Source organism: Anopheles merus, chromosome 2L (genome assembly GCF_017562075.2).
Source record: "Anopheles merus strain MAF chromosome 2L, AmerM5.1, whole genome shotgun sequence".
Lineage (NCBI taxonomy): Eukaryota > Metazoa > Arthropoda > Insecta > Diptera > Culicidae > Anopheles > Anopheles merus.
In genome coordinates this window covers 15,025,606-15,307,876 of record NC_054083.1, presented here as the reverse complement: position 1 = coordinate 15,307,876, position 282,271 = coordinate 15,025,606, and the positions used below count along the sequence as shown (strand labels likewise).

Here is a 282,271-nt window from a genome sequence, read left to right as displayed (position 1 = left end):
AGGCTGTTCTTAGTTGTTCTTAGCACTTAAATTCTAAAGTCATTTATTATAAGAATAACTTTGAACGCTACCTTCTAAGCGTTTACAGCGTACAGTAATTCTCCACAACATGCAGTACTTTTCATACTTTAGTGTGTAATACGCAATTACCTTCTTTTTGACTGTTTGATTTTTTTTTTACAATTATTTTAAAATGTAGTTGTACTTTATGCATTTGTCATTTTTTTAATTAATTTTATTTATGCCAGATGTTTAGCCTTTTCCATACTTGTAAAATGAAATTGATATTTTTTTAAATAATGAATGGAAATGGTAAAAAGAAATGATGATTTACTGGTTTTAACTTTTTTTGCAAAGATGTGAAATCTTTTCCCGAAACCCGAATCAACAGTATAAATGGTTTATCCTAAGAAATTCGCTAAACGATAAAGGTTGAGATAAGCTAGATCGGAGGGTTTTGCAGTAGCATGAAATTTATGAAGCCAATGAAGTGTAAATTTTACAAGAAAAAACATGTCGGAGCAATTTCTTTATGCATCCATCAGTGCTTACTCTATCCACTAATAAATCCAAGCTATTTACGAATTTACGAACATTCACGATTCTAGTTTTTTGCGCCAAAGCTATCAGCAGTCAGAAACAAAGAACATGCAGTATGTTTTGCACAAACCATCGTCTCATGTTCAATCTAAACTTCTAAACCATCCAACCAGCGCGGGTAAATCACTTCCATCCACACATCGTAAACGCGCAAAAACCATTCTATATCTACTTTGCAACCAAAGTGTTTTGCTGATTTCCTGTGCTTTAGCTCCCAGACACACATGAAGGGCAGCGTAAAAGAGTGTGTAAACTTTGAATGCTGTAATACTATAACCCTCCAGCATGGATGATTGGCAAAGCAAACCACAATCGAGCGCTGCTGTGCTGGGTGAAAAAAAAAAGACGTCGAAGCGATCTGATGGTCTGTGCTGTGCAGTCGTAAACATTGTAATGCCAGTGGATTATGAGAGTTATGTTGCTGCGGATGAACAACCTGCAAACAATTTGGCTTGAACCGGTAGATTGAACGGTTTATTTGTTTTCAGTATTCATGCGCTTCTGTCTGTGTGTTTGTTAGCAGCAAAGTTGCATGTTTTCTGGTAGGTGGATGCTTTTTTATTTGTTTCCTTTTTTGCTCCATGTTGAATTTAACATTCATCTGCGCGTTGAAATAGCAATTTCGAAACGATTTGGTATGAAATTTCTGTAAGCTCAAATGTTTTAAACACAGATGTAGAAATTTGATGCAGATTCCAAACAAGTAAATGGTGTATCAACTTGTGACGAAAGATATATGCTGCATGAATTATATTTCTTCAAATTAGCTTTGAAATTTCGAGCTACGATTAAAAAAACACTATAATTTTACATATGAATTGGCTCTTCGTCGCATACATTTTAAATTGAAACATAAAATTTTGTTTAATTTATACATTCACATTGTAAATATTAACAGGATTACTTTTTAGATAGTTATGTTGGCTAGTAAACATATTTTTCGCAAGAGCAGTTGGAAAAGTTTGGAATTTTGTATTTTTGTATTCATTATTTAAAAATCCAAAATCTATGATTAGTAATACTACCAGAAGTATACTTCTGTTTTACTCATCTTGAAAACTAGACCAATTAATAAAATACATTTTTAAGTGGATTGTATGACGTAGGAATTAATTAACGAAGGCTATGTAAAGCTAAAAATGAGATTGCATATTGCTTTAAATTAGCAGTACTGCAACTAGCTTTTAGGTTAAAAGTTGAAAATATCTGAACAGCACTAATATATTGTCCCAAAAAAGGCAACTGAATGAAAAGTATTCGTAAAATACTTATAGAAGTTGCGAATTTTAGAGTACCAAGCCATGGAATATTTCAAACATATGCCCTAGGAGACTGCGTGAAACGTTCATATTATTAATTTTAATTTCCTTTAAAATGTCAAATCAAACATTGAACTAGTACGTGTCATGCCTTTACCATCACAGACCTACGATTTAAGGCTTTAAACATCTGTTTAGCTTAGCCCATTTCCATATCAATTATTACACTTTAATTTGATACTATGCTGGGAGGAAATTAGAACTGAAAAACGGTTCCACCCTAGCTACGACTGTTTGTAGCAACTGAAACTCTTGCAAACGCAAAATTCATTGAATTCTTTTCCAAACTTATTGGTGTGTGCTTCGTTCCCCATTCGAAAGCAAAATCTTGCGCCATGCTCGGGGCTTCACGCCATACCCTAACTGCCGGACGCCTAGTCTGCCTATTCGAAGAATTGATCACATCTTGGCATTTTTTCTTTTCTTTTCTTCTTTTGGTTCGCTACGATAGAGAAGCGAATTCTTTTGTGTTATCGTGGAAAACGTACAAAAAGAAATCTGAAAGAAAAACCCAAACATCTTCACGGGGTTTTTCGTTTCGTTCATGCTTCGCGAAACCGTCATGGAGACAATTTTCCGCCACTCGAACGCATTCCATCGCTACTGTTACCGTTTTTTGCTTCATATGCTCGGCCATTGTTGTCTTACTTGAAGCAAGTTTTCCGATCAAACGCGCCTAGATCTCTATGTTTGCCAGTTGTGTCACCGTGCAAGAAGGAACGAAAGTTGGTGCTGACGGAGATAAAAAAACCGATGTACAATTCGTGACATTTCCGTCCATATTCTTTCCATCTTAAGAACGACAGTTTTGTGAATCACGGTGCTGGTAGACTACTAAAACCAACAGAAAACGATCAACAAGAGCACTAAAACAAGAACGCCAGGCATAAGAATGTTGGAAAACTTTTACTTGCTGCTTGTCTGCTGGAGCTGCTAACAAAAAAAAATGTTAATCTTGGGTTTGTTTCAAAGTTTTATTCTGTTTTCCTTATCCCCTTGCATAATAAAGTAAAACAAAAACAGAAAATAAGGTTGCAAAAAAAAGTTGAAAAGTTTTCACCGCCTTAATCGACACCTTAAGGTGCATAATTTACGTGCCAGGAAATTGTTTGGAAGTGTTGATTCGGTTAGGTTTGAGTCTCGTTTCGTAGTGAAAGTGTTTAAATTACAACTTTAAAAGTGTACTGTTTAACAAGCTCAGAGCATCATTCTGAAGGTTCGTTCATTTAAACTATATTGCTTATCTATATCCATCTTTGTTTCTCTTTTAATCATTATTTTAATTGTAATGATTAAACAGTGAAATCTCTCTAAGGTTTAGTCTTTTCAAGATGAATTGATTGTTTAAGACAGACAATGTCAGTTGTTGTCATGGACATTCCATAGCAAGACGTAGATATTGTTAGCCGTCTCTGAAGCGTTATAGATACTTCACTATAATTATAATTGCCTGTAATGTCTTGAAATAGCTTTAAAGCTGTAGTTATATTATATTCAAATGTTGGCTCAAACATTGTACTATCTTCACTGCGAGCCAACATGCTACCTGTACTTCCGATATCACCCAACAAACCGTGGAAAGATAACTATGAAAAAAAATCAATAACATTTCCTTACCTTTCACACCCCAGCCTCAGTCATTGCTCATCGTGTTCGCTTTGCTGTTCGGGGCAAAAAAAACACCAACCACCCAATCCCCACCGCCTACTGCGAAGCGCAAACACGAATTTCCCGCGTGCAACAACTTCAACATTCAGACATCGGACATCCTTCCCGTAGGATTTGGCTACTAACTGCTCCCAGTCCGGTCCCGGTGGGTGGTGAACCGTCGCTCGTTTCATGAGCTGCCTTCTTTCTCAAAAAAAAGCATTCCACTATGCCTTTCTTCCTCCCCCCCCCCCACACACACACACACACACACACACACACCGTTTCGTTTCTCTTGAACGAACCCCTTGGTAGGTTCAGAAAAGAATGCTTCCAAAAGAAAATTCCTTCCCATCTCAAAGGAAGGGAAACAGGATGGGACGGGAATGATTCGTCCCTTTTTCTCAATGGGGTTTCTACCACCGACTACAGTTCGAATATGGCGCTGCCCCCCAACTGGTTTGTGTGTTGGCAACGGGATTTTCCTGTATGCGCTGGTTATCGGCAAAAGGATGGTTGCACCTTTTCCCTGTTCCCTTGATGATGCTCGTATTCCGTAGCGTATACACCACATCCTTGAAAAAGCTTTGAAGACGGTAAAGAATAGAAAAGATCCCCCCGGCGCTTGTACGCTGGAAGATAGAGAGGGAGAGAGGTACTAGAAGAGAAAGAAAGGAAAGTCTTGCGACGCTATTTACCGAAGGTATTAGCAAAGGAATTCATGGCGCGTTTCCACACGATACACACACACACGCTTGCACAAAGCCACAGACAAACACCTTGCAGCCTGCCGCTTCTTCCGTTGGGGCTGTGGTGGTTTTACCAACGTTGGCCCAATGCGCCGGCAGATGCTCGGGAAATGGACGAAGATTCATCGTTTTGCAGAAGAAGCTATCGTTTGAAGCAAATCCTACAACATTATTCGTTTCACTACCTCGCTTTTGGCCATCCTTCCTCTCCGGCAGACTGGCCCGCGTTGCTCGTTTTCCATCGGATCGGAGCTTACTCCATCATAAACGAGCTTAAGCCCGTAGGATTTTTGTCCGAGATGTGGTCCCCCTCCCTGCCAGCAACGGTGTCGTCGGGCGCCAAAGCCAACGAAGGGAAGGATGTTTGTGATTTATTAAGTTGCACAGGATTTTCTCACACCAGCCCACCCATAGTTACTACATCCCATCGGGTGGAATGAAGGAGAAAAAAAACTGGCCAAAAACTTAAAGCTGATCGTCGGAGCTGGGTGTGTACAAAAACAAAGATTCTCTCGTTTCCCCGTTCGTAAGAAATCCTACGGCTCACCGTAAAAACCCTGTAAGACAAGGGACCATTCCTAACTGTTCTGTGTGTTGATGTGATTTAACACTGTCTGTGAGGTACTTGCCTTAGCACAAATCGTGATAGTACGTACCCCGGAAGTGTTGTATCACCCACCATAACCCCGCCGATAATCTGCAGCAAAACCCAACATTTCCTCCAAGGTGGCGCATCTTTTCCGTTGAATGTGAAATAATTTTACACCATCACAATTCATGTTGATCCCGAAACATTATGAACCATCTTCAGGGAGAGCCCACGTCCACATTGGTATGTGGGAATGTGGCCACATCGTGCTGTTAGCCATACAAATAGTGCCACCAGCAAGGTGGGTTGGTTGAGCCATTCGAGGAAATTGAATAAATTGGACTACCTTTGCACAGAGGCAAATGCATCCGGAGGGTTGCCCGTAAACAACAGGTTGTCCTAAAAATAGATCACCAATATGATTCCGAACAAATGGGTATGTGCGATAGGGGGAGATGATGGTGAGGCGAGTAAATGGTTCTATAAATCAAATTTTCGCAAATGGTTCTATAAATAAAATTATTGAACCAGTTGCAACATAAATATTACACCGCACATATGCATAAAGGTCATTCCCATTATTTTTGGGATTTATTCATTTCTGGATAGATTTGTTCTTATTATTTTTGACAGATATCATTATTTCGTATTGTATGAAAGTGTGATAATAATAACAAAAATATGATATTTTTATGTAATGCTAAGATAGCTAAGATCATTAATGACAAACATATCTCTAGATCAACTACAGCTATTACGCCAAAAAAAATAACAAAACATTCATAACGGGGCCTCATACAAAGTTTCCTTGTTATTAGTCTACCTAAATACTTGACTCGTTTTTTGGCCTTAAGACATAGCTAGCTTTGCACAAAATCATTAACTGTTTCCTTTTTTACCATGTTATGGTGTCATCAAAAGTGAATTAAATAGATTATATTCAAATACTTCAGACATGATCCCACTTTATATCAAGACTGGGACACTCATTCTTCAATTATTTAGAGCCGATTTGTTCTCATAGCAACCACAAAACTTTTGCAACATACTTGGCTTTGTGTTTTTATAAAGTGACCAATGTCCATTAATTACTGCAGGTTGGTCCATCCAATGTAGTTTTGACATCCAGGGAGTCCAAAGTTACTTAGACATTAGTCTAATATTGTTGCGCGCAACATTGTTGGTCTATGAATGTTGCTGGCAACATTTAGATTTAACTTTTAGAGGTTTAGAATAGCGTCACAAAGGGGGGGAATTAACAGTTCTGAGTGTGTTTTGTATTATCCACTTTAAGCGTTGAAATAATAATATATACACCAAAAAATAGTACTACTCATGGTAATGCTTAGTTTCCAAATTTAACAAACCAAAACGCATACTACCGGCACATTTCATATGCCCCATTATTATGACCAAGGTAAATAGAAACGTTACGTTGACGTTACGTCAAATAGAAGTAGAAGAAGGCTACCAAATTTGAGGCAAAGTACTCACCTGTAGTCTATCTAGCCACCTTGAATGTGACCAGTATTATTCACCTCCGTTTTCAAAAGCTGTCACTGGTTCTATTTCCATCACAATCAAGGACCGTAAAGATATCAGGTCAAGTTATAAGCCCGTTTTGACAGCTAGGTGGAAGAAGAATCGACAAAGAAAACTGACAGTTAGCTTTCCGCGTTTGGCAAACGCTTCAAGTTCTCGAAGGAAAATTTCCATTTTAAATCACGGGCTGTGTTCTAGTAAACAAAATATTCACCCAAATTGATCTCCACCAAATATTGACCATGCAAAACGTAAACAATCCATCAATACATATACAAGCGGAAACCATCTGTCAAAATCGGATCCCAGGGGGGGGGGATCGCCAAAAAGCGCTATAACTACACCTCATTATACATTCCACCTTGATCACAATCATTTTCAATGCCTTCGATATGATTTTCAATACATGGGAGGTTTTATTGCAATCGCTTGTTTAAATCAAATATAACAAAAATCTATTTCAACACTTAAAGTTCGACCAAAATAAAAGAATCACTATCCTTATCTAAAATGACAACTTTTTATCCAATTTAACCACTTTTCCAACCCTTTAATTTTGCTTATCTATTGTGCTACGAAAACAGAACACCATGGAAATGCAGGTATAAAGACGGAAAACATGACACTCGACACGACACCAATGCTGACCGCGAACGGACCCCCGCTAGACTACGGTGTTTCGCTGCAACAGCTAGCCTCCTCACTGAATGGGGGAAACGGAAATGGGGTCCGGGTACCGGGTGCCCAACGCCCCACGATTCCGTCGGTCCCATGGTGAATCCCATCGATCGGCTCTACTCGATGCAGAATTCGTACTTTTGCAACCAGGAAAATCCCATCTCCTGCCCATCAACCCCGACCGGACATCCTGGTACGCCGCCCGGTGGTAATCAACATCGTCCAACGCCCAATGGTTCGGCCTGCCCACAGCAGCAGTCGAATCAGTTGCATCTGCAACACCCGGGATTGCAGCAACCGGTAATGCCACCGCATCATTTCCCGGCACCGTCAAACAGTGGCCCCAACATGGGAGGGATGGGACAGCACATGGTCGGAATGTGCAATCCTTTGTTAGATCAGCATCAGCACCAACAGCTACAACAACAGCAGCACCATCAGCAACAGCAACAACAACAGCAGCAGCAGCAAGAGAGCGTAATGTAAGAAGGATGAGCTGCAATGCAGTATACAGTGGAGGCAGAAAATGTTGCAGTAAAACAGCAAAAATGCAATCCGACAAATGATAATGCGCATGGTGGACTAAAAGCGGAAATTTCATTCATTTCAATAAGTGAAAGTTTGGTTGCACATAACTTGGAAAGTGTTTTGTTGCTTATTTATCGTTATAATCTATCCAGCCGTAATAACCATTTTGCTTTGCATAAAAACTACCTTTTTTTATTCACCCCCGTGCTTTAAGCAAACAGCGCAGTATCCACTGTAAATAAATAAACACCAGCAGTACAGTGCTTTACCTAATCGTATAAACAGCTCTCCGCGTCACAAGTGCACAACAGTATCAAATTGTCATCCGTCAATTTGCTGTACCATCCACTGGTGCGTAAAGGGTTGGTAAAGGTGACCACAAGCAAGCCCAAAGGACATTGATTTCGACATTGACACATCGTAGTGAATCAAGCATATACTGTCAATTATCATGCGGTTGAATAACATCGGTCATTGAAAGGTGACATCGGTGAATGGTGGGACCTTTTATTGCAACAAAACAGTTTGAGGTTGGAGTGAGACGAGTGAGAAAACCGATAAAATATCAACTCTTTCGTGCACCGTACCGTTCGATGATGCTAGCGTTGGTAGCTTTTGTACAGAGCTTCATCAAATTACACGCTCACACAGTAAAGTGAATGTAGCAAAATTTCAAGAAAACAACAATCTGCAAAAAAGAGTTCCGTTCTACGTTCAGTACGATTGATGTGTAATAAGAAAATAACAATCATGTGGAACTATTCAAACTACCAGACTTTTATTGTGTTTTTTTCTTAACTTTTTTCTTGAAACATTTTAAAAGTTTTCATTCTACAATTTGTGGTAAGTATGCAATACATTTGGAAGCTAGAAAGAACGACAATGGTAGAGCTTGATTTTACTAGTCTTATTCCTAACTTTTATTGCTTTATTAACTTATTTTATTACTTTAAATATTTTGATTTAATTTTAAACTTCTAATAAAACAATGACTTAATTATGTAACAATATGCTACAATAACAGATTGGAATTAATTGTTTTAAGTATAGATGTACAATCCGCATTTAAAAAAATACGAAATTTTAAATCAAACAATTATCTTGTAACATGTACACACTCAAAAGTAAATAAGACATTTGCTTTACTTACAAATTTGCTACACACATTTACAGTCGTTGCCGCTAAATTAAAATATTTTTTTGTCACTTAAGCCCGGATTACTACTCCACTGAAATTGAACGTGAAATTTGGCGGTTTTCTGCCAGATTCTATGAAATATTAATTAGAATATGGCTTGCAGTACACAAAAAAAGTAAAAGAAAGTTTATGAAATTCTCCAACAATTGAGATTGTAAAACATATTGAATTAATTAATTAAATAGCAAAAACTATAATTACACGTTCACTTTCACGCAAGCTCTAAAGTGATCTTAATGCAGCGGTCGGCAAAGTCCGGCCCGCGGGCCAAATGCCGCCCGCCGTAACATTCAATCCGGGCCCGAAATGATTTACCTGATTTGGAAAGATGGGATTCGCAAATTAATGACTATCTTTTAGTATGACATCATTTCATACCGTCGTACTCTTTTTACTTTGATAGTCGTAATATGAATTGAAGGGCTTATCATTATGGTCGAACTCGAGGTTAAATTTCCTGTGTGTGTAACACACACACACATTATTTCTTACATTTGCCGTCAAAGTCCTTTTTATAAGAAATCGGTTGGTCTGTTATCTGGTATATCATTATTTGTTGATAAAGCATTTTGAAGGCTGCTAAATATACGTTATTTTTCAGCCGTTAGGGCTTGTATGCCATCCCCAGAATATTTGTTATAATTTTAGCGGCATGAGAGGAGGGGTATATCAAGATGGTATATCAAGAGGAGGAGTATATCAAGATAGTTCTTTATTTGTTGTTTTCGATTAATCATACTTTAACGCACTCTACTTTAACAAACTTGATGGAAAAGGAACGATAATTGCCGTTGCCTAGATAAAACAGTTGCTTTAATTTATTTCATGAGTATCCTGCTCAGTTATGCATACAATATGGCAAATTGTTCAAAAAATATCCAAGGAAACCATAATTTTAAGTCATTTTAACAATCGCTACGATCGTTCCCCAATTCAATCGAGTGTGGGAAAGTGGATGTTTCTGAAAAAATTTCTAGGAAAATAAAATTCCTAAGAAACAAAAATTACAAAAGTCAATAAAAATAAATTATTTTCATATTTCTTGCCCTCTACTTGAAAAGTTTGCCGACTGCTGCCTTAAATTTAGCGTGCAACGACTGTATATCCCTTTATACAAAGTGCTGTAACCGCAGGACTCCACACAGCATAACACGGAGCGCAACATAACAATTGACAGCTACCAAACGCTTCACAAAATGCTTTGAAAAGGAGGTAAAGCGTTTCATTAACTGTCGGTCATCGCAGTAGGCTGGTAGTTTTTCTACGAGCAATGAGCGGCCTACTAAGGATATGCAAAATATGATACCAGCAATGAAGCGTTTTCTGAAGCGTTTGGCAGCTGTCAGTTGTTATGTTGCGCTCCGTGTTATGCTCTGTGGAGTCCTGGCGTAAAGTAATGCGTTTTGCAATACTCACTCAATAAAAAAATATTGAAAGCCGTTTGAACCGAAAAATTGATTGATGAACATCAATTTTATGGAGTTGAACAAGTTTTTAGTAGGATTTTGAAACTCTCATTTAATTACGAAATGGTGATTGTCCTGAGAAAAAAAATTTTTTTGGCTAAAAATGTCTCACTAAGATGCTGAAACAGAAACTTCATATTTTAAATAAAACTCTAGAACAAGTCTTGTAAAATTTCCAAAAAAAAAAATGGTAATAACATCAAATCAATCGATTAATAATTCTCCTAATATTTGTTTTATTTATTGAAAACACTTTCTCAAGAACACAAGACCCAACAATTTGTTATGTTGGAGAATGAGTTAAAAGTTTTAATTATAATTTTGACATTTTGCCCCTATTAATTGATAATTTTTTAATGTTTCATCAGGTTGTTTCCATGATGAACTTTCACAATACATTAGCCAATTTAACATCTTTTACCATTGTTTCGTGCAAATGCGGGTCGATGGTCGATTGGTCGATTTAGCAAACAAATTCTACTAATTGATTGATGAACAAGCCAGCGAAAGCCATCCACATTTGGAAACGATCCATTGGGTAAACACTTCGATCTATGCTTCTCAACCTATTGCTTCCTAACGTTTTCACCGTAATGTTTCTACAGCATGGGATTTATCATTCCCCTAGCCACCAACGCTTACACGCTCGGTCAACGGTGAAAAATTCGCGGAATGTCATTAATTATCGATGCAAACAAGGGCGCTTCCCTGCCTGTGTCCGGATTTCTCCGCATCCGAGCACGAAGAAACCCCGAGGCACGAGAAATAAAGAGAAAAGGTATGACTATTCCATTTTTCGTGCAAAGTTTCTTGCGAACACGAATGGAAGGGTTCAATAGCCAGCAAAAGATCTTAGCAAGCCGTTACAAACCAAAAAAATACAGAAATAGAAAGGGAAAGACAGAGAGAAAGAGACGGAAAGAAAGATCGTCCTTACCGCACATATAGAACCCTTACGCTGTCGTTAGTGAATAGTGGATTGTTCGACCGGGTGGCATGAATAAGCAAACGATGCACATTCCAAGGATTCCATTCTCGTTCGAACTGTACTCCAGGTTGCTTCTGCTCGTGCAGATTCCGAATCCTCCCCACTTTAACATCGCTCTACCTCTCTCTCTGGCACCCTCTTGCACACGTCATAAAAAACGCAAAAGAATCACCATTTACTAGACGATTTGTTACGGCTGCTTAGTGCTTCCTTCCCATATCCTCCCTTTTTCCCCGAACAACAACAATGTGGTGCAACATCAGGAATGTGTCCCTTTTTTCTCCATGCATTGCAGAAAGGGGTTGTATAGTATCGGGACGCACTAATTTTTATATCGAACATCTACCGAAATGGTCTTCGACGAATTCGACGACGACCCACTCATTCTATGTCCTGTGAGGGATGCACAGTTGAAAGTAACGTAAGAAAAATTCCTGACTTCTTCACATTTAGTAGCTTCGGAGTCCTCTGCGCGTGGGGGGGGGGGGCGTTAGGGATATTTCCTCCAAACTGTTTCTTAGGATCCCTTCTTCCGCCATTGACCACACCACACACTGACCGTACGGAACCGAATGAGGATAAACGATGGTAGATCATAAAAATATCACCCAACTAGGGCCACCATTTTCACGAAACATCTCCGATTTGTCGGAAAATTTCAAGCTGGCGTGAGGGGTTTCGGAAAGGGCCGCCGGCCCCACCTAAAATCCCAACTAAAAAGGCAAAGGGATCCGATTTATCAACCAAGCGATCGAAATGGTTCAATAAAAATAACGAAGCGATAACGATAAAGCTTGGAACCGTCGCTACTTCTCCCCTCCATTTCGGTTGACCAGTGGCCGTTCCTTGATGGACGGGCTGGATCATCAGTGCCACACAAATTTCAAGATGCAGCATTCACGGACACTTGCGTTGCCTCAAGCGCACGTTGAACCATAATGGTTTTGGTTTCTTTTCTCTCTTTTCTTCTCTCTCCCCTCTCTGTGCCTTTTAAAAGCCCCGGGAAAATGAATAGACCAAACCAAAGTCAAGATGTTACACATAGACCACCGTTTGCGATGTGATCTGCTCGAACCATTTCACTCCTCACCGGGGGCTCGTATCGTTATCACATTAGGAAGACTTTCTGCTTTATACTTTTGGCTGGGTGAAAGTGATAAAAACGGTAATGGATGTGAGTGCGTTTTATGGGGCCGGACCGACCCGATGGCGGTGGCTAGCTTTGGTGCCCTGGTGTTTTATCTTTATTTTATATTTGGCTTTTTTAAGCCGGACCTTTGCAGCGAGTTTCGCAAACGATAATAATCATTACTGTGACCAGTGTCATTTGGGGGAAATGAATTCGTGCACTTCATTTACAGCACAGTTGATGCACGGTAATTTGGGTGTTTAAATAGCCATTTGTGTTTGAGTAGAGATGGAGAGCCGAGGATTAAAAGAAATTAAAGGCAAACGTGTTGCAATATGTGTAACTGTGTATGTCACTCGATTAAAAATGCATTTACATGAGTAGTTTAAAGATATTTTTATGTAAAAGTTATTTTTGGAATGCATTGTCATGAGTCGAATCGAATCGAACTCAAAATAGAATAAGCCTGAGTGATTCAGATGTGTGAAGCGGGATTAATTTTAAGGGATTAAGTGAATCTTCATATCTGAATCCTAAAAACCCAATTTTATCAATATTCAAAGAAACTTAAATCTCTAAAGATTCTCATTCGAGGATCTCTCATCCGATGATCACAGTGAGTGGACAGTAGGTGCAAAAACTATTCTTCTAGCTGAATATTTTACAGCAAAAATTGAATTATGACCGCAATAGGCATGGGTCGGTAAAAGTAATGTTGTGGTGTAATAAAGGGACACACAATACACACATTTGTTGTTAGCAATAAAGACTCTCAATTTGATATCTGTTGTTAGTTGTTTAATGGAACTTGACCACGTGGCCCGAAAATGCAATAACGATTCTATAAAAAATGGATAATAAATTATTTTTCATGGTTCTATCTTCAACCGCACTCTAACCGTGATGGCAAAAAAAGTAAAGAAACTTCAGTTAGAAGCGTGCGCGATCAAATAACTGCACCACGTAGTGTTAAAAACGGACTCCATGCGGCCGTTTGTGCACTTCGTAATAACCTGTACTGGCATCTACAACATCTTGACACTATTAGACAACAATCAGAGCATCACAAGAAAGTCCGGGAATGACCGAAAAATCTGAGTGACAAGAAGCTCCAAATAATGCTGAAAATGAATACCGAAGGAAAAGTCGCTACATCGATGCGTTCGCTTGGCCGGGAGATCGATGCAACTGTCCAAAAAGTGAAATTTTCTTCTTTGGCACAACCACCATTGTCGGCCGAGGCCTGTCTGAACCACTAGTGGACTTGGCTTTCAGTGACGCATTGGTTATCCATAGTAGTATAGTCAGTCCTACCATATGGAGACACGGTCCATTCGGGGTCCGAAGGTGTGGGACGCATCTACTGTGCAACGTAACGGGTTAGGTTTAGTTTCGTTAAATTAGATTAGTTCGTTAAGCTACGTAAAGTTAGGTCGGGTTAAGTCACAACCCTGTATCCATGAATAAATGAATTTCTTCTTGATCGAACTACCAAACTGATCGGTTTAACTTTGCTCCTCCACTACCATCATAACATGGTGATCCTGCCAGTCTACACATGAAAAAGTATACATAATTGGTTTCAATTCCGTGTAATGCAAGAGAAGTGAAAATAGCAGAAAAAAAATCCGACGATTCGGGACACTGCAATTACAAGTGATAACGCAGTGAAGCGGAAATCAGAAGCTTGGTTTAACTCTGCTCCTCCACTACCTTCATAACAGGGGCTTGAGCCCATGGCAGGCTGTTGTTAAGTCGATCGAGTTGACGACTATACCACGAGACAAGCAAACAGTAATATAGTACCTGGAATTCATGAACAAACATATCAGGAAGCAGAACTTGCACCCATTGGCTTCACATCTGCTAACGCCTAAACTCATTTTGCGATCATTTCAGGTGAATTTTGGTAGAATTTCGAAGTGACACCCTAGTCCGAAAATTGGTGCAACATCCCCCAGCTGCGTGTCCCATCGAAATGTTCTGAACCAACATGATGCAAAAGCTCTACTCCAACAATTTTGTCGCGCAAACTGAGGAAGAATTAATAACATTCAAAGGTAGATCATAAAATCATACTTTTTAACATACGAATAATCTATTACCACCCAGATTCGTGATTATGAATTTCTTAATATTCAAAAATAATAAGAGGTTAATGACTACTTGGAATTTCATGAATCTTAATAGTCTTAGTCAAATATTGAGATTCTTGTTTGTTGGGAGATTTATGATTTTTTTTACAGATTTATGAATCTTTAGAGATACATGCTTCTTTGCAGATTTGATTTGAAATGGGATTAATGCACCTCTGAAAATTCATGTGCATGAATACAATTGTGGAGAACCCATACTTTGTTATGCGATCTCGAAGCGCATAAATGCAATTATGAATTGGTAAATACCTAGTAATGATACACAACACAACAAAGTTAGAATAATAGGATTAGGATTCCATAGTTTGAAATAAGGTTCTCCAGATCTCCAGAGTTAATGTAGGCATAAATGTAGATAAATTAAAAACACGCTTTTGCAGATCAAATTGGGCCTGACAAAGAAGTAAAAGAGCGTTATGTTGTTTCACATTAAAATACATCGTGAACTGCCAACCGTTTGATGCTCTTCATTTGTATGATATTGTTATGAGAAATGCCTTTCAAAAAAGGGAACAGAATTGTCGCACACTGCCATGAGTGTCTGGGTCCCACGCGGTGCGAAATTCGCACACTTACCGTGATTTGAATTTACCCTGCAACTCTTCCTACTGTCGAATGTTTATTTTACCTTACCCCTCTAGCCAAGCGCTAACTCATTTCGTCCGATTCACACACTCGCCCTGCTTATTATTACACGGACTGATGTCCACAGGACACTGTAGCCCCGTTTCGAAATTCGGATGAAAGATCGCACCACGAACCTCGATGCATCAATGACAATTGAACAATTCGATATTTACTTACGATAGTCACTTCGCCCGCCGCTCAGGAACGGCGTGGGATGCCTTTTTTGATGCGCCCTTTCTACCATCGCAGTTGGCTTCGGGGTGTTGGTCAGCCCTTGTTTGTTTACCAGCTTCGACAAGTGACAGACACACCAGTTCATCGCCATCGGCTGACATGACCGGGGTCGTAAAAATAAAAGATCAACGCAGCGCACCAAAGCCACCAAAGGTAAATAAATATAAAATCCCGGACTAGTTTTGTGGCGCAGTGATGAATTTATTGTTTGTATCAGCTTTACTGTGTCTGCTCGGTGGCGGAGGTTTTTGAGATAGGGGACAGGGGCGGTCGATTGGATTGTCGGCCGGGTACACAATTTCCAGCATTATCCCACCGTCGCCTTGTACGGTGGGTTGTCGCCTTGTACCAACGGTTCGTCGTTGCGCTGGGTCCCACTTTGGCTTGGCCTTATTAAAAGGTCACGTGTTTTCGGACGGGACAATCGTTTGATGTCAACTGATTTGTAGCCCGAAGGCAGACAACACAGCACCAGCCGAAATGGTTGGCAATAAAACACAGACGCAAAGCTGCAAAAACTGCCGGATGTTGGATGAAGTGTTCTATTTTTTATTTGAATCAATTGTGGAAATTGCTCGCAGATTCAATGATTTCAATTAAACATTCGCCGAAATGTTTTTAGAAAGTTATGGCAAACGATAGAGCGGTGTTTATATGAGTAAAATGAGGATAAATTCATAAAATGTTAGTATAATTTGTATGCTACATTCTTGGACAACTTTAAATATGATATGATATGATATTAGTCATTAGTCATTAGATATGTCATTAGTATGATATAAAAAAAACACTTTATATGATTTACGCCTCGTTAATGCTCGTACAAGAGGCTAGTTATGGAACAATCAGTTGAATACCATACATTATCGGGAAGTTTAAAATTAAAAATTAAAAAACAAATGTTACGAACCGAGCTTCTCCGGCATGTCACGCGAAGGATTGGTCCTTAGCAATAGACGCAGAAACGGAGAAGAAACAAACAGCGAACTTTTCGACAAAGTCTTTGACACTTTGCTTACTAAACAGTCCTTCCCGCTAGTTGCTTCTGATCTAAAGGTCGGGAAGCCTATGCAATCGTAAGAGGTGTTTAGCTAGGAAATTCAGGGGCTTTGTATTAAAGGTGTTAACTCCAAGAACTTCTGCGTTTGAATTAGAGATGGGTAAAGTAGGCAAAAATCCGGAGTCGACTCTGATTCGACTCCGATAAATTCGGAATCGACTCCGGAAGGTAGGTGCGCGCTGCAATATCCGGAGTCGTTCGGAATCGTCCGAAAAGGCCCTGAGTCCTCCGGAATCGCCCGGAGTCGCCCGGAGTCGGAGTCGTCCGGAGTCGTTCGGAGTCGTTCGGAGTCGTTCGGAGTCGTCACGAGTCGTCCGGAGTCGTTCGGAGTCGTTCGGAGTCGTTCGGAGTCGTTCAACGACTCCAGACGATTCCGACTCCAGCGACTCCGGACGACTCCGGACGACTCCGGACGACTCGTGACGACTCCGAACGACTCCAACTCCGGGCGAATCTAGTGGTCCCATTTTGTCGGAGTCGGAATCGAACTAACAATAGCCGGAGTCGGATCGCAGTCGTGGGTGCGCTCCATATAGCACATCACTAGTTTGAATCTCTATTTATTGAAATCAAAGCCTACTATTATACCAAATTTTACCCTTGCACGTTTACCCGATTATCCGCACGGACTGGATTGTTAGGATTTCCAAAAAAAATCTTACTCAAAAATCTTACGTGGAAGATTTGTAAGGATAAAATAATGGTTACTTGGTTTCGGATAAGCAAATTGGTAAAGAAAAACATTTATATTCGCATGCGCAACAATTACATTTAACCGTTATATTTCAATTGGTTTGCTACAATTCTCAAACATACAAATTACTGCAGAGCTATAAGAACCGGCTAAATGTTTATGTTTTTGTGTTCTAAAAACCTAGGAGGTAAACGAATAAAACGACCTCCATTCCGGCATTCCTTTTTCTACATCACAAATATCTTGATTACACACTGCCAGACTTATACACGTCGGAAATATAGAAAACCATCATAATACAACCATAACTACGAGAGCTGCATACAAACGACCTACATTAAAGCCTTTTGCCCCGGAATCTTTTCCCACTTTTCAATATCGCTTTCGCCAGACCAGCTCCGATCGGTCCTATGACAATGCGCAACAGCCTACTACCGCTACCGTCGCAAAACATAAGAAAACACAACTTTAACACAAAGCTGATACCACGCACAAATAGCTCGCGCTACGCAGAACCAACCCAATCGTGATGGCATAATTGTGTCAGGGCGAAACTGCAGCACATCAAAAATTATGCACCACCATCGGCCGTCGTGTAAGGGTGCGCCCAGCTCGGTTCCAATTGTCTGCACGTGTTACCACCGAAAAATCGTAAAATTCCCTCCGTTCAACCTAGCCGTGCCGTGCTTTCTTTCTACCAACGTCGGTCTGCCTCAAACGTGGACGCGCACACACACACACACAGCATCGCCGAATCAGCATCGCCATTCGCAACGCTTGCCCCGATGTCAAACCCTCCGACAAGTGACACCATCCGTTACCAGGGGTTACGCAAGGATATGGAAGCGAATTGGCTAAACAAAAAAAAGCATACACCCCTCCTCCGTTACCAGGGGGTTCTTGGATTTGCCAGCAGGGGAGAGAATAGCGGAAACAAAACATCCAAACCAAACCTCACCACCAGTGCTTGCCTTCTCTTTCTCTCTCAAGCGCGCGCGGGCACACACACTTTCATTCGAAAAGCGCTTTCTTCGTTTGAGCACCATCAGAAGGTCCTGCGGTCCTCTAGCGCAATCGAAGCGCGTCACCTGTTCCGAGCCGTGACAAATTTGGAATTTTGCGTATCATCCCGTTCCTGTCCGCCTCCCCAGTGGTGGTAAACGGAATGATTCTTACCTTTTTTTCCTGCTTTCATCTGTCTCGTTCGTTTCGCTTTGCTACAGATCTCCATCCGGAGGACCTAGACGAACGGTGCCACACTCCCCAACCGTGAAGTAAGCGAATTTATTGACATAGAACGCGACGTGTCCAATAAAATTTCCAAACTGATGTGACTTTTTGCAACGCAGCCCAAATGAGGGTATGAAGAGAGAGAGAGAGAGATGGAGGCGCCCGGGTGCGCGTGGTTCAGCATTTTAAGACCGACACTAAAAAGCAAACACCTCGTCCATTCAGAGCAAAGCAATGGTAGTGTGAGCTACGTTCAACGAACGGCAATACAGTGGACAGCACAGGTAGAAGAAGCCAAAGGGTGTCTCGTTTGATCGGTACACCAGCGCCCCCCGTAAAGAACTCGCGCGCTGCCCAAATGATGTCGTCGTAAACGGGTCAACTAGTCTAATGCTGCATAACATTACGGAGAAATTTGTACCCCTAGCACATAAAGCACAATAAAAGCGTAACCCTCTGATCTGATCCTGAGCGAAGCTGTGCGGCCAGCAGTAGCTGTGCTATTTGGACCAAACTTCTTCGAACCCTTCGCACACGTGCACCGAGCAAAGAGACCGCTGTACATCCTTCCCCAACCGTAAACCGCTCGCATAAAATCCCAAACCGTCCGCCTCTCGCAAAGCCATACGTCAACCATCAAAGTGAGGCGCGAAAAAATACACTCCTTACACGAATTGGGTACGGTAAATTTTATGCTACTCAAATAACCATTCGGAACGATTACGCCACGGCAGATGATGGACCATTTCCATTACTCCGGGGTACAGAAAGGGAACGGGGCGATGGGTCGAAGTGTTCTTTCCGGTCCTTCTTCTTGTCCTGTTTTGGGGGAAAACGTTCACGACACACGGGACACATTCAGGTTTACGCGCTGTAAATACCGTGACGGTGATGGACCATTTAAAAATGCCATTCTTGGATGGTTTCAACCTCTACACTCGTCACATGGGGGTTGCTGTGTGATCGTGTTGGCTTGCACCCTCACCCTACAGACGCTTGTTTCTGGAGCGAACAAGTGTTAAATGGATGGTTTTAGCTCGAGCGGGCCCCGGTTGCTCAGTGACATCGATATGGCGCTAATCGATGGAACTAATTTCAATTACTGATACAATTTTCCACCACAATTCGATTCGCACGGTTCGTGTTTTGTTGACAACGAACACTTGCACTGCTTTGTCCGGATTACCGAAGGTATGGGTATGGGTTTGATTTGTAATTGGCATCATTCGGATAGTTCAATTAAATTTATATTGTTAAAAATATAATATTTGTACAAACGATCGAAACATGTCAAATGAGTTCTAGTTATTCTTCTTTTTTTACGCAACAATTTTAGCCGATCTAGGTAAGCCTGTCGTTGGATTGGGTATGTATGATTACAACTTAGCTAAGAGCTCAACATCATAAATATTTGAAGCCTTTTTAGGTGATCCGCGTTTTGATGCAATTTATTTCCATGCCGGTGTATACAAAGCTTTCGAGATTTGTTTAGTAATACGCAGCCAGATAGCCAGTTCTTGTTACGGGGGGCTTGACCCATATGAGGCTTGAACCCACGACGGACATGTTGTTAAGGCGTGCGCGTTACCAACTGTATCACGAAGCTAACCCACTGTAGAGTATCTTGTTTGAAATTATTTTTACAATCAATTGTTAATCTATAAAATATATATGATCTATTATATCATTGATATCCCAGGGTAAATATATCAGGAGGTGTTGGAATTTTTAGTAATGCAAATTGCTAGACAATGACATCCTTGGAACGATCCTCTACCGGTCCCTCCAATTTCTTGGCTTCGCGGATGACATCGACATCATCGGCAGGACAACAGCGAAGGTGTGTGAGGCGTACTCAGGCCGACTCAAACGCCAAGCAGCAAGAATTGGATTGAGAATCAATGTGACGAAGACGAAGTACCTGTTTGCCGGAGAGTCAGACCATCTGGGAAGCAGTGTATTAGTTGACGGTGACAATCTCGAGATAGTAAAGGAGTTCTTCTTTCTTGGGACGGTTGTTACTTCGGACAATGACATCAGCAGCAAAATCCGGAGACGTATTGTCCAGGGGAATCGTGCATACTATGCGCTTCATGGACTGCTGAGATCCAGAAGACTTCGAGCCCGCACGAAATGTGAGATATATCGCACATTGATTCGCCCGGTGGTCCTCTACGGACACGAGTCCTGGACCATCCGAGCGGGCGAAGGTCTGGGCGTGTTTGAGCGACGCATCCTAAGGACCATCTTTGGCGGTTAGTTCGAGCTTGGAGCGTGGAGGAGAAGGATGAACCACGAGCTTGCTGAGCTGTACGGCGAACCGAGCATCCTGACGGTGGCGAAGGCAGGCAGGATACGATGGCTGGGGCACGTCATGAGGATGCCGGACTCATACCCCATTAAGAAGGTGTTCGACAGCGATCCCCATTTCGGCATAAGGCGCAGGGGAGCACAGCGAACTCGATGGCTGGACCAGGAGAAGCGAGACCTGACGGAGATCGGGTGTCTACATGGATGGGAGACTGCAGCCAGGGACCGAGTATCCTGGAGAATTACTGTTGAGCGGGCCATGTCACACCGACATGCTCTATCGTGAGCAGGCCAACAAGGGAGAGAGAGAGAGAGAGAGAGAGAGAGAGAGAGAGAGAGAGAGAGAGAGAGAGAGAGAGAGAGAGAGAGAGAGAGAATTGTTAAGAAATTTAATGTTTAAATTTTCCATGAATTGTGGCTTAAATCCACTGCTGTATCTGTGTATCTTTCCAGAAACAACGATTTTACTGTTAATTGAAGCAAATTCAAGATAATAAAAAACAACTTCCGGTTTTTTTTAGTGTGACTATTCTACTACATTTTGGTAGTTGTTTAGACTTCTAGAGAAATAAGTCTGTTTTTGTGCATTTAATAGCGCTATTGTAGAAAAAAAGAATACGATTTCAAAACATACTGATTCAATTCAAATCAATTGAATTTTATAATAGTGTCTTTATAATAGTAGGTAATAATTTGTAATAGTAGCGTGCAATATTAAAGATTTTGTAGCATGATAATCATTCACATCGTAAAGAAATACTTAACTTTGCTTTTGAAATCCTGCAGTCCCAAATGATGGTGTTGTATTTCTTTATAGAACCGTGGATGTGTCACTAGCAGTAAAAACGGATTTAGTTTGCTCCACACGACCTCCACAGCCATTTGCTCGATCGAACAAACGATCGATCGCACAAACGGGTTAAACTAATCAGAAACAATGCCGCAACCACGTGTACGATCAACGATCAATCGACATGTTGAAAACGTATCAGGTTTAGCAAGTAAGAATAAAAAACATGTTTCAATTAGGTATAAAAAGGACAAAAATAGCGTAATAAAATCAATGTTAAGCATCAGATCTACCATTTAGCTTAGCCGCAGCCGAAGTCAGCTTCGTGTGATACAACATTTATCGTCTTTTTCTTATTACAACGGGACCATCAACATTTATAACGTCATTTAAAGGTTTCAATAACTCAATTGATTTTAATTTTATTTTGTAAATGTGTTTTAATTTTCCACAATCACTATCAGTACTATCACCACTATTACACTAATCCTTAAGTGCACTCTATCAAAACGCAAACTTCCATGCGTTCACTTCAAAGACAGTATCGAAAAAGACATGTCTCTGCCGTTTAACGATGTTGTATTGTTTGAGCCTTCAAGTCGTATCAAAACCGGTCACTGGACGCACCTAACCATGGTTCAATTGCACGAAATTGCATAGTCATATTCTACATTTCAGCAACAAATATAAGAGAAAAAACTAAGCCAAAACCTCACGCCATTTTGCGATGAATCGTGGACCGTGTGCAGTTGCACCGTTCATGTTCGCACCGTATGGCGCCTTTCGCGCAAAAGTCTCCGTTTGTGTCGCTGCTGTCGTGCAGGAAGTGGTGGCCGTAGCTGTTCAACGTCTGTGTAGCCCGCTGGAGGCTTGTGAGCAACCCCGTCGCGTCGGTTAGAACATTTGTGCTCGGTGATGGCCCTTCTCGTCAGCCTGTCGGGAGGATTAGAAGATAATACGCTGATGTTTGATTACTGTGCAATACAACGTTTGCGATGGAACATCGTATTGTTTGGGGAAGGACTTTAGGATGGCTTCATGTTTGTCCTAAGGTGTACTGAGTGTTTTCGAAAGCAAGGGGTTTTTTGCAAGCATTTTCAATAAGTTTGCAAGAACGAAAAATAACCAAATAAGTTCACATAAATTATACAAAATAAAGCATAAACTAGGGGTTTGTTAATCGAAACTTTATTATGAATATTGAAAAGAAGTATAGTTAAATATTCCAAACTACCTTTTCCGTATTCAAATTAAATATAAACAAATGATATTACTCACACACATACTGCAATTCACGTTTAATATCAACATTTACCGTACAAAATTGCAATAAACACCAACAGAAGGCACTTGCTCAACTAGAAAACAAAGCTACGATTCACCTTCAAATTTGTTCGATGACCCAATCTGTACTGAAACCCATCTCCCGTTTCAATGTGCAACTTCATACGCACCTTTCCTTTATCATGGCTCAGAGCCACAGGTCCTAGGGATAAACAATTTTTATTCAACTCGATCCACCCTTACCTAAGCACAGGGGCTCCAACCGTCATACCTGCTGTGCCTATGTTTTTATCCTCTTTATTCCCTCCCACTGATACTCGCCATCCCTTCCAGTGACAGGACTCAACTCGTTGCTAACTCAGCGAGTGTGTAAAACGCGCAACCGAATCTCAACTCGTGTGCCCGTAGCTCTTAACAAGAAATGGAACACCCTTTCCCCAATAAAAATGTGCAGAATGTAAAAAGAAGCTTACTCCTGGTCACCCTCGTACATTGGCAGCAATATCGTGCTTGTTGAGTGTGTAGACAACGGCAGCCAACACCGGAACCGGAACAAGTAGAAATTATTCCCGGATAATCCCTATGTGCCCGCACACGTCGAACGAGACGAGACGAGCCTACCTTGGTACCGTTCTTAACAATATGCTCATGTCAGCCGGTTGTTGTTGCTCTGCGCCCAGTTGTTTACGTTTGCTGATGCTATTTTTATGCACACTTCACTTGACAGGAGGACTTCCTTTGCCGAGGGTCCGAGATAGATTGGCAAAGCTTTTTCGAGTAAAACGCAACAAAACGAACGAATAAACGAAAAACGAACGAACAGCACGGTACACGGTTTGGCATCGGATGAATGAGCGAGCGGACTGGACAAGTGCTGGTACGGATCGGGTTAGAAGTGCATGTGATATGCTTGCTTGTTGAGATCAGCACATGAGATGGCATTGCATCTCAGCGTGGACGATGGTTTAGATCAAGGGAAGAATCTGGCTCCTACGATGGACATACATGTAGAATCTGGTAACGAGGTTGTTGACGTACACTCTACCCATTTTGAATAAAATCAAAGTGTTGGTCTTGTGTGCAGTTGAAATTTATTGTTTCACTTTTTTTACTTCTAGACTACAAAACAAATCGCAGCCATGATATTTTTTTTATTTGACGTTTATATTTCGTCAGAGCATTTAAATGATATTTGTCTGAAACCAGCAATTTACTACATTAAACCAGCTATTTACTCGTTTGGGACAATTTTTCATCAAAATAGCTCAAGCTACAAACACTTAGATGTATAAAGCACTTCAATCGGGAACATCCATGTTTTCCTCGTTATAACAACGAAATGAGTGAAAATAAAGTAAAACGAAATGTTTCCATACAACATGTTTCTCGTTTAAATTAATAGTTTTAACTTGGAAAAATTGTACAATGGTAATTGAAAAGTCTAAAATTAAAGATGAAGATGACACTGCAACACAACACGACGCTACTACAAGTGTTAAGATTTAATTAAGATTACAAACGCAATGATGTGCCCAGTGCTGCAAAATGTCATGAGCATCACGAGATTTTCACCAACGAAAACAATGAACATATCCGTGGTCCAAGCTCAAGCTCATTGCTGATACTCATTGAAGGTGCGTCATGACATGTCGAACGTGACATGCGAATGCTTGAGTCTAACGCGATACTCTGACTGACAAGTTGAGCTTAATGCCGTAGCAAGTATAAATCATGACTTTCCCTGGCTATGAACATGAACCAACACTGCTGATTGAAACGAATTTCAAATCAGCTCACGTACACAACTGTGATGATCAGAGGTGAGACTCAAACAGTTGGTGGACTGACTAAATGCCCAAATGCTTGGTGACATTTTTTGTAGCACCCAACTATTGGTCACTCACGTGGTCATGACATTTTCTCCCTATGATAATCACGACATTCTTAGGACATACTTGGCATGTGGTCCCAAACAACCAAATGAGCATGCTTTCTCGCTATGACTGCTTTGATGGTCTGTTGGATAGAATGATTAAGCGTTTGAGAAAGAAAGTATGCTCATTACGTTGCTTGGGACCACTCGCACGCACTACAAACCTCCCATGACCATCGCGATGATCACCAACAGGAAATATCCCGACCAAGTGACTGACCAATAGTTGGTTGCACACGATGTCACCAAGCATGTGATGGTCGCACCAACTGTTTGAGTCTCACCTCTGATCATCACAGCAGAGCTCGTGACACTGAAATGATTTTGTTTCAGCTAAAATTTGTCAAGACTAAGTCAGTGACATTTTGCAGAACTGATCACAGTAAAAAAAGACATGACATGACATGACTGATTGACCAAAGAATAGTCGCAAAATGTCATGAAGCTTGTATTGGTCACACCAATCGTTTTGAGTATCACCTCTGAACGTGACACTGATATGGATTTTGTTTTAATCAGATTTTTTATGATATTGACAGAGACATTTTGCAGCTCCAGATGCGTCTCTTCTAACTATTTATCAATTTTTACAAGGCCGGAAAGCGTTGTATTAACATATTAATTTGTACCTTTGTTGATTCATGGAACTAAAAAAATGTATAATTATAAAACTATACATTCATTGAAAATTTAACAAACTATTATCGTGCCTAATAAAATTGCCCTTAAATATCGATGCATTTAAAAAGACCTATATACATTCAAGCATGGAATGGAAAATTTCCTAATTGACTCAATGATTAGAACTAAACCTGAAAAAAGTACTTAGCACAAACAATCAAATACAGTCTAACCATTGCACTCCAAAGATCATGTGTTTAAAACAATGCAATTTCAAACAGTTTTAGCAGCAAAAAAGCGCATTAGTTCTTTAACACAAATAAAAGATCACTAGCGGAACCCGATACGAAGTACATTGCCAGAACGATACAAACGGCTGCAATTATCATACAAGATGTGTGTTTTTTCAGCTTTTTATCGTTTTCCAGTATCCAGCATATTTCCGTTTATTAGTTCCGCGAGCGGCTGCTCATTTGACGTTGCAAAGTGCGAATACCTCAATGAATGCATGTTTGGGATGGTTCTAAATCTCGTTCGCTCTCTCTTTTTTGATTGGTTAGGGATTTTTCCCCAAGAACGAACCATTCTCGGCCAGTACCTAGCGTAGCGCATTTCATAAACAGACTCACCCGATCCGACGAGCACACAACTTACGTACGTACGGTACGTACGTACGGTACGTACGTACTTCACCGTAACGCCTTTTTGCTTTGAAATATTTCACATTCAGCTAAAAATCCATCCTGCTAAACGATGAATTTGCCCCTAGGACCGATCCACACAGGCTGGTGCTTTGGGGAACCGTCGAACCGTCGAGAGTCGCTGACCCATCGAGAAGGGTATCGTTGCATGTACTGCCGATAGAAGTAGTAAAACAAAAAACAGACAGGGATAAACACAGCACAAAAACCATACACACTTACCCGAAAAACCTGGGTTGAAACGTTTCCGGAAAATTAATTTTGCCCACTTTTTTCTTCATGCTAGTCCAATTTTTGACTCCTATGACCCTCGACTTTTGGCTGCTTGCAGCATCCCACGCAATACAGCAGCAAAAGATGGGACTCCTTTTTGTTGGTTTTTTGGTTTGCTTCACTCTTGTTCAAGTTGGCAGCAAATACTCTCCGTCATCATTCATCCGATGATCGTGCGTCGAGTGGCGGCGAGCGAACGAGCAAAAGGGTTGCCTTTTGCGGTGGCAATGCGAGGATCCACGCTTGGGCACAAAAAGAAACCCATAGCCAAAAGCCAAACTCAATCGTTCGCTTAGGGTGTTTCATGCACAGCCGCAACTCGTTCGAGTTTCGTTGCCGTTCATTCCCGTTTGGTCGTTCTTTTTGTTTATGCCGCAAACTGTTTTGCTATTTCAAATAGTCATCAAACCTAGCCACCAAGCCAGTACAATTGACGGATGTGTTTCGGATTGCTAATGACCACAAATGCATCCTGACGGGATTTGGAATACAGTTTAGGATTTTAAGATTATAATGCAAATCATTATTTTCACTGTAATATATAAACTTTGCTTCAACGTTAAGACTGTTTTAAATTTAATTTTTAGATCAATTGCTTCAGTTTGTTGGTCACAATTTATTGTATAGCTCTTATTTTATTACACTATTTTTCTTCTACTTTTTTCCATCCACAGTTAGGTGATTATAAGGTTTAACCAGCGCATCAGGAATACAGAAATTAGACTTTACTATGTTGAAAAGGTAAAGCTAATTATAATTCTGTTAAAAGAAAATTGATATAAAATTCTAATGTAATGTTCCATTAGCAATTGTAATACCTAATCCATTACATGGCCTTACCATACAAAACAAAGATGTCCTCGACCCCAAAACAGTGGAAGATAAGCTATCTTCTAGATCAGGGCTGAACTTTTAAATTAATGAACCGGATTGAAGAAAACTATGAACCTTTCATACATAAAACAATCAATTCGTTCTTTCTCTGTTTCAGACTTCAGCGCGATTTTCGAAAACATGATCATTTGATGAATATGAATATGAAATGATCATGATTTGTTTTTTTTTTATGTGAAATATCGTTTGGAGTAGTCACGCTGCCGTCGTTACAAGTGTTTATTTAAAACTTACATCATTTAGCAATGAAGCACTTATCCTTGGATATAAATTGAAAATATTAGCTATGGCTTTTGCTAATAAACAATATCAATTTGCTGATTTTTTCCCAATCTTTTCTCACTGATAAGTAATAAGTTATTCATCATAAAAGAACAGATTTCAATATAGTTTTGCACAAATGCAATAACAAATAATTAAATAATTTGAACCTTAAGTAATTTGACTAGATGGAGAAATAATGTATCTTATAGATTCAAACCATGACAAAAAATCAACGAACATTTGTGCAAAAATTATCGACAATGACATTAACTTAACGATATATTGCTTGTAATCCAAGAACTACTCAATAAATATTAGTCAAATGCCTAGATCAGCGCTCGGCAAAGCACGGCTCGCGAGCCACATGCGACTCTTTGCTCTTTGTCTAGATGGTGGATCTTTGCCGTTCGTATAGGGCATACGTACCTATAGTGGTGCTAGAACCAATAGTGGTGGTATTGCACTAAAATGCGTCTCATTCGATAAATTAACAGTAGTTAATTTATCTACGATAGTGTGAAATGTTCTCTAGCCTTTTACAAAGGATTTAAAAATGAAATGGGGCCATTTCGTTTCATAGTGACCGAAAAATCCATTATTTTGTAAAAGGTATCAACATTTTTCCAAAATCCTTAGGATTTCATAACGATACTTATATTTTCGTTAACGTTCTAAATGACCACATAACAACGCAATTATCAGTTTTTTAACGATAGTGTCATTATAGGTACACCAAACAGGCATGTTCCTATAGTGGTCGTAGTTCTAAAATCAATAAAAACAGGTAATTTTAGATTTTTTCACCGACATTTTTAACATGTCGTACTGTTTTCATTAAAATAAGCAACAAAAATGAGTTTTCTGTAAGTATTTACCAAAGAAAGGCCAAAATTCGCTTATTTGGCTGAGTGAAAAATCGAATTCAAATCAAGCAAACTCTTCTGGGTATGGGTTGAGGACAGGTGTTATTCAGTACTTTAGTCAATATTTTCATCAACCAAATTCTTACATTTTTTACGATCAAATTACGAAAGAAATCATTATTATCGCAGTAATCCTTGCTATTCATACGAAAACAGCTTCAAAACTAAGTTCCATTGATATTATACACTGTTTTAAGGCATCTTTGTTTACCACCACTATAGGAACACAATACGACGACTATAGGAACCATACCACCATTATGGGTACAACGAAGCAGTCACACAAAATATGTATTTTTTGTAAAATTTATATGTTTCATGGTAAAAATGGTTGTGATTGCGAAGATAAAACATATTCCAACTGTTGTGTGTTAAAATATTCAGAAATTGTCCTTTCTGACACTTTAAATCCATTAAAATACATCTGTACCACCACAAATTGCACCACTATTGGTACATTTACCCTAATTCATATGTTTTTAAGCATTTTATTTATTGAGTTTTCTATTGTCCTTCCACACATACGGAGCCAAGGATCCATCAGGGTCTCAGGGGCGTATGTGAGTACCGGTACTACATAAGTGCTATATAGTGCCAGATTCGTCCGCAACAGGTTCTTTGAGGTGAACTGATTTTTGAGGTATTAGAAATGACCGGTTGGCAGCCAGCATTCTTGCGCGCAACTCAGCTTCCATGCTATTGTCGTTGCTGACCTTTGACCCAAGAATAGTGAATTTTGGGACGACTTCAAAAGTGCGTTCACCTATTTGTACGTCACGCCTACATAAGTTTAGATTCGTTGTTGGTAGGGTTGTCACCATCAGTATGGTCTTTGCCTCGTTTGTCTGCAATCATAGGTTCTCTGTCTGCTCTATCCCTTGGTAGGCTTCTGATACATAGGAGAGCCGCAGACCAATGATGTCTATATCATCAGCGTATGCCAGGTCCATCTCCACCCTCGAGGTACGGATGGTTCTCTCTAGTGCCAAGTTGAATATGAGACAGGCAAGCCCGTCCCCCTGGCGCAGACCTTTGGTGGTAGCCATAGGCCCTGAGAGTTTTCCATTCACCCTCACCTGGCAAGTGACGTTGGTCATAGTCATTATCATGCTAGATGCGTATTGTTAGGAATGGCCTCATTAGGATACAAATGAGATGTATGTATTTTTGCTGTTGTGGGAAATGCGGGAAATGTTCTCTTGAATCTTGTGATAACCATAGGGTAATATACATGATTAAATAAATAAATATCAAAATGGTCTCGCGTTCCAATAGATTACGATCATAAACTGTTCTAGATACTCGACATCGAGCTAAAAATGGGACGGAACAGAAAAGCAGTATCAATGGAACTGTCTGCATATCCAAGGTAAAACAAGGAAATAATTCACATGGTCCCGTGATACTGCCGTCATCTCACACGACTTAACAATAGACCCGTGGAGAGTTCAAGTCCCGTTCGATCCCTGTACGCAGGATTGACTATCCGGCTATGAGTTAACCAATAAGTTATAGTTAACCAACCCCATTAGAGACTCAGGCAACCCTAGACCTTCTAAAGTTGTTGCACCAATAAGAAGAAGAAGATATAAGGATGAACAATAGCAACGAACAGATATTTTTGGTATTCAAAGGTTCTATTAATTCCTTACTTAACAAAATTACAAAATAACCTGTTTTCACTTTCCTCTGAATCTTTATCCGGTTGCTATGGATCGCAATCAACTACGTCTGAATCGTTTTCAGCTACGTTTGGATCGCCCTCAGCTACCTTTGGATTTTGCGGTAGCTCGCACAAATTTCGTTGCGGCGCAAACTTTATTTAGTGACCGCTTGGCGTACCTCACGATTCACATCATAACAGACCATATGAAAAGCAACAATTTCATATTGTTCTATGTTTGAACCCAATTGAGAACTTGTGTTGAAACCCTATTTTTAAGCAATGAATAACATTTGACAGATTTGTCGGCTTCTACGCATCAGAATAGATTCCCAACCAGACCGGCCCTCCATAGTAAAGAAGGAATATCCGGCTAAATCTCGAAAGCTTAAACAGGATGACCACGTAGGTCGTTACGTCTAAAAGAAGAAGATTGTGCAGGTTTGTTTGGAAAACTTGGCTAAAGAATATACACACAAATGTATGAATCGTGATGTAAGCCTGTAATAAAAAATACGATTAGATTTTACAATTGAATGCATTAATTATTTAATTCTTTCCTTGGGATGCAAATGTGTCCCGCGATCACTGAATACAGGGTTTCCCACAATTTATTGGTTGGTTACCATCAATTTTTGGTGGGTTCCCATGATTTTTTGGTGCGTTTCCACGATTTTTTGGCCGTTTCCCAGAATTTTTTGTTCCAATTGTATTGATATCCAATCAAAAAATACCAATAAATTATGGGAACGAACCAAAAATCTATGGGAAACGATCAAAAAATCGTGGAAACGCACCAATAATTCGTCGAAAACCCTGTAAACGGTTGCGCTGGAATGGAATTTCCGCGAGCTACCGCAAAATCTAAAGGTAGCTGAGAACGATCCAAATGTAGCTGAAAACGATCCAAACGTAGCTGAAAACGATTCAGACGTAGTTGATTGCGATCCATTCTCATGGATTGCGATCCATAGCAACCGGATAAAGATTCAGAGGAAAGTGAGAACAGTGTAAGAGTTTACATAACGCACTTTAAAAAGAAACCTAAAATCTTAACCAGTTATTAAATTGTGATGGAATCAGAATTAAGAATAAAACTAAACTATTACAATACAGTACAGAAGCATAGAACTTAAAACCCACACGCCACCCTCTAGCTCAAACCACTCATTCTAATCTTCAGAATTTCATTAGACTCTATAGTGTTCTTTGATTTATGTGTTTCTATTTCATTTTCTGAACCATAAAGCTAGTACCAAGTTCCCCCACGAACCGCATGATTATTAAGGGCTTCAAACGCGCTCATCAAATGCGACCGCGCATGTTTTATCACACATATCGTATTCGCGGAATATGGCCACATATATCCAATATAAAACATCAAATGAGCATCATAACCATCTTTATCACCATCTTCGACTTCGAGCGGTACGTAGAATTCACATGCGCCCAAGTCCCAGTGCCATCGTCAAGTCGCGTGTAAGTGATTTTAATATTTTTCACATTAATTTTCCTTCCCAAACACAGGACCGCAAGCTCTCTCTCTCTCTCTCTCTCTCTCTCTCTCTCTTCTCTCTCTCTCTCTCTCTCTCTCTCTCTCTCTCTCTCTCTCTCTCTCTTTTCTCTTTATAGATAGAGACCGACCGACCGATCGAGACTGAAGCCGCGGCTCACGCGCCGCTTAGGGTAGGTTGATGTCTAATTTAACCTAATTTAATCCTCCCAGTTTTTATCGCCGCTACCGAACCTTCGAGGTTGATGGATACATACACTCGGGAACCATAAATATTTAATAAGTTCCCATCGTAGATTTATACGACTGGGTTTGGTGGATTCTGCTGGCAAACTTTTAGCCACACAGCTCTGCGAGCTGGAAAGGATACGCTATTTCTCCGTCTACCAAACGGTTAAACGAACCACCGATGGATTAACGTAGCATTTAACGCTCTGGCCACAAATGGGAGAATAAATACGCCCGTCATTGTGTGCCATTTGATGCGCTTCTTTAATCGCCGATCCACAAAGCGTGCCGCACGGTCCTCCTCGCACCGACTCCTTGCCGTAGAGCGGTTCCTCCGTTCGCGTCACGAGAGAATGATTTCTGCAAAGTAGTTCCGTCGTGGTGACAATTCTTCTTTCAAACGTTCCATTCGAAGATGGTGCACAGCCACCAAAACGTAGTACCTAGTGTCGCACAACAAACAACCTGCACGCGGTCGGTTCCCAGACCGGAAAGGGGAAATTTCCGGCGAATGCGGTCCTACACGGTGATCCCTTCCAGCGGGGGCACGCCTGCCAGCTATTAATATTCAATAAAACCGCCTCTCTGTGTGTGGGTTCACGAGCTGCCGGTGTGGGCTGTCAGTGCCGGGCCCGGCTGACAATGGTAACGTGAAAAATATTATAAAGTCATCAGCACACTCCGAAGATTAGGATGTTATCCCCGCGCAACAGTGCTTACTGGCACGTGACCTCACCAGCGGGAAGGAAACGAACCGTGCGCCCTGACCCTAACTCAATAAAACTGTTGCTAACTGGGGCTCGTCGTTGGGTGAAGGGGATGGGAAAATGCGTCCGGACCATAGCAGTGATAGTGAAAAGTTCGCACGGAGCAAATAATGATGAACAGGATATTATTATTCTCCTTCGCTCGTGCTTGTTAATTCGAAGATGCAGAGGCTGGTGAAGGTTATTAGTGGCGATAAATTAATCAATTTCGAAAAACGATGTTACTAGAATTATCTTGTGTTATAGTATATCTTATTACTGATTTTTATTGAACTATAAATGTGTTTTTTTTCAATATACATTTTTTTTACTGTTGTTTAGAAGCTTAACAAAGAACAAAATCTTTATTTGTTAAACCGCAACAACTGCAATCGATTTCGACTTTTATTTGTCTTTGTTCAACACATGAGCATCGTATATGCCATATGTGTATCACATCAGTATCAATGTGAATCAGTTTGATGTTCCCTGGTTGAATGTGGAGGGAAATTGTGCATTTTCATCGAGGAAATTGTATTTATGTTGATATTGTAATCAGGCTTGATAAGGATCATAATTTATTTATTTTTTACTCCTTATTTTGTTGCTTGCTTTATAATGATAATAAATAACGCATAATTTTCCCTCAACAATAAAATAATAAATCATTAAATGCTTTAACAACATTAAAATGCTGATTTTAATCATATGTTAAGCGCTTGCATATTTAAAAAAATGAAATCTATTAAAAGTTAACCCTTTTTCAATAATTTGACCGGACTGTAGCGTCTATCTCTATGGTATGGTCATTGGGAAACAACTAATGAATTTCTTTTGAAAATCCGAAGTGATCAACAATCGCACAATACTTGCTACTATCTGGTTCCTAAATTCACGGCAGGATGTTTCGTAGATTGAATGGTGAGCACTCTTGACGTGACATAAAAACATCAGATGATGTGTGAAACTGTAATTACATATACTGAGGAAATTAGACCCGAAAGTTATAGCAATATTTCAGTATACATGAAACCATTATCAATCTCAACCTGTCCTGTTCGATCAACAGGGCTAAAGAATATTCACCATGCAAATCATCATCATCATCATCATTATGGCTGACGTTTTCGCCTTTGATTAAAAACCATTGCAGCTTCGCGAGCGCGCGATCACGTTACGTGATAATAGTGTCTAGAACGGGCTCAGTAAAAAATATTAAAGATATAAAATTACATACAGCAAATAAAATTTATGTTGAACCACACGGTATTACAACATGGCAACAATAATTAAAATTAAAGTGTTTTACAAGGTTGTTGTTATCTCACACAGCACATAACAATGAAAATAAAACATTAGCCATGCGATAAAATTATTCTTTTGCTATATTGTTCATAAACAATATAAAACAACGAAATTAATGTTAACAAAACCAAAACCGTGTCTCTTATAGCGAAACGATTACGATCAAACCCACTTGACTCGACACGAGGAAGATGGAAAAATCAAAGTAACCCTGACACCACCAGTTGTCTACCAACTCTCTTTCCCAACGTTCCCCAGTTGTATCCTGCGCCGCTCCTTTCCTCCTGTTGGAGTGTTTTGATAGGTGTGGTATTTCGCCGGGCCAATTTAGGCAATAAAAAAGCCCACCCTTTAGCAACAATCACATGTATCGCGATGCTTGGATACTGGATGAGAAGAAAGAATCTTTGATCGTACGCAAAACAAGCCTGCCACGTGCCGACAGGTACCCGAGGCACACACGTGACCGACCATGCGCCTCACAGCCTCCTTCGATGTGCAAGATTGCTCGCGTAGCGGAAAGTAGAGCAAAAAAATAGGAAAATCAACAAATACGCTTCACCGCGTTAAGCATCCCTCGTTTCGCACAACCAACGGGCAAACTCCAAACGGAGACCAACGCAACAGTGATCAAGTCGTCATCGTTTGTTAATCGGTTGCTATCAAACATCTCGAGCCCATTTTGTATCATTTTGTGTTTTTGTTTTTTTTTTTTGTTGTTGTTGTGTGCTTCTATCTCACAATAAAAAAGGTACAACATAATGTCCATCTACTGAAGGAAGGCCAGCGTTGAAACAGTATCGTTTCCCCTTGTTTTATGAATGTCCCAGGGGGGTTTCGAAAAGATTTTCCCTCGACGATAAAACGTCACTGCCGTTTCCCACCGATCCCGAACGACACCCTCCTGCGCGTCCATGCATCCTGCGGGTTGAGAGCAAATGCAGTTCATCCGTTAAACTGTTTGTAGTCTACCGTTGCAGAAGATATTAATTCCTCTGTTTACGGTTTACGGCCCAAATCCGGCGTCAAGTCACGTGTCACGGGGCCGTGCGAGAGGGCGTACTAGGCGAAGAGCAAATTGCCTCACCCACCCACACAAATTCCCTTCGCGTTCACCGTTCCGATCGAGTTTTGATCGTTCCCGTTGGCCCATGGCCATGGTTTGCAATGTGCGCTTTGAAACTCTTTGACCTGGCGAAAAACCTTCCGAACGCTAATAGTCGGAGGTCTTCCCCCATCCCTTTTTTGAACGTTCTCGGATCGGTCGGCCTGGATCAATGAATATTAAATAATGAAGTCGGGAATGTGTGAAATTAAAACGGGACCGTGTGCCTTTGTTTACGATTTTATCGCCCCCGGGAAGAGCGGGTGCGTGTGCACTTTTCCGGTGCGCTAAACCTTTTCTTTTTTTTCATTTGCTGTCCCGGAAAAGGGTGCATTGGTGGTTTCGTGTCGTTGTTCCGTTGCTAGGGCGATTTCCCGCTGGTCCTTGAAGTTCCGGTGGACAGTGTAGTTGATTTTGTTTTGAACGAAAGGTGTTGAACCATGCAATATGGAGCAAATTGATGAATCACTTTGTTGTCTTTGTGTGTAAGTCTATTGTTTTCTTTCAGGTGAGTGTTTTTACTCTCTTTGAGATATTTGTTTAACAATGTATTGGCTTATGCATCATTCATACTTATTCACTGTTGAACAAAATCAAACAACTGATAAAAGATAAAAAACGTAATAAATTATCCTTCAATCTGCATCGCACAGTTTGTCATGTCACAGTCATACTAATACTCATTTGTAGTAAAGAAAGATCATTGTACATTAAACTAAATAAACTATAATAAGGCACTATGTATAAAATAGCGAATACGTGCAATTTTAATAACAATAACATAAAAATTATTTTTTTATAAATAAATGTTCACCGCACAATGCATATTATGGAATTCAACGAGGTCGGACGAATGCGATTCCCATCTGATCTGTCCCCTTGTAGCAAGGACTAACTATCCGGACGGAAGCATGGGCTGGTATCTGGTACAATAATTCCAAGAAGCCGATAAAGGCTTGCACGATCGCCAAGCTAATACGCAACAAAAAATCCATTCTTAATTCAAAACGCATATTACGCATTTTTTGTATCAACCTTCAAACGATTTGTGTCAAAAGTTGACAGCAAACGGACAATTTCTTCGTGAGTTAGAGCATTTTATGTGAAGCCACTTTTGTGTTTTGAAAAATCACGGAAAAAAATGTTACGTGTTGATAAAAGATTCGGTTAGATAAAGAGTTTTCGGACACGGGCTCACCAAAATCAACCTTAAAGAATTAATATGTGAAGTTAAAAAGTGGTGGAATGAGCCGGTGCCGGTTAAGACGGTGAACACAGAGAGCAGACACTCAAAAGATTTCAAAGGAATATTTTGCTCATACTGTTCACGAATATTTGGATATGAGAAAGCTCTATACAAAAAGGCTGGCTCGCGAGCACACATTTGACCAAAAACAACAACAAGTTGTTGAGTCACATATCATTGAAAACCATAATACACAGATTTAGCTACGAATTGTTTCCTCACCCACCGTATGATGCAGACCTGGCTCCCAGGGACTAATTCCTGTGCTCTGATATTAATAGGATGCTCACTGTGAGGAAATTTTCGTCGAAAGAAGAGGTAACCGCCGAAACTGAAGACAATTTTGAGGCAAATAACAAATCGCACTTCAAAAATGGTATCGAAAAGTTTAAAATCGCTATAATTGGTATATCACTCTTGAATCGATATTTGTTGAATACGAAAAAAATAGCCAAAAAACTATGGTAGACCATACAATTATCAGTGCACCTGTTATACATTATTGTACTAACAACATTTTAAGCTTTGAGGCTCTTGCCATCGTGTGAACATTTTGAACTATCCATCCTAAACAAAGCTAACTACAAGAGTAAAAGCATAAGTAGAAAATTCGTATAAGGTTTTTTATTGCTGCCCTAGTGGAGTGGTATCACCTAATTAAGCTTTGAAAAAATGTTTTTAAAATGTGTTAAGTAATATTTTCGATTCGCAGAGCAGTTATACAAATTTGAAAGAAACAAGAATAATTATGATTCACATTTAATATGGAAAAATAAATGAAAAATATGTTTTGTGTTTTACAATATTTCTCTGGTTATTTAAAATTTAGTTCTTGTGATTAACGTAGTTTAAACTTCTCACTCCTATTATGGACCACCTGCCATGCCAAAAACCATGTCTTGGACCATTGTGGGAACATTTCTTCATTCATTATTATTCTGCCCAAACACAATGCAACATTTTCAAGTGTTTCAACAGTCTCTATTTATCCTCAGGCGCGTAGCACACCAATGGAAAAGCAAAATTACAGCATGCTAATTAGCACCAGCCAACCACAAGAATAACAAAACGACACCATATTTGCTAACCCTATGCTGCATGTAAGTAGGCTACGATCATTGAAAATGTAATCGATAGCTATCCGTTTGTCATCGGCAGAAGAGGTCCCTGAGACCATAAATACCTACCACCACTTCAAGGCCACTTCCGGCAGCGCTTTAGGATACATTCATTCCCTGCACACCGAAACCCACAGAAGGTGCGTCAAAAAGGGTTGACAACAGGCAATCTAATTGACAAAACTGAACCACAACTAAAAAAAACACACACTTAAAGCGTCACATCCGGGGGTCGCTTTGAGCACACACACAGTCTTATCAGGGGCGATTAAAATGTGTGAACAAAAAAGTTAATAACGAGACCCTTCAAACAGCTTGCCGAGATACCTACCCGATCGGCATGTATGGCTGTAAGGCGCACGCTGTTAAAAATGGGAAATTAATGTACACTGTAAAACCCAGGTAATCGATCCAGCTACTAGAGGTAATACCATATTTTGAGATCCTTCGGCGGTGTCCCTACCGTTCCGGTGCATGTTGTGGTGGCGATCTTGCAACGATTGTTTGCATCGAGGAAGTAGCTTCACGCTTCGAAGGATGTTTTTTTGCTAGTTCATAAAATTCGAATGACATAGGGTTGAGCATGAAGACCCTGCAGCGCGTAAATAGCCACTCGAGTTTGTTTTGCAGAATCAATTGCGGGCCTCTATTTGCTGGTCCGTTTTTTTTCTTCACTCCTTTTTATCTCCTGCTGGAAGCCACGACATGAGGGACCGTAAAAGAGCTCCTTCTTCGAAAAAATACACCCAAATCTAATGAAAAACTGCTGAAGGATGCGCCCGCTGTCGGGTGGTTTGTTGTTCCATCAATCTGGTTCCTACTTCTGGGTACGAAGCTTCGCCAAAGCATCGTAATCCGTTACGGCCAATACACAGCTGTACAGATGCAGAAAGGTACCACGCGCACGCACGCACACCGGTACGAGTGTTGCCCCCTGCGCTGACATAAGTGGCCATTGTTTGACGACTTATGACAACGTATTTATCCAACGGCCAGTGAGCCAGCGTACAGCTGAGGGAAAGGGATGAACCGTAGTTGCTAGGGGTTACCAAACTTGACGGTTGATTGACGCCCGGGTGCCTCTCAAGTGAGGCAATTGCAGCAGCCCGTTTGGCTGCAATGGTCCAGCAGCGCAGCCAAAGTCCAGAAGATACGTCGATACGCAAACAAAAACGCCAACTCCTTCTATTGAAATGGATAGAATTTACAAAGATTTTCTGCTATTTTCTGAGCACTTCAGCAACCAACAAAAATGAAAATTGAAAGCAAAGCTGCAGATAATTATACGAAAATTTGTTCGCGCAGTATACAAAAAACATATCGCCTGCAGCTGATTTTTACGCAAGAAATACCACAGCCCAGAAGCAATCCGCAAGACATTGTGTTGAAATTCTTACATTTTTATAACCTCATTAAAAACTTGGAACAAAAGAAAATGTTTCCAACATCGTAACCCTTTTCTGAAGGGGAAGGCGACGATCGTTTCTTGATTAACTTTTCACGCGGAATAACGATGCAAACCGCGAAATGAAAATTATTTTACTCAACTTCATCAATAAGAGCGTTTCTGGATTTTTGTTTTTTTTTCCTTCAGATTTTTTTTTTAACTAGCATAAAATATGCTTTTTCTCTTTATTGCTGCTGAAACTATGAAAATCCGTTCGGTACCCACATTATTTCATCATTCGAAGAACGTCCACTTGCATCACTTGTTAACTTTCAATCACGCATTACGTTTTGGTTCAATAACTGATTTTGTAACTATTTAAATGACATGAAATGGAATAATGTGAGCACTTTTATCGTTCCTTGAATAATCAGTACTTCTTGCTTATCTTGGCCAACAAAATTGTCCTATGCCAAAAATCTGCCAAAATGGCAAATCTTACGTCTTTCCCATACGAAGAAAATTAATTAAAATAAGAAACCCACCCACAGCTCGCTTCACCCAACAAAGCCAGAAGCCAACATTAACATTTCATCGCCTTAGAAAGGGCCCCCTTTCGTGTGAAAATGACCATGAATAGAGCTGGAAGGCGGAGGCGCTTCCTAGCTTCCCGCCCCAATATTGACACTCGATGAATATTTATAGACGTTTGACACATTTGACAAGCTTGCGCAGCGGTTGCTGTGGTTTGAATGCGCAAACTTAATCGCAAACCATTTCCTACGCAACACCACCACTACCCATCAAAAGGAACCCGAGGGATGGCCTCCTCAAATGCAAACTTCTTAATGCAACAAAGGAGGGAAATCATTCGTATGCAGTGATGAAGAAAAAAGGACATCGAAGGTATGACACGTCAGAAAATAAAAGCTGATCCCGTCCATGTCACACGATCCCGGGGCGCCCGTTTGCTTTCATCGCGCAGTCAAAAAATCTTTCCAGCTCCACACAGTTCTGGGACGTTTTTCTTTTGTAAATTAATGAAAATTTATACAATATTGCTAGAAACATGACAGTTCTTCCCATTCCATTTAACGTTTTCTTTGGTTTTTGGGGTTTTGGTTCTCAAATCGAAACCGCAGCTAGATTTGCATAACTTTTCAATTATTATCTCAAACAAAATTTGCTTTTGCAGTGCTATTTTTTTTTCTCTTCTACATATACATTTTGCCCTTCGGCCGTTTTAATTTCAAATTATTGAATGGGATAATTAAAATAGACAGTCGCCTTATAGGTTATGCAAATGATTTCCATTCACTTCTCTTGTGATGATTAAATCTTCAATATCCTATTGAAAGTTGGCAAAAGGTGGGTACCATAAGGATAAACATAATGAGTGGAATACATTTAGAAAAACCATTCAACAATAAGAATGCCCTTAGAAGAATGTAATTAAATCAACCATTATTATATCAACATTGGATGAGGCATTTATATATTTTATTATTTATATTTAAAAACTCTAGTTATCGAAAATAGTCATCTGATGATGCAAATTCTACCTTGATTTCTCATTCACCCATTGGTTAGAATTAAATCATTTACTTTATTTGATAGTTTACTAAGAAGTAGCAGGTAAGACCGCACCATTTCTACTTTTAGTGCTTTAAAAAATAGTACCCGCAACCTCCCATTTGTGTGTGTATACCGTAACGCTGCGCATTTTAAACTTTCACCCAACAACACTGAACTGGATGTACATGAGTTGCATTGTTGAGCCTTTTTTTCGTTTCGTTCGTTTGAAGAAAATATTAACAGTCCTCTCGGAAACGCGCAATATCAAGGGGATGAAATTTCAGCATTTCCAACGACGCTTCGTTTAAGCGACATTCCACACTTCAGCTTAGTGCTAACGATGTGTACTTCAACATTTATCACCTTCATAATAGCCCTATCGTCTCGATCTGAAAGGCTCACTTCAATTCCCTCCCCCTTCCAATTTCCGTCCCCCCACTATGCTTTCTGCAAGTGATACTATCTGAAATGCTCTTATCACTGCCAAGACGTGGCGTTTGTGCAGCGAAACCAACATGCGCGTAACACTACATGCGCGAAGGAATGCACCAGCAGCAACGGGATACGAAACGAACCGAAAAGGACTCGTTTGAGCATTGTGTCGCTGCGGAACAGTATCTTGACTTTACACTACCTCCAACACAAGCACACACACACCTCCCCCGATGCCGCTGCGTTGGTACCATTTATGTTGGTGCAAAATAAAATGACACTCTCATCGCAGCACTTGACGATTTTACTTTACTTTTTTTTGTAGAACATTGCGTATCGCGTGCCCGTATCGTATCGTTGAGCTTTATTAAAAAATTACAATGGCACCACCACCGGGGAAGTCCGACGGAACAGGCAGAAGAAAAAGGAAGCCCGAGAAATCATTCACACCATCTTGAGCGAAAGGTGTCAGGCATTTTGGAATTGGAATTGAAAGTAAGTAGACGGCTGCGAGCAAAGAAGCTAGGAACATGATCCTGCACCAAAGAAGGTTCCATGGAGTAGAAAGTGGTTGCATCGTATGATAGTACATTTAAAGAAATGTGTACAGTGTTTAGTTGAAGCACTACTTCCCAAAATATATGAATGAGATGAAGTCATTGGGCACGTTTCAGACAACGTTTCAATTATCAAATTGTTATATGCACTTATTAAACTATTATTTTGTTTCTCTTTAGATCTCTTACTTTGCTGAATGCAAGCAATAAAAAAGTTTTAAAAATTGAAATTTTCTTCACAATGATACATTACAACTTCTTTCCTACATCAGTTAAACTGAAAAGCATGCATTATGCATTATGTCAAAAAAACTACAGACGGTTCTCGACTTCCACGGTTCATGACTATTCGACAGTTCATGTGTACAATTTGCTCCAAATTTAGTCAAATGGATCTTTTTTTAATTGTTTAAAGGTTGATAAAATCATAACTATCTGCACGAATTGTATTAAACAAAAAAATTAAATGCATAAAAGTCCTATATTTAATATTAATTGTCATTTTTTGGCAGAAAAGAGATATTTGACTTATGCGGGTATTCGAGTTATACTGATGCTTTAGAAACTCATAAATAGCGCGTGAACAGACTAGATATTAAAAAATAGATTAGATTAGACTGCTTTTATTTGAGTTTTAAATTTTTTGGGTTTGATCTGCGTCTGAAGCAAACGAGGTCAAGATTTTACGTTTTCTTCTGATGTTTTATACTCATACCCACACGAAGTGATTTTTTGCGTTCTTAAATATTTGGAAATGACACAACAAACTCCCACCATGCCCTGGCAATGCAACGACCCGCTTTGAACACAAACGATAGCGACAACTAGAGCAAGCAAAATGTACGACTTATCTGCCGACAATACCAGGAGGCATCGCCTGATGATGATACTCTTCAACGCTACCATAGTAACCTGCCGTTGGCCAGCTACAACACGCAAGACCCATCGTCTCCGTTGCGTACGTTTGCGCCAAGGTGGAAGACAAGGCGCAAACATAAACAACAACCAAAAAAAAACAGCGAGATCATTGTGGCGCGAAGAATGGCAGCTCTCCCTCAAGGATTGGCGCCATATTTATTTGTTCAAACGTCAACCATCGTCGCTGACGCCGCCGTCGTCGTTGTCGTCTTTCGGAATTCTTTTTCCATTTTCCTTCTCATCCAGTATCATCCTTTCTTGGGTTTGCTAAAACAAAACAACGAAAAAATGGATCCGTTGAGTTGTATAAACACATTCATACATATTGGCAACGAACGTAGCGCTATAAAAATGCAAAACCATTCTCATCAGCATTCAGGACGGAATGGTGTTTTCGTGAGCGGAATTTCTTGTTTTGCGCACTACCAAAAGATGGTTTGCAATATTAAAGAAAGAAAATGCTTGAGTCCAACAATCCGTTGAGTTGTTCTTCTTTCCATCGCTGATTAGTAAATAGTGTAGACAAGTTTTGCATTTGCAAGCTACAATTTCTCTGGATAATATGGCCAACTTTGTAAAAATAGTTCAATTTATGGAGATTGTTTTTGTACACCAGATCCAAAGAAGAAAAGACCACCACTCTAAAACAACCATAATAGAGTATATAATAGAGTATATCAAACAACCAAAACAATCTAATTAATTAAAAATATTATCAATACTAAGTGGTACACTGGAGAGAGATGGAAAGGAACCAAACATGTATCAACAAAGAAAAACACGATTTAAATCAAAATATATATTACTCTTTTGTGAAAATTATACATATTCATACATTTTCTGAATGTCTGAGCACATCGCCGGAAAAATTAGGAAAAAATGTAATAAAAATTGTATTGAATGATTATACATAAAACAAACAGCGAATATCCCTTCATTTGTGTAAACTAAACTTGTGTAACTAAAGTAACTACTTACTATTTTAACTACTACTACTTTAGCTAACTTACTTTTATAACAGTTGGAAACGTCTGAAATGCGCTCAAACCAAATAAAATATAACAAACATCAAACTGCCTCAATGGCTCCAAACACTAGCTCCAACAACAACTCATCAGCGCTTTGATCGCCCCGGCCATTACGATTTACTATCCCGTTGATAGCTTTGTACAACAGATCTCTGGTGTGTAAATATGAATACGGTACATATTTTTGTTTACCATAAGAGTATTGAAGAATTTTCTATATACTTATCAGTAGTGTAAAAGTCTACTAGAGACACAATTCATTAGCTTTTGCTTATTTATTATCTTATTTTATTTTAAAAAATAAATTTTAATTTTAACTGTATTTAGAATATAAACTACAAGTATTCGAATTTATTTCAATATCCTTTCAAATTGTAATTATTGTTGTACGCGATCATGCCGACCCTATAAAGGGTTTCGAGAATCATTCAGTAACACGCAGCCGCATAGTCAGTCCTTGCTACAGTAGGGTGATCCATACAGGGCTTGAACCCATGACAGACATGTTGTTAAATCACGTTAGTTGACGACTGCACCACGGGATCGACCTTAAATTACCATGAGATTTATAACATGCTTTTCTTCTTAACTTTTTTAAACTTATTCACAATTCAGTCGAGTGATGGATTACCTATCTAATCTAGTAAGCTTGAATCGATTCCATGTCAGTTTGCACTCATGTCAAAACAGTGCAATTTACTATATCAAGAAATCAAATGAAAATTTTTAAGTTACAAATTATTTGTTTTTTATTTGTGTTATTTGTGAACCTAACGTCACTTTCGTTTGCGCTTGTCTGTTTGTCATTACGTTTAACAATTTAATCTCTGGCAAATGCACCGAAAGTACGGTTTCATATTTACGCACCTTAAATGGTCAATGTTTACCCCAGTACCCCTCACTACTGATATAGAAAGGGTCGTTTTTCTTTTTCTTCCTTACTATTGACATCTGCACCATTCCTCAAAACAGGCGTGGCTACGTCTTGCTTTTCTTCTCTTTCTTCTTTTAGGTTAGGTATGCGGCTTACCTGATTTTTCTTCGCAACGCCACCATCGTACCACTGCACATGCGCCATTCTTTCGACAATCAACGAGCGAATGCACTGCTTCTTGTGCCAGCTGCACTTCTTTGGCCGCACCACTACGAACACAGTCGGAAGTCAGAATCGATTTATCGATGAAATCGACGTGTACTGTGTACGCTAGCGTAAGGGACAACGTTCACATCCCTACCGAAACACACCGAAACACACAGCAAGCGTCTCCTTCCCCTTCTTCCAGCGTATGGTGGCGGGAACTCGGCGCCCTTGTTTTCCACCCTTAAACCATTCATCAGCTGGGAGAGTGTGATGAGAGTGGACAGAACGTGCGTTTTTTTTTCTCTCCAACACATACACACACAGACAGACACACACGTGCGCAGAGTGAAAAAGCATGGACGGGATGGTAGCTTACGCGTTGCCAAAGGGACCAGTTTACTGACGGATGCACAGCCACCGTTCGAAGCGGTCGCACATGCGTTTTGTCGTTCGCACCGTTCAGACGTGTCTGCGCCCGCGGAAGTGACAGCAGTGTACGAACAGTGACCCACGAAAACATCGCCACGCCAGAATACATCGATCCGGCACGCGCCGTACGCATCATCCAGAGCTCGTATCGGGATACGGTGTTCGATTTTGAATGTGTTGAAAAATGTTGTACGAAATCGATCGGAAAATGGTGAACACCGTGCTATGAAAGATATGCACAACCCAAGATTGTGTGTTTCAATATTGCATATTTCGAATCGTTTCTTTGTCCGTGTGTGATAAAAGTGTACGTGCAAATTTTATGTGCAACTCCGTGCCGAAGCTTACGAACAGCCCAAACGCAAACCTCAATGACCATATCGTAGAGCTAGTGAAAATTTGACGCACCCGAAAACGAATGCCGATCTGAAGTGAGCAAACACACACGTGACCAACTGCAAACATGCTGGAGTTTTACCATAATCTCAACATTAACACCGGTCTGCCTCCTGCGGCACCAAATGCCGACACTAATTTAAAGGATAATAATAGCATGCTGGACGGTAACGAACGGGCAGGTAAGTGGCATAGACAGCCGACTGCGAAGGGAATGGGAAAGGGTGGACTGAACCGTGATTGAATCGTGTGTTCGTGGTGCATGCTCCGTATGTTACAATGTCAGTGGTCATCATGCATATTGCCAACAGACTTAGTTACTGGTCAAGATTGCTATTACATGAACAGTATCCGATGTTCAAGTTTTACCGTGCATGTCACGTGCAATAGCAAAAATATAACAAAAAGAACGATGATTAAGGAGAATCTTCTCTCTCTCTTCACTATTGGTAAGGCGTCCGTTTGTGGTCTAGGATTGCCAAGCCCTTTTGAAAAACTGCTTCGTGGACTACAATTTGATTCGTAGTATGTTGTTCAATACTACGAATGATGGGTAAGAATACACGGCCGTCGATGCACAAGTTAACGCATTTAGGCTACAGTATAGTATTTTATGTTTAAATTAAAATATTAATAATAACAAAATTATCAAAAATGAAAGAGTGCTAAAGCACTATGAATGCCTTTTTATTTTAATAATAGCATCATTTAACAGCTAGCCGGCAGATTGCAATTAAAGTATAACATTAAAGCAAGTAAAACAAATTTATACAAATACCTTAACCTTTTTCAATATAATCATGGGATCAAATCTTATTAAAATTAGCTATACTATTTGTCTTATTTATATTTATTTTTAGAAAAAACTACATACTTACCAAAGCTGAGCAAAAAGTTTACTGAGCAGCCAGTATAAATAAACAATTTCACAGTACAGGGCGCATTATGCTTATGAACGAAGCGCCTAAAATATTTACTCAATTTAAATTTATTTATTTATTTATTTGCGTTTTCAATATTTTTTTAGAGTATCTTTGCATAATTAGTTTCAAAACGTTTTTTTAAGTAAGTGCAGACATACGTTATTTAATTGGTTCCATCTTTCGTCAGCGTTATGAGAATTCGCGTTGTTTTAGGCACGGAATTCCACCATTTATAAATTGCAGTAAAGATAAATTATACACAAAAATAAATCATTCTCACTAATGTTATTTTTATTTAGCGCAACACCCATTATCGATCTTGACCTGCCTTTGCAACTAATAGCCTTCGCTATCAGTGACTTATGTATTACCCATAGCAGGATAGTCAATCCTACGTATCTGGAGACATACTACATACGGGGCTTGAACCCATGACGGTCAGCAAACCAATAGCATTTATGAAATATACATGATATTTTAAATACACCTGGCGTAGGATTTTTTCACCCCCAAAACCACAAAAACAACTTCTAAATGCACATTGCATACCCTCAAGGGTGGTTAACAGTGCTGAACGAAGGGACACGAAATGTATTCCAAATCTTTTGCTCGATTCACTTGTATAGAGCTGTACGTCATACAGCTTTGAACGAATAACCAATACATTTAGACTTTTGTGGGATGCTTTAGCCCATTAAAATAGAGATAAATTTAGGTAACGCTCCTTTTTTGCTATCTTTTGTAATTTTACACACTTTTTTTTACTAAAAATGATGTAACCAGGAAAACCTCGAAATTGGTCGTTTGGATGGTTTCTTTTCGTTTAGTTTATTTTACGATTTAAGGTCGCACATTTAAAAAAAAAAACAATAGCTCAAGCCTTATTACAGTTTATTACTGTATTCTACCGGCATGATACAATCGTAGAAGCGTAATATACAATCACGGCATTTAAAATTTATTATTAACTATAGTAACTTATTATTATTATTATTTACTATTAACTCTTAACGAAAAAAAACGCAAACCTTACGAAGCCAAAACGCAAGCACAATCTCAATCGATGGATCGATAGGTTCGGAAATATTTGCACATGGGTAAACACAAGCCCCACATGCAAGCCGCCCCTGCACCTATAGCAAAGGCTACCAAGTTTTCAAACAACTAAAAAATCATATTCTCCAACCAACACCAATAGCCTCGATTTACATGTTCCCGCTCATTCTCCCTAGCAAAACGGGTTAGCCGGGCTTTTCCACCCCAAAAAGGTGGTTTACATCATCTTCCCGCCTTCTCGGATTGTCTTCTCGTACCGTCGACGGGGAAGGCGCATGCGAACAACTTCAAGCAAGCGAAATGAAAGAGAAAGAGATAATTTTCATTTTGTGAAAGTAAGATGCCTTAGCATGGAAAGGAAAAAAGAGAACAGAGACTACTAGTAGGAAGGATATCTTTTAATCAATTCCAAGCTTTGGTCTACGGGACGCCATTTTTCGAGCACCCCGCTCTACAGAGTTGGTCGAGTGGTCGAGAAGGAACTCTCGTGCTCCTTTTCTTCACAGATCAGTCGTACAGCCATGTGGTCGAATCCGGTGGGAGTTGTTTGCACGGTAAAGCTCTGGTAGCAAGACCACTTTAACCTTCTCTCGGCCCTTGAGCTCAGTCGTCTAAAGCCTTCCTTTGATGATCTTCAGCCAAATTTCCTATCACGAGCACACGCCGCCACAAGGCCATTAGCAAAACCGGCCACCTTAACACTTACCTCGCCCGCACATCCAAGACGCAACTGAAGTAGACGCATTTCGCTCGAGTGCCTTCGGTTTCGTGCCTTGCGGAAGTGCTGCGTAGAGTGTGGGAAAAGTACGGCTCGTTGCCAATGGGAGCATTTCAGGGAAAATAATACCATTCGCCGAGAAAGTTAACACTTCACCGAAACATTAACTTCTACGGCCAACGGCGCCGGCTTGGCTTCGGCTCTCAGCTGGGAATAAAGTGCTCAACCGAACTTAACCAATCCTTACTATCCTCGAAAAGCCACAAAGCTAAGTCCGATCGGACATCCTGAATGGATGGATGGATTGTGATTCCGGCCTCTTAGCTTCCCCCCCCCCCCACAACTCAACCCCCAAAAATGCCCCGAAAAGCGGAAACCCGGTGGGCGATACGGAAAACTTTATCCACCGCTAGTAATATGGGCATTGGAATGGGGCTGGAATCGTAATCGATATTCTCGGTTCGTTGGGTTAAAGTTAAGAAGCACCACTCCAAACGCGGCTGCAGCTCAAGACGACGGTCTTTGCGCTTGGTGGGCTACTGGCAGGACGGTACGCTTTACACACTTCAATATTCGGCCAAATTTGTTCGCGTGACCGCTCAATCGAGTGGCTGCCCCGCAGCTTTTGTGGCAGTGGTATTGGTGGCAAGTGGGGCAGACTAAAAATATCGCTGGGCTTTATCGGTTCCTGTGTAAAATGAGCCTTTCGAAGGTGCTTAAAGCGTTGTATATGATTGTTGGTTCAAAGGTGGCTTTAATACTCATGGCTACGCGTATAAATTAGGAGAGGTGTCGACACAAATTGATGGAATTTCCTTAAGTCCTAAAAGGAAACTATGAAACTATCTTAAATTAAAGCTTATTTTTCAATTACAGTTGCTACAAGCATTAAAGTTAAACGAATAATCATGTTGTCATTTTAACGTGACTTTTACTTTATCACTTTCCAACAAGAACGATTCCCATTTACCAGCGATTCAAAGCATCTATAAAAGCACAGTCTGTTCCCAAATTACGCGATTCTCGATTTAAGCAGATTCGATGACATGCGGTTTTCTAAATTTGACAGATTAAACAGATCAAATGTGAAACCAATACAATTTGCTTCAAGAACTGTCCAATGCAGTATAAATAGCTTGCTAATAAATTTAATCCACTTAAAAGCCAAAAATATCAAAATTTTCTGCATGTATTGTATCCAATTTACCATTTATTTAGTGTATAAAAGTACTTAAAAGCCAAAAATATCAAAATTTCTGCATGTATTGTATCCAATTTACCATTTATTTAGTGTATAAAAGTACTAAATCTAATCAAAAATACCGAGTAATCAATTGTATTATGGCCGAAAACCGCGAAATTTGACATACGCAGATATTCAAGTTACGCAGATTCCAAGGGAACGTACAAACCGCGTATCTCGGGAACAGACTGTACAAGGATTCTTTTTTCATATATTTTACTTTTAGCCAAATATGTTTACCTAACCATCGCTGGATCTACTCTATGCTGCATTTGGCTTAAGAAATGTATGCTCTTGAATTGTTTATTTATTGCTTTGCATCAGCACTTTTCAATTTTTTGTTAAATGTTTCCAATTGTATACTTTCATTAAATTAATAATTATTCGTACCTTAACCCTTAACAATTACCACGTAAATATTACATAAAGTTTCACACTAACAAGTAATAATATAGAAATCAATCACAGCAAAGAAAATTGTATTTGTAATATCAAAATTTACCAAAAAAAAGCATCATTACAAAAAGTTTATCTCCTTTTTTAGGCTAATCGATAAACATATTGCAGGTGCAAAGAGATAAACAATTACAGAAATTTTATCATCATACAACACACCTCGCGGGAATCAAAACATATGATCGTGATATTGATTAGTCAAATACAATCGCACACACACACATACAAACAAAAACACTTGTTATAAAAACTAGACAGAAAAGATAGCGAAGTAGAGTAGAAAAAACCGCGCTTTCACCTCATCGTACTATATCGTACGGCTGCCTTCCTTCCTTTTGTCGCGTTGTGTGCCTGTTTGGTATGATTTATGCATGATTTATTGTTATTGTACATTCGGGTCCTGCAGTTTTTTGCCCTCTGCCCCCTGCTTTCTCTCGGCAAACAGAGCGCCAGCCATACCGTAGTACCGAACCAATTTGCGGAACATATCAATTCACGCGTAGGGAGCGACCGAACAACCACGTTTCCCAACAGCTGATAAGCGTTAAGCACAATATTACAGCCTATGCGCGTACAACCTTCCACATTGTTTGCATATTCGCCGTCGGTAAATAATGTTCACGATGGAATGTTACGAACAACCTAGTAACACGTACATTTTGTCTAAGAATTGTACATTGATCGTATAATATTTTTTCATCATTTCATTGCGATTTTTTGAACCTTTTTATAACAAATCAATTAAGCAATTCGGCGTACGACCGTTCGAAATAAAACACAAAGGAATAAATAATATTAAGATATTGAAATTGATCGTAAAGAGCCATTGTCGAAAAAGTATCCATCAGAGGAAATCTTTTCTTCGCTGCTTCATTTTAATGGCTTTCTTGCTTTGCAACAAACGTCCTTTTCTTGCGTTTAAGTAATATTTTATTGCACCATTCAAAATTCATCACTTTCACCCCACACCCCAACCCACACGTCCAACAAATGCATGCCGTTGCTTACTCTGACGCTTTCTTGCTTTAACAGAAAAACCGTTCCTCCCACCTTGGGCGTCCACCATTTGAGGTGAAAAATTACCGCACACTCATAATTTACAAGCTGTTGATAAATGACTGATCGTCAAGCCCCATATAAATGCCCAAAAAAAAAAAAAAAACACACACACACACACACACAGAGGGATCTATCAAGCAATGAAATCAGGTTGTACAGGACGATACAGCGACTGTAAATCCAAAGGACAAAGAGAGAAATGTACATGAAAAAGCGGAAAAACAAAACAGAAACCCAAACATTCGTTGGTATTTGTCATTCCAAAGCAAAAGTTTTCTGATTGAGCATAAGCTCGGAGGTCATTCGAATGATGGCTCCCCGCGTCCTCCCACTAACGCCTACCACTCTCCCCCGCCCCCCTCCTCGACCAGCGGACTGGTTGCCGCACTAAAACGTGACCAATTTATTGCCGTTTGCTATTGCTGCACTTAAGCCCCCATATACGCTGGGCTTCGGGTATGGCGATTAATATTTGTTTATGCACTTGAGCGTATTCCCTCGCCTTTCTTTCGCAATGGCTCCAACATTATAATTTTCCTTTCCAGTCAAACTGTCCAACTATTTATGCTCATGTCATATTGATGTATTTTAGGGGCACTAAAGTTAAACCGTTGTTAAAGTAAATCTGCCATCTGCAATCGATTAACGCACAGATTAACATACATGAGATTCTACATTTAAAGAACATATCATAATCCAAAATGTATAATTAATAATTGAACTTTTTATAGATACATTTGAACAACTATTTTGAATCTTTAGAACATAAAGTAATGCGTTATTGTGTCCATATTAAAATTACAACCACACATAGGATTACTATTTCATGATTATATCAGATTTTATCATATATTTTTCAACAGTAAGCGTCCTTTAAGGCCGGTCTCGTAGTACAGTCGTCAACTCGTGCGACTTAACAACATGCCCGTCATGGGTTCAATCCCCAAATGGACCGTGCCGCCATACGCGTAGGACTGACTATCCTGCTATGGGGGGAAATCATTTAGTCACTGAAAGCCAAACCCACAAGTGGTGCAGGCAGGCCTTGACCGACAACGGTTGTTGAGCCAAAGAAGAATAAGAAGAAGCGTCCTTTAAGTCAAAGAAATGCACAGAAACATGATTAAAATATTTAAAATTAACATTTTAATTGGTGACAACAATAAATTCCACCGTATACTTTACAACAGTGATTCCGATTGAATCTTTCAAGTATTTTACAGTAAGTAATGTATAGCTTTTCATGAAGAACTACCTCATGCAACATGATTCCAAAGAGGTCTTCTATAAATTACGTAACGGTCGTATGAATGAAGCTAGTATACGGTGTTAAGCCCGGGTTAAACCCAGGCTTCAGTGCGAGTGAAATTGAACGTGGAATTTTGGGGTCTTCTGCTATATTTCATTGCATATTAATCAGGATATGGCTTATCGTACACCAAAAGAAGGGAAAACCCAACTAATTAGACCATAATTGTGATAAAATAATAAATTAAATGCATTCCCTTGTGTGATTCCAACAATGCATCCAATGCATTCCAACATTATTTGCACCGTAAACAAAGCGGGAAATCACCAGGAAATGAATTTTATTCATTATATCAATATGTTTTACAGTCTTAATATTGGGGAAATTGAATATTCTATTCGAATATTCTAAAAAAAACTAAATTTAACGTTCACTTCCACGCAAGGTCTAAATCAACCATTACAAATAAAAAGAAGTGGATTCCAACTGTGCTTGGTGTACTGGGTTGTTAAATATGTCATCATAAATTTGAAATCCATACAAAAATCCATGGTAATTTTATTAATCAAAAGAATTGATTAAACAAGGACCCATATCTGTCAAAAAAGTCTTAATTAAAGTCTTCGAAAGTTGACGAAATTGTATGATATGAGCTCATTTCGGGGCTGACCCACCAGCTCTGGGCGATATCGAAAGCACAGAAATGCAACAGCCTGTTATGTGCTGGTCTTATGCGTTCACATCCGCTCCGAAAATAACACCACGGCTGCTAGTTTCCATAACGCTTCCGCCGTTCATGCAACCAACACCTATCAACCGCCGCAGCCGACGGGATTTCTAACCTGGAGGCAACCAAGGGTGGAATAGGTCAACAGAGGAAAGCTAACCTAGGCCTGGTACTATTTCAGGCAATTATTTTTGCGAGGAAATCATTCAAATGTGCATGCAACTGGGAAACGTCTTATAAGTGTTAATACACTACAAACATATTTTAATGCACCTAACACAACTTTTTATAGCACAATTGTAAAGCTTCGATGGTTAACGCTTCTCCAATGCAAATCTTTTGTTTTGCAGATATCGTCGGTACAATCAAGAGCGAAAAAACGCAGGAAATATGTGAAGGATGTGGACAAAAGATTAAGGATCGCTACTTCATGAAGCTCTCCCCGGACCAGTTCTGGCACGAGCAGTGCCTTCTCTGCTGTATATGCCGCATACAGCTCAGCCAAACGTGCTACACCAAAAACACCAAGGTCTATTGCAAGGATGATTATTATAGGTGAGTTTTCACAGGAAAAGACAGTTAGAAACAGTTGATATAGGAACATGCTGCGTATGGATGGTATTTGTAGAACAAAAAGACCAGCCAAAACGTTTGCCCCGAACGTCATGTTTCACACCCCACAAAATCCTACGTACACATTGGGCTATCAATGATAGAAATCAATGGTGCTGCGGTGTCAGCTTTTGCTCAATCAACAGCAAACAGTCCCTCTTCGCTTGTACCGGCTGTTCGGATCACGAGAAATCCAGTAGAACCCGTTTTTTCATCGGCAAACTTCAGACAGACAGACGAATTCGTGGGCTTTTGTCACCTTGCCTGGGTGGTCCATGCCCAACGGGTATCCCACGATCGCCCTAGCAATTCCATCCGGTGGTACTGGTTTCTCAGTCGGCGACGAGGTCGTTAGTGTGATAAAATTCCTGCCCTTTATTTCTGCATGACACAGCCCGCCAACCCACTAGGTCTGATGCTAGCAGCTTTCCACACGAAATTAATATTTTTGGCCTCCCTATATTTCATAGGATTTTCGGTGTGTCATCCGTGCATCAGCAGAACCAGCAGCATCACCAGCAGCATGGCCAGCAGCCGCAGCAACACCAGCGCGACTGTTACGGCTGTGGCGAACGTATCGCGCCGAGCGAGATGGTGATGCGAGCGAAACATCTCGTCTACCATCTGCACTGCTTCCTGTGCTACACCTGCAACCGGCCGCTCCAGAAAGGCGAACCGTTCTCCATCCGTGCCGGCAAGCTAATCTGTCAGCATGATCTGGAGAAAGATTTCTACGGTTCCGCGGCCGCAGCAGCGGCATCTGCGGCTGCAGCGGCAGCAGCCGCCATGCATCACCTCCACGGTGGAGCTGGAGCGGGACTGGGGCCACATCTGCCACCGGCCGCCCACCTCTACGGAGACGGCGATGACTACCTGCTCGACGACGGACTGCGAACGCGGGACGGACGACGCGGACCGAAGCGTCCGCGCACGATCCTCACCTCGGCCCAGCGCCGCCAGTTTAAGGCGTCGTTCGACGTGTCGCCAAACCGTGCCGCAAGGTCAGGGAGGCGCTAGCAAAAGACACCGGCCTGTCGGTACGAGTCGTGCAGGTGTGGTTCCAGAACCAGCGCGCCAAGATGAAGAAGATCTCGCGCAAATCCAAAGCGAACGCCAACGGTGCGACCGATGGCGAGAAAAACCATTCGGACAAGGAGGACAAATCAATCAAGCTGGAATCGCCGAGCAGCGACCACAGCCACTATCTCGGACTGGACAGCTCGTACAGCTCTTCCAGCCAACCGTTGAATCCAAACCTGCCCTACTCGCCCGGTAAGTGTCCCTCAAGCGTTCACAGGCTTGTTGTATGTAGTCATATACTAATGATGCCTTACCATTACAGACTTCCCCGACAATTCCGATGCCAGCCTGTGCAGTTCGGACATTTCGCTCGACGAAAGCTTCGACAACGTGGACGAGGCAACGTCCGACACGATGTCGCTGCAAAACCTGGACCTACAGCCTAACCTGCACAGCAACGGTGTGATGGGGGGTGGTGGAGGAGGGCAGGGCCCTACCTGTTCCGGTCCCGGGCTGCACGGAGGTGGCGGTGGTCCACAGCAACTAGTCAATCACAACAACAACACGATCGGCTCGATGATGGCGTCGAACATGGCGGGCAGCATTACGCACATCGATAAGCTCTACCTGATGCAAAACTCCTACTTCAACTCAGCGCAGATCGAACAATGACTGGGGCGGAATGGTTCTATTGCCGCATCAGTAGTTGGTAGATGAATTAGCACACCGAAACTAGTCAATCGATCGGAAGCAACATAAAAAAAATCGGACAATTTCCAGGCTAACAATGACAATGACTTCAAAGTCAGCTACTTGTAGACAACAGAACTGTTGCTTTCGGAACGGATTTCTTTCTTTATGAGATTGGTAGGTTTTAGTAATTTATTGTTGTTACGGAGTTTTAATTTCCCTTCCGGAAGCTCAGTTCAAAGACAAATAGAAGCATTTCACAATGACAGTCATCGATGGCTATGCAACATCCCGCAATGAAGCTAAACTGAATCCTAACAGCGCAATTGTGAAATATGTAAAAAACAAAGACAAAAACAATATTTCAAAAAAAAACTACTTGATTGTTTGCTTTGTATTACTTATCGATGACGTATTTGTTTGAAAAAGGTATTTGTATTTGTTTTGCAGGTAAGCTCTAAAGTGTGTAATGTACATTTAGAGATCTTCCTCTGGCGCTTTTAGAAAATATATAAAAAAATATCTAAATATCTCAAAAAGTTGCAACTTTTAGTAGAGTCATAGGCCGATTCAATCGAATCTTCGAATCTATTATTGCATATTGTTGGGGAGTGCCCTCGTGTAGACGGCCTTACAGATGCAGATGCTGCATGGGCCTCCTTCTCTCAGGTGACAGGGACTGTCACCTAGAGACGAAGTAAGCACGAAGAGGTCACTCCCCCACGAGCTGAGCCGAGAGATAGACGTGAGCGGGTCTCCGTCTAAGCATTTGTAGATTATAAGTTTTATTGTAATAGATATAAGTTTTATCACCTGAGACTGTATATGTTTTGTGTACCGTCAAGTCAAGTTGAGAACGTAGACATAACATCTGGTGACGAGTTTTAAAGTGATCGTGTTGTTTTGTGCCCGTCAAAAGCAACATTTGGAACCCGAGGTTACGTAGTGCGCGTCGTATTTATTTATTCGTGTACGTGCGTTCGCGTTCAGTGTTTTTAAAATACCACCGAGACGAAAAAGGGCTAGAATGAATAGCCAAGGCGACAAGGAGGCGGATGAGCAGCGTAGGCAGTCGCAGCAATGGTTTCAACACGCTTTGTCTCCAGGACCGGCAAATCCTGCTCCAGTGCCAGCGATGCCGCCATTTCAGATGCCAACAGCCGAGAATGGTGTACCGCCATCGCAAATCGCAGGAACGTCGGGTCATCAACCTACGCCGGGAACGTCGGATGTAATGTAAATCGTGCTGCAACTCCAAACGCAAATGAACAAATTACTTTTAATTCATCGTGAAGGTAATGTTTCACAACCACCGCTTGTATCATCACCAGCCCCAAACCACGAGCAAATTCTAGATTCGCTTTGTGGTCATATAAAAGAGTTTCGCTTCGATGAAGAGGAAAGAGTTACCTTCGCGAATTGGTTTTCTCGATACGAAGATTTATTCGCTAAGAACGCTTCGAAGCTCGATGATGCAGCAAATGTGCGGCTATTAATTCGGAAGTTGGGCAGTAGCGAGTACAACAGATACGCCAGTTTTATTTTGCCAAAACATGCTCGCGATTACACGTTCGACGAAACCGTAAAGAAACTCACAGCTCTTTTTGGCAGCAAAGAGTCCGTTTTGAGAAGACGTTATAAGTGTTTGAATACCACTAAAGCATATAGTGAGGATTATCTGTCCTTTGCTTGCCGGGTGAACAGAGCGTGTGTGGACTTTGAGGTTGGCAAAATAAGCGAAGAACAACTGAAGTGTCTCATCTTCGTGTGCGGGTTACGGAACGAAAGCGACGAAGAGATTCGTACTCGACTTCTTTCACTAATAGAAAACCGGCCGGAGATTGAAGATTTGAATTGAAGATTGAAGATTTAACGGAAGAGTGCCAACGCGTACTAAATTTGAAAATGGATAGCGCAATGATAGAAAAAACACCCATAGAAAAAGTGTGAGCAGTAGCAAAGAGCAATGATCGACAATATGGTAGAAGACAAAATGGTTACGATAGTATTCAACACACACAACAGCCAAATTATCAGTATGGCCGCGCTAGAAGCTGCTGGCTGTGTGGAGGCGACCATCATGCAATAAAGTGCAATCTTAAAAATTATAAATACTCCATCTGCAACACTATGGGACACAAAGAAGGCTACTGTAGCTCGGCAATTCGTTGGAACGCGAGCAGAAGAAAAAGTGCGATCAGAAGCGTTACGATTATGGAAGTTGGAAGCGGGCGAGGAAGAAGCATCGATGTGCTGATAAATCGAACTAAGGTGAGAAAGATGGTGGATACCGGCGCAGACATAACCATCGCTTCATCGAGATTATGGCAACAGATGGGGGAACCAGTGTTGAAACCATCAACGATAATGGCAAGAACGGCATCGGGGGAGCAGCTGAATCTACTTGGGGAGTTTACTGCTAAAATTACACTAGCCCAACAACGCGAAGATTGTGTGATACGAGTGGCCTCGGAGAACCTCTCACTTTTTGGAAGAGATGCGATGGACATTTTCAACCGCTGGAACGTACCGCTGGCAACTGTTTGCAAACAACTGTCTTCGGTGAGCATGGGTTCTAACTATTTTAAAGATTTTGAAGATCTATTTTTAGATGAACCAGGATGCTGTAAGCAAGGAAGAATCCAGTAGGTCCTAAAAGAAGGCGCGATTCCAGTTTTTCGTCCTACGAGACCAGCTGTTAATGTAGAACTGGATCGGCTGGAGCGAGAGGGAATTATCACCCCCGTAGATTATTCGTCATGGGCCGCGCCTATTGTGGTAGTGGCAAGGCCAACGGATCAATACGCATCTGTGGAGACTATTCTACGGGGCTGAACGATGCGTTGCAACCCCATCAGTATCCGATTCCGCACCCTGAAGACATTTTTACCGCATTAGGACAGTCGAAAATTTTTAGTCAGATAGACCTATCAGACGCTTTTCTCCAAGTAGAGGTAGAGGAAAATTGCCGCGAGCTCCTTACCGTGAATACCCATAGGGGTTTATATGTATACAATCGCCTTCCACCCGGTATAAAATCTGCGCCAGGGGCCTACCAGCAACTCATGGACACTATGTTGGCGGCATTGAATGATGTGGCCGCATATCTGGATGATATCGTAGTAGGTGGAGTTGATGAAACCACACACAGACAAAATCTGCGAGCAGTGTTTACCACACTGTGTGAGCATGGGTTTAAGATTAGACGAGAGAAATGTACGTTTATGAAAAAGGAGATAAAGTATTTAGGACATATTTTGGATCGTAACGGTTTGCGACCAGAACCTACTAAGGTGAGGCTATACTCAAGATGCCAGCTCCAAAGCAGCTATCTGAGGTGCGATCCTTCTTAGGTGCAATCAATTTTTACGGTCGATTTGTACCACAAATGCGCAATCTGCGGTATCCCTTGGATGAGTTGTTGAAAAAGGAAGGGGCATTTCAGTGGACTCCTGAGTGTCAAAATGCTTTTCAAATGATCAAACGAATTTTAAAATCGGATCTACTTTTGACACATTACGATCCAACTAAAGAAATTATAGTAGCTGCTGATGCTTCTTCTGTAGGAGTCGGAGCGACGCTTAGTCATCGCATGGAGGATGGAACCTTGAAAGTAGTACAACACGCAGCAAGAGCATTGACAAAAGCAGAAATGAACTACAGTCAGCCAGATCGCGAGGGTTTAGCCGTGATATTTGCTGTTACAAAGTTCCAACGCATGATTTATGGGCGTAGATTACATGTTACAAACGGATCATGCTCCGCTGTTAAGAATTTTCAGTGCACGCGCAGGTATACCAATTACACACAGCAAATAGGCTCCAGAGTTGGGCTTTAACGTTGCTACAATATGATTTTAAAATCGAGTAACGATTTTAACAAATTTGGTAACGCTGATATATTGTCCCGACTGATAGAAGAACACGAGCACCCAGAAGAAGATTATGTTATAGCGAGCATCGAATTAGACAATGACATGAATGCTATTATAGATAACGTAACTAAAGCAATGCCGCTAACATATAGCAATATTAGGGAAGCAACTAAAAGAGATCCAACGTTGACAAAAGTATCAAAGTACATTCAGGAAGGTTGGCCTCAGAGAAAATCAAACGACATAATGTTGAGAAGCTTCCAGGCACGAAGCGAAGCATTAAGCACACTTAGAGAATGCATCTTATTTGGAGAGCGATTGGTCGTTCCAGAAGCATTGCGTAGGAAATTTTTAGACAACTACACCTGGACACCCCGGAATACAGCGTATGAAGTCACTGGCGCGAAGCTATGTTTACTGGCCTGGTTTAGACTCGGAAATAGCTGAGTTAGTGAAGTCGTGTCCACAGTGCGCAGCAGCAGAAAATCTCCTCCACATAGTACGCCAATAGCCTGGCCCACTACGTCTGCTCCGTGGCAAAGAGTGCATGTGGATTATGCGGGACCAATCGATGGATTTTATTATCTCCTTGCAATCGATTCTTTTTCAAAGTGGCCAGAGATAGTGCAAACGACCAAATCACGACTCAAGCAACGATTCGTATTTTACGTGGATTATTCGCAAGGCTGGGTATGCCGAATGTACTAGTTAGTGACAATGGCACTCAGTTCTCAAGTGCGGAATTTGGGGAATTCTATACCACCAACGGGATAGAACATATTAGAACCGCTCCTTACCACCCCCAGTCGAATGGACAGGCGGAACGATTCGTAGACTCTCTTAAGCGAGGGCTAAAGAAAATCAGCGAGGGAGGAGCATCGGCCCAAGAGTCACTGGACATTTTCTATTGATGTATAGAAGCTCTCCAAATAGGCAGTTAGAAAACGGCAAACCACCAGCGGAACTGATGCTTGGGAGAAGAATGCGTACCTGCATGGAATGCTTCGTATACCTCCCGAATCTGAACCAGAATCTCCCGTGCCTCAACAACGCGTTCGCTGTTTCAAACGAGGCGATACGCGAAAGTCAATGCACAAAACAAATGGAAATGGAAAAAAGGTGTTATAGAAGACAGGATGGGGAAGGTCATGTACGAAGTAGTCGATGAAGAAGGAAAAATATTTCGGTCACATATTAATCAGTTAAATCCTCGTTACACCAATTCTTATACCCTTGCAAATTCTTCCAGCACATACACACCGTTTAAACGTGCCTTGGATATGAGTATCTTGATGGATGGTAACGTGGCTATAACCAGACCAGATCCGGCTCCAAATGTCTGCGCGCAACCGTCCGATTCGATACTAGCAAGCGCAGCAGCTACGTGCTCGCCAACACCGCAGGTTCCTTGTCCACCACCATCAAGAGAGATTGCCATACGTTCGGAAACATTCCCGGAAGACATGCATAGTGAGTCTGCGATGCCAGTGTAGCCTCTACGCCGTTCTTCCCGAACACGAAGATCGCCGCGTTGGATGGCTATGTACAAACCGTATTAAAGCAGGGGGGATGTTGGGGAGTGCCTCGTGTAGCCGGCCTTACAGATGCAGATGCTGCATGGGCCTCCTTCTCTCAGGTGACAGGGACTGTCACCTAGAGACGAAGTGAGCACGAAAAGGTCACTCCCCCACGAGCCGAGCCGAGAGATAGACGTGAGCGGGTCTCCGTCTAAGCATTTGTAGATTATAAGTTGTATTGTAATAGATATAAGTTTTATCACCTGAGACTGTATATGTTTTGTTTACCATCAAGTCAAGTTGAGAACGTAGACATAAGACATATGTACTACTGTGAACTAGTATCACCGATGTAATCTACACATCTCTGCATACAGTGATATGAAATACAGTTTGAGGATTTCATTATATTCACTTATTCCACCTCTCTACAAATTTGGATGATAGAGATATTCCCGGTTACACATTTACTTGCCTTTTTTTGTTTTTTCGTTCGTCACGTTGAATTACTAGCCCGGCTGAATGCATGTCAGCAAATCTGTTGGCATTTCCAGACAACTTTGAGACCATGTTTTCATATGAAATTAGAGCGCCTTACTCTCAAATGATCCAACAAATTCATCAGATTTAACGTTTTCTGACAGTGGAGGATTAACACGAGTAGAGACCCTAAGCGGTCACGCTAATGTTCCAATCCTACTCAAGTATCCAGCGACAAGCTTGATTGAGGAATTCTCATTCAATAAAATACTAAAAGGAAGTATTTTTGTGAGTGTTGGACCTTGGAGCACTAAACGGCTACTTTTTTTTAGTTTGCGTGGTTTAAAAAGTTCTGTTTTAGCATCAGTGTAGGTTCAGGTCAAGTTCAAGCTGGACTCTTTCTTTGGTAAATAATCGAAGTAAAGACTACAATTCGCCCAAGATTTCGCCTATCTCGGGTCAAAGGTCAACGACGACCTTTACGAGATGTGCGGCGTTATTATTGTAGTGTAGCGTATCAAGCTTGCCAAGCTTCGTTGGGCTGGCCTTGCTATACGCATAGAACCGTACGACCCAGCCCGCAAAGTACTTTTAGGCCATCCACAAAGACAGAGGGGTCATGGTAGGCTAAGTTGAATAAGACAATTTATGAACTGAAAAAAAACATCCCGGAATAGGCATTTCCAAGCCAATCACAAGGAGCAGTAATGAAGTATTTGCCTCGTCTGAAGCTGGTCAAGCCATTCAAGGGATTAATCTGTAGTACGAGACCTGAATTTAACTGAAGTACAGTCAACTCTCTCTTATATGAGAGGGGGTTTCAAATTACAGAGGTTGAAAGTGTATGAAAAGTCCATACAAACAAGAAAGAGTCATAACATTTAGTATGTAGCCTGAACTGTTGCTATAGGAAACTGCGAACACGATTGTCAATTTGAGCATACATTATTCAATAACCATGGCAACTTACTTACTTACTTATCCGGCACTACAACCGCTTTGCGGTCTTGGCCTGCCTCAGGAGTGTCCGAAACCGCTCACGGTCTCGCGCCTTCGTCTGCCAGTCCGTTATCCCGGCTTAATGGCGGACGCCTCCACGCCATATTGCCACCTCAATTTGGGCCTACCACGCCTCCTCTGTCCTTGTGGACGGCCTAAAAAGACTTTACGGGCTGGGTCGTCCGTTTCCATGCGATACATGGCCAGCCCACCGGAGCCTGGCGAGCTTTATACGCTGTACGACAGTGAGGTCGCCGTACATCTCGTATAGCTCGTCATTATAGCGGCTCCTCCATTGTCCTTCCACATACGGGGCCAAGTATCCTTCTGAGCATCTTCCTCTCGAACGCGGCTAAGAGGTTTCGTCAGATTTGGACAGTGTCCATGTCTCAGAGGCGTATGTGAGTACTGGTACTATATAGCTACTATATAGTCCCAGCTTCGTCCGTCGCGATAGGTTCTTTGAGGTGAACTGATTTTTCAGGCTGTAGAATGACCGGTTGGCAGCCAGCATCCTTGCGCGCAACTCAGCTTCCATGCTGTTGTCGTTGCTGACCTTTGACCCAAGATAGGTGAATTGTGGGACGACTTCAAAAGTGCGTTCACCTATCTGCACGTCACGCCTACGTAGATTCTGATTATTTGTTGTGGGCCCGCTGATTTTTGCCACCATCAGTTTGTTTGTCTTTGGCCTCGTTTTCTGCAATCCGAGGCTCTCTGCCGCCTGCTCGATCCTTGATAGGCTTCTGCTACATAGGAGAGCCGCAGACCAATGATGTCTATATCATCAGCGTATGCCAGGATCTGGTTGACTTATAAAGATGGTTCCCGTAGTCTCCACCCTCGAGTTACGGATGGCCCTCTCTAGCGCCAGGTTGAATAAGAGACAAGCAAGCCCGTCTATGCTAGGTGGCAGTAGCATGTCACCATCTGCTAGTGGCGCTTCTAGCTGTTCGCTAAACTGTCATTGAGTAGATAGTTCTATCAAAGTACTGAGCCCACCGCAAGAGAGTGACGGCTCTGGCTGGGTACTGACCAATCTCCATCCTTTGTTGCGACAAGCATTACCTTAGGTACAACGTTGTTTCGGGGACCGGCTATCGCTTGGTAACTTTCGTGTCGGTCCGTACCCTCTCTGGTTGAGCTCGATTCCCGCATGTTTTGTCTTCCAAGCATGCTTCTGGGAGCGGTGAACTCGTTTCTCTTCGCGTCTAAGCCGTGAACCTCTGCGCATGCCCGCGTTCTATGCCGTGGTGCATTGCTCGTATGCAGTATTCTTACGTTCGGTCACTTGTCTGCATTCATCGTCGAACCAGCCAGATTTGGTGTTGCCACGACGTGGTGGGAGTATATTTCTTGCAAACCATGGCAACACCATACACAAATAAGAGGTATATAGATTTCAGAGGTTTTCCAAATGAGAGGGACAAAAATGTGTTGGAAATCAAGGGACTGAACATTAAATTAGAGAGGCGTCAAATAAGAGAGGGTTCACTGTAGAACGAACTGTTAATCGAGGTTATTGTAGATCTAGCAAACGCGTAGTTGACAAATCGCAAAGGCAGATCGCAGTAGTCTGTAATAGCATGTACCAATAGTTAGTTGTAAAAAACACCACAAGAACGGACGTCTCTAGGTTATGGGCCCAGCCAAGCAGAAAGAAGTGGCGATTCACGGAATCCCATAGTTTTCCGGAACAGGCTACGACACCTGGAAGTTTAGGATCGAAGTGTATTTAAAACCTCGAAGGTATAGGACGCAGTCGTAAAGGATTTTCCAACAGAAGCTAGTGAAGTGGCCACGTTCGAGGAAATGGACCAAGGACAAGTCGTTGCTGGGGAGTTTCATTTCAGATGAGTACTTAGGATGTATACAAGAAAAGACCACAGCGAAGAAAATGTGGAACGATCTAGTAGATACTTTCGTGGTGTTCTCATAGTTCCCAATACTCACCAGCAAGAACGGACGTCTTTAGAGGTTCATATAGCGGATTTGGCAAAAGGCAAAGATTCAAGGATTGATCATTTGAAGAGGGTCGTTGAAGTTCATTGGTCATAGTACATTATAGGTCGATTAATTTCTTCCATTCCGTTTCGATTCAACACCAAATACTGTGTTAATCCCATCGCCGTGTTAATCGCTGCTTACGCAATATCCGTGTCCATTTTCGCATCACTTGAGCTCCTTAATCAAGTACTCAAATGAAGAATGTAGGATTCTTGACATGCATTCATAATGCTTAATTTCCAAAAGTTTTCGCTTTGGCATAAGCCGGTTGGTTAAGCTCTTCCGTTGAAAAGCTTCATGGAGTCTGTCTAAAAATTTTGCTTCCAACTCCTCCTGTGCTTTACATACTCCCAGGCGGGAACATGTATTTCGCCGATGGACCCCTTCCGATCATCAAAAAAAAATCTAAAATCTCCTTGAACAGTCTTCCCTTCCATTCGACGCGTGTCATCATGGCTATGTTCCACATACTCTTTACGTAAAAATAGCACACTTACTCCGAGTTTACACAACTTCACGCGTTGCCTTTACTTATCGTACACTTGTTACAGCTTCTTTTCGAGCTGCGTCTTGCAGCAGCTGTGTGTCCACTTCGTCTCCTGGTAGCTGTACGTACCGTACGACCGAACCTCGGATGAACAATTCTTTACCGACAGCATATGTGGATACTTTTCCGGATCGGTCACGCTGATGTCTGTGAGCTTTATGTTTAGATACTGATCAACCGAATGTAGCGTTCCACAAATACTGCAACGACACACATTTGGGATCAGAAAGATGGACACGAAATAAAAGAGCTAAATTATCTCGCATATGCCGGCAAGCCAAACTTGCTCTGCAAATGGACACTGCAAGCACTGGGGCCTATGCTTACCTCAGGTCATTTTTCAGTTCGACGACGACATCCTTCCCGACGAGAGATTTGAAAAAGGAATAGAATAGCTACAAACAACAAACAATAGTTGGTTAGTTTTTTCTTTACACCTCATTAAAATGTTCTATTTACCATCTTAATTAAAGATTAAAGTTCCTACAGTCTCGAACGATGAGGCTTTGTTTTGTACTTTGCCGACATTGGCGCAAATGGCATTACAACGCATGGCCCAGGTCCGTCCATTTCTGTACCACTTGACAGCAATCATCGATTTTTTTTTTTCAATTAATTTTTAACATCGTTCAAATAAATTTCGCCCATCTTTTATGTTTTATTAATTTATTTCATTTAATTTGTGCGAGAAATAACAGTACAGGAATAAAATAAGAACAATATGTAGAATAATTTAATAATTATCCAATCCCCTCTTTCATAGGAACTGTATACGAATTGACATTAAAACGATAAGTTAAGATTCAAACGAATTTTTGTTCCCGATTTTGTTTTAAATGGTCACCTTCTTTATAATTTTTTTTAAGATTCCTTTCCTTTAGCAAAGCATAAGGAAAACTCCTTCATAAATAATTAACACAAAACCCCATTTCGACGGCTATTTGTTGCGCCAAACTGTCATTGGCATTTGAAGTACGTTTTCCATCGTGTCCTGTCAATTCGCGATACAATGGTCCAGCCTGGTCACATACTGACCTTGCTTCTTCGCATCAGAAATTGACAAATAAAAAAGAAGTCAAGCAGCAAAAAACTCTGAAAAGCAATATGTCAAAGAATAGGATTTTGGTAAACAATCAAAGAAAATTTTAATTTTCTTACTATTTCCCGGCCTAAATGGAAGTGAAAATGCAGCACCGGACACGGGCACATGCGTTCCAGATACAGGTAGGTGCTGGCGAATGGCCTCATTTCCGCTGGCCACTCCCGAGACGGGTCGATGATGCCCTCAGTGGCTCGTAAATTGGGTCTGCAACACTCCAACCAGTTCCCCCCAGCTAATGCTACGCTGTTTTTTTCTCTCTCTCCCTTTGTGTGTTCCGTCGGTGCGTTACCACGATTGGCGCGTCCATTGCACAATATGTCTGTGGCCAAATGTTCTCTGCTGTCGAAAATTCGCCCCGCCGCTGTGCGTGCTGCCATCACTTGCGTCCTTCCCGCGTACCAGGTCAAAGCGCTGATCAAAACGCTGAAATGTCTACAGTCAGACGATAATACCAGGCGCTGCTGTTTCTCATCTCGGCCATCAAGCTGTACGTCAAGTTCCTGTACAATGATTGCCAGGAGCGTCTCTACAAACCAGCAATACTCAAAGAGTTGAACAATATCGAAAATGTGATTGTGGTGAACCTGCTGAAGACGCGCAGCGCGCCAGCGTCCGGCTCGTCCCTGTCGGTCGCCACCGGCCGCACGACCGTGTCCTCGTTTGGTGGCGACCTCGCGGGCAAGGTCTGTCTCGACATCGACACCAGCACCAGCGTCCGCTGCACGGATCTCTCGCTCGGTAGCGATGGTTTGTTGTTGATGCACCCGTATCGCACCCGCGAACCTCCGCTAGCTCCCTGGGACCTTCGGGGGAAGCTACTGCGGGGCAACCTGTTCGACGGTCTGCCACTGACCGGCAGCGTGCGGCTAGGGCCAGAGTACAGCAGCAGAGGTGGAACGTTACTCAAGGCGGGACAGCGAGCTGGGGGCGCAAATCGATGGCTGGGGAACGTTCGGATGAATCGTGCGCTGGTTCGTATGATCGCCAATCACGATTTTAAGCTACTGTTCAACATGTTCGAACAAAGCATCTTTCCCGCGTGGAAAATCTACAAAAACGAGCAAATATTTGTACGGAAACGGCCCGCCCTAACCACGGTCACGGTGCGCACTTCCCTTCCCGCCATTTGCTACGGAAGCGGTTCGTCGCACTCGCCACCTGCCACGTACATCAAGAAGGAGGAGTTCGACTTCGACACGCCGTACTCCATCGCAGACGATCACTGCTTCGAGGAGATCAAGGACGAGGACGACGAGGACCTTCTGCTGATGAAGGAAGACGACTCGATAGACAATTCGAACGAAATCTTCTCGGAGGAGGAATCATCCACCAACAACACCTCCCTGATGCTGTCGTCCGACACCAACACGCTGGACACGAACGATTCCAGCATGGTTTCGCACGAGCGCAACAAGGAACAGGTGTACCAGTGCTTACTTTGTGATAAAGGTGTGTGTGTGTGTTTTGTGCATATTCTACTGATCGCATTGTTGATTGTGTGTGTTATTATAAACGTTCCTTTCTCATCCCGCCGCAGCTATAGGAAACGCAAATCTCTTGTCATCCACTTCAGCCACCATCCGGGATTTTGTCCCGATTGTGGCAAACAGCGAGGAGTAACCTCAGAGGTAATGATTGCTCACACGTGTATTCCAGGAGCAAACGGAGTGAATAATGTCGAAAAATGTTGCACATACTTTCTTGCAGGAAATCGTTGAACACAATCGAATCTATCACAAAAACCGGCCTCACATATGTGAGCACTGCGGGGAAACCTTCACGCGAAATCAACAGTATCAGATACACGTCCAGGGTCATTTTATAAGCAAGGATAGGGTAGCGGAGCAAAACTGTAAAAGTAAGTATGCTAAGTTTAGCTTTCGGTACCAGTGAGTGCATCGATGTGAACTCTTTGATTCCACTCCCTATCATTTCAGAAACTCACAAGTACAGCTGTAAAACATGCGGTATCGTTTTTAACAATCAAAAATATCTCGAAAAGCACATCCAGAAACCAACCACCAGGCGGAAGGTTTGGTGTGCGACATTTGTGGTGCAATATTTTGTAACAGTATCAAGCTCAGCCAGCACGTCAGCCGCACTCATCACAACGGTAAGCGAGCAGAGGTAAAGAATTTATAAAGATATGCCTTTAACACGGCGCCCGCTTCCTTTTCGCGTTTTCAGTGTTTACTCAGAAAGCTACCTTAGAGAGAAGTTTGCTGCTGCAGGGAACGAGTGTTACGGACAAAGCCTTCACCTGTGAGCAGTGCGGAGCCTCCTTTCTGTCGCAGCCCTCCCTACATGAGCACATCAAACTATCACATTCCGTTCCGGTAAGTTGCAAATCATCGGGACTGATTGGTCACGAAAACAAGGATATCAAACAACGCTTTTAATTTGTAGGAAAACAAATTCGAGTGCAATATCTGCAACAAGCTGTTCGCCGCCAAACGGTCTCTCAAACGCCATAAACTTTGCCATTCGGATGAGCGCGCCTTCCGCTGTACGGTGGAAAACTGCAAGGAATCGTACAAAAACCAATCGCACCTTGCCCGCCACATGAAGACCGCCCATCACATCGATCCGCCGTCAAAGCGACTGCAGAAAGCGAAAGCGGCTGCGGCGGCGGCGGCGGCCGCTGCTGGGGCGGGCACAAGCACGGCCACTGCCTCATCGGCCGATCCCAGCTCGGCCAGCACGGACTTCATCACGCACGGTGACGTTGCGACGATGGGTGGAGGCTCGTGCGATTCGCTGAAGGGTATTGGCAGCAGCACGTTGAAAAAATCGCTTGGAAGCAGCGAAAAGTCGCTCGGCGATAGTAGCACCAACTTTAGCGACAATTTGTCGTCGTTTAATTACGAGTTTTCCGACACGACCGCAGGAACGTCGACACCGGCGCTGGCAGCAGCGATGGGTTCGGCGGGCAGTGACGGTAGCGTGCCGGGCGCGCTTACCGCTAGCAGTAGCGCCCTGGCGGGTCAGCGCCCATCCGCCCTAACCTGCTCCGTTACGGGCATGCAGCAAAGCAGCGGTACGTTCAACGACCCTGCCATCAGCTTTGGTACGAACAAACAGCAGCAGTCGCTGCAGCTGCAACAACAGCAGCAACAACAGCAGCAGCAGCAACAACAGCAGCAACAACAACAGCAGCAACAACAACAGCAGCAACAACAACAGCAGCAACAGCAGCAGCAACAACAACAACAACAACAGCAACAACAACAGCAGCAACAGCAGCAGCAACAACAGCAACAGCAACAACAGCTACAGCTACAACAGCAACAGCTACAACATCAACAACAACCACAACACCTCGGGGTGGGTGGCAGAATCTCGAGTTTGGTGCAGGGACAGCGACGGCGCACCGATCGGCAGCACTTCCCGGTAGTGTCGTTAGTGGTATGCAACCGTTACAGGATCCACTGGCGGCCACGACGGGTAGCTTTATGGACGGTGGACACCATCACCTGCAGAATCATCAGAACCTTCAACACCCCACAGCACACCATCATGGGATTGGACCAATGGCAAATCCGATGGCCAGCACAGCGGGCAGCTTTATGGGCAGTGGCAGCTTAACAGGCGGCACGAGGCGTTTCCCTGTAAGTGCTGGTAGCGTTAATTTATCCTGCATAGTCAATATGGGAGGATTATTATGTTGATCCAAAATAATTTCCTTTTTTTTCATTTTCTTTCCCGTCGTGTAGCTGCCGGAGGGTAACTTTATGTGTGAGCACTGCGATGAAACCAACTTCATAAATGCACAACAGTACCATCTTCATGTGCAGGACCATTTTGCGGCCAAGGATGGTAAAGATCACCCGAACAAAGTACGACGACGATCGCTATAAAAAACGAAACAAAACAAAATCCCCTGCGGTTATAACAGCAGTTGCATGAAATTTTTTTTTTCCCCTTTTTTTCACTATGTTTCAGAGCTGCTGCGGTTAAATTGTAAAACATGCAATCTAGTGTTCGCTACGGGAGCGCAGCTCGATCGGCACATTCACAAAACAAACCATCACACCGAAAGCATAGCGTGTGAAATATGTAGTGCAATATTCAACTCCAACCTAAAAGTTTACCAGCACATGCTGAAGTGTCACAAAAATGGTACGTTAGTCCGGTGGCACTGCCGTTGTCGGCACTGTGCAACACGTAGCTAATACCCGTAAGGTTCATTTTGGATTTTTGTTTCTTCTCCTTCATCCCTCCACAGACGTTTGGTTTGCTTGTGAACAGTGCTCGAAGGTTTTCATATTGAAACAGGACTACGACAAGCATCAGCTGGTGCACCAGACGGTGACGGATCGGTCCATCATCTGTGAGCACTGCGCCTCGTCCTTCCTCACGCAGGAAGCACTAAAGGAACATATCAAAATAGCCCATTCGATGGTAGGTGAAACTGGATGAAATTGGAATTCAACAGCGACAGGGCAAACTCCTGATTAAAACCATTTTCTTTTTTTTTTTTTTTCAACAGGACAAAAAATACAAATGTAACATTTGCAACAAGCTCTTTGCTGCCCGTCGATCGCTCAAACGCCATAAACTGTGCCACGAAGAGGAGGCCGCTTTCCGATGCCCGATCGACGGTTGCAAGGAAGCATTCCGGACGGCGGCAAACCTGGCGAAGCACAAAAAGATGGCACACCCGGCCGGGCTGTCGACTGTTCCCGTACCTGTAGGCAATGTGTTGGCCCACGAGCCAATGGCGGATAAGGTCGGTGCCGGTGTCGGTATGCCAGGCGTAGTCAAGCTGCTGCCGGGCACAATGGCGTCAGGAACGTCCAATGCTCCGGGTAGCTCCGGTGCGCTGAAAGGCATGGAGAAAGCAATGCACCATCCGGATCCACTGCCGGGTGTGACAATGCCGGCGGGAGGGCAGTCGAATGTGATGGGCCAGATGGGCGGCTCGAACCCGATGATGGCGATGGGAAATCCTGCAGCTGGGCTGAAAACAGACGGTCGATCATCCGCTGGCGGTATGATGGTGGTGCCTCCGTCGAGAACGAGCAGCGCTGGCAGCAGCACAGGAATGAGTGGTATTAACAATGGTAGCGTTGGTGCTAATATACCTTACAATCCTTACGATGCTAGTGGAATGAACTACAACAGTGTGCTGGGACCGCCTGGTGCGGGTGTCGTCGCTTCCAGCGGCCCTCATCATCCTCATCATCATCATCATCAGCATCATCTCCAACAACAGCAACAGCAACAGCAACCGCAGCAACAGCCCACACAGCAACAACCACAAGCTCAGCTAGTGCAACATCATTCACAAGCCCATGCTCACCACCATGCCGCTCAAGCTCAGTTTATCGGAATGGGCAATCCGGGCAGTTCTGCGGGGCTTCACTACAGTGGCCGCTCCGGCGGCACGGCATCGGCAGCCACTCCCGAACAACAATCTGTGTCTATGGCATACCGAATGGGAGACACAGCGGTGCCAGGAACCAGCGGAACGGCAAGCGGCAGCACAACCAACATTCCCTACGGCTATGGACAGATGAATAATGCGTTCGATTGGCAAAGCATGGAGATGGGAACTCCGACCAATGCTGAACCAGGCCTAATAAGTGGGTCGGCAGGACAACCGCAGGCGGCCTCTGGTAGCGGGACGATGAAAAGTGCTACCGCCAACAAATACTACAACGCAATGCACGAGCCTAGTTCGGCCGGAAGTCCAGGAGTGGGGGGTGGCAACACAACGGCTGGCTTCCTTTCACCCCAACAACTGCAGCACCAATCTCCCCATCATGCACAGCAGCATCTACAACATCAGCATGCACAACAGTCACAGCTTCAACAGCAACAGCAGCAGCAACATCTTCCTCATCATTCTCATCACGCGCAAGTTGCTGGGCTGCAAAATAAATCTGTGCAAGAACAACACACCCATCAGCAGCAGCAGCAGCAGCAGCAACAACAACAACAGCACATGATGAATATGAACAGCCAAGAAATGATGGGATATCAGGTAAGAAAATGTTGCCTTTTCTTAATTGAAGTAAATTGTTTTAGAGCATTAGAGCCCAATTGTAAACAATTTAATTTGCACTTTCAGGACATGTGGAATGCGAACATGATGAAGATGGAATTCCAAGACGAAGGAAGCGGTACAAATACGGGCAGCACTGTTGGTGCTTACAACAGTCTAGGGAACATTTTAAACAATTTAGAAATGATGGGCAGTAGCAACAGTAACTTCGAACAACAGCAGACGCAGCAACAGCAGTCGCAACAACAGCAGCAGCAGCAAGGCTATGAAATGGTTTCCACACCACGTACCAGTTCCGATACTCATCCACAATCGAGAGGACAGTCTGCTCAATCGCCTGCGTTAACGTCACAGCAAGTACAACATCATCAGCACCATCAACAACAGCAGCAGCAGCAGCATCAACAACAGCTACATCAGCAACAGCAGCAGCCGCATGCGAAAGGAACCCATTTTCACAAACAACAACATCCATCGCACAGTCACGCGCAGATGCTGCCGGGCGTAGAGCCAGGCCAAATGGTGAACCAGCACCATCATCAGCAACACCAGCAGCAACAGCAGCAGCAGCAATATTTTCCAGATCATCACGGGGCACATCAGCAGGTACCACATTCTCATCATACTGGTACGATGGGCCATTCGATGGGAATCCCTCATGGCCATGGCCAGATGCAGCATAGCCATGGACATTCGGCACAGCAAACTCCCAGTCCGCATCATCCTCATCATCAGCACCACTTGCAGCAGCAGCAGCAAATGCAACAACAGTACAACGCCCATCTACCACATCATCCCCAGATGATGCAACATCATCCGCACGCACCCGGACCACCCGGGCAAGTGCCCAGTGGAAGCGGTGGTGGTGGTGGCAGTTTGTCTGGCGGTGGTCCCACTCATATGGCACATCACAATCCAGCACATGCTGGCGTACCCGGCCAGCAGCAGCAGCAGCAGCAGCAACAACAACCTCCCCAACAGCCCGGTATGAGTTTTAATCCCTCCCAGAACGCATCCGATCATGCCAATGCTGGTGCAAATCCTTCCGCATTGCCCGCGGATATCGCGAAAACGCCGAACAATCTACCCTTTGTCGACAGTTTCACGGAATCGATCGACTATCTGCAACAGTCCTTTCAGTACGTGTAATAGCGAACGTAGCTTTTCCTTCTCTTCCTAATCGTCGTGTCCGCCTACCTATACACATTACAGTGCTAAGCCGACCTTTAGCACGTTCGTACGTTTGCTCATTTAGTCAAATTGTAAACTGCAAACATTCCCATTTTATATTGCACCCAAAACGTTCCGGTGTGTTGTACCTTGTTAACTATAACGATAATGCTTTAGAGGTCGACCGTTCGTCGCGTCATCATCTAATGAATGATCGTGACGGTCGTCCAAGTTTGGTATCGTTACATTACATTAAGTGTGTACCGTACAGAGGAGGCTACCATCGAACTTTATTCATTCTTTTCGCTCGATTAATGCTCGCTCAACGACGTACAATTCCGTCGGTCGGCACATTTAAGTGCTGTCAACAGAAACTATATTAAATTTGGCATGTACCGATAACGACGAAAGGCGACAATTTGGACAAAAAGAACAAAGTGCTGGGAAATGTGGTAAACAAACATTAATCTAAAACTGCGAACTAAATTACAAACTTTAGCTTAATTTTAGCACCTACTGCACTACTAGTGATGTGTTCTTTTTAATCAGGAACAGAATTAGTTTTTTTTTTTTTTTGTTATGAAACGGTTTTCCGATTAACACACCTTATTTTAGATTTTATTTAAATCTCGATGCTTTGAGTAAAAAAACGGATCAACTCTATCAGATGCAAAACTGGCTCCCTTGACATAAAAACACACACACTCACTCGGTGAACGTGTAGAACACGTTTGGTTTAGCCATTAGAGCAAGCGCTTAGGAAAGGATGGGAGAAATAATCGTGACAACCGAAAGGGCTTCTAGCCAGCTTTATACGCAATACTGCGCGTATCGCACGCTGTACATGTGAAAATAGACGCATTGTTTTAAGTAGTTGTAAGTTTGGGGTTATCAAATCAAAAACAATGGCCGGCAAAAAATACTACTAACTCTCCGGCCGCACTCTATAACGTAAGCAGGAAGGAAGGAAGGAAAGCATGAACAATATGATTGCGAATAACTGACAAATGTAGGTGCGCGTAGACTCTTACTAAAAGAGCTGTAAAGTGCGTAAAATTTAAATCTAAAAAAAAGAAAAGACCGAGCTGTATCAGGGTTAGGGTGCAAATTAGCTAAGCTGATCGTATAAACACACTTCACATTTATTAGTCCAGGATTAGTTGTTGTTTAAGGTATTTTGTTTTACGAAGGGATTTTTGCACTCAAATGCAGAACCATTAGTATATTTTTGTTTTATTTTATCTATTGTTTTTTTTTTTGTATGTGGCACAGGCCACCATTTTAAGTCGTAGAGATGCTTATGCAACTCACAATTGTAAATAGTCTTTCGTATGTTTTGCGTAGCTTTTATCTAGCTCGGTTCTTCAAGCGGAAGTGAATTGCATTCTGCTTTTGTTTCGACTTGAACTTGACTGTTTTTTTAACCTGAAACTCTTTTGTGTGTAAAATATGTTTCGTTCGTTTCGTTTCTTCCCCATATTTGGAAAAACGCAATACACGAGCTAAAGCGACAACCACAATAAGCAAACAGTTTAGCAGAGATACACGGTAGCGTTTAAATGTATAAGCATGTAAATTGTACATCCTGTAAAGCAACGATGTAGCGACACAACAACAACAACAACCATACCTTCTGTAGCGTATCCGTAAAATATTGACCAACAAACACTAGAAAGATTGTGTTTTGTTTGTCCTTCCAGCACACGGTATGATGATCTCCGCAAAACCCTGCATTTGCGTTAGTTAGGTGCAGTTTGCTTACACGCGCTGCTGATACTCCTGCTGAACGACAATGTGCAGGATGTAAGGATAGTTCTGATTGTTTAGGGTATGCTCTATCACAACACAGACCACAAAAAAGGAGAAGCAAACATAATTAAAGCTCTAAAAGCGGTCGGGAAACTGGCACGAGTACAGCAGAAAAACCCCGAAATTATCAAATGAAGCAAAAGTAGAACACACATATTGTGTACTAAACGAAGCGAAAAAGAAGATTATAAATTCAACATTGAATTGTTAGCTTCACAAGTACTGCAAACCAAAAAGACAAAGCAGCTATACACACAAGAGTAAGGATTGAAATGAAGTAAAAAAACACCACACAACTTGTAAATTACAGCAGATAAAAGAAAAGTGGAGAGCTTGTTTATAAAAAAAGAAACAGAAGAATTAAGCAGACGACAAGCCCCCTTTTTTCGTTTTAAATTCAATCGCAAAGAGTACTAAACACGATTAACACACTCTAAGCTAAGCAGCAGAAACCGTACTGGAAGAATACCATTTTGAAATCAAGAATTCAAGCCTGTCTCTGCCACCTCCGTTGTCATGGTTATGCGTGGCTGCTCATTTCCTGACCGTTAGCAGGTGTTGATGGAAGACGACCAGCGAACACGAAACTCTCATACTCCAATACTCTCTCATTCATTCAGATTACACTGTATCTATTTTATAACAAAGCAATTACTAAGAGAAGCAAAGGACGACGTTTAGCATCTATCTCAGCTCATCAAAAACACACAAACAAAAAAATAATACAATAAATAGAATTATATACATGCATAGATATTACCGACAAAGACAGCTAGCTCTGGCACCGACAATTTTTCCAGCAGCCTGGAGAAAATTAATGAACGAAAAATATTATACATACAGCCACAGAGTCGGAAGGTGGAAGGACGAGTAGACTTGTCGGAAAGCTAGAACATGCTAGCGCAGGTTGCACCGTCTCTCACACGGCAATTACACTTATAGAGGATACACACTATGACTAAGAGGCAGAAAGGTGGGTGAAACGTAAGTGAAACGATACACAAATTAAAATAACTATTAATCTATTATATACACGTTTATTATTGATTATTATTATTATTATTATTACTATTATCATTATTATTGTAACATTAAAACTATTATTGAAAATAAATGCTAAAACCAGAAACAATAATTGTGAAGAAAACAAAACAATGTAAAGACGAATCGTAAACGTGTTGTGTGTGTGTTTTTTTTTTCGACAACTTACACCCACCCGAAATCGATCGAACACGTTCAAGGACCGACGACTTGCTCATGCATGAGGATGTAGTCGTACCTGTAGAGGGCGTGAGCGTATCTCGACATGCATGAGAATTAAAGAATCCTTTTCGAGCACTCTCTTCTATAGTCTTCTTCTTCTTCGTTGGCTCAACAACCGTTGTCGGTCATGGCCTGCCTCTTGTACCCGTTAAGTGAAGTGCGCTTGGCTTTTGTTACCATAGCAGCATAGTCAGTCCTACCCCGTATTGGGACACGGTCCATTCTGGGCTTGAACCCATGGCGGTATTGTTTCTAAGACGTACGAGTTGAACACTATACCACGAGACTGGCCAAAATGGTCCTCTCTATAGTCTATCCTCTATAGACCTCTCTATATCCTATACCGCGTAATTTCCAGGTGACCTTTAGATATAAGATACTCTACTGAACCATTACTGATCCTGGAACTGATCCTAAACCCATACCTGTACTGGAACTCACCCGAAACCCATAACAGTTATGTAAATGATCTCGCTCTCTTACTGATCTTGGAACTAATACTAGACGTATAGCGGTCCAGGAACTGGTCTTGAATTCATACCAATCACTTCTACTTACTAGCTCAGGGCAGGATTGGTAATTAGGATCTTTGCAAAGCCACGAAGCACATTTAGCAGAACAATAAAATGAAATTAATTTACCTGGAACAATCGGCCAACTATCTTCACGCCATGAACAGTGACGTGAACTCGACAATTATGATCTTGCCTTCTGAGCCTTCATCTAATCACCAAAAATCAAGAAAGTAAGCCAACAGTCCCGGATAATGCGAGAACGTGCACTGCAGTTGTGATATTCATTGAACTTTGAAATAAAAAGACCAAGAATCTATATTCGATTTTTTTGTCTCAGTCATTCCAGCGTCCTAAACAGCCCAAAGGGTGGGTTACACAGCATTATTATCATTACCGGTTTGTCCGGGCCACTGGGAAATGACTGTCGCTCGCTTTATTTAAATTCTTCCATCTACGTGTGTCTCCCTAATACGCGTTCGTGCCGCCCTCGGATCTTTATCGTGGTAGGATGTTCTATTTTGCCAACTTTCGCACTTGTGTGTATTCTAAACATTCATTCGGCTTTGTGGTAAAATGGGCGACTATTAATAAAACGAAACTTTCTGCTCACTTACTGATGATGGCAGGCAGAAAACAAAGCCTAGTGCGCGCGCGTGTTCATTCTCTTTTTCTCTATTGCAGCTGCTTACATCATTTCGCCAAGATCTTATGTCACCGTGTATGTGTGTTGGTTTTGCCAGAGGCCGCGCTGTATCCTGCCTCTTTCTCTGTCGCTCTCTTCTTAGAAGGGATTTGTAAACAAAAAAACGATTTGATGCTCCGGGAACTATACGGAACTTCAGCACCATTTAGGCGGAGAAGGTGGACATGAAGCTGGTGACAACGGATTTCAGCTTAGCGTCGGCATCGTCCGAGATCTTGCCCTCCGAGGCGATCTGCTGCAGCAGCGCCTTCTCGTTCGTCTTAACGTGCGCCAGGAACTCCCGCTCGAACTTGGTGATCTTGCTCGGGTCCATCTTGTCCAGGTAGCCACGGACACCGCAGTAGATGACGGCGACCTGCTCCTCGATGGCCATCGGCACGTACTGGCCCTGCTTCAGCAGCTCGGTCAGACGCACACCACGGTTCAGCAGCTGCTGGGTGGCGGCATCCAGATCCGAACCGAACTGGGCGAAGGCAGCCACCTCACGGTACTGGGCCAGCTCCAGCTTCATCGAACCGGCGACCTGCTTCATTGCCTTGGTCTGGGCAGCAGAGCCGACACGCGACACAGACAGACCGACGTTAATGGCCGGTCGGATACCCTTGTAGAACAGCTCAGTTTCCAAGAAGATCTGTCCGTCCGTGATCGAGATGACGTTGGTTGGAATGTAAGCGGACACATCACCGGCCTGGGTTTCGATGACCGGCAGGGCAGTGAGCGAACCGCCACCGAGCGTCGGGCTCATCTTGGCCGCACGCTCCAGCAGACGCGAATGCAGATAGAACACATCACCCGGGTAGGCCTCACGACCTGGCGGACGACGCAGCAGTAGCGACATCTGACGGTAGGCCACGGCCTGCTTCGACAAATCGTCGTAGATGATCAGGGCGTGCTTGCCGTTGTCGCGGAAGTATTCACCCATGGCGCAGCCCGAGTACGGGGCCAGGTACTGCAGCGGGGCAGCATCCGAAGCGGTGGCGGACACGATGATGGTGTAGTTCATCGCACCGGAATCGGTCAGACGCTTCACAATCTGGGCGACGGTGGAACGCTTCTGACCGATGGCGACGTAGATGCAGTACAGCTTCTTCGACTCATCCTGTCCGTCGTTGAAGCGCTTCTGGTTGATGATGGTATCGATGGCCAGAGCGGTCTTACTGCAGGGTTGGAGGGGGAGGAAGGCAGGTGAATAATAAATATTAAGCAAAATACATAAATTCAGACGGATTTAGTTCTCTCTCTCTCTCTCTGCTATACAGCTCCTTAAATGTAAAAAAGCATACTGCTTTGCCTTACCCAGTCTGACGATCGCCAATGATCAGCTCACGCTGACCACGACCGATCGGCACCAGCGAATCGACGGCCTTAATACCGGTCTGCATCGGTTCGCGGACAGACACACGCGGGATGATGCCCGGGGCCTTGATACCGACACGGAAGCGCTGCTTCGTCTTGATTTCGCCCTTGCCGTCGATGGCGTTACCGAGGGCATCAACGACGCGGCCCAAGATTTCGTCACCAACCGGCACGTCGACGATGGCACCGGTACGCTTGACGATGTCGCCTTCCTTGATCAGCTTGTCGTTACCGAACACGACCACACCGACGTTATCCGGCTCCAAGTTAAGGGCCATGCCCTGGAAGTAAGAATCGAGCGTGCGGCGGTTAATAGCGCAGCAAGGAAGGGGGGACGGGTGGAATTGAATCCAGCTTTATTTTACCTTAAGGCCGGAGGAGAACTCCACCATCTCATCGGCCTGGATGTTCTTCAGACCGTACACACGGGCAATACCGTCACCGATGCTCAGCACACGGCCAGTTTCCTCCAGGTCAGCCTTCGGGGCCGCTCCGAGGATGCGCTCCTCCAGGATGGCCGAGATCTCGGCGCCACGGTTGGCAGTGGAGACGTGGAAGTTGCGAGCGGCAACCGAAACAGCCGGAACGGCAATCTTGGCAACCTAAGGAAAGAGAGTACCGGCAAAACAACAAAAAATAAGCATTACATAACGGATGCAAGAGCAAGCCCACCGAAAAGTGGGGTATTTTGGGAAAAGTGTTTTTCGTCATAAAATTAGCAATAAATAGTGTAGCATTTATCGTTCCAGCATTCATTCCAACCTCGGCCAAAACACAATCTCCAATTTCTTTTCCATGCTCTCTCGAGGGGTTAGTTTTTTTCATGTGCTGTCAATTCGCGTCCGCCATCATGAAATCTCGCGCTGTCGTAAGGGTCGGTCGTCGGCTGGGTGCAAACACATTTCACAGCATACAGATTTTTTTTTTCGGCTTCAATTTACTGTTCCATCCTTTTCAGCACATTCTGTACGGGCGCAGCTCGACACATTGTCAATTCAACACTAGTTTTCCATTTTCACTCCTACCAAGTTGCAGTGAGGTTACATAACGTCACCGGGGAGACGAAAGGAACATTGGGCGACCGGCACTGTGAAAATCTTCCTGGTTGCATAACCTACACCGACGGGTGGGTGGAATGCTTTTTTGCTCACCACGAAAACTTGGCCCGTTTTCACACTTGCACTTGCCTTTGAACCCCGTTTTTAACCGTACCGGCGATTATGTCACCATTTTCTCATCCGCCCGACCCAATCGATAAGGGGTCCCCACGTAGTACACGCGATGCTGTGTCGCCGCCGGGGTACGGTGTGGCTGCTGTGATGAAATTTTTGCAGTCAATTTAGCTCACCTGGGTCGCGGTTCTGGGCAGGCTGCGGGCCACCGAGGCCGCCAGACGGGCAGAAATCATCGACATCGTTGTTGTTTGCGGCTGCTGCTGGATTTAGAGTACTGCTGAACTAACACCTAAAGTTCCACGGTCGTCGTTGAGTAATGGGGTTCCTACAACTTCTTCGCACGAACTGCGCGACTTCCTTCGTGAAAATGGAGGTCGTCTTCTTTTTCTTGCACTGTCCGACAGATTGTTCTTTTCGGCAAAATTGGTTCGACTCGTTTACATCCGAGAGTTGACTGCTTACACAGGCGATGGTGACCGGCTCCGTTTGGAATTTCAATCGATTTCATAATTTCATGGCTTGTTCAGGTAGTTTTGCGATAATTTATTTTTTTATCTCGATGTGTAAGGCAAAGATATAAAATTGGCAAAAATAAACAACATGGCGAAATGAAGAAACATGATGGCCGGTAATCCAACATTGAATATCCCATCAAATTATCCATCAAAGCATCCCATTAGTATGCTTAAACTTCTGTAAAAAATCGAATTTGTTGAAGTTTCTCACTATTATATCAATTTCTTGCAGGAGTATTAAATTATTATCGATTATAAAGATATTTCACAACTCACCTTCAATACGTAAATCCATCCCACCCCAACATCCAAATTCATACTTTCCGGAGCCCATTCCAACTCAGCTCAGCTCCAAAATAATAACTGGATACAATCGAAAACAATTCACTAAATGTACGATGAAACTTTCTAGCAGCGCTGAAAAGGCAACCTATTACAATGTATTTTAACCGCCATGGAGAATTATTCGAATGTCGGATTTTTTTCTCGAACAGCTTCTGCAGCGTGTCAGAAACTGTCAATTGTCCGACAGAACGTGTCCGTCAGTTTTGACAGTAGCACAGTTTGCCTTTCCCCTTTCTCATTGTTTCGGAGAAAAAACGTAAATAAAAAGAAAAAATTACACAAATATTGGACCGTGCAGAAGTTTGCAATCTCCTGGCTTCTACCGCACATTTACGGAAGCCTATCACGATAAATGCCTCGGGCACGGAAACGATGTGATGGAATGTGTGCTTGTGTGCGTGCGGAATAATCGGTGGCGCCTCGAATTGCAGTGAAGTGCGAAGAAATCGGCGCAAGATTACATCTGTCACAAATTCCTTTAGATTTTGTCTTGCGGAAGGTTGCAATTGGCTGTAGATTGTGCATCACGCAAACCTGCTGTAGTTTTTCCGTGTAAATTACTGCTAAAAAGCAAGCCCTGTCCCAAACCCGAATCTAGGACAAGGTTAGTGCTTTGATTTGGTGGAAAAGAGGAAAAGTAATCGCTCCATCATCAGTCACGGAAGTGGTGTAGCTGTGCGGAAGTGCGTGTTAGTAATAGGATTCTCAGTAGCGCAGCAGGAAAGCAGCAGCAACCTACGGAATACGATAATAGTTGTTGGAAAAGTGATCTTACGAGCAGCCCTACTGCTTCCGAGATTAATCATCGACATGATTGGTGATGGTAAATGATGAGCGATAAGCCAAAGCAATAACAACAACAAAACACTGACACATCATCGACTGGTGGACGAGACACGGGTTGTGTGTGCGTGTGTGTGGTTTTCTCTCCTCCTTCTGGTGTCGCCGACGGACGGACGGAGCTGGCTATGCAGATCTTTTAATAGAATTTTTGTGTGTTTCTTTTTATTGCTAGTCGTCATGTGCGCCACTGGCTCGAGCGGACGAGTCTCACTATAATTATACCGAGGTGTGTGCACTATATGTGTGCAGCGATGAGCCAAAGTGTACCCGTGCATGGTGGTGGTATGTGCTGGTTATGCAGGAATTTGCTGGATTACTTCCAAAACCTCTGCTAGTGTTTGTGCGCGGCTATGCCTGTGTCTGTGCGGTGAAGTGCAAGGTATTGAACGCGCAAAAAGGACACACGCAAAGCATCCGAAACCAAATGTGCATAGAAAGGGCAGCGGTGTAAACGTTCGAGGGGGCACAGGTGGTGAACGGGGGACCCGATTATACGGCGGTGAGCGGTGCGGGGTCAAGTGCAAACGCGAACACCACGGTTCCATCAGTTTGCTTCCGGTTCCGTCGTGCAATCGGGTCAACGGCACGCACCGAGCACGAAGGGCAGTGCGGGGCCGAGTCGTTCCGAGTGAAGGAAAAATCAATTGCCAATAATCGTACTGGCCGACCGATTGGAGTTCACTCATTGGTGTACGAACGCAGCTCCGAACCGACCCACCACAATGGCCTATGGAGCGAGCGAAACGCACGACGCGCTGTGGAAGCAAATATTGGAGCATCACTGGAAGTATGTCGAGTCGGAGGAATCGATGCTGAAGATCGAACTGCGGCGCGACCTAGAAGGTAAGGGATGACTCAATTGCTAGCGGTTACCGGCAGAGAGCAAGTTCGGAGGAGGAGCGGAGGTCGGTGAAATAGTAATGGAAGCGAGAACCTGTTTTCTCGTAGCCGTTGCCGTAAGGGGATTTAAATTGTTCTCTCATAAACACACGGGGCTTTAATTATATCACCTATTGCACAGGTGCGACAATGTGACTGATTACAGAACTATCAATGCAATCATGGAAGCGTTCGACACGAGGTGTAGATTGCGGCAAATACTATTGCAAAGAAAAAAATGTCGTAGTAATAAATTTAGCAGCTATTAAAGGTCAATATGAAATGTCTGACAAGCGCGGGTCCGAACGGAAAGGGCTTTCTGTTAAGCTTGAACAAGCGCCTCAACTGATGATGAAACAAATATCGCTCTTTTAAGTAATTGCCAGACTATGGCAGAGCATGAATTTAGGACTCTACTTTCTAGAAACTGCAAACAATCCGGGTACCGACTGTGGTTAAACTGTCTCGCACTATGAGGATCGAGGTTGCTGCGTTATCATTTGACTATATACACGATAAGGCATGAATCACTTTCTCAAGAGCAGTGCCTTGATTGAATTCGCAATTATCCTTATCAAACCTGTTGCAGAATCACACGCTTCTTGCCTCTAGATAAGGGAAACGCTGCTGCTACAAGCTAACCTACTTCCCGTTAAGGAAATGCCATTAGACCACCTTGGAAAGCAACTGCCATTCGACCATGGCGAGAATTTAAATGGGATGATTCACGGGTCAATTGGTTGTTGATTGTTTTTTTATGAACCCACAACAAGAAACACCAAGAACGAAGTGTGTAAGTCCCACGAGATGAGTCATTACATCAAAACAAAAACAAGAGACTAATGTACTTTGTTTTGTTTGGAATCTCACTTGTTCTCACTCATAGTTGAATAGTTGCCGAACTATGTAAACAATATTAAATATTGTTTTATTTTCACTATTACAGGGCTCTCCAGGGGTTCTCAAAGTTGTGGGACACTTCCTTAACTCTTTCTTCTAGGAAATTAACTGCAAATGATGGAAATTGAACTCCATGGTACCCTTTTTGTACAGGCTCGTTGGAAATTCCTATTGGATTTCTCCAATAAGGGTGCTATAGAGTTCAGTTCCCATTACATTAAGTTAATTTCGCGTAACAAAGACTCAATAAAGTGTCCCACAGCTATGATAACTCCTGAAAACCCCAAATGATGTTTTCGTATGATTTTTTTATGTTATATAATAAAATTACCCCCAGTTGACATTGAAAATAATCAAAACAAATAACAACACTTTATCATTTCTATTTTTTTTTTTTTTGCAGATTTGATTGAGAAACGATTGGGAAAGGTGCCACCAAATGAGAAATTTTATCTCGACGATACAAGATATGCGTTCGACAGGTAAGTTGTATTGTCACCCAACAGCCATTTTGAAGCTGTATATCAAAACGCTTTTCATTGTCCCGCAATTAATAATTAATGGTGTCCCATACTACGTACTTGCTCTGGTGCTGCAGTTCGGTTGCACATTTGGACGATTTTTCGGCCTACAAAGCATCGATCGGATTTGAGGCAATCAGCCAATATGCCAACAATCTGTTCGTGAAACCATGGCGAAAGGAATATAAAGTGATAAAGGTATTGTGTCAATGTCCCGAAAGTCTACCGGGAAACGTAGCAAGATTGTTTCATATTAAACGCCGTTTGTCCCTCTTGCAGATGTATTCTGGATTTTATCAGCACGAAATTGCTGCCAATCTAGTGAACGCGGAAAAGCTGTTTCAAGCCATGGGCTATCAGCTGATGCCGAACAAGACACTAATTTTGGACGGTCCAATCTGTCCCGATCAAGTGATGAACGTTGCGCGGGACGCTATTACAGCGTACGTGGAATGCCAGGTTGGGAGAATGTGATGGAAAAAATGAGGCCACAAGATCAAATAATAAGTAAAATTCTTTCCTCTTTTCTTTACTTACCCGTAGATGATGAAACGAATTTACAGTGAACTTACTTCGCTACGACTGTCGATAGATTGGATTGACATTTACAACTTCAGAAGCTATCATGCTGGTAAGCAGAACTCAAAAGCCAATCGTGCATTTTACATTATGAGATCATTTCTAATGTTTTCTATATTTTTATCTATTCGCAGCTGACGTAATGCAAACGGTGAAGCAAATGGCGTTGTCGATACAGGAAAAGCATCACAAAAAACAACAAGCAAAGCTAAGAGGTATACTATGCCGAGCCGTAGTCAATTAGTAACAACACGTGCCGTAGAAATCGCTGTTCTAACATTGTCATATTTAGCTAGCTCGTAGTGAAACTAGTTACACTTGCATGCTGCTTAACGAATCATCTTGTTTTCAGTACCTGAATGCGCTATTATGGCAGCTGCATTTGCATTTGCATTCCGCAATATGAATGTATCTTCCACTCCTAACCATAACTAGATTTCATAAATCGTTTACTTCTCTAAGATTAAGATAAAGTTCATCACGATAGTGTTTATTCGTAATTCAACATACACATTTAGGTTCACTATTGTTATTCTTGTTTTATTTTGCTGCTGTTGTCTAATTTATGTGTCGCTTTGTTTCCTATAGGTCTAAAACCATTATAAAATATTAATTTAGCTGTTGATAATATTATTATACTTATACTTCGTAAAGTAAATTAACTTTGGCAGTTTGCAATTAGCTTTACGAGGCTGCTTGCTGCTAAATGATCTACCTGAGTTGTACGTACGTTTGTCCACATTTCAACGAATGTCTATTTTTTCAATGAAGAAATCCCCATTTATTTGATAACATTTAATAAGCGACGTTCCTGTACGGCAAGAGAAACTTTGAATAAATGTTGATCATCGGCTATAACAAGCCTGTTGCGGTTATCCTAACAAACTCTCACATTATAAATAATCTTTTGCATGGGCTTCGTATTTAATCTATTACTACTACTTATATCGTTTGTTTGTTTCCTTCCTCTCGCTCCAAAACTGCACAACGTCAACACGATGAAACACACAGAATCCTGTGTTTGTTCGTTTGTTTGTTATCTGCATAAGATTCACATTAACAACCTCATTTCCGGTTTATGTTTTCACATTGTCTTCAGTGCTCTTCTCTACTCACTTCGAGTGACGTATGACGTACATGTTCTTCAATTTTTTTGTCTCTCTTCTCTCCAGACACGTACGGCAATAATAGTGCGTCCGCTTTAGCGCCTGCTAGTAGCTGCAATTCATGCAACCCGTATCAGTTCCATGTGCAAAGCCAACAACCTCCCCCTGTTCCACCACCGGCCGCAGCAGCAGCAGCCGCCGCCGCCGCCGCCGCATATTGCGGTGCGAATGGTGGTGGGAACGGTGGCGTTGTTGGTAGTAGTCAGCTGTACAATAGCGCTGTTGCTGGTGCACCCTGTAGTATTCATAGTCAACAGCATCATCAACAACAGCAGCAACCACCGCCGGTACCGCCACCACCACCACCATCACAGCAGCAAATGCCAACAAACGCGTACGGTGGTGCATATCATCCCCATCATCTTCCTTCTTCGCATCATCATCATCATCATCATCATCAACAACAACAACATAGTAGTTACCAGAATTTTCAACCAACGACAACTACATCTGCGTCGCAGCAGCAGCAGCAGCAGCAGCAAGTTTGCGCACCAGCGCTGGGAACGATGCCCCATTCGAAATCGCTCGATCACTATCAGGACGCGAACAGTGCGGCTGCAGCTGCTGCTGCTGCTGCCTCGGCCGCCAACATGTACGGCATGAGTGCGTACATGCAGCGACACTCCATTGATCAACCGTACCACTACACGCTCGCAACGCCGTACGGAGGCTCGCAAGGTGCCGGTTCGTCGGCGGCCGGCATGCAGCCAGCGTACGAGGGCGGTCCGCTCGATGGACTGCTATCGTGTGGTGTGGCCGGCGGAGTAGCGAACGGTCCCAGTGCCGGTGCTGTAACAAGTTGCAACAGTAACAATCATCCCTATAACAATGTTCCAGGCAGCGGACGCTACCCACCGTTGCAGTACGCTGGCACCACCAACTTCCCGATGGGGATACCCGGGCCCGGGCCGATGTTTATGAATGGCGGGGGCCAGCTGAAACATCACCAGAACGGATTGGTGGACGGTTGCGGCTCGTACCGGCATCCGGCAATGAATCTGGCCTATCCCGGATACCGTGGACCGAATGGCATGATGGCTGCACCGCCTTCCTACTGTCAGCCGGTCGATTCGTCGATCTACGGTGGCGCACCGATGTCGTCGGTGGCGGCTACGCAAACCGCCGCCTACGGTACGCCATTGGTGCCCGCCCAGCCGGGAGCATCTATTTTGAGTGGCAAGAAAAAAGGGTACGACGATTACGACATGATGTCTAGCATGCGCCGGGGCACCGATACGCTACGCTCCGGCAGCGGATGTGCCAAAAAGCTGGACCGGTACCACAAAAATGCTGAACTGCTGATTGACTACGAGAGTGACATGCTGCCGGAAGCGCTGGCCGAGCGAAACCAGAAGGAACAGCAGCAACAGCAGCAGCCGCACCACCACCATCATCACTATTTGCACCATCAGACGTCGCGCAACTCCCGGCAGTCGGATTTCGATAGCTACGAGGACGAGCAGCTGCAGCGGGAGCAGGAGCAGAGCAGTAACGTTAGCAGGCGCATCTCCAGCAAAAACCAGGACGGTATCGGGTGTTACGAAACGTGGAACTACGTCTACCAAAACTTAGAAAAGCAGGGCTACTCGAAGGATTTGGGCGAGCGGGGTGACTTTCTGGCGGACGAACTGGACGCCGATGATAATCATCTGATCGGTACGGCGGCGGAGGAGGAGGAGCTCCGACAAAGGCGTCGTAATGACCTGATGACGGACGACCATCATGACCATCATCATCATCATCACTCGGGCAGAAGAGAGTCCGGCAACGCTTCCTCCGGCGCGACGCTACGCCGCAACCACAACGAAAAGCTGAAAGCGATGAAACCGAAAGCGGCCGACAAGGTCGACGGCATAGTCCGGCAGTCTTCGGCCGGGCTTTCCTCCACGAAGCAACCGATGGCCGAGGGTCGACGGCACGAGCGCCACCCTTCCACCGGTTCGGGGGTAACCGCCACCACCATGCTGGTACAGAAGACGGCGAAAATGTCGCTCTCAAACAACGCGACGAACGACGATCTGCTGCTGGGAAGTTTCGAGCAGAATGGAGCGAGCAAGGGTGAGCCGCCCGCCGCCGGCAGCAGTCGGAGAAATTCGGTGACGAAGAAACAAATCACACCCCAGGGCTCGGGCTCGTCCTCGTCCACCGGTCTACCGGCGAAGGAAACGAACAAAACCCACAGCTCAACGAGCACCGGGATACTGGTCAACAATCACCACCACCACAGCCACAGCGCGACCAGCAGCGGAAGCGCTTACCCGAACCATGGCGGCGCGCAAGCACAGGGCAAGAAAAAAACGGCCACATTCGATACGGGCGCGGTCACAATCATAAACCCCAGCCCGACCGGCTCGGGCAGTCCCTCGAGCAGTGGAGCGCCGGCCGGTGCCGAATGGAATTGCAATTTCTGTACCTACCTGAACCCGGATGTCAAACGCATCTGTGATATGTGCTCCAAGAGCCGCGACTTTCGACTCGATGGCACGACGACCGCCAGCAATGGCACAACGGCAACGTGCGTTTGAATGTCTGCGGGGCTGCTGAAGCGGGAAGAAGGAACTTCGGGATGGGCCCACTAGTTGTTGGAAGTTTTTTTTTTGTCTGTTTTATCCTCTGTCCATTTGCTGGACTTTGTTCTGTGTCTTTGTTCTTCCCCCGTTCAATGACTATATCTGTTACAAATGTCTCTAACGTTGCCATAAACATTTTGTAAAATGTAAACGCCTGCAACTACACTCTACTGTACCGTTGCCATTGATTCGTTCGAATCGTCCCACAATGCACACTGTGGAAATTATTTTACATGTTTATGTCTCAAACTTGTTAGCAATCGTGCATTAGCTTTGCAGAAACTAGGATGAGCCAGATGCTGGTGCATGTGCAATTTATGCAGTCTGTTTTGCTCCCCCCGCTCCTCCCTGTACGAATGCAACGAAAAACCACATCGGTGGGGGCAAATTTTCAACTCGTGAAGCAGCATGCCAGCAGATATAAAACTAAAGAAAACGGGTCGAATGGTTTAACCAATCATGTGAGGGGAGGGTGTGATGTGACGTAGACGGAAGCTTTAAAACAAATTCGGTAGCACGTATTTGGCCAATATTACGGTTACGGAACGGCACAGATTAGTAGTACGACCACGGCCGTGCGTTAAAAATGCCGACCATTTGCCGCCGAGAGCTACCTAACACAAACAAAAAAAAACCTAAAAAACACAATTTGATGAACAAAGCTGGATAAATGGGATCGACAATCGCGCACTTTTGCATTCATAGTTTCGGTACGCATGGGTTTTGGGAATATCACAAACGGTTGGTTTCTTCACACAACAGCACTCACTAAACAGCACCGTTTGTTGACTGTAAGGTGGCAGAGAGGAAACTATAACTCTAAAGCAAAAACGTAAAAAAAAACAGATTAAGAAACGATAATGAGATAAACTTGGGTGGACGCAACTAGAATTGCGCGTGCGAGCCGGAATGAGCCCCGATTTACTGTTAAATTAATTTATCCTTCTATAATGAAAGGACTCTAAGGAAAGGAGAGGAGAGGAACCCCGAAATGAATTGGAACGTACACACACACGCTCCGAAAGGATACTAGTCACGCGTTATCGCGAAACCAAGCATGCGTTGAGAAAAATGATGGGGAGTTCTGGGTTTAGGGATGGACGAAACGTACGAATAGGGAAAAGGGAATGTTCGTCATCAAAACCGATTGTTATACACTATTAAACGTTTAAACTATTTTTTTAGTTTTACATCAATGTTACAAGAGGCATACACAATATACTGCAAATTGGATTGATATTTACTGATTTAGGTAAGGCGACGTGAGCGGCAAAATAAGAGATAATGAACCCCCTACCGAGCACACGAGACAGGGATTATCCAATTCAAGTAAGGTACAGTACACGGGAGAAGTGAAAACTATATGCAAATAGGCATTGCTAAGCATTCTACTATCTACATTTTATAGCAAAATTTCTAAACGATCACAACTAATGGGATATCTAAAAAAAAACATACAAACAAACTAAAACTAAAGACAGACGGAGCTCGTTTGCGTGCTAGAAGACGGTGGGCGGGATACGGATGGTAAACCAAAACTTAATACAACCAAATCACTAAAAAACAAGAGAACTTAATTACACGGTTTGATGAAGTGAGGCAGAAGTGACGTTTTTAGGGCTAGAACGACAGCCGCTGCGCGCTGAGGGCTTACGAGAGAATGATACAAGGATACTGAAACTGTTTCGCATATTATAGATTTTAATAAAACAAAATGATCCATTTCTTTGTTTGCTGTTGAGATATACACGTTTATGGCGTTGATGTGTGGTTTTGTTTTTACACCTGCAGCACAGTGGCCAGTTTTACTCTACACACTATCTCTCTCCGTTTATTCAACAATTTTATAAATCGCTTTCGGCTCCTTATTCACCTTTCGCCCTCTTACGCTTTATCTACAAAATTGTGTAAACCATAAAACAAAAAATGGAACTATATCCTCTTGTTTCCCTTTTGAGATACCTCTCAAAATAAACGTGATTATGATACGCGTGACAATATTACGGCAAGATGTGATGAACTTTTCATTGCTGCGTCATTAGGAATAAAAAAAACTCTCGAACCCTCTGGTTTTTGCCGGTTTGCTGTTGGGGTGGTGGATGTAGAATTAATCGCTCACTAGTAGTGTAACCATAGACCGGGAGTGTTGCGGGGTTGTTATTGTTCCAAAGCTGCAGGGCACATACACCAAAAGCATTGCGTTTTTTTCCACCGTTTTCTATTGCTCTAAATGCTTTCTAACTTTGCTAGCACACACACACATACACACGCACAAATATATACTGACTAGGAAAGGTATGATTGCCGCGCTACAGGGTTAATTATGATTTACGAAAAGTATCGCTTGCACAGAGGTATGCCGAAGGATATTGCACACAGTACCACTGCTGCAACTGAATCACACAAGCTCTGAACCAACCGGCTTTTTTTCTTTTTTAAACAAAAAAAAACAACAACCCTGTATTAATTAGGTGCGCAAAGCGGTACACTATTAGCAAGATTGTGTTGGTGCACCATGAGCGGATGGCATTTTGAAACTGCCGGTACTTTAACAGACTGTGAGAGCTTGGCTCTTTGATTTTAACGCTACAAACAAATCGGTGCCCTTCTAGTGCACCTCCACTCCCAATCTAAGATTTCTTACAAATGTAACGGCAATTTTTGTTTTTGATTTAATTAAAAAAGAAAACCCTCCACTACATTCTGTAGTTCCAGTCCAGCGCACCACACGTCGAAGAGCGGGAGCAGGGTTGGTAAAGCAAAAACAGGAGATACGCACGACGTAGATTTCATTCCTCCTTTGCGTCCTTTAGCCGCTGCCGGCTGTTGGACTGGCGGATCTGTTGCTTCAGCTGGGCAGTTTTCAGCTTGGACATCAGTTGCGTCGACTGGTACAGCCAGCTTCCCTGTGGGATTACACGAGCGGGTTAGTATTGTCTACTCCGGCGCTGGCAGTAGCAGCTGGTACGTACCACCATGAGCATGCAGTTTAAAAGTATTGGCACGGAAAACACCACCGATATGAATAAACCCTTGTCGTCGAAGTACTGTTGCTTGGAGAAAATCCTCCAATTGATGGCCGCGTACTCATTAATGCTCTCGGAAAAGTACACTAGAAGCACTGGAAAGAACGGAGGGAGAAATCGCAGACGCGAAGGTTTAACGAGCACGATCGATACACGTAACGTAACGCAGCACTTACAAAGTACGAAAAATAAAAACACCTGAAAGTTGCCATAGTTTCTGGTCAGCAGTGCCGTCGAGGTGATGCAGATGTGAAATGCAATCAATCCAATCAGCCACGGATCGTACCAATCGATCTGTAAAATTAATGCCTATGTTAATAATGTGCTACCGTTAGGCTGCAAAGCAATGCTCCTCCGGAGGTTAGCCATGGCTGGGCACTGCGTACTTACACTCGATAGAAACGTTATAAAGCCCTTTATTTCATTGACTTCTATCCATGTTGGGTCCACCATTGCAAATGGAGCGAGAAAACAGGACCGCTTTCGGGAATCTAAAACCAGTTTCAAGGATTACAATCTTGCCTACTGGCTAGGAATTGTTAGTAGGTTTTGTAGACACCAATTCCGAGGTAAAGCGTTTGCAACCTTGATGGACAATGTTGGCAAATGAAAGCTAACTTCGTAAACACTAGCTTCACAATTCCTTGCGGCCGTTCTCTCGATGCAAAAGGCAATGAACAATGGGACGAAAGAGCAGTGCAAGTTCTATGTGTTTACGTTTTCACTTCCCATTCTTGGCGTTTTTTTTTCGTACGGTGCGGTGTTGTTGCTTTATTTGTTGTTCCTTTTCGAACGTCAGCGGCGCGACTGTCATTGTGTGATTTTCAAATTTTGTGTGTTTATAATTGCGCTTTCGATGCTTTGTTATGAAACACCACGCATGAATAAAAAAAAAACAGCTTAATGTAAATTTAACGTTGGTTTTGTTCCGTATTTCATAAAAATTAACAAATTTAATCCAAAATTAACAGCACATCCTTTTGAAACATTACACCAGCACTATTCTTGCACAATTCTCGTACCGTTTGCAGCGACATCTGTTGCCCGGAGAACGAAGGTCAAACAAGATCGCTACAGATGGGCGCAATGTTGACATTCCAATCACATGGCTGCCAACTGAAATCGTGCTGTCAAATTACCATGTTTCTTTCTTTTCGCTAAAGTGCGTTCGCGAGACGTGTTGCGACTTCGGATTTAGTCTGCAAATAAAGGTGTTTATCATGTTCTTATAATCTTTAAAACTATCGCAAATGGGTGCAAAGCAAGGCATCCAGCTAGCTGCATCGAAATCCGATTGAGTTCTGGCCAAAATTCGGGGCAAACGGCACCGAACGGGACGGACAACCGATGACGGAACAGCGTAGTGAGGTTATGCTTCAATATGTATACGGGCGGTAGCGGTACCGCAGCACCGCCGTCAGCACCAAACCATCTAGCGGATGTTCCGTCAACGCTGTTCGCCACGGTGTAAACGTTTCCCTGCATTGTGACGCTGGACATTGGTTTCATACTGTGACGAGTAATTCGCTAATGAATTTCGTCTCTTCTACTTCCATTGTTTGCTTGTAGAACGATCCCAAGATGAGTACTGCAACGATTCGTACCCGTCGCTACATGAGCAACCGGCTGCTGTGCCGCAAGCAGATGGTCTGCGACGTCCTTCACCCTGGCCTCGCCTCGGTCTCGAAGAAGGAGATCCGCGAGAAGCTCGCCGTCATGTACAAAACCACCCCGGACGTCGTGTTCGTGTTCGGTTTCCGCACGAACTTCGGTGGCGGCAAGTCGACCGGTTTCGCCCTCATCTACGACACCCTGGACCACGCCAAGAAGTTCGAGCCCAAGCACCGTCTCGGCCGCCACGGACTGTACGAGAAGAAGAAGATGACGCGCAAGCAGCGCAAGGAGCGCAAGAACCGTATGAAGAAGGTGCGCGGCACGAAGAAGGCCAAGGTCGGACAGGCCGTCAAGAAGTAAAACGGCGGAACGGTGATGGTGCTGTCGCTGCTGCTGCTACGGTTGTTATCGCGGTAGAAGTGGTGGCCGCGTGTCCTCAGGCGGTCCGTGTTTTAAGTTTATATGTTTTCTCTTGTGCGGAAAATTGGAAAACATTCCGCTCAAAAGGAATGAGAATATAAGCAACAATACCATGTAAGGAGAAACCGTATACAACAACTTGGTGTAGTTTTTTTTTGTGTTTGGTGAAGTGTGTAGTATTTATTGTGCCATTTTCGCCTTCTTCTTTACAATCTTCTTGTCGTCCTTCCCACGGGCGCGGGCTTTTTTGCCAGCCTTTGCTTCAGTTTTGCGTTGTTCAATCAACTCATTTAGCTTTTCCGTGGGAATGAATTTCCGTTTCTTAAACTTTTTGTCGCTTGCGGCCGCCTGGAACCGAGCATCATTCACCACGGCCGGGCTGGCAATCGTTTGCTTATCCCTTTTGCGGCGCTCTTCGTTTTCCTGCCGCAATCGCTCCCGTCGTTCCTGTTCGCGGGCTTTCATGTCTTCCTTCCACTTTGCCTCCATTTCGTCCGGATCGAGACCTTCCTGTATCCAGCGCAACCGGCGATACTTGTGCTTCCGTTCGTCAAAGTCCTTGTTGTCTAGGTTTATTTCGGCCTCGGCACGGGCGACCTTCACCTGCATGAATATGCGCTGCACGAGACGGTCTGGAAAGGAAATTTACAGGAGTTATTCATTATACAGCTGTTGGTTCATTCTCTCATCGCTTACCATCCACCGAGTACTCCGTCAGCTTGGTGTTGATGAGGGCTTCAATTTCTCCCAATGCTTCCAGATCGCGCGGAAAGCGTAAGATCGATATCGCCATTCCAGCGCGACCGGCGCGCGCAGTACGTCCCACACGGTGGATGTATTCGATCGGTTTCTTCGGCAGTCGGTGGTTCACTACCAGTTGCACATCGTGTATATCGAGCCCGCGGCTAGCCACATCCGTTGCGATCATGATCCGCACGTGCTTGGACTTGAATTTGTTCAGCGCCGCCACGCGCTCCCTTTGACGCAAAAACCCATGCAAACACACATTGCTGAAGCCGAACGAGTTCAACGACATGGACAGGATTTGGCAATCTTTCTTCGAGTTGGTAAAGATCATGATGCTCGCGTCTTCCTGGTCCTCTTTGTATTTGCGCAACGCCTCGACCATGACGGTGTCGCGATCGTAATCGGCACAGAGCAGGTACCGCTGGTCAAGCGTTTCCACCGTAGCGACCGGTGACTTTTCCGACCATTCGAACACATCGTCCGCAATCGGAAACACGATCGACGTCTTCAGGAAATCCTTCAGGGTGGCCGAAAAGAACAGATTTTGACGCTTGGCCGGCAGGAAACGGTTTATCACCGTCAGGTCCTCATCGAAGCTGCCGCACAGCATTCGATCCGCTTCGTCCACCACCAGGAACTGGAGGGCCGCGAACGAGTACGTGTTGCATCCGGTCAGATGGTCGGCCAACCGGCCCGGCATTGCTACGATAATGTGTGGCCGTTTCTCTAACTGCTGGCTTTCAATCAGATAGTCCGTCCCGCCCGTCACGACGCACACGCGCGCATTCATCGGCTGGCCGGCAACGATGAACTGTTCCGCTATCTGATGCGCTAGCTCGTGCGTCGGTGTCAGCACGAGGGCAAAGTTTGCCGTCGGTTCCTCGCTAAGCTTCTGCAAAATCGGCAGCGCGAAGGCGAACGTTTTGCCGGATCCTGTTTTGGCGGCACCGATACAATCCTGACCCTGCAGAATGCGGGGGATGCACTCTACCTGAATCGGTGTCGGCCGGCGCAGCCCTGTGGGATGGTTTAGTGTCGTTACAAGGCATTTCCAGCATCTGCCGACTCACTTACCCAGCTTTTCGGTTTGCCGTGTTATCCAGTAGGTTAACCCCAGATCGGAAAACTTCTTATCCGTCCACAGGCTCATGGTTTCGGGTTATTTTCCAGACACTGCTGTGTCGTGGAGCCGTTCTTTTCACACTTTTATTGTTTACTGTAGAGTGCGTTGGAAAATCACATGCCTGTTGAAGCAAAACATTGCGGAACTGCAGCGCATGACAGTTTTGACGGAATGTCAAGGCAGAACAACATGCAGACATGGCTACACGAAGCCGCATGTTGTCGAAGGATATTTTAAATAAATTCTGTACATTCAGTAAGCATATATCGCAGTAATATAAAAATTATATTAATAATACTGTTGCATTGTTCTGTTCTTATGGCAAATGGAAATAAGTCAAAGTGAAACATTTTGAGGCTCATTTTTTAAAATGTCATGAAGCTGCACCTTGTAGTCGTGTAGTTGCTACTTCAGTTTTCAGAACATTCTGCTCAATTGGTCGACGAATCTATACGTGTAGTACCAGGAACTGATAAGATTAGAACGCACGGTACGCACAGCATCAGTGATAAAAGAACGAACGGGAAGAGGATCGAAAGAAAAGCCAGTGAGCAGTGCCGTTGGATTCCGAACCCATTTGCTTCCACATTCCAGTACAAAATGGTCTCGAAGGTGAAGGTAGGTGACAAAGGACCCACAAATCGAACCCTTTCCTGCAACTGGTGTGCGTGCTCCCATGTGTAAGTGTGAATCCTGTATTTTTGTTTGTGTGTGTACAGATTGGCATCATCGGCGGTTCCGGCCTGGACGATAGTCAGATAATCGAGAATCGCACCGAGCGCGTGGTAAACACACACTTTGGCATTCCGTCCGATGTGCTGATCGAGGGAAAGATTGCCGGCGTCGATTGCGTGCTGCTGGCCCGCCATGGCCGAAACCATTCGATAATGCCCTCGAACGTCAACTATCGGGCAAACATATGGGCGCTGAAGACGCTCGGCTGCACGCACGTGATCGTGTCCACGGCGACCGGTTCGCTGAAGGAGGAGATACATCCCGGCGATATCGTGATTCCGGACAACTTCATCGACCGCACCACGAAACGCGTGCAGACGTTCTACGACGGCAACGAGCTGCTGTCGGGCGTCTGTCACATCCCGATGGAGCCGGCATTCTGCAACCGCACGCGGGATGTGCTCATCGAAACAGCACGTGGCATTGGGCTGGGCGTGCACGAGAAGGGCACAGTGGTTACGATCGAGGGGCCACGGTTTTCGAGCAAAGCTGAAAGCAACCTCTTCCGCCAGTGGGGCGCCGATCTGGTAAACATGACACTGGTGCCCGAGGTGGTGCTGGCGAAGGAGGCCGGTCTGTGCTACGCCGCCATCGCCATGGCCACCGACTACGACTGCTGGAGAGAGGCGGGCGAGGACGTGAATGTGGCAGACGTGCTGGCAACGTTCAAGAAGAACGTTACCAAGGTGACGGATCTGATCATCAATGCCATTCCGAAGGTGGCCGCCCTCGACTGGTCGGACACGATCGAAGAGCTGGGGAAAACGGTCAACACCAGCATCATGCTGCCTCACTCCAACTAAATACTCGCATTCAATAGCGAACACCAAATAAGCGCACACAGACAGACGATAGCACTATTATCTCGATCTTCTCAATTAGCCACGTGCGCGTGCACGTCTACGAAGACACAACAGAAGGCCAAACACGGGGATACGATCGCCTCAACATCGGGCAAAGATGGATGAAAACGGGATGAGCGAATCATATGCCTAGTCAATTGTAATCTTTCTCTGCCATTAAGTAATCGATCGACAGAGCCGCGGGTGGGCCCCCGCACTCTGAACGCTGTGTTTATTTTCAAAGCAATATAATATCCCTTTTAGCACAAATCACATCAACTGAGCATTATGCCGCAGACTAACAATCGGAGGCATTCTTACCCACTGTGCAGATTTCGAATAATAAATGATTTGTGAAGGCACCATTCATTGAACAGACTTTTATTTTTGCTGCTACCCTACAGGCTTCGGCTCGACCCTAACAGTTTTCTAGCTCCAGCTTGATAAGCTTCTTCTGCGGCAGATTGACGGAATTCAGCACCTTTGTTACTAGACCCGTCGCCACGGTTTTACCATTCTCCCGCACAGTGAAAGACTGCCCGCAGGACATGACCATTTTCCTGAGTAGCGTTAGCTTGATCGCACCATGATCGCCGGGCATCAGCATGTCCAGCCCGACCAGATCCACCCGGCAAGGCACGTTCCACGTTTTGCTGAACAGCTGCTGGATGTACTTCGACGTCAGCGGTTTGGATCGACCGCCCTCGTTTTTGGCCAGCAGATACATGGACGCTTCGAAGTGATTGGAGACGCGCTCGCTGCCCGCAGCGCACAGCAGCATGCCCCGCTGCACGGACTGGAGCTTAACGCCCCGCAACAGCGCTCCAATGTTATCACCCGCCTTCGCTTCGCTAACGTCCTTCTTGAACACCTGCATGCCACCGATCGTGGTGCGCATTTCCTCGTCGAAACCCAGCAGCTCCGCTTCATCGTTTTTTCCGCATCGTGCCACGTGCTAGCGTGCCGACGACAACCGTACCCCGGCCCGGGACGGTAAATGCGTTATCGATCGGCAGCAGAAACGGCGACGTCAGGTCTCTCGTTGGCGTGGGAATGTACGAATCGATCGCGTCCAGCAGCTTGCGTATCGACGGTTCGCCCAGCTCCGACTGATCGCCCTGCAGTGCGAGCAGTGCCGAGCCGACGATGATGGGGCTCTCCACTCCGTCGAAGCCAAAATCGCTCAACAGTTCCCGCAGCTCGATCTCGACCAATTCCAGCACTTCGTTATCTACCTGGTCGGCTTTGTTAATGAACACGACGATTTTGCTAACGCCAACCTGCCGGGCCAGCAGTAAATGTTCGCGCGTTTGCGGCATTTGTCCGTCGGTAGCCGCTACGACTAGTATAGCTCCGTCCATCTGAGACGCTCCGGATATCATGTTCTTCACGTAATCCGCATGGCCCGGACAGTCCGTGTGGGCATAGTGTCGCTTGCTCGTCTTGTACCCGATGTGGGCCGCATTGATCGTTATGCCTGAAACGAATTCAAACCGCAAATGAAGTGCGTCTTTACTTCCACGCTCCCGGTTTGCTATTACCAACCTCTTGCCTTTTCCTCCGGCGCTCGATCAATCTGGTCGTAGGAAATGAAGCTTGTGTTGCCATCCTTCGAAAGCACCTTGGTGATGGCAGCGGTGAGCGTCGTTTTGCCGTGATCCACATGGCCGATAGTACCCACATTGCAGTGTTCCTCCTTCTGCTGTGCTTTGCCGATCGCCGTTGAGCTCAGGAGCCTTAGGTTCAAAAGACCGCGCTGTCCGCCCGAACCAAAGGTCTGTGATGCAATGCTCGATGGGCTCAGGGGAGATTGAATGATTTGTTTAAATAACCGAGATACTTTACGGTGGCACAGAAACCTTCCCACTACAAACGACATACTGGTATAGGTTCGGAAGTTTATGCTCCCTTTCCTAGGACTAGAAACAAAATAAGTGCTTTTTTTCGCTCAAATTAATCGGTCATTTTTTATTGTTTTGGTAAGCAAAGGCGCAGGAACTATATGGCCCGCCAGGTTGGAGCACACGTGGAGCACATAACCCGCAAGAAAGCGCGTTTGACATATCTAAACCATGCATGAAAATGAAGAAAAAGCTTTTCATTGCTTTTTAAACACGCTCTCATAATTTTTTGTCATATTAATACCACTTTGAGCATCGTTTTATAATATAAAATGTAAAAAAGATTGAGATGGAACAACCAAATTGTTGATGGAACTGTACAACTGTAGCGCCGGCTGCGGGTAAGCAACTGTCATTGTCACAACACGAATACGTACGGCTGCGCAAATGTCGAACTGGTTCCGTCATTCCGATCTGGCCCGTCGAAGTGAGTGGATGCAAGGTGGCGTGTGCTCTTTGTGGACTGAATTTTGTTCTATTGAAAAAGCATCTCAAATAAATCCCACTGGCGACCAAACCAACGCGGAGTGAGTACAAGTAGTTTAAGCAAATGCAGACTCTTCGTATATTTTATGCAATAATTTGCAATTACGACGTTTAAGCCGGCTATTTTGTGTGGTGTGAATGTGAAACGCTGGTGTGATTTCTTGTGGTTAAAGATGGCTGACTGACGGAGTCGGAAAGCCTCCGCTTTTTTTTGGTATTGGTTCATTCCTTTCCATATTGGATATTGGATGAAGGAAGTTCCAATTGTTTTTGGGGTGGCAAATTGCGATTTTTTTTTGACAAAGTTTTACTTTCTACTTGTGACTATGGTTTTGTGCCATTCGAATTGTTTTATTTTAATGCAAAAAAGGAAAGTAATTAGGGTGGACGAAGTATAATTTGGTGTTTGCCTGCGCTAATGTTCCTATGTGTGTGTGTATGTGTGCGCGTGTGCGTCGGACAAAGTTTTTGGTGAATTAGTAGTTTTCTGTTAAATATTATGTGTGTGATACGTTTGGTAACAAATAAGAACTGTTTATCCGTTTTCATGCAGTGGGACTGACGCTCTTTTTTAGCCGATTTTGTGTAGATTTGGCTTTTGAGAAAAAGGTGTAGAGAGTGTGGTGTGCTAGTGAAAAAAGACGCCATTTTGTAATGACGATGAATTTGTGAAGCAGTTGCTCGTGCGCCCGCGAGGTTTGTTTGTGTTGGTGACGTCTTGCGGGCAAATTTCAAGAGTGTATACGTGTGAATGTGTGAATGTGTGTGTGTGTAGCTTTGAATACTAGGGGAGAAAATGCCGCAATGGCGGTGGAAGATTTCGGAAGAACATTCGAGTGATTGTGTTGTTGGACTCTAGTGGGCTTTATGCTTTGTTGTAAAAAAAGCGAAGTTGCTCCGTACCGAAGGTTCAATGATCGTGCAACGTATGACATCAAACTTAAATTTCGTTCACCACCTTAGCCTCACTTAACTGACTGGTTGTTCCTTTTATTTGTTTTTTTAGGCGATTAATTCTCCGTCTGAGCAACCAAACTGCGCCTAGCACTGCCTCCCTTCGTCGTATCGTCGTAATTTTAACTGTTCCGCTTGTGTTATCATCCCTGCCGCGACATTCAAACAATCATCCAAACTGGCAAAAGTAATTCTCGACACGACGGCTCATGAGTAGCATTCGGTCCAGTGAGCGAGATCGTATTACTGTGAAGATTCATAACATGAAACGTAGCGCATCGCGCGAATCTCCACCCAGATCAAAGCGACGCAGCAGTATTGGACGCTACGACGACAGTTCGGACGAAAGAGTAACCCCCGACAGAATGCGACGACGTGTGGCTCGTTCGCCAAGCCCGAGGGCTCGCTATGCTTCCCCGCACCGTGACGAGTACAGCTCGTCGCGCAGCCGTGCCGAAATCGGTAGCAGCGGCGGCGGCAGCGAGAGATACTCCTACAAGGTGCTGTGCGTAAGCGCCTTGCACCCGAAAGCGTCGGAAGAATTCATTAAGGAGACGCTGTACCGCGAGTATAAGAAGTTTGGCGATTTCAGCATTCGCATTTCGCACGACCTGGACGAGCGGCTGGCGTACGTGTGCTTCCGCACGCCGGAGGATGCCCGCGAGGCAAAGCACGCCAAGTCGCGCATCATTCTGCACGACAAGGTGGCGCTGGTGGAGCCGGTGTATGAGTCGTCCAAGTCAGAATCGTACCGGCGGCCGCGTTCGGCCTCGCCTCCCGAGTACGACCGCCATTACTACGCGCGTTCGCCGGGAGTGCCGCCGCCCGACCGTCGCCGGCCGCCGGAGCATCACCCATACGACGGGTACGGGCCGCCACCGGGTGGCCGGATGCATCATCCCGACTTCAGACCGCCCATGCACCACGACTACTTGCCCCGCGGGCCGCCCATGCACCATCACGGTCCGCCCCACATGCATCCCGGACCGCCACACCATCACTACATGCCCCGTCCGTACATGCCGAGACCACGGGCACCGTTCGAGAAGCAGGAGAACAAGAAGGACAAGTTCCCGAACTACCTGCACCACATCCAGCCGGAGGATGATCCGCTGGCAACACGCACGCTGTTCGCGGGCAATTTGGAGATCAACATCTCGGATGACGAGCTTCGTCGCATCTTCGGCAAATACGGTCTGGTCGAGGACATCGACATTAAGCGGCCGGCTCCGGGCACCGGGAATGCGTTCGCGTTCGTGCGCTACCAAACGCTGGACATGGCGCACCGCGCGAAGGTCGAGCTTTCCGGCCAGTATATTGGCAAATTTCAGTGCAAGATCGGTTACGGCAAGGCAACGCCGACCACGCGCATCTGGGTGGGTGGGCTGGGTGCCTGGACGTCGGTTACGCAGCTCGAGCGCGAGTTCGACCGTTTCGGAGCGATCAAGAAGATTGAGTACGCGAAGGGCGACACGCAGGCATTCATTTTGTACGATTCGATCGATGCGGCGACCGCTGCGGTAAAGGAGATGCGTGGCTTCGCTTTGGGCGGCCCCGATCGCCGCATTCGCATCGATTTCGCTGACAATGGAACGGTCCCACCGTTCGCGAAGCGCCCGTTCGAGGAGGGTGGCGGAGAGTATCGGCGCGTGCCGGAGTACGAGTATCCGGATGGTGCGCCGCCGTATGATGATGGAGCTCCCGGGTATGGGGGCGGCGGCTACGGTGCCCGTTCATTCCGCGGTCGGGGCAGCGGTGGAAGTGGAAGTGGCTATCGGGGACGCGGTGGTGGTAGCTTCCGCGGTGGTTTCCATCACGATGGGCACCGTCCGGCCGGAGCTGGCGGACCGCCGCATCACGGACCGGGCGGCGAGGAGGAATGGCGACGTCCACCGGGCGGCGGTGGTGGTGAACCGGGCGAATATGATCAACGCCGTCGGTCCGGCTCACGCGAGCCGGGCGGTATCGATCGGTCCCGGTCGCGATCACCACGCAGACGCAGCCCGGCGGATTCGGATTCCGACTCGTCGACACGCCGAAATGGTGTGCTGACGTCGGCCCGCACACTTTCCGAGGTGGCGCGCAAATCGAGCACCGTCTGGCAGGGCGCACTGATCCTGAAGAGTTCCCTTTTCCCAGCCAAATTCCATCTCACCGATGGCGATGCCGATATTGTCGACGGGCTAATGAAGGACGAAGATGGCAAGCATCACTTGCGCATCACGCAACGCTTGCGCCTTGATCAGCCGAAGCTGGAGGATGTGCAGAAAAGAATTTCCACCTCGTCGTCGCATGCCATCTTCCTCGGGCTGCCGGGCTCGAACCCGGCCGTGTCGTCATCGGACGATGCAAGCGTTCAGACTCGCCCGCTGCGCAATCTGGTGACCTACCTGAAGCAGAAGGAAGCTGCTGGGGTAATTTCGCTGCTGAACAAGGAGACGGAAGCGACCGGCGTGCTATACACGTTCCCGCCGTGTGATTTCTCCACCGAGCTGCTAAAACGCACCTGTCACACGCTGACGGAGGAGGGACTTAAGGAGGATCACCTAGTGATCGTGGTGGTACGGGGCGGGACTGCCTAGGAGCGGGAGGAAGAGGCCGATGACCAGGAGCTAGAGGTACGGAAGAAGAAAAGCAAGAAGCCAGCAAGTAAAACTAGCAAGTCGGATAAACCATCATCATCTACCGACTAAAACGCGAATGACGGGCAAACTTCTGAATTCATCGGTGACGAGACTACTCTACTTTGATTGTGGAAGTAGATTGGAATACTTTTATTCACTGCGATCGTCTGGTGCGTTTGTGGGTAGGTAGATGGACATTCAATCGTCTGTGTCAACGTACCTTACTTACGTATTCTTTCTAAACTTTCTTTGTAGATACTTTTGCAAGAGAGAGGTATCATCAGTAGGCTTCAGAGCGTTTGGGTTCTTCATCCGTTTGGCTACGCGACACGTAAAGCGTATCTTAACCAATTAACTTTGCTTACTTTTAGTTAAAACAAGGAGCACATACGCAAATGCACCAATTGCGCTCCATGCTCTTTCAATGTGCATAGTAACCCTGTCTAGAAGTGGCATACAAAAATAACAAAACAATTTGTTCCATCATCGTAAGTACACACATCTTCATCTCATCTTATCTCATCATCCTGTCAACGGGGAAAATGGAACACAAAGCGCGTCTATAACCTGCATCACCAAGCCAGAGCACTGCATCGAAACGTCTAACACTTTCAATTGCACTCACTGTCAACAAGTGTCCGTTTTTGAAAACTACCACTACCATGTTACGATGACTCTATGGCCGTTCTACTCTGTTGTATCAACCGGTGACGTCTCAGTGGTGTAGAGTAACATGGTCGATGTTTGACGCTGTTCAGCAAACGATGTATGTGTGCGACCTCAGTTCAGGAAAAGTGCGCGCGTGATCTTCCCATCTATTTATGCGTGCGATCGTGTGTACTATTGAAAGACATTCGTAAGTGCGTGAAATTATTGTGCATGTGTGTATGATGAGTGTTTACTTTAAGAAGTGGCGCACAGTGCAGAAAGCAGAGAACATGCATCCATTTTATTTTCCTCGCGGCGTATTAGATCAGATTGCTAAGATGCAATAGTTGGTTCGTTCTCTTACTCTACAAAGCATTCACAACAAGGTTGAGGTACGAATATCTTAGATCTTATCAAACCAGACGCGCTGCATAAATTAGGAAAGATAAACGCTCATTCTTACGGTCAGGACGAATAACTTTTCCAGATGCGATGGCTAAGTCTTGAACGTTTAGTTGCATGTGTTTACACCATAATCTAGATTTTAATCGAATAGTTTAAACAAAATTGATAACGGCTAACGGCTGATTGACAACATTTCAAGATGCAAACGGATATAATATGTGTGGAGAATTACAACTGATTGCAAAGTAAGTTTGCAATTATTTTAGACACACTTTATTTAAGACACAGTTGAATTTGTTTTTTAAACCATTCTCATTTTCACACAGTTTGACAATGTTTGTCTCTAAAACACATTCTGAAAATAGCTTTTCTTTCTTCTTTATAATAACTGAAGCTACTGATTGTTGTTCAGTTATTTATTCATTGAAGCCGCATTGGTTTACTTTTGTTTCGCTTGTTAAGACATTTTGCCTTACGGTCTTTCAATTATGATTTGCTACCAGGATCACAGTACTCACAGTGTCAGTAATAATTTGTAAATTATTAATTATTTAATATCTCTATCGACGTCATGTCTTCTTCTGGTCACTCCTGATTTTCATGTTTCGACTCGACCAGCTGCGTTCATTGCCTTGAATTTAAAAAGGTAAAATCAATATGAAACAAACGAATGAATCCTGTTCATTTTGCCCAAATAAGCTTACTTATGAAAAAAAAAACATTCTGAAATAATTGCATCATACATAGATAATCGATCACATCAATTCACATCGAAAAGATGTCGAATATAAAATATATCTCTCAACCCTGTTTAATCTATATGTGAGCAAGATGACACAGATGACAGTTGCATATACAGTACAGTATAACAGTAGGAAATCGATACATACAATACATTTATGATAGCGCACTAAGCAATTCCGAAATAAGGAAAAGGCAACGATGCAGTGCAGTGAACAAAATGATGGTAATAGTTTGCATGGAAGTTAATGTGTATACAAGAGAGCAGATAAAAATTTCGATTGACTTCCGGTGTTGTGTATTGGCATGTGAAGCACGGTGGGAGATACTCTTATAAATAAACATAAATAAACATACATTCAAACAAAGGTGCTGGGTGGTGTGTATGGTGCATAGAACATGACGCATCGTCAGGAATATGTCGTTTCGCGGTTGCTTTGGATGAAGTTAGTTGAAACAGTTACAACAGTGTCGTTTGTGAATGAAGTAAGAGAAGTTTTAGTTCCATATTAAACTTGAATTGAGTGAAACACGCTGCATAACGATTATTTGTGAACTAGTTTTTATGTTGAGGAATGAAGTTTGTGAAGGATCTTACTCTGTTTAAACTGAAGCAAAATCTAAACTTAACTTAGCGTTTATAGTAGACGTCTATGGATATGAAAAGTTATATAATGTTTTTTGTTGTTGTAAAATTATGTAAATTAGGCGTAAAATATCTTTAACAATGTCTACCATACTGTATTGAAACATTGTTTATCATACTGTATGATAATTGTTTCTATAATCGATAGGATTTGATAACTCACATCATCTAAATCGTGTTGGTCACGATCCCTTGAATGTGCTTTAAAGTGTCGAAGTTCTCTATAGTTATCAATGTAACTAAACATTTCAGATAGGATAGTAAAAGTGATGATCAGTTAAGACAGTTTAGTTATATTTTATTATTACATTTTCTTAAAGATTTGGCTGTTTTTGGACCTTCATCAGTGTGTTCGGTTGAAACTTTTCTCATTCATTTTTTCTTCTCAATATTATTGTTTCACAATAATGCCTCAGAAGCGTGTATTATGTGTCGTCTGTTAGGGAGTTGTGGCAATTGCAAGTGGTTACCATTTATTGAGCTAGTGACGGAAATTGTATGAAGTTTAGTTGTCACTCCAATGTGTGTCCTTGTGAGTTATTCGTCAGTTCAATTTAAATACGAGACATGGTGTGAAACTGCATCCGAAAATTTATGAAACCAACAACCCCCCCTCTCTGTGCCTATTGTGCTATGTGAATGTGTTTTCTACGGTTTGATCCATGGTGGTGATGTTACAGGTGGAAATGTTCGTGCCTAATGTTAGTCGACCGATTTGTGAAGTGGGTTACATATTTTTTTCACGACAATCTCACATTGTCATTACCTAGTAATATTTATCACATTGTCACGATAATGCTATCCTGCTGCGAGCGTATTTTTTCTAGCAATAGTGCATTATTGCTATTTTTACACGTTTTAAAACAATTTTGTGCGGGATGTTCATAATGATGTACAATTTCTGTTGACAGTTTTTGTTGAAATCATTATGCATCTTCTAGTGAAATTTTATACATTATTCAAAGATGTAACTGTCGTGATATATATATGGTACCTTTCGAAGCGTTACCATAATGTATGCATTTCATTTTGGTGTAATACTGTGTGAGAGATTGTGCGTGTGTGCGGTGTGTTATTGAATGTTTTGAAAAAAGATTTCCGTAGTTCTCGTCTCCTTGGAGCGTCCTGTTCTGTGTGTAGTTAACTAGTGGCGCGGCGTTGTTTGTTTACTATTTGCAGAAGAACAGAGGTGAGATGTGAGTTTACGTGTTCTGGTGTAAAATTGAAAGAAATGTCGTCATTTTGTTGATCAACGAAGGTAACCCATCTTAATATTTTCTGCCCTGGTGCCTGTGCCCTATTCTACATGGGGATGTTAATCTACTGTGTTAGTTTTGTGTTGATGTTGCGTTATATTCAACGAGAGTGTGGGCATGTGTGTGTGTGTGTATAAAAGTACTTTTTACCGAAAAGAAATGGCGTTTTAGTACAAAGCCAATTTATGAAAATTAACTTGACATATGCTTTTAGCTATGCAATGTGCAATGTTGCTACAACAATTGTTAGTTTAATTGATCACAAGTGTGCTTCCGTTGTGACCACATTGTTACCCTTCATTGTTTTTCCACATGGTCTTCCACCATCCATCCTGCCTGTCGCCGTATGCCTGCCCTTTTTCTAAGATGCACGTCACAAGTAGAATGTAGCGTTTGTTATGAAAATTTCAATTTAAAATTGGTTTTACAAACGTTACCTTTTGCTCTACGACGTAAGGTCACAATACTTTAGTTGTTACTATGAACTCATCGGCAGAGCAGCGTCAGCATAATGTTTGTGGACGCGTGAGCTCTAGAAGTGAGTGTTTTTTTTTACTTTCTTGATCAATGTGCCTCTCGGTCGCATAGTGTTTGTGGTTTGTGGTGCCAAGAAGAAGAAATCAAATTTGTTTTACTGTTGTGTATGAAATGTTAGTCAAAAGAGTGTTGTTTTTTCGAAGTTTGGTGTAGTTGTTAATCGGATGCTTCACGATGCGTTTACGATTCTGTATTAGCAACTATTCAACCACATACACCATTCAAAATCCTACAAACGTGTGTGTGTGTGTGTGTGTGTGTGGTTCCATATCTCAATAGAATGAAATGCGTTTGAACATGTCCTAAGTGAATTTTATGATAATATCAATGTGGTAATGTGTGTTGTGTCAAGAATAAAATATGCCGAGAGTAACCAGTTTTGTTTTTCAAAGATTTTTGCAATTCTGTAGCATTGTTAATTAAATCATATTTGGATAAAATTTACCTTTAAAACCAGTATCATGTAAAACTATGAGTGAAAAGTTATTTGTTGATTTTAATACATTATGTGAACCTTGGACTGCTTTGCGATGTATAGATATAGTTCTTAAAGCGTAATCTCAAGTCTCGGACATTGTTTTTACATATTACTGCAAACTTCTCAATATTGCTAGTAAATCGTTGAAAATTAATCAAAATATCTTACAAATTTTGACGGAGCCGCCGTTCCATCATGAAAAAAGATAAGGCTGAAATGCGACGGAGGATCTAGTATTTCTGGATCGAGGAAGATACGAGACCACCGGCTGGAGTTTAGGGATAAATCTAAAACCAGTTCTTTTTTGCGTGCGTTCTAGAGTGTATGGGCATCGCGGAATACTGTTATATGATCCTATATGAATGAGTCAAAATATCTATAGTAAATCTACCGTTGGTATCGACAGTGTACAAGTCTAGTAGAAATTGTTGTAACTAGTGATGTTCTCTGGAGCGCACCCAAGACTCCGATCCGGCTCCGACTATTGTTAGTCCAATTCCGGCTCCAGATTCTTCCAGAGTTGATCGGAGTCTGTCGAAGTTAACTGGGGCTGTCCGGTACAATGTGCTTGTGATCATGCATTTCAGTTCGTTGGGTTTTTTGTCTTTCATTTTGCGCGTGCACTTCGTATACAGGTCTTCGTTTCGAAGGCATACTCCGGGCAACTCCGGGCGACTCCGGACGATTCCAGAGGGCTTCAGATGATTCCGAACAACTGCGGATAATGCTGAGAGGACCTACCTTCCGGAGTCGGATTGGAGTCGAATAAATTATGTTAAACGTTGTAATGTTAAACTTATCCCTCATAACTATTCTTTATAATTGAGCTTTTTTTAGTAAAACATAACATGTTTGGGTTTAATTGTTGGGGTACAAATGGTTTGTCTTCATGAGTTACTCTATCCTGGCATTGTACGATGGGCGTTTGCCGGGATGAAAGCTAAAACATAAAAAATCCCTTTAGTTGAGTTAGTTTTTTTACCAATATGTAAGAATAAAAATCATTTAATAAATGAATTTATTTATTTTTTAATAAAGAAAAATAAATCATTTTGTTTTGCAATCATATCATGTGAATAGTTTGTAAGTTAAATGTCTCATCAACGTTTGAAATCATATGTGCAAAATGCATAATCATAAATGTGTATATTTTATTCTCAATTCAAGAAAATATTTGATTTGCTCTGCTTAAAAAACTAAAGCATAATTTCCATAAACATTGTTTTGGGGAGATTTCTTGTAATGCTAAAATGCAAGGTGGTCGTCGGCTTGCCCCATAGCCCAAAAAATCACGTCTTTTCTAACCCTTTTTAGAACGCTTAAAAAACTGTTATCAAAACTCAACATTCCGGTACAATTCTTTAGCCTCCACAACTCCAGCTCTCTCGACGTATGTAAATCCAATAACTAAGAATAAGAAATAAATAAGACGAAGGAGGTGAAAACAACTCATCCAAACAAGAACAACTGCAACCCATTCACACTGTTGCTTTTAGAGACAAAGTAATTGCACAACTATCGTGATAGCTTAGACCAGGGGTCTCCAAACTGTTTAGTTCGCGGGCCGCATTGCTTCACTATCAACGTTGCTGAGGGCCTTTGACGCTACCTTTAGAATGAGTGAAATATTTTATTGAATCTTGATTTTCGTCTTTGAGAAGTAAAAAAAATTTTTTTTGAATAATTTGTCAGAAAAAAACACCTATTTAATTTAACCTTTACCCAGTAATCGCGGGCCGCATTAAAGGATCTTTAGGGCCGCAAGCGTCCCGCGGGCCGTAGTTTGGAGACCCCTGGCTTAGACTTTTGAAATAAACTTTCAAAACTATCTTGATTAACCAATGTTTTTCCAATAGAAATTAAATCAGTTTTTTTTTTAATTTTTTAATGTTTTGATACACGGGCTGGAACTCTCCTATCTATTTTTTCGGTCAAAAATATCGTTGGCTCCCTGATATTGTTACGTAATTTATGGTTGGTCCCTTAATGCTCATTCGATTAATTTAATTACCACATATTCATGACACTTAATACAAAATACAAAAAAGGTGTCATCTTCACTAATGTTTGCCGTAATATATCTAGCTTATAAACTTATTTTAGCTTATTAAACTTATTTTTATTTTATTTTTGGCGATGAGTCTGAAATTACATATGTCGTTTTAAAGAATCATTAAAAATACTGGTGTGGTTGTAAATGAGAAATAAATAAAGCTTTGTTTCCACGGTAGAATCAGATGATGACACAATTTTTTTTTCTGCAAGGTAAGAATATTTATCTATACATGAATACGAGGGTATGACATATATGTCTTCGTTTTCTATTTAAACATATATAACGTCCCACGCGGACATGCCGCGGCATTTACAGACTTTCGAGACTTAATTCATTACGACGCAGCCGCATAGTCAAATCCTTGCAACGGGGGGACGGTCTATTTCAGGCTTGAACTGACGACGGGCCTGTTATTGAGTCGTTAGAGTTGACGACTGTACCACGGGACCGCCCTCATGACATATATGTATGCTATTATAAGTGATATGCGATTCGTTAAATAATCGATTTTTAACTACTGGTAATTGTTCTTGGTAATTTGTACAAAATATTATCATTAGAATAGTTAACTTACAGTAAGATGAACATGTGCATAACGAGATATTACAACATTAAAGAACTTTCTCGTAACCAGTAAAACCCTTGCTAGAACGCATTCTAAACACATGTGCAGTACAAATCCGGAGCGTATGTCCACCATAGTCCATATCTATGGGCAGCCCCTTTGATAAAATTACATAGTAACGTATTATGAACATGTTAGAATGTTAATTTTCACTTCTAAGAAACGTAGCATATCGAAACATGGCTTCTCGGGAAAAGCTTATAAAACTTGGCTAAATTTTTGAACGTGGCTATGAAACTAGAGGTGTGATAAAACGTCAAACGTCAACTTGAGGTAAGCTTAACTGTTAACATTATTAATAGCAAATAAAGAGTATTGCATTCCAAACATTTAAAATAAGGAAGGAAGAAAATGAGTTTGGTAATAAAATGCGTAGGCGATAAATGAGCTTAGTGGTTTCTAGATTGATGTGTTATCCAGGATTCTGAACAATTCCTCTTGTTGGTGGCGTTGGTTGAATCTTGGTTTTAAAAAAATCATGAACTGTTCTATCAACCGCATTCAGTCAATTATTGTATCCTATACACCTATCTTGATTGGCTTGACTTTTTTAACCATCAAATAAAAATGAAAAGCAAAAAGTTTTATTTCATGTTTATGCAAGCGCATAGGGTTTTAAAACATTTTTTGCATCACACCTGCTACAAAACCTCAGAGACAACGTAAGTTCAGTCATGGACTGAGTGTCGTCGAGCAACAATGAAATTCTTTTCGACATGATTCCAAACCAAAGCGGGAGAAGCTTTCTAGAAGAAAGTCGTCCGATATGACGATAGGTTTATGATTCCTTAGCCTCTGAGCGATCGGAACCGGTTTTCAAAGAAGATTTCACTCAGGAACTGCCAAGAACAAAAACGATAGACAGAAGAAAGGAAGAATATCCAACCGTTGCAAACAAACAAAAAAGGCAGTAAGCTTATTAATAGAAATAAAATGAAATGAAATAATGATGAATAAACGTGACTTTAAGCATACTTACAGCACCTGTATACTTACGTCTTACATTGCTAGTTTTTAGTGACATCTTCTCATTTAAGGAATTTGCTCTGCATCAAAGTAAAACGCTTCAATCGCGTCCATTTGGACGCTATTCTGTCCAACGACGATGATCTCAGATGATCGTCCTTCACCCCGTTAAGTGTGTTGCTTTTTGTGCTTTCGGCAGGTAGATGAAGAACGCGAAGAGGCAACAACACCACGGAACAAAACTTTCTATTCTGACTCGGCCTTTTCATTACGATCTTCTTGGCGTCGAACGCTGCTAAAGAAGGTTAATGTTCCATCTTTCTCCTCGTATCTATCTTCTATTCCAGTTCCGTTGATGTATATCAAAACGAACTACGCTATTTTTCGGCAAGCAATATTGCGCCGGGTATCTCTTCTTCACTGAAGCATGGAAAACAGATATTTCAAAGGCATTTAGTACAGCGCTAATTAAACCGCTTTAGATTTTTTGTTGTGCAAAATACCAGAAATACAACAATATAATATAAACAATAACAATATAAGTAAAAATAATAGAACAGCTTGAAATGAAACCAATCGGTTAAACTTTCACACCATTCAATCAACATCGAACTGCCATATATCACGAAGAGATTATTCTGAGTTTCATGTTTGTAATTTAAAGTTGTATGCCATTGTTATTGTTATGTGTGTGTGTTTGGCTGTATAAAATTAAATCAATACTATACTAATTATATCAATACTGATACAAAATTTAATAAATCAATGAATCAATTAAAACAAACAAAAAGTATTAGCAGGAGGACCCTCTGGCAATGTTTCTTTTGGTGATTGTACTTAACAATTGATCCCTCGTGTTTATCTTACTGATCATTCCGGAATACTTTTACAGTAAAGTCTAGAAAAGAGGTTTTTCAAAGAACTACAATAAAATCACTCATACTAGATTCCCTCTTGTGCAGATTCATATAAACATACTTTTTTCTATATTTTTGTTTGTCTCCGGTCTGCCTAAACAAACTTCAGAGCTAAAATATATGTGACAGCTTGTTGTATCCACAGCAAGATTAGAGGTGGGTTAATCGCAATTTACAAACGGGTGACCCTCGAGATACGACCCCCTCCAGATACAGTGGCCGGCAAAATAAAGTACCCAGTACTTACAATTATACATTTTTTGTAATGCTTTATTTTTTGAAACATTGTTCGTGGCATGCTTAAAAATGTGTAGTACTATAGCACGACAAAAATGTTTGCTTCAAGAAAAAATATTTTTTTCCAAAATTGAACAAAATCACTACGCCAAAATAAAGTGCCCACTTTACAGAAAATATTTTTCTGAACATATTTAACACCAAACTCATAACTTATATGCGTTCCTCTCCCATTCTTTACATGTTCGAGGATCTTTGGCGTATTTATTTATTATTTTTAAAAGTTTATCTAGTTCTGCATTTAGTTTTTGCATCTGGTTCTTCTCAAGCGTCATCCAGAGCGTATAATTTAAATTTATTTGTTTGTTACACCAGTTTTATCCACCTTCGCACATAGAATCTGCCACAAATTCTCGATGGCACCAAGATTTAGACTTCATGGAGGACATGCAAGGTGTTTTATGCGATACTAGTTGAGAAATATTTTTGTATTGATTGTGTGTGTTGAGATGTTTTTTTTTTTTTTTGAATAAAACTTAGTGTTAATGTTAACTCCCACTTAGTGTTAATTTTAATCCTATCGAGATTTCGTGTGCAAATTTTGACGCAAATGTTTTGAAAATGACCTGATTAGGGAAAAATATATGTTTAAGCTCTGAAATACTCTTAGCAAGAACCAATGCCAATTATGTGCAAATAAAAACAAAATAAATTATGTCAAAAATCCTCGAACATGTGAATAATGCCAGAGGATTGAATTTTAAATTATACATTTGATGTTATATTTGTTCAGAAAAATATTTTCTATAGAATGTATAAAGTGGGCACTTTATTTTTACACAGTGATTTTGATCAATTTTAAAAAGATTTTTTTTTCTTGGAACAAACTTCTCATTTTTGTCATGCTATGGTACTGCACATTCTTAAGAATATCACGAACAATGTTTCAAAAAATAAAGCAATACAATAACTTCATTATTCACGGAAAAAATGTAAAATTGTAAGTACTGGGCACTTTATTTTGCCGGCCACTGTACTATTAGCAGATACCACGATTCTGATTTTGACAATTTAAAGCTGCTGCCATTTAGAAGACATTTATGTATTTTTTTTCATTCGATTTCTTACTGATAACCGTTACATACACATTTATGAAGATTCTCCAAGTTTTGGTTAAAATACATGATATCATTTCTTCGATCCCAAATAAAATCGTATCTCGGGGGGTACCTGTACATCTTTCACGAGTTTTCTTTCTTTACGGCGCCTTTACTGTACATGCATGCTAGTATAATAGAGTATTGTAATTATTATATCATCAATTTCCATCCAGTGTTGTCGATGTACAGGGCCTTTTATCTTTCTCTTCTATTGTGATTAATTATTGTTATTACTACAGTTTCGGTAGTTTCGTTGCAAACAAACATCCCCGTCTCCTACCGTCAGAATAATATGAAACTAGATCATAAAATGATGCATCCTTTCTATTAGCCGTTAGGCGAATGGCGAACGATATCATTGAAGCGTGCCATTCGCGGTATGATAGCGCAATCGTATTACAGCCCAACTAATCTGATGTGTGGCTAACGGAATCGATCCTCCAGCCAACCGAACGACCGATTTGTTCCATCAGCAGGCCGATGAAGTGCTGTGAAATGTACAGCTCGGTCTAGGAATGTCCGACCGATTGCGTTTGAAATACAATGCAGGGAATCCGAATGCGTGATTGATGCTTTATTGGTCCGCAGTGAATCCGCGTTGTTAGTACAGAACAGAAAGAAAAGGATTTAAAACATATTCCTACACCCACAGATGCCTCTAGAAATATATGTATGAAACATAGGATTTAATTTACTAACGATTTAATAAATCAAAAAGCCATTACCGACCACCGGTACAGTTACTCGTCTGCACTCATCTTCCCGCACTGACTGGTGTCTCTAGCTGGCGCAATTAATGGGAGGAAAAGCTGCCCCGGGTGCATAGCATGCAACATTTAAAAATAAACCCCTACAGTCCAGCAAAGCCTACCCGACCTGTCACAAAGCCACAACCGAATGGTTGGAAAACCTGGGAACTTGGCTACCTCGTACTGTTTCAGCACGATCGAAGGGGAGACAAGCGACTAAACCAGACGAAAGGAACTAAGATGAAATGAGAGAGAGTAGTAGTAATGTGGAAAATACGCTGGGAAAATGCTTGGGACACGGACGAGAAGAAAGAAGCTGGATTCAATAGGTAACTGTGCACGGTGGTGGGAACTAGACTGGTATATTAGCGAACGGCTAGGGGAACTGTGCTTCTGAAGTTGCCGCGGAATGAGATCAGTGTCATCGTCGCTTGGAAAACAAAATTGGGAAAATTCATTCAGCTAGCACGTCGCTCACTGCCACAGACATTCAATTCAGCTAAACATACATTTCACTCGCCGCGTTCATTCGTAACGGGGATTGATGGATAATGTTTGAAAAAAAAAAGCAAGCAAATTCTGCATATCCCAAAACGGAAGGGCAGTTGAATGGTTTGGGAAATAGACACACACACACACACACATCACAGCCGTCCAACCAAAGCAGGTGTGTGTGTATGTGTGTTTGTTGTTTTTTCGTTTCACCCGTGGCTTTTGGCATACTGACTGTACTGATGGCGGCTTTTGGCAGGCTTCCATTAACTCTTCCAATCTAGGTTAGTTGGTTGTTGAATGTTTTAACCCAAATGCCGTGGACAGCAGCCGAATGGTTCCGGGGGAAAAATCCACACTGGGCGTGGATTTGTAGGAAAAGCTACCTCCTCCAAGCACTTTACTTAAGATGGGTCAACCCTGAGGAAGGCACATACATAATCACCAACTGGATCTTGTTCATCATCTAAAAACATCAATTTTACTTAAGAAGATACTTAAAATGATTGATATTTCTTTTATAGCAAGCGATATTGGTTTTGGTTACTTTTAGGCCCTGTTCTGATTAAAGTTGTTTGGAGCAAGCTGATATGAGCAATTTCACTTGTTTGGCGCAACAACTTTAGACGGTATAAAATAAACCAATCGAATCTTAATTGTAACTAACTGATCCTTCGTTGTATTGATTGCACAACATCTTGCAATGATTTTGATAATAATTATCTAATTACTAAACCTAAAAAAACAACGATTCCATATCAGGGTTGTCAAACTCATTAGGCTAGGTAGGGTTTTTATGTCGTATTTTTGTAGTAGAAATTTTGTTTAGTTTGTTTAGTTGATTTGGGGTAAGAAACTGAATTCCAGAAGGTCAGTCTCGTAGTATAGTCGTCTACTCGTACGACTTAACGCCATGGTCTTCGTGGGGCTTGATCCTCCGAATGGACCGTGTCACCAACTGTTTATACTGCTATGGGTCTCCAATAAGTCACTGAACTGAACTGAACTGACATCCTTGACTGACAACGGTTGTTGTATCGAAGTAGAACCTGAATTGGAGCGATAATCACCTATCACCCACCCACAGAAAATAAAAACTTGTCATAAGTAAGTTTTTGAAGGATTTCCAACTGTAATATTTATAGCAAAAGCCCTGTTTTTGTGTAAAGTGTCTTTACAATTCTGTTACGGCCCTCAATTCATTTTTTCGTTGTTGTAGTTGTGTAATATTGGTTCAAGAAATGTGAAAATATGCAAAGATGTGACATACCATTTCGCACAGATCATACATTTACTTATTTTTTATGAATTCTTGCTAAGTTTGATATACCTTCCTAATACAAACCAAAATTAACTTTGGCTGGAAATGCCCTGCACCTTAATCACTAGTGATGTGCTTTCTGGAGCGCACCCACGGCTCCGATCCGACACCGACTATTGTTAGTCCGATTCCGACTTGGGCAAGAAGGAATTACTAGATCTACCCATATACTGAGTCACCCGGAGTCGTTCGGAATCATCCAGAGTCGTCTGGAGTCATTCGGAGTTGTCTGGAGTCGTTCGGAGTCATTCGGAGTCATTCGGAGTCGCTCGGAGTCGTCCGGAGTCGTCTGAAATCGTCTAGAGTCGTCTTGAGTCATTCGGAGTCGTTCGGAGCCGTTTGGAGTCATTCGGAGTCGTTCGGAGTAGTTCGGAGTAGTTCGGAGTCATTTGGACTCGGAGTTGTCCGGAGTAACAGTGCAACACATTTCGATGTCGTTCTTTCTTTCCTGCTACATTCGCTCGAAAGAAAATGAACAAAATATGAATATGAGACTGGAAAATAATGTCAAACTTCGAATACCGGCCGTCTCCGACCCCGAACGATTTCAGACGATTCCGGACGATTCCGACCCCGAACGACTCCGCTCTTAATAAATGCACGCACAAACAAAAAGAGAAAAAAAACCAAAAATTTAATGCCTGACCACTACAACATTACACTACATCGGACAACTCCGGACAACTCCAAACGACTCCAGATATTGCCGGGTGAAACTACCTTCCGGAGTTGGTTCCGAAATTTACGGCACCGGATCGGAGACGACTCCGGATTTTTGCCAACTTTACCCATCACTATTAATCACGAACAACACGTTTTATGTGCATGTGTTGAACTTCAAAAACCGTAACATGCAGATAGTTACAATGTAATGCTTACCAAGTGGAAACTGGCCCCGAATCCAACCACATTTGACATTTTGGTCCAGACCCAACCACACTGGCTTCCTCTAGGCTACCCATCTTGGACCATGTAATTGAATAGATTAGATCATCCTTACGTTTATTTTAAAGGTTTTTTTTATTCAGGACTAACGGTTTCCGGAAAGGCCGTATAGTTTAATATTTTGTTGAATTGTTTGTTGTTAATAAAATAAATATAATAAATACTAACTAAATACCACGTACTATTTTTTGATAGATTCAACGAAAACTTGCAGAGTGGTGTCAGTCAAATGACATGTAACTTGGATTAAATTTACGCGTCATCAGAGTCACAGAGTCGTATCTCGCCACATGCTACGTCTTATTTCAGGATCAGAGTATAATTTTTGTAAGTTGTAGCAAATGTATCCGGCACTACAGTTGATATTTTTCTATAAGATACAAGAATAATTGCAACAAGTACTTATGAAGACTAAAACATCTTGCAACTGTAGCATTTATGTGCTTTGCTGAATTAATTTGCGATTTACAGTTTACATTAACCTTTAAGTTGGCAACCGGATACCCGGGTATTTTTTTCAACTTCGAACTGCAATAACTTTTGATTCATTGCTTTTATTGACCTGAAATTTTCCGTAGCCTCCCAACTTTTAATTTATGATTTTTTGGTGCATAAGTTGTAATTTTAAACAGGCTGTAAGTATTTTATTTTGATTTTTTTTTAACTTTACCACGTTAGTTGGCAACCAGCATACCCGGGTATTCCATACATTTTGTATGGAGAATGACGTTTCTCTTCTTCCTCTTTTTGTATTGTGCTTATTTTCGAGTCAAAATCAAGCGATTCCAAATTTCAATTTGACCGTTATTTTTATCAAAAAAATGAAAAAAACTTAATGAATAAATGATATAGAAGAGAATATATGGTCGGCATTACTTGCTTACAGCATTAAAATATAGAAAGCATTGTTTACCTATGAAAATCGTTAATTTTTTGCATCAAAACGTGTGGAATACCCGGGTATGCCGGTTGCCAACTTACGTGTGTAAATCTGGTTGCCAACTCTACGGTTAATTGCATTACATTTTTAGTAAAAATGCCATAAAGTAGGTGCATTGCTCTAGAATTAATATAATGCAGTCTCATGCAGTATAACAAGTAAAAACACAATGATCTTCAAGAAAAGTTGCATGGAGCATAAATGTTTAAAAAAAACACACAACCAAGCCACTTGTTAAATGCACCATTCCAGACTTCCGTGGTGTGCACCGTTTCGTGCCGAGTTCGCTGGGAAGAATAAACTGTAGTGGTCTAATTCGCTTCAATTAACTCAATCTAGCCTTGCAAGTTTGCAGGAACGGCCGGGATTGTGATTGAGCTGCTCTTATTGGCTTGTTTCCGAACTGTTTTCATAATTGCTTCAGAATCCCGACGTGCGTGCTCGCGTTATGCCCTCAAATGTTGCTCTTCTTCTACCGTACAAACCAGACGCACTGAAACACTAGGGTTTGTGTAAAGTTCCAGCGGCTGCTGGTCGTTCGAAGATGCAATTTGAGTAATCGTTACCGGTAAATGATTAATAGGCACGTTAGAAAAAATAACAACAGCAAATAATTGCAACTACTTCTAAGCTGCCCCTCCTTCTTTTGTGATTCGCAGGAGAGTTAATTTAAGCTGGCGATACACCATCCTTCCCGATTTACCAAACTGGTTTTTAAGGCGTTAATCCAGCTTTGCCAATTGAATGGGGAATTTGCCCTTAATGAAGCAATCAAACCTAGCATATTATGTATCAATGACAGCTGCTGCCGGGGTTCGCTCGTTACTCACGCAATGCGGTCGATTTACAGCGTTTGACAGCAATTTTTGCTCGAACTTTTAACGAAACTAAACCACTAAATCACAAATCAAACAAAACCACCACTCTGGCTGGCTACCCAGTGAGACCTCTGCTGGGGTCGGATAGGGCGATGAGGGAAGAAGAAGCGTGGCGGTTGCGACTTTGCTTCTTAAGATGCATCGATAACGGTCGGTGCGTTTGCGGCAGAATAACTGTAAAGTATTTTTCAAACCATGCCCCCCTCCCCCCCGCAATTCGACACGCTCTAAGTACACCGGGACGAAACGTCGAATGGTCGGAGGAGGTGAGGGAGAACGGGGCAGCAAGAGCAGCAGAGGAGATGAGCGTATAATCTTATTTTCTGTTAGCGGTAGTCTACATTTCCCGTAGAAGTCGGCGTGATAATTAGAAAAACAAACTAATCCGTTCGCGAACATACAGCGAGAGAGACAGAATGGCTGTTATTCTGCTGTGGCTTTAGCGAAAAAATAGAAATGTGTGTTTGTGTGAAAGAGAGAGGTAACAAAAGAAGAGAAAGAGAGCTTTTTCGGTGTACTATCACTGTAATAACTGGTTTAGGTACGCCCGAACATGCTATTAAGAATTGCGTATCTTTACAATCGTTTTTAATCTCGTTTCAATTGAACGGGCTCAGGTAGAAAAGAAGGAATGAATGAATGAATGTACACTTTATCATGATGTATATTTTTAATTAATTTTCATTAGAAATTTACACTGACATGGAATAAAACTATGCAACAAAGTTCAGTACACCCGTTTCGCCCGTTAAGCTTATGTATTTGCACAACAATTAAACCTTCCAGTAGAGATTGATGTGTGGGTGCTCTAGATATTGAGCGAACACTTGAAATGCAACCATTACGACGGTCAAATGGTCAGATTCTCAAGGGCATGCGTTGGACGAATTGGGAAGACTTGACACTAAATCATAATACGTCGGAAGCAAAGGTTAGTCTCTCAGCTGGTGCATTTTAAACAACCGGTGTCAAGGTCCTCTCTTCCAAGTGCGTTCCACTGATCGCCCTCTCCACAACTCCTCCAGTGCATTGAATTTTCGAAACAACAGCATAAAACGCATAGCTGGGTGAAAGCAGCACCATCGCTGCCGCCCCATGAGAATCTCCCGAGAAGAGGATGGTAGGTGTATCGGTTTCTCATTCCCCTGTGCTTCCCACTGTGTGCACGGGTACAAAAAAGTATGCTGCAACACATTCTTTCTCCCCTTTATGTTTTCTTCTGCCCTGTTCACTCCTTCACCGATCTAGGCAGAAGGCTGATCATGTTGTATAACAGTCTAACACAGCAAGCACACGGCGGTAAAGGAAATCTCCATGTAAATAAGAAGACAACAAAAAGTATTTCAGATCTTCTGCCACGAAACTACTCAGCAAGCAGCACCACCAACCACCGGGAAAGAAAGAACCCCCGGGCCCCCACCCAGCCCAAGTGGGTAGGAATGAAAAGCATGTCTTGGGTGTGAAGCAAAGTAACCTTTTTTCTCTTACTCCAATGCACGGCTGCGTATGGTGGAAAAAAACAGACCCCAAGAAAGCACGAAGCACACTTACGCACCAAACAGGCAGCGTACGTATAGGCCTCTGTTGTCTTTCTCCCGCTCTTTGCCGGATCGCGGGAGGAAAACCTGTGGTGCTGGCTGGTTGGCTGGCTGGCTGGAAGGAGGTTTGGCGCAGTACGGTTGTGGCTGGACGCGCCAGTACAATTGTAGATCCCGTGCTGGGTGGACGGAATAACGCACTCACAGTTGCTAGTGGAAGCAGTGGTTGTTTGCCTGGACCACCATTACACCAGTGCCAAGTAGTCACTTCCGGTCAGAAACGTCCGTTTGTGTAGTGGATTCTATCAAAGGAGTGGAGGAGCGGGTGAAAGGGGCAGTGAGTTTTTTTTACGAAGATCCGGCGAAAGTCCTGATCAGGACAAAACAAGAACTTACAATAGTGTGACTTTGGGAAGTATTTCCCATTTTAAAACAAGTGATAACCGTCGGTGGATAAAAGCGTTTTGCTACATTTCCAGCTACAAAAGATGAAGTACCTCGTGTTTCTGGTAAGCATACGTTAGAGATACAGAGTGGAGTTGGCAAATTATAGGTCACGATGGATGTGATATCAAAGATTATGTTAAGCTAAGCGAAAAAATTGACAAAAATCGGGAACGTAACAATCACTATTAGTACAAGAAACATTTAGGTCATATTTAGAACTGTTTCCACGCGGCATTGTACGGATCACTAAACGCTTAAAGTTGTACAAAGCACACGACTGCTTGGATCTAACGTTGAACAGCTTTGCTTAACAGGTGCAACAGAGCCAAGTGCTAGTGCGGGTTGGAGTTAGTCACCGAGTCACCGAGGAATTCTGTTCCTGTGCGGGTGTGTGAGAGCATTTCTCCAGGAGGGAGGGGAACTCTGGGGTTTACTGAATGTGCCTAATAATTATGCAAATAGTGTTCTACTTTCTGCTGCTGCTGCTGCTGTGACCCAATCCGGGAACCAATCGAGTAAACGACGAACGCGGATGGGATTCATTTCCATGTTTTCGTTGTTTGGTAGCTTGCTTTGTCGAGTGTCGTCAAGCGCTGGTGTCCCATTTCGGTGCGGCGGAATCTGTAAGAGAAAGTTGTGCCTGCTTGCCTGCTTGGTGGCACTGATTCTTGAGAACGGTGCGAAATATGATCGAGAAATTAAGGAAAGGCAAAGAGAACGGAAGAGAGAGAGAGAGAGAAAGAGAGAGAGAGTGAAAGAGAGATAGACCGTGGCATTCAAGTCTCTTCTCCTCCACTGAGGACCCCCTTCGAATTCGTCATCACTGATGGGGGTTTTGTGTGGTTTTGATTTATTTGCCAGATATGTTTCTCTTTTGTTTCGTTCCCATCTTGGGTGGTATAAAATGCAGGTGGCATCGAAGTTGTTGAAATGATTGTCCAAGGTCGGTGTGCATCAAGTAAGGGAAGCTCCGTACCCTTATCCAACAATTAATCAATTAATTAAAATATCCACAATGCTGAAATAGCTGGTTCCCAACTTTCCTTTATTAGGCCATTAGAACGGTTCTACGACAAACAGTCACCGATACAGCCCGGTCACCGGTTGGGTATATTGCCTCATACGACGCACAGTCATCGCACACAGTATAAGGCGTTCCGGTTTGCTCCGTACCCTGTGCTTCCTCGCGGACTGATGCAGGTCTGAAATGTGTTTGTAGGTCAGATAGACAGACCTGTCCGAAGAACGGTTGGCCCAGTGTGCCAGGCGTATGTGTGGTAGTGTGGTGGTATTTTTATACACTTTTTTTGCTTTGCTATTCACTTTAATTGATGAACCTTTCTTTTCACGTACGTTGTGCATATTTCCGCATGCGCTCTGGCACATGAGCCACTTTAAGACCGTGCCATCCGAGCCCCACACGGTTTTACAGGTTCGGACCCAGCGTAATGAGGCAGGCAAATCAGCCACTCCTAACGATCGCAGCCAAATTACACGGACCCCCTCGACACTGGACACGGTCTCATCGTTAACACACGGCATCTCAACATTCTAATCGGTTCGTTAATCGATAATCAACCTTTGAACCAGAACCGAAATTCCCCAAAACGGTTGTTTCCCTGCTGCTCGGTCCAAGAACCGTTTCGTATGTCGAATCGGTATTTCAAACATTCGGAAAACTATACGCAATGTATTAAACAGAACAGCAAAACAAAAGAAGCAGAAGATAATGATGAGTTGAACTTCATTAAACTCTCATCCTCCAATCGGAAACCATGACGAAAGAGGGAATCTAGTTGGGTCAGGTTCGTCGCCTTTTTCTCTCACCTTGCAAGCCATTGGCATTGAAGTCTTTATTTTTGAACTTGAAGATTTGTAGCTGAACGGAGTGGCAGTTGCTTCTCAGCTTATTAAGAGCAAACGCAGTGTTTATAAGACGATTTATTTTGAATGTTTGTAAACATTTTAAGATTTTAAGTAACAAATACTTACACTAATGTATTGCTTACTTCATCCTAATCGCTGACTATTGGTAATGATATTCCATCCATCTCAATTTTATCTCTGATTGTTTACTGACCAAAGCATCATCATCTTCGACTTCGATCGGTTGAAACGAGTTATTATTGTGATGTTTCGAGTTGTTTCCCTTGTTAAATACTTTCTTTCCAAATGGCTAAAGAAGAAGGTACGCATGTTGAGTGTGTTTTAAACTCGTGCGCTAGCTACTACAATCAATTGCATAAGTCGATAGCAGTGAAAAGCATTTACGTCGATGAACAATCGTCGATCGAGTGAGTGCCACGATCGCAGTATCTCTGAGGCTTGTAGAAAAATAGAGCTTGAAGAGCAGGTTCAAAATAAGTGGTAGCAGTAGTATGCGCACCGGGTTTCTGTGCTCATTTCGCTTACTTGCCTTCCCCAAATATAGCGTATCCGTCGTACAAAACGGGTCGGGAAGAAATGGATGGTGGACTTGAAAATGGAACACCGCATTACTCACGTTACACCTTCGTACGCCGCTTCTCCACCAAATGCAATGCAATGTTGCCGTGCATTTTATTTATTACTACGCCAGGGGAGGCAAATCGCACATGTGTGTGCCAAAGCATCTCCATCACTAAGAGGCAAAGCAGAAAAGCATCGCTGTCCAGTGCGGAGCGGATTACCATCGGCAATCGGGTGCCCTGGAATGAGATGGTCTTTGGAATTGCTGTCGCTTCTCTAATAAATAAATAGGCTACTGCAATCGGGGTTGAAAGATACTAAGAGTTTTCTCGTACTATGTAATGCCTGAATGGAGTACACCCGGTAACCGGTAATTCTGTGCCAAACGAACCTTGTGCCAGGAAAAAACAGCTTCCCCCGCCCAACAGGTTTATGCTGTTGCAATCCCGTGTGAAATCGCCACTGTCTATTAACCTATGATTGGAACATAAAGTGCTTGAGATGATAAGAAAAGTCCCGTTAAAATAAGGAATCAATTTTAGCGCCATAGCAGAATTGGCGACTGAAAAGTGGAAAAGCGAATGCCACCGGGGTTTTAATGTTTGCAACACACTGCTTTCGCCTGTTTGCTGCGACAGAAATTAGGACATGGCGAAACATTTCGATCGGTTTAAAGTCACATTAATAACGGCATTTGAATAAATAAGTCACAAGCAGCCCCAAGCGTTGGATGGGAAAGTGACACTTTAAACACTCCTTCGGCAATGCGATTAGCATATGTTCCATTTTCCACACTAACAAATTTCTATGCCAAAACAAAAGCACTGTAAGAAAAAAAGAAAACAAAAAGTTTGGCAGTACTTGCAGGAGAAAGGCTTCTACTTAAGAGGAACAAGTATCATATGAGCCAGTACCGCACGTGCAGATGCAGGCTCTTGGAGCAGTGGCAAAGTGACGCAGAAAGTGAAGTGTGCATGGTGTTGTACAATTTACATGTTTTTTTTTGTTGCGCACACACATCGACCAGAAAACCAGCCAGAAATCGATAAAAGGTTTACAATTTCACCTCGCAAGAGACGAAGTTGTAGAAAGTGGTTGCCGTTGATTGTGGTTCTTTTTCCGTCTTTCCCCTCATCATTCTCCTATGTGCGGAGAGTCGTGGTGTTGGAGTCGAAAAAGGCGTGAAATGGGATTGATCTTTGAATGTGAATTTTGATCTCTTGTGGTAAGAGATGGATTTGGAAAACGGCAAAGCAATAAAGAAACGGGTAGAACAGTTAAACGAGAGGAAAGAAAGAAAGAAAAAATGACCCCTCGTGAAGTCATTTGCAAACTGGCTGCGAGGCTCAATTACAAACCGGCTTGATTGAGTGCAGAAAGTGGCGATCGATGCTGATGACGATCAGCAGATGATCGTTGAACTAATTCCGGTACCAGTGATAGCTGGCTGTGCGATGCTGTACCGCGAACGTATTACCCTAATTAGGGCACTGAAACGGAGAGTTTCATTGCACGGGCCTTGAACTTATGGCATATGGGTATTAGCAGAGGCTGCACTTAATGAGAAGCAATTGGTTTTTCCTATTTTTTTGTACTGAAAAGCGAATGAAATCTTGATCAATTGAATCGATCAGCAATGATTGCATATCCGATAAGGAAGTTTGGAAATTTCCACGCGGAAGAATGAGGAGAGCTTTCCGTCCCCAAATGACTTAAGGTTTACATTTTATTTACAGCTGTTGTTTGGATGCCAAGCATTGCTTCGGGCCGATGAGCTGCTGGATTCGGAGGAGCCTCCAGAGGGGTAAGTAAAACTAACTGGACAATCGGTATTATTATTACCGGAGAAAGACATTAATTACATTCCTTAACTGTCCTTCGATATGTAGTTACTATGCATTCATAGAATCGCCTTCAGCCGTCCCGCCAAAGGTCCGTTCGCCGCCCTACACGCACATCAACATCGAGTGCAAGGAAGCGACCAACCCGAAACCGTACGTTTCAGCCAACAACCTGTGCGGGGATCTGAACAAGGGCAAGATTCCACGCAACCCGATGAAACAGAACGTACTAGGCGAACCGTACCCGTTGTAAGTGTCCAGCGCTTTAATTGTAACGTATTCTGCTAGCAGTTTTGATAATGCTCGATTTTCTTTTCTTCTATTTTCCGCTAGCGAATTGATTCGAAACCAAACGCTTAAGTTCCTTTCTAAGACGTTGCCCGTGCTCAAGGCGGATGATACGCTACCGAAGGTAACGCAAATCATTCCCGACGAACCGGTGGATCAGTTCGACGACAATGGGTACGTGAATATGAGTGAACTCAATTTTAGCCGAGTGTTAATGTGTGTGTTTCGTTACTGTGTGGCGTTTTAGCATTGGCCGGCGAATGGGCAAATCGATGCGCATGGAAGAGGAGCGTCGCGTGGAGGAAGACGCCCGTGCACCGCGAAAGTTCTGCGATGGTGGCGGTGTGTTCTGTGCGCTGTACCGTGCCATTCAGGGCGAACCGATCAGCAGCAAGCTGGTGGCGGAAAGACGCGAAGAGGCACCGGCCGCCTACCCGCCGCCACCCCGCTACGAGGGACCGCCGACGCCCTGCCCGGCCAAGGTAGAGTACGCGACGCCCGTGTTCGCCAAGAACTACCAAGGCTCGTGGCGCTACGTGGTGCAGATCCCGTACGAGGGGTACTTCACGCAGACGGTCGAAGTGACGCGCTGTCTGCAGGCACGCTGCCACTATCTGGACGGTGGGTGTCTTTCGTCGCCGCGCTGGGTGAGCTTGCTGGTGGCCGAAATATTCTACCCGAACGCGGAAGAGCAACCGACCGTGCCGACCACGACCACCACGACGGCTCCATCCATCCAGGACTTCCAGGCGTACCAGCAGTATCTGCAAAAGCGTGCCGGACTCCCGACCGACAACGTATACGAGAGCACCATCAACGGCAACCCACAGCAGCAGCAGCAACAACAGCAAGCACCGACAGCGGCCGCTTCCAGTGCCAAGGCTAATCAGCACTGTGATGGGCACGATGAGATTGGCTGCTTCCAGGTGCGACTGTACTACGACTGGTTCCTCATTCCCGGCTCCTGCAAATGCTGGCGGCCGGACTACTTTGCCAAATACGTGCGAAAACGACCATCGCCGGATCTGTAAGACGGGCGCTGTGTTTGTGAGATAGGTCCTGCGCGTGCTTTAGCAGTGTAATCGTGGCGACACGCAAACGAGACTTATATTTGGGGTGCCTTCTCATCGACGGACTGATGACTGAATGGCAGCAGGCTGGCAAATTATTTATTATTTATTTTCTACTTACGAATATGGTCACCTGGAGTGAAATAGGCGACGATGGGGGTTGTGATGCTTGCGGTACTGCTTAAAACTTGTAAGACTGGACACGCCTAGACCGGCAAACATTCCGGCAAACCTTGCTGCTGATATGAATGGCGCAAACTCAGCCGTTTACAATGATTAAAAGCAATAAGCTACTAACTGTAGCACTGTTAGGCGGCAGCAAGGCAGGCAATTGGGTTGCGGTGTACTTCTACTACTTCTTTTTAAACTTTACTCTCGGGGAAATAGCAAGCACACCTCCTGGGACGGCCGGGGTAAACCGAACCCGTCCAGGCGTATGTTCGCGTGCAAACAAATGAATGTATGAGATTTTCCGCATCGCTTTGAAGGTTTCGCAAGGTTTGCAAGGGCTAGAATCACGGTTTTCCATTTTGTTGGCAAGCCTGTGTGTACCTGGTCGTAAGACAAATGCTCGTGCAAACCTTGCGGATACGGCTTGCGCATCAATTCTCTTTAAATCTCCGCACACTCCAGCACAATCACGCGAACACAAAACGAACACAACACACACTAGCATTACTTTTACTATGTAAATAAGACGTAAATCTTTTTAAAATATGATCGTGATTTTTTTAAATAAACGGTTTTCAAGTACAGACAAAAACAATTACATCCACGATATAGTTATGAGAAATTATTTTCATCGAGTCGAAATTAGAAATTATGAGATTCTTCTCAAATGTCCTTAACACGAAACTTAACGAAGCTTATATCGCATGGTCATTCCACAGGCCGAAAAAAGGGGAACTGAACGAACGAAATTGGTCCTTTATTGATGCTGACTGTGACATAAATCAAGCTGTAGCAGCGTTTACTAATGTAATCACTTCCGCCTTCCCTTCCTGCTGTCCTCTCCTTAAACCCGCTCCTAATCCTAAGTGGTCGAACAGAGCTTTACGTCTATTAAAATCTGACAAAAACCGCGCTCAACGAGCCTACCGTTTAAATAATACTTTACACAATCTTTGTGTATATAAATATGCGGCTAAGGCTTATCGTCTTCTTAATCGCCATCTGTATCGTCGCTACGTCCGGCGTCTTTAAATGCGCCTCACTATTGATCCTGGGTCATTCTTTCGTTTTGCGAACTCTCGGCGAGGCTCTGCTAGCCTTCCATCTAAAACTACTAGCGTGTTCTAAAATCCTCGAGTCAATTGTCCATTTATCTGTAATGCCTTGTGTAAAAAATTGTATTTCTACGGAACAACACGGCTTTATGCCCCATCGCTCAGTGAGGTTGTCTTCTCTATATCATAACCTGTCTAGTGGTAAGCAAGTAGACACTGTCTATACCGATTTCAAAGCGGCATTTGACAGTATACCTCTATCATTACTTGTTGCTAAGCTTCGAAAACTAGGTTTCGGTGGCTCTATATTGCCGTGGTTCAACTCCTATCTTGAGAATCGTTCATATGTAGTTAAAATCTGTGGCTCTTTCTCTGAATGTTTTCTTAGTTCTTCGGGTGTCCCACAAGGTAGTGTCCTTAGTCCCTTACTGTTCATTCTCTTCCTCAATGACTGTACTTCGTTCCTTCCTCCTAACGGCTTCTTGCTATATGCGGATGACGTTAAAAAATTTCTTCCTGTATCTTCTACAGCTGATTGTCTAGTCCTGGCTCTGTAAATTCTCTACATGATGTGCTTCTAACGGTTTAGTCCTATGTCCTGAAAAATGTTCTGTCTTGTCTTTCTTCCGATCCTCTACAAGTATAACTCATGCTTATAGTGTCTGTGATACCCCTATTCCCCGTGCGTCCTTGTCTAAGGATCTTGGCGTATTCTTTGACCCGAGTCTTTCTTTCAAGGAGCACACGGACTATGTCATCAACAAGGCCAACAAAAGTCTTGGTTATATTTGTCGCATGTCCACTGAAATTCGTGATCCTTTTTGTCTTAAGTCCCTTTATTGTTGTTGGGTCCGTTCATCTGGACCTTTGTCATCTGGTCTCCTGTCCAACTATCTCTGCTCCAAAGGATTGAGAGGATCCAGAGACGTTTACAAGGATCGTATTTCGTAGGTCGCTGGGTCATCACTCTATTCCGCTTCCTTCGTATGACGATAGATGCACTCTATTAGGCCTTGCCAAGTTGGAGCACCGCGTCTCGGTCGCTCAGGCTTCTTTCCTTGCTGGCATATTGCTCAATACGATTGATACTCCTTCACTTCTGTCGCGCTTACATTTGTATGCACCTTGTCGCACCTTACGTTATCGTTTTCGTCTCCAGTTACCTATATGTCGTACACGTTTTGCTCGCAATGAGCCTTTTGTACGAGCTATATCGTCTTTTAATAGTACTTCAGATCTGTTCGATTTCAACCTATCCTATCCTGTCTACCGATCCCGTCTTCGCTCCTTTTCCGTACCATAAACTCAAACCTACTCCTTCGCGAATAATTGTATACTATAGTCAGTAAGCACTATTGCTGTAACCCAACGTGGCCGAGCAATTAATAAAATAAAAATAAAATAAATAAATAAATCAACATGCTTTCTCGTTCTTCCCAACAGAGTAGTAAACCAACGAGAAAGCATGTGGATTTTGTTTTCGTTCAGTTCCCCTTTTTGCGGCTTGGGTCCTTGCTACAAGGAAGCGTAAAACAATTCTTATCCGTACATTGGTTGACTCCCATGCATCTGTCGTTGGGTGCTGGTAGTTTTAAAAGAGGCAGTTTAATTTAATTGTTTCGTATAATTTAATTTAACATCAGTTTGATTGTTTATTCCAATTGTTTTAGAGGTAATACAATCAAAATGGTACACTTAACTATTAACAATTAACAATATTCAACAATTTTTATGTTGATTAATTTCGTTGGTAGTTTATATGAAAACAAATTAGTTAATGGCACACACTCTCAACCTTTTGCTAGACAGAACAAATAAGAACTGGTTACAATCAAGGACCTAAAAGTAAAGAAAGATAAAAACAAGTCTAAAAGAATACACAAAACCGAAACTTTTTCAGCCTTCTAAGAAGTTTTTGGATTATTGAACCCAAAGTACCCCTCAATACTTCCAGGAACTTAAGGATTATCAAGTGAATCATTTTGCAATTTTTGCAATTACCCAATTTAGGCAAATAATTGCTACCGGAAGAGTTTCTTGAATCGGTATAATATCGGAAACCGGAAGGCAATTGGGCATGGACCAGGAGTTCCACATTCGGCAAGGAATTGGGTCAGAGTTAAGTTCAGGAACCGAGAAAGCATCACTATTTTAAGGGGCTTTTCAGGGGTTCTCATAGTTGGTCACAAGTGTTGGGTCAACCAGATTCAAATCCATGAATCTGAATGAATCTTTGAAATGTTTCAATGAAACTGAATCTCGATTGCAAAGATTCATGAATCTCAAAGATTTATGAATCTCAAACATTCAGAAATGTTAGGCTGGAAATAGACGAACCGAGATCGTCACGGTACCGCGAAAATCGCGTATGACTTGAGCTGTCAATTTTGTTACAAAATCTGACAAATAGGCGAGATAATCGTGGTTCGTGTATTTAACCATCCGAGGTCTGGTGACGATTGAATATGCTAACATGATTTTTTTTAATCAATTTGCGAATCAAATTATTTATTTCACATAGTTTATGCAAAATAAAATACAAAACTCGTTTCTCGACATGAGTTTTCACACAAATCCACCAGAAAAAGTAAAAATAATCGGTTCGCGCTACCGCGAAAATCTCAACAATACCGAAGTTGGGTATATCTGCGAAACAGCAGGCGCGGAAGATTTGACAGCTCAACTGTTCTACAACTGTTATAAACAAGGCGCAAATTTTGCGGTACCACGACGATCTCGGTTCGTCTATTTCTAGCCTTAAAGATTAATGAATTTCAAAAAATCATGAATCTCAAAATATTCATAGATCTCGAAAGATTCACAAATCTCTCTACATTCATGAATTTCAAGAGATTTAAAGTGTAATACGATGCAAACCTTTATTTAACTTTTTAATCACGCGACGATACACACTATAAGCCGAGCCAGAACCTTCTGCCTTGATCCGGATAGTATGTTTTGCTACGGGAAGACGGTCCATATGACGAAGTTGTTGAGTCTCGTGTTGTTAAGTGTTAAGTGTTAAGTAGTTAAGATGTTGCTAAGTCGTGCGAGTTAACCAATGTATCATGGGAACGTGCAAATTCAATAGTTTTAAAACCATACGTCTCTGAAGGTTCATGAATCCCTGAAGATTTAAGAATCTTAATGGATTCACCAATCTTATAGAGAATCCTTGGAGATTCATGAATCTTTACAGATTTCTTAGGAGATACATGAATCTTTAGGGAATATTAATGAATCTCGGCGAAAGATTCATGAAACCCAACACTAGTTCACACGTTATTGACTCTTTCTAATAGGAAATGAACTGTAGGTGCCGGCAATTGGACGCTATAGCACTCATTTTGGATAAATCTGATAGGAATTTTCAAGGAACTTATTCAAAAAGGGTGCTATAGATTCCAACCCCCTTCATGTAAAACTATTTTTCATTAAAAAGAGTCTCAAAACCATGAGAACCCCTGTAATCCATGTAAAAATAAAAACCATGTAATCGTAGAATCGTTATGGCTTTGACATCGATTCCTGATCGTGTTATATATAATAATTTGCGCTATTGATACGGCTGTTTCATTTCCACAATGACGGCAAAGGAAACGTTATTGATTGATCATGAAGAGCGATTATGAGGATGACGAAAACGACTGATCGATTACAAGAACAGCAATTTAAATTTAAATTTTATCAAAACTACTGATCAATTTAGTTCTTATATATTCATCAATATAAAACACATTATTTATTGCAATTGGTTGTGTAATTAACAAACCATGTTTTCCCATTTTGTACAGCAACAGACATTTAACGATTCATAAATTGTATTTCAAACCTGCATGTTCGAATTATTTCGAAAGCCAACGCTTTCCCAACAGTGAGCCAACCGCCATAGCTTGTGGTTGTAGGAATCAATTTGAAAATGTATGCAAAAATCGAATAATAGAAAAATAAAATAACAATTTGCTCGAAAAACTGTTTTCAATCACAATGTCAATAAAATCATGTTTTTTTCTTTCTTGCTTAAGTACAAACCAGCACAGCGTGGTTCGGATTTTTGTGCAAACAGAAAATTCCCTGAAATTGATTGCACACCATTCGCTTTCATCATTATTCTCAAAATCGATATGCTGATGAATGATTTTGCTGCAATTGTACCATATTTTATCGATAATTTAGCTCACCGCAAATCGAAACAAAATTTAAGCGTTTTTGTCAAACGATGCGTCCGCATTATCCGTGCCGTTCGCGTACACCGGGTTGTTTTCTGGGAAGTAGGGCGAAGCGAGGCGCCGCTTTTGACGTTGGTCGAGAATTGTTTTCCTTCATTCATTCGTGTTCAACCGCTGCGCAAGGGAGTGCCACCGAGAACCCGACCGGTGGTGTGGTTTGCTGTCGTAAAGTCAGGGAAACGAAAAGACTGCCCCACCGTGGGGAGTGCGAGACGCAAAAGAAAAGAACTGCGAAACATCAATGAAATCCGGGAAAACGTTTTAACTGTGGTGTATCGTTATGTGTCGTGTGTTTTCTTTGTGCAATTCGTATCAGTGCGAGCAGCGATAAGCGGCAAGAAATTGGTAAATTTCACTACGGCTTTTACTGAACGGATCGCTTGCATTGCTTGCGCCGAATGGGAGAGTCCATCATGTCTGTGGAGAGGTGGAAGGGATTCGCCTTGTTCCCCGCGTACTCTCTGCGGCGCACTGCAAGCGTGTGCAATGTGTGCGCGTGTTTGTGTTTTTTGGTGTACGGACTTTTATCTATAGAAACTGAAATAGTGTGGTAGTTTTGGTGCGTTTTTCCTCTCACCCTTCTGCGAAAGTTTCATTTACAACACCGAGCGGCGCGCCACCAGTGGCAGTGAAGCCAGGAAACCACATGAATGAGGACGGCACAGACTGGTTGGAGTATATAGATAGTGAAAATAGAGTGCGATGCACAGACAGAGAAAGGGGGGAGAGGAGGGGGCAAAGGCTTAACGCTCGAACGCGGCGGCGGGATGGCGGCCCCATCCAACGTAGGTACGCATCATCATCGCAGTAAGGCGCAGCGGAAAGGGGCAATTATCCGACACTTTCCGGGGGCTATATGTGAAGGAAACGGCCACTGGTGGTGGTGGTGATGGTGTCGGTGGTGTGTGCTGTTTGCGTTTTCAGCACGTCCCGTAACCAGTGCCGGGCACCACCCCACCACAACGCAGTGCACACGTACCACCATTAAATCCCTCTCTCAGCGTTGCATTGTGTGGCTTTGTGCGCCGGATGCATTTCGGGATGCATCGTACCAACTGGGCCATGTCGGATAGCATGCATGGAGAGAGAGAGAGATAAAGAAAGAGAAAGAGAAAGAGAAAGAGAAAGAGAGAGAGAAAAAGAGAGAGAGAGAGAGAGAGTGAGAGGGAGAACGAATGCTCGTGAACTATGGTACGCGATTGGGATTCCGCCGTTTTTTAGTTTTCGTTTTGTTTTGTTGAACCATTTTATCTCACTGGCAATACTGAGCCTGTGTGCAGACGCGGAGGAAATCTATTTCGTCATCCATTACAACCGAGCCCCATCGCACGCGCTGGATACGAACGATGGTGTTCTCTACGTTCGACGACCATTTTGAAACGGCAAAATCACCACACACGATCAAATGGGAGAGCTGCGGAATTCATCAGCGGCTGCTAAGACGGGTGGCTAAGGCTAAGGCCTCGTTTGGTTCTCTAAATCCATCATGCACACATCTTTCCGATATCTTTCCTGGTTCGAACGGAACGGAAAACCCCCGTACCCGAATAACTCTATCTCTTTATGGGAGTCGGAGGGTGAAAAACGGTGACGGACGTTGCGATCAGGCGATGTAAAATCAGTTTGTTCCCATTTTGTCGTAGTTCTCCTCGTTTATGCCCCCGACCTCATCCCCACCCCATTATATCTGTTACCTTTTCCCGTATTTGCTAGGTAAATATGCCGTGTCGTTTTCGGTTTCGATGCTTTACTGCGTCACTGGCCGAGAAGACTGTAAAGAAAGAAGAGACACACACACACACGCGCGCACGGGTAGGTCAAGGAGGGATAGGAGGGGACGAGAATGAAATCCAAAGCGGGCGTGCGTGATAAGACGAGAGAAAGCAAAACCCTTGTGAGCCGTGTAAAAAATCGGCCACGGGGTGCGCGATAACGAATTAGAGGAAGCTCTCCCGTGTAGGGAGAAGAGAAAAACGAAAAAGGAGCAAGTGCGCGCGACGCATGAGTAAGTCGCCCCGCCGTACCACACACACACACACACACACACACACACACACACACACACACACACACACACACACACACACACACACACACACACACACACACACACACACACACACACACACACACACACACACACACACACACACACATAGCATGCCGAGGTGCAAGGGAAGTTTGTGCGTATGCACTGTTTTTGTCTCTTCTGTTTCGTTCACTTCTTCCTTGGACGCGTCAGTCTGTGTGCGTGTGCGCGATTCACGGACAGGGAGAGTGGGGCGTTTCGGTCGAGTTAAGGGGGAGGGGGGGGGGAGTGCATGAGATTCACTAGCGAGGGAAAAGTGAAAGTGCAGCACCAGGGCACGGCGGACGGGGTGGAACACGAGTGTACGGGCTTCACCCGCCGCCATTACTTTTGCTCGCAGTAAGCGGCAGTAAGCCAGCATCCCAACGATCGTTCCCTCCTACACGCACGTTCGCCATACTTTTGCTCCAACCCGAACAATTCCCACTCCATGGGTGCATGTGCGGGCGCGTGTATGTGTGTGTTTGTTTTTTTTCTTTCTATAGTACACTCATCCCAACGATTCAATCATTTGTTTCCCGATGTACAGGAAGGAGCAAAGAATGGAATAAATGCCGCAAACAGCAACGTCCTCTGTCTGTGGAATGTGATAAAAACAGGGAAGCGCGCAACCGGATAAACGACGACGACGGCGGCGACGGACGCGCACACGGTACCAAAACGTGCGCGTGAAAAGTGTCAGTGGATTAGGCGGCTGGGCGAGCGTGCGTGTGCGTGTTGGTGTGCTTGTATGTGTCTGTGTCCATGTGTGTATTTATTTAATTGTAGTGCATCATCTTGGCGGTGTGTTTCGCTCTGTGCGTGGTGTATGCGTGTACCGCCGCCGGTGGTGGCATAGATTTGTGCGCGTTCGCTTTTCCACTGTGCGTCAAGCTGGCAGCGTAACCGTAACGGCACCGACATTATTGGACGAAAGCATCAAAAGAGGCAAACTGTCGAAACAGAAGGTAAGTTCGCTCGATTAAGCAAAGGTATATGCTGACATTCTTGGCATCTTACCCGAATTGATTGCAATCAGTTCGGTCAAAGTATGTGGAAAAATAATTAAAACAAGTCTTTAAAATCCTAAGGCTACAAACCGATACGAGCTAGTCCATTGGTATTAAGTAAACGAGTAAACGACCGGCGAAGCTTTTCTCTTCCTTTCCATTTAACTGTACTGCTTTGGCGCCGCTGTGTGGATGTGTGCGTGTGTACGGTAGTACACCACCACTCCCTTGATTTGATAAAACTTTGGTGCGTTTTGCGACCAGAGAGTGAAAGTTGTGGGAAAGCGACAGTGCCCCCGCACAAGGCGAGAGGGAGTAGTGATTGTAAACAGTGACAAACACACATACATACAGGCATACAAAACACAACCGTGAAGAGTAACGAAGGATTTAGCTACGGGAGGGCTGGGGAAACCATTGCACGTCCGCGGAATGGCGTTCTGTTCACCCTACATCCATTTACTCACGACGCATTTCCTCCCACGAAGCGAACGGTGAATATAGAAAAGTGTTTCTCTTTCTGGATGGAAATTTGTCTCGAAAGCAAAGAAGGGAAGACTTTCCCTTACTTACTTACTTATCGTAATGATAAATGGCTGTTCAAAATATACTAGCGTTGATTATTCTGAAAATGGTACACTGCTTGTGAATGAATTGTATTTTTTGCAACACAGCAGTACATGGATTTGTTATTTTTGTTATGGTTCCCAATAAAATTACCCCGATTATTTGGAAAACTCCAAACATTAAAGAAGTTGAATTATGACAGATTTTTTCTTTCAGTTTCTATAAAAGTTTCTACTCCCATAATGAGATAAATAATCTGTTATAAATCAATTACTGTCACATATTTTAAAAGGCTTTTAAATAAGTATTTACTACGGCAGCATGAAACATTCGCAAACCGATTCTTAAAAGCAAAGTGCAAACATTATCAAATAACGAACGTTTTAAACATATTTGCAAGAAATGTATTAGGGGAAGGTATGTAAAGACGGACACGTTAAGGGAAATGGTAAAAATCTAGGGATATATAAGTGCAACGACCATGAAAATTTACATACATTATCTTACACTCATGTTTTATCAGAAAATGTATTGAAACTTTTAAGTTTCCATCGATTTTTGCGTTTTTTCATGAATGAAAAACATGATTTTTTTTGTGCGGTTTTGAAATGTTCGGGTAAGACTGACACCTGATATGGGAAAGGTGGACACCATTAAGGGTAAGATGGACACCAGTCGAAAACGTTGGAAAGTGAAGAGTTTTACAGTATTTTAACAAATTCTATCGCTTTCCACGTCCTGGTACGTTTATAAACCAATTCTTGGCCTATTGCAACGACAATTCATTCAGCCGTGGTTTTAGGAATTGTAAGCACCGCTTCTAATATATCGTGGAATGCAGCATCTAAAGCATTATTGAAATATCGCGCATTTACAGCTGACGTTGCTCCAGCTTACAGAACAACAGTCTAGAACTTCCGTTTAGGAAAATACTCCGCAAAAAGTCCACGACCCCAGTATTTTTTGAGGGCTTGTTAATAGTTTAAGCCATTTTCCACCATATCTAAATTTAACATTTGATATTTGTAACCCCATAGAATTTCTCATCTATTCCTGAATGATGCCGTATCAATGCCTCATATTTTTATTGCTTAAAGTTATCGAAGTCGTGACAAGATATTGGATCTCGTGAAGCGCCTCATCAGCATCGAGCAAGTAATAGCATAACGAAAAGCTGCCATTTTGACTGGTGTGCCGTTTCTCGCTTATTTCAATACTTTCTCTAGTTGCTGATTGGTTTATAGCTTATATATATAGTAGCCCTTATTTAAGGTATTTGAAGAAATCTATTCATCACCAATTGATATAAGAAGTAAAATAAATAAAAAAAAATCGGTGTCCATCTTTCCCTACAACAAAGTGTCCGCCTTTCCCGCTTGGGTGTCAGGATCTTTAAACCCCCAGAAAACAATATTTTGTATTGTTTAATTCTCTTTCTTTCGCCAGTTTTTTCATTAATGATCACGACAACTCATTCATTAAATAAAACTTCCGGAAATATAAACAATACAAGTTGTAGAGCTTAAGATCCGTAGTTGTCAAATTAGATCCACAAGGGTGCACATGATTGAAAATTTTATTTATTCGTGGATTTAACCAATTTTACATATATTATGCCAACAATGTTCTCAAATGTGTTGTTAAACTTTAAGTTAGGATGTTGCATTGTTGATTTTTTCTAAAATTACCATTTTGATGCATTTATGAGAAGTGTCCATCTTACCCGCAGTGTTTGTCTTTACCTACCTTCCCCTACATCAGAAACAATTTTTTTCAATTTTGGTAAAAACTGTTGTCAACGATTAGTAAATCATCAGAATAAAAATTATTTAATATGTCAGTTCATAATACAAAAATTAGGTCAGTTCACAAGGTCCGGAGAAATTATTGTTTTCGTATTGAATTGAATTTATTAAATTTTAGAATGTTTTATTTACATTGAGATTTATGTACAGCTTGGAATGGAAGAAATGGGGTTTATTGTATTTTTTGAATAGGTATTGATCTTTATACTAGATGTCCATTCCTGTTTTGTCTCAATAAATTGTACGAAAAATACATGTTTAAAAATATTACTTGGATATACCTCCCTGTTGGATCCTTTCTATACAGCTATGACACCTAAAACTTGCCAAATTTGATACTTAACCGAAGCATGAATGAAGGCCTAGGAAGAACTTCATTAGAAATGGCTGCTGGATGCGCCCTAAGGGCGGGTTTTGTTATAACGGCCAGAGTAAAACAAACATGTATTTCGTTTTGGAACTTCAACATGATGATTGAAAAGTTTTGAGAAAAAAGTTCCGCTAAATAGATTAAAAAGGCTCATTTTTTCATGTATTCTAACAGTAATAAACTCGTTCTGAATGATTCTAACCCAATGAAAAAATATCGCAATACAGTATTATCAATGGATAACAACGCTAGAGATATAATTTTTCTAAAACCAAATTTCACAAAATTAATCCTGACCCAAAACATTTCTTACCAACCGAAATGAGAATAATTATGTGAAGAATGAAGACGTCATTTCTCGCTAAACAGAGAAAGCCATCCTTCAATGGCTGCTTTCCGCTACAAGTACACCACATGCCTTTTCCCCTCTCGATCTCTTTCCCACTCCGCGGGTTTGCAGAGTGCGTCGTAAAAGTTCATTGACCCGACAAATTCTTGCTTCTTCCACGCGCATCCCTACAAATGACCGTTTCGTACAGAATTCCCTTCCCCTCACGCTCCTCCAGCCTAAAAGGATACGCGGAACGTCCCGAACGCAAACAAATCAACCGTTTCCCGCTGATGGTGTTGGTGGTGCCTTTCCGCTTTCTACGCGCGCTAACATTGGGGAAGGGGAATCCTTGCTAACCATCTTAAGAAACGACGAACCCGTGTGCCAGCGAACGTGGATGGACCTACCCTTGACGCAAGTTTCCGAAGCAACCCCATTTCCTTGTGTACGCAGCAGCTCGTACGCCATTCGATATTCTTACCTTCCACTTCCACGTAAGTTCAATTCCTCCAGGGTAAAGCGGGAAGAGCCATCGTTCTTTTGCGCGTCAACATTAAGGACCCGATTGCCCGGAAGACGTTTCTGGCTTCTGTTGTTATTGAAATTTCTGCAGGAACGATGGTGGGTTTCCTGCTTTTCCCATTTTCTGCTCCTCCTCCTGCTCTTCGGCTGCTCAAATCGCTCTCACAACGAATGTAGTTCACTAGTGTTGGTTTCAGCCAAGCACCATAGGATGGGCGCAGAACATCGACTACCAACATGAAACAAACACAGCCCATCTCCCTAACATGCCATTCTTTTCTCTCGCTTTCTCCCAAGTGCATTGCGTTCTCATCTTCCCCAAAAACACTATGAGCAAGCATGAGCAAAATGTCCTTTTTAGGGTGATTTTCGCTGTGGGAGGGATGGAACGCGATTGCCTACTGCCATCTTCACCCCCCCCCCCCCCCTCCGGATCGATCCGATCCGTTCTATTCCCGGGGGTCAATGTATCCTTCAATCCTTAGCAGAAAGTTCAACAAACTTTCTGCCAGCGACGTTTGATTTTTTGGGCTATTTTCGGCAAGGTGAACGTCCCACATTTTGCCGGTTAGATTTGACGCGCCCTGTGTTTGATGCACGCTTTGAAAAAGGGGGAGGAAAAATACTTTGTCCCCGTCCGCGCCTGCGCACTGACACAATAACAACAGTGCGCTCGGCGGACCTCTAAGGCGGGTGTGTGTGCGGTATCAACAAAAACAACCGAAATATATACAACAACAACACCCCCTTTGCAACATAGAACGCTTATCTGACGGCCATGCTCTGCATGCACAATCACACAGTTCGAATTTAATTTTGTGTGTGTGTGTGTGTGTGTGTGTGTGTGTGTGAGTGAGAGTGTGTGAGTGTATGCGTGTCAGTGGTGTATCTGTGGTATCTGTGGCGCACGCACAGCGGAACTAAAATAGTAAACAATAATGTTCCAAAAATTATGGCCCGATAAACAATTACGACATGTGTTGTATGTGTATGTGTGTGTGTGTATGTTTCCCTAAACATTGCATAGTCGAAGAGGAAAGAATGGTTTACATTTTTGAAAGATTACTACAAGTACAGTTCAAGTTCTAGTAGTTTGTGAGCCAACATTGCATTTCAGTTTATGCTGAATGGTGTAAGATATCTTAAAAAACTGGAATATATTTTAGCTGGCTTGTGTATGCATGTAAGTTGCGTGTAAAGTCCTTGCGACTGCCGCAGTACAATTTACCTGCTAAGTCAGACCCCATTTGGGTAATATTCCTGCCCATGGTTCACAAAAGACTAACTCAAACACACACACACACACACACATGTCTGATTACCAACTTATTTATGCTATGCCCAAATGGTACAAACGGGGGATGGTAATATCGTTATTCTTTTTCGCTCTTCTGTTTCAAAAAGACTTTTTCAAAGGGAAAGAAGATGGAATAGAAATAACGTGGAACGGAACGACGACCGGGCACACATTTATCCGACGACAGCAGCAACAGCAGCAGCAGCAGCAGATGGTGCTTCTTTTAATGTTGAAGCGTCATACATAAATTTGTTTCCCCTTTTGCTTTGTTTTCCTTTTGGCTTCCCTGTACACGCGTTGAGATACGCGCTGTGGATGTTCGGTTTGGATCGGATAGGTGAATAGTTTGGATCCACTCCTCAGGTCCACTTTAAATGATTACGTTTCTCTTGTGTTCGTTTGACTACTACTGCTGTACTTGTAAATGGTTTGGGTTTTTTTTGATTTTAGAAAATGTACATATCCTTATCAAGTAACAACGGCCGTTTTTGTTTACACAAACCTTCCATCAATAACCAACCTGCTATCTCTTATTAAATGTGCCAATTTATTCCCTTCATCTACACTGTTCATTATTGTACCGATGTTGGCAGACGCTAGTGCGGTTTTGCAATCCACTTGCGCAAATACTGCATTGCAATACTTTCTTTCCTAAAGGTCCAAGATGGTAAACGATTTCGTTAGGGTGCATCGTGCAGAGGGCAGTGAATGTTTTCCCGACCCACGGACAACATGCACGAGAAAAGGGTAATCGAGCGGAAGAAACGCCACCGCGTACGCTTCAAACAAAACCGCGTACAGTTGTTGTCGGCTTCTGGTTAGAGGGTGCATAACAAATCGCCATGAACTCCAGCAGCGGACAATAGCTGTACCCCAGATGATTATGTTGGCAGTTGCTCCATTTTGTTTGCGAGTATGTGTGCGCCCATTGGAGGACCAGAATGAAAGGGACAGGAATTATGGATGCACCCCCAGCTGCAACATCTGCATCGTCTGGAGTTGCAGCTGCACCGCAAGCAGACCAACCGAGCAGGTTGTTTTAAGCAGTTCAAAAAATTGGCAGACAGTTGGAAAAGGGAAGGCACGGTGGAGTTGACGCTGGGGAGGTGTTTCGTGTTGATGCATCTTAAGATTATCGACAATTCCAAACAACAGCAGATGTTTGGTCAATTTCGGGACAAAAGGGAACAGAGAATGAGAGTAAATAAGGACAGGCAAATTGAGCCACAACTTGCGGTCAATAACATTTTATTCGAATACCCAGTCGATAGTTGTTTATAACAGCCGATTAAGTTATTCTGATTAGTTACTACAAAATTTCTTACGACAGAACGGGCAAGATCCTGAATTCTTGACGATCTTGAATGCCGACGGCTGATCATATGTACGTAAACAGCAAAACTAAAACTAATTCACGCTTAATAATGGAATTTATAATGTTAAAGAATTATCGTTCAAATGAGGCCAAACATGCTGCCAGCAAGAAGTTGCTCTCATATTCTATGACAAATGAAGTAACAACGACCATCTGTACATGTGCGCTCGCCTAAACATTATCTGGAAGCCAGAAGGGAGCAGCTGCAAGCCATAATAATTGTCGCCATGTGCTCCCCGCAGGAATGGAATGGAGGAAAAAATAAATAAATATACGTTTCGTTTCCCTTTTCGCGCCCTTTTCATACGTTTGCGGGGTGTTTTGAATGAGCAAAAAGAAGGAAAAAAAAGCGAGTACACAGCTTTCGATCAGTCCCCGCACAAGAGGTCACTGAGCGGATCGCAATTCCCATTCCACGCGTTTGCCGCGCGATATTTTCGCTCTCCAACTTCATTTTACGCTGGTTTGAGTTTTCTCCCTCTCTCTCTCTCCCTCTCTCTCTCTCTCTCTCTCTCTCTCTCTCTCTCTCTCTCTCTCTCTCTCTCGCTATCTCCCTTGTTTTGTTGAGCCGTTCCAGCAGCATAAAGTTGCAATGTGGGTGACGGACGTCTCAGCGTTCTCGGATTGCAGCCGTTTTGTTATGCTCTCTTCTCGTTTGTGGACCTACCTCAACATTTTCGATGGCCATACACATTCCGCCTTTCGCTGCAGCCATGCGATACATGCAAGTTTGCGCCGCTATGTGTTGTCAATTTCTATCCACAATTTCCTATATGTTTATTCGGCATTTCCCTCTTCGTTCCCGGCATCCTTCCTCTCCTTCTTCACACCCTTTCTCGAGCTGTTTTGCTTGAAGCCATTTTCCTGTTTTTTGAACGGCACTCTCTGTGGTCATGGCAATTTCTTCATTGGGCATTGGCGGTGAGTTTCTTACCTCCTCGGTTTTGTTGCATTCCTGCCTGTTGCCTGATGGGATCATCTCCCGGGACGGGATGTTTTGGAGCAGCAGCAGAAGCAACAACAACCGAAAGACCTATCGTAGTGGCGTGGACCTGTTTTTCCGTTTCTTTTCCAGTTCCTTCCTTTTATATATTCCCAGCGAAATGAAACCTTTTTTCGAGCCTGCTACAAGAGGGTGCATGTACGTACGTTTCGGTAGGTAGATGTAGTGCGCTTTCGGTACCGTTCCGGTTTTCATCACAAGGTGTCCTTGGGACGATGATGATGCCTCTGTATCGTTTTTTTCGTCTTTCTCTTTTTGTACGAGGCCCGTCTGCTACAAAGGGCGTCATCGACAGCCCCTGCCTGGGATTCCAAAGGATGAATGATGGCATTCGGCGGAACTCCGGGTCTTATTGCTAGATGGGTCGTTTATAAATTGTGAAGGGAAAGGAGCCTGCTTACAACTCTGGCAGGACGTTTCTCCTGGCAAATGGCAAAACAGTGCGAGACGAAAGGTTTGCTCGATGGCTGGAGAACTGCTTGAAACTTTCTCCGGCAATACTTTTTCGTACTATTTTCTCGTTATATGCGCAGTTCATATGGATCGGAATTATTTTCGCATAAGAAACCACCTGTACCGGCGGATATCATTTCAGTTGTATCGATCAACTTTCACTGATTAATGAGCATTTGCCTTATTTGCCCTTTGACCATGGCCTCATACCTATGGATGGGAGCAGGATGTTTAAATAGGGTTCAATATAGGATCATCAATTTAATGCGACTTCTTACTATCCTTTAGTATGCTTTAATGATAATATTCTCCAACATTTGGAGCGCACGATTATTTTTAAATCCATAAAGATGATCAAGCCAAGTATATACATGTGAAGAAGAATGTCTCTGGGCGTAAAAGCGATCTCAAGTTGTTCGGATATTCGTTGCACCGTTGGCGCACGCTGAAGCTATGCTGCATTGACCATCGGTCAGGCCAAGGTCAATTTTCATAAATTTATAACGGCATTTACTTGATAGGGGGGAGATGAAGAGAGAGAGTTTCTTCCTCATCGGCATGCTTGTTTTCTCGTCCTAACGTGACATTTATTAAGATCAACGGGCCTGTTTTTTGTACGATTTATTCATATTCCATGAAATATTCTACACATACATGATTTTTTTACACTCAGAATGAATGGCTAGGCAGGCTGTATTGCTCAAAGATATATGTTAGAGATGTACAAACCCATATCTGTTGTTTACAATACAGATATTAACAAAGAAACGTTTGTGTTTAAATATACAAGAACAATGAGTAAGAACAGTATGCAGGTAGATTGTTATTGGGTCCAGTATCGAACCAAAGCTTCAAGCCCACACGTGAACAAATCATACACAGACACAAACGCACATCACTGACACGGTAAATCATCTCCAAGCAGTGCAACATACCATAAAACGAAACTCGATAAGCGGATAGAAATAACAGCAAAAGGGAAAAACAAAAAACAACAGCACATGTAATGATGCGGGCTGATGAAATGAAATCTATACCCAAAATTCATGCCATGCTCCACAGCCCATCCCAAGGACCCTATACAGGGTCGGGCACTATTTAACGATATTCATTCGATATGGTTTCCTGCGCTTAAGAGCTTTTTGGGTGGTTCAAAAGTAAAAAAAACTACAACAAAAGAGATTTCAAAAATGGGAAAATAACAGATAAAACGTTACCAGTACCAAATTAAACGTTATAAAGGAATGCTACGTCTGGTAGAAAATGCATTCGTCAAGCGATGATGTTCAATCTTGCCTTGGTCTTGCGCCATATCTATCGTGCTCGCAAGGAAAGACTTCGATGCATGGTTAAACAAGAATCTGCTTAGTCCTTGTGCGTATTAACTACATAGCGATATCATACACATAGCGCTATACATAGATACACATGTTTTAATATTACTACACGATTAATGTATTTAACAGCAAAGAGCTTGTAGAGTAGAATTATCAGAATAGAGATGTACTATTATTCGATGTATTAAATTTGTGCATCAAACAATCTACCATACGTTTTGCCAAACTAGTGAATGAGTGATATCCCGACAATGTTGATACAAAATGTTGCATGCTGACATCGAAAAGTACAGGAACAAAAGGAATCAATAACAACGTTTTTGGGAATCGTAGGACTTACAGTATTCGAAGGTCAGCGGATGTAAAGGGCATTTATAGAGAACTCATACTTGATTGTTCTTTCTCTCTATTGCGAGAAATAGTACGCAACGAAGCAAAGCATTTTAATGAATTTGTGTTTGTCCTGACTTATGCTCAAGCGGAACGATATTGGCATACCCTCTGCCTCTAGAGAGGACAAAGAAGTTTACCGCCCCTGTTCTCTGTAGTTGCCTGAGTCTGTACCGAAAATGTAGGAAAATACCCCACCTTTCAATCAGGATACAGAAGTTGGTTCGGTCAGCCTCGCTGGGGTGCCTCAACCATTCCAGGGACCTAAATCTCAGGGATCAAATAAAACTTGGAAGAAAATGAAATACATTACTTATATTGAGTAAATGCAGCCACGCACGCTGCTAGAGCGACACACAGTTAATGCAGTTTTTCTTACTTCTTGAACTTCTCCCGGCCCCGGGTTCGTTACACGATGGGATCCCGTTTTTTGTTCTCCTAGCAGGATATAATTGTATACAAACGACGAATAGGGAAACAGTCGAGAAATGCAATGCAAGATGCAGAACCGAAAGAGGACCTTCAATGCATCGTTAGAATTGCTGTGGCCCTTTTCTCCTTTTTTCCGTTTGCTGTGCTAGTCCCAAAAAATAAAACACACATACACACACACACACACTCACCATATGCCCCGTTGCTCGAGGGGTTGCGAATGGCAAAACTCTACTGCCGGCGGGTCGTTTCGACTGTGCATGTGCAGTCCGGCTAAAAAAATAAGGCGTTAAACATGCATATACATTCCTGCTGGCTGGCTGTACACATTTTGCTCGCAAGGGTATAGATTTGAGTAGAAGAACAATATTAGGCGATGAAAAGGAATAGAGGAAACAATCCTTCCCGCCTTCCATCTTTTTTACCCCTCGTGCCGGAAAAGTCAACCACGAAAACAGGACCCAAAACGGTAAGAACGTTGCATTGTAAATGAAATGCCCTAATTGATCCCGCAGATATCTTTTTGGCTAGTTTTCCTTCTAGGAAAGAACCGAAACTTAAACTTCTTTCTTTGCTCGTGAAATCAATTTCTTGGTTTCGGATCGGGTCCGTTTTCTTTGACTGTGCTGCCATTCGAAATGCGGACAGGGATGACAAAATGGATGAGAATATTTTTCTGCGAGTGAAGTATATTTTTGTACATTGCATCGTAATTTCATAATGTAACGTTTAACATAGAACGATGCGGATGTGGGAGGAGGGAGGAGATCAATGGCTCAATGTATATAAAGATCCGCATACACAATAGAACGTTTCGAATACATTTTTAAATGTATATGTGCCGGGTGTGCCGGTTAACGAAGGTGACATTTTGTAAACCATTTTCCAGTGCATACTTCCTGTTTCCGTTCGTAACAAGCTGCACAACAAAAGTGAAAGATGACACTCTGATTCGGTTTCCAGCACAAAGTAAACCGATTTCCTGTTCCTCTCAAGCGGCATTCTGAAAGGAAGAGAAGAAGGAAACCCTATGCATCATTGCCACCTCCAACACAATGCATTCAAACGTTGTGTTGGTTTATGTCGTTTTGTTGCAGCTCATAATACCTATTATTTATAATTAGTATCATTCATGCATGTCTCAGCATTATAATGTTGCTTCGAGCTTAACTAATAATTTTTCACTGTTTATCCATTATAAGAACAGGAATATTAACTGATGTTGCGTTGTAATAAATGGCCCAACAAATTAACATTGTAAAACCAACAGCTCAGCTGCTAGTGTCTGCTCGATTACCAAAACATTCTTTATGGCACTGGATTAAACACAGAATTAATTAAATGTCTCTCTGACAGTAACTTGAAAGTCGTCGATTGCAAGCTGTGTGCAATATAATAATTGACAGGTTTCGTTTTACTTCCATTTCTGCAGCATAAAGCACGATTATGGCACTGCTATCCAATGGCGCTTCTTCGATGCAGATAACACCACAGACGGCCAACGGTGGTCCGAACGGTGGTGGCCCCGATGGCCCAGGTGACTTCAACTCCAATGATCATATCTTCTTCTCGAGTCTGTTTAACGCCCTACCGTGCTGGGATGCACCGCATAAAGCGAGCTCGGGACCGGTTATGGTTCCACAAAGGTAAGCACATGCTCTGCCGGTTGGCAATAAACCCTGCTGAGCTTGGTGTTTGTTTGACGTCACCCGTACTGTGTTCAATTTTCTAGCAATAACAACACTTCACTGGATCGGGATAGCATAAGCATTACGGAGGATATCCTGTTTTCCAACGTTTTGGGTGCAATCGGTACCGGCAGCAGCAGTAGCGGAAGCAGCGGGGCTATTGGCATGGGCAATGTCGGTATCATCGGTTCATCACACGGATCGAGCGGTGGTGGTCATCTGGCACACGCGGTGACCTCTGCGAACGAAATCTTCGGTGTAATAGGCTCCGCGTGTGCGAGCCACGCTCAGCTCACGCCGGGTACTTCGCCCCAGACGAACTCCTCCAACGGCAGCCACTGTCCGTCGTCCGTGGGAGCCATCTGTGGCCGGTGTGATACGCACGCCTCCAGCCGCTGCCTGGACTGTAACGATGTGCTGTGCGAAGACTGCACCCAGCTGCATGGAAAGAACGCCTTTACGAAAGATCACTGTGTGATTTCGATAAACACAATCTCACCGATCGGATCGGCCCCATGCATGGTGCCGGGCAATGGCCATGGCAGTGGTAATGGAAGCGGGCCTTCAAACGGACCCATGGCTGCAGGATTGTCCGAACCGCACTGCGATGTACACGGCGAGGTGCTGCGATATCTGTGCGAGTCCTGCAAGAAGGTCGTCTGTCAAGAGTGTACGCTGTGGGACCACAAAGACCATTCGTGCATACCGGTGGCAAACATTTCGCATGGTGCGTCGGAGAAAATTATGTCCATACTGGAAAGTGGCAAGCTGGGCACAAAGTACATCAAGGCTAGCATCGATCGTGCGGTCACGTACTCGCAGGCCGTGGAAAGAGACGCCATGGAAGCGTCGGCCCGCATTCGCAAAGCGATGCGTCACTTCATTCTGGCCGCTGAGGATCGCGAACGGACCCTGTTGGATCGGGTGGACAAATTTCGCCAGCAGAAGCTAACCTCGCTTTCCGACCAGATGGCTGGGCTCCGGGCCGCCCTGGCAGGGCTTTCACAGACCTCCGACATGCTAACGAAGGCACTTGATTCTGTGTCGGTGATGGGCAGTATGGAGATTGCGAAGACGCTAACAACGGGTGAAAGCCAGATGGAACAGTTTGCGGCGATGTACAAGAACCTGCAGCCGAAGGAGGAGTTCATCACCTTCGTGGCACCGAACTTTGAGCTGCTGCAGGAAATTCGCATGCAGGGCGATGTGATGCTGGTCGGTCAGCGCAGCAACTCCGTATCCTCGAACAGTTCGGGCAATGCGAGCTTACAGGGACCGACGGGTCCAAACTGTGGCGGTGTAAATCCTAGCAACGGAGTCGGTGGAGTGGGTGTCGTAGGGTCGGTTGGTAACATCCTAACTCGACGCCCGATCGTTCGCAGCACTACACCGGCCCAGCGCATCGGCTCATCGTCGTGGGATCCGATGGGAAAAGGGTCGGGCGGAAGTTCATCCGTTCTCGGGTCATCACCGACATCCTTTGGCATCGGCCCAATTCCTGGAGCACCTATACTGGGGCAGTGTATTCCGGGCTGCAACAACCATGTAGCGGCCAAACCAGCTGTTGGCCCTAGCCTTACGTTCGGCTTCGATGGCCATGAAGACGGTCAGGTTTCCCGTCCCTGGGGTATTACGGTCGACAAAGACGGCCAGATACTGGTGGCCGATCGGCGCAATAACCGCGTGCAAATATTCTACCCCGATGGTACGTTCAAACTAAAGTTTGGTTCCAAGGGTACCGCCAACGGGCAGTTTGATCTTCCGGCGGGCATCTGCACGGATGGGCAGGGGCGCATCATTGTCGTGGACAAGGACAACCATCGTGTGCAGGTGTTTTCGGCCGGAGGGCTGTTTCTTCTTAAGTTCGGCAGCTACGGCAAGGAATGTGGCCAGTTTCAATACCCTTGGGATGTAGCAGTGAACACAAAGGGTGAAATTTTGGTGACCGACTCACGAAACCACCGGATTCAACTGTTTAGCCCGGACGGTCTCTTTATATCGCGCTACAGCTTCGACGGGGTTAATCACAGTCGTTACCTCAAAGGTTTGACGACACCGCGCGGCGCTTGCTTCACGCCGCAGGGAGATATCATCATATCGGACTTTGAAAATCATCGGCTTCTGTTGATCGATGCAACTCTTTCCAAGGTAATTGCTTGTTTGTTTGTTCGTATGTTTTTTACGATCACTCAACCTTTATCGTCTAGAATACGAAGAATGTTTTGGAGGAAATTCATACTACAAATACGTTTCTCTATTTCAGGTGCTTGCTGCAAAGGGCCACGAAGGTTCGGCCGTTCATGAGTTCAGTCGACCATCGGGCATTTGTTGCGATGATGATGGGCGTGTAATTGTTGCCGATTCTAAAAACCAACGCGTTCTGGTATTTTCTCCCCAGCTAGAGTTTCTGTGGGCCGTAAGTTATGCGTCACATAATCGAAAATGCATGTTCGTAATGTTTTTCTTTACCTTTTTTTTATTTTGGTACAGGTTGAAATACGTCCTTCGTCTAATGGGTTGCTAGCAATAGGTATGGACGAAAAAGATCGTCCCAGCGATGTTGCGCTGCTGCCCGATGGACGACTCGTAGTCATGGTTGAAACGTCGCCGGACGCGCGTGATCAGTGCAGTCCACAAAAAACGTTCATCCAAATTTACTAATGTTTTGTCCCATGCTATGAGCATAGCCATGCTGCACCACACCAAATCAGGCCCTATGAGCATACCCGCTTTGCAAAATTGAACGTTGAAAACAGGACTGCCAAAACATATTTTCACATTCAGTGCAGCAGCATATTGTTTCTGCGTGTAGGCTCAAAAGTAGCAAACGCTGAGACGATAAAAATAACACTAGTGTGTGTGTGTGTGCGTGTGTGTAGTGAAAGTTAAACTATAAGATTATGTGTACCGCAACGCTGCTACCTCAAAACTCGTTTGATTTAGTTGTTACTAACGTGATTTTATTTTTTTTATTAGTCCTGACAGCGACAGCTTCCTCCATTATCCTGACTCCTGCTTTTATGAGTGAGGCGATTGAAGTGAGCGAAAAATTTTACACTAAAAATCGGTTTGTTTTTTATTTAGGCAACGCAAGCATCAAACGGAAATGATCCTATTCCTGGAACCTGGAAGCTTAAAAAGAATTTAAATCAGTAACCGAAAAGTACAAGAAATTTGTTTTATGAAAGTGGACGAATGATAATGCAGTACGAAAAATTGATAAGAGCGCAATTGTAAAGCAAGCGAAACAAAAAGGGAACGAAACGAATAATTAGTTCCCTATTCGCCATAAGCGATGTTCTTGTTTGTTAGTTGTAAATGAAATTATAGTCTTCAAACATAGCAAATACGGATCAAATCTAAATGCAGCAGGAAGAAGTAGCGAGATGATGATGCATCGTAAATATAGTACAATTGTAGTAGTAGTATGCGCCTATAAAGGTAAATGGCCGCCATGGTGAGGGCAAGCGCATACAGCATGATGCGCCGTGCACGGCACGCGTCTTTTGATTTGATATAGATGTTTTAATTTTTTCTTCTATTAGATAGAACATGAATGTTCTCTATGTTTTGATCCTCTCCAAAACGCAGTTTTGATGTTTTATTAGCAAATTTCTTAGTCAACTCTTATAGACAATGCGTAATGTAGACTTAATAAACCTCCTTTTTGATACTTTGTATCGGGAGCGATAGGGATTAGTGAGAAACAGTGAAATGCAAGGGAAGTAATATAAAGCAACGTATATTATAAATATGACTGTAACCGAAACATTAAACAGAAGAGTTCTACGCAATTTACCCCACAAGACTGAACACGAACGAAATGTAAACATAACATAAACGATCAAGCGTCTTGAACGGTTTTTTATGCGTATTTACACCGAAGAACGAAAAGTATGAAAGACAAGAAAACTCATATTTACTGCTAAAGTTTTGGAACTTTTTCAGCTAAAATAACGTTTAGCAGTATTTTGCCTAATGAAGCGGAAAACATCTCTAGCATTTACCAAAACCGATCGACGGAGAAACAAATTAAAAGTTCAGGCTATGGTATAATATCTGTCCCACCTATTTTAAGCATGTTTTCTAAATGACTGTGGCTTTTGCGTTCATTCTGTTTGAATCGTTTTTTTATGCTTTGGTTTTATTACATAAGTTGTTTAAGCATCAATGTGGCAAATCCGCCTAAAATGTTCAATTACATATGATTTTTATTACATTCTGTTTATAGGTTGTAAACCAGTAGACTGAAAATTTATATCATGTTTTCTCGCGTTCATCGGACTGTCTGGATACCCAGTCGTTGAAGTAAACGAATATCTTTGTCAAACATAATCGTATGGTTTAGTTGCACTCGTCCTGATAATTGTATTATTTTGCACCTTTGCGCCAACGCGATATAACCCGTAGCGAACAGCTTTGTTCGTTAATTTAATTCTAGTTTAATTGCAAGCATTTTATCGTATCAAGTATTTTTTCCTCCGTTTAGTGTACGGTAGCCTATTGCACCCGTATGTAGTCAATTTTAATTGTACTTTATTGTTATACGTAAGTGATACATGTTGTTACACATATAACCATCTTAGGATGATGAATGCGTGAGAGAAACGGCTCCCGAATTTGTTTAGTGACTCCTCGTTAACAATTCGTTAATGATTATTGTATTTCGTTTGTTGGTTTTTTTAAACAATATATAATAACTATGTTCATATGTACGAACATGTCCCAGTCAAAAACAGAACAATGCACTGCATAACAACATTCATAACTGACACTTTATAATGAACACAAACGCAATGGAAATGAGTAAATTTGTAGATGTTTTTCATAAGGTTGCTTGTTAATTGAAATCATTTATTGTATAGATTTAGATCCCATAAAGATCCGAGCGTATAACTGATTGCCGTATGATGATGCTCAAATAAAAGCATTAACAATAGCAGTATAAGTTTGCATCTAAGTGTGACGAGCGAAGCCGGTATAGTTAAGATTCGTTCTTTATCAAAAAGATCAATTACATTGGTAAAGGACAGCGCATTGAAGATCACATCTTCCGAACGATCGGATCGACCAATCGATTCTTTGAATCTCTGCCACAACATGAAGGATGAAAGTGAGAAAGGAGTTAAAATGTAATATTCTTCAGCTTTTACTTAAAGCAAGAAGCAAAGCAAGATACTGCCAGCAAGTTGTTCAAAATATCGTGTAACATAGCGTAAGCTGTAGGTGGTGGAGCTATAATTGTACGCATTCACATGCGCGTTGTACTGCAAGTGTGAACAAACTGACTTAAAACATGCATAATAATAAGATATATTTTTTATTTTCCAATATCCATAAGCTACAAAAACAAACCATAACAATGCAACAATTAAAAATATACCACTAGCCCTAGTTCATTGAAAATGACCAAGATGATTGTCGGCGTGGGAAGAGCGAAACTAACAATATTGAGAGTGTGTATAAATGCCAATAAATCTAGAGCTGATAGCTCTGGCAGCACGAAAACCAGCGACAAGGGTTTTATGATGAATGGTACAAATTTAAAAAAAAAACCTTCACTTCACGTGGAATCATTTCGAAAATCGATGAACACGTGCAATATGATAGGTGCAGATGAACAAACAGTAACGGTACAGCCCGTACGGATGGGGATGGCATATATTCCAAAAGAAGAAATGCAATGGCAATTCAAAACTGCCACCATTTCAAATGTTGTGATTTTGTAAGCGAAACCAAGTAGTGCAGACAGTAAAATGTGGAGCAAAACTACTGTGAGATGAAAGCTACTGAAAGTATTTTGACGAAATGAAGCAAAAACAAAGTCAACGTGATTATAGAGCAATGGCGGGCAAGCAAGCAAAATAGATGGAAAAAGGAAAGCGAAAAGCGTGTTGATTATTGGAAATTATTTCCAAATCATACATTGTTCCATAAAAAAACACACACACCAACATGAAACAGAACATTTATTGTGGAGTGACATAAACAAAATGTAACTAAAAAGAGGCAAAATGAGAAAGGTTTTGGTGATGATGATTCTAATGACTTCTCTGTGAGAAGAAACGTCCTAAGGTGTTTGGCAATACTTGGTTGCGCAATCATCAATTCGGATCATTTCTAAAATCTTAAGTAAAGTTCAACCGAATTAAGTATATGCGTGTAGTTGCACAATGTTGCACGAAGGAAGTCTTTGTCGAGAAGAGGGCTAATGATATTTTGCATCACTACTACAGAGCGAGAAAGCGCGCTATAAACATTAATCAAATTATTAGCAAAAGTTGCCATACACATGTAAGAACCGAACATTGCGATAAGAAAGAAAAACAAAACAAATCTAATATGGAGTATATTTTATGTACGCTAAAATGATAAAAGACTTGTGAAATAATTGCAAAATGCAGCCTAAACAATAGTGACAAGAGGGTAAAAAAGAGGGAGCGTATCTCAAAGCAAAATAAACAGCTGTAACAAGACAAAATCTTGTGAAAACACAAACAGATGTGACAGGTGAGGCTAAGATCTCCATAAGACAAAGAAATCATTTGATGAACTTGTGAACGGATTAATCTGTGTAGAAATTTATAAAAGTCGTCAGTTTTTATAATAGACGTATGTTTTTTCATAGCTTAAGCCAAGCTGAGTGCTTTCTTAGCTATTCGCACGAACTACGAAAGCAGTTTTCTTTATTAAAACCCTTACAATTCCAGTCTTACTAATGCTAGTTCGTAGGTATAACTATTTTTCAATAAGAAAACCGTGTCTAATCAGCGTCTAATGTGTGTGTGTGCCAATGAGCATAACAACAACAACACAATACGTTCAGATCTATATATGCGAAAAGCACTCTGTTTAAAACAAACTATTCAAAAGTGTAACGTTTGCTAACAATCACAGAAAAAAGCTTACATTAGTATGGTTTCTTTCTGGCTATTTGACGCTATTGATAGGTTTCTTTGTGAAATAAGTAACCTTATTACCAGCCTAATGCGTAAGCCAAGGAAATGGAACGTTTGAATAAGAACATTCAATTCTATGTCTAATTTAGAAGTTTGAAGCTTAACGCGTTGCTACCAGAGAAAAAAACACACAATTCACTCAGGCTTTTGTGCACTCCCTCCGCCCAGAAGGAGCGCATACTTGTTCTTGATCAGCAATAACACAAATTGAATCCCGCTCAAACATGGAGTATGGAACACATCACTAAAACAAAGTTTAGCACAAGTTCAGGACGAATTACACAGTTTGCCGGGTCAGTTTCTAAAGTGAACGGCATTATTGAACAATCGCGCGAGATTTTTTCAACGGCCAGCTGTCACCGAATAAAAACAGCTGTTGAAAAACATTTTGAAAATTTTGAATAATTCTATTCACATTGAAAACTGAGCCGGAAAACAGTGTATCGTACAAGGTTAACATCAATTCTCCAACTAAAGACATTTCTCAACAATTGCCGTATAGTGCGTAATTTACAGTTCATAGTTCAAGCTAACAGCGAGCAGGTAACGAGCAGGATTAGGTTGACTGATCGAAACAAGTAAGACTGATCAATATGAATTGTACGTTTTGTATAGAGGTAGCATTTTACGCTTTTCTGTGCAGTATGATGAGCTGATAGCTTAGTTACTTACATCAAACAATATACAGTGTGACCGTAACGTATCATTTGATGTTGGAGTAAAATAGTAGTGAGTATGTGTGCCGTGAGGAGCGCGAAAGTACGTCTAAAATAATAATCATAAACCACTAATGTAGTAGACGTGAGTTGAGCTTTTGCTTATCCATATTTACCTATTCGAAAAATCCCCCCAAAGACTATGAATGCTAAACAAAACAAATAACTATCAGATGCGTAAAATATTTACTTTCATCGATTTTCTAAACCAGAACAGATTAGGGAAGGATGGAAGAAAAATCAAAACACACAACCATCGCATCACAAAAGATATAATTTTCTCCTAATGTAGTAGTAATTCATTGATTCTCAGAGTAAGAAACATATTCTAAAATACGCAGTGTATTATCAAGGCATACTATTGTGTTCGTATGATTAGAAAATTAATCACGGTATGTTGATAATGCACACTTTTACGAAATTTGCTTTTAAAAAAAATTAAGATGTGCAACTTTACTTGTTTCACCGGAGTGATCAGGACACCGTAAGAGAACACTTAGTTTTTGTTTTACAACTATATTCAAGTCAACGTATTTACAAGCATTACATAAAGCTGATTTGTAATAGTATCAAACGAAATATACACACTGTTTGTACTCTTCTTATCCTAATCGAACGCATAATTCAGTAAAACAAAACGATCGCGCGTTTGTATTGCACCCGTGCCGTGTTGATAACAATGAAGTAAAGCAAATAAAACACAAGCTGTTTGAAAAAGTACAACCTTAGCCAGAAATATGAAGTATAAGCAATAGAGAAAGAGAGAGAGAGAGAGAGAGAGAGAGAGAGAGAGAGAGAGAGAGAGAGAGAGAGAGAGAGAGAGAGAGAGAGAAAGAGTTTTATGAAAATTAGACTAATTGATCGATTGTGACGACGTAAACTATAAGTTATGTGCTACAAAAACAAACAAAAAACACGAAAGCAAAATACCTAGAAAATAAACATGCAAAGGAGTGGTTACCAACGACTGATTTATATATTGAAAGTAAAAGCAAAAAAGTAAACCAACACAAAGAGAAAGAGAGAGATACAGAGCAACACTACTTATACGAACTGATGAAAAATAAGCCAATAAAATTAGCTTAACAAACTGCAGACAAAAAAGAACTATAGCCACATAAATATCCGTACAACGGAAGTAAAAGAAGGAATACAAAGACAACGTAACGCTGATATACAACATTAGCTGTGAAGCGTCACAATTTTCTCCATAGTTTAGTAGTCGATTCACCATAAAGTTCACCTGCATAATTGTCACCAATTACCAACACATCATCACACAAGCGCATCGTCACATCATCATCATCATCCACATCACCACCATCATAAAACTAGTAAACATTTAAACTATCATATAACACGAGTGCAGAAGAGAAGGTGCAGGGGAGGAGCGGGCATACGCAAAGGTTCATATACTTTCTTCGTGTTTGACGCTAGCTTTATGGCAAACACAACAATAGCAATTGTAAAACCAGTTCCAATACCGAAGGTAATTTTTATAACACCATTAGCATTGTAAAGCGATGAAAATAAACCACCGGAAAAATGTATTGTATATCTTAATTGATTGACGTGTTATGAGAAAATGGAAAATGTTTTATAATCTTTTTTTATCATAAAATATTTTATCAAAACAATCGTTTTTACTATCCACTTACTTATGTAGCTCATTACTAAATATGTGCTACAATCACTGAAAAATAGAATGAGATTCAGCAAATAAAATGGTCTATATTAAGCAATATTTTTTCTAAAAACAAAATGTATTTTTCACTATAATAATACAATTAGATTAAATGAATCTTTTTAACATGTTTGATTGTTTGATACCAAAATTATACATTTAAATGAGGTTTCTTTAAACGAAATAAACTTTTTACCTCATCTTGTACGCCGTTTAACGCCAGAAGTACAGTGACCGGCAAAATAAAGTAACGACTTACTTCTTACATGAAAAGCTTTCTTTCAGTTTTTAGTTAAAAATTAACTTTAAAAAATTAAAAAATTAAATTAACACCTTCTGTTTTTTTAACATTGTTCGTTATGTGTGCTAAACCATTGTGGATTCTCGATGCAAGAGTGAACAAAACTGCCCTCACTAATAATGAAAATTATTTAAAAGTAACGCATGGGAGAAATTACATAAGATTACATAAGAGATTGGTAGGGACATGAATGAGTACCAACCAAATATTGTAGTAATTTTATGGTTAGATTGTTTTATGGTTGACAGACGTTAGAAGTGATGAATAGTTATGCTTTTTTGCTCCATGATAACTCCTCGTTGGTTGTCAGTCAATCAAAAGGTTACAACTAACATGTACCGCAACTAAAACAGAGCCAATAAATGCCGGGCTTCATATAGATCCGGAGTGTGTTGAATATGTAGTAGAAACTATGTCAAAGCGTATATAACATATCCTGGTTCACATATATCTTTTTTATTAAATATACATATATTTCTCATATATAATATACTTATATTACATGTAATGAAAGCGGCCCCTTTTATTTTGTCACAGTGATTTTACCTTAATTAAATTAGAGTATGTGTTCTACAAGCAAACTTTTTCATTTTTATCATTGTTTAGCATTTCACATTCAAGATCACAAACAATTTTTTTAAATAAAGCAGTACGTGGACTTGACTATAACGAAACAAAATGGAACAAAAGTAAAAATGTACAAGGTGGACACTTTAATTTGCGTGTCACTAAACTTTTCTTATGTTCCTCGGGCGAGGTTTGAATAATCAATCCGATGCCCTACTTTATCAAACAGCTGCTATAATTCTCAAACTGTTTCCAACTTATGGAACCGTAAAAGTACTAGACAAAGAATTTTATAATTGTTCGGTCTAAAGATGTAGGGTGAGTTACTGATACAACCTTGATGCAACTTCCCTACGGCCAGCTGGAATGCTTTCATATGATTATTTGATGTGAAATCAATGGTACAGAAAATATCTACTGCTCCACCGGATAGTGAGAAAAAAGCTCTACAGGACCATCCAGTCTACTGGAAATTTGTAATCAACGAGTGTATGTGAGAGAATGCTATCGATGAGGTTTAAGTGGCACGAAATAAACCCTACTAGTGATGTTTAGCGGCGCGTTAGGGGGAATTCTTTTGTTCTAGAAATACTATCGTTCGATGAATTGAAAACAACACGCGACCAATGGTTCAACGGGTTCAATGCATTGACTTGATAACGTAATGGTGCTATCACTTATATCCATTGATTTTGGTTTTGTCGTTATCCAAATAAATGTTTTTCAGGTAAAAGCAATTCAAAAATAAAATTAACGATTAACGATTTAATCAACTCGTACGACGTAATAACATGCCCGTCATGGGTTCAAGTCCCGAATAGACTGTGCCCCCATACGTAGGACTGACTATGCTGCTATGGTAACAATAAGTCACTGAAAGCCAAGCTCACTTCACTAGTGGGTACAGGCAGGCCTTGATCGACAGCGGTTGTTGTGCCAAAAAAGAAAAAATCAAAGATTCATCAAACACACGAACTTTTTAATAGTATGTACCATCCCGTACGCCTCACAACTTAACATTCATCCCCGGTAGGAATAACGGTTGTAGTAAGCAAACTACCAGCACTATTAGTAGCTGCGCTACTAATCATCCTTGAACCGGTTAAGCCTGATCGACCCCACAAGAGGCAACTCATTTGCACTGACTCCTGTGTCATACTGGAATTAATATTGTGCTGTAATGCTGTAGTACTAGAATTGCACTGGGCGGCTGTAATGGTTTACCCTAGAGTTGTAATTATCAAACACAACGTACAAACGGGATAGGCGTTTGTGATGGGAAGTTGTAACAACTCTGTGGATGTGAGCATTCATAGATAGCGTGGTGATTTTACTAATCATAAAAATAATAAGTTGTATATAGACAGTCACCGAGATACACGATTTATGGGGACCATAAACGGTCACAAAATATCGCATATCTCGAATTTCCGCGTAAGTCAAATTTCACGGTTTCCCGAAAAAATATCACTTATTTTCGTATTATTTTGCTTGGCGAGATAAGTGTTACCAATTGTTAGTAATAATTCGAACTGAATGTAAAGGCCGGGCTACATTGATCGTACTCCGTAGTGTAATTTTTGTGAACGCGTACGCCATCTAGCGGCGGCGGGTTGAAGCTAGATGCTGGCATAATTTATCTGTCAAAAAACGTTTTGGGTCGAGGAGCCTATAATTTTACCCAATGATGAATAGAGATGGAAGATGGGGAAAAATGTTGCCCAGCGCTTTGTATGAATGACGATTTGTCCAACAACAACAATTAACGAACTACTTTGTTGCAATTTATGGACGTTTATCAACATTTCCTACGGCAAACAGGTAGCCTGGTTGAAACTTGATGAGACACCAAGTATGAATAATTTTGGCACTTAAATTATACCCACATCTAGCTTGCGCTGGTCGCCGCCAGATGCGCTAGTGAATATAAAAATTACACTTGCGAGTACGATCAATGTAGCCCGGCCTTAACAATTTTAAACGTTCTTAAAGAATTATAAAGTTCGATCAGAAGGGAATTTACTTTGCATTTGACGATTGATGTGTCAAATCAGTACAATTTGCTCTAAGAAATGTCAAATTTATAAAACCGCGTATTTCCGAATCCGCGTATAAGAGGTATCGTGCATCTCGGGGACCACCAGTAATGTAATATCTGTTAAAATGAGTGCAAACAAAACAACAATACTTGATGTTATGAATAACTTGTCTGTAGGTAAATACTAACTACCACTATGCCACAAATACTATTTACAAGTGATTACTTTAAAAATTACCACACAATACAGAACTTATCAAACGCACCGAAATCCAATGTTTGTTCAAAATTTTCACAAGATAGATTCAATTCAATTACACATTTTTCGAATCATTTTTAGCCATTTTTAACATGTTGCATTACTTTAAACACCATTTTGGATGTAGCAAACAAAGTAAAATTACTAGATAAACACAAGCTTCACATGGTCTAGGTTCAAATGCCGTTTCACTCTCACGTGTAAGTAGATAGTTTCAAGGCATTGTAAATAAACAAGTAAGTGACCTGAACATAACCAAATCAACAAATCTGACCTATGACGATTAGTTAGTAATTACCTGTAGCAGTGTGTTTAATTTTAGGTGCAGCCTTGACATACACACGCACTATCCAAAGCTCTGCCGGGAAAATTTAACCACCTGACCATACCTAACTCGTTTTAAAACGTTTTATTTTATGGTTGCTTAGCGTGATTGTTAGCAACACGTCCAGTTAACCCAACAACAAAAATGATGGCCAAGAAATATTTTACTCTCAATTATTCGAGATTTTTCCGTAAGGGCTTTGTATTTTTTACTAGATTAGCTTTTTTACTCTGGACTGATCAATCAAAATTTAGATTCATCACCGTTCGTTTAATTCAGGTATGTCAAACTGGCGGCCCGCGGGCCGCATGCGGCCCTCGTCAATGCTGAATGCGGCCCGCGAGAATATTTTGAGAATTGCTAAATGCACTGCAAACCAAAAAACTGTTATTACTATTTGTCTAATTGTATAAAATTTTCCAGAGAAGAACAATCATTTTGATGGTATATCTTTCAAATCTAACATGAATGTAACCATAACATCTCATAAACTTATGCTGCACAATCGTACAGAACAATTGAAACCCTTAAGAAAAATTGATTTGAATGCAAACTCATTATGTTTCGATGAAATTCTGAATATTAGCACAATGTTGTGTACACTCGATTGCACATTCTATGGAAAAATATGGAAAAATAGATTTGGAATTGGATTTGGAACAAACGAAAAAGGAATGAAATACTTTCATACACACACTTGGAATCTTTGCAACAACTAGTGCTGGATTGTCAGAATCGTCATTTTTGATCTTAGCTATTCTGACTCCTGATCCGTCCAAATCAAACCAACAGTTCCGTTCGGTGCCGACCTAAGCTTATAGAGCCGTTTAATGCCATTCGGAACCATTGGAGTCATCGGTTGTCGCACGGAGCGGCTAATCTGCAGTGAGAAATGGATCTGGTCGGTCCTACCGAATTTGACCATGCCCCAATTACCCGAATTTGACCAATTATGCCCCCGAGTGCCGAGTTAAGGATTCATTGGGCTCCGAAATTCTTTTTCGAACGAATTTGCACGGCTCCGACCTTAGAATGTTACATTTTTGATGTTCGATTAAAGCCACTTCTGTTTTATTCATAATCATGCCACCATAAATGTTAATAAAAATGATTGTAGCCAAGTTGGAATTATGTGTACCCCACATTCTACAAAACGTATTAATGTACTTTCCAACCTCCCCAAAAATCAAAACCAAAATGATATGATTACGCTTAAGCCATGAGTATTTAGATTAAGGATTAAAATAATCGAAATGCCGAAGTCCTGCGATCTATAGCTTATTTCCATAGATTAGCTCACACAGTCCACTACCTCAATTCGCGAATCATCTCCCTTCAAGTGTCAAAAAACGAATCTTTGTCAGATAAAATTATCGTAATTTAAAAAAATTATTTGTAAAATACGGGTTCTTGGAACTTGGAAATTAGCAAAAATTATGTTTAAACACGTTTTATTACAATTTTTCTCTTGATCTGTCAAAAAATTGCAGGCAAATATATTTGTTATACATCCAGCGATGGATAGCTTGGATGGCTTGAAAATGATTCGCCTAGCGAAAAAGATACCTTAGTGAAAAAGTGTGGTTGGACGATATTTTCTAACAGAACTACCGTGTTAGAACGCGACTAATGAAAAATGTCGTAATAAGGATAAAAAATGCATGTGACTTTAAAAGTACATTAAACTATTTTTCGAAATAAAAAAGTGCACAATGAAAAATAACACAGCAAATTTGTAAATAGGAAACTATTCCAGATTTGAAGCGAGGAGTACAAAAAGTCAATTTGTTTAACAATAATGATTTTAAACAGTATTTTATATAAATATTGAGGTATAGTTTTTATTCTCACATTTGCGGCCCGCGAATCACTGAAAATCTGTACTTGCGGCCCTCTGATGAAATGAGTTTGACACAGCTGGTTTAATTTATTCGCGCTTATCCCAAAATAAGCACAAATTGCACGCCAGTAGCGATTTAAATTCTGTCTCTGTGATAGGGCAAGATGCCGTTTCACAGGCATGTTTACGTCAAACATCTGAAGGATTGGAGGTGGAATATGAGACAACAAAGACCGAGAGCATTGGTACGGGAGGAATACCAATGACAATGCGCATTGTCTCACGCCCATTTATCCTGTGTGCGGTGCGTAAAGAAACAAAAACAAAAAGGATGACATAAACACAAGCTGCCATTAAAGGCGATGGTGGTAAATGGCAACTGGCAGAAATAAACGTTGCCAGTTGAAGATTTTTTTTTGTCATCCCAATTCATCACCATCTTCATCTGTGCGTTAGATTCAGGCCCATCAATCCACCTGGCACATTTTGTGGTACCTTGGATCACTTCATTTTAACTTCTTTCCCATTAATCACTAACCTTTTATCTAAGCGTCTAAATCCAACGTATTTTGGTTTCAGTTTTCGGTTCCCTTTGCTGTGATACATTTCGACAAGTGGCCGGTCGGTTTTCTTAACTTCCGCACAACTAAATATACTCGCGAACGAAATCATTCACAGGTCAACTCTCCAGTGCCTGCTTGGTGCATATCGACGACTCCCGCTTCCTACAGCGAAGCCGTTTGTTGCGTGCTGAACGAGCATAGAAAAAAAGTCAAAGCAAATCTTGCAGTGCACGATAGCGGGAGAGTGTGAGAGAGAGACAGAGAGGGTGAGAGGTTACAAGCGCCCCTGTAAGTAGTAGTGAGAGTGAGATACAGCGAACACAAAACATTGGACTTGAATTTCTTTTTGCCTTCATCCACCCGGGGGAGGACATGCCCGCGAGGGAACAACGCGATGGACTGCCGGCACTGCCGTTGCCGCCGCACGAACGAACGAGCGGACGGGCGGCTTGCTACGATGGAGAGTTTTTGGCGTCACGTCAGTATCATCGTCGATTGCGGCTCAAGTGGTTCGCTCACACAGTGACAGTGCGGTGGGTCGAGTGGGACCAGCAGCAAGTGTCGTGGCTGTCTCGCTATACCAGATTAGATTATTAGATGCCAATTGCAGGGCAATTATCCCTGTAAAGTTGTTGAAGTTGAAAGATCTGTATAAATGAAGGTTCACAACGTGTCATGACCGAGGGAAGAAGGGTCATCGAACTGGTCAGATAATTTTGCTCACATTTACTACGGTCTGTGTCCGCGTGCTTATCCACCTATCATTCATGTAATGATTTTTCAACATGTGAACACCAATGCCAGTGCTTCTTTTTGTAACTTGTTGCTTCACTACAGTTACTTAAGTAATGTGTGAAGTTACAAATTGAAGTGATACATTCAAGTGAATAATCTTATATACGAAAAGTACGCACACTGTTACTAACGTGATACAACTGTGGCGTTAAATTAACATTTAACGCAGTGCACGATCTTCACGCCAAAAATCAACGCAACCAGGAGGCAGCATTTAAAGTAAGCGCGCGTCAATCATCATCCAGTGGCAGCAACGTGTATCGGCGGTGTATTTTGTGCGCTAGTGTATGTGATCGGTGGAAGGTGAGTGGAAGTAAATTTGTATACTTTTACTCGTTCCGCAAACCAAAAAAAACACACGGTGAAAACAAGGGTTTGGTTTGGCTTACATAATAAACAGTTTCCGACGCCGGTAAAGGAATGTTTCGATGGCTGTTTTAAACTTTCCTTGCTACTTATGTTTTACTTTAAGCTTTTGTTTCCAATGTGCTGTGTCGGTGTAGTGTGACTTTAAACTAAAATTGGGCTTTTGAAAGAAAACCACGCTCAAAACATTAGTTGTAAAGCATTGCTCGTATTTATGAAAGCTTACACTGTCTATTACTATTGATTAGTAAATATATTCGATAACAGTTATACAACTAAAACTTACAAGAAAGATAGTTTGCGCAACTGCTTTACGCCGGTTCGAAAAATAGTGATCGTGATCAAGTTGTGTATTTCTGCCAAATTTTTGTTCCTATTTTTGTTTCTTGTTTTAAGTTTCGGAGGATGTATTCCGACCTTGCAGATTTCTACTGCGACTACCGGAAACGATTAGATTTTCCAGTTCGCTTAGGATTTATAAATATGCATTTGTGCACCAAAACACATACATCAGTGTTTCCTTGTGCGAGTCCGATTATTTCTTACATTCTTTACTATTGTGGGATTTTTTTTTAATGGAATTACTATTTCGACTCTTTGTTCAAAATATAATAAAAGTTAAAAAGATTTTTGTGATAGTAATTCAAAATGTGTGATGATTTATTTTATTATTTAAATAATTGTTGCAATAACTACGCAATTAATGCTACTGATACTAAGTACTTTTGTATCTTGCTATACAAAATGTATACAAAATGTGCCGGTCTCATGGTACAGTCGTCAACTCGTACGAATTAACAACATGCCCGTCATGGGTTCAAGCCCCAACTAGACCGTGCTGCCATACGCAGGACTGACTATCCTGCTATGGGGGTAATCCAAAAGTCATTGAAAGCCAACCCCACACAAGTGGTGTACAGGCAGGCCTTGACCGACAACGGTTGTTGAGCCAAAAAGAAGAAGATACAAAATGTTAAACAAGTTTTCCATTCTGATACCGTCAATCGAAAAAACAAAAATTGTGTTATTTTTGGTTGGTGTATCGGTTAACAATTTTTTGTTTGATAAATTGGAAACTATTCCAATATGTTATTATTCGTACTTTTTGAGACATCATCCATCAATAATGTTCGTGTCTATAATTAATTATTTGAATTAAGCCTATACATTAAATTTGTATATTCTATTGGTAATAGTCTCATTTGTCAGGGGAAGCTGGTTTCGGAAGATTTTTGGCATCAGTGTTCTTCAAGGTCAAAATTACGGTGTTAGCGTTTCCTTTATGAATAAATTATTCTTGGCATAAACCTACGACGTTGCGAAAAAAATATTGGAAGTCATTGGCTATTTACACATTAATTTCACACCTTGCAAAAAGGCAATAACTGGTCAACGTAATCCGTACAGTAGAAACCAACACCATCAGGTACAGCACATGATATATCTATAATGATAGTGTAGTTTTGCACCGTAATGACATGACAAGCTTTAAAACAAAATATGCTTTTTGAAACTGCATTGTGCACTGCTTTATTTGAAACAGCACAGTATGGTGAAACGAAACTTTTATGATACTGTGAGTTTCCTATTTCTACAAATACTGTAGATGTAAATTTTCAAACTTAGCTCAACTTATTTTATTAATAAAAGTTCTACAGGCAAACAATTTCATTCATTTATTAAATGAAGGGAGAAACAGAATATTGATGACTATTTTGCAGTGTTTATTGATCTGATCTTGCTTAAGTTGTTTTTTTTTGTTCTCCGTAATTCAGTCTGCGCATATCTTCACAAACGATAATTTCGATCAATGATCAGAAGATACTAACAGCAATTCTAAAATTTTGATTCATACAATAAACATTTCTATCTTTATTTTGCCTTAGTTATAGTTTTACCTAATCCAGTTTTCTCGCTTATATGAGTTATGAGTTAACTTTGCTCAGTTTCTATGTATTTGTAGAGCTACTACACGTTCACATTTAATGCATTATTCTTGTTCACTTTTAGAGCATAAATCATAATTCCAGTTCTCCTAGCAACGATGGACAAGCCCAAATCAGCCTTGAACATTGCGGAAGAAACACGCCTCTTTGGTGAAGTGCCGCAGGTGACACTTGCTCTTTCCGGTACAGAAACCTCTAAGCCCCCCAGCGTCAAGGAAAATGTATCAAAGCCGTCATCCGATTCTATCGAGAATCACGATGGACAGCACGATACCAAAAGCTCCGGCATTAGTAGCACTGCTAGCACTATGAAGGGCGATCCTTCCCGGGATGGACAGCATCTGGATGAATCTAACCTAGGCCAGCAACCAGACTCGATGACCACCGTTGTGATTGATATCGAAGCTACTAGCGGAGGTATGTTTAAATGGTATAAAGAGAAAAAATGGAATCTGAAATCTTACTCATATGGTACACTCGATGCATCCTTTTTCATGCGTATAACATGGCTAACCCGTCAGTTCCTGGCGAACTTGATACGCTGCATGACAGTAAGGTCGCCGTACATCTCGTATAGCTCGTCGTTATATCGGCTCCTCCATTGTCCTTCCACACATACGGGGCCATTCTAAATCGTTCTGAATACTTGAAGTTACTAGTTACAACATGTACCACTTATTTTTACGACAATCATTTATTTCACAATTTATTGTGAAGTTAATTATTCTTGCAGATATAATGTATTACTACCAATACGCTACATAAAGCACCAAGTTTAATACGTAATAGATGGATTTAATCATCTTTTTTTTATTATGTTACTACATGAACGCTTTGATCAGTACCGTCGTTGAAATATTCCAGCTCGCAACTACCTGCAAGCAGTCGTTCTCCCACTCATTAGTGAGGCACTACGTATGCTCGGCAACAGAAGTGACTGAAAACGCTACTCACACTATAGGAGTAATCCATAAACCGATCACATATTCCGAAACTTCTGGCACACCAGTCCGCACAATTGAGTACTGGTGAGACGAGTACTGCGAGACTCTGTGGCCTCAAAGAACTTCATGAACTGGTTTGGCCGGTATTATCCTAAAAATATAAGGGGCCTTCCATTATAGAGTACCTTGAAACAAGTTCACTGACCAGCTGATAGATCTTGTAAATATGACAAATACTCTTCCATAAACAAGACTCTACATAATCATCCTTACCATCCTTATCATCGATGATTGTTAAAAGAGCATTGCCACTTTTAAACAACGTGCATGTGATAGAGCATTGCGAATACAAATATTCTTAATCATCAATGTGATAGGTTTTTTGTGTTTTATAGTTTCTTCAAGAAAACTGACTAGCTGATAACAAACCGCGTACTTCAAACGCGGTAATGTTAGTCTTATATTGACGGTATTTTTTTAATTACAGATTTACTATAAATCATCATCTCAGTGCGAGGATATTAGGGAAAAGAAATATCTTCTTCTTTTTATTCTCATGTAGTATGGCAACCCAGATCGGTCACAGGTTTACCTAGGCCGCTTATAAGACTGGTCTTACCAAGTATTAGGAATCGCGGTTCATACGTGATTTGAGACCAGGAAGGGTATAGCCGTAACGATTTGACTGTTCGATGGGATCAACTAAAGTGAACGAAGTAACATTTAACGTAATGCAACGAACATTTTGAATTAACATTTTTAAACTCAAGTACATTGCTGCATTTATTCGCTGGTTTGTCTAATCTGGGACACCATCTCGTCGGACCAGCTCGTCCGGTCGCATGATCATGGACTTCATTGCTCTGTATAGAGCTGCATGATCGCGTAAGATCACTTAAGAAGAAGATATTTTTACCTAAATATTTTAAATCATTAAACACACGAGTTTTTATAAAAAAAGACAATAAGTCAATTTAATGTTGAATCAATGAAATTATGAGTTTAACTGTTTTTAAAATTCAACGAAGGTCCTTACAAACCAGAGAATTTTGGTTTACTCTAATATGGCTTGCATTTATAATGATAATAAAAGATAAGCAATTATCTCTTTATTTAAACAATGATACAAATGCGATAATAACTTTGCTTTAATTTTAAATAAAGCAAAAAAGATAAAGATTTAATTTTAAATCTGCGTAACGTGTGCTCAAACATAAGTCGTTGGTTTCCTACCAACTGTGGATTTGGTTTCGCGTTTTTCCGCGTAACGTTAGAGCTTTCTGCACCGTAACGCATCGTTTAGATATCCAAAACGCCCAAAAGCTCCACGAAAGCTCATCACACTGCATGGTAACGTTTATCATTTTCAAACCGAGATGAACATTTGCTACTGTTGGACGTTGAAAGATCTTTTTCCTTGTTTGAAATTAAATTGTGCACTATGTTCTATCAGTTGTGCTCTATGTTAGTAGATAAAGTTGTTTGAAATTTTATTATAAGTACAAAAGCATTCGAATGAATTGAAATTGTACAGATGGCCACACATGTCGATTAAAAATAAATGCCATGACAACTCCGCCAAGGAAGTGCCTTCATCACTCTAGCTACTAACATTTTTAAAACAATAGTTTTATTTTCCTACAATTCCTCTTGTATCCTAGACGCTCATCTTGAATGTTTCATTGATTTATACGCAAATTAAATATGGTTCGTTAAAAAAAAGTGACCCCTTCTTTGGCCGTTTTGCTTTGCATGCCCATTCGGAGTGGTCGAGCTTGAATAAGCCCGAAAGTGAACACGCAATAACGCAATGACTCTGTGTGCGGCTCGCTGGCAGACTGGCGGTTCTCTTTTCCGTCGTCGACGCGAGCATCATCGGGCGCTCTCGCGCTCCGCATAGTTCGCTTCGCGTGTGCGTCTGCTGCTGCTGCTGCTGCTGCCCATTGCACACACATTCACTGCACGTACCTTTCTGACAGGGAGGGAGGAGGGTGCTCCAAGGGTTTCTGTACAGTGTAAGTACAATTGCGCGCCGCTTGAACCACCAACTCGTCCCGGTACGGTGTAGTAGTGGTTGTTGCGCGTACTTTCTGAACTGTGACTATAGCGTATGCTCCCGCAGCCCGCAAACGACGACCAGTTTTGTCCCGTGCGTTCGCTGGAACAGAAGCAGAAGCTCGGCTCGCGCGTGTTCGAATACAGTACAGTGTGTGCTCGTACATTCCCATTTTGCTGTGCTTTCAGGTTGGTTGTGTGTACACATCATATCATGCATACTTGTTTCTACATGCGTGGCTTTTTCTGTTGGGGCCAAAGTTCCTATCGCGCGCGTTTCACGCGCTTACGCATACATCATCCGCAAGCAAAGTGAATTTATTGTCATTGTCGCATCTTGCGCACAATTTGGACAGTGAACAAAACATCTTCATTGTTTGCTCTTTTGTGACGCTTTTTCAAACGAGTAATGCTGGTTTAATTTCCATATTGTGTTGTGCCTCCTAGTCGCCCTGCATTAATGCACAAAGTGGCTCCTTGCGTTAATGTGCAGCTGTAGCAATGCATATGGCGTGTGGTGTTGCAAAACCGGTTCGAAAGGCGTTAAGTGTTAAGTGTAAAAAATATGAAGAAAAATCAATTCTGGGGACAAGGGAAAGTGTCATAAGTTTGAAGAAAAAAAGTGTGCATGTTTGTTGGGGGGGGGGGGGGGAGAATTTCAGTAACCTTCGTTCAAGTACACACAATTGCAGCCACTCGTCGGTTTAGAGCTCTGTTGCTCGGTCAGTGCAAGAAAAGTAAAAGAATATGCCCTCCACTCCACTGGCCGTCAGCCATCCGTGTTTGTGTCTGTGTGTATGTGTCAGTACGTAAGAGTTGGTGGGTAAAAGCGTTTCAGTGAACAAAAGTACTGAGCCCAAACAATTTCCAAACTGCCACCGAAGGACGAGGAGGGCTTTTTGTGGAGAGGTTGAGTTTTCAGTTTCTTCACGTTGTGCGGTGATCAAGTGATATGAAAAAAAACCCTCACTTTTGCTTCAACGAAAGCTTGTATGAACATTTATCCCCCATTCCGTAAGAAACCATCCTATGTTGCCTGTCATGTTCGGCTGGGTTGATATTCAACATTATCTTATCACACTGTGCGGCCGTAGATCGTATCGAAATCCACTTTAAACCCCCATCCGGCTAGCTTCTTAGCTCACGTAAAGTGAGCGTTATTATCGCACAAAGAATTCGCCCACAAAACGGCAGAGTAACGATGTTTATTCGTCGACAGAACCTCCTCCCGATTAACGATTCCACTTCCACCGCTCATTGCCACCAGCTTGACCTCTGGACTTTTGAACCAACCCCGGGCGCAGTGTGCAAATAAGGACAATCATCGTGGTGAAGCATTTTGTTTTTTAAACGATCGTCAGCCCCAACCGCAGTGCGCGTTCTAGTAGAAGCGTTCGTAAGGCGTGATTAGATGTGCCGGGCACCATTGAACAAAATTGCTGAACGCATCTGTTTTGCATACAATTCTACTATGTTTTGTCTCATGATTAAATCGAGCGTAAGTGCCAGGGGAGCTCCATTTTATAGATACAATCCTGGCTGTCTAGAATTTTATACACTTTGATACACATTTGATGTCAATAGATCGACTTTAAAACATGCCATTATGTTCATTACACTCATCACATCGCGCTTATATTAGAGCTGTTAAATAACAACGAAAGCCACTATCAATGATGACCTTTGCCAAGGGTCCAATATCAAATTTCGATAAGCCAGCCAATGGTAGAGGGAACGATGAACGATAAGCCCATATTCTACCACGATTGGCTGTGGGGCACAGTGCAGTAACCAAAAGCTGGGATGATTACGTATAGGTCTCGACCGGGATTGTTGGATCGTTGCGGACAATTAACGACAACGAGCGTGTCGTGTGGGTTTTGTAGAGAACCGGCCAGCTTGTTCACCACCAACCGACACACACACACACACACATACGGACAGCCTTCCCGTAGGGTATGTTTTAATGCATCCATTTGTGACATCACTACATGCGTTGACAATGTTTGTGTGTGCTCAGTGCAACGACTGTTGCAGTTGCTGTTATAGAAAGACACGATCAAACAACTACAACTTTAAAATGGGATTGAGTGTTCGACAATGAAACTGATGCAGCTGGACTTTGTGTTTGGTACGAGGGCAATATGTATACTTTTTTTGCGGAATTGTTTGACCTTATAGTAAAAATATGAATGAAACAAAAAAAAACATAATTACGTACAAACTATTACGTTACAGATATCATGTATTAAAAAAAAGTCTGATTATCCCTAGCCATTTTAATTTAGCTTTAGTATTTTTAATTTGCTTGTTTGTTTTGCAATGCCCGATAGGTTATGACGTCTCATTCCACACTTATCGTGGCAAAAAAATCTCCTTCACTTTTTGGAAAAGACCTTCCTAATATAAATCATGTTACTGGTTTAAAAAAAAAACTTCTCTTCACAACAAATCCAGTATGATTGCGCATGAAAGTTAACGAAAATGTTATGATTGTTTGAGACCAATACAATAGTTTTATGCTTTCTATCGAAAAACAGGGGACATTTCACAAAAGTTTACGACTCAAATATTATCATGTAGATTTGGAGAGTATATGTGCATATGTAAGTGTTTGATGTATTTTTGTGTGCGCTTTTTTCAGTACAAATGGTCCAACGGCATTAATATCTACTCACGACAGACCTTTGCTATAAAAGGGTTGAGAATTTGCGGCTGTGACTGTATCTTTTATATATATTTTTTTAAATATTATATCTAATCATGCCCAAGATAGACAACTTTTTTCAAGTGTCAATTGCGAAGTAAATATAACGATTAATTGGAATAGTATATTAAACTATAAAACCAATAGTTTGCTATTGTATTAGCAAAACTGCAAAAAGAAAAAAAAAACATTGGCACTAACATGAATGATCCTTGGAAACCGCTTCAACCGGCTGTTCAAGGTGCAGACACCCGTTATACCCTGTTTCTGAAACTCATCCATGATTATGCTCATTCATAGCGATAGCAGCAATACATCTACGCACCCCATGTGTGTGTGTATGTGTGTGTGTATTTGTGTTTGCCTCCCCCAGGTGAAAGAAGATCATGATGACGAAGTAGAAGGGGTTCGCCGGTGTGTTGAAAATTGGAAACTAATTAGTAGTCAAAATTTACCAACACATTTATCACCAGACCATGCAAAACCACAGACCCATGCTTGCAGTTGATTATTCGCGAAAGTTACCTGCATGAAGCGTACCCCGGTACACAAAAAAAATACAAAAAAAAAAATCAATAGATAATTGCTGAGCGACAGTGAAAGAGGGAAGCGTTTCTGTACACAACCATTGCATAAATTGAATGTAAACTTTACCGATTTATAATTCTGGCTCCATCAATGGCAGGGAGGGAAAGCGGTTTGGGGTTGATCAATAGCGGTGGTGTTGGTGGTCGATGAAACACATTCACATGTGCGTTTATACAATCCCAGTAGCGGCCGGAATGTGTCAAACAAACTGCCAAGGTTGTGGTGATGGGTTTGGATGTGTTTCGGCGGGTTCGAATTCACGACCGCGCACTATTCCAGTGGCTTCTTCGAGGATCGGTTCGGCTCGTGCGCGGTCGCAATGTGGCGTGCTGGAGGTAAAAACTGTTCGTAGCATTTTTTTTACATAACGTCTTTTTTCCCGTTTACCGTCAGTGATTGCCCCCCACACACGTAGCTTTCGCCGCAGCTCTCTGGCCGATGTAATGTTTCCGTAAAATTGCTCGATCACTTGAATTTGTCCGCAGCGGGGTCATCAGTGTGTTGCTGTCTCGTACAGGCCAGGCGTTCCTTCTTTACTTTTCAACGGCTGGCCGTCGCATGACCGTTGCTCTCAGCGCCGTCTCTTCTCTGCTAAGGGGACTAATTGCTGGGATCGAGGCCCCCGGGGGGCCGGGGGCAGTAATGAGTGTGCATGGTGAAGTGTTTTGTGGGCTTCAATCGTCGTTACCCAACGGCTCCGTGTGTCGATTAACGCACTCACAAGCAAACGAGGCACGGGCGGTGGAGAAACTGGGCGGTTTGTGGTGTCTCGTTGTTTTCCTTGTTGTTTCGTCTATTTGTGCCATATTTCCCTAGTGTGTATGTGTATGTGTATGTGTCCTACAGTTATGCTATAAAATGCATGCAACGAAAGCCAGTTCATCTACTCGTTTGCACGCACGGTACAATGCGATCTTTCTTCGCGTGCAGATTCGCTGGTCAACATAAAAATGCAAATCGGCCGCTTTGGGATTTGTGTGTGCCGAAAACTGGATGCCATTTCCAATAAACAACCTTGAACTAGTAGAAATTTTAATATATACAAGATACAATTGCAAAAAAAAATCAACCAGCTACTCCTTGGACGAAGCGATATAGTGGAATGTGCGCGTGTATTTCCGTTTGCAAACAGCTTGTTGGTGTAACGTATGGTGTATAACGCTGCGATGTAACGCTCAGGGTACGAAGGAGAGCAAACGATGAGCGAACGAACATATGATAAGAGTGTCACTGTGTGCGTGCCGCCGAGAGCAGTCGCCATGCTCGGTTGGTTGTTTTGACATTTGAAGAAAAACAAAGCCCGGCATCGAAAAGTAGGTTACCGAAAGTGAAAAGCGGTCGCAGTTTCGGGAGGCAGTGTCGTAGGTGTGAATTTATACGGACAGTAAAGAATATTGTTAGCCACATTTGAACAGCGATAGAATGGGATTGGCCGGGGCAGCATGTTGCTAAAATGCTGTAAAAGTCATGCCACATGCATGATTATCGATTAATACACAACAAACACGGATTTTCTCCATTGAAAAGAGTCGTATTTCAATTGCCCGTATCGCTTTATCGATTTCACGCCCTGTCCGGGTCTGTTTTGGTTCCAACGCTTCCTCCTTTACAGTGTAGCGTTATGTAAACTAATGTCTATTGCTCATCGTCCTCCATACAAAGGGGCAAATTAATCCATTTATTTTCGCACGCACGTCTGCTTCGCGGCTGCAACTCTTCAAATCGATTTGCCTAAATTGGTTGTGATTGTTGGGTTTCTTTCTATTTCGTTTAACTATTATTTGCACACACGCACGCAGGCGACAAGCGTAATTCCGCTCCGTTTCAATTTACCTTTTGCAGGATCCATCGTACCAGATTATAGCAACATGAGTTTTTCGGACGTAAGTATAGTGCACTGCCGAGCTGCAAATCAACACATGTTTAATAACAACACTCTATTACGTATGTATGTTTGCACACACAGATCGTTCAACAGCTGCGAACTACATTCAACAGTGGCAAAACGCGAGATGTCGATTTCAGGTAAGCTATCCAAACCCATACGCGTACTTGTTAGCTACGTACGGGGAATGACTTGGCAGAAATACGCCTGTAGTGGAGCCGTAATGGTACCATCATTGCGGATATTATTAAGTTTTATCATATGCCTCTTCCATTATAATGTTTGACCTTCACGAGATCAGTGTCTTCAATCACGGATGCTGATGAAACACATGCTCATACATTATAACGTGTACGAGTGAATAGTATTGCTATTAAAACACTTCGTACATTCATATCTCAACTAATACCTTCCCTTGATAGGTTGAATCAGCTGAAGGCCCTGCTACGATGCTACGAAGAGAACACAGCCGAGATGGCGAACGTGCTAGCCGCGGATCTGCGCAAGCACAAGCAGGAAGCCCATCTGCTCGAGATTGAGTTCATTCTGAACGATCTGCGGAACACGCTGTACAATTTGCGCGAATGGGTGAAGCCGGAAAAGCCGGAGAAGAGCCTGGTTAACGTCATGGACGGTGTCTACATCTACAAGGACCCGTACGGTGTGGTGCTGGTGATCGGCGCGTGGAACTATCCGCTGCAGCTTACGCTGGTGCCAGTGGCAGCCGCCATCGCCGCAGGAAACTGTGTCGTAATTAAACCGAGCGAGGTAGCTCCGGCCTCGGCCAAATTCATCGCCGAAACACTGCCAAAGTACTTGTCCCAGGTAAGGTTGTTTGGGGCTGCTTGATTCGTTTTTACCTAATCATCAAAACGGTTGCACCAGTCCACCTTTGCGTAGGACGTATCGGCTTTCACTTAAGCGTGTGCGAAATCAGTTTATGGATTCACGGTAGAATATTTATTGCAAATCCTGCATAGCACAGCAAAGGGCCAACCTTGCGCATTCAAGCATAAACAGATAAAACCGATTGCGGTGCGTTCTTCTTGATGCTGTTTTATTGCGCTTTTTTGTTGCACACAATGCACATTACAAAACAAATACCTTTGCCCATACCTTTGTATTTCGAAAAAAAACCGGTTAATATTGTACAACCTTGCCAATACTGAGTTCGAATCAGCAGGCCGGCAAAACCTGCCGTCAATCCTTTCTCAATCTTTGCTCACTCCAAACTCGTGCGTGGTATGCGATTACACAGCTCTTTACGCTTTCTTACACACTTAGGACTGCTACCGGGTGGTAACTGGTGGACCGAAGGAAACGAGCGAGCTGCTGAAGGAAAAGTTCGACTACGTGTTCTATACCGGTTCCGGACGCGTCGGCAAAATCATCCACCAGGCGTGCAGTGAAAACCTGACGCCTTGCACACTGGAGCTCGGCGGCAAAAGCCCTTGCTACTTGGACGGTACGGCCAATATCGCAATCGCCGCGCGGCGCATCTTGTGGGGCAAGTTTATAAACGCCGGCCAAACATGTATCGCTCCCGACTACATACTGTGCAGCAAGCAGGTGCAGAAGCAGTTCCTTGAGGAGGCCCGCAAAGTGCTGAACGAGTGGTATGGCGCGAATCCGAAGGACAGTCCCGATCTGTGCCGCATTATCAACCAGAATCATTTCCAGTGAGCATCGTTTGGGGGAGGGGGGATGACTGTATGGCAAAATGACTTAACGATTGTTGATTTTAACACTTTTTTTCTCTTAATTTAGGCGACTTACGTCTCTGCTCAAGGGTGCCAACGTGGCCATCGGAGGTGAAACGGATCTGCAGGACCGTTACATCTCGCCAACAATTCTGATCGACGTAAAATCAACTGATCCCGTAATGCAGGATGAAATTTTTGGCCCCATTCTGCCGATTCTTAATGTCGACAATGCGTATGATGCCATCAAGTTCATCAACTCCAGGTATTGAAGATCGCTACCCTTTGCCCCGCGCTGTGTTGGCTCACTCGTCCGCAATAGTTTCATCCGTCGATAGCATTGATTTATGTTTTCTACATTTTCTTTGTTTTCTTTCCCATGGCGATGTTTAATTGTTGTTGTTTGTTCGGATCCTGATCGTTTTTCCCTTCTGCTGCTGATTTCCGGCTACGGTCCGGCCCATCCCATGTCCCTCGATGTGTGTCGCTTTTCATTGCTCATTTTGTGGACGTTTTGCATCTACTGCATCACATGATAATCGTTACATGTACAACCGAATAACGGTTAAATATTGTCCCGCAAATGCAATGCCCATCGATTTGCGCCACGGTGATCGTTTGTTACTGACGAACATCTACACTGCCACCTGCACACATCTCACCATTTCACCATTTCATGCAGACCACCGCCCCTAGTAATGTACATCTTTACGCTAGATACCAAAATTCAAGAACTTTTCGTTACTGGAACACGGTCGGGCAGCATGTGTCTTAATGATACGATCATGCAGTATGCCGGTAAGAAGAAAGAATTGGTTAAAATCTGGTTTAAGATATATCATTTACATTCCTTGGTGAAAGCATGACAGGTGGCGGTTATTAGATTTACCTCTTAACTAGCAGATTTGCGATAAACTATGGTATTGGTTGATTGGTTTTTAGAAGATCTGGATCTATATTTTGTTGCAGTACCTTTGTCGGTGATGGACATATCAATTTACCTATATTCGGGGTTTTGGTAGCATTTTGCTTGTGTTTAAACGATAGTCGCCTTCGTAGTCTAACTGTGTTTGCTTTTTATATTCTATTAATTTCGTGGTTACGGAAACCTGTACTGCTACAACCTCCTGTTACGCTAGTGCCAAGCCTCTATGCTTGTACATCTTTACCAAAAACGTAACGGATCAGCGTCTGATGATCGAAAACACCTCCAGCGGAGGAGTTTGCGTAAACGATACTCTCATGCACTGTGCAGGTTAGATTTAATGGTTTTATTTTCTAATGAGTAGATCTTATACTAACAAATTAAATACAACTACGTAATAGTAATACGCTGAAAGTTTTATTTTTCCATTGTTTGAATAGTTTATTTGTTGAATTATATACTAAAATCATGCTCTGTGCATTTAAAATTCCATAACTAGTTAGCACAAAGCAGGTCAAGGTGCAATCATCAGATCATTTTATTTGCAATGTAGTTGAAATGCTGCCATTTCTTTCATTCACGCGAACGATTGAGTGTTATAAAGATGAGATTTGTAGCTATATATATTGACTTTTTTTTTTACTATAACATTTATATTTTCTTTTTCTTCAGAGACAAACCACTATGTTTGTACTTATTTACTGAAAACATCGAGGATCGCGATGCCTTCATAGCAAACACTTCTAGCGGAGGTGTTTGTGTGAATGATGCTTTAACGCACTTTGCAGGTCAGATATGAAGCAATACTTCATTTGCAGTCGTATATTTTCAAAAGAATCGATAGTTTCATTCATCCAAAAATTACAATTTCAAACATTGTAAGCAACACAAACTACGAAAATGTCTACGATTGTAGCCTTTGCTCATTTGCCTCTAGCTCCAGTTCGATTGCCTTTTCAACTGTCTGTTATGTACAACATGTTTCGTTCACAAGGCTTTGGTTCCCCTGTGTATCTGTACTGTTTTAATTGTGATGGTAATGATTCTGGATCGTTTGCGTACTCATTTGCTTTATTTTCTATGAGCAAAAGTGGGTTCAGGTTGATGTCAGGAATGGTCATTCCCCATAATGTTCTATGCAATTGAACTTTTCTTCAAATTTGTACCAACAGGGATAAACCGCTGAGCATTTACATCTTCAGCGAAAATAAGAAGGATCGTAAGGCAATTATAGAAAATACTTCTTGTGGAGGCATTTGCATTAACGATACGATGGCTCACGTTGCAGGTATCATAATTTTTAGAACATTTTTCAAGCATTTAATCGTGTATGTGTGTTTGTGTGTGTACAATTTTACAAGACACTACAATGTTCCAGCTCACGCAGTGCGACAGTTATTGAGAATAAAACCAATGGCAACGAAGCGGTTTCTGTACTAGACAAGCCAAGGCTTTCAGCGTAATTTACGATGCAATACTAACATTTAATTTTATCAACCGTGTAAATATTAGTACAATTTATTGATTGGCATTAGACACTGTATTACTTTTTGCCTTCTATTGTTTAACAAATTTTGTATTTTCTTTATAATAATTAGTAATAATAATTGGCATGTAACACAAGTTAAAGCTACTAACTGTTCAGTAATGCTAGCTAAAATTAAAAAAAACTATAAATTAAACATTCTAAAGAGCAAAATCATATGTTAGCAGTTATTCACATGTCTCGCTATGAACTAACAAAACACTCTTTCTCTATTAGTTGAAGCACTACCCTTCGGTGGTGTTGGCCCCAGCGGTATGGGTTCTTACCATGGCAAGTACTCCTTCGACACGTTCGTCCACAAGAAGTCCTGCTTGACGAAAGATTTTAACCCGATTGGCGAAAAACTGGCTGCGTAAGTGACACAACTCACCATCACGCAGTGCAAATGTGGTTCCAATCATTTAAATCCGAACCATTCATTTTTCCTCCAGCTCCCGGTATCCACCATACTCCGAAAGTAAGCTGTCCTTCCTGAGTACCTTGCTGAAGAAGCGTCAGGGCATCAACTTGCACTTTTTGCCATATCTGCTGATGTTCGGTATTGGCGTTGCTTCTACGCTTGTAGTAAGCACCATCCTAAAGGTAAATAAGAACCAACACACAGCTCTTCTGAAACTTATTTCGCATCATCAACGTGATCTGCAGGCCAACACTGTAAAGAAAGAAAAAAAAACATTGAAACAATGCTCGTGGTTTTAACTTCCCATCTTTTGTACGATCCTTTTTCAGAGACGTTTGCAATAAACAACTGCTTCCATTCAGAGACAGAGTTGGGGGATTTGGGTTATGAGAGGAACGTCATTCGACGTTAAATGATACGTCGGTTATGTGTGCATCTCAAGTGCACGTGCACCAAGCGTGCTCGTATTTCAATTGCGTTCTTTAGATTTTAATCATTGCTTAGAACATGTATTCACACAAATTGTACGTTATTATAGTGATGCTATTCAGCGCTGCTTGTGGGCTCATTTAATAAAATATGAATATTTTGCACTTTCCATACGAATTTCAACGTTTTGCGATTGATTTATTTGTAGTTTTATTCTCCACTTGGTAGTATTTTTCTGGCTTGTGTCCTTGATATGCCAAGCGACTCTGTTGTTCTTATAGTGATATTTCCTTGACTAACGTGTCTGCAGTTTGCTGCAGCTTTTTGTAATACAACATTCCCAGCTCAAATGCATTTAGTATACCGACTAAACACGATCCTCGCTGTGGGATATTTCTTGAACATGCTGTTAATATTATTATTAGTTTATTCTATTGTATGCGCACGTTTCTAACGTTTTTTTATCTCTCTACACTTCCAGGATGATGATTAACGCTTTCAGAAAGCAAACCACAATGACACCAATAACTATCACTATTGGCAGAACGAAACAAAACTATGGAAAACGGAAAAAATATGCTCCGACAAGCTTTCCTGCAACGCATACCGGAGAACGTGACGAGTCATTTGTTTCTTTTTTTATTAGAAGTTAGGTCAATTTGCAAATCTTTTGCTTGCAACAACACAATTGTGATGGGATTATTCCAACACCACCACCACTTCTTCCGGTGCGGGGAGAAAAAAAAGGTGAAAAGGGACAAAGAGCTAAAAATGATGCCGAAAAATGTGTTTTAATTTTCAATGCACGGTGATACACGTCTTTTACACTTTGGCGAAGCAGCGTTATCAACACGGTATATGTTTTAAATGTAAAAAAATGAAACTAGAAAATGTACGTTTATCGTGGATAAGAACAGCACAAGAAAAAATGTTGGGTGCATGCAATAAATGTTGATAAATGGGTAATTCATAAACATTGGCTATTGTTTTATTTAGCTATCACACAAATTTGTTCGTAAGTAGGATTAGAAAACAATTGCCATGGGACAATTTAAATAAAAATGGAAAACTATGCGTTTGAATAATTATTAAATTCGTAAAATGAAAATCGACGGAAAATCGGAATGATTGGTTCAATTGTCTTTGACGTTTATGAAATTTTTCACAGCGCCGCAAACGTCACATCAACTGTGGCATTTCTTTGTTTATAAACAAAGTGAGCCGGGCATCGAAATTCGCGTTGTCTGCAGCAGTGAATCGCAACGAAATGATAACTTTAGCAATCGTAAAACCCCACTGCCTCAAAAATCCTATCGCTTACCAAACAATACAGCAAATGCTGATAAAAAGCGGCTTAAAGGTAGTGGCAAGAAAGCGGATAAATCTCTCCCGGGATGAGGCGGAAAAGTTCTACGAGGAGCATAGGAATAAATTCTTCTTCCGACGTCTAGTATCACTTATGACCAGGTACGGCGCACAGAAAATATTTAGATTAATAAGTGAACCTTTAATGAAGTAGCATCCTTCTCCTCATTCATTTCAAGTGGACCGTCCGAAGTGGTATTACTGTCAGGGAATGATGCAATTCAGCAGTGGCGCAATCTGATGGGGCCTACAAAGGTCCTCAAGTCGGTATATTCACACCCGGCATGCATTCGCAGTTGTTTCGGTTTATCAGACACACGAAACGCTACGCATGGATCAGGTATGCGCAAGCAAATAATATTGCCTCGAGGAATCACATAACAAGGCGTGTTGTTTACATGTTTCAGATTCGGAACAATCGGTGATGATTGAGAGAAAATTCTTTTTCGGTGACGCTACCATATAAAAGTTATGTATCGGCTCCGATTTTTTCCAACAGTTCAAGTGTCTGCGTAATATGTTCGCTTACTATTAGCATTGAATAATATGAAACACATAGTCAAAATTTGTAAAATACGAAACAGAGAACCACAAATATATCTACATATTAAGAATTAACACGCCTTTCGATTTAATGATAACTGTGTTGTGATAACACTCATTTTAAAAGTACGTTTTAACTAATAAATAAGCTCCATATTAACTTCTGGGAAAGTATAGATACGCAGTTCTCACCAAGCCATTTCAAAAAATGTGTTTTCAATGCAAATCACTAGCAAAACACTTACATTAACCTGACGATATTCTCGTAGCTATACATAATGATAGCTCTCTCGTTCCTGCTGTCTTCCCGTTCAACTTCAGCCTTTTGTAGTTGCTGCACTGAGAAGCGTACACAAAATATTCCTTTAATGATGGACTTGACAATTTTTTTTAAAGTTCCTCTAAATATGCACGAATTAATTTGACTCGCGGTTAATTTCAAATAATTCACGCCATAAACAGTAGCTGTCAATTTTCAATAATCACAGCCGGGAAAAAACTGTTTTCAGGAGCTCGCCAGCGCCTCCAAATTGGTGCTATTTTTCCTCACTGGCGATCCTTTTTGTAAGGCGTTGTAAGGGTTTTTGAGGGTTCAAGACGGCTGCCAATAAGCTCGCGCTGGGTTGTGATTGTGTTGGTGGACAAAATTAAATTGCCAACAAAATAAATACACTCCACCACTCCTTCACCTCCCCCTCATTGATCCTCCGGGGTCCTACACACTTAAAAATATTTCACGACCTCGGTTACAAAAACTGCTGAAATCAGTCGGCTCTTCCGATTCTTGCTGATATGTCGGTTAAAAAATCCCAGTAGCTGAAAATCAGTACCATTTAAAACTGAAATATCAGTTCAATAAATATTTGAACCGAAACTCGGCAACACCACATGCCGAGAACATACGTTAATACAGCTGTCATCGAGCTCATCGGTCAAAATAACCGAGATTTCAGCTTTACTATTTGGATTAACCGAGGCTCGGTATTCTATCTGTCATTCGCCATTCTGTTAATCTCGTGCTAATGAAACGAAAACCTTTCGGAGTGATGTTGTGATGTAAAATTTAAAGTGTAAAAAAATAAATTTAAATGAGTCTCTCAGCGTGAAAAATCGAGCATAAGTAGTGTGCGCTCGAGCACGGGTATGGAGCGGGGTTGGGGCTAGGAAACTCCATCAGCGCACGTAGCCGGTGCTCTTCACAGCATCGCTCGGAGCAGTCCCTACTCAAGGCTCAGATGTGGAAGCTAATCCGTTCAGGCTTCTAGGATTCATTTCCAGTCACCTACACGAAGTAAGTATCAACACTCGTCACGTGAAATCTAAACAGGGTTCACTTAACCTCGTTTCACTCTGCCCGCTTTACAGAACCGTGCCTGTACCAGTGCCCGGCTCATTTTCCTGTACCTGTACCACATCTAAACGCTGTGCCCGCGCTCCGGCGGTTGAATCGGCGCCTGTCCCTACGCTACCCATCACACCAGAACTCTCATAAGAATAGGGTGACTTCCTGCCGTCCTGCTACAGTAAGGGACACGATGGTGATATCATGCTGCAGAAGGTGTATACTGGCCATCATCATGGGCTCAGACTGCTATGTTACCTTAATAAACCCACTTGATACGCAAATAAAACCACTAAAATAAAAGTAAATTGTTTTTATATTTAGCCGAAATCTCGATTTGCTCTAACCGAAAATCTCGGTTAAACGTAAACGTCAAACCAAAATGTCATTAACCGAGATGTCGGCAACAGACATTTAACCGAGATATTTGCCGAGATTTCAGTTGTGCAGATCTCGGCAAAAATTAACCGAGATTCGGCAAAAAATTTTAAGAGTGTACATCCCAAGCGCCACATATTAAGCTTAAACGATTGGAAAATCAAACATCCATAGAAAAAAACGAAAGCTCCCTAGCTTCATTGGTTTGCACAACAGATGGGATATTACAACTCATCATTATATTGCAGTCTTTTCTTGCATAGTGTTTCGACAAGTTTCATCTAATCATGACGTATATAGCCTTCTAACTAGTGTTGGGTCAAGTAGCTTTTTTGCAAGAGCGGAGCGCACCGCCCTCGCTCTCTAAAGTGTGCGGTGTGCTTGAGGTAGCTCCGCACAGAGCGCTGCACATACCCAAGGAAACATTTTGGACCTAGCTTGAACAAAAACTGGGCTGTCTTGCTTTATCTTCTATACCGCACCTGTTTGCACTCATTCGCGAACGTTGAAATATACTCTCCCGATTTCATGTTCTCGCGAATTGTCTGCTGCTGTAAGAATGTATGAGTGAATGTGGAGCGTTTTTCTCTGTGCTTCCTCTTCTCCCCCCTCGTTCGTACTCCCTTCTTCCATCGATCCGATCAAAGTGTATGAATATCAGGTGGTCTCATAGCCTGTTTTTCATAGCAAAAGTTGAACGTCACTTTTTGACAGCATGGGTGAAAACATTTCCCCAAACAAGCTTTCTGACGACTTGCCTAATACACAAACAAACTTAGAATCTTCGTTATTTGCACAGAAATACCTTAAAAAGCACTCAAAATATTTGTTATTGTAAGCTAAACCAAATCTGAACTATTTAAATCCATTTTTGGATCAAAATAATGCCGTCGATGAGGACACCAATGTGTACTACATATGTGTTGCTAAGAACAAAGCGAACGGTTCCTATGGAAATTCATTTCACCCATTCTGTCAAAAGGAGCTTTTTTGATTCCGAAATTAGTTGTCAATTTGTATGGGACGAGACCACCTGATATTCATACACTTTGGATCCGATGCGCGATTCCTGATTCGACCGCGCAATAACATTTGTAAGGTTCCGCCGCAATGAGATACAGGTGTCCCCCGAGATACGACTGTATTTGGGACCGAAAAAAAGGCCCAACGCAAGGCGTAAGTCGAAAAGGTCGTATGTCGAATATCTGTCAATTTTAAGTTTATAACCGAAGTTGAAGAGTCGAAATCTATCATATCGTGTTTTTATTTGAAACAATGTTCGATAATGTATTAATTTTACACAAAAAATCGTTTACACGATATAGATATACAATAACGGGTAGTAGTGGAATCTTTGGAAATGTGTGTGTAACGGTTATCAGCTCAGAAATTCAAAAATATACATCAATTTCTTCTCGATGACAAATTTTGACTGTCAAAATCAAAATCGTCGTATCTGCGAATCGTCGTAACTCGAGGGGGTCGTAACTCGGGGGACGCCTGTATTGTACGGAAATATACCGAGCATTTTCATTTAGCATCCGTGGTCCATACGGAACGCCGATAAACCAAATACCACCGTCGCCCTCTATCAATTTCTCGATATTGGCGTGACGGTGTCTCCCCTTCACAGTAAATTATATGTAAACCACTTGCAACATCATCTCCCCTTTTCCCCTCTCCTAGAAACTCATATAAACAATATTAGTGAGAGAATGGGGAGAGAGGGAGGAGCATCAGCTTTTTTGCTCTCTCTCAAAAACTAAGTCCAAAATTGTCTGCCTTTGGGTACCAGTTTGGGTACTGAGATAGGGCCCCATCTCAAGTCCATAGTTTTACCCATTCATCGCGTTTTGGTCGTTTGGGTAGAAGCGATTGTGCGATGCGCTCTCAGGAGCGAAATTTCACACTTTACTGAGCGCTGCACATAGAAGCGATTGTGCGATGCGCTCTCAGGAGCGAAATTTCGCACTTTACTGAGCACTGCACGCAGGAGCGATTGTGCGATGCGCTCCCAGGAGCGAAGTTTCGCACCTCACGGAGCGTTGCACGCAGGAGCGATTGTGCGATGCGCAGGAGCGAAGGTTCACAATTCACGGTTCGCGCTTTCAAGCACACATCTTCTAGCTCATTGTTTTAACTAGTGTTGGGTAAAGTAGCACAATGAAGTCTACTCCCATATAACCAAGATACCGAAAACGTCACCAATTTCTTGTACTAAAAATCCAATTCCATCAAACAAAGCTAATAAACTATCAGTTTGGTGGGTTAAGCCACATGGCCACAGAAGCAGCCACTTCAATGTTTTTGAAGTCAGGTTTTTAATGCACGGGCAATTTATTTGCTCAACATGTTTTACCTGTGTTAAAATTTTATTTAATTGTGCAAAGGAAGCAATTAAACGTGGGTGTTTAAGTTGGTTTGTTGTAAAACAAACATGTTTTATGTATATGTGTATATGTGTGTTTGTTTACTTGCGAATGAATTTTTCCATTTCGCTGGTCAGTGCATAGTTTATAGACTAATAATATTGCTGAAGTTGAAGAGCAGTGATGTAAGTGAATGAATTTAATCAACCGAGGAGTTATAATCCTGTCCAGCATTTTGACCTAAGCCAACCCTTGACCAAACTTTTCCTCAAAGCATTTTTGGAAAAGGTGGGTTAAGGGGGGGCAAGATAAATATATCGGATCGGAACTAGCAGCACCGACAAACCGACGTGACACTTCGAACAAAATGAGCTTCAAAAGTTGTCTCCTTATTTCAAATGAAAATACGTTAAACACTAGCGCCATCTCTATAATGATTCGCTTACTACAATGACACAGAGAGGAAACTGCTAAAACCCCTTTTTGTTTTTCTTCGCAAATTCCAATGCGTATTGTTTTATGTACTTCTCACATCTTTTGCATTGATTTGGAAACTTATAAAATGATTTTCCTGGGTGTTTTGTCCAATAATTCTCACAAAATTTTGCCTCACACTTCCTTCGCCATTTGTATTTAGAAAAGTTGTTTACATCGAAGCAGCAGTGAACAGAGCTTACTTTGACAGAAGTGTTCGCCTCACTGGTAAATGACAGTACTTTCGTGTGGGACACTTTTGTAACGCCAGTGTCATGTCGGTTTGTCGGTGCTAGCAGCTCCGATTGTTCTAAAATTTGGTGGGTTAACGACTGAATCGACCACCACAAACCCACGTGCGTTTGAAGTGGTTTTACAGTGGGTTAAGGACGATTTGGTTATTTGGGCTGTGCGTACACGCACGCACATCTCAGTGTGCGGTGCACATTTCGCACTGTGCGCGCTCTCCGCACTGTGCGCGCACTCCGCACGGTGCGCGCACAGGTGGTGTAGTACTGAGCATATTTTAACAAACCGCCTTTTAGCATTAGCATCAGTTAGCATTAGCGACTCCGATCCGTTGGTGCAACGACTTCAATTCGGGGCGAATCAAAGGTCCATAAATTGCTTGCACACATTCATACCACACACATGCCCATCCCCCCCCCCCTCTCTCGCCCTGTCCCATCCCAAGCGCCACAGATTAAGCTTAAACGACTGGAAAATTGAATATCCATAGAAAAAAATGAAAGCTCCACAGCTTCATTGGTTTGATCAATAGATGGCGTATTACAACTCATCATTATATTGCTATCCTTTTCTTGCAATGTGTTTCGACAAGTTTCATCTTATCATGACCTATATAGCCTTATAACTTTCTGAGCAAAAATCTATATGAATGGTCGTGTGGTCAGATACGTGGGTATCAACACCAACAATCATTACTCAAATCTCACTTGCTTCAGTGCTGGTGGTTTCCGTTGGAGTCTAGTATTTAAACAATCGTATCGCCGTTCTAGTTCTAGCGATGCATAACTTCAATGCGAAACCATACAACAGTACAGAGGAAATGAGAAAGCTCTCCTCCAAGCGAGGAAGCTCCACAGGTTGGGTATCCCACAAACAGATGGCGCCACCAGCTTTTTTGCTATTTTTAGAATGCATGAGTCGTTTGCCGTCTGCTAAACGAAGTCTTTCTATATTCCGTTTAGGTAGAGAATTTGAGGCGTTTAGAAGCCGTTTAGTGGTCGTTTAGTGGATTTGTGGCACTTGGGTAATGAGGTGTAGTTATAGCGCTTTTGGCGATCCCCCCCCCTGGGCTCCGATTTTGACAGATGGTTTTCCGCACAACAGTATTGATGGATTGTTTACGTTTTGCATGGTCAATATTTGGTGGAGATCAATTTGGGTGAATATTTTAGTTTACTAGAACACAGCCCGTGATTTAAAATGGAAATTTTCCTTCGAGAACTTGAAGCGTTCGCCAAACGCGGAAAGCTAACTGTCAGTTTTCTTCGTCGATTCTTCTTCCACCTAGCTGTCAAAACGGGCTTATAACTTGACCTGATATCTTTACGGTCCTTGCGCTCCACTGTAAAGTGAAGAGGGAGGCACAAAAGCACACTTTGAAACGAGCCCTGTAGACAAGTAAAGGAAGGGTAGAGAAAATGAGCGAGATACAGCGATAATTGAACGTCAAAAACCCTCGCCGTGTTGTACGGGTGTCAGGCGGAATGACAAACAGAAATGCAGTTGTTGCTAGTTCCGAGTTTGTTGCGTTCGCTTTGCAAAATATTCTACAAAATAACTTTATTTCGTTTCCCCCGGATTGTGCGTTTTCTGTATCCTTGGTAACTAACAGTATCTGAAAAGCAGCGCCATTGTCTTGGACAAAGAATTCGTGTCGAAGCGCCTGAATCTCGCACCATGTCCAGCAACAACGAGCAGGTCAAACAATTCGCACAGATTACCGGTGCTACGGAGGAAAGAGCGAAGTTTTTCGTCGATGCCGCCAACGGAGAATTGCAGGTAAGTGAGCATAGTGCGTTTCATTGGCGATTTTCGATTAAGCAAACATCCTGTCCTTGTTTCGTTCCCGGTGCAGGTTGCGCTGAGCAACTTTTACGAGGGCGAGAACGAGGATGCTGACATTTCCGACGAAGAAAATCCGCCGGCGGAGCCTGCGTCGATTCAATTCGCTCGTGCAGAAAAAGCGAAGGCAAAGAAAGCACCAAAGCCACAGTCAAAGTAAGTAACGCAGCATCGAATGGCGTTGAAGATGATAATGTTCTCTCTCTCTCTCTCTCTCTCTCTCTCTCTCTCTCTCTCTCTCTCTCTCTCTCTCTCTCTCTATCTCTCTCTCTCTTGCTCTCTCTCTCTCTTTTGTAGCATTGCAACTCTCCATACACTACATTCGTCCTCGTCGGAAGATGAAGAAGAACAGGGCCAGGCATTCTATGCCGGCGGCTCAGAACGTTCCGGTCAGCAGGTGCTAGGACCGCCGCGGAAGAATCCGATCAAGGATTACGTGTCGGAAATCTTCCGTTCCGCGCAGCAAGGTAATCTGGAAACGTTTGACCCTTCCGAGGAAAGCGGCGGCTCCAGTTGGTCGCTGTATGCCGGCACTGGCTACCGTCTCGGGCAAACGGAAGACGATCATCAGGAAGTGACACCACGCGGAGCCCGAACGGCCGCATCGTCCAGCTCGCAGAATCTGGAGGTCGTAACGCTGACGTTGTGGCGTCAGGGATTCGTCATCAACGATGGGGAGCTGCGTTTGTACGAGGATCCGGCCAACCGCGAGTTTTTCGAATCTATCACCCGGGGCGAAATTCCAGAGGAGCTACGATCAAAGGGACAAACAATGTTCCGCGTCGATCTGAAGGACAACCGTCACGAGGAGTACGTGAAGCGTAGCAAGCCGTTCAAAGCGTTCGGTGGTTCCGGCCAAACGCTCGGTAGCCCTGTTCCACCAATGGCAACGGCCAGCAGCAGCAGCAGCAGCAGCAGTGGTGGCACTAGCAGTAGCGCCAAGGCAAGCGGAAACAATGAAGAAAATGAAAAGCGTGCCGCGGAAGAGCTTGCCCTAGACAGTGCTCAACCTACCACGATGCTGCAAATACGACTGATCGATGGAAGCCGCCTGTCGGCCCGGTTCAACCAAGCGCACACCGTAGAACACGTGCGCCGCTACATCGTCAATGCTAGGCCGCAGTATGGCGCGCAGAACTTTGCGCTCATGACAACTTTCCCCAGCAAGGAGCTGAGCGATGGTGCGCAAACGCTGAAGGAAGCGGGACTGCTGAATGCGGCAATATTGCAACGTCTGAATTAGTCCGCTTTGCCGAGGAAGGAAGGAGAAGAGGTTACAGGAGAAAAAAATAAGCTTCATGAAGAATTTTCCGCAGCAGCACCCTCCAGATGTCCCTGTCTGCTCACAACACTTTATATTAGTAAGCTCCATTTTGGTGGAACGATAATTAGAGTTGTAACAATTTGATCCAATGAATTCATCATATTTCCCCGTCAACACCTTTATACGACACTGGATTTAATTGTGTTGCCATTGGCAGCCTGATCAGCCTACGTCGTTTCCACACGCGAGCTGAAGATCTGCATGCGATACCGATGATGCGCAGACCAATTCCCTAATGTTTGAGAAACTGATTGTGATAAATCTGATGATAATTTGTATCGTTGCGACCTGTGGAAATAAACGTCTATAACGGTGTATGGGAAATCAATTCCTTGGTTGATGGGTGGCATTTTTCTCAGCGAATGATGGATGACATGTGTGACGCGGCAAGGCAAGAGACGGATAAACTTCCACGTAATTCTGTGTAATTCGAGAGTACCATGCGTGTGTGCGTGTGTGGTTGCTCGTGATTCATCTTAATTAACCACGGTAGATGGTGCACCAGCTGATGCAATCCAGCGCATCGAACAGGAACATTCAGAACTCTAGTATTACGTACTGCGTATTGGTTAAAAAAACGCAACGTTATTTTAATCTTATTTTATTCAGAGCAAAAGAGAAACACTATGATCGGTCGATACATTTTGTTTTGTTTTGACTAGCAGCTTCACATTGGGACGTGTAATGTATTGTTTTATCCAAGCATTCGGTACTCTCAATATGCGTAGCAACCAACCCCTCCTCTGTTCGCTCATTCAGTTTGATTGAACGTTTTGCAAAAGTTTTGTTAATGGCGGAAATGGTAATAAAAACACTCGAATTATCGCCTCACGAGAAAAAGCAAAATAAATGTTCTCTCCCGTGCACGAGACGAGACCGTTTCTACCGCCAACACTCTCTGGATAAGTATTTAATGTTTAGAATGCCGTTGGCATCAAACCCATTGCTTCGAGGAATTGTCCCATCGGAGATTGCTTCACGCCGACAATTTCCACTGCATTGGTGATTTTGTTCTTAATATTTCTCAGCCGCAACGATGCATGCACGAAGGTCACTAGAAGAAAGAAAGAAAATTTAAATCTTTTTGATACGTTCTGTTTGTGAGCTCTATAATGAGCGGTTACTCACGCGAGAAAGGCAGCAGTATGGCAAATGCTACAATGAGTACGGAATCAAACAGGTACAGTACCAGATAGCTGCCGGCCACAGTGCCCGTCAGCACAGCCCACTTGTTCGGCTGCTGGTTCGGGTCGGCCCCGACGGAGCGGCGTGCGTCCTGGGCGAAGAATCGTACAAACACGTACACGAGCGCCACAATGATGGTGAGCCCGAGCAGCACCTTCATCGGGTGGATCAGGCCAACTAGCAGAAAGACGGCCGCACTCATCAGGAAGTAGTTGGTTTGGTAGTAGAGCAAATTGTTCACCACCCGCTTGCCCCACTTTTCCCAGTCCTGGAAGTTGGGCAGCTGAAAGCGGGCCGACTCCAGCAGGAAGTCGCTCAGCGAACGCAGCGGTGCCAGATGCAGATTGTCCAGCGAGCCCGATCCCTGCGTGGTAGTCATCTTGGGAGGTGGTACACGTAAGTGCAGTGTTATTCGCGTTCGCCACTCGACACCACTGCAACAACAATCTCAAATCTTCGGCCACAAAATCAATGAACGGAACAGCCACAGCACAGCGATGGGGAAGGCTAAAAATATCTCAATCCAAGAGTCTGACAGGGAACGGTCGACGGCTTACTTACCGATCCGCACTTCTTCTTGCGTTTATTATTGTTGTACGGACCGAGAAAAGCCCACTTGCACAAGTTTTGCGTGAGTTGGTCGTTTAGAATAATTTGACAGAATGATATCATTCTTGTTTTTGCACTTCACGCTACACTGCATCAATACGCAATACGTACAGAAGAACGGGTTTCGGCGTTGTGGGACAAACATATCTCTTTATGCTCTCGGGGATGTAAACAATATTTTTATTTAATCATAATAGCATTTTCGTACATTTCCTATAATATTAAAAGATTCACGAGCGCTTCGTACACCCGAGCCCGTGTAAAAATTAAATTATACTGTACCGACAACTGTTTGCCCGGCTGTAGCCGCTGGCTGTCAAACCTCGAAATAGACACAATCCCGGATAGAGAAACATCAAAACAAAAATAACACAATTCCAGAGAGAAAATCGGTGCCGTGTTTGCGAGCCGCGCGCAGTTACGCCGATTAAATTGGCACGCCGTCTCCTACCCCAAACACACCCAGCAATCGATGGGTAGTGTTGGCAGCTAAGAGAAGACGATCCTGTGCACAGGACAGGCAATAAAGGGGCTGTTCCGGCAAACCGTGTCGCAGGTAGTGTGTGCGTGTGTGACCACAGCGCTAGTAGCCAGAGCAGTCCAGGCAGCGCCGTAGCAACGACGAGCAAAAGTCGCAATCCTCGTGGCAGCCAGTGGTGCTGTGCTGCTGCTGCTACGCATCGTCACCTTTCGCGCTTTACCGCAATGCGTAAGTACCAGCAGCTGGCGCTGGTGCTGCTGTCGGTAACCTGCGTCGTTATACTGCTGGTGTACAAAAGCGAAAACAACCGGCTCAAGTACGTGCTCGAGGTGGTCAACATATTCGGGCGGAACGATGCGGCCAGCCTGATACGCATCGATAACAGCACCCGGTTGCACAGCTCTCCGTACGATTTCGACAGTCCGCTGCCGGCCTGGCAGCGGCTCGGCGATGGCTTTTACGTGTACTCGTCGTTCTGGCAGAAGAACGAGCTGGCCGCCGGCGGCACGGTCATCAGCATAGCGGTCGGGCTCGAGCATGCAGCGGTTAACTTCAAATGCCAAATACAGCACGGCACGGGGGACGTTGCGACCGGCAAGCTGCATTTCGTGCGGCTCGACCATCCTACCGGCTCGATCAAGGCGCCCAACAGTGAGGTGTTCGTCGTGTACAAACTGCTCTGCAAAGTGGCCCGAGATTTCGGCCAGCCGACCGAGGTCATATACACCGACACGGCGCAATCCATCAAGCGGTACGTTCCGCTGCGGGTGCTGGAGAGCCGGTCGGTGCAGCAAAAGATGACCATGACGGCCTGCGTCGACATGACCGACTATCTCGAGCTGGAGGAAGAGTTTCGCATGCCCTCCGCTGTGCTGCAGTACTTCCTGCATCACCAAATAGTAGGCGTGGAAGACTTCATCGTGTACAACAGCAATGCGCTGAACGGTGCGACCGCGTCGCTGCTGTACAGCCACGGCATCAAAATCAATCTGCTGCCGTACAACTTCCCGTTCGATTTGGCCGACAGGCACCAGAACCGGCTGCTCATCGAAATGGACTGCCTGATGCGCAACTACAATGCGGCCAAGCTGACGTACATCGGAACCATGAACGAGTATCTCTATCCCAGCTCCCGGCTGCGCGTCAACAACCAGTTTCTGAAGTACGCCTGGAAAGTGTCCAGCGACGTGTCGCGCTTTTCCATCGCCAGCCGGTCGGTGTGCATTGACAAGAGGAAGAAAATATTTTCCGACAACCTGCTGTACGACGTGGATGTCGCTATGACCAACCCAACCGAACGGCCGTTTCAAGTGTACAAGCCGCAAGACTACAACCGTACGGCTGGCACGCCGGATTTCGTGAAAACGCTCGACGTAGATCGATCCCTGCTCTTTGTCCATCGGTACGGGGGGAAATGTAGCAGCAAAACGAACCTGCACGACTGGACTGTCAGTCTGCAGCCGGACTTTCTGCAATACGTGACGGATGTGGGCCGGGAGCTGAACAAACTGATCTTCCGATAAGCTCGCCAACCTCTGCACCAACGGTGCCTAAGAAAAGGAACAGGATGAGGGGCCGCGGTGATATATTTGTACCTTTCCTCTTGAGGCCGCAGCAGAATAATGGAAGCGTACACAGCTGACTGTTAGGACGATTCGCTCAAAATGATACGAGAAATTGGTGGGAGGAACGCAAAATCATACACACACACACACACACACTCCCAAGTTCGGCAATAGATCGAATACGTTGGTCTAGGAAGCATTTTGGGAATGGTTTCGATAAGTAAGCAATATTCCCATTTTCCCTGCAGCTGGGTAGGGTTTGTTGGGACGTTTCTTTACATAAGCCATAAGCATTACTAAGCCTCGTGGTTTAGCAATTCGTTTTCTATCACACTAAGCTAAATATCTCCTTTCGGCTCGATTATCTATTACTACTAAGGGGTCACATCTTCGTTCACCGTTCACAGGTCTCAGTCGGATGCTTTGAGGAATATCAAAAAAACAAAAAAAGCAGAAAGTAGATGCAAAAAACCCCTATTACATGATAGATCTCGATAGGCAAACTATAGCTTGTAAGTAATTTTTAGAGAGAAAAAAAACAAGTTAGAGATAACGTATCGAACTCCGTGCTCAGAAATGGTGCAGTTTTTAGCGACACTGAAGAACAATAATTATTCAATCAATCAAAGAAACAAACAAAACTCTTCTCTTTCTTCTTAACTAAACCAAACGTATTTGATCTTACCGTTTGGATATGTTGTGCAGCATCCAAACGATATCAATTAATTCAATAAAAGTTCAATGGAAACCTATCTAAGCGCATTAGAAATTAAACTTTATAGTTTTTATTTTATTTTATGTATATTTATCCTTATGGATGGCGGTATTTAGCAGCTTCATCAATACTTCTTCTGCTAACGGTCATTTTTGTAGCTCAAGTTATTTTCGACATTCTTTTTCTGCCTTATCCTAGGCATGCTGGATTAATTATTTATGTATGTATTGTCCCGGCCGTATAAAGATTTTTCAACGCATAATTTAATGAAGTAAACCGAAAGGTCAAAGTCACGCTGGTCATGCTTTGTACGCAAAACACAACATAATAAGAAAGGTTTTATTTTTCATTTTTTTAAATCGTTTCCTCAGTGTTAATGTTGTCACTCAAGGGTTAATTGACACACACGCACGTACTGCGTCACGCTTTGGTGTTGCTGGCAGCCCTGTGCTGTCAGAACGTCACCATTTCGTCGAGCATTTCTGGCAGGGGCGAAAAGTGACAAAAAATGGCCGATGCAAATCAAAACATCATTTGCGCTCCGGACGATTGTGCGATAAAAATTAGCAAATGGAAAGTGCGTGAAGGTTTTCCGGTGACCAGCGGCAGCATTATACTGTTCTACGAGCAGCTGGATGGAAGCGACAAGGAAGTGAAGCGCTTGAAGGCCACAAAAAGTGGCGTCGTAAAGAGGCGCCTAGCACGAGAAGGCGCAACTGTGGCGAAAGGGTAAGCGTGCACCATCCATCGATTATGCGGATCGATGAAATCGATGTACCGAGCTGTTCGTGTGTGTGTGGTGTGTGTGTTGCGTGTGGATGTATGGGTGGAAGCGCTGATGGAAGTGCGGCGGGTTTGGAAGTGTTTGATCGATTGTTATTGTTGATGTTTGATTGTGTGTTGTTGATTTTTGCAGCAAGCCGGTACTCGAGCTTGGACAATGCAGCCACACCACGGTGATCAAGGACATGTGCGCCGACTGTGGGGCCGATTTGCGCCAGGATGAGCCCAGCAGCAGCAGCTCCAAGGCCTCCGTGCCGATGATACATTCGGTGCCGGAGTTGAAGGTGACGGAAACGCTGGCCAAAAAGCTCGGCCAAGCCGACACCGAGAGGCTGCTGAGTGACAGGAAGTTGGTGCTACTGGTGGATCTCGATCAGACGCTCATTCACACCACGAACGATAATGTGCCAAACAACCTGAAGGTAAGATCGGTTTGATGTACGCTTCGAGCGCAGGCTAATTCCATCCCAATCTACCAATCCACTCTTGCAGGACGTTTATCATTTTCAACTGTACGGCCCCAACTCGCCCTGGTATCACACGCGGCTCCGGCCGGGTGCGTTGGAGTTTTTGGCCAAAATGCATCCATACTACGAGCTGCACATATGTACCTTCGGAGCACGCAACTACGCGCACATGATCGCACAATTCCTCGACAAGGACGGTAACTTTTTCTCCCACCGCATCCTCTCGCGCGACGAGTGTTTCAACGCGACCAGCAAGACGGATAACCTGAAGGCGCTGTTCCCGTGCGGTGACTCGATGGTGTGCATCATCGACGACCGCGAGGACGTGTGGAACATGGCGTCGAACTTGATACAGGTAAAGCCGTACCATTTCTTTCGCCACACGGGCGATATAAACGCTCCACCCGGTATGTCCAAAAACGAGCTGGATGGGAAGGGTGTGGACTTTAAGGAGCTGATGAGCCAGTCGCAAAAGGGGAAGAAATCGAAAGAGGCAGACGATGAAGGGCGCCCGCCGACGCCCAAACTACAAGCGTCGACAGTTGGTGGAAAGCAGCACCCGTGCGAGAAAAGCATGCCCGAGCACGTGCTGGACGATAACGCAGAGGAGGAGGACGAGTCGACGGCGGCGGTAGAGAAATCGAATCCGGAGGATACTAGCGACAAAGGGGAAGCAACAACTACTAAAGCCGAAAAAGAGGCGGAGGAAAATGCAGTTTCGACCAGTACGGAAAATGCCTGTACTGTAGATGATGGGAAAGAACAAGAAATTGAGTCAAAAGAGAACGAAGCCACCGCAAAGCAGGAAAGTGATGCTGGAAAAGAGACGAGAGAAGGGGAAGCCGAAAATGAAGAGCAACCACAAGAACACCAGACACCAGATATGAAAGTAAAAACGAAACCCGAAGGTGAAACAGACGTAACAGCAGAAACAGACTCAACAGCAGAAACAGACGCAAAAGCAGAAACCGAAATAGAAACAGAGGCAAAAGCTGAACCAGAAGAGAACGCAGACGTAGCTGAGCAGGTAGACAAAATCACAACTGAAATCGATGGGAAATCAAAAGCTGCTGCCAAAGAGGACAGTTCGGCCAGAAATACGAAACAAGAAAAGGAACTGATCGAGCTGGAAGATCCGGACGATTATTTACTCTACCTCGAGCACATTCTGCTGAAAATTCACGAAACATTCTACGAAGAGTACGACAAGTCGAAGACCATTTCCGATCTGAAGCAGCTTATACCGCAGGTGAAGGCGCGCGTTCTCGTCGGGGCAAAGCTCTGCTTCTCCGGTCTAATACCGAACAATGTGAAGCTGGAGCAGAGCAAAGCGTACCTGATCGCACGCAGTCTCGGTGCTGCGGTTACCCAAAACTTGGAACCAACGACGACGCATCTGGTGGCGGTTACGATCGGTACCTCCAAGGTGAACAATGCTCGCAAAAATCCCAAAATTAAAATCGTCACCCCCGAGTGGCTGTGGTCGTGTGCGGAACGGTGGGAACACGTGGAGGAGCTGTTGTATCCGCTGAAAGCGTCGAATCCGGCAAAAATGCGACAGCCACCACCACACTGTCACAGTCCAGGTAAGATGAGTGGGAAAAGTGATGGCGACAGGATGGATTGGCGTTAACTTTGGTTTTAACTTTTATGTTATGTTTTTTTCTCATTCGTTGGATAGAGCATGCGGTTAATTACGGCGCTGTGGTAAAGTCGCGGGAAGAGCCCAAGTTCATGGACACGGTTAATCCACTGCTGAGCTTTTCGAACGACGATCTCGATGCGATGAACAACGATTTCGACGACTTTTTCGAGTCGGACGATAGCAGCAGCGACGACGAGCCGGTCGACATAGAAAACCCTCCGATGGAGAAGGCACTGCGGAAGCGGAAACGGGTCGAAGAGATTGAAACCAACCGGGGGCGTCACAACATCTTCCGGAAGCGGGTGGAGGAGGAACAGGAAAAGGAGGAGAACAGACGCATCCTGAAGTACGACAATCCGGAGAACAATGACGAAAACAGTCAAACCAACGCGTCGTCCGAGGATGAGGACGAGAGTCCAAGCGCAAAGTTCCGGCGGGGTGAGAATCTACCATCCGATTTGGACATGGGATCGAACAGCGAGGGAAGCGACGAGCCGATCGACGACGTGGACGACGGGGACTGGAATATGATGGGAGCAGCACTGGAGAGGGAATTTCTGGGGCTGGACGATTAGACCGTTCTCGGAAGCTGCGATTGGAAGGAGGTTGAGAATAAAAATACATTCAGTATCAACTGTACCATCCGTGTTACGGTGCAACGTTTCTCTTCTCGGTTCGGTTCTCGGTTCAACACTGCAAAGCTAAAGGATGAATTACAGGACCGGGTCCCATAACAACACTACTGTACATATTTTATTCATAATGCAGCACGGAGCGCGGTGGTTGGATGCTTAAACACTAACTTTTACACTGCAAATGGTTGATCTTTGCCGTCCTCGTGGTACTTGATGTACGTTTCTCCGTGCGTAAAATCGCGCGTACCCTCCAGCCGACCACGCGGCGGTGCGTTAGCGTAGTCAAACGCATCCTTTGATTTGCCGAACAACCGATTCGCTTCCTCAATATCCTCACGGTATTTGCCCACGACCACCTTCTTGCCCGTGATCGGGTCGGTAATGTCGCCCAGCGGGTACACGATCTCTTCCACGGAGTGCGAAATGAGCCGTGTAAGCCTTTCGGGCAGCTCCTTGATCAGCACGATGTCGCCCGTTTTGCACCGCTTGTCCGGATCGTGGGCAAAGTAAAATTCATCCTTTTTGAAGTACTAAAGGCGGAAAAATACAACCGAGTGATCAACGCTTTTGGCCTTATGCAATCTTTGGTCCATACCAACCATGTTCAGATTCGTGTCCAGCTCCATTCGTCGCACTCGTATTTTGGATGCGTTCACCTTAACACATGGGACTACTTGTCCCAACAGCATTGCTACACGGCTAGCCATAGTGTTTGAAAGTAAGCGCGCGGCGTGCGAGCACAAATGTGGATGGATTGGGACCGGATTTATTTATTGTTTTTAGTTACAATGCTTCCAAATCCACACACACCGGGAAAGATTGTCATTGTCAACATGTTGCCAAGGTATATAGATATGCCAGCTTCTTTTTTCGTATTATCCTTTGAAGTTATTTTTGCAAAATGTATAAAAATAGAACTTCATCTGAGCAGTGAACCCGTGACATTTTTTAAATAAATTTATTTTATATTTTTAACCTTTAAGTTGGCAACCGGATACCCGGGTATTTTTTTCAACTTCGAACTGCAATAACTTTTGATTCATTGCTTTTATTGACCTGAAATTTTCTGTAGCCTCCCAACTTTTAATCTCTGATTTTTTGTGCATGTAATTTTAAACAGTCTGTAAGTATTTTATTTTGATAATTTTAAACCAGTCTGTAAGTATTTTATTTTGATTTTTTTTTAAACTTTACCACGTAAGTTGGCAACCAGCATACCCGGGTATTCCATACATTTTGTATGGAGAATGACGTTTCTCTTCTTCATTTTTTCGTATTGTGCTCATTTTCGAGTCAAACTCAAGCGATTCCAAATTTCAATTCGACCGTTATTTTTATAATAAAATGAAAAAAACTTAATGAATAAATGAAATAGAAGAGAATATATGGTCGGCATTACTTGCTTACAGCATTAAAATATAGAGAGCATTGTTTACCTATGAAAATCGTTAAATTTTTGCGTCAAAACGTGTGGAATACCCGGGTATGCCGGTTGCCAACTTATGTGCGTAAATCTGGTTGCCAACTCTACAATTAAATTATTTAGCGATTTATTTTGCCACCGGCAAATGATGGCTGTCATATCGGTCGTGACAGCTGTCAAATACTTCCCTTTCGGTCACGTCATTCGACATTGTTGCCTGGCAGAGCGCAGTGATTTGTGTTGATAAAATTCCAATTTCCTGCAATTAAAATACCTTCATTCACATTCCCTATTATTCTAAAAGAATAGCCGACTAGCTTTCAAGTAAGTGCAGCTGTGGGTCGTGTTGGAAAATGTGTAATTTCCCCCCTACGGCCGAAACATCTTCGTTCGCCAACGAGAGGTCCGCCATTTTGAAAAGCAAAAGACGGCGTTACCGCTTATGTCCGGCTCCCGATGTTGTGCTGGTTGAAACGCGTTCGTGCAGGAATATAATTTATTCAAAGTTTCATCACTCTGCTTTTCCAGTTTCCTCCGACATGGCTGATGATAGTTTGCTAAACGAATCGAACCTGGCTACGCTGGGAAGCAACGACGATGAAGCCGAGCTCCTGATAGAGGTTAGTGCCGTTTCGAATGAATTCATTCCCTCCTTCCAGCTTTGGCGCTGCTACCACCAGTTGTTTCCGCCGCCAACCTGTTCAACGTTCATTCGCTAGGTGGTTGGTAGCGCTTCGGCTTTCTGTCCGAGCGGCAATCTTTTTCTATTATTTTTGCATCTTTTGGGAAAATACGATTTAACGTATCAGAAATTACATTTTATACGGTCTTTATAAAAATTTTGCATTGTTGTTCCCGAGTAAATAGTGGTGTCCTGCCGGCACCATCTCTTGTTTTTGCTTGGGACAGGCTTGCGACCACGCAGTCAGATAATCAATCCTTGCTACGGGGGGACGGTCCATTGTAGAATTGATGGACTGTTGTTTCCTTATAAATCTGTTGAACAAATAGTTTTTCCCAACAAAATTATTCACTGAGAATGATTCAAAATAAACTAAAACGATTTCATTAATTTTGTAAAAAAAAAAATACTAAAAGAAAACAAACTCCAGAGTTGAACAAAGGTTTTTCTTGTATTTTTCAAACAGTTTTTGGATTTTTTTATCATTTCTTGCACACATGCCCAGAGAGAAGATAGGAAAAGCACCGCCAAGGTTTTATGACGATGGAATTTCAAGTGTTCGGAATTTATTTATATGAACTGTATATAAATGAGGAACCACATTCGGGAAATTAGATGGCAAAACCCCAAAATGTATACAGAAGAAAAAAACGTTGGGGGGCATGTGAAAAGCTAAATTTATAAACCCAGTATAGCAAATATGATGGAATGGAGTTGCGAATCCCTATTTTGTCCAGTCGAGAGGTAGTATAAAGGCAAAAATAAGGTACCTACTTCTAGTGATACCTTTCCTTATCTTTATCAACGTAAAAAATCTTATCTTTTCCATTTTCTGAGAACTAAAAAACTGAGACCAAGAGCGGCACGGCTCTTGTACCGTTCCACCAGATTAGCAAAAGCTTGTGCTTTAAAAGATATCATTCTCAGATTCACTTTTTTATCTGTAATGCTACGTTCAATTTTTCGTCAAAAATGAAAAGTGAAATTAAAAGTCTGTTACATATAATCTGAAGCATTACATTGAGAAGGAAGCATTTTAATTCTGTTTCCCTGTCGCACAGAGTTAGTTGAACTAAAAGAAAATCACAGTATTTTTTGCCATATTGCCTTTGTTTTAATCATTTTGTCCTTTCTTCATGTTTGCAGGACGATTATCTAAAAGGTTCGGAAATGCAGATCGACCCAGAGCTGGAAGCCATCAAGGCAAGGGTGAAAGAAATGGAAGAGGAGGCAGAAAAATTGAAGCAGCTGCAGTCGGAAGTCACGAAACAGATGACCTTGGGTTCGCCCACCGGCTCGACGCCCATGCTGACGGCGGAGGAAAAGGCCGAGGTGGACAATCGGTCCATTTACGTGGGAAACGTCGATTACGGTGCAACTGCTGAAGAGCTGGAAGCCCATTTCCATGGCTGTGGAGCGATTAATCGAGTTACGATTCTCTGCAACAAAGCCGACGGCCACCCGAAGGGCTTTGCGTACATTGAGTTTGGATCGAAGGAATTTGTGGAGACAGCGCTCGCCATGAACGAAACACTATTCCGGGGCCGACAGATCAAGGTGAACCCTAAGCGCACCAACCGTCCGGGAATGTGCCAAACCAATCGGTTTCCCCGAGGCGTACGCGGACGTGCCGCCAGGGTGTCCAGGGCTTGCTGCTACGGTGCGCACCGTGGTACCAGGAGACCGATGTAAGTAGCTCGATGCGTCCAGTGGAATGCTCAGTACGATAATACTTTATTCCGGTTGTGTGTTCTGATGTTTCATTCCAGTCGTGGTTACCGAGGCCGTGCGACGTATTATGCACCTTATTAATTGGTGATATTTCCTGAATCTAGAAGTATAGCCGCGCACTAGATTTTACGTCGATTAGCTAAACTTAGGGGTAAGTAGATTTTCACCATCTGCTCGCTATCACTTCTGTATCCATTTTACCCTGTTCTTGCGATAATGTTCAAAGCACTTCATCTTCTCATGATCAGTTCCGGTTGAAAACAAGTAGTTCTTGAACAAATTTAACCAAATTCCTGAGTAGTAGTCTTTAATCTGTTTTGTGTTAAATATCATCCATTTTCTGGAAAAGTTTGTTCTTATTTTGCTATTATTGCATGTTTTAATCGCTTTAAAGCATATTTCAAGAAGATTGTAGCGACATTGTAATGACTTTTTGTTTGTATATACTTTTATATTAACAGTATTTAGTTAAAGTATTAGCTTGCAACTCGTAGAAATATTATACAAAGTAGTTTATACATTTCAATTACTGCATTTCTCGACAGAATCAACAGATTTTTCTGAACTTTGCAGAATCATTTTAAGTGGAAATATAGCACAAGTAGAAAAGTAGAATTTAATTTGCAACTTGGTCACTTGGTCACTTGTAAACGTGTTAATCAATTCAGCAGTTTGCCAGCGCCAGTTCCTGGGACAACATTTAATTTCCCGTTCAGTCCTTCGTTATCATAACAATAGGGTTTCATTTGGTACATTTTTGTCTCTATACTTGGTTTATGTTCCCTTGTGTAGTAGTATATTGCTTCGTTATGTTTAGATAAACATTACCCTTTTTGTCTAATTTTTGCAGATAATAAAATTTATATGATATTTTTCAAAAAACATTATTTGTCTTCATCGCAACTCAAAAAAAAAAAAACGCGCGCTTGAAAAGATGGTGCAGCCTAAATGGCCGCGCATGCGCGCAAAAGACGCAAAAACATTCAAATACACATCCACAACAGCAGAAATAATGTTTTTTGAAACCAAGAAGAGAAGCAGAAGAGACTCCGCATGGTGGGAAAAAGAAAGTGTCCCAACAAAAGAAAAAAATATAAAAGATCCACTAAACAGATTTACAAAACACCATGGCTAAAAATAATAAGGAAAAAGAGGATACTCCGCATCAAAAGAGAAAAGAAGAAAAAACACACAAAACAAATGAAAGGAGCAAAAAAAAGTCCTGTCAAAAAATATATGTATATGCTAAAGATGCCATCTGCAGAAAATATGGTAACTAAAAAAATATAATGTGCAAAAACAACAGACACATAAAAAAAAGAAACAAAACGGCGCAATGATGAAGTAAAGGAAAAATAATCTTAAAACAAAGTAAAAAATGGCACTATCCTCTCGAACTCAACAGAAAATAAATGAACAGCAATATAATATATATATATATATATAAAGATGAATCAACAGAAAAAGGCGCCTGCAAATAATGAAAATGAACTGAAGATGAAGAACAAAAGAGATAATAAAGAGAATGAATGAATAAATTGTTAGTAATCTTTTCTTACCACCACCCCGAAAGTAATGGTTTGTAGTTATGTTCGTTGTTTGATTTTTGTTTTCATTTCTATTTATCATTCACAAATTATTGAGTACCATATTGGCATGGTGCAGTTTTGTTTTATTATTTTATCTTCAATGCATAAATAGTAAGCAGTAGCATGAACGAATGAGCGAATGGGTCTAAAAGGGTTCGTCTTCGAACACTTTCCCCGCCACACACTCTTGCTTCGTATTGGCCGACACAGTCATCATTGTGTTGGCAGTGCCTCCCGCTCTCGCCTGATTACAATTGGTGGTCGCAGCTGTATGATTTCCGTAAACGAAATTTGGACAGGAAGCCGCAGGGACTGGGCCGTGTGAAACGACTGGCTGCGCTTGCACCACTTGCTGCTGTTGCGGTTGTCAAGAGGTGGTTTTCTTGTTCTGCTTGATCGCAATCACGTACCGCTGCGCGACAAACAGAGGCGGCGAGTACCCGTCCGGGTATGTTGGATCCTCGAACAGCACCTCGTACTCTTCGTTTGCCGTCTGGGGCAGCTGATTAATGATGGCTTTGTAGAAACAGGTCGTCTGCGGGTAGAGCGCCATGACGGTGGTACCCTTGGGGAACAGCGCCTGTCCATCGGTCTCCGGGTTGGCTCGCATCAGCGGCAGTGGCACGATCCGGCGACGACTCAGCACGTGGCGATCTTTCTGCTCCTCGTCGATGTCGTCCACCTCGTACTTGCTGGTGGAGGACACGTACTGCACCACCTCGGCCAATATCCAATTCTCCTCGCCCTCCTCGCTCTTCACCAGCGCTGCTACCATGTCGCCCGGCTTGGCAATGTAGCTGCTGTCCGCCGGGATCGATCCGCACAGGTGAGGTATCTTTTCGCCCGGCTTGCTGACGAACAGCGGCAATGTTTGGGCGGAGATCTGCAGCATCTTCATCAAAGCACCGCGGCGAATGGTCTCCTTGTTGCCGGCATTGCGTGCCTGGATGCGGCGTTCGTTGCGTATGTTTCTGATGTCCTGAATCTTTGCCAGCGCCTGCCGTATCAGTGCTTCCTCCTGTATCGCATCCTGTAGGCCTACTTTGTACAGCGTTTTGAGCTTGTGGTTCAGGGCCGGTGATTTGTCCTCGCTCGACATCTTGGTTAAGCGCATCACGTTGTTGATGTTGGTTTCGTTACGTTTGCGCTCCGTTTCTATTTCGCAGACCAGTGTTTTGAGTGATTTGAGCCTTTCCTGCAACCATTGGGGAGTCGTTAGCGGGGCGTTATCATAACGATAGAATATAAAGGAAACATACCTGCACTTGCAACATTGCTTGTTCCGCCGTTAAAGGCATGGTTAAACTGTGTTGTTTTGTTACTTTACGAAAACAGTACCCCTCGCACGCAAAAGTAGCCAATGGCGAGTGCTATTGCAATGGTGTTTCGCGACTCTTAAAAAGCTTTATTTTATCTTAACACTAGAAACATTCACTGGGATTAGTTGATTTCGTTCATTTAAATGCAGAACCACTAACGCAATTGGAGAGGAATGATATAAACAAAGCTATTGCCGATGTTTACTTTCCAGACTCATTCGCACCATACCATACCACGTATACCAAAACCAATTTCAACAAAACTGTTCGAAAGTAGAACAGCTGCAGAATAAGCTCGGGCTACACACATATCAAGCTCAACGTTACGATTGTGGTAGCAAAAAACAAGCGAATGATTTAATGATTTTACCGCAGAGATAATGATGTAATATGTTTGTTTACAGCAACACTAAACATAAATCGTCAAAAAAGCCTTATTTAAGAAAATACTGTTGATTATTTTCAAGTGAATAAATTTCCAATTGCTTGACACGAGCATTCGTACTTGCTGGGAGGCGTGACGTTGTGTGTTAGCTGCGCTTAACAATCCCTTCCACTGTAGTGTGTTTACGTTTGTAGTTGCAGATGGCCGCGACGGTGTAGCATTCTTTTCTCGTTCTTTTCCCTTTTAGGCGACTAGAATCCAGTTAAAGAACGGTTGAATTTAACAAACAAAACGCGATGACCACGTAGGTGTGCTAGAAAAGTTAGTTTCAGTGGTTCCATCGAGCAGTGGCACTCGTTTTGCCTACGCTGCTCACACAAGCTTGATCCACTTCCCGTCGCGAGGGGTGTGTGTGTGTGACGTAGAACTTTACCCACACTAGCGCAATCGAACCCGCGCGCCCTGGTAGCATCGGTTTTAGTGACGTTTACGGTATTGCGCGCACGCACTCCTTCGACCCTAATGGTAAAGTTGATCGGATCGGGATCGTCTCGGTAATTGAGTGATTAACATTAGAGCCAATGTCTGGCTGGCACAACATTCCGGACTAGTTACGGATTATGGAGCTTTGACGATGAGGGTGAGACAGAGTCTATCGGTGGCATAGGTTTTATGCTAAACGGGTGCGTTTGTGAGTGTACTGCTTGCTCGTACGTGATTGATAGCGATCCTTTAGTCCCCTGTGTCCCATTGCCATACAATCACTTTACGCTCAATTTCGACCAATAATGATCACCAAGCAGCGGTTGAGCGCCAATAATTCTTTAGATGGCATGCCCACAGTAAGTATCCCAACATGTGATAGCACACCGGTCGCCGGAACAATCGTATCAGATTTTGTGCATAATATTCTCCCCCTCGTTTTGTCTCCCCTCTGTAGCCAATAAGCGGCTGTGAAAGTAACAGCGCTGAAACTCCACTCGACGTCATGCCTAGCGGTGCACAATGTAGTTTTGACCAACAATCGAACGATTGTACGACGCAGCGTAGAGGATCCAGCCAGAAGAAACGTCTGCCCGGTTTGCTGCTCTCCGACGACAGTTGTAATGCAGTTGACAACATGCTCGGTGTAGACGAGAAACCAACGTGCGAAAACACTGACCCGGCCAGCAATCTTGATCTTTCCTTTAACGGGAAAATAAAACCATTAACTGCGGAAAGCCAAGGCGTGATCGGACCGGTAGCAGCGAACACGGTGGAACGATCCACCAAGGACGAAGCAGAGCTGGAGACCGAAACCAGAAAAAGCAGCGACGACTCGCGTATCTGCGACGAAAAACTCAACGAATCGTTTGAACTGTTGACGAAGGAGAATAATTCGCTGAGCCATTATAATAACGAAAAGTCGCCGGATTTGTTTGCGGACGATGACGAAGATGACGATGACAACGACGACGAAGACGACGGCAACGACGATGAGGAGGGGCAAAATGCATCAGAAAGGAACGGAGATGGTGGTAGACAGGGGGAATGCGAAGATTACTTGCACCGATCACAGGCACGCACGAGCGGAGCGAGCATCAAAGAGATGGAAAGTGCGAACGAAAGCAGCGTGGACCGGACTGATCGCATTCTGTTGAAGCGTATGCAAATGTCTCTAGCCGGCATTCCACCACCGCCAGCGCTAACCTATTCCGATATTGATATTGGCACCATGCTTACCATATATCGCAGCAACGTTGAACCGTGGCTGGCGACGCATGGTTTCCGGACCGGCACGGCAAAACCATTGGATGACAGTGCCGCAGGGGTCAGCGAACCGGGTGAAAAGCTGCAGCAGCAACCGTGTCTGATGAAACCGACGCACACCACAGACGAACTGGCTGCGTTAAAGTGGCCCGAACTGACGCACCATCGGGCACACGGACTGCACTATAACCGTTCGGGCGTTACGGAAACGATTGAGCTGTTGGGCTTAAAGTACATCGAACGGTACATTAGTGCCGAGACGAGCTGTTCCTTCAACATGACCGTCCTACAGTCAAGTGCGAAAAAACGCAATCAACGGCTAAAGTAAGTAATCCGCGCCTGAGTGGAAGAGAATCGGCGCTATTTAGTACACTAACCTCCCACTAATCTTTGCAGACTGTTAAATCAATCGCCCGGAAGAAGGCTGAGCCATCTGGCCAGAAGGAGGGCAACATTTTCGTCCGAAAGTTTGCTTAACAACAGCGGCAGCAAAGGGGGCAGCATCGTCAGCGCCGGAAAGGGCACGATCGATGCGGGCGTGCTGAGAAGACTGAATCCGCACCGGGTGTGCAATAATAGACAAGTGCTACTAGATCCCAAGTAAGTGTGTGCGTGTTTCTTCGTAGGGCGCCTACTAGACGCATGATCTAACATTGAGTTTTTTGCTCCCCAACAAATTACTTTTGGCAGAAAATCGGACAATCGTAGGAAAAACAAAATAAAAACACCGAAACGGCGTACGCCGGGTGGAAAAAAATCTCCCCGTCGCCGCACGCCGGGCTCATCCGCGAAAAAGCTTTCCCTACTTCGCACCAACGCTGGTGGTGGTAAATCGTGCTCCCAGGTGCATGTGCCAGCAACGCGCGAATCATCCAAACGGGCCCTATTCCTCAGCCCACAGAACGGTGGCACCTCGTCGGCCACGTCCCGGAACGATCGGGCCGGCAGCAATAGCAAGCAACTGGAGCGGTCGTTATTTTCCGACGCACGGGTGTTAAAATCAAAACGTTCGTTGTTTTCGCCCGTTCGCGGAACTGCAACCGAAGACAAAGGCAACCCGCCGGCCGCTTCGGGTGTCTCAGGAGCGGGAGCAAGCTCCTCCAGCACGGTCTCGAACAAACGGCGACGCTCATCGATTACGGACAGCGGCGAAACCGAACGGTCGGGCGAACGGACGGAGAAGATCCGGCGCACGGAAGCGGCCGGACTGACGGAGGAAGACTTGACGCCTCGTTCGCTCAAGTTTGCTCGCAGTAGAAGCTTCTGTGTGGGGGTGCGAAGTATGACCCTTCCTTCCGCGTCGGCAGTAGAGTGTGTCCCGATCGTCGGCGGAAGACCGCTGATTCGTGCCAGTTCGGACATATGCTCGGAGGATGGTCCACGGCCAGTGGCGGTGCTGACGGAAAACCACAAAAAGGTAAGGCAGAGTGAACACATCGGTTGAGCATGTTGCATAACTAATTGCATGGTTTTGTTTGTTTGTTTTTTCTCCAGAAATTGCTTTGGGCTGTCTCGCAAGCACTGCAAAGCAAACAGATCACGACTAAGCATGAACTGTTCAAACGGCATGCCTCCATCCTGGCACGGGTAGTGAAAAGGCTGTTTCTAGAATTTAACGATCAAACCATCAGCAGTACGAGCGAAAAGATGTTAAAGTAAGTGCCCGTCAGCGAACGGGAGTGGCATCAGTGGGGAAGCAGGCCTCAAATTCAACCTCAAATCCCTTTCCATCCTCTCCTACAGACTGGCAAACAAGCACGTGTACGAGGTGATTCAAGGTAAGAGTGAGCACGAGATTTACTTCCGCGAGAAGACACGCCTTTCGAACGCGCGCAACCTGCAGAAGCTGCAGGGCTACATTGCGCCTGAAGAGTACGAGCTGCGAAGGCTCAAGAGAACCGCCAGCACGACATCCTTCGATGCGACGTCTCCCTTCGACTGTTCGCTAAGCGCCAGCCAAAGCTTCCTGAGCCAAAGCTCCATACTGTCGCAGGGAAGCTCGTTCGGTGGCGGTTTGTCGCAGCTATCGCAACCGAACGGCTTCACGCGCGGTGGAGCAGGTTCTGCGGCGGCGGGGGTTGGACATCTTAAGCCGGCAGCATCGACGGGCAGCGTGAATACGGTGGGGCTGCTGGGCGCAAGTATCGTTGGCAGCCTGAGCTCCTCTACCGCGTTGCGCGAAAACGTGGACAGCGAGCTGCGCCAGCGCTCCACCAAAAAGCAGCTGCTCTTCTCGGGCAAGGACCAGAAAAACCTCAGTCCGTACAGGATGGACAAGAGTTTGAGCCTCATTGGGGGCGTAGGAGGAGGTGGGAATGTGGGCAACAAACTGCTGGTCGGTGGTGCGGCCAACTCGAGCATCATGAAAGCGAAGCGACAGATTTCGTTCGAGTAGCCGTAACGGACAGAACGATCCTGCCTGAGACCTGGTTCCGACCGGTCGGGTCAGGAACATTGATTCAATGGCAATCGTAAAAAAAGATTAAACAAAGTGCTACATAACGTAACTTATGACTCTTTTTGCTAATTATTTAGGTTTTAAAACACTTTTAAACATGATTGTGCGTTCAAGGCAGGAAGAACACACGAAATAGATTGTATAGCAACTAAATAATGATTTTAAAAAGAAGTCGTTGGTGGCAGCCAATCACTGGTTCGTTATTCAACAGAACATCCATGCTCGTGTCCTGTACCGAATGGTCCGTCGACCATTAGCTCGTAAGCAATAAAGAGTATTTCTTGTTTTTTCGTGTTCAAAAGTGGTTTTGTAATTAATTAAAGTCGCTCTTTGCGGAGCAACGATTTGAATAAAACCGAAATTGCATCGAAGACAAGACGTCAGCTGTTTCACCGTCAGCTGTCAAAACAGACCAGCAGCACGTAAACAAATGAAGCAGCCGCGCACAGCACAGCATCGCAGCTTCCCGCTATCTACGAAACGCACACACATACACACACTTGCTTACATTCGCTCGCGTGTGCGCTCGTATTACAGAAGCAAAGCACCGAAACGCAGATCGGTGGTGGTACTGTCTGCCCTCACTCCGTTGCACATTAGGTTGACCGCAACCTTGCTGCGTGGTTCAAAACCCATCGGCTACGCGTTCGTTTCGGAAGAAGGAGACACACATTCTAAAGGTAAGCAGTATAACGTTTACGTAAACACGTACGCCCTTCGCCTGCGAAAGAGAAGCCTTTCTTTTCCCCCGTTGCTGGTAGTGTTGTTTGTTTACATGATGTAGTTTTTCGGCCTGCAGCACCGGCCTGGCGCTTATGTCACACCGAGGCGCAGTGTGTTGTGTGTCGTCGTCGTCGTTGGGCCGTGAGAACGTGAACCACGCAATTGGGCCGACGGTGTGTGAAAATAGACTCGGCGTGCTATTTATAGCGAAGCACATGGTGTAGATTGTTTTTTGGTACCGACGTAGGCGGCGTGTGCTGTTGCTGCTGTTGTTGAGGTGTTGTGTGTTTTGTAGCAATTGCGACCAATCAAACAGTCACGAGCGGTAATCCCACGCCATCGGAAGTGTGCGAGTGCGAGCTGAAAAGGTTTCGATTTTTATGAACAATTAATGTCGATAGGCCCACTTATCTCGTCTTTTTATTTTGTTGTGTGCTTTTTTTAGGGTGCAAAGATGGCGCAGCCTTGAACGGCGGGTGTAGGTGACGAAAAGAGGGGGTGAACATATTACCGCACGCCGTTTACTGAAGGCCATCTTCCCTTTACCCCCGACACCGACACCACTGATGATGATGATGGTAGCCGTGTAAAGGCACTTTCTTAAGCAACATTGTAGACGGCTAGCGGTCAGCAAGTCGGGAAAGAGAAGGAGAATAAGACCAACAAAAAAAGCTCATCAAACCCTAAACACTCACTCAATCGATGATATGCAGGAAAGTGGAGCCGAGTGGATGGGTGGCAGTGGCAGCCGAGCGACGATCGCGCACAACAGCCCGAGCGCACCCTTCAAACGGTGAGTCTCGATAAGCGTGAAGGCAAAACAAAGCGCAATACCTCAATACACCAACACCACCAACGGTAATCCCGAACGAAAACGAAAACGACCCACACGTGTGAAGCGCGTAAATTCGGTCAGCATTCGTCCCGTGGAATGGAAGGGTCGGCGAGGTGGTCGCTACGGTTCCCTCTGTTTTGGCGTCCCTGCTACGTACGAAAGTTCGGCGGCTCGGGTGACGCCGGCGACGGTGGCTCACAGTGATGACGCGGTCGATGGACAATAACACATCGCGGCAGTGGCAGTATATCTAAATTCTAACCTCGCAAGCGAACTACGACCACCGCGCACGGACTGTGACTGACAGAGCACACAACCGAGGCGAACGTGAAAAACAAGGTGCTCAGATGGTGATATAACAGCTCCGTTTTTGGTGTGTGAAAATTCGGCCTTGGTGCTCCCGATCCAACCGCGTCCGGAATTTGGAGTGTGTACTTGTATGTGTGCGTGCATGTGCGTGTGTGTGTGTGTGTGTTTGACGGTGCTTTGAAAGATTGTAGCGAGCAGGAAGGCCACAAGGTGCGTGTACGCAACAGTTGGACGTTTATTTGTGCGTTTGCAGGCGTGAAAGAAAAAAAACAGTCCATAACGTCTAATCGTGTGTAGGCATCATTTTGAAATGTGTCCTTGGTGCGATTGAACTTTTTGTTTTGACGATTGAGTGCTGCCGCCTTCCCTCTGTGGCTTGCTTCTCCACGGTGACAAAAACGCGAACGAAAGCAGGCAAAAGAAGAACCAGAGAGAGAGAGAGAGAGAGACAGAGAGAGAGGCAAAACAGAATGGATCGCGAAAAGAACGACACCTCGTCGAACTCGGGCATCGCAGGAGGCTTTGCCGGGTGCATCACGCGCTTCATCTGCCAGCCGCTGGATGTGCTGAAGATCCGGTTCCAGCTGCAGGTGGAGCCACTGAGCGAGCAGCACGTCACGTCCAAGTACCGCACGATCGTGCAGTCGACCCGCCTGGTGTACCGGGAGGAAGGGCTGCGAGCGTTCTGGAAGGGCCACAATCCGGCCCAGGTCCTGTCGATCATTTACGGCGTGGCGCAGTTCTCCTCGTACGAGCGGTTCAACCATCTGCTGCGCACGGTCGACACGTTTGAGCGGCACCAGAGCGGCCGGAACTTTGTGTGCGGTGCGCTGAGCGGTACGTTCGCAACCGTGATCACGCTGCCGCTGGACGTGGTGCGCACGCGGCTTATCTCGCAGGATCCGGGCCGGGGGTACCGCAGCTCGGTGCAGGGCCTGAAGCTCATCTACCGGCACGAGGGCGTGCGCGGGCTGTACCGGGGGCTCGGCCCGAGCGTGCTGCAGATCGCGCCGCTCACTGGCGGCCAGTTCATGTTTTACAACATCTTCGGCAGCATGTTCCGGCAGTACTTTAACATTAGCGCGAGCGAGACGCTGCCGGCGATCGAGCTGTTCATCTGCGGCGGGATGGCCGGCCTCTGCACCAAGCTGCTGGTGTACCCGCTCGATCTCGCTAAGAAGCGGCTGCAAATACAGGGCTTCGCCAAGAGCCGCCAGACGTACGGGCGGCACTTTGTGTGTGATAACATGTTCAACTGTCTGTACAACATCGCCAAGCAGGAGGGCGCGATAGGGCTGTACAAGGGGCTGTATCCGGCGCTGCTGAAGGCGTGCTTCATGTCCGCGTTCTACTTCGCGATCTACGACGAGATGGTGCTCATCCTGAACCACTGATATTAGGCGTTCACCCGTGTGTGGGCTTCACATCGCGGGCTGCCGATATACTACTGTAGACGAGATTGTCACGACGTTGTCTTCATTTTCCAACCCTCCACACTCCCCCCATCCATTCATCTGGAAATCCGGCATGGAACTCCAATGGAACTTCCACCCCACGAGGACTTGTCTTCCAGTGTCTATCAGCAAGTGCTTAAACGCGTTCAATGATAGCTAAAAAACGAGTCGGAAACGAGCTCCCGCGAAATGTAGAGAACGCTTTGCATGTATCGTGTGCGCGTACATCCGTATTTGTAGTGTTAGTAGCCCCATCCCCACACCCAGTTGCATCAGATTCGCGCCCAGTGTCGGTTAGAGAGAAATTGAAAAAAAAAAGAAAGTTCCTTCCAACGACGGAGAGAAGACGGAAAAAGAACACAGCTTACCAATCGAAATTCGTCATGAGCCGTCAATGTTGGGTTTGCTATTGTATTCGAATAATGCAATATTATGCTTCATCACGACCATATTATACGGGATTACTATAGCTTAGTTAGATGGTAAGAAAAATGATTAGGTATCCGCGCGGATTTGCACACCATAAACGTAAATTGGCAAGACGCAGCATGACCGAGGAAGAGGATTGCGTTATTTTTTGCGAAATTCACACACGCCTACAATAATATGGCACAGGCACTGATTTCATGTACTTACACTTCTGTATTGTCAGACTATCGAGATTGTTTTTAGTTCCTAATGCGACAGCGGTAATCGAAGATGTGCGACAATTTTGTTCTGTTAGACATTAGACACTATCCTTAGCGCAATGTGGAGACGCAACCGAACTCAGGAAAGACGTTTACGTTACGGATTTAGATGTTTAGTGCTGTTCTTGTATAAGAGTAAACCGAGACACAACCACACATACTCACTCACACACAACGCCAACGATTGCTCAGCTCAAGAGAACGCATTCAGTGCGGCCGCGAATGCGCCATTCGATTGTTTAAATGCAACTTCTTTTTTCCTTGTTTTTTTCTTAACAATACTGTATTACAACGTTTCATCGCTTAGAGTCAAGTACAGGGTCATCCTATCGGGTAGTGCACGTGGGTACACCATCACCGTCTAGGAACCACTCTTCTGTAATGTAGTTTAGCAGCGCAAAGTTGTGCTTTTGGTTGCAAAGTTGCACGTGCGCGATCGCTAAATGCCTGAGAGTAAGATCGCTGAAATATGGAGGCACGAGATAGTACATAAGTATTTAATAACGATTATACATAAGCTTCAGCGAACTGGCGAACCGTAGGCGAAAGCGAAGTAATGCGAGAAACGTAAAGTGATGGCAGAAACATTAGACAGAATATGTTGAAGTGTATGTAGAAGTTATCAATGCAGTGACGAACAAGACTAATACAAGCTAAATACGAAAACACCCCATGTAGAGAGAGAGAGAGAGAGAGAGAGAGAGAGAGAGAGAGAGAGGGAGAGAGAGAGAGAGAGAGAGAGAGGGGGGGGAGAAAGAGAGGGGAGAGAGAGAGAGAGAGAGAGAGAGAGAGAGAGAGAGAGAGAGAGAGCGTTCCGAACGACAATAAAGAAGGGTGTAGAGGCAATGTGCGGTAAATAATGCAATTTTAAACTAATCCACAAACGGGGTGGCAATGGTGTGTACCTTTATCCAAACAGTGACACCACTCTTACAGTCAATTTGGTTGCGTTTGCGTCTCGCGAGTTATGTAGTGATTACCATATGCTGCACGAACACTTCGCCGTAGCTGCAAAATATGTACATTAACTAAAAAAAAAAAAGAAAACCCCGCAAAAAATCGTAGAAATTATCGTCGCGAAAGCAGAAACAAGAGTGAGGTGTATAATAATAAAATATGTTATCGGTGAAGTAACGTTATTCTGTACAATTGTTTATTTACTTTACTTTACGATCAAACCGCATAAACCTCATCATCTTCGTTGAACATACGCGGATCTCTCATTCAATCTGCTTACAGTGCTCTCCTTCGCTTCCTCCCCTACATCAGCCATCCTTTCTCTGTGTCGCAAGTAACATTGTGGCATTGGCAACACAAATCGGTCAACAAACTTGTATATTACCCTCGCCGGTCAGTACGGCAGTTGATCTCGTCGCGTCGTTTTGCAATCGAATTCTTCCACCCTCGTCTCATTTACATATCTTAACAGACAAGAAAAAATATACATCTTATGTATTAGTGTCGTAAAGCAGTTAATCGCAATCGCTGTCGTTGTCTTCTATCACTCTAGCAATCGGTTCAAATTCATCTCGCCTGGTGCCATCGGATCCTATCACCTTTTTGTTCGATCGTTCTGTGCATCTCTTTGCCGGCCGGTTCTCCGTGTAATAATCGTAGCATAAGCGCGCCACCACACCACAACAACAAGGAAAAACATAAACTTTGTAAAGAAAAAAAGCACAACAAAACGAAACCACGGGGCGGGAAAATGGTTTAAAGTGTCCAAACAATCACACAGTAAGGGAATAGTGCATTGAATTATAGTTTTTTTTCTTGCACGTGTTACACTATTTGGATAGGTCTATCATTTGAATTTTCTCTATCATATTGTTCCGGCCGCGTCATGACTCATCTAGTACCCCGGGATGTGTTTGTGTATATGTGTATGTGTGTACACTGGCGAAGAGGTTTGTCTATCTCTAATATGCACACTGGCGGAGGAAACGGTTTGGCGGGTTGAGGTTTCCCTGACGGTTGTTGTTTTTTTTCTACACGGAATAGTCGTTTGGCGTATCCTACACACTCTTACCGCTATGTTTGTGTCGTTTCCTTGAGGCAACTATCCCGTCAATGATGTTTCTATGTTTCTGTTCACTAGAAGACTGTCAAATCGTCGCCTGTAGCCCGTTAACACACGAACACGCATCTAGTACACATCGGAATGTATCTTTGGAACGGGTTTGTTCATGCAGCCCCCCACTCCGACTCCTCCCATCCCCTCTTTACTATACGATGGCCGTTTTCACCAGGCAGGACTGGGAGTGGTTGCCGATCGAACCGTCCAAGCTGTCCAGATCGAGTGCCGTATCGATCATCGTCGATTCCTGCAGCAGCCGCATCCGGCTCGCGCTCGGTGAAATAAACATCGGCGACTCGGTGTGACTGTTGTTGTTGTTGTTGGTGGTGGTGGTGTTGTTGTGCATGGATGCGATGCCTCCATTGCTATCGATCACATTCGCCGAGGAGGAGGCGGCCGCTGTCGTCCCACTCGAACCGTTCGACGACGCCTGCTGTTGTATGATCACATTCGGGTCGAGCGTTTTGATGACGTTCTTCATCTCGATCGTGGTAATCATTGCTTGGGGTTGCTTTAGATGCTGTTGCTGCGCGGCCAACATCGGGCCACCAGCGGCTGAGGACGGTGCTGGTGGTGGGTGCAGTTTTGTCATCGTGTTGGCAGTGCTTTTGGTTGCCGTGGCGAAGGAGCTGGACAGCACCGGATCGTCCAGATCGAGATCGTTGCTAATGAACGTAGAGCTGAGCAGCTGTGATGGATCGTCTAATGCTAGCTGATGATGGGGATGATGATGATGTTGATGATGCTGCTGCTGATGGTGTTTGCCGTTTCCCAGTGCAGTATGAATCTGCTGCTGCTGCTGCTGCTGCTGCTGCTGTTGCTGGCTACTGCTGATTCCTCCCGTCCCCGTAGACACCCCGGTGGGCAGCTGTTCGGCAGCGGCGGGCCCGCACGGGCTGGTTACGTTCGAGTATACGTGCTGATAGCCACCGGGCCCGACGGTCGAGCTGGAAACGTCTACGACGCCCGACACGTTGCTGCTTCCCACGCTGGCCCGCTTGGGCGACGCCAGCAAACCGACCGCCGATCCGGACGGCGAGATTTGAGCGGGCGGCACATTACTGTACACATTTTCGTGACCGCTCACGCTGCACACCATCATCAGCTCGCTAACGTTGATAATCTCATCGGCACTCTGTATTTTGTCACACTCGCTCATCATCATGCTGGAATGATGATGATAGCTGTTGTTGGGCTTCCCCGGCTGGCCTCCACCGCTCGGACCGTTCGCTACACCGTTGCTCATCGAGTCGCGGAACAGGTTCGTGTAGCTGCCCGTCAGCTGATTGCTGGAGTCGTCCATCGATGGACCACCACCCATGCCTCTCGTTTCCAGCTCCATGCCGTCCTCGTCGAGCAGAACGGTGGTGGTGGTGGTATCTTCTAAGCCACCGGCGGCACCACCCGATAAGATCGAAACATTGCCGGTCGTTGATAGGGGCGCCTCGTTTTCGACCAAATGCGCCACACTGTTGGATTTATCTGTAACAAGGAAAAAGAACGAACAATGATAAACAATGGCGCCCACAATACTCAACACATTGTTTAGCAATAGTTGCTAGTCAGTAAAGATAGCGAAATAATAATTACAAAGTAACTGGGTACCAATATGTTACTAAGCGGCAGGTTACAAACGAATGAAACGAACGAACGAGCGAACGAGAATAAAGGAAATTAAACACATGCAACCAATCATTACAGAGAAGGAAAACTCCAGTTTAATTTCGTTGCATAATAAATGCAATGCAAATATGCTCTTTTTTTTTTTGCTACGCCAATGCATCGAATTTGAAGATATACAAACAAGACAACCGTTTCGCAGGGTAAGAGTTGCACAAAATTAACCAAAACTTAATCTAGCTGCGGAAAGGAAGTATTAACAAAATCTAACAACTTAACGCTACATAACACTATGTAACAAAACACATTCAGTATACCAGCGGTTATGTTAGTACATTTGTTTACAATTTACTGACGGGGTTTAGTTGCATTGTTAGTAGTACATTAGTAGTATTTTGTTTAGAATGTTTGAATGAGTATAATGGTTCGTTTTGGTAATCAATGAAAACGATTTTTAATGTGAGTATTTGTTGTTGTTTTTTTTTTGTTTAATTTAAATTTAATACAATTTTCAGTCTTTTATCTTTTTTTCGTCATATACTATAATACTGTAAAACTAATTTTCTTAGAATAATTAATGCAATAATAGCGTATTTTAAAGTGAAACAAAAAAAGTTTCTAGTTTTTAGAGAAAAAATCACAAACAAAAGTGAAAATAGCTAAGCACAAAACTAAACCACCTGTGATGGGATTTGGCAACAAAATCATTGAAAAAAAGGAAGAAAAAAACTGAACAGGAGCAAAACAGGAATAGTGAACAAAAAGTTTCTACATCTTATTGGAAAATACCAGATGGAAAACAAGCGCCGAATTATTTCTCGTTAAGATAGGTACAGGTCAATACAGTACATTCTAGAGCTCAGCAGCGGATCAGCATAAAAATAAAAACGCAAATGGAAGCAATTAATGGACAAAAAGTAAAAAAGATAAATGAAACAGAGTTGAAAATTTGGTAACTTGGGATAGAAAAAAGGGAGAAGAAGTAGTAGACTGCAAACATACTCAAAAGTAAGGGAGTACATTTGGTTGTGTGAATCGATTTGGCTTTAGAAAATACGTAACAACACTCACCGATACCCAACGCAACACACGCAAAACACTGGTACCGGCACGGCGGTTAGTAGGTAAATATAGGCTCGGCGCAAAGTGAGAGAGCGAAAGTAAAGAAAAGTGTTTGATTTGAATGGGGTTGTTCCAATCGTGGCCAACAGCGAGGAAATGAATCCTCAACCAATTGCTAGTCGACAAGACGCATCACATATTCCTCCGACACTGTACTTGTATGTTTCCTCTCTTTTTTTATAGCTATCAAATATAAGTTTTACTACTTGTTTGCCTTTTCTTACATATTTCTATTTAAAAAAGATAATTTCACTAAAGATGATACACTTCCTTCTTTCTAGTATTGATTGTATTATTTGGGGTTTTCCTGTCCTGTCCGGAATAACTGTCTTGATGTCAATTTTCTTTTCCTATGTAACATTTTAGTAAGATAACTGGCTAAATGTGAATGCTTTATATCTTGTTTGCCAAACTTGTTCTACGAAAACATGGCTTCTAACATTGAATTCAAATTATAATTCTTGTTCATCTTTTTATTGTTTCAATCGAAAGTAAAAATAAAATAGTTTCTGTAATAAGAAAATATTACTACAAGCACAAATACAGGCACATGGTACATGTGTTTGCGTTTTGCATAAGAATGTAACATACAAATTGTGGTAAATTCGCTGCAGAATAAGGCAATTCATAAATGTTTAAAAAAACGTAAAATCAACAACAACTCCCAAAATGTGGCTGGAAGATCTCTTTAACAATGGTCAGGTTTTTTGTTTATATTCCTTTTGAAGGATTTTTCACACTATTCATTTAACTTGTGTATTTACCCTACACAACTCTGCCACGCTTAAATGGCGCAGTAAACCTTTGGTTTTCGTATCACAACTATACAACAACGGGATTCACTTGTTTCTCTTTAAGAGCAAACGATGTAATAAATCGTGTAGTGGAAACGGATAAATCAACGGATGTGCACTTCTGCAAATTTGGTTCCTGCTCAAAATAATGAAATACGATGCAAACGATAAGCACGAATCATAAACATTAACAACTTTGTTGAATGAGCTTGTACGTAATACGATACACTTGACACAAATGGTGTTGATGTTCATGTTTTTAGCTAACTAGCAAACGAAGCAATGCACTCAAAATCAAGCAGAAGTAACTAGGAATTACGCTTTCACTCTCTCTCTCTCTCTCTCTCTGGAACATGTTTGCTACTTTTTGTTGATTAAAAAACCCACTTAGCTATTATGCCCGATAGTAGTCATTTCTGCTGGTGACGTAACGACAACTCTCTAACATTTTTTGAGCAGGAAATAAGAACTATTATTTAAGAAGCTGCTTAATAGTGCAGAATGCTGCTAGAATGTTCGAACGATTGGTACATTTTTAGGATTTTTGTAATTTTTTCTTCACATTTTCTAAATCTTTATGTATATTTTGAATGCAGTTTAAAAGTCTATGAGTTGATATAAAAAGTGTATGTATTCTATAGCTTACATCAGGTGTAGAATTTGAATAATTAAAATGAGACAAAACAACTCTCACCCCGTACGGAGCGTAGTATCAAGACAACATTTGCTACATCGTCATTAGTCTATGATTTACTTAATCTTGAAAGCTACTTCAACGACCATTTGCAACCGATAATAAATATTTGCAATTCAAAAGATACGTTTAGCTAAATAACTATGGAGAGAATGTGTTTGTTCTTGGCATAAAACCATATTGCAATCACAACAACAACAAAAAACACCATTTGCACAGATCACAGAGCAAACCCAGAGGGCAACGAAGAATGTGCAGTCTCAAAACCACAACAAACACCACGCTAAAGCGAAACAAAAAATACCCTTGAAAAACAAAACAATGCTAAAAAACTTAAACCGCTGCAAGAAAGCTGCACAAAAAAGGGATAAAATCAAGAACCAGCCGTTTTGCTTCGAAGCACCGTGATATGCCATTACCGTGGTGCACATTCGCACTTTGCACCAGACGTGTGCGTAAATAGTGACCGGATCGAATAGTTCATAAGGAGCAGGGGGAGTGAGTAGTAGTGACAATGAGGTGGCAGAGAAATGTGATGTGAAGAGTATTGTGAAATTATAAAAAATTACAAAACTAAAAATGTAGTATATGCTAGGTTTCGTTCGTAGCATCCTCGTGTATCGAGTTGAGATCAAAATTGTTAAACTGATACTCGAAAACGTTTGAGAAGCGCTGCTTATCGCTTCCGCCACGCCGCTGTACGTACGGACTGTTATTACCGGCACTGCTTCCCATTCCTCCTCCTACTCCTACTCCACCTCCACCTCCTGCTACTGTTCCTTGGCCGCCCATTCCACCACCGCTGCCACCGGCACCAACACCACTTCCACCACCCTCACTACCATTCATCAGACCATTGTGGTTGGTACAATCGACGTACGGCGTGCTGCTGCCGCCCAGCGTGCTGGCCGTGCTGAGCATGCTGCTCCGATTGCTCGACGAAACGCACGTGTTTGCGCTCCAGAAGCTGGGACTAAACTGGCTATACGAGAGGGCCGGGGAAACGGGATTGGTTCCTCCCGGTCCACCGCTACCGAATGCGGGCCCGGCCAGGGGCGACGGCAGCACCATCGGGGGCGTCGGCGAGGATGACGACTTCATTTGATAGGATGGCTTGCGGTAGAATTTCGCATATCCTCCACCGCCTCCGCTTGCTGCTTGCTGCTGGTGGTGTCTATGTCGATGGTAACCCCCGCTTCCGTGCTGCTTACCCCCACCGCTACCCTTCGAGTGTAGCATCGGATCCAGCTCACTGTTGCAACTGGGACTGCCACACCGGATTGTCCGTGGGCTATTGGGGCAAGTGTGAGGGGCAACGTTTTGGCGCTGCTGCTGCTGATCGGAAAGCGTAGTGATCGTATCGTAACTGGCAAGATAGGAGCCGGACCCCGAACCGGACGGGAGCAGATTGCTTCGGCACCGTCGATCCAACGACGAGGTAGCGGAGGACGTCGAGTTGGACGATATGGTAGCGGTCGAGGCCGAGGCGGACGAGGAAGAGCCACCGGACGACGACGAAGACGAGGCCGACGAATCCTTCAGCATCAGCCCGTTGCTGTACGGTATCACGATGGGGGCGGCGCCAGGAGCTGCGGCCGGGTTGAAGTGATTGTTCAGACTGTTCGTGCTGTTTCCACCCGGGCCCAGATTGCCCAAACAGTAGAGCCCTGCGCTGTAGGCGCCCGCACCATGAGCGAGCCCATTCGTTTGCTTGCCATCCTCCAGTGGGTGGTGCTGATAGATCGGCAATTGCAGATCGTGCGAAGACTTGCGGATGCCGATCGCACGGTTACGATGGTACGGATAGCGCGGAAGCGTCATGTTGAGGCTCATGGAGTGCAGCGGATGCGCCGCCTTCTGCTGCTGCAGCAGATGCTGCTGCGAAACGCTGGTCCCTGCGCTGGGCGTTAAAGGATGATGCGGTTGGTGCTGTGTGTTGTGAAGAAATTCGGACTGACTTTTAAGCAGCGGCATTGTTCCCGCGCCGCCACCTCCACGCAGAAGCACCGCGGAGGGCGAGATTCCTCCACCGAGCGACGATCCAAGCAGCTGGCTCTGGTCGCTGTAGCAATACGCTCCACCACCGGCAGCACCGTTGGCTATGCTGACCCCGCTAGCACTATACTTGGACTGCGGTGCAAAGTACTTGAAGTTGGTCGGTATCGGAACTGGGGATTCCGACCGATGGTGGTGGTTCGAGGGCAGTAGCAGCGATTGAAGCGATACCGTCGCCGTGCAGGGCGAATGATCGTATCCCAGCGGATCGACGGTCGGAGCCGCCCGTTCGAATGTCGCGTAATTGGTTGCATTATTCAGGATGTTGGTGGGCGTGGAGGGTGCCAGCAGTTGATTTTGTTGTTGTTGTGGTTGTTGTTGTTGGTGGTGGTGGGGGTGGCGATTGCGAAAGGACGCGTTGTTAGAGGACGCGCGATTGTTGGTATTGTTGTTGGGAGTGTTATGCGAGTGAGTGAGATTGAGAAGATTGCAATTCGCGGAATGGTGGTACAGTTGTGGTTGCGGTTGATTTGGCGAAAGGTTCACGTAAGACAAGGATAAATTATTATATTGTGATGGAGATTGTGATGATAGTTGCAGATGGTTCAGTGGTGAAGGATGGTTGTTTAGGTTCGTTTTAGTCGCAGCACTAGCAGCATTAGCAGTGGCTGCCGTTGCATGGTTTGAGTTAGTTACATTCAGATGGTTTAGGTTAGTGATAGCACCGCTGCTAACTGAAGAAACTGGTGAGGTCGACTTACCGTTTTGTAAGTTATCGTAGCTACGTTGCCGGTACACGCCGGTTCCACCAACGCCTCCACCGTTCGATGCGTTTTGCAATTCATGCTAAAACAGGTGAACAAAAGACACATTGAACGTTTGCATTAGGAAAATTTTCAAATTGAGCGACACAATAAATTACCTAAATCATTGACAACAATTGTCAACAAGTTTTTGACAAAAGCTATTGTAATATAGCTATTGTAATAATTGTAATATTTGTACAATTTTGAAGCTCTAATACAATTCATACCTCGGATGTCATACGGGTATGAGTGGTTCAAAACATTTAATGCTTGAAGCATTCAGTACCGTCAACGCATTGACTAATAGGACACTATTGGATAGACTGTGTCCGTGATTTGAGACCTTTTCGGCAAAGTAATAACTTTGTTAGTTAAATTAAATTTTCAAAGAGCGACAATATAATGTTATTATTTGATGAATTATTCCAAAATCCATCAGCTATCATCATATGTTCGAGTGTTTGCTTTATTGTTTGATTATTTACTATACAGGATTTTCTGAGTTGGGACACTTCCTTGACATTTTCTTATGGGAAGTTACAAGCTTTGGACAAGCTGCTTGGAAATTCCAATTTGTCCAATAAGGGTGTTATGGAGTTCAATTTCCATTACATTAAGGTCATTTCACCTAAGAAAGAGTCAATAAAGTGTCCCACAGCTATGAGAACTCCTGGAAAACTCTGTAATACCTATGGCCATCTGAACTACAAACACTTCTCTAAAATATCGAATACTCTTGCTTACCTCCATACTGTAATGCTTATTGAGCGTATCCATTCCTGGTTGCATCACAACCAACGGTGGAACAGTGGCACTGTTGTATTTCTCCGACGCTTGCATTTGCGTCCGATACTCGTCCGTAACGACACCGCGCCTAAAAAAAACCATCAGAAACAATGAACAAACACATTCCGCATCCCCCCAACTTGACAACGGTGACAACGAACGCCCGAATGATGGTGTGCTGTGTGTCTTACCGATCAATTAGCGACGGTGTTATTGGGCCGCACAGAATGTGGAAACAGTTTAGGCAAATGTTTCCTTGCGAGTACGGGTTTATTGCCTGCTGGCCACCCTTCGAGCTGAATGAACCTTTTATCTGTAATGGGGATGGCAATGTAAGGAAATGATATTTGCATTACAATGTGGGAAGTGTGCATGGTATGCGTCGGCATTTGTTTCCTAGATACCTACATCTTCATTCGTTGTTTGATCACTTGTAGTAAGATACGTGTGAAATCCAGCCAACCCGATAACGGACCACACGGAACAGAAACAAATTATCGCTATTATCACACTGGAAGGAGTCCGCTTGACGACGTCAATGAACTGGTTGTCTTCCTTTAATACTGTAATCGGATAATAGGGAATAGGGAAAACATCATAAGTGTCGATCGACAACCATCACGACACATCCTTATCGAAGGCGGCATACGTACACATTACTATGTGAGTCGTTGTGCACGAGAATATGAATACTGCTAGGAACGCCAACGAGACAATAAACATGTAGAAGAACCGATAGTTTCGCTTGCCAACGCAATTTCCCACCTGCAAATACAGGAAAAATATGCTCGTGTAAGGTTCGTTTGTACAACTCCACAAACAACTGTTTGCACAGAGATACGTACCCACGGACAGTGATGATCGAACCGATCAACGCAATTATCACATAAGCTGCAGTGGGAGGCCCGCGGTGGGCGAAAGATTTTGCACGTAAAGCAATACTTGAGCTTCACCGTTTGACCCTTCACGAACACCTCCTTGGTGCGGGGCGGCGGCCGGTAGGTAGGGCTGTTGAGCGAGTTCGGCACCTCGATCTGCTTCTCGATATATGCCGCCTCGTCCTGCGATGCACGCGGAATAATGCCCGGATCGCTGAAGGCTGTGCGGAACAGGGAGCTTAGCGTGAAAACGAAGAGGATCCCGCCGATGATCGGGATGGCGGGTGTGATGCGTTGTGCCAAAAATGGACAGCTGCAATGAGAAGCGATCGAAAGAGGCTGTAATGCAAAGGTAAACGATACTCGCTGAAGAAGGCTACTTACTCGAACACGAAAAACAGTCCACTGGTAGCGGTAATCAGTATGACCGTGAAGTAAAAGACACCCGAGTTTGGTGCCGTCATCAGATATCCGTCGCAGAAGAACTTGTTACGGCCGGCAAATATTTCCCATTTTTTCGTCACTTTCTGACTCGGTGCCATTTTCAATTATCCTGCCTGTTGGTTCACTGCTACTGCGCGCTACTGTATGGTTAGGCTAGTTCACAAGCTTTCCTTCCCTAACAACTAGCACAGCACAGCAAAATAGTTAAGCTAAACCCACTTTCCGGATATATTACATCATTTTAATAATTCATATTAAAAGCTGCTTGGGTGGGGCGTGATGACATGTACACCCGGTTCGATCTGCTATTCCAGTACAGGTTCTTGTCCACGGGCCAGATTCGGAAGCGCCGGTTACTGTTTACAAATCTAATAGTGTACAAATTGTACCACAGTTCCGTTTCATTTGATTTTCTTCGACTGTCCCGACGAGGAAGGGCAGGTTTACATTTCTGTTTGAGAAAATGAGAAAAGGAAAAGAGAAGAAGAGGAATGAGTTAGACCGGCCCGCTTAGCAGTCTGCATGCTGGAACAGATGGCTTCGTGTGCAGCTTGGTCATTTCATTAGCTAATATTTAAACACGGCAGGAATGAAATCAATCAACATCGGGTCGTTAGATTCAATATTTGGTTTACTGTTTAGTGCTGTCTCATACATTTCTGAAGCGTGCCCATTTTAATTCGAACGATTAATTCATGCATGCAGAAATCGTGTACAGACGCCTGGTTGAAATGTTTATATTAAACGATCTTTCATGCATAAAAACTAAAAAAGTTGGTATATGGTTTGATAGAACCATGAGTTTTTAACAAGAAATGCAATAGACTGTGCGCTAATTGCTCACCCAATAACTAACGTCTTCCCTAACGCAATACAAAATTAAATAAACGTATTGCAAAACAGTACACATACATAGTACGGATGCTTACTCAACGCAATCCAGATGGCTTACACATATATATGCATATAAATAAACAGAAGTAAACCGCTGTCCAGTCGTCTAATGCTATGTTTGGTTTCGGGACGAATGCGGCCAAATGCAGAATGCGAGCAAACCTAATTAACGGGCCACACATAATAAGCTAATCAAAGGATCGGTTTCGGTCACACACACGCAGACACACACACACGCGCAACTGTATTTAGGTTTTGTTTTTTTCCATTTTTCCGACTTCTTTTGCTATCCGGTCTCAAGCCGGTTAGGTGTGCTAGAAAGTTATGAGTCCTTTAATTTTGCAAGTTGTAGTATCACCGACAAACCGACATGACACTGGCGTTACAAAAGTGTCCCACACGAAAGTACTGTCATTTACCAGTGAGGCGAACACTTCTGTCAAAGTAAGCTCTGTTCCCTGCTGCTTCGATGTAAACAACTTTTCTAAATACAAATGGCGAAGGAAGTGTGAGGCAAGATTTTGTGAGAATTATTGGACAAAACACCCAGGAAAATCATTTTATAAGTTTCCAAATCAATGCAAAAGATGTGAGAAGTACATAAAACAATACGCATTGGAATTTGCGAAGAAAAACAAAAAGGGGGTTTAGCAGTTTCTTCTCTGTGTCAGTGTAGTAAGCGAATCATTATAGAGATGGCGCTAGTGTTTAACGTATTTTCATTTGAAATAAGGAGACAACTTTTGAAGCTCATTTTGTTCGAAGTGTCACTTCGGTTTGTCGGTGGTAGTATATTTTAGGAATCTTAGGAACTGACGATATTTCTCTTATTCTTCATTTTGTTTCTTTGATCGACCTATGACCTTCGCGTTCATGTCGATCTATATAGGCTAGCTATACTTATTGGTGCTATACACGCAAAAGGAATAATCAGAGCTCAAGGGGCTAAAGTTTCTTATAATTGTTGATAAATTATCTAATTATTGAAATTGTTTTATGTTACCCAATGATTCTTAGACATTCTTTCTTAGTTTCAAAGTCGGTGCATTAAAGTATTGCACCTCATCCTCAAACTAATTAAGTTTTTCATACAAAATGACCATAATACAGCCTGGTCAACAAACGTAAAATGATTAAAATACATAATACAGGGTTTTTCCAAATCATTTTCAAATGTCAACATTGTATTTCACTGCGTGCAAGATGTTAGTAGGGAAGAAGAAGAAGAAGAAGAAGAAGAAGAAGAAGAAGAAGAAGAAGAAAATGTTAATCTACTTCAATCTGATATTCGATCACCATAATATTGCATTTCTTCAGCATGATTTTGAACACTTCTCAAGCTGGATTGAGTTTGAAAGCTCTTTGTGATGTGTTGAAAATCGTATGTAAAAACCGAAATTTTATTATGAAGCAAATACACCATTTGACAGCTGTTGAAAAACATCTTAGAGACGATGAATAATTATGTACACGCTCGAAAGTGACTGAAAGTGGCAAACCTTGTATAAAGAAAATCAAATATCATAATGATGTGGAGTAACTTCTTACACGCGGTGAAAAACAATGTTAACATTCAATAGCCTGTCAAACTTAAATAAAGATGACTGGAAACATACTGTTACCTGTCAAAACCGATGCATTTCCAGGTAGAACTTGAACCACCTGTGATAACAATGATCACCACATCAATTATTATAATATTGTGTATGTATTTGTCGCCCCTCTAGCCAACTTACTCTATCTTTAAAACTGTACTAGATGTCAAATGGAAACAACACGCATGTGTCCACCGCGAATTGGCCTAATACAATATTGTTACTCTCGGGGCAAACTGGTTGGAATGAGGATCGAACTCCATTTGACTTTTATAGGAGCCGGCGCGTATATCACTACCCTACGCAGCCGACATACTAAGGCTACTTTTAACGTGTTCTTCATACGCCCAGACTTTTAGTTTTAAAAAAAACACACACACACACACGCATAAAACAACTATACTTAGCTATTTTTCATACAATCGTGACCAATAATTAAAGATACCATAAAAAAGCAAAAAAAAAACAAACAAATAGCATCGAGGATACTATTAAAAAGGTATATATTGTATTGTGTCGTTTAAACTGTAGATTTCACCAGTTAAGCGATAGATGGATTGAGCTCTAAAAAAAGGCTTGTATACTTCGTAAACCAAAAAAAAAAGAAGCCGTACAACTGTATTATTACCTATTACTTAAATTACGGAGAAAACCCCTTAAACATTATTCTCCATTAATACCACCAAATGTGAGGGTTGGTCAGCACTGCAAAGCGACATGCTTCTTTTTCAGCAGAAACAACGGCCAGTTCTCGTCCGAAGAGGCGACGTGTCAATATGTGCCAAATTTAACGCATCAACAATAGACTTAGTATGACATGGTCAAAATTAGAAAATGCAGCTGAAAACTATGGAGGATGTTATGCTTCCAACACACATAGCGCCGTACCATACAAGCATAAACCATTGTGAAAAACTTGGCAGCTGCCCCTGAGCAAAGAACGTGATTATTTTCGACACCTTTCGCTAATTACACAAGGTTTTGCCATTGGTGCGAATATCGGGCCAGAGGAACGATTTTCGTTCCATGTGCTTATAGCTGGTGGAGAGTTCTTTAAACAGCTTCATTTTACGAAAATTATTATACAATAATGTTGAAACAAAAATTCCAAAGAAAACATCTTCACCGTTTGGGACAAATTATTGTTTAATCAAAGAAAGTGCATTATGTGCAATTTGCAACTGATCATGTTCTTACGACAAAGAGATCGATAGAGCCTCAAACCCCTAGCAAGGGTAGGGAAAGATAAAAACAATGCTCATTTTAGATATCACAAACCATCATTACTCATCAGTTTCGTGCAAAAAAAATCTACGTAAACAGTCGAACGTTGTGATAAACGCGATAATGCCAAAATCAACAAACAAACTGGGCCCGTTAATTTATAAATTACTTCGCCCTGCAATGTCACTGCAAAACGTTGAACAGTATCGTACGCGAGAAATGGTACCGGTGATAAGATTATTTATTTAGACTGACTATCAATACCGATAAGTGTGTGGTGTATAGTATTGGCACAGGAATGCTGCGTTTATGATAAAACGTACCATACATGACTAACGAGTAAATGAACGGTATTACAGAGTTTGAGCCTTTTTGAATTAGAGTACTACATGTTTTTGAATGAACTCCTCTCGCTGAACAGCAATAAAAACGAACGTACTAGTAGTTAACTGATTATCAGTTTCATGTAAAACGGCACGTCCCTCTATGGATTGCGGCTAACTTTCGGCTGCGGAAGAAACCAAAGCAAATAATGTTGCCCTAGTTCACGCCAATATAGGCTCAAGGATCCCACACAAGAACCGGGTCACACGGTTCTTCTGCTTGGTGTTAACTGCACACTGCTGGCAACCTAGTTCGCCAACTGGATAGAATTCTTTCACCTTTAGCAACATACACAAGAATGTATGTCATTCAGTGCTTTTACCGATAAATAGCTTTTACAACCACAATTAGTTGGACGGCAGTAAAAGTTTCTAATTTTGCGATTTGAATTAGATTTGTTATAAATTTCGTTATTTCGTTTCGTTCGGGACTTATTGCCATAACTATAATAGCTTAGAAAATGTTTGCTTTCCACAATCGAAAGAGTGCTCACCTTTAGAGTGATAGCATTGAAGGATAATCGTTTAATTTCGATCGCAAAAAAAGCATGACAAGGTCGTGGCGCTGCTTCGTACAATCGATAGCGCTCAGCTCAACATTGCTGTTGATTTCAGACACTAGAACTAACTGTGTGAAACGGATCGAACGGTACCGGAAAGAGATTAAACGAAGTATATTGTTGTTCAATAGGTGATGATGATGTAAAATCGAAACTAAATAAACTCAATAATTGTGTGTACAATTCTATGCTTATAAGACAACAATCATAAGAATAGTGAGATCGCTTCAAAACCGAAGGCAGCGGTTTCCAGGAGTTTTCATAGCTGTGGGACACTTTATTGAGTCTTTCTTACGGGAAATGAACTTAGTGTAATGGGAAATGGACTCTATAGCAACTTCAAATTTGCTACAAATAGTCATTTTGGCACGCATATTGTTAACAAATCAACTGTTGTACTCTTTTGGGGAAATAGTAAAAATAATACTTTATAACAAAAACAAAATTAGCCATCAATTCAACAGTAAGATACTTTAAAAATTCCTCAAACCCCTGTAGTACATAATTAATAAATAATTCAGGATTCTATCATCAATAAAAGACACTGAAATAACGAAAACAACAGTAAAATTGTAGCAACAATCTTTAAAAAAAATGTCCAACACAAAAATATTTGCAAACCGACTAGACATTAAACGGATCATCCCTTAGTACTTATGTGCATCTGTACATTGAATCTCTTTACTTACCAGTCGGTCAGTCAGAATTATGCTCGAAAAACAAAACAATAACGCCGTATCGCACAGCTGCAGTGTGCTGGTTGAAGGAGTAGAAGAAAAAGCAAAACACGGACACAAGAACACATAAAACAACACACATAAACACGCACACACACACAAGCGGTTAGATTTTTTCGACTATTTGTTCCACTAAACAAGTGCCGCAGCATGTGCTCTTTAAGGACAACATCCGACGCGGCCTACTGCGCGAACCGTCTGCACCAGAAGAATCTGCCGGATGCTGCTTGTTCAATCAGGCGTACTGCAAATACACAATTCTATTTATCCATCGTCATCATCATCGCGGACACTGCTGCTGCTTCAGCCGAACAATTCGCGCAAACCGGATACGACCTGCTTAAATTTCGGCTTCTTTCATGTTTTATTTTTTTCGACTACTTGTTTCTCTGTGTCTTTTCGGAACAAGCTGTCAGGGGTTCCCTATTATGCACAACACAAAAAAGAAAGTAAGGTGCTTCACAACTGGCAAACATCAACTCCGTGGTTAGAGAAATAATAGCTAGAGACGAATATTATGACGAAACCATCCAATACCGACCGACCCAAAGAGGGGTCGGTCGTCGATGCGATAGGAGCGAACAACAATTGCCCAAGTCTCGACACACGTATTGACCTTCGGTAACATGATTTTGCACCTTCTCTTTTGTTTTCTACCCATACACCCGCCCACTACTGGTTTCCCCGCCACTAGAACGAGCGACAGTACCACAAGTTAATGGACCACCCGACTACAAACCACTTCCAACGCGATAGCGACGTGCAAAAGACCGCTTTCGTACGCAAATGGCACAACACAACACTACACGCCTCGATGCTGACTCACATGGCTCACATAATATTCACAGACGCACGAAAAAAGCCCAACGGCGTCGCGATTCGCACTGCAGAATGCAGGTTTGCTTGGATTCGGAATATTTGGACACGGTGTGGTGTGAGATGGACATCACGGGCTTGCCTTCCTCACACCTTCACAGTGGCGGAACAGGGGCCACTGCATGGACGCTTCAATATTGTGCACAATGTTTTTCACTGGCCTCGTGCACCACCACTACCACTACACAAGGGGAAAGTGGCAACATATCGATATGGGATTACGGTGGAACTTCACGTGTTTGTTGCTCTTGTTGCTGCTGCTGGTGTTGTTCCTCTCCGTTTCCATTCGATTTGCTGCCACAGACTAGAGTGTGCAAACGGGTCAGGAAAGACAAAAGGCTGCTCTAAACGCACTAACCATCTAATCGCTGAAAAGAACACACTTGTTTTTTTTTTCCACACGCACAGACACGCACTAGGGCCAGATCGCACTTCCCCGCACCACTGGGCCAACACCGGAGCGGTTTTCCATCGAATGGCGAGCGTTTTGGAAAGCAAAATTCGTCTTAAATTTTTACCAAAATCTGCTGCAGCTTTCGGGGCAGCCGCGATCACCATACATGGAAGGTGATGATGACAGAACCAATCCTGTTATGTTGCGTACCAGTTCCGACCGACTGACGCTGCACGTACGAGCGAAAGAGAAAAACAGTGGAGCACAGTCCGACACCCGAGATGTATAGAGTGAATGTTTAAGGGGGTTGGTTCATTCAGTGCCATTTGACGGCACAAGCTTTGACGTTTTGCGGCAGGTGTGTTGTGTGGCGGAATGTTTGCGAAATTGCCTAGAATTTTTTGTGAAAAAAAAAACGCTGCATTCATCATTCCAGTGATCAACGAAAAGATTGCGCAGCATTCAAATAGAACTAAAAAATACCTTTATTAGGACAAAATTATTATCGTGTATCCGAATCCCCACCTTTATTAGGACAAAATTATTATCGTGTATCCGAATCCCCATGCAAAGAAGACATCCAGATAAATAATATGTTTTTTCCTTCTTGTTTCTTTCCTTGTTATATCATAGTAAGTAAATTTTAAGTAGTAATTTTTTCTTAATAAATAAAAGTTAGAAATAAAAATGAACAGTAATAAAAACACAAAACAAAACAACAGTTAAATATATGTTTGCATGTTTAAATTACTTTGAATGTAAAAAGAAAGAAATATGGTTGTATTAACGCTTGACGGTTTGGTAGATATTCAATATTGCTATCAAATGCACCATTAGAACTGATAAGATAATGAACCCCACTTGCTAGTGATATCTCCTCTCAAGATACTGCTAGAGACTAAAAACACCATGAATATGTTTTTTACCTACCTGTGATTGAATTAAGGTTGAATTTAGTACTCACTTGCAAGAATTGTTCTATGTTGGTACCTAATTAACACCTAGTTCTCCGCTCCGAAGAAAATTATTTTTTACATTTGAAAGTAGTAGCTGAAGATCTTACCACAGCTTTGTTATTTAATTAATTTCAATTGGCTATTATATTTCCTGAAAACCCGTTACAACAGGGCAAATTCATTACCTCAGATGGGTGAGCGAACCCCAATACATGAAGTATGTAACAGTTCAACAAGTTACAAATGTAGTTCGATGTAAGAAATGGTATATTGTTTTCAATTGAACCTTGCTACAGTTTTACGTACGCTATTGCTTTATTTCTTTTTAAATGAAAGATAGTTTGGAAATTTATTTTAATGCTTTAAATTGGGTACCGATAACGCTCAGCCGTATCTAAAAATAATGATTTGGAAAATTAACAAAAAAAATGCAGTTTATATCGATACTTCCGAGTTGCATGCATGCATTCCATCTGCTTCGATAATACTCGTTGCAATGTTCAATGATGTTTTATGTTTCGAACCGTCGTTTTATTACATACTGTTATGATATAAGCATTTTTTTATTGTTTTCTTTTTAGCTGTTGATAAAATTACGGACCTGCATGCATACGAGCAAAGAAGAGAAATGAATGGCAGGGAACGATTGCGAAATTGCCTAACGAATGGGACTGTATGTATAAAGTATAAAAAAATACAAATTTTTTGAAATGCTTCCTAATCGCGGTCTTACACTTCTAGTTTACCGGTTTGCTGTGGAAGCAAACGAACGTAACGATTTTTAATGGGGATTACTTTTGGTAAATAATGTATGTGTGTGTTTTTTTTTTAGAAAAGACTTCAAGTCGTTTCTATTTAGCAGTTTGTTCAATTTTCTCACCATTCGTTTAAGATACCGAACCTGACGCGTTGCATTGGATGGGCACGATTCACTCCAACGTCAATGCGTTCTGTATTCACGCTTAACATCCGCTTTGCTTTATGTCATGGTTCCAAAGACTGGATTATGGCGGCATATACCAGGCCCGTACTCTTCGTAGGCAGCTTTTGTGTGACACACTTGATAGAATTCGGGCTGGATGAGAGTGAAGAGCACAACACATAAAAATTAGTCTCCCATTTTTTTAGGCAGACCCATATTTTTCGAATTAGTGCTTACCGTGGAAGCCAGCATGCTACCTCCGAACCAGACGGCGTATCGTTGCATATGATGCGATATCACCGACACATCAATTGGTTTGGGCTACGACGAGAACGACAAATCATCTCATATTAGTGCATGCACGATAGCTTTCATTGCCGCTCTGCATCTCCTAACGTCCGTTATACATACCTTTATTCTTCCTTCGCTTAAATTTTCACTAATTCTCAGACGAGCATCGACACTTCGCTTTATGTCACGTTGCAGACGACGTCCTAGAAGGGCATTAAATAGAAAAGTTGTAGGCAAGAGTATACCCACTTCCGAAATACCTTCCCTGTGTATACTTACCAAAATCACGGAACATTGTCGATCCACCGCTTAGCACGATATTGTTGTACAGTGGTCTTCGCACATCGATTGGGCAGTTCTGTATGACCGTGTCTACGATTTCCGACAGCGGTGTCGTGAAATCGGGGTTGGAAAACTCGGGATGGAAGAAAATTTCCGGCCCCAGGAACCGCTCGTACCCGACGTCCACACCGAACGGCTGCTTCGTGATTGCATTGATGCCCTCGTAGTGGCGCATCCACTTGGTCGGTTCCGCATCGTACTTGGCAAACTCTTTCGCAATGTCCGGACAGATGTAGCTGTACCGTTCCTTGATCGCTTTGGCCGTCTCCAGACTCTGCTCGGGCGGAATGCCCACCTCGCGCTCGCGCAGCAAGCTCTGAATGAACGAGGTAATGTTGCGCCCCGCAATAGGAATGTGTTTGATGCACGATCCGATCACGTACCCTTCCGCTACGGGAATGACGTGCGTGACGCCGTCACCGCTGTCCACCACAATGCCGGTCAGCGTCCGCTCCTCGACCGGGCGCGATGCCCAGCTGGCCGCCAGTGCGAGCACCGCCTGTACCGCAATGTACAGCCCCGGCACGTTAAACGTTTCGAACATGATTTCGGCAGTGTACTCCCGGTTTTCCGGCGTGTTTAGTGGCGGCTCGGTAAGCAGGAAGTGGTGGTCCTCCGGTTCCGCGCGAAGATATTTGAAAATGCACTGCTCCAGAAACCGCTCCATCAGGTCCCAATCTTCGACCAGCCCATGGCGAACGGGGTACTACAATCCGGGAGGGATAGAGTGCAGTTCCATATCAACATTAATCATCATTCCGCTCTCCCCCTCGCATGAGTCATACATACCTTCACCGAGTATCCAGTCGCATCGAATGCCTCATCGCCGATGTAGAAATCCAAATCCTCGACTCCTTTGGTCACACGGCGTGCACTTTGATCGCCTACTTTGGCCGACTCTTTGATCGCAATAGCGGAAGGGATGATGAACTGTGGTTCCTTGTTCGCTGCAAACCCGAGTTTCGTGTACCTGTGATACGCGCCGCAAAACGCGCAAGAGGAGTAATCACATCAGTATGAGTAATTGATCATTTGTTTTAAGCCAGATTGTCGAAAAGCTGGCCAAGATCAGCAATTTGCCGCTCTTTATCTATCTTCCCACTTCACTTGGTCCGGTGATGACACATACCCAGTTCCTACATCGATCACACAAGCTGGAAGTCGTCCGGTCATTTTTGGACCCTTTTATTTACTGCTGGATGCACACACGAACACGACAGATAACGTTTAGTCCGATAATTTTGTGGATATTAGCGTGATTTTCCTGTTCAAGGTGTTAGAAACAGGCCATCCGTCTCGTAAGCGCAGGAATTCTTTGCCGATAAGAACGTCCCTATATTTCGACAAAACAAAACCACACCTAAGCACTGTGGGTCTTGGAGCTTCGAGCTGAGTTGTTGGTTTTTCTTCTCCTTCTTCTTCTTCCGCTTCTCCAGCGATGACACAAGGCAAGGTAGCTGTATGTTGGTTCACTGCAAATGATATCTCAGTGTTGACGAATTTCCGAGGCGGTTTGCAGAAATTGGATTTATTTAGTACGGTTCAATTATATGCACAATGCTATTATCGTTCTTCTGATAATGATAGATCTAGTTTAATTTTATCCGCATAAACTTCTTCTTTAATTTCTGTCACAGCAATTTCTGCAGCTAGCTTTCATCGGTAAGTTTACAGCGTCAGGTCAAGTTCTCAACAAGAAGCGGTGCGAATGTTTTGATATAAAAACATATTCTTTATTTTATTTTCCTGATTATACTTAATTATTTAATAAAGCGTATTAATTTTAAAATTCCAACGAACGTCTTTATGCTCAAAGGCCAAGCAGGAACGTTTAATTTAAAGGAAGAACTGTTTAATTTGTCATCCACGCTTTCATTCAACGGCGTACAGCGGGAACCTTGCAAATCAGCTGACAACTCGGATCAATCGGCTTGTGGTTTTGGTAAAAATTACGTAAAATAAAAACACACAAATCCTGTCTGATCTTTCCTTCGAGTGTTTTTGGGGGAGTAAGTAAGCTAACCCACTGTTGTTGGGGCGTTCGGCTGCTCGAAGCGTAATCGAATATGTTCAGGTAAATATGTTAGCGGGCTGTGCATCACTGTCATATGGTCGCACCGTCCTTACCGATTGGCTGCTGATTACCAACTGGGCATACATTTATGCGGTATTCTCGGTTGTCCTCCTCAGGTTTGCGATAAAAGTTGGCCTCGCTGGGGGTGCTGTGTACTACAGCAAGCAGGAAGGCATATGGGAGGAAGACACCGAAAAGGTGTACGAGCGGTATGCTACTGCAATGAAGCCACACATCGAGAGCGTAAAGCAACAAATTCCATTGGATGTAAGCTGCGGCTCGGTTACAGCTTTTGGGTAGAAATCGGAACTAAATCTTTCCATTCGCGTTTCCAGATACCGGCCCTCCCTTCGAGCGGAGAGTTATGCTTTGTGACGAAACATTATTACAATGAGGGCGTGAAAAATACGATTCATTTCATCCATCGGCTTCCTTGCTATGCTGGCCAGTGGGCAAAGAAAGGTTCGGATGCAATTAAACAAGCCCTGGACGCTCAACCAGCCCCCCCAAAAGCCGAACCTGCAGCAGCAGTGACAAAGAAGTAGGGCGCCTAGGACACGAATGGTTTAAACGCTAACTGTTGGTAACATGAAATAAAACGCGGGTCTGTGAAAAAGGAATGACTATTTGTGTTTATTATTTCTGCCTCGGCTGTAGACAATTTCGGACTGTGGTAAAATTCTACTTCAATAGTAAGCGACAACGTATATGCTCGTATGACAACGGATCTGATTTATTTTTAAAAGAAATAACAAAATTTTGATGAAAAAGGTAGGGGGTTTGTTTTTCCCCTAGCCTAAGGAATCTGTAAAAAAAACTGTAATTTAAAACATATTAACGTACGGATGCGAAGAAAAATAACTTTTGCTATCGAAGTCAAAAGTAGAGTCTTGTCATGCATGGGATTACAATCGGACCGGAATTGTAACGTACCACAGGGTAATTAATGGATTGAAAGGCAAAAAAGAGTAAAAATAAAGCATAATATTAAATTTCACAAAAAAAAACAAACGCATTCTACGCCTTAAGCTGGTTTGCGATTTTATCCCTCTTAAAAAAACGCGACAACGTAAGTTAGATGGACCAGCCGCTAGATGGCTCTGCACGGATGTTGTCTTAGAACCGTTCTATTTTTAGAACCAGTGCACTTCTCACACGTGTTTGCGGGAGTGAGCGGGAGAACTATTTCCTTAAGCGGACGCCGCATTGCACTTTCTCTCGTAACGGCAGTGTGCAGCAATGCGCCGAAGGGTATTGCGGTACGGAATATTGCGCGTCCGAATAAAACGTTAATAATCATCAGTACACGGTGTTGCTGGACCGACGGCAGCCGTGTACTGAGGTGACAGAAGTAGAGGGAGGAAGAAAGGCTGCTCGACTCACTGAAGGTGGCGGCGGCGCAGTGGCTGTAAACGCAATACTTTGCTGTTATGCTTTTGCTTCCGCCTTATCGGCAGTAGCAGCAGGTGCATCTTCTTCGCCACTATCACCTTCCTCCTCGTCAGCTGCACCGGCGGCCGCTCCCTTGTTCTTCTTTCCTCGGTTTCGCTTCTTCTTCGCCTTCGCGCCACTTTGCGGCGCCACCTTGCCAGCTAGCAAATTCTTCATCTCTTCGTCCTGCACGCTGTGTTCGCTTTCGTAGCAGTTCTCATCGAAAGGATGGCCGGTAACGACTTTCTTCCCATTGGCCGTGATGAGCACCGTGTATTTGAACTGAGCAACGTATTCATCTAGAAAAAAAAGGCAAACAAGAAGGTTCAGGTAACAAACTTGTGGCGAAAGCAACACATGGCTATCGAACATTAAACAAAGGTGTTGTTTTTGTGCGACACTCTAAGCCCTAGGATTGTTCAATCTGAATTGATTAACGCACCAATATCGGCCAGCCATGGATGTTCTTGCAAAAGTCATCCATCAGAAGACAGAATCCTTTACGCAAAAAGTACCATCACCGGACGGGGAATCAAGAGTCGCTGGGGTACGCTTTAGCAAGGTGTCTGGTCGTGAAGCCTATTGCAACTACAGCGACACGTAATTCTCCTTGCATATATTGCTAGTAAATAGGCATCAGTGTTACTGGATTACTTACTATGCTTCTCGTATAATACTTGGAAGGGTTCAACCATCTTGTGCGTCACGCATTCGTTGACGCCTAGCTTAGCTTTTGCCTCCTCTTCGAAGTTGCGCAAGTTGAATGGCATTGTACCGTACTTCTTCTTCACCTGTTGGAGTTAATTTGTAGGGGAAGTGTTGCGAAAAATAAATTATTAGATAAATAATGTTTAGAAGCGAACATCACAAAATAAAACATATGTTCCCAGCACACCCCTTCTCATACACAAAAAAGCTTTGCATATTTTTAAAAAGGCTGGGAACTACTACTATTTCAATTTACCCTCAGCTCTCATAATCTTATACTACTCATTGGGTCGTCACAACCAAGGTTCGAGATTTAACAGTTCCATTTAATGTGAAGATAAGCAGTGAAGAACGAGAACAGCGTGATTCCTGCTTGCACAGCCTCAATCAGGATTAGAAGAAGTATATTTGCATACACAAATAATTCCCCCTAATCAGTTCTCGAGAATCCGTGCTACAGTTCAAAATCCTCTTTTTCGTTCTTTATTACAAACTCTACCACAGTAAGAGAACTTAATCAAAACTCTCTCCTCAGAAGAACTAACCCTCGAGCGCGTAGGTTTTAATCATTGGGTAAAATTGGTTAGAAATAGTGTTAAGTTTTATATGCAATATTAGCTGCGGACAGAGACATACAATTTCACAGTATTTTTGCAAGTTGCAGAAGGCTTATGTGTCAGACACCAATATCATAGAGAGGGATTTGAACCCAAAACCCTACTACCACAGTTCATACTAACACAAGCCCTTCAACGCATTATACTATGGAGTGGCCCATGCCAGAGCCATGTCAAAGGGCGATCCTATACACACTTACCTCACCGATGAACGCACGGGATGCTTTCAGCTTAAGCATGTAGTTTTCGTCCGTTTTCTTGTAGATCGCCACCCGGGTATCATGCTCCTTGCCAAGCCCTTCGCCCGTGCTGATCAGTACATCCATCGCATACACTTCATACTTCTCAAAGTCACACTTCTCGTGCTCCTTCTTTTGCGCAATTGTCGGATTCTGGATGATCGTTTTCTCGCCATCGATTTTGAACTGTTTCAGCTGGTGGCTCAGCATACCTTCAATCGGTTTGCACTTGAAGTCGGACGCAATTTTTTGTACCGCATCCGTGACCGCATAGTTGCCAGTACCAGCCTTTAGCAGGCGGAGCGCGGCCTGGCTGGCATGGTATGCCGCCAAGACAACGTCGGCCGCACGGCCCTTGCACTTGTTCTCGGGCGTCGCACCAACTACGATCGTGTGGGCCGCAACCGCGATGAAACCGTCGATGTGTGCGCCCATGTCGATCTTGACCACATCATTCTCTTTCAGCAGGTAGTCCGGATCGTTACGCGCTGGTGAAAAGTGACAGATGCAGTTGTTCACCGAGAGGCATGTTGGGAAGGCAATGCCTTTCTTCATGTCTTCATCATGCTTATATTTCTAAACCGAAGAGTGTGCAGGGGAAAAAGTAAAGAAAGCGGGGATTTATGTATCAGATTTTCTTAGCATCATCAGATTAATCAAGAAAAAAAAGTTAAAATCGTGTCCTCATATATCATTGTGATGATCAGCGATATTATTTTTATATCTCAGATACTATCTAACTTAATTGGCTCTAAGTTGGTTAAAATCATCGGACACAAACATAAATTAGATAAATCGGTGGTGGGTTGGTCGGTCCATCGAAGAATCGAACTCACACCTCTGGCGGGAAGTGTACAGCAGCAAAAGTCTAACGACGTTACCACATACACAAAAACCGCACTCCCTTTTCCTAACGCTAATTTTGCATTAGCTTCGGAAAGCAGCGAAATCGTTTTCAACTAGAACAGGCCCTTTCAAACAATTGAATATTTTTCACACAAAACTCACCTTTCCCGTATCATGCATCAGCATGTTGTCACCCTTCAGGCAAATTTCTTTGACTGAAGCACCAGCAACACATTCTTTGACAATTGCTTGGAGGGTTCCTAGAAAGAAAAATAAACGACACAATTATTAACCGTTAAAGATAAAGCCAATCACAGTTACAATAACTACATTTAACGATATCAGAACAAATGAGGTTTTCTCTGCACGCACCCCGAGACAACGTGCAGATTTTGGAGGTTATAAACCTACATCTTAGCAGATTTCCATGCCAACTACTGCACTACGAGGCTTATCACTGATCACAACCGGTCAAGGAGAAGTGAAAGTACTACGTGACACACACTAAACCATCCTGCACAAGATCGTGCGTCCAAGTGAACGCAACGAAATCTGCTCCTTCCGGAAAACGTGGCCTCCTGCGACAGGAAACCGGAGCGCGTTTTGTGTAACACCGCCTTGTTCACGTGCTCGTATGTGGTAGTAAGACATTTTTTCACAGATGTGGGCAAGCGACGAGGTATGTAGCAGATCATGATGACACTACACCAGATGCAATCGAAGCTGCAACGTACGCACCATTATGGGGGATAATCCAACTTATGCAGCCCTTTTCGGATAAGTGTTATTTCTACACCAGTTAAATAACTAACACACTTACTGTTCACAACATCACCGGCTATTCTGTACTTTTCGATGACGGTCGGATCTTCAATCGTCAATTCCTGGTCGGTCTGCTTTTCGACTGGAGCCATGGTTAGAGCAGCGCAGCTTCTGTCCGGAGGAAGATAATTTCGGAAATCACTTTGTACCCTGTTTCACTTTGAACACTTTTCAGACACCACCAGCGAGCTGATGCGCACCTCAGAAATCTCGTAAAACGCGGCTCTGGTATGGAGATAGATTTACAATCGCAAACTGTACGCCACCACCGTACGCACGTTTCGCTTTTGACGCGGCAGATTTTCACTTCTTCTTGTTTTGCAACCAAGACGTTTGCTGAGGTGGTGTGAGTGTGACATTCTCACCTTAAAAAAATTGACCCAAAGTGTGGTGAGGCGTTTCGAATGCCCAACGCAGTTTGGCAGTCAAATAGCAGTCAAATAAGGCAATCTAACATCGTTATCGAATATTACATGTGCTGGTGTCTTTGAGTATTTTAAACGATTCTGGCAAACATCCAATTCATTCATCGTTTTCAGATGATGTGTCTTGTTTTGTTAACTAAATTTAATGCAAAATGCTGGTATGTGTGTTTTTTAGTTACAACATTAAGGATTTACTGAATTCGAACAATTTCGAAATCTTTTCAAACAGCAAAACAACTTCACCACAATCGTTTAGACGTGGCTTAAGTAAAATTAGCCCTTTAGTTCAGTGTAAACATACAGATAGACAAAAACACCTTCATCAAACCAAAACAAAACTCCAGAACTGTGCGATAGCTTACGTTGAATAAAAGTAAGAGCCGACTTCAGTCGGCATATATTGTTGCAAAAGGGGTAAATCCCCGATACAGAGGCAGCTGGAAGATCTTGTCTTAACTTGTAACAAACATTAACTGGAAGAAGTTCATGTGTATGGCCATTAATATTTTGTTAATGGTGAGTTATAGTTGCTTGTGTATGAAAGTATGAACAATTCTCAAACCAAACTTCTAGCCGGGACAGGCACTGGTGCAGCGGTGAGTGATGGATGCAAATTTCGTAAAATAAAACCAATATTTATGATATCTATTATTGCATATTTTCACTATTGTTTCCAGGTGTTGACGGAACAAGGCGATCCCTTAGGCGAAAATACACAAGATGAAATGAAAAAACCGACAGCAGTCGGAAGTATTACCCGTGAATTTGCATCTAACAGCAACGATAATGGGCAGTATACGGATGCAATGAAATTAGACCCAACCCGCATAGAGATTGAAAGCGTATTAGCGAATGCTATTAAAATAGAAAATTTTGCAGAAGAGGACAGTGTCTTCAATGAAGAAAGCATCCCGCTCGATACAATACGTAAGTTATAATAATGAAGTATTTTTTACCATCATGTATTACAACATTAGGAAGCTTGGCATTTAGTTATGTTTTACGTTATTCCATGTTCATAGGGCTACCAAAGAGAAAATATTTCGGGGATGAAGAGTCAGAAGACGATTCCAGCATTACATCGAAATCGCAAGACTCTGTAAGTAGTAGTACTGACGAATGTATTGTATTTTTTGGCATGTTTATGATTTGAAGAAAATAACTTTTAAGTTATTATAGTTTCAAATTGTAGTTATTATAGTTTAAGAAGTTAATTTAATTATATTTGTTTTTCTCTCAGAACGACGCTTGGGATGAAATGCATTATCAAAAGGAAACTGCTAATAACATACATGATCTTCGAGCGACCGTATCGACAGTCAACAATCCTGTCAAGAAAAAAACGTTAGAACAAACACCACGTGGTATGTAAATGAATGATAAGCAAATTGTTCAATTCTCGTATTAAGCGTGCAATATATTAATAACCTTGACTTGTGTATCATATGCGTTTTTTTTGCAGAATCCGTTAAACAATACCTTGTAAACGATAGTTCTACGATGAAACCTGTCAATGGTAAGAACATTAATTAGAGTTGCCAGCTTCATTATAAAAAAAACTCGTTTCTAACAAATCGTTTTATTGTAAATTCTACAGAACCCAATCGGAATCGGATTTCACAAAACGATGGAGTGCAAGATATATCTATACAGATACAGATATGCAAAGAAAAAATAAGGAAACTAGAGGAAAAAAATCGATACCTGAAGCAAGTTATAACTGATAAGTTAGATATTATTGTAAAAGGCTCAACCAGGCAAGTTCAGCAAATGGAGAAGTTAGTTTCGACCAGAGCAGGATCTCCACTTTTAGAGCCATTTCCGGATCCTTCCTTTACTGCAAAATTTTCAACTCCGGTAAGTTTTCACAAAACAGTGTTTGTGTTGAATCCAGTGGAAACTGAGGAGGAACTGCAAAAGCTGGAAGATATCATTGGCGCAGATCCTAAGTATAGAGAGCAGGTCGTAGAATACTTGCAACGAGATTCCACTCGAACTGACCTTGAAAATCGACTGCACGATGCAATTGATATGCTGTTCTGTAGGCGCTTGTTCGCTAGCATGAGTTGGTCAGGACTCAGCAGGAGTGGAGTACCAAAAATTCAGTTAAGCAAATATGAAAACATTATTCGACTGTTTCAAACGGTTGGCACTACTGAAAATGATAAACCATGCTTGCGTTATATAGCAGAGTATTTAAAAAACAAATTAAAGCATGCTAAATCACGTATTCACATACCGAAAATGAGGAAAACATCTAGCCACAAACCAGCTAGAAACACTATTTCTGATGCTATCGCGTGATGACGATCCTGCATAGGATAGGATTATTAGTTTCTGCAACTGCCGTCAAGTTGCGTGGACGATATAGTGATTTAGTATGAAAACAAATATGAGCAATGACAATGAAAACTTAGTATCTATAAGTGTATAAATAGTGGAAAAAAGCTCTTCTATATAATTTAATATCTATATAAAATTCTCATGGTGCAGTATCGATGGTAGAAATCATCCGAACAGGAGCGGGTTGTAACATACCAGATCTAGACTCGACCGGACTCGACCAAATCCAACCGGATTCGCTGGTCTTCCCGAGCTCAACCTGATTTAATCGGAATCGTCCGGAATTGCGGAGTCAAATTCGGGTTTAATCGGGAATCGGATTCAGATTTCCAGAGTCGGAGTTGGAGTTGATCCACGACTCCACTCCGGATTACTCATCACTAGTTGGCGTCGCTGGCTACGTATGATTAAATTGAGTAAAACAGGTGAGGCGATCCCAGCAATTCACATGCAATCGAATCATCACCAGGCAATAGTTTAAACGCGGCTTAAGTAAAATTAGGCCTTTAGTTTCAGTGTAAACATGCCGATAGCTCAGCTTCATCAAACCAAAACAAACCTCCAAAACTGTGCCGTACGATGGTTTACATTGAATAAAAGTAGGAACTGACTACAGTGCATATTGCGGTTGTCTCAAAAGGGGGTTTAAAACGATAAAGAGGCAGCTGAACAATCCTGTCCAACCGTTAATGTGTGGCCATCGATATTTTATACAGTGTGTTGTAATTGCTTGTGCATGAAAGTATGAAAAAGTCTCAACCCAAACTCCTAGCCGTGGCTGGCACTGGTGCAGCGGTAAGTGATGGAAGCCAGTCTTGATAACCCAAAACTAGCCGTGTGATATTTATCATTGATTATTTCCAGCGTTTCATCCAGGTGTTGACGGAACAAGTAGATCCCTTAGGTGATAATACACAAGATGGATGGAAAGAACCGACAGAAGCCGTAAGCGCGAGCTGCGGAAAAGATGAGATGGAACTCGGGCCGACACGAACAGAACTTGAAAACGTGCTAGCAAATGCTATTAAGATTGAAAGCACTGACTTCAATGAAGATAGTATATCGCTTGATCGGTTAAGTAGGTTATTATAATTCAGTACTTTTAAAAATTCAGTTTGGCATTGGCAACATTACGATGTTAAGGATTCTAGCATTTGATTAATTATTACGTTTCCATGTTCATAGTGTCAACAAAAAGAAAATACTCCGAAAATGAAGAATCGGAGGACGATTCCAGTATCACATCGAAAACGCAAGATTCTGTAAGTACAGTTTCCTGTAAGTCAAATAGAATTTATAAGAAAAATCGCATTTATGGGAATTATTGTATGAATGTTATTGATGTTTGCTGTCGGTATGAGATATACGATGATTGTCATGGTCCTATCTTATCCTTAATCACATGCATGATCCGTGTGGTAGTTGTTAACGAGCCTTTTAGTCTTAACATCAGGAAAAAGCAGAGCTAATAATCAATCCAACTTGTTATCACATATTTCTTCAATTAACTTCCTAAATCAAGATATAAACAATTAGGTTTGTTTCCTTTTTATTCGAGATGCACCACAATTCTGATTACTTGGAACCTAAAGTGAAGCACATGGAAGTTTAGTATGACACGTTAATGACAAATAACATTTGTATGTTTGTCATGTATCTGAAGAAAATAATTACATAATGTTTTTTTATTTACTTTTTTATTATAGAGCGAAGCTGTCACAGAAAAGCATTATCAAAGACAAATAGCCTTGAACATCAACAATCCCGTCAGGAAAAAAACGTTAGAACAAACACCACGCGGTACGTAAAAGTATGCGAGGAAAACAATTCAAAAATTGTTACAACAAGGTCTTGGGTTTATTCTTATTTCTTGCGTTCAGCATCAAATTCACGCATTATCTCGGTATCTACGGAAAGGACTGGAAGATATATTGTCAGTGAATCGCAAGACCGTAGTAAGTGTGTAACTTGATAATTTTATGTGCCTTGAGTGTCATTATGTCTGTTTTTTTTCAGTCAAAGAATGTGTGGCTAATGAAGATTTCAAAATGGAGCATGACGGTGGTAAGAAATTTGGCTCATGAAGTTCAAGAACTTGTTTTTTTTTACCTGATTGATGTAATTCTTAAACTCTTCAGCCAATAACAAACGTCGGCAATCGCAATATGATGTAGTGTCTAACCTAGCGACACAGTTGCAAATGTATAAATCCAGAATAAGGGAATTGGAGCATGAAAATCGATACTTACAGGGGATCATAACTTCTAAATTAGATGTTATTATACAAAATTCAGCAGAGCAAACCGAACATATAGATAAATTGGTGGCAAGATCAAAATCTACATCTCAACCCGCGACTCAGAAAAGTCTTCACAAGACGGTATTTATGTTAAGGCCATTGAACACTGAGGAGGAGTTGCAACAGCTAGATGAAATCGTTGGCACAAATTCGGCGTATAGAGCGCATGTTGTAGAATACTTAAAACGTGAATCCAATCGTACAGATGTTGAAAATTTACTACACGATGCAATTGATTTGCTGTTTTGTAAAAGATTTTTTGCTCGTATGACTTGGACAGGAATTAGTAGGACTGGAGCACCAAAGGTACAGTTATGTAAATATGAAAACATTATTCGCCTATTTCAATTAGTTGGTGAAAGTGAGAGTGAAACACCTACTCTGCGGTATATAGTAGAGTATTTGAAAAACAAGTTGAAACATGCCAAATCACGCATTCATATACCCTTAACGAGAAAAACATCCAGTCATAAAAAAATCAAAAAAACTACTTCCGATAATATTGTATGATGCACATGATGTTCTCCTACAATTTTATCAAAACTGCCTTGTTCAGTTTATCACTAAAACCTCATACACAGTTTTTGAATTTATTGATTCAGAATATTAACCTCAAGACAGTCAATGTAATGGTAATGGTAGCAAATTCTCTTGAAAGTGGTTCAATGCAAACTTCCCTTGTTAAATTTAAATGTAAGCAGCATTTTAATTTTAAGAAGTAAAACATAAATTTTGTAACTGTTATACAAAAATATGTTTTTATTGCCTGCTGAATGATGACAGTGAGATTAATAAAATAATTATGTAATTGAAAAAAAAAATTAAAACAGAAAAAAAAACGCTACGCGGTCCCGGGGTACTCAAACGACTTTACAACACGCCCGTCGTAGGTTTCACCCTCGTATGGACCTTTCCTCTGTAGCAAGGAGTCACTATCTGGCTGCGTGGTACAGGCGGTCTCCGAGATACACGGTACCTCATACACGCGGATTCGGAGATACGCGGTGCTCTAAATTTGACAATTTTTTGAGCAAATTGTACTGATTTGACACATCAATTATAAATTACCAAATAATTTCCGTTTTGATCAAATGTTAAAAACAATTTCAAATTGTTTAAAACTGTTATATTCAGTGAGAACCATATCAAATAATTCATAAAGTGACTAAAACCGCCCTCTACTTGCAAAATTACACAAAAATTAGTGATATTTTAGCTGGAAATCACGAGATTCGACTTACGCGGAAGTTCGAGTTACGCGGTATTTTGCGGCCGTTTTCGGTCCCCATTAACCGTGTATCTCGGGGACCGCCTGTACTCAATAAGTCTCGAAAGTCTGTATAGGGCGACATGACCGCGTAGATGGCTAAGGTAAAAAGCAGAATAAATAAATTTCGTTATATATCTAGCACTGTCCATCGCACAGCTCTGGGTGTCCTAGAGTAGTAGTATACACATTTACCCGAAGAGAAGAGCCAGTTTTGTAGATGAAAAAAAAAACAAACTTAGTGCTAAACTAGGATTCTTATCCATCCGTCGGCGCAACAAAATCCTCGCTGCTGTTAGTTTGCTTCCGCAGTGCAAATGAACAACTTTACAAAAATTTTGTTGAAGTTTTTCAGTTATTCTCCATCAGTTTTCCAGTTATTCCCCCCAAATATATGGTTAACAAGTCGCGGTTTTTTGTTAACATTGATAAGCTTTATTTTTCCGTTGTAAAAAATACATTATGCCGGTTTTAAGTGTGCCTGGCAGCGTGAAGATCAAATTACTAGGTTCTAATTGTTTTTCCGTGCACTGTAATTCAAACCGGAGAACAAATTTGTTACGTGGAGAAGCGAACTAAGCATTGCTGAGAAAGGCCTTTTGTGAAGTATAAACCTATCTGCAGTATACAAATATCAACAATAGAGCTACTGTCATTCTGCCCAACTGTTGTTTCCCAATTTCTGAAGCGAGTGTATTTCTCGGTAAACAGATGCAGCTCTTTTGTTGGTTAGTCGCTAAAAAGTTATTGTTTTCGGGTCAATTACGTTGAAACCTGTTCAATTGTTTGTTACTGTGACAATCGGTGGTTCATATTTATGCTAGAGTTTTCCTGCTCCAGACACAATGGAAAAGATTCAAACCAAATGTGCAGCAGATTCTGAACACGGACAAGCGGTAGGTTTTTTTTTCAAATGCATTGTAAGAACTCGTTTATCCATACGCTTTGTATTCATTATCTTTCCTAGTATCCTGTTGGGGTGAAGACAGTAATAAAAGAAGAGCCGCTAGACGACGACATCTTGCATGGTCATACACAAGTACTGCGTGAAGAATGTCTGGTAGAAAGTGAAGGCGGTGACGGTACATCGGACAACAGCGATGTCCAAGATCCATTACTAAATCTTGCGCCCCAAACGGATGTCAAGATGGAAAACTTGGTTGCTCTAGAAAACAGCGTTAAAAGTGAAGTAGCAGAAGAAATCGCTAATGTTGCAGGTTCAAGTAAGTTTGAATAAGTTTTTTTTTAATTAAGTAATAAGTAAGTTTGAATTAGTCAACAGTAACATACATTTTACAAATGAAACCCGCCTTAGAACGAAATCTTAAATTCATGGTAGTTTTAAATCACAGCCAGCGTCGGCTCCAAAAAATATCGTTGGGAACAACTGTACTTCAACCACATGCATAGCAGCGGTGCGAATGTAGAAGAAATATGTTCTCAGAAATTTTGTCGATGACTTAAATCTCATCGCACACACAAACATATTTATATACAGCAAACAAGATTACATTATAGCAAAAAAGCTCTGTTTTGCTTCATGTATATTTATTTGAAATTCTTCTATTTGGGTTGGTGGCGCAGGAGGAACGGCTAGTTGATTAAAATCAGAGTCTCTATAAACGTCTAGTAGTTTAGAAAGAGTATCGATCGACCAGCTAAGGGAATGTCGATCTAGGTTCCTCTATAATACTGTCCCAGCGCTGAACGTTTTATCGATTAATGTCCATAAAATATTCTAAATGCGTTTTACGTTTTTAATTTAAACTCGCAGGTGCAACAAAGAGAAAGCATAGTGATGCAAACGAATTAAAAGACGATATTGGTACTGCGGTGACTAATCCTTATGAAAACGTAAGTACGTTGGTTAGTAAATTTGTTAAAATGGGAACAAAACATGAGAGAAATAAGTATGTTTTCTTTTTTTAATTACCGTATGAAGTATATTAAAACAGAATTTTTCGGTACAATTTTCATCATTCAAAGCTATATTTCGCTCGCGAAATGTTTTTCAACAGCTGTCACACCTGTGGTAGGAAATAGTGGAACTCAGTATGAAATCGGCAGACAGGCAAAAGATAATCAGCTTATCAGTAACGTGAAAGCTGAAAACAGTATTTGCATTTAAATAATGTTTCACTTCGTGGACATGATTTTTAATATGCCTCAATCTACATTGAGATTCACCGAACTTTGTAACTTTCTTGAAAATCATGTTGAAGAACAGTTATTGTAATGCAAATACTTAGGCTTACAGTAAAATGTTTTTCAATCAGTATTGGCATCACAATATTTTTTTGCATCACATAATTTTCAACACGGCACAAAGAACTGCCGAAGGATAGAAATTTGTATTAATAGATCCAAACGGAGACAAAAATTGCTCGAATTACTTTACGTCATGTTCCTGCAACGAAAACAAAAACAACATTTTTGTGCCCATTTATTTTGTGAATGTGTGAACTTGGTGAATAAATTGAAGCAAAAAAATGTAAGTATTTAATGAATGCTTATTATTAAATATCAATTTCTTAGGGATGTAACATTTGTCCTAGCAGGGAACTGTCGGATGCAAGAACCACCAAAGTTCAGTACAAAAAGATGATAGATATAATGGAAACTGCACCCGGAATCGCTCGTGCGATATTCAAAGGAAACCAAACCCAATTTTGGGAGGAACTAACCACCCAATTGAACGCACTGGGACCCCCAGTTAAAGCCGTTGGAACGTGGAAACGGGTAATTTACGAGATATCCTGATTTGCAAAACAGTACCATGTTTTTGATGTATCATTCTCATCCTTCCTCTTTTCAGGTATGGTTTGATTACAAGTGCGCTGTAAAGAAAAAGTTGCGCGATAATAAAAATGCGTTAGCAGCAACAGGGTATGGTAGACGATGCCGCACAAAAACATTGAATGAATTGGAAGAACGCGTTGCTACCATCAGCAACTTAAGATCGATTGTGGTAGGAAATTGTAGAACTCGGTATGATATCGACAGACAGATAAAAGATAATCAATTAATCTGTAACATGATAGCAGGAAATAGAAACATCACCAGTGAGGACAGTTCTGAATATGAAAAGGATGACGATTCACTACCCACAAGCTTAATAACTAGTCGTAAACGCAAATACACTGACATTGTGGTAGGAAATAGTGGAACTCAGTACGAAATCGGCAGACAGGCAAAAGCTGCTCAGTGTATCAGTAACGTGGAAGCTGAAAACAATAACATTACCAGCGAGGACAATTATGAACACGAAAAGGATGCAACTCCTGCTGTACACATTTCACGACCTACAAGATTGAAAAGAAGCCGTAAACGTAAAAATACTGAAGCGGTTTTACAGCAAAATAAGGAGATGCTAGTCGTGATGAAAAGATTTGTAGAAATTCAAGAGAAATCCTTCAAGTTACAAGAAAAAACGAATGACCTTCTTGCCGAATGTACTAAACAGCTTACAGTCTGCAACAATTTATTGGCAAAACAAGCCAATATATCAACCAATCCTTAAAGAAAAAAACTGTACAAAATATATAAGCTAATGAGCAACAATTATTATTATTATTCTTCTTCTTCTTCTTCATTGGCACAACAACCGCTGTCGGTCAAGGCCTGCCAGTACCTACTAGTGAAGTGAGCTTGGCTTTCAGTGACTTATTGTTACCATAGCAGGATAGTCAATCCTACGTATGGGGGCACGGTCTATTCGGGACTTGAACCCATGACGGGCATGTTGTTACGTCGTACGAGTTGACGACTGTACCACCAGACCGGCTTGCAACAATTATTCAGTAGTATTTATTTGTTCAATTTTTAAAATTTTGCAACTAATGGTGGTACAGGCGGTCCCCGAGATACACTGTTAATCGGGAACGAAAACGACATCGCATCTTGAATTTCCGCAGTCGTCGAACTTCATGGTTTCTATTTCACTAGCTTTCGTGTTGTTTTGCTTGACGTGGTAGATTTTAGCCAAGTTGGATATAATTCGGACTCTATCAGGCGTATTCTATTCTAAACTCGAATCGATTCGAGGCGAACTTTTGAGTGAACTTTTGCAAACAAATGAACTCCCAAAATTCATTAACTCGACGTCATGACGATTCGATTATAAGTATGGAATACGCTTGTATATTTTAATTTTAACCCTTCATGAAAGAATTATGAACATTTTAACTAGTTAATTTGACCAGTTTACAGGGCTATGCAACTAAGTTTAAAAGATCCCCTTTACTGTACAGGGTAGACTGAAACCAATAGTATCTAAACTAAAATAAAAGTAAGTACTTATAACGATCACTTAAGGAACCCAAAACCAAAATCCAACCCTTACTGGTCCTTAAACCATTACATCACTTTTCTGGTACAAGGTTCTGCATCTGGTTACTGAACCTATGTCTGTCCAGAAACCGATCACGAACCCAAACCGGTAATGGAAATAATACTGGTCATACAGGTCATTCATAGAACCATACTGGTCCTGGACCTTATCATAAACCAATTACGGTACTGGAACTGATACTGAGTCCATACCAGCCCTATAACCTATCATGACCCGTACTGGTCTCGGAACCTATCATGAACCAATGCCGGTCCTGGTACCGATTATGAACCCTAAGCGGCCCTAGCACCAATCTTTAACCCATACGGGTCCTGGAACCGATCATGAACCTTTACCGGCTCTGCAACCTATCATGAACCCGTACTGGTCCTGGAACCGATCATGAACCCATACCTGCCCTGGAACCAATCATGAATCCATACCAGTACTGGAGCTTAGCATGAACCTTTACGGGCCGTAAAACCGATCATGAACCAAAACTGGTCCTGTAACAGATCATGAACCCGTACCGATCCTAGAACCGATCATAAACCCATTCCGGCCCTGCAACCGATCATGAACCCATACGGGTCCTGAAACCAATCATGAATCCATACGGGCCCTGGAACCAATAATGAACCCATACGGGCCCCGCAACCGATTATAAAATCATACTGGTCCTGGAACCAATCAACCCATACCGGTCCTGGAACCGATCATGAACCCATACCGGCCCTGGAACCGATCATGAAACCATAACGGTCCTAACCGTTTCTAATCGATCGGAACCTATCATGAACCCACACCGGTCATGGAACTGCCCATAAACAATCTGGAACTGATACTGAACACATACTGGTCCTTGAACCTTTCACAAACCCAAACCGGACATGAAACTGCAAGGTAACTCATTATGAACCTGGAATTGATAGTGAAGACATACCGGTCCGGGAATCGTTCATGATTCCATGCTGATCCAGAAATAGCCTCCAATTTCATTCATTTTGAGGAACAGTTCCAAGAACTGTTCCAAATTTGGATTCGGAACGATACTTGGATCTGTTTCAGGTATGGAACGGATACAATTCCAGTTCCAGTCAACAAACTATAGCCAGCAGCAAATGTGCACCGTAGGAATTAGCGTAGGAAATAGCCTATACTAATTTAGTAGAATTAGTATAGTTATCCTATTTAACTGGAAGAACGTGCAGAGTCAGGATACAAACCAATTTGTCCAATTCCTTTGATGGTTGCGTCGGAGTACCTCAAGGAGGCGTCTTCAATCTCCTCCTCTTCATTATTTTCCTAAATGATTGTGTCTCTACCCTCCTTTCCGATAGTTTTCTGCTCTATGCAGATGACTTCAACACCTTTTCCCCTGTATCCTCATCTTCCGATTATTTTGTTGTCCAAAAAAACCTTCCACTCGTTTTCTGTATGGTGTCGTTCTAACGGCATTCAATTGTACCCGATAAATGTTATGTTATTTTTTTTTGGCAAATCCCACAGTATCGTCCATAATTACACACTGTGCGATACTCCTATAAGCTATAGTAATATCGGTTAAGGATTTGGGAGTGTGGCTCGACGAGACTATGCCGTTCAATGTTCATATTGAACACGTCCATAACAAAGCCAACAAATCGCTGGATTTAATTGATAGATTGTCATCCGAGATCAGAGATCCAAACTGTCTTAAGGCTCTATATTGCTGCTGGGTTCGGTCCACCCTTGACTATGTCGCCGTTGTCTAGGCTCGGTGGCGATGGCCAGGTTGGAGAGTGTTCACCGTAAGTTTACACGTGTAGCAGTTCAGCGCTTCCTCGGTAGTTCTCAACAGACCCTGCTTATCCCATGCGCTGTCGTCTTCTTGCGCTTGAACCTATTGAAATTCGCCATTCCCACATCCAAACATGCTTTATTGCTAGTATCCTATCCAACGACTTCGATGTTCCTTTCCTCCTATCTTCCATTCCGCTATATGTTCCATCCCGTCGCCTGCGTCTTGAAAGCATGTATGGGTCGGCATGACTGCGCAGGTCGTTACGTCAAATAGAAGAAGAAAAAGAAGAACTAGTACTCTGATCCACTATGATTTGGCTTTCCACTTGTACGTATTTGCCATCAATAGAGACCCTATTGCAAGCGAAAAAGGTCATCCTTCATCAAACTGTTTTTCCTTCCATTAGCATGCTGTGGACGGCATCTGAAATGATAGTAATACATAAAAAGTTTGATAAATTGTTGAAACATAAATGAAACAAATCCGTAGTGCTCGATGTTGGATTGCAACGAAACGCATTTTCGTATATTTGATTAACTATGTTGCTATGCTGTGTGAAAGTTAAATGTGTTTTAGTTTATCTCTATTTTCAGTTGGAAAGCAACGAATACCCTTCTCCCACGACTCCAGCTTACCATTTCACTCTTCCACGCCACTTCATTATTCTCCCACACCAAACACAATTACCGCAATTAAAGCCCACCCAGCTTCATCATCTCATTCTTGTTCCTATCCCTTAATAGTTACCATAACAGCTGCTGATTTAAAAATAACAGACCAGAAGCGGCTAACGATTGTTATACCGCGTTTGGCCAGTGGGTGTTGGTATGGCTGAACCATATACCCTCTCATCACCTACGGGACGATGCAAATCATTTGCAGCGTGTGATGCTGGAGTGGGATGAAAAAAAAAATAAAAAAATAAACACGCGATTTCACACGTTTTTAATGCACTATTTTATATTTTAGTGCATTGAAAACGTGTTTTTGATATTTTTGTATATTTTTTAGTATGTCTGAAATAATTTCGTTTGATATTTCGTTAATTGGTTTCATTCTACCATGACGTAACATTTATGGTTTTCTGAACATGGTTACTTGGATCATTTTAAGTGCACTGCGCAGTGGCGAATTAACACAAGTGAAGACCCTAAGCGCTCACACGAATGTAGGCGTTTCTGAAGTGTCAAGCGAGAAGATGTATGAGTAATTATAAAGTAGAGAATAATTGAGAAACAATATTTCTTGTGCGCGGGGGGGGGGGGATCCATTGTCGGGGCCCCTCGAGACTTTGGACCCCAAGCGAGCACCAAGTCCAACGTGGAGAGAGAGAGATTAAAGGCAATAGAGAAAGAAGGCAACATTCATCCTCGACAAACAGGGGAAGTGTCAAAACACGGCGACGTGGTGACGAGCATTACATTTTCATAGCCAGAAGAAAGCGACTTCAATTAAAACGTGTCAAAAACGTGTTTATAATATGCATATAAAAAACCTTACCTTAACATAAAACAGAAAATGTTTACTGAGAGAAAGCACCCACTTCCCTCGCCACACACCCTTTATCCTTGCGGGCGGTCTACAAGGATTTTAAGGGCTGGGTCATCTGGTTTCATGCGTATAGCATGGTTAGTCCAACGGAGCCTGGCGACCTTGATACACTGCACGACAGCAACATCGTTAAATAGTAGTTTTCAAAAATCTGTCTAATAATTATTTTTTCCAGCTCTTTTTTTAATTTGTTTTCAGACATGACTTTCAACTTGTAACATGTTGAAAATCATGTTGAAAGAAATGAAACATAATCGTGATATAAATAAAATATGTCATGTTTGTTCGAAAATATGTCGCGTGCGCTAAATTATGCTATTCACATTGGGCTTGTATGTTAAACCTTATATTGATGAATTTCTTGCGACATAAACTTTTATCGCACGTGTAATTGCACATGGTTCGAGATGGTATTCATAAAATATCCCACTATTGTACGATGTTAACAATCTATTACATGTTTAACTTGTATCTTATTTATTCTCACATTCACTAGAAAATTCATGGACAGAGGAGCGGACTAAATGTTGTTTCGGCGGTAACAGATGCTGGAAAACCTCGATGCCGCGGTAAGGTTAATGTAACGAGCAATCAAGACCGCGAACGAGTCATTGCAGCTAGCGATAAAGGATATTCACACAGGATGATCGCTGAGATGTTGGGCATTAAGCGGCCTACAGTCTACAGTATATTGAAAAAGTATTGGAAAACAGGCGAGGTTGAAGCAAACACACGTGGCGGTGTGAAACCCAAAAAGCTTACGGATGCGGCAATTTCGAGCATTCAAGCATGGCTGGACGAGGATTGCACGATATCACTATCAAAACTGGTTAAAAAAGTTTGGGAGCATCATCAAATCCAAGTTAGTCACACTACAATCGCTCGTGAGTTCTATCCTTTCTACTATTCGTTCAAAAGAATAAAGGTTGCCTCTAGCTCTAAACGGGGTGAAAACACCGAGAGCACTGTACAAGATCTTTTGCAGTATATATCATCCTACAATCAGCTGGTGCAACGTCTTCCCCGGGCCGCTATCATATTCGTTCATGCAGTGGCTCTCAATGTAAACCTGCGTAAGACCAGCCAATACTCACCTGACATGGCAAACAAACAACAAACCCGACCTGCAGCCTTGCGTACAAGAAACGTCGTAATCATTTGTGCGATGAACCGCATCGGTTTAATTCATTACACCACCAGATACAGACCCATCAACCAGCCAGTGTTTGAAGAATTTCTAAAAGATCTGACACGAAGCTTGAATTATCAGCACGATGGACACCGACCAGTGCTTATATTGAATAGTGATGCCTTCCGAGATTGTGTAACTAATTCCGAGGCTATTGTGCAAGAGGGGTACGAAGTTCAGTATCTGCCTCGAAATGCTCCCGCTTTTAATCCCATCGATAGCTTGATTGACACATGGAAGCAGATCATGAAAAGGGCTAATCCCCAAAATGAAGCAGAACTGATGGCAGCTATCGAACGAGGAGCGTCCTTCATATCTGATGGCGATTGCAAGGAGTGCTTTAACAAAATGGATGAATTCCTAAATGAATTTACAATAAAAAAGCAAGAAATGAACGTTTGACCGAAAGCAGTCGCGTTTGCTGAACTTATAATCGATTTAAAGGTTAGTTTAATACATATCTATGGAACAGCTTTGGTGGAGAACTGGCATGGTTATTAATATGTTATGTAACATACGTGGATTTATTTATTGACAAAAATAAAGTTACTAGTCTAGACTGGCCAAAAGAGCTAGTATAAGCTCAATCGGACTTATCTCGCACATAATTGACCTAGGTAGGATACAAAGTTTATATAATACAAACAGGACTTTACGGAAAACGAGTGAATTAATTAACAAATGTTATTTAGCGTATTCGAATGTTGGATAATTTAGTGCATCCTGCTTTTGATCGTATTAAAAAATTGCTCTGTGTGTTCAATAAAATCGTTTATTTTAAATATTTGTTTGTCCTACAGGAAAATTTCGTTATCTTCCACTAGGCGCTCGGTGACGATGTTCAGATGAGCTCCTGAAACTAGTGAGGCACTGACAAGATGGTAGTATTTATGTTTTTCTGTATCTGAATTAGCGCTTTTTACAGCAGTACGACGCTGGACAGAGCGTTAAATGGCAAAAGAGTTCATTAGGACCAAAGTAACATCAATATACTTTGATAATTGTGGATCGTAATGATCTTTAACGAGTCTGACATCGCCAACTTTGCAGGTTCTCGGTTTAGCAAATGGCTGTTAGTGACACGATTCCAGCAATAGGTTCGGATAAATTGTACTGGATAAGTCTCATTACCGGTAGCAATCATTACCATTCCAGTGGCGTAGGGCGAGACGAGTGGCGAGACGAGTGGCTCAAGGCGAGCTATTTCGTAAAATGCGGATGGCCACCAAACTACGGATGGCGTATTTAAGCACAGGACGTACTAAAGAGCAATACAGGTTTTTTTTACTATCGGGTCACGGAACTTATAAGTTAGCTAGGACAGCTGGCCTATCAATTGATTGCCTCTAGAAACCGCGCTGTCCAACTGGAGGTTGTGCTTAAGTTTGGCGTCCAATATTACTACGAGGTCGCAAACACTATTTTTAAACTCTAATGTTCTGTTGTCCAGTGCCCGGATGGTGTTTCGGCAACGGTTTAGCGATTCTTTCTGTCGTGGGTAGCCGTGCGTGCCGTCCCCTGGACTTGCCGTGGCAGTTGCGCTGCCACCGGTCAACGTGCAGGGGGACGACAGTGTGTACACGCACACTGTCGCACACACTAAGCGCGCAAGGCTTAGTGTGTGCCGAGCGCCGGGCAGAGTGTGCACGAAGGTCGATCGAGCAGGAGCTCTCGGCAGGGCCGCTCGGTGCGGCTGGTGCGCGGCCGAGTATATTAGTGTGTATTGTGCTTGAGTATTATTTATGATGTGTACTGTTATATTAGTGTTTTAATAAAGTACCTGATTCAAGCCAAAGACACAACAGTGGCGATGAGAATGGGATCCTCCTGCGTAAGGGGGATCCCAATACGAACCCGCGGACGCCATCGCGATTGGGCACGTCTTTCGCTGCATCATCGCAGCGGCCACCGCAATGGCAAAGGTCCGGGAAGGATTGGGCCGCCGCCCCCGCCAAGACCGAGGCCGCCGGCTGCCGTCCCATCAAGGGGACCGTATGGGCAGCGGTGCCCACTCTCGACGACGTGTGAAGGTCGCCAGGCTGCAGTCCAAGCAACGTCGGCAGCGTCATCGGCGAGGAAGCTTTCCGCCTTGCTGCCGGGCTATAGGCGAGAGCGTCATCCGCCAGGCTGCAGCCCCAGCTTCAGCGGGTGAGGGTCAATGCCGCCCTGCAGTTACAACAGCAGTCGTGCCACTGTGTCCTAAGAGGGCGAGGGATCTATGCCGCCCTGGATGCAGTGTGGAAAAGGGACGAGGACCCTTGCCGTCCCGGGTGCTGCCCTGTACTAAGGGGCGAGGGTGTCATGCCGCCCCGGGGGCAGCCACAGCACCACGAGCAACAGTAACGTGTGAAGGAAGGGCGAGGGTCCATGCCGCCCAGCATCAGCATCAGTAGCAGAGCGCAGCAGCAACAGCAGCAGGAACGTGTAAAGGTAGGGCAAGGGTCCATGCCGCCCAGGATCAACAACAGCAGCAATAGTGTCACAGTTACTAAGGAGGGCGAGGCCGCCCTGGATGCAGCATCGCAGGTTGGAATTGGGGCGAGGTGGTCATGCCGCCCCGGCTACAGCTTCGTTCGTGAGAAGGGCGAGAATCTATGCCGCCCGTGGTTCATCTTCAGCACCGCCGCTACAAGATCGTCATCGCCGACCTGGAGCAGAGGGACGATACCGGGGCAGAGAAAGGTGCAGGTACACGCAGCATCACCGCCGCCGCAAGTAATCGTCGCCGACGATGATCGAGCGCGATTAAGGGTGATGGCGGGGCGGAAAAGGGGTGCCGGTAGCCGTAGGGCAAGCAGAAGCGTCCGCGCCACAGCATCCACCGAATACACCAGCATCGGCCGGAGGGTGTCACCACACCGGTATTCCCTCAGTGGAATATCCCATGTCGGTTCGACCCGTCCGGATAAATAAAGGGGGAGATGTTGTGGGCAGCCGTGCGTGCCGACCCCTGGACTTGCCGTGGCAGTTGCGCTGCCACCGGTCAACGTCCAGGGGGACGACAGTGTGTACACGCACACTGTCGCACACACTAAGCGCGCAAGGCTTAGTGTGTGCCGAGCGCCGGGCAGAGTGTGCACGAAGGTCGATCGAGCAGGAGCTCTCGGCAGGGGCGCTCGGTACGGCTGGCGCGCGGCCGAGTATTTTAGTGTGTATTGTGCTTGAGTATTATTTATGATGTGTGCTGTTATATTAGTGTTTTAATAAAGTACCTGATTCAAGCCAATGACACAACACTTTCAGCTGGCGCTTAGTCGAAAATAAGAGGCTCACGCAGTCGACTAAAAGTAATTGCAACGCATTCATCGATACTTAGTTCGAGGAAATTATTGGAACACCACGAGGAAACTGGTCCAGGGTCCCTTGGAGTCGTAAATGATCGCTTCCTGATCTTTAACAGACAGGAAGAGTTTAGCGTCGTCTGCATATAAGAGGCAAGAGTCAGGAGGAAGGATAAGCGACAGGTCATTCAGGCACAGTATGAAGAGCAGAGGTCCAAGATTGCTGCCCTGAGGGTTTCCGGAGGGTATGTTTAGGGGACGAGACAAGTATGTGTACGCGACTGGGTGTACGGAATAAGTGCGGTCGCTTAGATAAGACCGTAGCCAGGCAATTAATGAGTCAGGGAGCCCAAGAGTATCCAGCTTTTTGATTAGAATAGTGTTGCGCAGCGACCACATCGAAGGTGGCTGTTTAAATTTATAATTTTAATAATTTTTATTTTGTGCTTAGTAGGCTAACATAAACCGGCATCGCGAATAGTGACTCTGGTTAATTTTTAACGACTGTTAATTTTAAACCAATTCTTTCGCGATGCCAGCTATAGTTTGTAACATAGAGTATCTTCTTCTTCTTCCTTGGCACAACAACCGCTGTCGGTCAATCAAGGCCTGCCAGTACCCACTAATGAAGAGAGCTTGGCTTTCAGTGACTTATTGTTACCATAGCAGGATAGTCAGTCCTACGTATGGGGGCACGGTCTATTCGGGACTTGAACCCATGACGGGCATGTTGTTACGTCGTACGAGTTGACGACTGTACCACCAAACCGGCCCAACATAGAGTATAAAAGGAGGAAATTACAGGGTTTGCCATGATTTATTGGTCAGTTCACATAATTTTTTGGGCTCGCCTCACGATGTTCAGTCAGTCCAAAAAGTATTCGTCTAGCTGAATATTTTGTAGAAAAAGGCGAATTATGGTCGCAACAGGCATGGGGCTGTAAAAGTAATGATGAGGTTTGATAAAGGGACCATCAATGTACTTACTTACTTACTTATCCGGCACTACAACCGCTTTGCGGTCTTGGCCTGCCTCAGGAGTGTCCGAAACCGCTCACGGTCTCGCGCCTTCGTCTGCCAGTCCGTTATCCCGGCCTTAATGGCGGACGCCTCCACGCCATCTTGCCACCTCAATTTGGGCCTACCACGCCTCCTCTGTCCTTGTGGACGGCCTAAAAAGACTTTACGGGCTGGGTCGTCCGTTTCCATGCGTATAACATGGCCAGCCCACCGGAGCCTGGCGAGCTTTATACGCTGTACGACAGTGAGGTCGCCGTACATCTCGTATATCTCGTCATTATAGCGGCTCCTCCATTGTCCTTCCACACATAGGGGGCCAAGTATCCTTCTGAGCATCTTCCTCTCGAACGCGGCTAAGAGGGTTTCGTCAGATTTGGACAGTGTCCATGTCTCAGAGGCGTATGTGAGTACTGGTACTATATAGGTACTATATAGTCCCAGCTTCGTCCGTCGCGACAGGTTCTTTGAGGTAAACTGCTTTTTCAGGCTGTAGAATGACCGGTTGGCAGCCAGCATCCTTGCGCGCAACTCAGCTTCCATGCTGTTGTCGTTGCTGACCTTTGACCCAAGATAGGTGAATTGTGGGACGACTTCAAAAGTGCGTTCACCTATCTGTACGTCACGCCTACGTAGATTCAGATTATTTATTGGTAGGTCCGCTGATGTTGCCACCATCAGTTTGGTCTTTGCCTCGTTTATCTGCAATCCGAGGCTCTCTGCCGCCTGCTCAATCCCTTGGTAGGCTTCTGCTACATAGGAGAGCCGCAGACCAATGATGTCTATATCATCAGCGTATGCCAGAATCTGGGTTGACTTATAGAAGATGGTTCCCGTAGTCTCCACCCTCGAGTCGCGGATGGCCCTCTCTAGCGCCAAGTTGAATAGGAGACAGGCAAGCCCGTCCCCCTGGCGCAGACCTTTGGTGGTAGCAAAAGGTCCTGAGAGTTTTCCATCCACCCTCACCTGGCATGTGACGTTGGTCATAGTCATTCTAACTAGCCTTATCAGTTTGGCCGGGATTCCAAATGAGCTCATAGCGTCGTACAGTTTTACCCTGGCTATGCTATCGTATGCGGCTTTGAAGTCTATGAAGAGATGGTATGTGTCGTTTTTGTATTCAGCCATCTTCTCCAAGATCTGCCGCATGGTGAAGATCTGATCAGTGGTTGATTTTCCGTTTCGGAATCCTCTTTGATAGTTTCCTACTATCTCTTCGACGTGCGGGACAAGGCGATCCTGAAGGATCAGGGAGAATATTTTATAGGCGGTATTCAACACCGTAATACCCCTGTAGTTGTTGCAGTCCAACCTGTCTCCCTTCTTGTATACGGGGTAGATGATGCCGAGATTCCAATCACAAGGCATCGATTCGCTATCCCACACCTCAGTAACAATTTGATGAATCTCGTTTTCTAGTCGTGCACCTCCATTCTTGACCAGTTCAGCTGCAATTCCGTCGGTTCCGGGTGCCTTGTTATTTTTCAGCCGACGGATAGCCTTTCGTGTTTCTTCTATGCTAGGTGGCAGTAGCATGACACTATCTGCTAGTGGCGCTTCTAGCTGTTCGTTTAACTGGTCGTTGAGTAATTCATCAAAGTACTGAGCCCACCGCGAGAGGACCTCTGGCTGGTTACTAACCAGATCTCCATCCTTGTTGCGACAGCAGGTTACCTTAGGTACCACGTTGTTTCGGTGACCTGCTATCGCTTGGTAAAACTTTCGTGTCGGTCCGTACGCCTCTCTGGTTTGCTCGAGTTCCCGCATGTTTTGCTCTTCCAAAGCATGCTTCTTAGAGCGGTGAACTCGTTTCTCTTCGCGTCTGAGCCGTGAATATTCCTCTGCGCATGCCCGCGTTCTATGCCGTTGCTGCATTGCTCGGTATGCAGTATTCTTACGTTCGGTCACTTGTCTGCATTCATCGTCGAACCAGCCAGATTTGGTGTTGCCACGACGTGGTGGGAGTATATTTCTTGCACAGTTTATTATTTTTGTTTTTAGAGCGTTCCACCTCTCGCTCGTAGTTTCATATCTGTTTTCTGGTAGTAGAGACTCGTCTAAAGCGGCTTTGAATTCCTGTTGGACAGTAATGTCCCTTAGAGAGTCCGTGTTGAGCCGAGGCTGCGTGTTTTCTCCGCCCCCATTGGTGCGGGGGCGGGCGATTCTACAACGTATCACTAAGCCAACCAAGTAGTGATCGGAATCGATATTGGCTCCTCGATAAGTTCTGACATTTAACAGGCTCGACTGTCGTCGGCGGCTTATTAACACGTGGTCGATCTGGTTGAAGGATTCGCCATCCGGGTGCGCCCACGTCATTTTGTGGATGTCCCTCCGCGCAAATTTGGTACTTCCTACAACCAGATTGTTCGCTGCGGCGAACTGGACCAATCTACTACCATTATCGTTACTGTGCTCATGCAGACTGTGACAGCCAGTGTATTGGCGGTACATTGGCTCCCTACCGACTTTTGCGTTGAAGTCCCCCAGGATGATTTTGAGGTCATGCCTGGGGCACGCATCTATAGTTCTAGCGAGGCGGCCGTAAAAAAGGTCCTTCTCCTCTTCCTCTTTATCTTCGGTAGGGGCGTGAACGTTTATGAGGCTTATATTAAAAAATTTGCCTCGCATGCGCAGGGTGCATAGCCTATCGTTTATAGCCTTGAAATCTATGATTACGGATTTCAGCCGGGGACCTACGGCGAAACCCGTTCCGAGCACGTGGTGGCGGTCGTGGCAGCTGTAGTAAATATCGTAGCATTGCTTACCACGCCTGTTGTGCACACCGTTCCCTAGCCACCGAATCTCTTGTAGAGCTACGAGGTCCATGCTCAATGTGGCTAGGGCGTCATCAAGTTGTTTCAAGGCTCCGGCTTTGCTAAGAGTGCGTACGTTCCATGAGCCCATTTTAATCGTTGTCCGGGGGCATTGCGTTGGGTCGGTATCGTTAAGTCCGTTTCGTATCCTTCTGATGCTTTCTGTAGTCAGTTGTTCCATGGGACTGGGTGACTGGCCCTGCGCCCACGTGGCCGTTTTATTTAGCGTCGGGTTGCCCCCCCGACGTTCAGGCACCCAGTTTCCTGGGATACCCACCCCCCTCCTGGTTCGCCATATGCCACCATCCGCCCAAGGGGTTGGATCTAGCCCGTGTACCCAAGCTAGGATATATGAAGGCACATGTTACCACTCTGCACGACGAGGACGTGTCGGAATAGGAGTTGGATGGGAGAGCCTGTGTTATCCCTCGGAGGGCTTCGGATCCCATCCCATTACAGAGCAAATGTACACGTTTTGCGAATCCCATCAATGTACACGTTTTGCTAAAAAATAAGCATTAAAATATTGTTAGTGCAATAACAACTATAATATTAAAAAAAAAACTAAAAGAAGTCGTTTGATTGGCGCGCAAAAAGTATTCGTCTATCAGGTTTTTGGCGTAGTATGCGTTAGACAACAAAGGTTATGGAATCAAAAAATGTCTTGATCTTGTTTTTTATTGCATTAATGACTATTAGTGACTACTTGACCAATGCCATAACTTATTTGAACCTCAAAAAGGGCGCAGTTTTGATCCACTCTTCCTACAAGACTTGTTCCAAATAATCTCTGGGAGTAATATTGCATTTCCGGATCACGTTGCATAGTTCCATTGAAAAATTAACAATTGATAACATATTGAGAGTCTACTAAATCATTTTCATCAGTTTAGTTTCAGCTGGTTTGGTGTTTTGAGCAAATGACAATGCTCTGTATGTTCTTCCACTCGACTGACATTGAAACATGTGGTACTTTTTAAGTAAAATTTCTAAGAAATGGCACCAAAGGAATTAAAACCTGCAAGAATATGTTGCCCCATCTTGTCTCCTATCAATTTGAATCATTGTTATAGCTCATCCCTCCTCACTGGGTCCTACTATCATAACATCATGGTGCTACCGTTAAACGAGATCTTGTTGCTGCATCTTAGTAGACTGTTTTCTCTATACTATACGGCGGCCGTATGACCTTCACGAGTTATACTTGATGTAATATGTTAGTACAGCCTAATTTGAAATGAAATTTTGAATTATTTGATGCTCCGTACCAGTTTTGTCCACTTTCTGCGTGTGGTATTATCTCTATTATAAAATTCTAGTAAAGGCTGATCAGCGTTACTTTCCAGCGGTAGCTTGGATGTTTTTTGCTTACTTTACATCCATACAATGACAACCACTTTGGTTACGGAAAACGCGACGCCGACTTGATTTAGAGTGTTTCGAGGAGTAAGGAAAGCACGATACAAATTACAGTCAGAATTTAATAGTTGAACGCTGTTCCGTGGTTTCCAAAAAAAAAAAACGTAACAAATTTTTGGCGAGCTTTCTTCCAAATATACGTTTTAGATGCAGAACAAAAGAAAGGGACAAACGTATTTGCTTTGAGTTTGTATTTTTACCCAGTGATCGAGTTTCGCAACATAACGATCAAAGTAAGCCATACTTTTGCGTGAAACCGTGAACGGTTTGACAAGACAAAAGTTTCAGTGTCACCAACGTTGTCGCAGAATTTTTGTTTTTTTGTCGACTAGAAGTAGTATATCGGTAGAAAACTATTTGTGGCATAACGAAAAAATCCATTTTCTTTAAGCAGTTACTAATTCATTCCCATATAGGTGAGTAAAAGGTACAATTTTCCGAAAAAGTTTAACAACAATGACAATTATTACTTATGATTTTAGAATAATGAGCAGTTTTGAAGAACAACTAGATAATAATTTTCCTATGCATCTAGAAGTGGAGCCACTAACACCAGCATGGCTTGCTCGATATGCAACTCCGCCTAACGAGACCCTAGCAGATAAAAAGGCAAGATTAAACCGCAAACGTCAAGCTAGTACAGACATCGCCATCGGTCCGCGAAAGTCCATACGATGCCGACTGAAACAATGGCGGTACATGCCACTCCCCCTGTTGGAACTTCTAACCGTTATCGAGATGCGCAACATGCTCATAATCTAACCAGCGGTATAAACGGTTTGGAACAACCTCAAACAAGACCAGTTAACATCGATACCACCGAAAATAATGTACCTGTAACGAATACAGTCCATCTGACTCAAACAAGGATTGATTTAGAAGCGACCGCATCCACTGTTGAGATGTCATCTACAATTGCGTGGATGGCACGGTACGCCACCCCGGAAGAAGAAACTCCTGCAGAACGGACGACACGATTGAAACGCAAATATCAAGCCACCTACTATCGTCGTCGACGAGCTGCTAATTTATCGGTCCCAAATTCAGTGCCTTCCGTGCGACAGACTAATCGGTCCAGTAGGCCTGTTTCCATGGAAACCAGCATTATTGATATCCAGATTCCATTAAGACAACGCTGGGAAACAATTCGACGACAACGACTAATCCGACGACATGGCACAAGAACTCTAAGGCAAGGCCTGGGATATCATGATGCCTACATCCAACCTCAACGGCATTATCTGGGAGTCCGTGAACCATGTCCATATTGTGCGGCGGAGAAGTGGTTTGGTGAGACTGGCACTCTCTGCTGCAACGGAGGCCAAGTGATTCTACCACCATTTGCCGAGCCTCCCCGTGAATTATGCGAATTGTTTACAAACTCACGATTCATGCAAAACATCCGAACGTATAACAACGCCTTTGCATTCACTTCAATGGGTGCATCGTTGCGAGCACATGATCAAGTGCGCCAGGATCGAACAGTCGCTGATGGTCGAGGTGTGTATACGTATCGTATACAAGGCGCCCTTTGCCATCGGATTGGTATGCTTGGCCAACTTCCAGGACGAGCGCCACAGTACGCACAGCTCTACTTTCACGATTCTTCCGCTGAAGAGCAACGAAACGGAGTAATCGAAGCACGTGTGGCAAGAAGCAACAAAATGGATCGATTGATTGTAGCGACACTTCAGCAGATATTAGATCAGCACAACGAACTGGCACGCCTTTTCCAACATGCTTACGAAAGGATGACACAACAAGAAGATGTGCAGTTGCATATTCACGCACGTTTGCCAGGTTTGGATCAGCGTCGGTACAACCGCCCAACAGCCGATGAGATTGGTGGTATATTTATTTCAAACAACGCTGGAAAGCCTCGCGATATTATTTTGCAGAGTCGCAGTACTGGTGGCCTAATTCGAGTGTACGAGACACACCAATTATATGATGTGATGCATTTCCCTCTTCTACATCCTTACGGTGAGGTTGGATGGACGTTCGGCATTCCGAAGGCAGCACGAAAAGATAACACTCATTCTGCGCGTGAAAATCGCTCCGCTGTTGAAGAATCAGCTGACGTGATAAACGAGCAGCCTACGAGATCTTCCCGACAGATTACTCTTCGCGAGTACGCCGCCTATCGGATGTGCACACGGGCAGGAGAAATGTCTCTTATACATCGTGCTGGTCGACTGATGCAGCAATACGCAGTTGATCAGTGCTGCAAAATAGAAGAACAGCGGCTTAAATATCATCGCGACCATCAAGCCCAGCTGCGTGCTGATGCCTACTCTGGCATTATGGACTTCGCTGGACTAGCAGACCAGCAACTACATGGCGAACCAATTGGAAATCACAGAAACCTTGGCCAGGCAGGAACGCGTATTATTCTCGCACCATCTTTCCCCGGCGGCGACCGATTCATGCGGGCACAATATCAAGATTCAATGGCGATTGTGTGAGCGATCGGAAAGCCTGACCTGTTTATAACGGTCACTTGCAATCCCAAATGGCCGGAAGTGACGGAGGCTCTTCTTCCAAGGCAGCAAGCCGCAGATCGTCCTGACCTTACAGTGCGTGTTTTTCGTTTAAAATTAAAAGCTATTTTTGAAGATCTGTTGGCAGGAGTGCTGGGACTCGAGATTGCGCGAATACACGTTATTGAATTCCAAATGCGTGGCCTACCGCATGCACACTGTTTGATAATCCTCGGTGACACGGACAAACCACGGTCGGCGGCGGATTACGACCGTTTGGTTTCGGCTGAAATTCCGGACCAAGCGAACGAGGAGTTATACGAAACAGTGAGCAAGTGCATGATGCATGGACCTTGCGGTAGATCGAATCCTCAAGCACCTTGCATGAAGGATGGCGTTTGTTCGAAGCGGTTCCCTAAGCAGTATACCAAGGAAACGCGTCAGGCCGAGGACGGATATCCCGTGTATCGTCGCCGCAAAGTCGTCGTTAAGGGAGTGGAATTGGACAACCGGTATGTGGTGCCATACAATCCATGGCTTTGCCATAAGTATAACTGCCACATAAATGTGGAAATATGCGCATCGGTGGCCAGTATAAAATACTTGAACAAGTATTTGTTTAAGGGTTGCGACCATGTAGCATTTTCCACTGACACGCAGTCATGCGATGAAATTCAACAGTATCAGGATGCACGATACATCTCAGCCTCTCAAGCTATGTGGGTTATATTTGGTTTTGAGATGCAGGCCAAAACGGTGACTGTCGTTCAATTGCCAATGTTCAATGTTAACGCGCTTTTTCCAGCTGGCAGCAAATGATCCTGGCGCACGGAATCTAACGTACCAAGAAGTCCCAACTTACTATCGGTTTGATAAACCCACTCATCGATTGCCATGGTACGACGGACCAGGAATGCAATGGGTCTCACGCATTAGAGAGTTCTGTATCGTGGTTGGTCGAATGGAGTACTGCTCTATGTCACAAATGGAATGGTATTGCCTACGATTGTTGCTGTGCTACCGCAAAGGTCCAACTTCATTCGAGGACCTGCGGACTGTCGACGGAACTGTGTTTGCGAGCTACCAAGAAGCAGCAACAATGGCTGGACTATTTCAAGACGATCTCGAATGGGATCGGGCCATGCAAGAAGCCGTCACATTTCAAATGCCTTCCCAGTTGCGCAATTTGTTTGCAGTTCCTTTCTCAAGGATTGGCACAGAATCCTCGCCGCCTATGGGACACATACGTAGATCATCTGTGCGAAGACTTTCATTGGCAGCATCGTGACCGCTACACATCGGAAGAATCTGATCAAAATCGTATACTGCGTGCACTGGAACAGTTTCAGGCTCTCCGTCTAATCGAAAAATACTTACGGGAAAGCACACCATCAAAAACGCTAACCAGCATCTCGGGTATGCCACAGTTAGCCGATTTTCGCAAATTTATACCAATAGATCAACTACTGTCCGATCAAACCAGTGTCAACATTCACATAGATGCGGAGCGTTCGTACTCCATCAACACGCTTGACGAAACACTAGCATCGTTGCATCTGCTAAATGTCGAACAGCGTTTGGTATACGATGTCGTAACAGCAGCGGTGGATCGTCACGAATCGGAATTCGAAGGCTTACCCGAAGAACATCGCAACCTGTTCTTCTTGGATGGACCAGGTGGTACCGGAAAATCATTCCTTCTAGAGAAGATTCTGGCTTATACGCGCCGCCAGTCAAAGATTGCCCTAGCTGCAGCCTCAAGTGGTATCGCAGCGTTACTCTTGACGGGAGGTAAAACGGTGCACTCGACCTTTAAGTTACCTCTGGCACTTGACGAAAACAGTATGTGTAATGTTGTGCAAGCGCGGTCTTACGCTGGGCGCAGTACGCAGCCACAGGTACTCGGTGTTGTCTGGTAACCGACACCATCCGACGTAGCCGAAGGGTTCGTCGGTACTTCGCGCGGCGGCAAAGCGAGAGAGATCGGCCTCTTCCATTTCGGGTGCCGTCGTAGCAGGACGTGTTTTCTACCGCGTATCGTCTTTTTATATGTGTACAATTTTTAATGTGTTAGTTTACTAAAGTTATTTTGTCGAATAAAAGCATATAGTACCAAAACACAAAAGTGGCGACGATAAGTGAACCCAGTCAACGTTTTTTTAAGTGCAACAATTCCGCGAAAACGCCGTAGAATGTTAAGCCCCGAAGAGACACCGATCACAGAGGAGCAGAGACGGCTGTCGCAGAATGGTGTCCTGAACGCAGCATTCATACAGCATCCACCACCATCGCATAATACGCCATCGTTGCAAACAACATCGGACATCACAATGATACAGCAAATGCTGCACCTGTTACAGCAGCAAATGGCCCAACAGCAGCAGCAAATGACACAGCAGCAGCAACTATTTTCTCAGCTTATGCAGCAACGGGAACAGCAGCAACCTACACCAGTGACCCATTATAGTGAGCTTCAACCTTCCGCGAAACCCAGCAATCCGGAGCTCATCCTCGAAGTTCTTGCTGGCAACCTCACCGAGTTTCATCATGATGCGGAAGCCAACATCACATTTGAGTCATGGTACGCGAGATACGATGACCTTTTCGCGCAAGATGCATCCCGTTTGGACGATGCAGCAAAAGTTCGACTCCTTGGACGAAAGTTAGGAGCAGGCGAGTATGCTCGTTTCACCAATTTCATTTTACCGCGTGCCCCCCGTGACCTTTCATTATCAGAAATGGTGCAAAAGCTCACGGTGCTTTTTGGCAAAATGGAGTCGACCCTAAGCAAGCGGTATAAATGTTTGAGCATCACCAAATCGCGCTCCGAGGATCTTTTGTCATTTACCGGCCGAGTAAACCGCGCATGCGTCGATTTTGAATTTGCATCTATGACAGAAGAGCAATGCAAATGTCTCGTCCTGGTATGCGGATTGAAGGATGAATGTGATCGTGATATTCGTGGCAGGCTGCTTGCTAGCATGGAAGAGCGCACAGATGCAACCCTAGCGCAGCTAGCAGAAGATTGCCACCGGCTAGCACGAGTTAAAGCGGGTAGTGCTATGATCGCGACCGATACGAGCGAACGTGTGCACGCGGTCCATGCGGGTGGAGATAAGCAGCGGTACCAGAGGAACGACGAGCGAAACTCCAAACCGTTTGACAGAAGCACTGGCTCCAAACCCCGTAATGCGTGTTGGCTTTGTGGTGCATTGCATTGGTCCAGGAAATGCACGTACAAGGCGCACAAGTGTCGTGATTGCGGTCGCATCGGTCATCGAGAGGGACATTGCGCTTCCTCACACCGCCGCACGAGGCATAAGAAATTTTACCAGCGACCATCCGTAGCAACCAGAGTGGTACGAGTCAACGTTAGCAGTGTCCAGCAGTACAGAAAATTTGTGAACATCCAGATCGAGAATAAATCAGCAAGGTTACAATTGGATACCGGCTCGGATATCTCGGTTATCAGCCAGCGCATATGGAAACAGTTGGGTAAACCATATCTGACACCAGTAACGGTAAGAGCCAAAGCAGCATCCGGTGACGTCCTCAGACTGGAAGGTGAGTTCATAGCGAACGTGTCCATTGCAAACCGTACAAAGCGAGCTACCATAAGAGTGTCCAAAATGGAGTTGGCGTTGTTGGGAGCAGACATGGTTAATCTTTTCGCCCTAGGAACGATCCCGATGGATAATTTTTGCAACAACATTAAAGAAGCAGATCCACGGTCCTGGGAGGACAAATTTCCGTCGGTATTCCATGGCACGGGGATTTGTACCAAAGCCAGCGTTCATCTGCAGCTACGAAAAGATACCCGTCCAGTGTTTCGTCCCAAGCGCCCCGTTGCGTATGCAATGGAAGAGATTGTCAACAAGGAGCTCGATCGGTTGGAAGGCTGGGGCATTATATCACCTGTCGATTACTCGGATTGGGCAGCACCAGTCGTTGTGGTCAGGAAGGCTAACGGACAGATACGACTATGCGGCGATTATTCGACCGGCCTGAATGCAGCTTTACACCCGCATGAGTATCCACTTCCGTTACCACAGGATATTTTTTCTAAACTGGCTAGATGCAAAATATTTACACAACTCGATGTTTCAGATGCGTTTCTCCAGGTGGAAATAGAGACAGGATGTCGGCCATTGCTCACGATTAACACTCACCGAGGCCTTTACCACTACAATAAACTCCCCCCAGGCATCAAAGTAGCACCGGGAGCATTCCAGCAGATCATGGACAAGATGCTCGCCGGCATAAACGGAGTATCAGCCTATATGGATGACGTGATTATCGGTGGTAAAACGCAAGAAGAGCACGACATCGCCCTGGAGGAAACAATTAAACGCATATAAGACTACGGCTTTACAATGCGATCAGAAAAGTGTGCGTTCAATAAGCCACAAATCCGCTATTTAGGGCATATTATAGACAGCCAAGGCCTCAGACCTGACCCGTTGAAGATCGAAGCCATTAAAAACTGCCTCCACCGAAAGATATCTCAGGAGTACGATCGTTCATCGGTGCGGTGAACTACTATGCAAAGTTCATCCCAAGTATTAGAGATCTGCGTTACTCAATGGACAAATTGCTGCAAAATGACCTCCTGCTCACACATTATGACCCGAAGCTTGACATTGTGGTTTCGACCGATGCTTCATCTATTGGACTTGGGGCAACGCTTAGTCACAAATTTCCTGATGGATCTCTTAAGGTGGTGCAACACGCATCTAGAGCGCTGAGTAAGGCTGAAGAGGGTTACAGCCAAATCGATCGAGAAGGTCTCGCCATCATATTTGCTGTAACGAAATTCCATCGGATGCTATACGGTCGACATTTTACGTTGCAAACCGACCACTGGCCATTAGTGCGAATTTTTGGAAGCAAAAAGGGGATTCCAACGTATACAGCTAATCGATTGCAGAGATTCGCATTAACACTTCAGCTTTACGACATGATCATCGAATACATCCCCACTGGTTCTTTTGGCAACGCCGACGTTCTTTCTCGCCTCATACAAAACCATGCGAAACCAGAGTCGGAATACATCGTAGCAAGCATCGAATTAGAGCAGGATCTCAGGTCAGTTGCCGTAAATGCCTTACTAACATTCCCTATTCGTTTCAGAGACATTGAGCTCTACGCTCAGCAAGATCCGTCGCTCCAGAAGGTTTACAAGTACGTGCGAGATGGTTGGCCTCGCGACGTAGCTTACGGAACAGATCTTGCACGGCTCTACGATAGAAGGGAATCGCTGACCAACGTGGATGGCTGCATTCTTTTTGGAGAGAAAGTAGTCATCCCGGAGAAGCTGCGCAATCGCTGTTTAAATCAACTACACCGAGGACATCCGGTAATGCAGAGGATGAAAGCGGTTGCACGTAGCTACGTATATTGGCCTAAGTTGGATGACGACATAGCACGCTATGTGGCCTCCTGCGAGGCATGTACAGCAGCGGCAAAATCACCACCAAGGGCAACATCAATGGCGTGGCCAAAACCTTCGGCAGTTTGGAACCGAGTTCACATCGATTACGCGGGCCCTTGGGAGGGCGTTTATTTCCTGGTTGTAGTCGACGCGTATTCCAAATGGCCGGAGATCGTCAAAACTACGAGCACCACCACAACAGCCACGATTGCCATTCTAAGGAACTTGTTTGCTCGTTTCGGTATGCCTTTAGTATGCAACCTTAGTCAGCGACAATGGCGCACAGTTCGTTAGCGGTCCGTTCAAGGAGTTTTGTCAGCACAACGGGATTGAGCATATTACTACGGCTTCCTTTCACCCACAGTCGAACGGACAGGCGGAGCGATTCGTCGATACTCTTAAACGTTCTTTGAGGAAGATCAGAACGGAGGAGGGTAAGCTAGATGAGGACTTGGAGCTTTTCCTGATGACGTATCGTTCTACACCAAATGCTCAACTCGAACAGCAGAGAAGTCCATCGGAGGAAATGATCGGTCGCCCGATAAGAACTGCATTGGAGCTATTGCGACCTCCTTCATCGTGTGAAGAATCTTCCCCATCATCATCAATTTCATCAGTTCGCAGATTTCATCGCAGCGACACAGTTTGGGCAAAGTATTTTAGCAACAACTCGTGGAAGTGGATCCCAGGGGAGATTGTCCGCAGCTGCGGGCGTGTAATGTTCGAGATCGTTGCCGAAGATGGACGGTTGTTAAGGCGTCACGTGAATCAGCTGAGACGACGAGTTGGTAACGGTTCATCACCAGCAGTTCAGCTACCCCTTGACGTGCTGTTGGCGGAATGGAAGGCATCCAGTCAGCCCGAGAGTGGCCATCATGTACCGGCAACCCATTCTACTGATCAGTCTGCATTTGAGACATCCCAACACACTGCGGCCTCCACACCACCACAACCGCAGCAGGCCCTGGATACCGAACATCCTACAGAAGGTACGAACCAGCAGCAGATAGGCGTGCCACGTAGGTCTTCTCGCGTTAGAAGACTCCCCCGTCGGCTTGGAGCCTATCAGCTCAATTAACAGGGAGAGATGTTGTGCAAGCGCGGTCTTACGCTGGGCGCAGTACGCAGCCACAGGTACTCGGTGTTGTCTGGTAACCGACACCATCCGACGTAGCCGAAGGGTTCGTCGGTACTTCGCGCGGCGGCAAAGCGAGAGAGATCGGCCTCTTCCATTTCGGGTGCCGTCGTAGCAGGACGTGTTTTCTACCGCGTATCGTCTTTTTATATGTGTACAATTTTTAATGTGTTAGTTTACTAAAGTTATTTTGTCGAATAAAAGCATATAGTATCAAAACACAAAATGTAATATACCCGTACAATCATCCCTTGCGAACCTGATGCGGCAAGCAGCACTCATCGTCTGGGACGAAGCCTCGATGAGCAGTCGCTACGCTCTTGAAGCTGTCGACCGTACGCTACAAGACATCGTGGGTGTGCATAGGCCGTTTGGCGGTAAGGTCTTGCTACTCTGTGGCGATTTTCGACAGATTCTTCCAATCGTCCCGAAAGGTACAGATGCACAGGTTATAAAGCAGTGTTTAAAAAAGAGTGCATTGTGGGAGCAATTTAAGGTATTGAGATTGCATGTCAATATGCGCGTCCAAACTGCATCAACCGCGCGGAGTGCAAACGATCTACAAAACTTTACCGATTTCCTTCTCCGCATCGGTGAGGGTCGCCATGCTACCTTTCCGGGGTTGGATGCATCTTTTACAAAAATTCCCCGTGATATGGTATTACCTCGCTCTGCCAGCGTTGATGACAACGTACGAATATTGATTAATCGCGTCCATCCGGATATTAGACAATATTTCGAACATCTGAAATATTTTACGGACCGAGCTATTCTCTCTCCGAAAAATGTTGATGTAACCGCAATCAATAACTGCGTACTAGAACAACTATCTGGGCCAGTACAGGAATATCTTTTGGTAGACGCGTTAGTAAATCCAGAAGAACACGAAACGCTACAGATGCCGCCTGAATTCCTGCATTCAATCAACTTAAGTGGAATTCCAGTTCATTGCTTGCGATTGAAAAAATATGCATCAGTTTTGCTGCTTCGGAATTTGAATACCGAACGTGGGTTGTGCAATGGAACGCGTCTGCTGGTCATCGAAATGAAACCGCACTACATACACGCTCGAATCTTAACCGGCAAACGACAGGGAGATGACGTACTATTACCACGCATTTTATGTGACAGCAACGATGCGAATATTCCGTTCCAAATTCGCCGGAAACAATTTTCAATTCAGGTATGCTTTGCGATGACAATTAACAAGGCGCAAGGCCAGTCCTTGCAACATCTTGGACTGTACCTACCCACGGAGGTATTTGCACATGGGCATCTGTACGTCGCACTATCACGAGTCACATCCCGACAAAACGTGACGGTTATGATTGTAAATTCGGAACGTGATGATCAAGATGGTGTTGCGGCGAAGAACGTAGTGCACCGAGAAGTAATAGGCAATTGAAGGGCTGTTTATGCGGTAAGCAAATTCATATGATGTTCATACAGATAAGCAAATATAAATCATTTTGTTATTGTACACCGTGTACAGGTGTACAGGTACACCGATTGAGGCTGTTGTTGCAATATAGTGTGCCACTATTAACAATAATGATGCCTAGAAGTAAACGTTTTTTCATGATTATTTCTATCGATCAATACAGATAAAGATTTATGTAAGAATTTTATTAGGCAAATAAGCTTACTGCCTCATATAAAATAAAGTAAGTTAAGTTGTTTGTTTTCGTCTTCGTGTGTTGGTTTCGTGTCTTCGTCTTTAAAAACCGTCAAGTTTGCTCCGAAAATATCATGACAAACTGCAAAATACTGCACCTGTGTACTCACGAAATCAAATAGGAAGTGCTTTATATTCAAGAACAAGAAACATAAGATTGTTAACTACCGTGTTAAACCAAATGATAGAGATGAAAACCGATTATAGATCATGCAATGCGTAATGAACCATAGGTTCTTAACATAAGCAATATACAGGATTCACGCGATGACAACGATATTGGTAAACATTTAACTGTCATCATCATACAACGCATCGGATTATTCGTATCAATGCTATCAAAAAAAGCAGCATCGCAGACTTATTTAGGAGTCTTCTGATATAAAATTTGAGCAGCAATTTTTGTTTTACTTTTTTATGTTATTTAGCGTAGCCCTGTAACCGGGCCAAATTAACTAGTTCAAACAAAATATGTTTGTAACAACTCACCCATTCAAGCCATAACATGACCATCTACAATGAAACGCAGTAGACCCATCAACCAAATGTGACCCATATCTTTTCCTGATCTTATTGGCCATCATAAAATGCACTGATTCCTTGGTAATATTTGATTTTTTGGACATTAAACCACTGCTTTCGTTAGATTTACCGTTAATGATGGCTGCTTACATGGCAGTACAATTAGTATCAGAAAATGGCCAAACGCTGATCAAATGAAGGAACGAGGCCTCCCACACATTTTGTAACCTTCAAAAATGGGTAGGATACGTTATGCATAGGATTAAGCTACGATTTTCGCCATCATGCTCCATTCATTTAACTCCCCCGCCTTTAGTGCCTCTCTGACCGCTTGAAGTGCAATTGAAACAACAGAAATGCATTAGTTTAGAAGGAAAGCACTAGGCAGATTGATAATAATAAATTTAACTCAAGTCTACGTAATGTTTGGCCAATGAAAATGAGTAAAAAGCTATATAGACGAATACTTTTTGCATAACCTTCAAACGACTTTATGAAGTTTTTTATGTGTTTTGGTTGCTATTGCACTATTTTAATGTTTATTTTTTAGCAAAACGTGTGTATTGATGGATCATTACTTTTACCGCGCCATGCCTATTGCGGCCATAATTCGCCTTTTTCTACAAAATATTTAGCTAGACGAATACTTTTTGGACTGACTGTATTCATCGTATCCCATAGATTTTTGGTTCGTTCCCATAATTTATTGGTATCGTCCGATTGGATATCAATACAATTGGACCAAAAAATTCTGGGAAACGGCTAAAAATCGTAGGAACGCATAAAAAAAATATGGGAACCAACCAAAATAGATGGAAACCAACCAATATATCGTGGGAACCCTGCATTATAATAAATCAGTCTTACACCAGCATTTGATCAGTGCGTTTCTTTGTTTGGTGCTAAGATTCTCCCGGGTGAAGGTTTGGGTGAATACGAATGCCTTCTCAACAACACTTTATGAAATCAGTAGCGTCGCTACCACGGAATAGACCTACCAATGTATATTGGAAAACAGGTAACTGGTAACTGGTAAGCCTGGTAGGCCAATACTGAAAGTAGTTTGGTGAAGGAGAGTTGGATGCTCCCGAACCCCTTTGCCCGGGACGTTCGGTTCCGTGGTAGCAGACGGTTTATCAAGCGCTCCAGAACGACTGAAACCTTCGCGGTCGGCTTGGCCGTCGAGCACGGAACATATAGAGTGGGGGATGCTGCCGAATATCCGTATAAACAGTATCAACTTGCTGGCCCGCAACGATAGCAGTGTGGCAAAGACTGATGAATTGTACGAGGTTCGAACTTGTGGATCTCTTGGGAAAGAAGCCATGTTGAGATGTGCCAATGTATTTCCGCGCGCTTGATAGTAGTGGCTCTTAGACAAGCAACTTGAACACTTTCGCGCAGGCGCAGTGGGAAGTGATGCCTAGGTAGTTGAAGGCGTCTGTCTTGATGCCTTTCTTGTGGATAGACACCAGTCAAGATTCTTTCCAGGAGGCGGGAAAGACTCCGATACGTAGTGAAATGTTGAAGATTTTGCTCAGAATAGGAGCACATTGTGAAGCGCAACGTTTCAAAATTGTGACCGGAATTGAGTACTGTATCGACATTAAGGGATGGAGAACACGTTTGAATGACACATTGTACATGACGAAGAGCTGAGCTGAGTTTCAGCAAAGCGCATGGCAAAAAATCGCACATTTCGTCAGTTTTCTGCCCATTTACTCTTTTGTACGAGATTTTTCTAGGGAGATTTGATGATTTCCGCCTGCTGTTTGCAAAATTCCACAAGGCGCGATGGTTACGGCGGAATTTGTACTTTATCCGTCGCGTGTAGATTCTGTTCTGTTATTGCATCGCGAGTGAAAGCTAAGAATCAACGGCATGGTCGAGGGAGTCATAGTTGGAGTAGAAGAAGCTGATATTAAACGATTATAATAGTGATCCAAGTGTTACAGTATCGGTTCGGGTGAAATTAAGGCGGGGTGATGCAGATGCTGTCTCAACGGTGATTGGACGGGTGAGCGTTATGGCGAAAACGAGCGGCGGTTGGTAAGCATCGGTCGGTACTAGTGGAAAACTGCTTGTAGAAACAGGATAAGAGGAGTCTGCTGCGTGATAATTGGATCCCCACCGCATCTGCATATCCCATTATTTGCTGGAAATCGATATTGAGACATTTAACACTGTTTGCTCTTCGACATGTATTTCAGTTCTAAATTCCATCATGACACTCGCTTTACTTGTAATACATGAACAATTCTTAATCTAACGTTTAACGAGAGAGAGAGAGAGAGAGAGAGAGAGAGAGAGAGAAAAGAGAATGAGATAGAGAGAGAGAGAGAGAGCGAGAGAGAGAGCGTTTCTTTCTCTATTTTTTTTAAATTGCACTTTGCAAGCGATATTGAGTTAATTTAGACAATTGTATACACAATGGAGACGCCTGGTACCTCACATGGATATGAAAAGTACCATGGACCGTTTGGTTTTACTTCTCATATACAAGTGTCTTTATTATTAGCCATGTTATTCTTTGTACTTATGTTATATTGAAAGCCAAGCTCACTTCATTAGTGGGTACTAGCAGGCCTTGACCGACAACGGTTGTTGTGCCAAAGAAGAAGAAGAAGATTCTTTGTACAAACAGTTGTGCTTATTCTATATGCCCCAGTTTGTGTATGTATTTCCATTTGTAAGCTTTGACCGTTGCGCGAAATAAGACTGTGAGGCCCTTTCCGATCAACGATCGATGATGATCGATAGTTTGCGATGAACTTGATGAACAAAAATTAACTTCAGTTATATGTATGTAGCATGTTTTCATCATTCAGTGACGCTGTTTTTCATTTATCATCATTGTTGTGTTGTGTTCGCGTTCTCGTTATCTAATTTTTGCGTTATTAATAGCGAGAGGGGGAAGGCGATACAAGCGTTCAGAGCATGCTATTTAATTTTAAAGGAGTTTAGGGAAATGCAACTACTCTTGATGAACGATCATACCTCGCATGCATCCTTGGTACATCACACGTACCACCAAGCAATATCCTTCGCAAGCTTCGCAGTACCAACTGCCTGTTGCCGTTGTCTCTACCATTCTACTCACGAGTGTGCCAAAAATGTAGCATGGAATGGTTAAACCATTTTTTGCAGCTTTCTGCGGAAACTCAACTGCATAGTCTCCCATCCACTTGCAGTTGTAGTATTTCACACCTGCTATGCTTAATCCCGTTCCACAGGGAATGAAATGCACCTTCATGACCGATCAATTTCAAATCATTCGACCCCTGGTCATCTCGAAGTTTCTTCGCCTTTACTGCGTCTGCCGTGATTTTGATATCAGACGCCTGGAGACCTATTATCATTAGCTCAACATAAACATATGTTGTTAGTAGATCTGAATATTTTCTGTTGAAGGAGGATGTTATATTCTATTTTGCCTTGAAAATTATTAAAACTTTAGCTGCCCTATAGTACATTCCGACAGAAATGTAAAGTGCTATTTACATGTTGTAAGACATTGCACATACTAATTTGTCTTCAAAATTAGATGCAAACAAAATCATAAGCTAAATCAAACCACAACAAAACAAAGTCGCATTGCTGTAAAAACGAACGAAGTTATTGCAATTAAAGCGGTAACACTAGTATTTTATGAATTATAACAGGTCGTGCTTTACTTACGTTTAAACCTGATCTTAAATATTACCTACGAATATATACTTCTTACAAATTGATAATTACAAAATATGATGAAACTTCTAAAGTTGCGAAAAGTGCTTCTTGATTTTGGATACAAGCTTTATAATAAGTCATTCTACAATGTGTAGTACTTGGGAAAATATGAATATACTAAACTCTATGATTTTTACCATGTTGAAGACAAACATTTTATATATTTTAAGTTTTCTTGTTATAGTTATTCCCATAACTTTCATAAAAATTGAATAATTAAAGTAAATAAGGTATAATTTGAAAGCTTATTTAAAAACCTTTCTGAAACACTATTAACTTTCAAAATCAAAACAGTATTTTTTGAAATATTGTAGTTGAAAGATGCTCCATTCATTTATAAATATGAAGGCTAAATATGAAGGATTTTAAACATTTTTCAAGTTTGATTTTTTTTCCTTGCAATCCATGGGGCTTAGAAGCCTTATTTTGCTTTTCTTAATGTAATAGTAATAGTATCTACTTTAAAGAAAAAAGTACTCTTGGCATTAAAATCTAAAAATAACAAAAACATATTTTCAACCCGGTCTGCTTCCACTGTGCACTGGTCATCAATCGCAAACAGAGCTTCCGTTAGCTAGTGACTGGTACATATCAACCCAATCACATATGCTTCCACGGATATCATCTGTCAGCTTCCGTAGCAATCCTGTTGTAACGCAGTAAATGTGGACTATTCTCTTCTAGTGATGAAAGCGAACTTAACCTTTATTGAACATTTATATGACTCCTATGATGAAAGAATCAATCATGCATGCTTGGATTCCTTCACTCCTTCTCAAGCTGCAACGATTGAAGTCCCAACTTCTTACGGCAAGTTTGCAACTTCACTTTTGACAATGGCTTTGTCAACGCGTCAGCAATCATACGTTCGGAAGGGCAGTATTGAACCTGTATAACGTTGTTATTCACCAGGTCCTGGATAAAATGGTACCGGGTGTCGATTTGCTTAGTCCTTCTACATCCCCCTTCGGCTCGCAACATCGCCAGGCAGCTCTGGTTATCTTCACGGATAACGATTGGTCCAGTGGTCTTCTCACCTACATCTTTCATAAGTTTTTGCAACCAGAGCAGCTCTCGACAGGCCTCCGCTAAAGCGACATATTCCGCTTCGGTCGACGAAAGGGTCACGCACTGCTGCTTCCGTGCTGACCACGAAATCGGTCCACCTAAATGAAAAATGAATCCCGAGTTCGATTTTCGATCTTGATGGTCGCCCGCCCAGTCGGCATCAACGTATGCTTCAAGCTGCCCATCTTCACCGAGTTTCAATTTCAGATCTGCTGTTGAATTCAGATATCGCAATGTTCTCTTGGCTTCCGTCCAATCAGCTTGGCAAGGATTGCTCACCTTGCGCCCCAGGATGGATGCACTGATGGCAATGTCAGGCCGCGTGTTGACCGCAACGTACAGCAAAACACCCACCAAGCTTTGGAAATCGTCTTTTTGGGGATTGGTTTCTCCTCCTTTTGCTGTATTTTCGGGTAACCGGGGTCCATTGGGATGCGGGATGGTCTTGCATCTTCTTGTCCGAATCTTTTAGCAATCCTACGAATGTACGACGCTTAATCTAACAAATATTGCCCATTCTGTCCTCTTTCGATTCGAATACCCAGATAATTCCTTACATCGCCCAGGGTGGTTATCTTAAAATGTCGTTTCAAAGTGGTTTCGATGTCTTTATACTCTCTGTCCTCAGAACAAGCAACAAGCATGTTATCCACATACAACAGTATGAATGACCATCGATCACGCTTGTTCTTCACAAACAGACAAGGATCTGCTTCTGAAGAATGGAACCCCAAACTCCGAAGCACTTCGGTTATAGTTTGGTTCCATACTCTTCCTGCTTGCTTCAAACCATATAGACTCTTTTTCAGCAGACACACGTCATTTTTTGAACCAATTTCAAATCCAGTCGGTTGTTTCATATAGATCGTCTCTACCAGGTCTCCATACAAGTATGCCGACTTAACGTCCACATGTTTCACAATCAACTTTCTTCTAGCAGCGATTGATAACAACGTGCGAAAAGTGGTCTGCTTCGCCACGGGAGCAAAAACTTCGTCATAGTCTGCACCATACACTTGGCTGAAACCTTTTGCAACAAGTCTTGCCTTGTATTGGACTATTTTGCCGTCGCCGTCCATCTTTCTTTTAAAAACCCACTTACTGCCCACAGCTTTGCGATCTTTGGGCAAAGAAGCGATTTCCTATGTGGCATTTTCGTGCAAGGACTTGATCTCTTTCTCCATTGCACGCTTCCACAAGTCTCGATCTGGGCCACTCATGGCTTCTTCAAATGTACGGGGCTCGCAGTACTCCTGGGTGATTAAAATTCTTTCATTTGAGGATATTCTTACCATTCCAGTTGTTTCTCGGAAACTTTGAGGTGGTACACCCTTTGTGCTACGGGATGATCGTCGAACCGTCAGCCGCTCAGCTGCCCTTTCGAGAGTGTGTCCATCATCACCGTCATCTTCGTTCGTAGTATCGCACATACTGGAATCCGTATCCGTTAGCTCCTCCTCAACTAGAGTTTCATCGGTGCTGTCTTCTTCTTCAGATTCTAGACGATCACCGACATCGTCATCGAAATCGGAATCGTCATCGAAAGGCAAATCATCGTCGAATTCGTACTCAACAATTTGAGGATTCGTCTTTTTCGAACGATTAATCGCGTCATGTTCGAAATCTTCCATTTCGATAAACTTCGCATCACGGCTAAGGGTTATCTTATTGGTGGTAGGATCTACAAAACGAAACGCTTTATGATTGTCAGCATATCCTACAAACATAAGCTTCTTCCCCTTTGGATCGAGTTTACTGCACTTCTCAACTGGCACATGAATAGTTGAGCAACCAAAGATGTGCAGGTTACTGTAGTCCGGTTGCTTCCCATACCATAATTCAAATGGCGTCTTCTCGATAGACCTCGATGACGAAATGTTTTGGAGATATACTGCTGCGTTGATTGCTTCGGCCCAAAAACGATACCCTAGTTTCGCATCAATCAACATGCAGCGAGCCATTTCTACCAACGTCCGATTTTTTCGTTCAGCAACTCCATTTTGTTGCGGGGAGTAACCTGCTGTAAACTGCGGAACGATTCCTTTGGCCCGATAGAATTGACCCAAACGTTTGCTTTTATACTCACCGCCTTGGTCTGAGCGGATGACAATTGGATTCCTTCCAAAACGATTATGGACCATAGTGACATACTCTTCGATCACTTCAGCTGCTTCAGATTTTCGTTTAAAAAAATACACCGTTGTATAGCGACTAAAATTATCAATCATTTTTAAGAAGTAGCGTGATCCACCTGACGTCACTGTATTCATGGGACCACAGATGTCCGTGTGTACCAGGTCCAAAACTCTCGTTGATTGTCGTTCCGTAATCGGCGGGAAGGGTTTTCGAGCAATCTTCCCTTCAACACAACACTCACAGGTCTGGAAAATGTCGCATTTCTTGATAGAAATTCCCTTCGCCAAGCCTTCACGCGCAACTCGCTGAATTGCGTTAGGGTCCCGGTGCCCTAGCTTGCGATGCCATGAATGAATGCAGTCTTTCGTGTGATGAACAAACTTCTTGCTTCGTTCCATACTGCTTTTCAACTGATACAGTTCATCTTTTTCTTTAGCAACCGTTGCTAGGATACCTTCGCATTCCACTACACAGCTTCGAGTTTCATCAAATGTTACCTTCGCTCCTTTGTTGATGAGTTTTCCAACAGAAATCAAATTCGACTCTAATTCCGGGACATAATACACGTCGTTCAGAGTAATCTTCCGTCGATCTCCAATTTCGTCAGAGTAGAACAAATGACGTGTTGGTTCCACCCTTGACAACCGTCTCATTGCCATCGGCTAGAGTGATGCTCACACCTGTGCTTTGTTTGAGCTCATCGAAGAATGCTCGATCGCAACACATATGTGAGGTGGCTCCAGAGTCAATTATCCAAGACTTCGGTTGCTCTCGTTTTTTGGATACCACGCCTACTGTAAACGAAAATTTAGAAAATTTTGCTACTTTACCCTTAGGCTTGCGCTTGAAAGACTCTCTTTGTCCACCAGAAGAAGAACAATTTCCATTTTTCCTCAAATAATCACGCATCGTACTAGATGTAGACGTATTATTCGATCCCATCGGACAATCACGTTTCATATGCCCGGGTTTACGACATCGATGACACGTAATCTTCTTCTCAGGACCAACGCGTAAGATGGATTCGCTTTGATGGGATTTCTCCATCATTTTCTGCGCTTCATCTAACAGCTTACTTTTCACCAATTCCATGGTCAGGTCGTCGTCCGAACGAGTTTCCAACGTCGTTGTGAGATGATCGTGAGATGATCGAATCCAGTTCCTGGCCCGCGTTCATCAGACTTGAGAAAAGTTCATCCATTCGAAACAAATGCGCCTCCATGTCACCGCTTTCGTCGTACTCCGCCTTGCAGAGTTTCTTCAGAAGCGATACCTTAGTAGACATCGTCGTTTTTTGATGATGTTTCTGGAGTACATCCCACGTACCTTTGGCCGTCTTGCAGTCACGGATCAAAGGGTGCTGGCAGTCATCCACAAGAAGAGCGATCGTAGCCCGGGCTTTAGCGTCACCTTCCTTCCAGGATTCGGTCAATGGTTCAGGGGCGACCGTTGACACGAACTTCCACAGGTTTTCCCGGACTAGCAACATTTCGACTTTGAATCGCTATGTTTCATATCCACCGCTACGCAGCTTCTCGATACAAAACTTTCCGCCATCCATTTCAAATGTTACTTGCTTCTAAAATAATTTGTCTGGGCCCATAACCTGTTGTAACGCAGTAAACGTGGACTATTCTCTTCTAGTGATGAAAGCGAACTTAACCTTTATTGAACATTTATATGACTACTATGATGAAAGAATCAATCATGCATGCTTGGATTCCTTCAAATCCAAGGCGCTGGTTCATCCCATCATCCTGAAACGTCTTTTTCACATTTTCCCAAGCCTGATTAGCTGTCTTTGCCGTCTGCACCAAGTTTATTGGCTCGATGCATAGGCAAATCGTGGCCAATACTCTCAGCAACTGTGAGTTTTCAGCAAAGCCATCTGCTTGCACTCACTGCATCTCAGGATCCCTCACGGATCAGCACCATTTTGATTGCAAATGCCCATGATGAATAATTTTCTCGCTCGCAAACGTTCCAAAGCTGGCAGTATCACGCCTTTGCTTCCTGAATAATTTCAGTTGTCAACTCGTACAGTTCCTTTGCTTCCATCACCCGCACCGTTGGAATTGATCGACAGCATTTTCCAAACGAAAATAGAGTCTGATATACTGTAGTGATGGGCAAAACGGCTCCGAAGCCGGAGCCGGCTTCGACCAGCTCCAGACAATTTCGGAGCCGGCTCCGGAGCCGGTTCCGCACCAACGGCTCCGGAGTCGGTTCCGCACCAACGGCTCCGGAGCCGGCTCCGCACCAACGGCTCCGGAGCCGGCTCAGCACTAACGGCTCCGGAGCTGGTTTTAACACAAAGGACCAAAAGAACTTTTCCAATGAAGTTTCAATCGAGGAAATCAAAAAGAATTTATCAAAAAAAAAAAAAAACATTGATTAGTTTTGAATATTGTTAAGAAAAACGAGACTAACGAATGCTACA

At 43.0% G+C, this 282,271-nt stretch overlaps 31 protein-coding genes, 2 long non-coding RNA genes and 1 pseudogene across 64 annotated transcripts; 22 read left to right on the top strand and 12 right to left on the bottom strand.

Moving 5' to 3' along the window:
* Nucleotides 1–43,934: 43,934 nt before the first annotated feature.
* Nucleotides 43,935–55,042, top strand: LOC121594305 (annotated as a pseudogene).
* Nucleotides 55,043–55,571: 529 nt separating this feature from the next.
* On the top strand, nt 55,572–60,350 carry LOC121594444. Its single transcript, XM_041917691.1, has 2 exons — nt 55,572–57,469; nt 60,031–60,350. The coding sequence occupies exons 1-2, from the start codon at nt 57,038–57,040 to the stop codon at nt 60,046–60,048; spliced, it is 450 nt and encodes a 149-aa protein (XP_041773625.1). The 5' UTR covers nt 55,572–57,037; the 3' UTR covers nt 60,049–60,350.
* A 3,933-nt stretch (nt 60,351–64,283) lies between these two features.
* On the bottom strand, nt 64,284–64,890 carry LOC121592808 (U6 snRNA-associated Sm-like protein LSm2). The gene is given in 4 exon segments (XM_041914607.1): nt 64,284–64,422; nt 64,425–64,531; nt 64,659–64,726; nt 64,791–64,890. Coding segments are annotated over 4 exon segments (285 nt in total). The 5' UTR covers nt 64,794–64,890; the 3' UTR covers nt 64,284–64,315.
* Nucleotides 64,891–65,197: 307 nt separating this feature from the next.
* On the top strand, nt 65,198–73,005 carry LOC121592246. Its single transcript, XM_041913648.1, is given in 15 exon segments — nt 65,198–65,555; nt 65,836–65,878; nt 65,881–66,886; nt 66,971–67,061; nt 67,141–67,291; nt 67,371–67,445; nt 67,448–67,546; nt 67,621–67,769; nt 67,840–68,715; nt 68,757–69,041; nt 69,147–69,249; nt 69,376–69,552; nt 69,659–69,834; nt 69,923–71,419; nt 71,507–73,005. Coding segments are annotated over 15 exon segments (5,862 nt in total). The 5' UTR covers nt 65,198–65,504; the 3' UTR covers nt 72,590–73,005.
* Nucleotides 73,006–76,515: 3,510 nt separating this feature from the next.
* Nucleotides 76,516–79,824, bottom strand: LOC121591375 (ATP synthase subunit alpha, mitochondrial). The gene is made up of 4 exons (XM_041911781.1): nt 79,605–79,824; nt 78,622–78,858; nt 78,197–78,537; nt 76,516–78,057 (listed from the first exon to the last, which is right to left on the bottom strand). Exons 1-4 carry the CDS (start codon nt 79,668–79,670, stop codon nt 77,046–77,048), a joined length of 1,656 nt encoding a protein of 551 aa, XP_041767715.1. The 5' UTR covers nt 79,671–79,824; the 3' UTR covers nt 76,516–77,045.
* Nucleotides 79,825–80,553: 729 nt separating this feature from the next.
* Nucleotides 80,554–89,475, top strand: LOC121591374 (protein tamozhennic-like). Of its 4 annotated transcripts, none has more exons than XM_041911780.1 (8): nt 80,554–80,726; nt 81,307–81,977; nt 83,317–83,395; nt 83,512–83,632; nt 83,714–83,893; nt 83,978–84,065; nt 84,148–84,228; nt 85,186–89,475. In XM_041911780.1, the coding sequence occupies exons 2-8, from the start codon at nt 81,857–81,859 to the stop codon at nt 87,702–87,704; spliced, it is 3,189 nt and encodes a 1,062-aa protein (XP_041767714.1). In that variant the 5' UTR covers nt 80,554–80,726; nt 81,307–81,856; the 3' UTR covers nt 87,705–89,475. The 4 variants fall into 4 exon arrangements, with proteins under 4 accessions (XP_041767714.1, XP_041767712.1, XP_041767711.1 ...); XM_041911778.1 differs by having other exon boundaries at nt 80,554–80,895; XM_041911777.1 differs by having other exon boundaries at nt 80,554–81,114.
* Nucleotides 89,476–90,413: 938 nt separating this feature from the next.
* On the bottom strand, nt 90,414–91,563 carry LOC121591376 (transmembrane protein 18-like). Of its 2 annotated transcripts, XM_041911783.1 has the most exons (5): nt 91,361–91,563; nt 91,166–91,266; nt 90,952–91,069; nt 90,722–90,870; nt 90,414–90,655 (listed from the first exon to the last, which is right to left on the bottom strand). In XM_041911783.1, the coding sequence occupies exons 2-5, from the start codon at nt 91,226–91,228 to the stop codon at nt 90,539–90,541; spliced, it is 447 nt and encodes a 148-aa protein (XP_041767717.1). In that variant the 5' UTR covers nt 91,229–91,266; nt 91,361–91,563; the 3' UTR covers nt 90,414–90,538. The 2 variants fall into 2 exon arrangements, with proteins under 2 accessions (XP_041767717.1, XP_041767716.1); XM_041911782.1 differs by having other exon boundaries at nt 91,166–91,563.
* Nucleotides 91,564–91,890: 327 nt separating this feature from the next.
* LOC121593585 (40S ribosomal protein S24-like) lies at nt 91,891–92,939 on the top strand. Its single transcript, XM_041916080.1, has 2 exons — nt 91,891–91,986; nt 92,345–92,939. Exon 2 carries the CDS (start codon nt 92,357–92,359, stop codon nt 92,747–92,749), a length of 393 nt encoding a protein of 130 aa, XP_041772014.1. The 5' UTR covers nt 91,891–91,986; nt 92,345–92,356; the 3' UTR covers nt 92,750–92,939.
* LOC121593584 (probable ATP-dependent RNA helicase Dbp45A) lies at nt 92,840–94,837 on the bottom strand. Its single transcript, XM_041916079.1, has 3 exons — nt 94,631–94,837; nt 93,506–94,573; nt 92,840–93,441 (listed from the first exon to the last, which is right to left on the bottom strand). Exons 1-3 carry the CDS (start codon nt 94,704–94,706, stop codon nt 92,990–92,992), a joined length of 1,596 nt encoding a protein of 531 aa, XP_041772013.1. The 5' UTR covers nt 94,707–94,837; the 3' UTR covers nt 92,840–92,989.
* A 247-nt stretch (nt 94,838–95,084) lies between these two features.
* LOC121593633 (S-methyl-5'-thioadenosine phosphorylase) lies at nt 95,085–96,625 on the top strand. Its single transcript, XM_041916189.1, has 2 exons — nt 95,085–95,297; nt 95,399–96,625. Exons 1-2 carry the CDS (start codon nt 95,280–95,282, stop codon nt 96,215–96,217), a joined length of 837 nt encoding a protein of 278 aa, XP_041772123.1. The 5' UTR covers nt 95,085–95,279; the 3' UTR covers nt 96,218–96,625.
* Nucleotides 96,622–98,277, bottom strand: LOC121593632 (elongation factor Tu-like). The gene is given in 3 exon segments (XM_041916188.1): nt 96,622–97,193; nt 97,195–97,733; nt 97,802–98,277. Coding segments are annotated over 3 exon segments (1,392 nt in total). The 5' UTR covers nt 98,136–98,277; the 3' UTR covers nt 96,622–96,674.
* Nucleotides 98,278–98,571: 294 nt separating this feature from the next.
* On the top strand, nt 98,572–104,359 carry LOC121592506 (RNA-binding protein spenito-like). The gene is made up of 3 exons (XM_041914005.1): nt 98,572–98,684; nt 99,650–102,403; nt 102,477–104,359. The coding sequence occupies exon 2, from the start codon at nt 99,807–99,809 to the stop codon at nt 102,177–102,179; it is 2,373 nt and encodes a 790-aa protein (XP_041769939.1). The 5' UTR covers nt 98,572–98,684; nt 99,650–99,806; the 3' UTR covers nt 102,180–102,403; nt 102,477–104,359.
* A 15,366-nt stretch (nt 104,360–119,725) lies between these two features.
* Nucleotides 119,726–126,608, top strand: LOC121594705. Its single transcript, XM_041918318.1, has 5 exons — nt 119,726–120,265; nt 124,388–124,455; nt 124,541–124,741; nt 124,826–124,954; nt 125,028–126,608. Exons 1-5 carry the CDS (start codon nt 120,245–120,247, stop codon nt 125,809–125,811), a joined length of 1,203 nt encoding a protein of 400 aa, XP_041774252.1. The 5' UTR covers nt 119,726–120,244; the 3' UTR covers nt 125,812–126,608.
* Nucleotides 126,609–131,418: 4,810 nt separating this feature from the next.
* Nucleotides 131,419–151,500, top strand: LOC121594703 (protein wech-like). The gene is made up of 6 exons (XM_041918309.1): nt 131,419–131,650; nt 133,924–134,341; nt 145,698–145,911; nt 145,998–148,101; nt 148,217–148,369; nt 148,444–151,500. The coding sequence occupies exons 3-6, from the start codon at nt 145,712–145,714 to the stop codon at nt 148,612–148,614; spliced, it is 2,628 nt and encodes an 875-aa protein (XP_041774243.1). The 5' UTR covers nt 131,419–131,650; nt 133,924–134,341; nt 145,698–145,711; the 3' UTR covers nt 148,615–151,500.
* Nucleotides 151,501–161,635: 10,135 nt separating this feature from the next.
* On the top strand, nt 161,636–178,457 carry LOC121594704 (aldehyde dehydrogenase family 3 member B1-like). 11 transcript variants are annotated; one of them, XM_041918314.1, is made up of 11 exons: nt 161,645–162,303; nt 164,377–164,729; nt 172,449–172,489; nt 172,573–172,631; nt 172,914–173,316; nt 173,776–174,170; nt 174,259–174,456; nt 175,789–175,904; nt 176,879–177,014; nt 177,094–177,244; nt 177,392–177,662. In XM_041918314.1, the coding sequence occupies exons 2-11, from the start codon at nt 164,411–164,413 to the stop codon at nt 177,404–177,406; spliced, it is 1,833 nt and encodes a 610-aa protein (XP_041774248.1). In that variant the 5' UTR covers nt 161,645–162,303; nt 164,377–164,410; the 3' UTR covers nt 177,407–177,662. The 11 variants fall into 11 exon arrangements, 7 of the variants coding, with proteins under 7 accessions (XP_041774248.1, XP_041774245.1, XP_041774247.1 ...); XM_041918311.1 differs by lacking the exon at nt 175,789–175,904 and adding an exon at nt 176,289–176,404 and having other exon boundaries at nt 161,649–162,303; XM_041918313.1 differs by lacking the exon at nt 175,789–175,904 and adding an exon at nt 174,874–174,989 and having other exon boundaries at nt 161,649–162,303.
* LOC121594708 lies at nt 167,507–169,560 on the top strand. Its single transcript, XR_006005008.1, has 2 exons — nt 167,507–167,842; nt 169,332–169,560. It is a non-coding gene; the product is annotated as an uncharacterized LOC121594708 (long non-coding RNA).
* Nucleotides 177,084–179,803, bottom strand: LOC121594709. The gene is made up of 2 exons (XR_006005009.1): nt 179,645–179,803; nt 177,084–177,314 (listed from the first exon to the last, which is right to left on the bottom strand). It is a non-coding gene; the product is annotated as an uncharacterized LOC121594709 (long non-coding RNA).
* On the top strand, nt 178,708–179,467 carry LOC121594706 (nucleoside diphosphate kinase 6-like). The gene is made up of 3 exons (XM_041918319.1): nt 178,708–178,958; nt 179,036–179,196; nt 179,264–179,467. The coding sequence occupies exons 1-3, from the start codon at nt 178,759–178,761 to the stop codon at nt 179,320–179,322; spliced, it is 420 nt and encodes a 139-aa protein (XP_041774253.1). The 5' UTR covers nt 178,708–178,758; the 3' UTR covers nt 179,323–179,467.
* A 5,934-nt stretch (nt 179,804–185,737) lies between the features above and the next one.
* LOC121592822 (NSFL1 cofactor p47-like) lies at nt 185,738–187,705 on the top strand. The gene is made up of 3 exons (XM_041914641.1): nt 185,738–185,990; nt 186,067–186,209; nt 186,351–187,705. Exons 1-3 carry the CDS (start codon nt 185,889–185,891, stop codon nt 187,294–187,296), a joined length of 1,191 nt encoding a protein of 396 aa, XP_041770575.1. The 5' UTR covers nt 185,738–185,888; the 3' UTR covers nt 187,297–187,705.
* A 257-nt stretch (nt 187,706–187,962) lies between these two features.
* On the bottom strand, nt 187,963–189,237 carry LOC121592823 (PRA1 family protein 3-like). 2 transcript variants are annotated; one of them, XM_041914642.1, is made up of 3 exons: nt 189,124–189,237; nt 188,506–189,069; nt 187,963–188,431 (listed from the first exon to the last, which is right to left on the bottom strand). In XM_041914642.1, the coding sequence occupies exons 2-3, from the start codon at nt 188,939–188,941 to the stop codon at nt 188,295–188,297; spliced, it is 573 nt and encodes a 190-aa protein (XP_041770576.1). In that variant the 5' UTR covers nt 188,942–189,069; nt 189,124–189,237; the 3' UTR covers nt 187,963–188,294. The 2 variants fall into 2 exon arrangements, with proteins under 2 accessions (XP_041770576.1, XP_041770577.1); XM_041914643.1 differs by having other exon boundaries at nt 188,506–189,016; nt 189,124–189,215.
* Nucleotides 189,238–189,454: 217 nt separating this feature from the next.
* On the top strand, nt 189,455–191,973 carry LOC121592821. The gene has a single exon (XM_041914640.1). It carries the CDS (start codon nt 189,877–189,879, stop codon nt 191,173–191,175), a length of 1,299 nt encoding a protein of 432 aa, XP_041770574.1. The 5' UTR covers nt 189,455–189,876; the 3' UTR covers nt 191,176–191,973.
* A 406-nt stretch (nt 191,974–192,379) lies between these two features.
* Nucleotides 192,380–195,454, top strand: LOC121593872 (RNA polymerase II subunit A C-terminal domain phosphatase-like). The gene is made up of 4 exons (XM_041916619.1): nt 192,380–192,661; nt 192,849–193,137; nt 193,208–194,768; nt 194,864–195,454. The coding sequence occupies exons 1-4, from the start codon at nt 192,441–192,443 to the stop codon at nt 195,400–195,402; spliced, it is 2,610 nt and encodes an 869-aa protein (XP_041772553.1). The 5' UTR covers nt 192,380–192,440; the 3' UTR covers nt 195,403–195,454.
* An 86-nt stretch (nt 195,455–195,540) lies between these two features.
* LOC121592854 (28S ribosomal protein S17, mitochondrial-like) lies at nt 195,541–196,306 on the bottom strand. The gene is made up of 2 exons (XM_041914695.1): nt 196,062–196,306; nt 195,541–195,992 (listed from the first exon to the last, which is right to left on the bottom strand). The coding sequence occupies exons 1-2, from the start codon at nt 196,167–196,169 to the stop codon at nt 195,633–195,635; spliced, it is 468 nt and encodes a 155-aa protein (XP_041770629.1). The 5' UTR covers nt 196,170–196,306; the 3' UTR covers nt 195,541–195,632.
* Nucleotides 196,307–197,054: 748 nt separating this feature from the next.
* Nucleotides 197,055–200,725, top strand: LOC121592129 (polyadenylate-binding protein 2-like). Its single transcript, XM_041913456.1, has 5 exons — nt 197,055–197,209; nt 197,414–197,505; nt 198,714–199,255; nt 199,337–199,449; nt 200,149–200,725. The coding sequence occupies exons 2-4, from the start codon at nt 197,425–197,427 to the stop codon at nt 199,377–199,379; spliced, it is 666 nt and encodes a 221-aa protein (XP_041769390.1). The 5' UTR covers nt 197,055–197,209; nt 197,414–197,424; the 3' UTR covers nt 199,380–199,449; nt 200,149–200,725.
* A 199-nt stretch (nt 200,726–200,924) lies between these two features.
* LOC121592128 (SAGA-associated factor 29-like) lies at nt 200,925–202,777 on the bottom strand. Its single transcript, XM_041913455.1, has 2 exons — nt 202,147–202,777; nt 200,925–202,082 (listed from the first exon to the last, which is right to left on the bottom strand). The coding sequence occupies exons 1-2, from the start codon at nt 202,183–202,185 to the stop codon at nt 201,255–201,257; spliced, it is 867 nt and encodes a 288-aa protein (XP_041769389.1). The 5' UTR covers nt 202,186–202,777; the 3' UTR covers nt 200,925–201,254.
* Nucleotides 202,768–207,068, top strand: LOC121592122. Its single transcript, XM_041913443.1, has 6 exons — nt 202,768–203,433; nt 203,532–204,664; nt 204,737–204,940; nt 205,031–205,757; nt 205,835–205,995; nt 206,084–207,068. Exons 1-6 carry the CDS (start codon nt 203,380–203,382, stop codon nt 206,733–206,735), a joined length of 2,931 nt encoding a protein of 976 aa, XP_041769377.1. The 5' UTR covers nt 202,768–203,379; the 3' UTR covers nt 206,736–207,068.
* A 1,678-nt stretch (nt 207,069–208,746) lies between these two features.
* Nucleotides 208,747–210,460, top strand: LOC121592127 (mitochondrial thiamine pyrophosphate carrier-like). Its single transcript, XM_041913452.1, has one exon. It carries the CDS (start codon nt 209,136–209,138, stop codon nt 210,057–210,059), a length of 924 nt encoding a protein of 307 aa, XP_041769386.1. The 5' UTR covers nt 208,747–209,135; the 3' UTR covers nt 210,060–210,460.
* Nucleotides 210,461–211,939: 1,479 nt separating this feature from the next.
* Nucleotides 211,940–228,958, bottom strand: LOC121592123 (palmitoyltransferase app). 12 transcript variants are annotated; one of them, XR_006004637.1, is made up of 11 exons: nt 228,652–228,958; nt 227,370–227,840; nt 221,965–222,475; nt 221,548–221,893; nt 221,356–221,467; nt 221,111–221,265; nt 220,894–221,015; nt 220,661–220,790; nt 219,872–219,956; nt 215,577–219,283; nt 214,278–214,367 (listed from the first exon to the last, which is right to left on the bottom strand). XR_006004637.1 is itself a non-coding variant. In XM_041913445.1 (11 exons), the coding sequence occupies exons 3-11, from the start codon at nt 222,120–222,122 to the stop codon at nt 214,364–214,366; spliced, it is 2,574 nt and encodes an 857-aa protein (XP_041769379.1). In that variant the 5' UTR covers nt 222,123–222,475; nt 227,370–227,840; nt 228,652–228,957; the 3' UTR covers nt 214,278–214,363. The 12 variants fall into 12 exon arrangements, 2 of the variants coding, with proteins under 2 accessions (XP_041769380.1, XP_041769379.1); XR_006004641.1 differs by having other exon boundaries at nt 227,370–227,677; XR_006004639.1 differs by having other exon boundaries at nt 227,370–227,661.
* Nucleotides 228,959–229,934: 976 nt separating this feature from the next.
* LOC121592125 (actin-related protein 3) lies at nt 229,935–232,842 on the bottom strand. The gene is made up of 6 exons (XM_041913448.1): nt 232,328–232,842; nt 231,988–232,168; nt 231,136–231,904; nt 230,977–231,059; nt 230,803–230,886; nt 229,935–230,718 (listed from the first exon to the last, which is right to left on the bottom strand). The coding sequence occupies exons 1-6, from the start codon at nt 232,369–232,371 to the stop codon at nt 230,623–230,625; spliced, it is 1,257 nt and encodes a 418-aa protein (XP_041769382.1). The 5' UTR covers nt 232,372–232,842; the 3' UTR covers nt 229,935–230,622.
* Nucleotides 232,843–233,084: 242 nt separating this feature from the next.
* Nucleotides 233,085–233,892, top strand: LOC121592130 (MICOS complex subunit MIC13 homolog QIL1-like). The gene is made up of 3 exons (XM_041913457.1): nt 233,085–233,272; nt 233,389–233,539; nt 233,608–233,892. Exons 1-3 carry the CDS (start codon nt 233,265–233,267, stop codon nt 233,815–233,817), a joined length of 369 nt encoding a protein of 122 aa, XP_041769391.1. The 5' UTR covers nt 233,085–233,264; the 3' UTR covers nt 233,818–233,892.
* Nucleotides 233,893–233,981: 89 nt separating this feature from the next.
* LOC121592126 (proliferation-associated protein 2G4) lies at nt 233,982–238,279 on the bottom strand. 3 transcript variants are annotated; one of them, XM_041913450.1, is made up of 6 exons: nt 238,136–238,279; nt 237,934–238,046; nt 237,276–237,373; nt 236,229–236,843; nt 235,362–235,494; nt 233,982–235,002 (listed from the first exon to the last, which is right to left on the bottom strand). In XM_041913450.1, the coding sequence occupies exons 2-6, from the start codon at nt 238,025–238,027 to the stop codon at nt 234,701–234,703; spliced, it is 1,242 nt and encodes a 413-aa protein (XP_041769384.1). In that variant the 5' UTR covers nt 238,028–238,046; nt 238,136–238,279; the 3' UTR covers nt 233,982–234,700. The 3 variants fall into 3 exon arrangements, with proteins under 3 accessions (XP_041769384.1, XP_041769383.1, XP_041769385.1); XM_041913449.1 differs by having other exon boundaries at nt 237,934–238,279; XM_041913451.1 differs by lacking the exons at nt 237,934–238,046; nt 238,136–238,279 and adding an exon at nt 237,525–237,704.
* Nucleotides 238,280–238,607: 328 nt separating this feature from the next.
* On the top strand, nt 238,608–240,664 carry LOC121592124. Its single transcript, XM_041913447.1, has 6 exons — nt 238,608–238,956; nt 239,038–239,287; nt 239,383–239,459; nt 239,601–239,724; nt 239,823–239,876; nt 239,958–240,664. Exons 1-6 carry the CDS (start codon nt 238,906–238,908, stop codon nt 240,662–240,664), a joined length of 1,263 nt encoding a protein of 420 aa, XP_041769381.1. The 5' UTR covers nt 238,608–238,905.
* A 4,037-nt stretch (nt 240,665–244,701) lies between these two features.
* Nucleotides 244,702–253,875, top strand: LOC121594144. Of its 4 annotated transcripts, XM_041917155.1 has the most exons (6): nt 244,711–245,165; nt 245,237–245,492; nt 246,044–246,123; nt 246,805–247,008; nt 247,085–247,257; nt 247,311–247,337. In XM_041917155.1, exons 1-6 carry the CDS (start codon nt 245,115–245,117, stop codon nt 247,318–247,320), a joined length of 774 nt encoding a protein of 257 aa, XP_041773089.1. In that variant the 5' UTR covers nt 244,711–245,114; the 3' UTR covers nt 247,321–247,337. The 4 variants fall into 4 exon arrangements, with proteins under 4 accessions (XP_041773087.1, XP_041773089.1, XP_041773086.1 ...); XM_041917153.1 differs by having other exon boundaries at nt 244,702–245,165; nt 247,085–247,836; XM_041917152.1 differs by lacking the exons at nt 246,805–247,008; nt 247,085–247,257; nt 247,311–247,337 and adding an exon at nt 252,430–253,875 and having other exon boundaries at nt 244,718–245,165.
* Nucleotides 253,876–268,483: 14,608 nt separating this feature from the next.
* LOC121592945 (uncharacterized protein K02A2.6-like) lies at nt 268,484–269,968 on the top strand. Its single transcript, XM_041914888.1, has 2 exons — nt 268,484–269,807; nt 269,931–269,968. Exons 1-2 carry the CDS (start codon nt 268,718–268,720, stop codon nt 269,966–269,968), a joined length of 1,128 nt encoding a protein of 375 aa, XP_041770822.1. The 5' UTR covers nt 268,484–268,717.
* Nucleotides 269,969–282,271: the final 12,303 nt, after the last annotated feature.

Coding starts and splice junctions, on each gene's coding strand:
- LOC121594444 (XM_041917691.1), top strand. CDS start 57,038: ATGGGACACAAAGAAGGCTACTGTAGCTCGGCAATTCGTTGGAACGCG.
- LOC121591375 (XM_041911781.1), bottom strand. CDS start 79,670: ATGTCGATGATTTCTGCCCGTCTGGCGGCCTCGGTGGCCCGCAGCCTG. Junction 78,859..79,604: donor TGCCCAGAACCGCGACCCAG/GTGAGCTAAATT, acceptor CTCTTTCCTTAG/GTTGCCAAGATTGCCGTTCC. Junction 78,058..78,196: donor ATTGGCGATCGTCAGACTGG/GTAAGGCAAAGC, acceptor CCAACCCTGCAG/TAAGACCGCTCTGGCCATCG.
- LOC121591374 (XM_041911780.1), top strand. CDS start 81,857: ATGGCCTATGGAGCGAGCGAAACGCACGACGCGCTGTGGAAGCAAATA. Junction 84,066..84,147: donor CTTCAGAAGCTATCATGCTG/GTAAGCAGAACT, acceptor ATCTATTCGCAG/CTGACGTAATGCAAACGGTG. Junction 84,229..85,185: donor ACAACAAGCAAAGCTAAGAG/GTATACTATGCC, acceptor TCTTCTCTCCAG/ACACGTACGGCAATAATAGT.
- LOC121591376 (XM_041911782.1), bottom strand. CDS start 91,228: ATGGTGGACCCAACATGGATAGAAGTCAATGAAATAAAGGGCTTTATA. Junction 90,871..90,951: donor GTTTTTATTTTTCGTACTTT/GTAAGTGCTGCG, acceptor CGTTCTTTCCAG/TGCTTCTAGTGTACTTTTCC. Junction 90,656..90,721: donor TAAACTGCATGCTCATGGTG/GTACGTACCAGC, acceptor GTAATCCCACAG/GGAAGCTGGCTGTACCAGTC.
- LOC121593585 (XM_041916080.1), top strand. CDS start 92,357: ATGAGTACTGCAACGATTCGTACCCGTCGCTACATGAGCAACCGGCTG.
- LOC121593584 (XM_041916079.1), bottom strand. CDS start 94,706: ATGAGCCTGTGGACGGATAAGAAGTTTTCCGATCTGGGGTTAACCTAC. Junction 94,574..94,630: donor ACGGCAAACCGAAAAGCTGG/GTAAGTGAGTCG, acceptor ACCATCCCACAG/GGCTGCGCCGGCCGACACCG. Junction 93,442..93,505: donor GACGGAGTACTCGGTGGATG/GTAAGCGATGAG, acceptor TTTCCTTTCCAG/ACCGTCTCGTGCAGCGCATA.
- LOC121592506 (XM_041914005.1), top strand. CDS start 99,807: ATGAGTAGCATTCGGTCCAGTGAGCGAGATCGTATTACTGTGAAGATT.
- LOC121594705 (XM_041918318.1), top strand. CDS start 120,245: ATGAAGTACCTCGTGTTTCTG. Junction 120,266..124,387: donor TGAAGTACCTCGTGTTTCTG/GTAAGCATACGT, acceptor TTTTATTTACAG/CTGTTGTTTGGATGCCAAGC. Junction 124,456..124,540: donor TCGGAGGAGCCTCCAGAGGG/GTAAGTAAAACT, acceptor TTCGATATGTAG/TTACTATGCATTCATAGAAT.
- LOC121594703 (XM_041918309.1), top strand. CDS start 145,712: ATGGCACTGCTATCCAATGGCGCTTCTTCGATGCAGATAACACCACAG. Junction 145,912..145,997: donor CCGGTTATGGTTCCACAAAG/GTAAGCACATGC, acceptor TCAATTTTCTAG/CAATAACAACACTTCACTGG. Junction 148,370..148,443: donor AGCTAGAGTTTCTGTGGGCC/GTAAGTTATGCG, acceptor ATTTTGGTACAG/GTTGAAATACGTCCTTCGTC.
- LOC121594704 (XM_041918314.1), top strand. CDS start 164,411: ATGGACAAGCCCAAATCAGCCTTGAACATTGCGGAAGAAACACGCCTC. Junction 175,905..176,878: donor TGCTTTAACGCACTTTGCAG/GTCAGATATGAA, acceptor TTTCTCTATTAG/TTGAAGCACTACCCTTCGGT. Junction 177,015..177,093: donor ATTGGCGAAAAACTGGCTGC/GTAAGTGACACA, acceptor TTTTTCCTCCAG/CTCCCGGTATCCACCATACT.
- LOC121594706 (XM_041918319.1), top strand. CDS start 178,759: ATGATAACTTTAGCAATCGTAAAACCCCACTGCCTCAAAAATCCTATC. Junction 178,959..179,035: donor CTAGTATCACTTATGACCAG/GTACGGCGCACA, acceptor ATTCATTTCAAG/TGGACCGTCCGAAGTGGTAT. Junction 179,197..179,263: donor AAACGCTACGCATGGATCAG/GTATGCGCAAGC, acceptor TACATGTTTCAG/ATTCGGAACAATCGGTGATG.
- LOC121592822 (XM_041914641.1), top strand. CDS start 185,889: ATGTCCAGCAACAACGAGCAGGTCAAACAATTCGCACAGATTACCGGT. Junction 185,991..186,066: donor CCGCCAACGGAGAATTGCAG/GTAAGTGAGCAT, acceptor TTCCCGGTGCAG/GTTGCGCTGAGCAACTTTTA. Junction 186,210..186,350: donor GCACCAAAGCCACAGTCAAA/GTAAGTAACGCA, acceptor TCTCTTTTGTAG/CATTGCAACTCTCCATACAC.
- LOC121592823 (XM_041914642.1), bottom strand. CDS start 188,941: ATGACTACCACGCAGGGATCGGGCTCGCTGGACAATCTGCATCTGGCA. Junction 188,432..188,505: donor CATACTGCTGCCTTTCTCGC/GTGAGTAACCGC, acceptor TCTTTCTTCTAG/TGACCTTCGTGCATGCATCG.
- LOC121592821 (XM_041914640.1), top strand. CDS start 189,877: ATGCGTAAGTACCAGCAGCTGGCGCTGGTGCTGCTGTCGGTAACCTGC.
- LOC121593872 (XM_041916619.1), top strand. CDS start 192,441: ATGGCCGATGCAAATCAAAACATCATTTGCGCTCCGGACGATTGTGCG. Junction 192,662..192,848: donor GGCGCAACTGTGGCGAAAGG/GTAAGCGTGCAC, acceptor TGATTTTTGCAG/CAAGCCGGTACTCGAGCTTG. Junction 194,769..194,863: donor ACCACACTGTCACAGTCCAG/GTAAGATGAGTG, acceptor TTCGTTGGATAG/AGCATGCGGTTAATTACGGC.
- LOC121592854 (XM_041914695.1), bottom strand. CDS start 196,169: ATGGCTAGCCGTGTAGCAATGCTGTTGGGACAAGTAGTCCCATGTGTT. Junction 195,993..196,061: donor TGGACACGAATCTGAACATG/GTTGGTATGGAC, acceptor TTCCGCCTTTAG/TACTTCAAAAAGGATGAATT.
- LOC121592129 (XM_041913456.1), top strand. CDS start 197,425: ATGGCTGATGATAGTTTGCTAAACGAATCGAACCTGGCTACGCTGGGA. Junction 197,506..198,713: donor AAGCCGAGCTCCTGATAGAG/GTTAGTGCCGTT, acceptor TCATGTTTGCAG/GACGATTATCTAAAAGGTTC. Junction 199,256..199,336: donor CGTGGTACCAGGAGACCGAT/GTAAGTAGCTCG, acceptor GTTTCATTCCAG/TCGTGGTTACCGAGGCCGTG.
- LOC121592128 (XM_041913455.1), bottom strand. CDS start 202,185: ATGCCTTTAACGGCGGAACAAGCAATGTTGCAAGTGCAG. Junction 202,083..202,146: donor AAGCAATGTTGCAAGTGCAG/GTATGTTTCCTT, acceptor CAATGGTTGCAG/GAAAGGCTCAAATCACTCAA.
- LOC121592122 (XM_041913443.1), top strand. CDS start 203,380: ATGATCACCAAGCAGCGGTTGAGCGCCAATAATTCTTTAGATGGCATG. Junction 203,434..203,531: donor CTTTAGATGGCATGCCCACA/GTAAGTATCCCA, acceptor TCCCCTCTGTAG/CCAATAAGCGGCTGTGAAAG. Junction 205,758..205,834: donor TGACGGAAAACCACAAAAAG/GTAAGGCAGAGT, acceptor TTTTTTCTCCAG/AAATTGCTTTGGGCTGTCTC.
- LOC121592127 (XM_041913452.1), top strand. CDS start 209,136: ATGGATCGCGAAAAGAACGACACCTCGTCGAACTCGGGCATCGCAGGA.
- LOC121592123 (XM_041913445.1), bottom strand. CDS start 222,122: ATGGCACCGAGTCAGAAAGTGACGAAAAAATGGGAAATATTTGCCGGC. Junction 221,468..221,547: donor TCGATCATCACTGTCCGTGG/GTACGTATCTCT, acceptor CTGTATTTGCAG/GTGGGAAATTGCGTTGGCAA. Junction 221,016..221,110: donor ATCAAACAACGAATGAAGAT/GTAGGTATCTAG, acceptor TCCCCATTACAG/ATAAAAGGTTCATTCAGCTC.
- LOC121592125 (XM_041913448.1), bottom strand. CDS start 232,371: ATGACCGGACGACTTCCAGCTTGTGTGATCGATGTAGGAACTGG. Junction 231,060..231,135: donor GACAATGTTCCGTGATTTTG/GTAAGTATACAC, acceptor ATGCCCTTCTAG/GACGTCGTCTGCAACGTGAC. Junction 230,719..230,802: donor GTAGCATGCTGGCTTCCACG/GTAAGCACTAAT, acceptor ACTCTCATCCAG/CCCGAATTCTATCAAGTGTG.
- LOC121592130 (XM_041913457.1), top strand. Junction 233,540..233,607: donor AGCAACAAATTCCATTGGAT/GTAAGCTGCGGC, acceptor TCGCGTTTCCAG/ATACCGGCCCTCCCTTCGAG.
- LOC121592126 (XM_041913449.1), bottom strand. CDS start 238,027: ATGGCTCCAGTCGAAAAGCAGACCGACCAGGAATTGACGATTGAAGAT. Junction 235,495..236,228: donor CCCGTGCGTTCATCGGTGAG/GTAAGTGTGTAT, acceptor TAACTCCAACAG/GTGAAGAAGAAGTACGGTAC. Junction 235,003..235,361: donor AGTATTATACGAGAAGCATA/GTAAGTAATCCA, acceptor TTTTTTTTCTAG/ATGAATACGTTGCTCAGTTC.
- LOC121592124 (XM_041913447.1), top strand. CDS start 238,906: ATGAACAATTCTCAAACCAAACTTCTAGCCGGGACAGGCACTGGTGCA. Junction 239,725..239,822: donor GTTAGAACAAACACCACGTG/GTATGTAAATGA, acceptor TTTTTTTTGCAG/AATCCGTTAAACAATACCTT. Junction 239,877..239,957: donor TACGATGAAACCTGTCAATG/GTAAGAACATTA, acceptor TAAATTCTACAG/AACCCAATCGGAATCGGATT.
- LOC121594144 (XM_041917152.1), top strand. CDS start 245,115: ATGGAAAAGATTCAAACCAAATGTGCAGCAGATTCTGAACACGGACAA. Junction 245,166..245,236: donor ATTCTGAACACGGACAAGCG/GTAGGTTTTTTT, acceptor TATCTTTCCTAG/TATCCTGTTGGGGTGAAGAC. Junction 246,124..252,429: donor TGACTAATCCTTATGAAAAC/GTAAGTACGTTG, acceptor CACATTCACTAG/AAAATTCATGGACAGAGGAG.
- LOC121592945 (XM_041914888.1), top strand. CDS start 268,718: ATGGACAAATTGCTGCAAAATGACCTCCTGCTCACACATTATGACCCG. Junction 269,808..269,930: donor GAACTTGTTTGCTCGTTTCG/GTATGCCTTTAG, acceptor TTTCACCCACAG/TCGAACGGACAGGCGGAGCG.